The sequence below is a fragment of the Pholcus phalangioides genome, unplaced genomic scaffold (genome assembly GCF_987345545.1).
Source record: "Pholcus phalangioides strain wild (caught in Gottingen) unplaced genomic scaffold, Ppha-v1.0 ptg000011l_1, whole genome shotgun sequence".
Taxonomy (NCBI): Eukaryota; Metazoa; Arthropoda; class Arachnida; order Araneae; family Pholcidae; genus Pholcus; species Pholcus phalangioides.
In genome coordinates this window covers 5,049,845-5,263,705 of record NW_028301604.1, presented here as the reverse complement: position 1 = coordinate 5,263,705, position 213,861 = coordinate 5,049,845, and the positions used below count along the sequence as shown (strand labels likewise).

At 34.4% G+C, this 213,861-nt stretch overlaps 2 protein-coding genes across 2 annotated transcripts; one reads left to right on the top strand and one right to left on the bottom strand.

Annotated features, from left to right (window-relative positions):
• Positions 1 to 10,280: 10,280 nt before the first annotated feature.
• LOC149079972 (small conductance calcium-activated potassium channel protein 1-like) lies at positions 10,281 to 195,976 on the bottom strand. The gene is made up of 9 exons (XM_089238890.1): positions 195,640 to 195,976; positions 189,837 to 190,630; positions 109,164 to 109,259; positions 72,608 to 73,029; positions 41,760 to 41,895; positions 34,723 to 34,833; positions 34,384 to 34,511; positions 18,585 to 18,654; positions 10,281 to 18,313 (listed from the first exon to the last, which is right to left on the bottom strand). Exons 1-9 carry the CDS (start codon positions 195,899 to 195,901, stop codon positions 17,942 to 17,944), a joined length of 2,391 nt encoding a protein of 796 aa, XP_089095016.1. The 5' UTR covers positions 195,902 to 195,976; the 3' UTR covers positions 10,281 to 17,941.
• On the top strand, positions 82,754 to 90,773 carry LOC149079973 (uncharacterized). The gene is made up of 3 exons (XM_089239922.1): positions 82,754 to 84,650; positions 86,997 to 87,056; positions 87,162 to 90,773. The coding sequence occupies exons 1-3, from the start codon at positions 84,498 to 84,500 to the stop codon at positions 90,771 to 90,773; spliced, it is 3,825 nt and encodes a 1,274-aa protein (XP_089096048.1). The 5' UTR covers positions 82,754 to 84,497.
• Positions 195,977 to 213,861: the final 17,885 nt, after the last annotated feature.

Here is a 213,861-nt window from a genome sequence, read left to right as displayed (position 1 = left end):
TTACAGTCTCTGAGACACATTTTACTCCCCGAAGATCGCCCCCAAAAAACTGTTTGTTGAAAACAATGATTAGAAAAGTAATGTTTTACACGAATATCATGCCAAAAAGGTGTTGTGTATATTGTATACACACGGAACAAGATAGGGATACTTTATATTGCAATCAATGATTCTGATTTGATGGAGAAAATGATGTTCTTTTCCTAAATAAGGGTCTTATCAATGAATTTTGATGTAATAACAATGTCAAAGAATCGGAAAATTATAACTCTAGCGTTTGTCTGAAGTGGTAATTTTATCGAATGATTCGTTTTTACAGCTGTAGTAGTTTCTGTTTTTCATCTCTGTAATTCAACTAGAAGAATATAGGTATTATAAGCAAAAACTACAAGTAAAATTCACCATACTTACCACTATGAGGGGGGAAATAATTCTTATCTTCATATATTATGCATGCAGCATTGGATCACGTATAATAAAATGAAGAAAAAAATTACTGAGTCATTTCTTATGGCTTCCGTGTGATTTTTTTCGTCGAACGGTTTGTGTACAGGAATATGAATGTGCTACTTTACAACGCAAAACTGTCTCGGAAGCATAGAAGTCCGTATTTCCATTAATTATATAGAATAACAGAAAGATATCATCTACAGAAATAGAATATATGTTGCGTTATACTGCAGTACGACCCAACACAGCTGCTACGGTGAATTCTCTAGTAGTGTCGGAATTCCCATTAAAGTTCAGACACCGTTTGAAATCGAAACGAAACTACTGTCATAAAATGCAGATGCCGCACACACGTCATATAGAGTTCAAAACATAAATATCCAAAATTAAATTTGGAAACAACAAAAATCACCGCTAAGAGTTAGAATAAGAAGTATTTTATTTTGTAAAATTTGAATTCTTGGTGAGTCTTATATTAATTAAAGATTAAAATGAATCGAAACTGAATCTTTATAAATTGAGTATAATATGATGAAATTCAATGAATAGGCAATTCTTTAATGCTCAACTCACAAAAAATTGATTTATATCACTCAATTCCGCGGAATTATGAAAAAATAAATAAACTGTAAAAATTTGAGTTATTTATTACAGGAAAAATACAATTTACATTATCAACTTATTCAATCGTTTTTGTTTACTAAAAATAACATTGTATTTCTCGGAATAAGCACAGCAATGTGAATAATACAGGGTGTATAGGTTACAGGGCGTATGGTATTTTACTGGTGAACCGTTGATCTTAGAGGCATAACTGCCAATTAGAAAAAGCATCTAAATAACGTGTAGTACTCAAATATGTCAGTCATGTTGCAAGGGGGGTCGTTTAGTTATTAAAATGAAAATATTAACATTTGATACGGACACCCTGCGCTCAAGAATCCGATCATAAAGTTGTTGCGCTGTCTCTCGTGATGCCCGCAAAAAAAATTCCACGTTTTGTGCAATTCACGTTTCCACGCAACTAAGTGCAATATTCACTGAGATATTTGAATTCGAGAAACAGAAAAGTTGGGCAAAAACAGCATTAAATGAAAACGGTTTACCCGTGTTTAATGCTGTTTTTTTCCAACTTTCCTCCAACATTTTTATTTGAATAACTACACAACCCCTTGTAACATGAAGGACATATCTGAGTACTATACGCTATTTGGATACTTTTTCTAATTGGAAGTATGCTTCCAGGATCAATAAAATGCCATACGCATGTTACTTGTGTACTACTCTGTATAAAATATACTGAATGAATGAATGAACGCCAGAACTTTGCCACTGGACTTATCCCGTTGCCGAAATCTCTTCCAGCCCAGCTTCGTGGCAGAGTCTGGAACACTTTATTTTGTGTCAAAAAAAAAAAAAAAAAAATACAAAATTTTTACAACATATTTTCCCCGGACAATTGGGTACTGTCGCGATTAACAAATTTTGTGGTGATTACAGACGAGATGGGATTGGGAGTTGGAGAAGTTACGGGGTTTAGTTAAGATGAATGTACACATATTAAGATGGAGGTATGTTTTAAAAGCAATTGCGGACCCCCCATGCCATCTCATCTGTTATCTTACACTTGCCATATTATATACACAGAATACAAAAAGAAATGAGAATCTTATTGTGAAGTAAAAGAATCCATCGGAGCGAGTCACCTCGCTTAACACCTTATTGGTGAGCAAATGGGTTTGATGGGTTAGAAGCCAGCATCAGTTTTATTGGGTTGAGTTCACTCGCTCCGGTGGATTTAATGAAAATATACAAAATAGAAATATTGTGTGGGACAATATATACAATTAGGGGGATCACCCGTGGCATCTCGCTTAGCACCTTATTCGGTGAGCAACATGAATACGACAATATGAGTACGCACGTGTGTTGTGGACATGAAATGCATGAAGAACTTGAATAGAGGAAAGAGAAATACACATATACACACATTTATATACACATATATATAACTGCCATGTCGAGTCGTCTCACCCTAACCCTATTTTGGTGAGCAATGTGGGCTTGGTTTAAATGGGGGATTGTCTGGAGAGAGCCTTTGTTTTGGTTGATGTATAAAATATACTGTATTTGTCTGCTGGTAATCGTTAGAAACTATAATCTTATGATCAGTTAGCTGCGCAACTGACTACGATAAAATTTCATTTCAATGAAATTACTGTTTCTTGTATTTTACGAACACCATATTTGTTAGGAAAGGCTTGCTAAATGCTCAGACCTGACTCTTGAATGGATCAACTCCAATTTGATTATTTGATATTTGAATGTTATATTAAAATATTCATAGTCAATTTCTTTAACCTTTTTTGGCCGTGTTGCTCTCAAGAAGTTTTTTTATATTTTTCAAGTAAGGGAATTTTATACTCTGAACTCGTTTCGGCCATGATGCTTCTAAGCAAGTCCTAAACATTCGATTTTCACTTGTTCGTGAGGTTTCTACAATTACCAGCAGAATGGCTCAAAGGTACACCTCTCCTATTTTTTGACAAGCCAAGCAAGAAAGATTCTTGACCCTTGCATTTTTTTGGAGATGATTCTCAACAATGATAGAAAAGTAAATTGTCAAATAGTAAATGACATTTTTAAACTATTCAAATGTAAATCAATATAGTGTGTTGTCCGAAGTGCAACCAATACTTTTTAAAATATCGACAATAAATTTTTGTTGTCATGTGATAGCATTCAGGGTACCTCATTTGCTTAATATAACCCCTCAAAAATTTTTCCCTCTGGATATTTCAGTTTTTGTTAATTAAAGGGTTTTAGGACTGTTTTTTGAAACAAATCCAACATAGGCGTCGTATCTGTGTAAGCACCGCAAGCCTTAAGAGCAACGGCGCTTTTTCTTAGAAATGCGATAATGTGTGTGTGTGTGTGAGAGAGACTAGAATTAGATCTTAACTTATACATGATCAACCCATTGCCCACGGGCCAAATGTGACCATCGACGCTATTGTCAGACCTTAATAATTATTAGTTGAAGAAAAACAAACCATTAAAACTGGTGGAAGATTTACATTTCTGGATTCTCAGTAAGTCAAAATCTAACATAGATTGGGAAAGTTTTTTCCGCAGAAAAATGATCTTGACCAGAGCCGTCTCAACGCGTTCGGAGGGTCTGCGCTCTGGAATATTTTGGAACCCCTTTTCGAACTTTTCCATTATGTAAAAACTCCTTTTTAGTGGTAGAACACTGAATGTAGTACTGTAATTTAATGAAAATTAGGAGAGAAAAATTCCTTCGAGATATATATATATATATTCTATAAAGGCGAACTTTAGTAATAATGAAAAAGCAGACATTTATTTCATTTACTGAAGTACCACAGTAACTGAAATGCATGTCTGCTTCTTCAGTATTACTAAAGTGCGCCATTATCTCGTGCGTTACAACTGTTAGAACGGCTGCACACTGCAATAATTTCACAGGGTTAGCGTCCGCGCCTTTTATTCACTGTGACGCAGATTTGCATACGGTTTCTTCTTCCCCAGGTTACATTTGCATATGGATGTGGTGTTCTTTTTCTCCCGATAAATTTCAACAGGAATGCCGTTTTAACGTTTGCGACCGTTTCAAAACGCGCTAGCACGTTTGCATTTCATGTTAGACCATGCATTCATTTGTATTGGTGTGTACTATCAATTCTCAAAGTTTGCCCATTTTTTCTGAATCACCCTGTATATGGATATTTCTTTAAATATATTTTATAAAATTTCAGGCACTACATAAAAAAATGCCAATTTTGGCCATTTTTTTAGCAATATTGCTTTAAATATTTAGGCAACTTTTTAGATGATGATTAAGAACGTTTGAAACTTTCTTTTTCGTAATCAGAAGTTGTCGGTAAGATTAACTGTTTAGTTTTGGGAATTTGCTATTAGATAACCATCAGAGAGTGGGTATTTATTGTAAAAATATTATGATTTTATAAACATAACAATATGTGATTTAATAAGCAGTCATAGCCTATACAGGGCGATGCACTAATTCCCCTTGCCACATTTTACTGATGAATAAAGTTTCCCACAACAGGCATCCTCAACCCATTGCTTTCGAGCGCCACGGTGTTTCCTGAAGTACCCAGATTGCGCGATGCTCGTGTCCGATTTCGTGCTCGCGAGCACTTGATCAACGTTGCAATCAACACCTTGAAGGAATTGCATTCAAGGAATGAAATCATTGTCATTTCATACATTCGTATGTTAAACTTACCGTAAGGGTGCTCTTCTTTTGATGATGGGTACAGGCAGTGCTCGCGACTGAAAAAAGCTTGAAGACCTCTGTCCTAGACACATACTAACTGCATACATACTACCAATTAGAAAAAAGTATCTGAATAACGTGTAGAACTCAGATATTCTATTCATGTTGCAAAAGGGCTATTCAAGAATTGCGTCATCGATCGATGGGGAGTTTCGGATTTGCTGAATTTTGATGACGGGGGGGGGGTTTGAATGATGCATACGTCATCAACCACCCTTTATAAATATATGAAATATTCTTAGTGCCACCTTTATTGGGAATGTCAAAAACAAGAAAAATCTTTCCCTAATTCGTGGGCACCTGAACTAACATTCCCCCCATTGATAAGTGCTCGATAAACCTCCTTCTCTAGTAGACCTCTCAGACCTCTACAGACCACCATCCCCCCCGTCCTTTCTCACTCAGGCCCGTCATTTCAAATTTTTCCGGGGGGGGGAAACTAAGAAAAGATAATATATATATGTGTGTGTGTGTATTTTACCTTATAGTTTTTCAAAACCGAGGGAGGGGCAATCCTCCGATCCCCCCCAAATGAAGGGCTTGGTCTCACTTATGGGGGGAGGGGTGACGGCTGAACTGATTTATGTCCACTCAGCACGTCACATGCGTTGTCCTTGAGTGATTTGCTGGACTCCCGTACCTAGGTGAATACATGCTCTTCGAATGGGAGGTAATGTGCTTCACCGAGAGTGTGGATGGTGATCGAGGAGAATTGTGTACTTTCACCCTTCCGCCTATACTAATGATACAATTTTTCGTGAATAGCGGATCGCTACTCTTCGGTCTATGCTCGCATATGGCATAGACGAGAAAACAAGCTCCAATGATTTACGGGACAAGCAAATAAACTACCACTTGTGAAAACAATTTTCTTTTATGATGGAAAGCTGTGACCGCAACTGGTTTGCGCGTTGGGTGAGATATTAAAAAAAGAAGCAAACGTTTGGTGCATTTATTTACTACTACCCTAAAACAGACAGACTCCCCAAGACCACACACATCCACAATAATTTCATTAATTGCATCGATAGCTAAATAGAAAGGAATTAATTGAAATTACTCAAATGGTTGTTTGTAAGCATCCATCTTGCCATTGACTGATGAACATCTCCGGAATTTAGAGAAACCATGATGTTCACTACAGCAGTGTCAGACTCCGTATGTATAGTCTTGAAGGGCAATCCATTTACAGGCTTAGGCAGCATCAGCCTTTAGAGGGTGCACAAAAGGCTTAAGGGGTGGATCACAATGAATTTCTTAAAATTCATTGAAATTTTGAGTTCTTATCCTTCAAATAGCATTGAAATTAAGAAATTGATTATAACAACAGAAAGTGTATTTTCTTTTGATATTTTTTAAATATTTTTTTTGGGGGGAGGGGGTAGGGCTTGTGCCCCTTCCCCCGTTCGTCTCTGATTCCAATATGCGTTAGTGAGCAGTACTGACGAAATTTTTCTGACTTTTGCTGACTGGGGGAGTCAAAAATGGCCAAAAATGTGCTGACGTAATACTCGAATAGCCCTAAGGCGACTCGATAAGGCTATTTCAAGTGGCTATATAATAGCCCCAAAGGATTGTACAGTTATTAAAAGAAAATAAAAATTAACGTTTTATACGGACCCCGTTTCTTCAAAAAACCCAATTAGCAAGTAATTTAACTCTAAATCTTACTAAAACTAAATATATTCATTTTAATTTAATTAACACTGAAATTGATCTAAACTTAAAATTCCACAGCCCAACCTGTTCTATAAACGCTGACTGCTCTTGTAGTAAAATACTTAAAGTCAAAGTAATTAAATACCTGGGTCTCCATATCAATCAGAATTTAAAATGGAAAACACATGCTGATGAAATTTCAAAGAAACTTCGTTTCATTGTATATAAACAAACTTTTTATCTCAAACACAAAGTTACAACCAACTTCTTGAATGATTTATATTATGCAGTGTTTTATTCTGCTATATATATATTCAGATTATTATGGTATTAGATTAGAATAATAATAATATTCAGATTATTATTATTATTCTAATATGGTATATTCAGATTATTATTATTATTCTAATATGGTATATTCAGATTATTATTATTATTCTAATATGGTATATTCAGATTATTATATTCAGATATTATGGTATAATAATCTGAGGTGGAGACTATAAAAGAAATTTTCAATCAATAGGGTCAATTCAAAATAGATGTTTTAGAACCATGAATACTATTATTCCTCCACATAGACCAAATATACAGAACCTTAAACTTATTACCTTTGAGATATGTTATATACGAATTCTCCTCACTCTACACCGGAATAAATCGCAAATAATAATATACCTTTACGACGACCAACTGAAATTTTAACTGTACCGCATTGCCGAAAAGAAATTTTCCGGAAACATTTTTACTACTTGGCTCCTAAATTTTAAAAATCATTACCTTTAGAAATTCAAAATTTACCTACCTACACAAAATTCGAAAAAGCCATTTTCAAATTAATATCATTAATAGACGATATTGACGTATATTTTAATATCCAACAGCGAAATTCTTATTACTTGTATGCCTGTGTGCCCATAATTCTATCTAACTCAGTATCAGATATCAAATTTATTTGAATGTATTATATGAGAATGCATTTGAATATAATTAAAAAATGTGTTTGTAAATATGTATAATTACAAATGTGTATATATTTATAATTATTATTTATATACTGATTGATGTATAGATGTATTTTCTTTAACACATTTAGCACTTACTCTGTTCTTTTACTTACAATTTGCTCATAAAAAATTGTATACTGTCGACTATACGTGTATTATTTACTATTTTGTATATATATTTATATTATGCTGTGTATTATTTATTATTTTGAGTATTTATTTGTTTTTAGTTTATTCGAAATGATATAGAACTCAAGATGATGATTTGAAGATCACATACATAATTAAAAAAAAACCATTGACAAATATACATTACCTATAAAGATATATTTTTGAAAAGCGGCATTTTTTTATTTAAAAGATATAGATTTTCAAAATCGAAACTCTCTATAGGGACGAGAAATGTTAAATTGCTGCTGCCATCTATTGAGCATAATTGTAAATAGAGGGAGGGAATTATCAGACAGTAAAACAGAGATTTTTTTCCGTTGAACAGAGGTTTGCGCTTAATAAAGGTTCAATTGATATCCCCCAGCCTGTAAGGTGATAGATGGCCCGCTTTAAGGGCCAGTCATCCCCGTAAAATTCTGATTCTGGTAATGTATAAAATTATGTAACGATTTCGAAGCAATTGAAATAAAATATAAAAATGAATTCAATAATTTAAAAATACAAAGTAAAATTAATTATAGGACCCTTCATAGGACCCCTAATACGACTGTGAACCCACACCACACTGTCACTTTTGGGGAATGCAATGGTTTCTGCGTGTACCATTGGTGGATTAGACGTCGCCCAGATGCGACAGTTATGGGTATTAACGTCACCATTAAGCGAAAAATGAGCTTCATCTGTCCACAAGATGTTAAAGACCCAGGTGGGATTCTGTTCGATTTTGGAGAAAACCCACCTCGCAAATGCTTCCCTCTGTACGGTATCCGCTGATAAAAGTTCGTGGCACGACTGCAATCTGTATGGGTACAGATCAAGGATTCCATGAACAATATTGCGTATCGAGGATGGTGGTAAGCCCAAGCGTCTGGCAGCTTCACGAGCACTGCTGGTCCCTGCAGCTGATTCGGACACTAACGCTTCCATTTCGGGTGCAACACGCGGTGAACTTGCTTTCCTTAAACATGGTCGTTGACCATAATGCAGCAGAAGTAGGGAGGAACCCTAGGCCCCTGGAACTAGGGGCTAAGGATACTTGAGTTCCTCCCCCATATCTTTTAAGGGAGTGGAGACATCCCCTCGAATAATGATACAGCAACATAACCCTCTTTTTGCGTACGTACTATTGAATTCTGTAAATAGGGAATGTCAGGCAACCCTAGGCCCTCTTAGACGTAAAACATCCACTATTGGACAATTCTTCATTATGTACAAGCAATTGGTAAGGTTGAAAAGATTGGGAAGTAGGTCCTGCATTTTCTCAAAAAACCGATCATGAAATAGCGACTGTCATTCATAGGTTATATTAGTGGATTTTACCATTTAATGTTGTTTGTATTTCTATAGGAAGTTCGGGTATTGTGGAAAACTCGGGTTATGTCGAATACCGAGAGTTTATTCCTCCTTCAGGATTTGTCACCAACTGTAACAGTGATAAACTACTTCAAAATGCACCGTTACATCTGCTTTAGAAGATACGTTTTTCAATTTACAGAAATTTATGTAAGTTTCAAAAATCTGTGATAATTATTAGAAGTGTGCCTAATAATTTAATACTATATACCACATTACATCACAAAAGTGACATCATCAAACTATACATCATACTATATACATCATTACATCACAAAGTGTGCATATGTTATAATGTTATGCTCAATTTTCAGCTAGCGATTCTTTTTTTTCCTTCAGATGAAACGCTATATTATCCGAGATGGCGTGTCGGGTTTATATGGAATACGATAAGTATTATCTGAGTATAATTTGGTATCAATCTACTGTACCAGTTATAGACGATGCAGAATATCTCTTAAAGACGGAAAGTTTTCCTTAGAGAGATAGAGGAGAGGTCTGGGGGTGAAATATGTGTCCTGTGGGCCTACCTTGACTATTCTGATCAAAAGAAGGAAGCTTGTGTCTTTGACTATTGTTAATGAACTATGAGCGTCATCATTAACTATTAGATCAAATATAAAATTTTGTATTTTTTATTAGCATAGTCTCACTAAATTTGGTTTTTGGTAAACCTTGGTTGTTTTTCTTCACTATAAATTTTCCTCTCCCATACAACCCGACACTTTCATATTACCCACCGAAAGCCACCTTCTAAAAAAATTGATTTATAATTAAGTATTTTTGATTTTAATTAAATTTTTTATTTTTAATTACATTTTTTTATTTTTAATTAAATTTTTTATTTTTAATTAAATTTTATTTAAATTTATTTTTTTGGAATAAATAATAATCACAAATAGTTAAAGTTTGTGCTCGTATAGTTTTTGTGTTTTAATCCATTCCATTATTGAATAACATTCACGAATGTAAATGATACTCCACAACTTGAAATAATTTAATTGGCAATCAGCCACCCTTATCTTAAATCGAATTAATATTAGTTTAAGAAGTATTTGGCTTAATTGCACCTAGTGCCCTAAGAAGTATGAAAAATCACGTATTCGCCTGATTATGACGATAAAAATCGAGAAATTCAATTGGAACGTCCTAAAGTTTCCACAATTTAGTTTTCACGGTTTTTCATAGTTTTCACGGCTTTTTACCGGTTAATGCAGTGAAGCTATAGAAAAGAGTCGGAAAGATATCATTTTTTTCAAGCGAGTTCAATAATAAGTAAACCATTTTTATTAAAGAATGCATTAAACAGAGACGAATGAATTTTTGTATACACTTTTATTTGACACAATATATATCGGTATATACATACGGAATTTTAATAGTAATTTTCAGTAGATATCTATTTTACAAGATATAAATATTGTGTTGCACAAGGTGCTGCACTAAACCTGCTGTATATAAAAATTAATCGCCTGCATTTCCCGATTATCAAGCTAGCTATTAAAAAGGGCAGATTCAATATATAGAATAGACTATCCAAAATCGAATCGCTGCAAGGAAGGAATACCTCAATGTCGGACATAAGACTGCAAGTTTTTACTATTCATCAGACACAGCACGTTATATAATTACACAGGGAATATTAATTGCACTTTTTGATAATTTTCTCGTTCACCTCCATCAAGTAATATAACCACATCTCTCTCTTATGATTTAAAAATCGAGTAAAACGATGACTAAAATTTCTATCAACGTAGAAAAGATATAACGAAAGCATTTGATGCCAAGAGGGAATCTCATTCAAGAAACAATATTATCTACACAACAATATGTTCAAAACATTTCTCTTCAAAACACAATTAAGTAGTTTTTATTGATTCAATAGAAATTTAATAAGTAAAAAAGTCATTAAAAATACTAAAGTTGAAGACATAATTTCTTTTTGTATTTTTTGTCACTTCGACATGACGAGTTTTTGTCGCAAAGACCTTTTATCTCATGCGAATTTCGTCTTTTCGATTTCTTTGTCAGTTGCTATCTGACAAAATGTAAAATTATGTAAAATAAAGAACGTTTTTTTTACTTTTGAAGTAGTCCTTCCTTGTGTTTCATCGCATCCCGTGCCTTTAATAAGCACGACTTTTATATATTATTCAAGCTCTCAATACTTCTCTTGGAAACATCTTTCTATTCTGTAGCAGACATCCAAGCTCCATAGAAGCGTTTATTCGATAAAGAAGTTCAGTATTATTATTTCACTTACTCTTGATTTTAAAGTCAAGATCACGCTTATGACGTTAAAAAAAGTATACAATTTTTTTTTTCAACCTCAAACTCTTATAAACTAAAAATGACAAATTTCGAATTGCTTTCGTGTTGTTTACTTAAAAAAAACCACAACGTGTGTATTTCACGAAAAAATGTAAGTTCATTTTTCAATGAATGTAGTTTGTGCTATTAAATAATAATAAAATCATTATTATTTTATGTTTCTGTTACAGGGTTAATTTATAATCCTCTTTGTAACATAATTATATAATTAGGCTATGCTCAATCAGCTAGGTATATATTATTTAGGCTATGTAGAGATTTTGTTAGCAGGTATATATTTAGGATTTCATCAAGTATTACTTACGAATTTACAAATGAATCGTCAAAGCACCATTATTATTATCGCTCTATATAGAATCCCAATACAACACGAACATCAGATTAATAATGCCATTACAACAATCGATCATATAACAATTTGATAATCGTACTTATCAACATATACTTTCCTATAATGCTCTTAACAATATTTATCAGGTTATAGTATTCACAATACTTTATCACAGAATAACATGTAACCTCCAGCTGCACCTTCGATCTTTACAACGGCACAAATCGGTGTGCTTAAAAATGAACATAAATTATATATATATTTATATATATAGGTGTATATATGTATATCCAATGACCACATATGTTTTTACACAACACACGATTACATGTTACACACAATTTTAACACAATATAATGGTTCCATTGTAAGAACAAATACAGCTTTAATTATTTTTTTAATGTTAAATATCCTCTCTAATTTCCTTTTTTTTGAAACATTGCCGTTTATACTTTATTAATATTGATTTTTTTGTCACTGAATTACAACTTTCGTAACGATATAACTACACTAGATTCTACCAACTCGACCATTCTAGCATATTGGAAAAATGTCCTCGATTCGTATCGTAAATCAATAACAAGGGAAAACATGACATTACAATTTGAACTATCAAGATCTTTTGTACCCCGTTCGATAGTAATATCTGATGGAATAAGTATTACCCTAAACTAGGCACTAACATGTGTATCGAATGAAATTAGCACTGATTTTGTTTTTAGCGTATAGGCTTCGTATAATTATAATGTATCTTTTGGTTACAGTGTCACTATGAATATCTATGAAATCAATAACGTGGCTCTTTTTGCTTTTGTTATGTATTGAGTTGAAACTAATTTAGATTGTTGTTAGCTGTTTCAAAACATAATTGTGGGACATACATAATTGTGGGACATACAGGGAACACATCTATTAGTTGTGAGTTCTGTTTATTTCGTATAAATTATAAGTTTGTAAGTGAGGCTGCATGACAGAATGTATATGGTCCCTTCTACATCATCATGATCATTGATATGTTTGCGTGTTCTGGAAAATCCATGATTTGCAACAAGCTAGAATTCTTGAGTCGAAATAAGCTTCACGATATTTCGTTAGGATACCAACAGCATTTAGAAATTTGTATCTTTCATAATTTAAATTTCTATTCCTTTTAATTAGTTTTCATGAACTTTTAAACTTTTCATTATGGAACGGAAGAACAAAATGAATAGCAACTTTTTTAACTATCAAGATTTCAGCCGAACTATCTTCAAAAAGCAAGTCGATTAATTTGATACAACCCTAACATTCCACGTGTTATTATTCTCGCTTTTTTTAGTTTTAAGTTTCGACGCCGGAATCAAACCAGAAATTAATATATAAGCAGTTTTCCTTTACTTCTCAAATATTGGTTAAACAAAAGTTATTTTAACTATATACTATTAGTCCATACTTCAATTGCAGTAATACAAACGCACATCTTTTAGTACCATTCATTACTGTTCCAGTGATTTTGTGGAAAAATTTATTAAATATAATTTAATAAGCTATCATAAAAATTGATCATTGGTAATATATGTGTATCACTAACTTAAATTATTTTATTTATATTCTGTATGATATATCGATTTTTATATCGTAAATTTGATCTGTATCATTGATAAAATGATGACACATTCACGATATAGAAACAATAAATGCCTTAAGCCTTTATTACAAATTTTTAAATTTTTCCTCCAAAAACCCAAGGCATTTAGTTTGTTACAATTATCTAAGTCAATAATATGTAAAAATTGCTGCGTTGTTAATTTATATCGGATGAGCTCGATGAAATCTTCTATTTAGACATTGAATCTGTTACAGAAAATACTGCAATTTCTGAATTTGAACTAGTGTATATGGATAAAAAATTATATATACAGGGTGATTTTACTTAATTCCCTTTGCCGCATTTCACTGGCAAACCGTTGATCCTAGAGGCATACTTCCAACTAGAAAAATTATCAAATTACGTGTAGAAATCAGATACGTGATTCATGTAGAAAGATGTTGTCTAGTTATTAAAAAAAATTACAAAAATTAACTTTTTATACGGACATCTGTCCTGAAAAACCCAATTAGAAAGTCATTGGCTCGTCTCTTCTGAGGCCATAAAAAAAATTACCCGTTCCTAAGTGCAATATTCGCACAGATATTAGAATTCAAAAATCGGAGAAAAGTAGGAAAACAACAATGTCCATTAGTTTTTGCTGTTTTTTTCCCAATTTTTCAATTCAAATATATCAGTCAATATTGCACTTTGAATCGTGAAATTTTCTTTGTTGGCTTTAAGAGAGACAGGACAACAACTTTGTAATTGGGTTTTTGAGAACAGGGTATCCGTATAAAAATTTTATTTTATTTTTTTATAATTTCCCTTCGCCACATGAATGGTGTTCCTGAGTTCTACACGTTATTTGGATACTTTTTCTAATTGGAAACATGCTTCTAGGACCAACGGTTTGCCACTAAAATTCGGCAAGGTACCTGTATATACTGTATATTCTCTGTGGATACTATCAACCTCCCAATAATTACACCCGTGATTCCTTGTTAAAAACTAATATAGAAATTTTTTTCCTGTTTAAAAGATCGCACGAATATTAGGGAAGTTATAACGTTTTGAAATTTTGTGATATGTCAGATTTCTAACGGTTAGTTATGCTCCAAACATTCGACGAAAAAAAAAATCCTCAAGCAGCGGTTTGCCGCTAATTGAAAATGAACTGGAAATATTCAATCCCGTTAGAAGCAAGTTCAGTTATTGTCTTTCACGATTGGCGCCTTTTCCTCTTCGTGTAGAGCAGAGGTCTTCAACCTTTTTCTAGTCGCGAGCGCTGCCTGTACCCAGCCTCAAAAGAAGAGCACCCTTACGGCAAGTTTGACATACCAATGCATTGAATAAAATTTTTAAAGGGTGTTCAACTGGAAATTTAATCAAGTGTGCTCGCGAGCACGAAATCGGCCATGAGCATCGAGCACTCTGGGTGCTTTAGGGAGCACCGCGATGCTCGCGAACGGGTTAAAGATGCCTGGTGTAGAATGATGTTAACCTTGTTATTACGTGTTACCTTCGGCCCAATATATTGGCATATTTATCACCAGATATGTAAAGTGTTTTTTAGCCAAACGAAATCTATTAAAAAACTTTTCCCCAAAAGCAACACTTTTTTGCCGAAATGCGGTAATTTTATTTCCTTTACTGTTATGGCAATTTTTTTTTTGGGGGGGGGGGCAATGAAATAAAGCCGGTTAGCACAGCTGTAGCTTTCTTGACTACTTTCAGGGTTATAGCATTGGTATCAGCTTAAAACGCCAACTTATACGCTTGATGCACGTTCGGTGAATTTGGCAGGATTCGAAAGTGACATCATCAATTTTTAATGCGCTGTAACTCCATAATTATTGGTCAAATTAGAAATACTGAAAACACTTTCCATTTTAGTTTTTCACAAGGAATCATGTGTGTAACTATTGTGCGGTTGATAGTATCCGCCCTGTATATACAGATGACCGAATGACTAAAGTATTTCGTCGAATTCTTGTATCGCTACTAGTGTACCCTGACATCTTAGGTGAAAGAAAAACGAGTTGAGATTCATAGTTCAGTGACAGCTTGAAAAATCGGCAAAAAGTTTTTAGTAATGGAACTTCTTTTTAAAATAAATTCATTCAAACAGAACACAGCAAATTAATTCACATCTCAGAAACAACGAAACGATTGATAATAATAATAATGAAAATTCAATGCTTACCTATGTATGAATTAAACATTTATGCACTGTTTATAAAAATGCATTTAATACATTTTTGAACTTTTCGAGAAGGAAGACAACACATTTGATATTATTTAAAGCTCTCTTGAATTTGAACTTTTTCGCTATTCATCTAAAAGTGCTTATCAATTGTGAAATTAATCAAAAACCAAATTTATTGCATGAACATAACATCTTATGAAAATCAACTGTTATATTGCGAGTAAATAAATGTTGCCAGAAACAAAAATTGGACGATTAAGATATCTGCTTCAATAATTTCTCTTTTGTAACGGACGTTTTGTAACCTCACTCATTTTATTGAATCTATACACAAATTTCAGTTTTGAAACTGCTGTGATGCTTTGTGTTTTAAAAAAATATTTATTCAATGGCTTTTTCATTTGATGGATCAAAGTAATCCTTCGAAATGGTGAAAAAAATTCCTTAAAATCATATCCCCTACAGTCAGATTCTTACGACAGATGTTTTAAAACTTTGATACTAGATATAAAATATATTTATTGATAGGAAATCGAACAATTCAAGGGAAAAATGTTATGCAAAATATAGTAAAAACCTAATTTATGAACGCGAACTGCGAATACCTTAATAGATCAACTGATTAACCTAATAAGTTTAACTGACTCAAATATTCATAATATAATGATATATTTATAGAAATCTGTGTAAACATCTATATGATATGAATTTATTTTCCAAAAGAAAAAAACACGATTTCCCTGTGTATTGATTGTTAGAAAAAAAATTAAAAACGTATATAGGTATTTTTTAACTTTATTGATTCAATATGTGCTTTTATGTGTAATTTAATATGTTTGAGTATATAACCAATGTACATTTTTCATTATTACTTCGAACTACATGTTCTATTACTTAAGGCAACCTACTTCGAATCACTGTGCCTTGATAAATATATATATTTGATGATTTTCATTCATTTATTTCTTTTAAAAATTCACTCTTTATTATGTATAGTACATATATATAAAACCAAAATATTTCGATTTGAATGTGCTAAGATTTACTATCGACTGTGAATAAATACTCCATTCCTTTCTTACAATATATTGGAAAGGCTTGTAAAGTGTGGCATTTGATAAATCTGTTGTCATCATACCCTACAGATACCTCAAATATTCTCGCAAAACGCACAATCAAATCGCGAGTTAGAGAGAGAAAATGAAAAAACAAATAATCGACCATTAATCAAATTTACCTAAAACTTTTGTTTTAAAAGACCTTTCCGTAAAAATAAACGTTTTGTTTGATAAAAAATAACAAGCGCTTTCCCCCACAATAGTTTTGCACCAACCCAGGCACAATTGCTAAGCTTTTATGAACAGTAAATAGCACACATGAAGTCATTGTCTTTCTCTATATAACCCAGTCAGTCGAATTCTTTCTTGTGAGTTCTATGTATTTCTGCAATTGAAATAGCGCAGAGCCAGTACATTGCTAAGTGACTGACGCTCGTGCTTTTAATTCGCAGAGGCAGGCATGCGCTATGCCTCTCTTAAAAATAAGGCAATGGTTACTTTATGCAAAGTTATCGACGATATCTTGATTTTTCATGTATCCGTTTTTCGAAAAAAACTATTAAACAAAATCTCTATATCGTCTCGCTTTTCATTCAGCTCTAGAAACACAAATATTTTTTTTCATGACTTCATATGACGGATGCCATCAATACGTGTGCAACATTGCAGAAGAAGTGTTAAATGAAGCTCGTTTTTTTTGTTAAAACAGTCTCAATTGACCGTGTGGTTTGCCATATTTGAAGTAGAGTACGTAGGTTTTTTACCGAGTGTATGAAACACAACTAATATCGATGAACACCTGAAGAACACGCGACAGTCTCGGAAGGCATACAGTCACAAAGATCGTCCATTTTAAATGGCTCAGTTCAAATTTGTTTTTCGTATGCTGTCACCAATACTATAGCACAATGTTATGTGCGCTTTAAAATTCTTGTAACCTCATTCACTGACTCGTCATATTGTCTTGAAGAGGATGCTTCTTACGATGATTACTAACACTTTATAAGCAGTTTGGTTCCCCACATATACTTGGTTTTGAAGATTGTACATCCTAGCCAAGTTCTTCTCGAATACTGTTTTCTTCAGTGTACATCAGTGTTTCATGTAGTTCGGTTGCATGACCACTAAATTGCGGACAGAGGAGTGTATACTGCTGTACTTTTTGAGTGTGCAGTATATTTGTTCTTTCATACGTTTGTTCTTTGGCATTTCGTTCTCGGTAATTGGAGTGTGCTTTTGGCTAGGAAAGATGCGGTTATTTTCTTTCATAAGAGAACCAACCCAGAAGTTGAACTACTCGAATGACTTCTGGCTGCTGCAACGAACGAAGCGTACGTAACGACTATATTCCTCCGGAAATAATGGTGGACATACCACCACACAAATACGCTCTTAGCAAGACAGCTGGTAGTATTGGGAATGAGTAGGCGCGTAAGACATGTTATATTTCTTTATCGCGTTTTCTATGCACAATTTTTTTTCTAGTTTTCTGTTGACAAAGCCCGCGGCACCAACGGTGGTGGGAGTGATGGTCGGTTGCTGCAAGCTAAGTTAACAGAAGTCCAGCTTGGTCGAGAACCCAACGCTGCAGCATCGTCGGGGTGCAAATATGCGTGCCTCGGCTGCTGTTGCAACGATGACTGCTCGGGTGTCTGCGTTTTCTGTGTCTGCGAATTCGCATCAATCTGAGATAACGCTGGACGAGAGGATATGGCTCTCGTTAAGACATCAGGCAAGGCCTCCAATTGTTCTTGAATCACAGTAAGTCGCTCTTCCAAAGATATCACTCGTTCTTCTAGAACTTCGTGTCTTTGGTTTATCTCGGAAACCATCTCATATACCGAATTCTGAGTCTGAAAAAAAAGAGTTATTATTAGATCATGAAAAAGACACCAATCTTGCTATATTGTTAATATAAAAATACGCACGTCAGCGAGCACGTCAGCGAAATATTTCAGCAATAAATTTTTAAAAACAAGTATTTATTAATATAAGAAACACAAATAGTAACTTACACACATCTCATTCTACAGATATTGCATCACGGTATGAAATATTGTGACGTCAATATTGGTCACTGTACAATTTAATAAATATTTTATGTACTGAAAAAGGGATTTTCACCTTTGCCATGTCTGTTATGGTATTAGCGTTATCCATCAGCTTCCTTTGGTCCATTTTCACTTTTCGAAGGCTATTATAAAGAGAAATAACGCAATTTATTCTCACATAGCATGTAACGTATTCACAATATAATGAAATAATACACTTAAAATTTCAGTATTCTTAAGTATAAGTATTTTTGCTTGTTCTTGATAAGGATATACGACAATAAATTAAATTTATAGTATTTACAAATAGTTAGTATCAGCTACCGTATCTTTGTTTTCTACAAGAGCCACCATCTCGAAATTGTGCAATAATGTTTTTTTCTCATTTTTTTAAATTCTTTGTTTACATATTTTCCGATCGATTCAAATTTATTTTCTCTCTCGCTCTCATTTCATTATCATTGTACTTTAGACAGATTTTTTTTTACGTTGTCTCTTTGTTGATAGCCAAATTTTTGCAGACGTGCTAGTGTAGGAGGGAATATGTGGTTTTTTGTTTTTGGCCATTTTGATGTTTTTCTCACTTCGTTTGATATATTTTCTTGGGTGTTTTGGGCATTAGTGTTAGCATACAGTATAGAATTTCTTTCTCGAGTATTCTTAGTAATTTTTGTTATTTTGCTTTGGGCCCAATTGTTTTTAGTGTTAGGACATAAGATAGCTCGTCAAGTTATCTAGTTAGCTAATACTAATAAGTATAAATTGTATTTCGTATCTTAATAGTTTTTAGGGATTTGTTGTACAACTTTTATATATTTTTTCCTCCATAATTTCAGTGTTGAGCATTTTTGTCTTACTTTATTTTTTTCGTGTGATCTTTTACGCATATTTTGCATTGTAATGTATTTTAGGTTATTTTAATTTCCTATTAACGTTTCTCACTCTCCTATTTTTTAAGTGTAGTTATATTGTTTCTTATCTAGATTTCGCGTTATCATTAGTACGCCTCGACCTCGATTAGTGTTGTGTTGCGACGGAAGTTTTCCCTGTTCTAGGGCATAGTAGCTGATAGTTTCAAATGTAAGGATTGTTTGGAGAGGGCAAGGTTTGAGCTCGAGGTTGAAGCGCTACGGGAGAGAGGGTTTTGAAAAGCCCTAAGGTAATGGAGCCACCTGTCAACTAAGAAGTTATCTCCATGAACAATTACAGTTTAGAGGGGGAATGGGTGGTTGAAGATGAGGTAGAGTGTGATAGTGATAGAAGTGTAATTATCGGGAATTCTGTGGCTAGGGAACTGGGGAACAGGGTATGTAGGGATTTTCGGGGTTTCTACCTGGGGTTGTTACCTACCTGGGGGAGACATTAGTAACGTTCGAGATGTTTTTGATAGACGAAAGCTCCCTGTGCGAATAGTCATGTAGGCGGGAACGAACCAGGTAGGAGCGAATATTCGTGAGTCTCTGCCAGAGTATCGGAACTTACTGTTATCCACTCGGCAGGGGGGTTCAGATATGGCAGTGATTACATTACTGCCAAAGGGTAGTAGGGCATTTAGGAGTAGAATCCACCACTTCAAGTTAAGCCTGAAAGGCATTTGCTTCTTACTTGGGGTCTCATTATTGAATCTTTCCGCATTCACTGATAGGTGTCTTTGTTGGGATGGGATTCACCTGAATAGACGGGGGGGGGGGAGCTGGGAGAATTACGATAGGCATAGGTAAGATATTTTACTCCAAGACCAGGTGTTAACTTGATGAGTTAATTAAAGATAGTTAATCTTAACGAGATGAGTTAATTGATGGTAGTTAGGGAAAATCGAAATAGTTTATAGATATTATATAATAGTAGTAGTGATTCATGGAAAAACGAGCAGAAAAAGAAAGAAAAGTAAGAAGTTACAGTGAAGGTAAAAGAAACCTACTATAGTATAAGAATGTAGGTCAGGAGGCAAAATTTTGGGTAATAGTGAATCGCATGAGATGGGAAAGTTTAATCCCAGGAGACAGACTGTTGAATTTATGGGAAAAGCTATATTTTGGAATGCAGTTGTATGTAGTCGGAGATAATGAAGGAAATGTAATAAAACGGGACCCTAGTTGAGAATGTTAGGTGGGTAAAATAATATTCGTGTCAAGCTGAAGACCGTGGCACTGGAAATCTTATGAAAAATAAGATAAGGCTAATCTTTGTCGCTGGTCAAATGCATTGATTTACGAAGGAATGTGCGTCTAGACGGTTTCTATGGACGTGGAGCGGATCTAAAGTAAATGGTAGGGTCAAAGGTTATGGGAATGTGAGATTTTCCCAGAGAAGGAGATGGGCCAATGAAATTATGTTTAATACTAAAAAGTGGTTCAGACGGGAAAAGAGAATTTCAAGATGAGCGAATGGAAAGTCTTGAAATAGCGCAAAAAGGTGGAGTTGAAATTATCAATCAAAATATAAAGAGATTTTAACGGAGAGAGAGAGGAATTCCGCAGACTAAGAGAGTTTGGAGTGTTAGATCAGAGGGAGAGGGAGTCAGAAACTTAGGACAGAAGGATGACGTCGAAGAAATTGTGGTCTAGGATCTTTAAAGGGGTAAGTGATGCTCAATATGTATTGTCATGTTTTTAGAATAAGTGCCTCCACATCACTGAAAAAGTTAATTGTTAATGTGCATGTACCTGTGTAATCTGTAATGAATCATCATAATAATGTAAATAAATTCAATGTAAATTTAAATGGGAGTATACGTAATTATTTTCAAGTCTCTCAATAACTTCTAATTAGATTAGAATATGTTTAACCCTGGGTTACTACGGGGATTTGGGGTTGCTCTTCACTATAGAAGGAGACCTCAATCTCAGTAGGAAGTTACACAACGCGATGGGAATAATAGTACTGGCTTAAATGTAAAATGGGAACTGGCTACTAAGCATAAGGGGAGAGTCAACAATGGTGCCGTGACAGTAACGTTACATATAAATGATTTTGGAGACTGAAAATAATTTTTAAATGTTTATAATTTTGTTTTCAAATAAGTTAATTAATTGAATCTGGTACTTGCACTCAATTAAACACTAAACAAAATGAGCCACAGTAATGAAGTAGAATCATCCGGTGACAGAGCAGCTGTCAAAATAAATACAATTGCGGGTTATTTAGGCCTCCTTAATAGTTTCTCCGGTTCAGAGCCGTCTTATCCGGCGGAATATTTCCTCCAATCTATAGAGGAAATTGGTAGAATTGCGGAATGGGCAGATACAGAAAAATTGATTGTGCTTAAAGCAAAATTGAAGGGAAGAGCCGCTGAATTTCTGGCAAACAGTCCGGAACTAAGAGAGGAAAGAAATTATGAGCGATTCAAGACAGAATTTTTGAGACATTTCAAGAATGAATTTCCTTTAACTTACCATCTCCAGAACTTTACGGGATGTAGACAAAAACCGAATGAATCGGTCAAGGATTTTGCCTCGCGTGTAAAAAATGCTGCTTTCGGTTTCCTGCAAGGAGCAAATTTCAATAGTCCAGATGTTGAACGATTGGCAGATCGTACTAAATTGTCACAATTTTTAGCGGGGCTGAACCCTAAAATACAAAAACATGTATTAAACCATGACCCCCAAGATTTGGCCACCGCAATCAAATTTGCTGCCCTTGTAGAGGGAAATGAGGGAATTAGTCGTAACTATGGTACAGTAAATGCCATAGAGAGGCAAGCAACGGGCAATTCTTTTGAATTGAACACATTGCAGTCTATGTTAGCGGAAGTAGCGAAAGAAAGTATGCTCCAGCGTACATCAATGGAAAAATTGGCTCAAGAATTACGAGAAGTAAAAGAAGGAAATGTCCTTGCTCGTAGGGGAAGAGGGGTCCCACCACAAATGTCAACTACCCCACTTCCAGCTCAACGTAATATGCAGAGGTTTGAGGTGCCTCCGCGATTTTCGGGTCGAGGTTCCCAGCCGAGAGGGAATCTCGCGTGTTTTGGATGTGGGTCAACCACCCACCTATTGCGAAATTGTTTTCGCAGAGGGAATCCCCGTCAGCAGCAGGATTTTCGTAGGGGACAGGTTTCTTCCAATAACTGGGGCACTAGGAGAGAGACAGGGTTTTGTAAACAGCAGGTTTTCCGACCTCGGAAGTGACGGTCATGGGGTAGGGGAAGACATGTAACTAGAAAAGAAAACATTGTATATAGGATTCAACAAAATCAGGTTAGGGGTTTTCCTCTACCGATTGTGACAGTGAAAGTTGGAGATATAGAATTTTGTGCTCTTATTGATTCTGGTGCTTGTATTAGTGTAATTGATTCTAGTATTATGAATAATATAATGTGTACTGTGAAGTGTCGTCAATTAAGAAATCAAAATATTGAAATTCGTGGTGTAACTGGCCAGACGTTACCACACGAAGCGTGTTATAGCATACCTATAAATTTGGGAGAATTCAAAGTGAATCATAAAGTATATGTCTCCGAGTATGAGCTGAGTAGGGATTATAAGATGATTTTAGGTTATGATTTTCTCCAAAAGGGAGATTTTGTTTTTGATGTCAAAAGGGGCATGTTAAAGAATAAGTTTACAGAAATAAAACTATTGAATTCAGGGTGTGCTACAGTGTCGCAGGCAGAAAATGTATGTGTAAATTTAGTAATGCCTAATAAAATTTGGGTGCCCGCGCGTACTCAGAAAGTGATTACAGTTAATGTGCCAGGATTTGAATATGGAAGTGAAATAGAGGTTACGCCAAGAAACAATAAGCTGAGTGATTTGTGGGTAGCAAACTCAGTGGGAAAAATTGACGAGACTGGGAAAATTCAGATATTAATTTCCAATATGTCTGAACAGCCCAGGCATGTGAATAAGGGTACAAAATTGGGAACTGGAACGATTTCGGAACAAGATGATGTTAGAGAGGCTCCAATTCCATTACGGAAAAAGACATTGCCTAGACTGTCGGAACAGGATTTTGACCTAAATAATTTATCACCGGCAATAAAAAGAAAATTATTACCATTGCTCTTGAAATATACACATGTATTTGCCAGAGATGTTACGGAAATCGGGCGAACTACGTTGGCAAAGCATAAAATACCGTGGAATGGAACGCCGATACAGAAATCCCCACGATATAGAACTCCGTATCATTTAAGAGCGGAATTAAGGGAGCAAATAAACGATATGTTAGAGAGTGAAATTATTTCACCATGTGTCAGTAGTCATCCAGCTCCCACTCTTATGGTACGAAAGAAAAATGGCGGGTATCGATTGTGTGTTGACCTTCGTAAGACAAATGAAGCAATTCAATCGGATGAATATGCTCTTCCGTTAATTCAGGATATTTTGGCACAATTAAATGGCGCTAAATACTTTAGTAGTCTTGATCTTTGTAGTGCATATTATCAGGTTGAAATTGATGAGAATGATAGAAAACATCTGTCTTTCAGCAATGAAGAAGGGTGTTATCAATACAATGTTGTACCAATGGGGTTAAAAACAGCACCGGCAGCATTTCAGCGTCTAGCTGACAGTTTATTGTCGGAATTACATGATGAACATATTCATTGTTTCATCGATGATCTTTTGATAGCTAGTCCTGATATAGAAACCCATATCCAGAAATTAGAACGAGTTTTTCAATTGCTTGAAAAGTATAACTTAAAATTAGCACCGAAAAAGTGTGATTTCTTGAAGAAAGAAATTAAATATCTAGGACATGTCATTTCAGAAAACGGTGTGCGTCCACATACCGATAATGTAAAAGCAATCGATGAATTTCCACAACCACGCACAGTCAAGGACTGTAGACGTTTCCTCGGAATGTGTAATTTCTTTAAGAAATTTATACCATTTTATTTCGGATTATGCAAAACCTATTACGGATATGACTAAGAAAAATATCACATTTACATGGGGTCGGAGTCAAGAAGAAGCTTTTCAGTATTTAAAGAAAGCATTACGAAATCCACCGGTATTAGCATATCCTAACTTTAATATGGACTTTATAATGTCGGCGGATGCCAGTAAGATAGGAATCGGATGCTGTCTATATCAACGGTATGAACAGGGAAATCATCCTATTGCATACATGTCCCGAAAATTTAAACCGGCTGAGCAGAAATATCCAGCAATTGAACAAGAATTACTTGCCATTATGGAGGGTATCAATTATTTCAGACCTTATTTATTAGGTAGACGGTTTACTGTGGAAAGTGACCACAAACCATTGAAATACTTGCTTAACCTTAAAACACATAATCCGCGATTGACGAGATGGTGTTTGAATTTGTCAGAATACGATTTTGAAATTGTTCATAAACCGGGTCGTGACAATGTCGTCGCCGATTGTCTAAGTCGACAGATAAATACTGTCGAAACTCACTCGACTTCGTTAGAAAATCGAATACGCGAAGCGCAAAAACTGGACCCACATTTAAAACCAATTATAGACATGTTAACTTCGGCTAATGCAGAGCCAGTCAAAAAGATGGTTGAGGCATATTTTATGAAGAATGGTTTGTTATGCCATTATGCTTCAAAAGACATTAGGCCTGTCAGAGAAGAGTATATTGAACAAATTGTAATACCGACTTTAATGCGAAAAGAAATATTGGAAGAAATTCATGATAATTTGAGTAGTCACATGGGTTTCGACAAAACATTTGAAAGACTGCGTAGTCATTATTTTTGGCCGGGATACTATAGAGATTGTCAAATTCACGTTAACACTTGTCGCATTTGTTTAGAAAGACGAAGCCATAATCCAAATAAGAAAGCACCATTGCAACGGAACTTTATTCCAACCGAACCGTTTGAGCTAGTTTCGGTAGATATTATGGGACCATTCAACGTAACTATGTCAGGGAATAAATATGTTTTGGTCATGATGGACAATTTTTCTAAGTTTATTGAAGCCATAGCATTGCCAGATACGAAATCTGAAACGTTGGCGAAGACATTTTATTCCGAAATTATTGCACGATATGGACGGCCTCAATTTTGTCTTACAGACAGAGGTGCAAACTTGCATAAGTCAGTTTTTCGTGCCATGCTTGAGAAGTTGAAGATCAAACCTTTAGCTACCTCAGCATTGCACCCCCAGACAAATAGCAGTAATGAAAGGAGTCATGCGACAATTACGCATACCTTAGCGTGCATGATAACGGAAACCGAAGAATGGGATGATATGTTACCCCATGTTTTAATGTCTTATAGAAGTGCTGTTCATGCGGTGTTAAAGGAAACACCACATTTTGTCCTCTTTGGAAGAGATATGGTAACGGCAGGGGAATTGTTGAAAGAACCACCAGTTTTTAATTATTATGCGCATGAACAATATGTATTGCAGCTGCTGCCAAAGTTACAGAAAGCACATGATTTTGTACGTTCTAGCATGCTGCAAGCAGCAGAACGTCAAGAGCAGTATCGCGACAGAACGGCTGTTGACAAGAAGTTAAAATTAGGTGACTCCGTATATTTATTTACCCCGGGGAAACCCAAAAGAGGGGTGTCTCATAAGTTATGTAGGCTATCCACGGGACCATATAGAATCATTGAACAAAAATCTCCAGTGTTATTTAGAATAAAAAACGTACATAAACCAAAAGATATTCAACTGGTCCATTCGGATAGACTCACGAAAGTATCATTACATAGGCCATATGACCCATTTCCTGAAATGAGGGAAAATGAGTCGCAAGTGGAGGACAGGTCAGAAGTAGAAATCGTAAGTGCAGGGGGAAATTCAGACGACGAAGAGGAAAAAGAAAATGAAGCCAATGGTGGGGAGTTACAACTGCCTGAGTTATGGCATTCGTACATAATCCCCAGAAGACAGACGCAGTTGCCTCCGAATGCAGAGGGGGGAAACCGAAACCAGCTGGGAAACCATGTCTCTCCAGAAAGTTTTCACGTAGACCCCCAACAGTTATCTTTTATTGATGACGCGTGTAGTGTAAATGAAACCGAAAACGAAAGCAGCTTAACTGCCGCGAATGTGGCTGATACTCAGTCAAATTCAGAGGCAACACGTTACAATTTACGTGCGCGCAATGTGTATGGTAGAGTGCAAAAATTGAATTCTATTGACAGGATGGCAGAAAGTACCAATCCTGCTGGAGATGGAGAGTTGGAAGGTGGAACTAGTAATGATGCGAGTAGCAATAATATGAATATTGCTGATAAATTATTTGCTTGGATGGCACAACCTAGTGCATCACAAGAGTCGGAAAAAACGGTGCTGGACCGATTAGCTGATAAATTGGCGAGTAAACTCTTAAATGTCATTGAGGTGAGGAATTGAGAAAAAAAAAAAAAATCCAAAGAAAATTTAAAGTAAATCATGTTAATTTAATGAATAGTAATATTAAATTGACTTAATGCAGTGAAGTGGAGGGACTAAGGAAGCATGGCAGGATTTGTTGAGTATGACTTCTCCATTTTAAAAAAAAAAAAAAAAAAAAAAAAAAAACACAAGCATTATACCTTAAACGCATTCAATTAATTTCAGATTTTGGTGCTGGCGCTATTACCAGTGGTGGCGCTCAAACACAACGCAGAATATTGTTTGTTTAATGAAGGAACTAAGAAGTGTTCCCATGCGGTCCCCAAAGAATACCTCGAGTATTTCCCACAAAATAGTTGTGCTATCTCAAAGCTATGTAGCCAGTGTGACCAGAAAAAGTGGATTAGTTACATTTGGTCACCACTAACGGAGGAGAAATTCATTACACCTCGCCTGTTCACAATATCACAAAATGCATCATTAACTGGAACGTCACGAGTCTTCGAATGTGATAAGGATGGATTTCCTTGTGCGTGCACTACTCAGTTGCCTTGTAATGGAACTGCCGAGTATTGCCAAGAAGTAAATTGCAGTAGGGAATCAGCATGCTTTTGCCACATTAAGGTTGGTCGGTCCAATATTTTTCATTATGACGGTGTTAAAAGAATTGATGAACCCCGCGTAATATCTTTGACGTTTTGTGAGCACCCATTAGAATACTCACAAACACATCAACGTCATAGAAGGTCGCTACTTGATGAAGAGGAGGCAATATTCACCTTGAATGGTGAAACTTTGGAATTTCATGATCCTATTGTGGCAGTGTCATCTCCAGGACTTTTGATCGTGCGTAAAGAGGGCCTGGAAACAATAATTCACTTTAATCTCACATCTACTCAAGCCGTAGTTCCAGAAAACTTTCTTCGTTTTCCAGGGACATTGCGATTTATTTTCGTAGCCGAGAAAGGCGGTCACACGATACGAGAGGAGCTGCACGTCAATGGTCGTACGATATGCAGAAAGTTACCGTGCTTCTTTTGTATAGCAGCATTTCAGCATTTGAAATGTCTTCCAGCAACGGCAGCATATTTCGTCTACACCCTGTGTATATTGTTAGCTTCAATAACAATAATTTACTTAAAATCCGCATTGGTGGCGATTATCCAAGTGGTAAAAACAACAGTGGTGGTTGTTTACCAGATATTTCGATTGATTAAAGGAACGGCTCGAATTACGATGATAGGAGGTGCTCATGTGGGAAATCGTTTGCGAAACTCAGTACAACAAACGCAAGAGTATCTTAATCGTGTTGGGATGCCAGAGCATGCAGTGAACATGCTGGTACTAATAGCATTATTTGCTATGGTGCAACCCTCATCAACCCTATGCAATAATCATTTAATCGTGCAATCGACTACGGCAGAGTGTGAAGATGTTCACGATGCGCAATCATGTAAAATGACCACTCAAGCGACGGTGACACTAGAAAATTTACATTACACTCACTGTTTATGGTTTCAGGATGAAAATAAAAATAATTTATTTTCATTGAGTATCAAACTGAATAAAGTTAGATGCTCATGGAATACTCAGAGGATGTACTTTACATTTCCCACGGAATTGAAGGCGGTAGCACAGGTAGCGTGTCCTCAAAATGTTATGTGCGGTTGGGGAGAACACTGTGTTTCTGGTAAAAGGTTCTCAGCCGAAACAACGGAATCTAAACAGTTTCCGGGAATTAACAGATGTATTGCGATTGATGGAGGTTCATCGTCGTGTCATATAATAGACTCGCAGCCTTGTTTATTTTACAGAGCTTTTCTAGTTCCAGACTATCTCCGTACCTACGAAATCAGGGCGATTACAGGGTATACTTGCTCATACGATCTCGAAATGGAGGAAAGTATGAACGGAACATCACAAGCCACTGTGATGAATTACGCGATGTCTACAACGAACGGCATAAAAATAAAAGTTCTAGGAGCTTATGATCAACCGACTCAACTTATACAGAAGTCGCTCATTAGGCGTGTCGGGAAACAACGTGAAGCATATATGGAATATGTTTCGCCAGCAGGGGTGCCTCAAGATAACGCAATCGGGCAGGTTCAAGCAAATGCATCACTAACAAAAACTTTCATTTTCGCGGAAAGTAGCATCGTGTGTAGTGCATATGAGGAGTTGCTTCGGTGTGACATGAAGAATTCCGCGCTCAACCGTATGATTGATAGCAAAGTCGCTGCGCTTCCTCGCACCATAGGCTATCATTATTATTTCATTGATGAAAATGAGCAGTTGAAATCGGAGCTGCTTTTCACCAAACCTGTGAATGTGCAACTCATCTTTGACAACTATAACATTGTAGTTGAAAGAAGAACAGTGTGTCCTAAATTTCAAAGTGAGGAAATCACGACAACTGGCTGTTATGCCTGTGCGCCACTCGCCAGAATGACGTTCATGGCATATTCGACGTGTGCTGAGGGCATGGTGACTGTCAAGTTTGAACGAATCGAGGTCGCTACTAGTACTCTGAGACTACAATCTACACCCACTAAACAGATGATTGAATTCAAGGCGGAAACCAGGTGCATTTCCGACAAGCTATGTCTCTATGGCCGTACCGTACATACCTGCCAGCCGCTGTCGTTTTGCTTAGAAGCTGCAGACATTGAACTGTTGCATCCGAATTTAACTACATTGCAGTTTTACGCAGGACAAGTATCTCCTGATCGTTGGTTTTCCGGTTGGAATGGACTTCCCAGTACATTCCTGTCACACTTTTCAAGAATTATCTTAATGACATTTCTAACGATATTTATTTTTATTTTCAGTTGTTCTACCCTTGTTTCTCTATGTAGACGATAAGAAGAAATGGAGAAGGTCATTGTATATATGATTTATTTAGGTACAAGCAGACTCACCTTATGATTCTCCCATTGGAAGATGATGCTAGCGAGATCTGTTGTCCTATCACATATTCTATTTTTCAAATGGATTTTCTGTTTATCATTTATGTTTAATTGCAAGCTTTAGTTGAGGGATATTTATTCATGTGCTAGTAAATTTAATATTTTAATGTTTTGAAAGAATATATGTTATTACTTATGTAACCCTTAAGTATTTGTGGACCTTGAAGTCAAATAATTTTAGTACTTGCATGAACATAGTCGATATGTGGTGAAGGTAGAAAGTAATAATCATTCTAGCTGAAATATTTGAAATGTTATAGAAAGAATTGCATTATATGGTGTTGTAAAATGAATGATATAAGTATGATTGTGTTTATCATGAAACAGTTATATGTTTTTGAGTATGACTTGCCCCAACCCAGCCTAGTATAGTATACAGTATTGTTGTTTCAATTCAAATCAACAATATGATGAAAGGGTAAATGGAAGAGGAGGAATGATTCAGTAGTTAACTAGTCCCAGGCTGAGAGGATTGAAAATTTGCTGTGAGCAAATTTTTTCCGGCAAGGGGAGGAATGTTAACTTGATGAGTTAATTAAAGATAGTTAATCTTAACGAGATGAGTTAATTGATGGTAGTTAGGGAAAATCGAAATAGTTTATAGATATTATATAATAGTAGTAGTGATTCATGGAAAAACGAGCAGAAAAAGAAAGAAAAGTAAGAAGTTACAGTGAAGGTAAAAGAAACCTACTATAGTATAAGAATGTAGGTCAGGAGGCAAAATTTTGGGTAATAGTGAATCGCATGAGATGGGAAAGTTTAATCCCAGGAGACAGACTGTTGAATTTATGGGAAAAGCTATATTTTGGAATGCAGTTGTATGTAGTCGGAGATAATGAAGGAAATGTAATAAAACGGGACCCTAGTTGAGAATGTTAGGTGGGTAAAATAATATTCGTGTCAAGCTGAAGACCGTGGCACTGGAAATCTTATGAAAAATAAGATAAGGCTAATCTTTGTCGCTGGTCAAATGCATTGATTTACGAAGGAATGTGCGTCTAGACGGTTTCTATGGACGTGGAGCGGATCTAAAGTAAATGGTAGGGTCAAAGGTTATGGGAATGTGAGATTTTCCCAGAGAAGGAGATGGGCCAATGAAATTATGTTTAATACTAAAAAGTGGTTCAGACGGGAAAAGAGAATTTCAAGATGAGCGAATGGAAAGTCTTGAAATAGCGCAAAAAGGTGGAGTTGAAATTATCAATCAAAATATAAAGAGATTTTAACGGAGAGAGAGAGGAATTCCGCAGACTAAGAGAGTTTGGAGTGTTAGATCAGAGGGAGAGGGAGTCAGAAACTTAGGACAGAAGGATGACGTCGAAGAAATTGTGGTCTAGGATCTTTAAAGGGGTAAGTGATGCTCAATATGTATTGTCATGTTTTTAGAATAAGTGCCTCCACATCACTGAAAAAGTTAATTGTTAATGTGCATGTACCTGTGTAATCTGTAATGAATCATCATAATAATGTAAATAAATTCAATGTAAATTTAAATGGGAGTATACGTAATTATTTTCAAGTCTCTCAATAACTTCTAATTAGATTAGAATATGTTTAACCCTGGGTTACTACGGGGATTTGGGGTTGCTCTTCACTATAGAAGGAGACCTCAATCTCAGTAGGAAGTTACACAACGCGATGGGAATAATAGTACTGGCTTAAATGTAAAATGGGAACTGGCTACTAAGCATAAGGGGAGAGTCAACACAGGTAGACGGAAATGTGGGTTAGTTAATGATAATAATAACAGCATTGACGGGGAATTACCCACCTCTGACTTGGATGGCTTCTCGATTGACACTAAATGTCAGGGCAAATTCAAATGTGTGCTAATAAATGTCAGGAGCTTAGATATTAACAAAGATTTTTTAGAAACTATGAGAGCTGTAGGGGCCTAGATCTTATAGCCATTACCGAATCTTGGGCAAACGATGGAGATAAATCATTCTTACACATCTCAGGATAAAATACATTTTTAAGAAATAGATTTGACAGGAAAAGGGGCGGAGTCTTGATTTACGTGAAATCATGTTTGCAGACTCGAGAGTCTAACATACAGAGTAGCGATATTGAAACTACATGGGTTGAGCTTGAAAACAAAAAGTGTTATAAGCTTATCTACATGTGTAAGTAAAAGAGGGTTGTCATATTAAGGAATTTCAATTACCCGGTAACGATTGGGAGAACCTATCGGCTAGAGATCAATGAGAAGGGCTTCCTTAAGTTAGTGCTCTATAATTTTTTGTATCAGCAGGTATATCAGAAGGCACTAGTTGTACTTCTATATTTTGGATTTAGTTCTCACCAGTTCCGAGGATCTTGTTTAACATGTTTCGATGGGAGACGATTTTTCTTCTAGTGGTCATGTCGTTAGTTTTTTTTTTCCCTGTAAATTTTCTTCAGGTAAAGCTGATAACAGAAGTATGGTTCTTTGCTGTCGAAGAACCAATTTTGATCTTTTGACATAAGGTTAGCGAAAGTTTTCAAATACGGGTTGGAATCAGTTGGTGTGGTACGTTAAGGGGAAGAATTTAGGGATAAACTATCCTCTGGTTTGCATGATGACATACTCTTTCTTCGTAAAAAGCGCGTTTCTTTGTCACACTCCCTCTGGTTTACAGAAAAATTACGTAATCTTTATTTTTAAAAGAAAGGACATTTAGAGAGTGTAAAATTGTAACAGGTGACCTGTCAATATTTACTGAAAAAGGAGGGCGTCGAAGAAAGCGATAAGGGATAGTAAAAAGGTAGTGGAATCAAGTTGACAGATAATATTGGCTCTGACCCAAAATCATTTTTCACGTACGTCAATAATGGATGTAAGGGGACAGTTGCCCCCCCCCCCCTCTCAATAGAGGGATCTAGGGTAGAGAGCAATATAGGCGTGTGTAGTGCTTACAATGACATTTTCGCGTCAGTTTTAAATAGATAAGGTGATATCCAAAGTACGGATATGTCATGGGGGTGATAAAGCCCTTAGAGATGTTCAAGTGGAACATGTGGAACTCCTAAAAGTTCTAAAAAAATGTATGTGCAACTAACGCACCAGGACCGGATAATATTTATCCTAGGGTCCTTAGAAAATGTGCTAATGAACTGTTGAGGCCAGTTGCATAGATTTACAGTATCGTCCCAGGAGATTGGAAGCTTGCTAATGTAGTTTTGATATTTAAGAAAGGGTAGTAGAGAAGCGGTTTAGAATTATCGTCCAGTGAGTTTGACGAAGCCCCTTTCAAAAATACAGGAAGATATCAAACGGCAATTAGTGAAGTGCATATACGAGAATAACGTATTTTCAGAAAACCAGCATAGGTACAGGAAAGAGGAGCCATGTGTGACTAACCTCCTTTGCTTCTATGATCACGTGACTAAGGCTTTGGGAAATGGAAAAAACGTCTACGTAGTTTATCTTGATTTACATGAGATTTGAATTGGGAGCAACTTGCTGAATTGGATAGAATTGTGGTTGAGTGATAGGGCAGAACGGGTTATGGTGAACGGGGAATTTTCTGATTGGACAGGTATGAAGAGTAGAGTCCTTCAAGGAAGTGTCCTTGGTATTTTTTTCACTTTCATCGATAAACTCGGTTACGGCATCGATGGGATTGTTAACAAATTCGCAGATGCTGTGAAGCTAATGGGGCAGTTGGGAATCGAAGCAGCAGGGAGATGCTTCAGACAAACTTAAATATGATTGCAGCAAGGGCTAATGAATGGAGCATGACCTTTAGTGTTGATAAATGCATGGTCGCTCATTTTGGTTCAAACAACTCACGTTTCACTTACCAGTTGAATAGTATTACTATCCTATCCCGGTTGCAACTGGGGTCACCGATTTGGGAATTCTCATTGACGAGCAGCTTAAGTTTTCTGAGCATTAATCAGCGGTGGTCAGAAAAAGCGAATAAAATGCTCGGTTTTACTCTTAAAAAGGTTTCTTCGCGTTCTCCTAAAGTCATTCTTCCGCTTTTCCGAGACTTAGTTTGTCCTGCGCTGGAGTATGCCGTTAGGTTTTGGAGACCGTACCGTACATAGACTTCGTTGGGGGGGGGGGGGTGCAGAAAAGAGCTACGCGTTCTCTTGTTGGCACACAAGTCGTCGGGGGGTGTTGATTGAAGTGTTTAAAATTTTCAACGGGATGGATAGGACGAACCATATAAGTTATTAATACACCGTCAATCAATTGCGCCGACAAGGGGACACCAGTATCATTTAGTAAGGGCAATTTCAGGTTGTGGTGCCAAAGGGAGTTTTTCTCTAATAGGGTTGTTAATAAATGAAATAGTTTACCCCCTCGGGGTCGTGAATTCTAACACAATTGATGCGTTTAAAAAGAAGTACGGTAGACATAGTGGGGTAAATCGAGAAGCTATCCATACTTGGATAAGACAGCCATAATCTTTTTTATAGGCAGCGTATTATATATTTATTTATTAGTTTTTTCTTTCGTGATAATGTGCTTTTATATTGGGTTGCCGTGTTTTGGTTATATTTGACATGCATATTTTTTATGGACATCTCTTTTCAACCACCTTGATGGACAATTTTCCTGTTGTGGTCTTTGTATTTGTATATGTAAATGAAACAATTTTTTTTACGAGGAAATACTTCAAGCTATGTATATATATTTACCAATAAATGGCCATCAAAAACTTTCTTTGATGTGTTCGAACCTTGGACTGATTTACCCTCTTAACCAGTCGTGTGTGCTTGTATATTAACCAAGTCTCACGGAGGACATTCGCAGCAGCATTTTTTAACTGAAAGCAAGAAAAAAAAGACACGTCACATAGATATACTTACTCTCACGAAACATTATTAAATCATTATAATAGATGTAAAATACATAAAAATCAGTTCTACAGAAAAATATATTAATTTAATCTGATGTCCTGCGAAAGCCCATAAATGTGAAAAAACAATGATTTGTAATTTAAATCAATAATTTTTTATATATTCAAAAATACTTACTCGTTTAGTCAACTGCGTATCCATCATGAAGTTATGGACGTGTTTTTCAGCTCGGGTTAGTTCTAATTTTCGTGCTATCACAGCAACAACGAGAGCGGTGCAGCCAGCTCCCTAAACACGTATAAATAAAACGTTGAATAAAACAATCGTATCAATAACGGTATATTAATAATCTATTTACGTGCATTATTCATCATCTATCGGTCGGCTCGTGAGAAACATATACATCGTACAGCGTTATATACACGTACATGTTCGCTTGCTAGTTTAAAAAAAAAACATGTCAGAACGCAAGTATTTTCACCTCATTGCCATTCAAAAATAATAATAATAACAAAAGGTTTCCAGACTACATACCCGTGAAGGTAAAAAAAAAAAAAAACAGTACAGCCATCGAAATGGATGATACGAAGCATCTGCCTTTAAATAACCAGAGAATTTGATATACTGTATTTCTCGAAGATTCACAAACATACAGATGCGACGACCAATTGCCGCGAAACACGGAAAACGAACATTTTCTCGATTCATAGATTCTAGTTTCGAAAGATTCGGAATAAAATAGTAGTTTGTTACCAAATTCCACGTGTATGAAATGTGCCATGGTATATACTATAAAAAAAAAAAAATCTCTCTCTCTCTCTTTATTTAAACAAGACACGATTATTTACCGTTCGATACATAGGAATATTTTTGAGTCAAAAGTACTTACTTCAACGATGTTCGTTAAAAAAATCATTTAAACGTGTTTTTTTTCGATTCTAACGAAAAACCAGAAAAAAAGTTTTTAATGTTTGGGTTATTTACAGGGAGAAATGTTATTATTTTTCCGAGTCAGGTAAATACAGGGTGTACGTCTAAAGGTATCCAAAGTAATGGCTTATGGTGGGAGAACCATTCATGATTATTTTAAATTTATTTTGCATTGAAAGGCAACCCTTCAAGCATATTTTCAGGTTGATAAAGTTCAATGTGAGCATCATTAGTTGCTCTGCAGATGCCCAAACGGTGTTTAATGTCTTGAGGAGTTTTTAGTAGCATTTGAGTTGTTGTTAAATCAACTGCTGCAAATGCTGTTCCCTAAATCCTGTAGGAGGCTTCACGTTTCATTCAGTTCGTACACGTTGTACTCGTGTGACTAATTTAAATTCAGCTAGCCTAAGCAGAAGCAGACTAAAGTCGGTTGAGGCTCCGGGCGAGGAAGGAAATATTGGGAACTTTAAATTAGAAAAAAGTGTAAAGTTGGGGTTTTTCGGGGCCCTTAGAAGTCGGGGCCGCGAGTGAAACGGGCTTGCACACGCCGTTAAATCCGCCTCTAGTCATTTGATCATTTTTGTCTCACCACGGTCAGTTTCTGTACGCGAGGGCTAATTAGTCCTGGACCTACAATTTATTGCCGATTCCGAACGGCAGGTTTGTTTTTTTTACTTGTCGAGGGGTTGGTCGCTAAACCCTCGATGGTGGACTCCTTGCAGTAGCAATTTTTTCCTGCGATCTTGTCGCAGTTTTTTTTGTTGTACCCCTGTGTCAGGAAATTTTTCTGACAAGGACGAACCGGGTATCGAACTCGCGACACCTCTAAACATCCTTTGGCACTTTAGGCGAGCATCTTATCGACCTGGGCTAACACGCCCTCCGCCTCTAGTCGCCATACTAGTATTCCACCTTACATCCATCGTGTAACATTTCTCTGAGAAACTTCTAACGAACTGGTGCATATCGGAATGAGCCATATATGTGTTGTGGACTAAGTTTGTTTCTGAGGAAGGCCTATTATGTGTTTCAGAAGTGCTGCTATCTACCTTTCGATTTCGGAAGCAAGCAACTTGGCAGTTCGTTTTGCCTGTAACATGTACTATTCGTGCAATTTAAATGTTGTAAACTTAATTGTGTGTGCTCTCGTCTGTGGAGAGAGAAAGAGAGACCGGCTCTCATTTGCACATCAAAGTTGAAAAACCACAAAAAACAAAAAACTTTAGCCGACCACGCATCTCCATGCTGGCAGCAGTGGCGTCGGAGCCGGGGGTGCTGTGGGTGCTCGAGCACCCACGGAAGTTTGTAGAACGGGTTCGAGCACCCACAGAATTGATTCAAAAATCGAAATTTCCTGCATGAATCTCAAGACGGGCACCCACAGGTACGAAACACTTCCGACGCCCCTGGCTGACAGTAAGCACAACTGCTGCGAAAAGCGCCTCAAAAACAGTTGCCGGTATTGTGCAAGCACAACCTTGATAAAAAACTTGAATGAAAAACATGGAGTGGTCCTCTATATCGACAGTGTACTCTCATAAGTAAGCGTGTGTGTGTGTTTGTGTGTGCATTGTTCTTCAAGTATAAACCATTACTTTTTGATACTTTTAATCCGGGCACCCTATATGTTTGGAAATGAAAATAATTTAGAATTATTAATATAGATTAATTTTAATCTGATAATAGATTAATTTTAATCTGATAATAGATTAATTTTAATCTGATCATTAGTCTGTTATGATCTAATAGTTTTTTTTATATTTTGTGCTTCAGAATAATTTTCTGAGAGATTCACACTTGATATTTGTGTCTTCAAACATCACCATAAAAACTGATATAAAATGTAAAATTATTAATTAATTCTTTTCTTTACTGCTTTCCTGTTGAGGAAGTAAAGAAAATTTGAAGAAAAACATTTTTCTTTACTAAATTTCCGGTTTCATTCTTTTGTTTGCTGAGCAATTTCCTTATGCGAGCAAATCCAAGAATTGCCGGAAGAAGCTGATATCTTAGGAATTAATGTGTTATCATTAATGAAAAGAATATATTCAAATATATATAGTATTCACTGAGGACGAAAAATGAATTTTTTTCACTGACCCTAAAAAAATTTTGAGCGAAAACTTTTGTAGATGAATGTATAGCGCATCCAAATAATTTTTTCGCTTATAGAGAAGATTTCTATTTTTGAATTATTTCCGAAGGTGCTCGAGCACTTTTGGCTCGGATTTCTAATCAAAGTATGGTAAAATATCTATGGTAAAAAGTATGGTTCTTTACAAACATAATCTGTTTGTAAAGAAATTTGTTTTCTAATCTTAATAGCATTTATTCTTTTAAATTTTCAGGACATTTCTCAATTTTTGAGAGCACTTTTTCCGAGTTTTCAGGCTATTTATATGGTCAGCGGAACGGAATTTAAAATTTTAACGCCGCACTCGAAATCAAGACATCTTTCAACGGTTTCTGAGAGGGCCTTCTGGGTTGGCGGAAATTATTTTTGTGGTCAACAAGATCGGGGCCTTGGTTATTAAACTTTTAATTGATTTGCTGTTCATTTCCTCCGCTTAAAAAATTTATAACTTAATCGGCAACCAATAGATGGCGAGACATTTTGAAGAATCAAGTATGGAAAGCGATTGACAGTGTGTTTGTGCCGCCATCTATAGTTCCTTATACGCACTGAATTTTGACTATACGAGATTAGTTAGATCGGGGTGGCCTCGTGGCACTCTACGCGTTTAAAACATGCAGACAATACGGCCGTTTTTACGCGACGCGAACATTCTTTCCGTTCCTGCAAAATATTGTTAGGCCGTTCTCTTATTTTTGTAAAAATGTTCAGTTTTGTCACTCCTTTGAGTTAAATTGTTTTAATTTTTGAGTCATAAATTCGATTATCACAATGCAGGTTGTGTAATCGGTAGAGAAGTTTGTCTCACCTACACCAAGTTGGGGATTGACACCGGAACCTGGGTGGAGACTCTGGTTTCGGCCCCTCCCTCCGCAATAAACTTTGTAAGAGGGCTTAGCCCAACATCAGGTTGGCTTAGCCCCCCCCCCCCCTCCCAAGAATCCATGTATATATGTTTCAATTGCATTATACGTACAATGCATGGCGTATATACTCCCAGGCGGACGATCCTGAATTTCGTACCATATGTATGGGAAATACGTCCAGCAACAATGCCCGAAGATAAAAAACCAAACAGACACGCATTGAATACAAAACGTCATCACAAATTATTATTTTAAGAGTGCCTAGCACAATGAATATAGGTTTGGCAGCCTACAAAATCATTATTCATAAGAGAAGGATTGTTTAAAAGTGTTATTTGAGAGAATTTCTTTAATTACAAAATGGAAAAAATATAATTTCTTTAATTTTTGAAAAGAATTCGTGTGCCACACCCGATCAGGGAGGAGCAGGCGGGACTCGTGCCCCGGGCGCTGGACCAGAGGAGGCGCAAATTTTATTCCCAAACCTCTCTTTCAACATTACAAGGGGGCGCCAAAACGCGCACTTGCCCCGGGTGAAGAAACAGTTAGTTGCGGCCCTGCTCCTGATACCATGGAGGAGTGCTACCTGTGTCACGTGTGCCGTAGGTTAGCTACCCCTGATTTATACAGAAAAGCAAAATTAGCTCATTTTGATTTTTATCGAAAACATTTCCAAAACGTGGATCATGCGTGAGTTTTAGAATAATTTGTTACATTTAATGTGACATACTTGATGGGCATAGTTATATTCCATTGATTAAATTCAAGATCTCTCTATGATGATAAAACATTGTTATGTATAGTGTCTTTGAATTATCATGACTTGTTCATATTGCATGATTGCTGCATCCAGGGGAGGGTTCTAGGCCTGCCCGGCTTCATGGAGCGCCGAATCAGGGCCAAAGACAAAAAAAAACTGTTGATAAATTGGGAATAAATGTGTAAAATTCATAATGAAATAAGTGTGAAATGTTTAAGTCTTTAAAATTCGATCAATGAGTTTAGTAGATAGAATTAATCACAGAGAAATTTTTGATGCATTTCATCTAGCTGGGAACGTAGCAGTGAGTTTTGGGTTATTCGAATGATCAGGCGTATCCTACCTTAATGGGCGCCGAAACGATGTCTCGCCATGGGGCGTAGATACAGGGGAGGGGCTGGGTCCCAGCATCAATGACGGAACTGACTGATGTAATGTATATGCATATACAGTGAAACCTCGTTAGTGCGTCATCCGGTTAAAACGTCACCCCGCTTACTGGGTCACTTTTTGGTAGTCCCAATTGTCCTCAGGTAGGAATTTGCACAGCTATGGCTTACTCCGTTTAACGAGTCACTCCGCTTACTAAGTCATATTTTTGCTCTCCCAAGAGTGACTCATTAACGAGGTTCGACTGTATATGAATTGGAATCATCATCACCCAGCTCTTATTATCGTCCCCCCCCCCCCCAGGCTTTCATGTCCATCTCTGCCTATATCTCCCTCGCAGGGCCTCAACTGGGGATGGGGGAGTAGCAGTTTCTAGTGTCCTGGGAGTCAGACCAGAAGGGGCGCGAATTTCACCTTTTAACCTCTCCTTCAACATTATAAGGGGGGATGCCAAAATGCGTATTTTTCCCAGCTGACCAAGTTGCAGCCCTGCTCGCACGAGTGAGAATTTTATCTCGAGCCGAGTGTGCATCGTATGATACAGTGGTGGAAGAAACTATAAGGCCATGTGAAAAACGGCGTTAAAAAAAAAGTAACCGTCAGAATTTTTTGAAAATTTTTTCAGAGATGACGAATACAATGAAAAATAATATAATGAAAATTCATTTGAAAAAAATACGCAATATTTTTTCAGTAAAAAAATTCCCTTATCACACACACATTACAATGCAAATGGAAAAAACTATGAGACCACTCTTTACCAACTTTTACCACCCAAAGTAAGAATTAAACTGATTTTCTTAATTTTTCTGCTATTTCCCCTTCTAATTCTTCGGTTTAGAGATATTATCAACCATGAAATTCATGAAAAAAAATTATTTTCTGTATATTTTCTCTGAACTTGCCCATGATAATAGAAACAACATTAAAATTAAAAAATTTATACATAAAATTTTTTTTCACATTGAAAAGAGAACATTTAAAATTTTTTAATTTATAACATAAGTGCTGTGAAATAAATAAAATGTTTGTTTTGTAAATTTCGGAATCTCACTTTTTCAGGGAAAAAAAATCCAGTTCTTTCATGTAAGAATTTTTTTCTAATTAATAAAACCGATGTTCCCAATTGGGAACATTGGCCATTAATATGTCTAACGCAGCTTAACAATTTCCTGAAGAATAACGAATTTTATTCTGGGTATAAAAGAACGGTGGGTTCGTTTTCTTTAACAGATTGGTAGGGGAGAATAGCGATAATTTAAGATGTGAACAAAAATAATTCCTTCAGAGAAAATTATGAACGTTTTAGAAATTTCTCACACAGAACAGTAGAAATGTCTACAATAGGAGAAGAGGATGTATGCATGTGTTAAAAAAATGGATTCTTTGATCACCCTTTAAAACACCCACAGTAATGAGATTTGAATTCAATTTAATTTGAGGGGAATGAATGGTAAAATGGTGTTTTTTCAGATTATAAACTTATACAAATATTATATAAACATTCAAACGTCCCACCACTTCCCCTTCGACCTTTATCCTTTGAATTCCTTTATTGTCCCTTTGGGTCTCGAATTTACCAAATTCGACTGTATAATACTTTGAATGTCCTAAAATAATCAGCTGTCTGCGCATCAGGTTATTATACCGTATACGTCTCCTTCTCTCGAACCATTAAACCTGGGCTAGACAAATCGCAAAAAAATCTAGGAGCCAGAAAAAAATTTTACACAAAAAAGAAATGGTCCAAAATAATGCTTTTTTTGACTTTTTAGGGGCATAATGACCCTCTTTCAAGTTCACAGATATGCTGCTATAAGTTCCAAGCATTTTGTGCTGCTCTCAGCCTGTAATTTAGCAACTACACAAAAAAAAAAGGTGCCAATACCAATGTTTTAGTCTCCATGGCGAACTGGCGCCTGGAATTTTTCCCGCCCTGCATTAAACGCGGGTACTCGAATTGAGGCCTTTTGGTCCGTCTCGCCCTACCAGTGCTGTACTGGCAGGATTACAGCGCCCGGTTTACTCTCCAATCTCGTATTGCCTTAGGGCTGGGTCGTGGGGTGCAACCAGTGCATACCGTATACTTCTTAATTGCGTGTGACATTAAGAATTGTAATCAGAATACACATACCATAAGACCGGTGCTGACTGAAATGCCTCGACCGCAATATGTATTTGGTACAATATCACCATATCCTACAGAAAGGAAAGTAATGGCTGTGAGCCACATAGTGTTTAGGAGGTTGGCGTGCTCCTCATCATGGTACCTTGAAGAAAAAAAAGAAATGGTGAGAAAGTTCTACAGCAAGCATTATACAGAAATTTTTATGAATATTGTCTTATCATAAATTGTTTCACGCGCACACAGCTTTAACATGTATGATTAATGAACAGCGGTTGACATTGAAATATTTCGAGTGGACTAAAACTTTAGTTACAGCATGTTTCTAGTTATATAAAGTGTGGGTGAGAACAGACAGATTTATAGTTAGCATCAAAAATGAAAACAAAGCTTTCGCAAGATGATGCTAAAACTACCTCAGACGCTGATATACTGTAATCATGTTAAAATAACAAAATCGTTTCTGATAATATCTAGTAATATATTTAGTGCTTTGTGCATTAGTTATGCGCCAGACGTGAGTAGAAAGCATATTGAAGGAGCGTACTAAAAAAAGAGCCACCCTAAACCGACAGAACTAATGGCCATCGATACTCTTCTAGGACTAGACAAATTACTTGAAAATATTTGGTCATCGTCCATCACATAAGTTAGAATATCCTCGAACACTGCCGAATATACGCGAGAGAAGAATAGATGATACGCCATCGTAATTCTTATTTTTTTCACCAATATAGTATCGTTATGTAAGTCACTGATGTTTTTTAGAGTTGAACAATATCGACATTATTGCATTGACTGTATACATTTAAAAAAAGATACATCTTTATGTTCCTAGAAAGAATACAAAGAATATCGATTCGAAATATGCCAATCTTTTATATAGTTCATTGCGAGCAGAATTCGATTATTTTATTCTGAAAAGTATGAGCACCACCAAAATAAGAAAACGATGAATATCAGTTCAATGGATATGCAATCAAATAAGTCAACCTATAAGCTGTCAGAAAACAACCAACAACGTGGAGCATATTAAGATACGAGACCATATAAGACCTATAATGATGACAAATATGACGTTGATAATTCTCAAAATGTTTCAATATGGTTATTGCAATTTTGAATACGTTTCATAAGCCTTAAAAAATTGCAAAAGTAAAACTTATATAGTTATTATGTATTCATCTACTGCTGTGAAGTGCATGAATAGATCTCTATAAATGTTATATAGGGGAACCATCGCCAAGTAATTTTCAGATTACCCAATCCACGAAAGCGAAGTCGCGGGTAACAGCTAAGTATCTATATATTTTGAATAACTTCGATGGATCCGACCTACATTTTATGTTTAGAGATTTCAATGCAATGTGTGTTCTACCAAGTATCTCTTCGAATACGGTTATAAAAATCCTTATAATAATCATTCGGGAATAGGTTTAAGCATTTTGCGGCCCACTACGATATAAATATATATGTTTTTGTCAAAAGGGTGCAAAATTTACATTCTTGATATACATGACATTTGTGTTTTTTTATAGATTCTTAAAATTTTGAGCTATAGGGCATTATTAAGCAATCAAGGTCAAAATTCAATTCGTGGCATGTTTTTTAATATCGCTTTACGATTCCTTGTATTTTACGCGCCTGAGTCCGATTCTGGAATCTGCAATTTTTATAAAAAATAAACTCACCGAAATTGTTAGTTCCTCAAAAAAACAATACTTCATCTTTATTTTGATGAAATAAAATTCTAAACCACTTCGATCAAATCGTATTTCAAGTGTATTTTCTAGACAACTACAGATACGATACATCAAGGATTGTTTAGCTTTAGATATAATCGATGTGAATATATATATATAATGTATTATATTCTTTAGTCCGAATGATTCGTGTGATCGTTTCTGCTACATCTTTCAATAAGGAGAAAAGATTCAGATATTTTTCTCTTTTACCTACTGTGTAATGAGATTGTGAGCCAGGAGAAACAATTTAGTATCGATCCATGGACCTGATACTACGGGAGTTGTTATTCAATCTAATACACTTACCTCAAATTACTGGCCACAGCATCTCGAAGTCTTTTCGGACTTGAGCAATAACGCAAAAATAGTACTTACGTATCTATTTCAGTTAACTCAATATACTGACTTTTTTTTTTAAACTTTAGTGCATACCTATCTATAAAATCGAAATTGTTAATTATATGTAATTCTCAATGGGTAATTTCAAAAACTAATTATTTAGTTTTAATGCTCTAGAAATGGAGTTTTTCGTATATTTATTGCTTTGAAGTTTTAGTTGGACATTTATAAGAACACCGTATCGATAATAAATTTCTATAAATAAATTTTAATCTTGGAGATATTTCAGTGGGCCTGTGAACTTGAATGAGAAAGCAGTTAGAGTATTGTTTTTATATTATTAGAGGCTCAATATTATTCCGTTAAGGGGCCCTCGGCCTTCATCTTACTGTCACAAAAGGTCCATGGAACACGAAATATTAGATCGCTCCATAGATTATGCCTGGAGGTTGATGGAGCACAGGGAATTAAGTAAATTTGATGTATTTTGTTTTACTCTCTCAATGGCATTTACGAGATATATCACCTTTTTAAAAGGCTTTCATTTTAGCAATGATAGTATACGATATTTTGTAAAGCTAGGGAATGGGACATATTTTCCTGTTCTCCTTACTTCGCATTTGCTGAAGACCGGAAGAAAGACTCTAAACCATAAAAATGATATGGCATTTTACAGAGGACTGCTTTTTGCTATGCAGGTCAAAGGGTACAAATGGACGCGGCAATACATTAAAAATTCCAAATCTAACACACGCGCTGTATGGAAAGAAAAAAAAAAGTATTAATATGACAAAAACCTTTTTAGTAAAATAGTGATCTGATAAACAGAAAAAAATTATTCTTGAACTTTACAATCTCTAGAAGCCAGGGCCCCCCTTTTGAACGAGAGGGTTTTGGGTAAAAAGGGAATCACGAGCCTACAAAGACTATCGTTAAAGATGAATAGTCGGTCAGTAAATCTATGTGGTTTAAAATTTAAGGCCCCAAATTAAGACTTGGGCAAATGTCCACTTGTCCATGTGAAAGTCAAGATCTGCTAATGAGCTTTTGTTGACCATTGGCTCAGTTTGTAGAACACTGTTTTTAGGTTATCGAAAAATAACCAAAACGAGTTCTTGACGAATGAAAAATCTCTTCGAGGTGTTCGGGGCCGTTTCTGGGCTTTATTCCAAGTATCCTGAAATCCTGAAGATTTTACAGTATGTGTTGTCATATAGGCTTTCAACAATATATACAGCGTTTCGCCCGAGTGGCGCAGTGGTAAGATGCTCGTCTTCCACTATGAAGGTTACCGTCAAAGTCTACGGGTTCGAATCCGTACAAAGAACATCAAAAACGTTCTTTACCTACCGAGCCTGGAGCGACCACCGATAGATGCCGCCTTCATTTCTCACCCAACTCCACCGCTGGGGAAATTGCAATACAGTAAAATCTCGATTAATCGTCACCGTCCGGACTAGGTAAGTGTCGGAAATCTCTTAATACATATGTACAGTATCGTGATTTCACTGCGGGCTTGGGACGAAAACGAAACTAAAATCTTTTAAAAGTGAATAATACACACATATTTTGTTTAATTTTACAAAACACACACGATCAATATAAACTTCAATATAAGGTCAGGCCAAGCAGTGGCGACATTGAAAATAACATCCTTTATGTTGTATCCCTTCCAAAATTCTTTGACAGTCATGGCATTATCAGCAAGTCTTCAATAAAAGCTTTTCTGTAGTGTTTCATATTTCCAATCAGGCCCTGGTCCATAGGCTTAAGTGAAATTGTATTCGTTGGGAAAAGGGGGGGGCGTGTTATTTGGCCATCATCTGATGATGGTGATCATCACTTTTGAATTCACAAGAAGGGTATGTCGGGGCATTGTCCAATAACAGCAGTGCTTCCTGCGGCAACTGCTTCTCGACCATATGAGCTATAACTTGAGGCACGAAAACTTTTCGGAACCATTCTGAAAAAGAATTGTTTGGTCCATCCCAGCACTTTTTTGGGTATAATATTTCACCGGCAATGCGTTCATATTTAAATTTTTGAAAGCACGTGGTTTTTTGGATTTATTAATTACAAGCAGGAGTAATCTATGATTGCCGGTGGCATTTGCACAGACCATCCGATCTTTTTGGACCTTAAAATCTGGGGTGGTTTTTCCGTATTTTTTTTTAGACGATGACGGATAACAGAAACTGACGATTAAACAAGTGACGGCTAATCGAAGTTTTACTGTATATACAAATATATTGCAGTATGGCGATATATGATCGGAGTTGGTGTGCGCGGTAAAATAGTAAATAGTAGTTGCCGATGGACACCGTATATAGTCCCAGGTCAGTGAGACAGTCACCAACTTTACCAAATGAAGCTGAGATGTCTTATGAAAATCCCTTAGTCCTCGTCAGAACTTTTCCTGACTCTGAAATATCGTTTCACTTGACGAAGGCTGATAGTGCCAAAAGTATGGAGCTATTAGATGTAGTCCCCACACCGAACGGTTGAGCACGAACTTTTCGGTGAAGGACATGAAAAAAAGCCATTCGGAATATACGAAACCTTTTCAATTAGGTCTACTGCTGAATGACAAAAATTACCAAATGAGTTGCACAGAAAGAAAACCAAAATAACTTTCAGAATGATTAGGATTACTCAAAGGTTAAAATATTTGAAAACATTTTAATCTGATCTAAGCTCGAGGCTCGAGAAGTGCATGATCAAAATTGTTAGTTGTTGCATATTTAATAGACTATGATATCGTCATTCCAAGATACATAAATTTCGATCGGTTAGGACAGATTTTGCTTCTAGTAATATCAGCAGTTCATTTTTATGTATAAAGTCATAACGGTATATAAAAATACCCACTTCCTTAAAGTCATAACCTCCACCAACAATGAACATGTTTTAAAAGAAGCATAACAATATCTATAAGACCTATTCAAAAGGAAAGATTCATGAATATCAAGTGTCTCCTAAAGCGATACGACGAAACAAAATTACTAAAATTTTAAAATATTCTTTTACACAATTTCTTTTTATCGTCATCAAACTACTTTGCATGTTAGGTATTGTGGAACGTCGATAAGTACTGAGGAATTTTTATTTTTGAATCTGATATCATAATTCCTTCTGGGCAAAAGCAGACAAAGAATACGCTTTTGAAATTCTGAGACTAGCCCCCCCACCCCTCCTCATTTATCAAGATAATTCTAACATACCTACACTCTGGTAAGGCGTGAGTTGAATGTCAGCCATCGATGTCAGATGCTATTAACACTCAGGAAAAAGAAACTTTCCGTTATCAGAATTTCAAGTATACTTATTTCCACGAGATGGAAAAAAAATTCCAGAAATAGTTTTAGGGAATTATTATTATTATTATTATTACTATTTTATTTTGTTTTTCTAGGAAAAAAAACGAGAAACGGAACAGTGTAAGTGCTCTTCAAATACACAAAATTAGTATAATGTCACTACGACTTTTGGGAAATATTTTTTTTTTTTTATTTTATTTTACGGAAATTGGTATTTCTCTCGTATTTACCATAATAATAATAATAAAAAAGAAATTCAGAATCAACGGAATTAGATGTGTTTTTTATTTTATTTTTTCACGAGTATGTCATTAAGCAAATGCATTAATGCAGCATATGTTGCATCCAACCATAAATATTTCTCTTTGGGAGAATGGTGAAATTGTGGATTTCGGTGGTTTGCGTGATAAAGGTATACTGAGAGTTTTTTCTGTTGCTAATAAACCGCTGTTGCTGTCTTCGTGCTTGTATGGATTCAACATTTTAGCAGAAAAAAAAATGGGCATTTTATTTTTTGTTTGCTCCTGTTGCTGCTAGCAACTTGCAACTATCACACACATCTCCGCTTCCCTGCAAGTCATAAATATAAGGTTCTTCTTTTATTATTACTGTTTTTTTAGTATTAACTATACCAATTCGGCTGAAATTCGTTTTCCTAGATTTAAAAATAGAAACACTCTCCCACACGGAGAAGATCTCGTCATCTGAAATGTATCAATAAAAATATGATATTGACTTTCTGGATACGTACTAAGTAAAATATAAGTACTATATATATATATATATATATATATATAAGTTTTCTATCTAATGGATATCATATATGAATGAAATGTGAAATAGGATTATATCGTATATATTGGTTCAGTATACAGACTGATCTTTACGATGAGCTTTACTCCAAGAGACTTTCTTGTAGAATGGTGATAATATTGGAACTATTTGTAGCTAATATAACTATATGAAACTATTTTTATACCCAGAATTGCCCAGAAAGTCCTTGCACAGGCCTTTTCCCTTTCAACCGTTCATCGTAGATAAAACTTCCAGTCGTAAAATGTTTTAAATGAGATAGTATTTATATTATAGTTCATTTAAGCAGTGCCGTATTAACGCATGGGCCCAACCGGTCACGGCCCAGGGGCCCCAAGAGAAGCGGGGGGAGGAGTGCTGCTCACAAATATGACAACTGTTTGAGATTTTCAAGAATTTGCCAGGTAGGACCTCAGAAAAATTACTTGGTCCGGGGTCCATGATGCACTTAAGACGGTCCTGCATTTACGTAAATAAATTAGTTTTTTTAAATTAAATTACGAAATCTCTAACTTTTTATGTTTCCGACCGTCCCTATAGTTATAACTAGATAAAGTTTATCCTTTCGGAAATATGTAAAATAAAACACGTTTCATTGCAGTACAACAAAATAATATCAACACAGATATTAAATTTTAAAGTTTTAAAGGAAATTCATCTCTCTCTAGTTCACAAATTGAACAACAAAATAGTTATATTTTACTCAACCAAATAATGAGATATTTGTTTGAAACATGTCTCTGACGTTAATGTATTGAGTGACTATGATTGATATTAAGTTTTCTTTCTCAAAATTTTATCAATGAATTACATTTTTTTCCAACATGTTATTTTAAAATAAAAATTTCCAGTTGAAAAAAATGTTGAGAATAACTTTCATGTAACAAAAATTTACTTTTTGTGTTTCCCCCCCTTCCCCATGGCCCTAGGATCGTATCTGGAAATAGTTTGTTCTTGCAATAATGTGCAAACAAATGAGTTTCAACACCGATACGATAAAAATTATGCGAGGTATTTAAATTTCAAAACTTGTAATATTGTATCAATTTTTTTTTTGGTGCTTGGGAGCCATCTCAGCTGCTATTTAGGCATCGGCGCAAAAAATATAAATTAGAATAATTATATAGAGGGTGATTTTTTCCCCTTTACTATCACTCAGCGTTATTTGTTTATAAGTGAAATTCGGTGATAATTGGCTACCTATTTCGCATGTCGAAATTAACGAATAAAATGAATTAATTATGAGTTTGCATACAAGTAATTTATCAAAATTCATTGATAATTTTTTTTCAAAAACATTGGAATACCAATCATACATTATAATTAATCAATAAATTAACATTAAACACCTGTTTGAAACCGATATCTCATTATTTGGTCACGCACTCATTATCTGGTACAGTGGAAAGAGACCCCTGAATCTCCTTATTCAATTTAAATTTTACTATCTCGGTTAATAATATGGAACGTACGGCAATGAAACCCCTTTTGTTTGGCATATATATACATATATTTCTGACAAGACAAACTTTTCCTTAGATATGCTTTTAGATACTATTCTAGATATGATTCTAGATACGGGACCTATGGCTCTGGGAAAATAATAAAAAGAAAACATTTTTTTTTTTTTTTAATATTTTCAAAAATTGATATGTTTACGCAAAAGTGCCATAGAGAAGGAATATTTACCTCATTTAACCCTTTAAGCGGCACAACAGAAATCCCTAAACCCCCATTCGAAAGCCGTATCTTTTTTAATGCAGAAGGCTCCCTTCAGATATTCAGTAGAACTAAGGAGTATAGAAAAAAACTGTTCCATTGAAAAACCAACTTTACAAAATGTCTGGGCTTGTCAACGCTAAAATGATAGACTTTTAAAGAAGCGAGATGGTTCGTCATGCCGCTTGAAGTGTTAAAACATTTTTGTAATTATAAGCTTTTATCTACGACTAATGGCTTCGAAAAAAAAGCCTGGGCATTGACCTTCTGGACATGCTGTACACAGGGTGATTCAAAAATGCATCACCAAAATGAAAAGACAATTCAGGCATGCGATAACAATCCAAAATCACATAGCAACATAGATGCGCAAACGCCATCTGTAGCCGCTACAGGGAGTTGTTGCGTCACACACTTTTAAAGAAATCCTGAATTTACGCAAGCGTGTGCATCTGGCAGAAAGTATGCATCCACAATTCTGACAACATAAATACGTTATGGGCCACATATACACTCAGAACGCCCATTACTATTACTTTAATTAACTTTATTGACGTATATTACTTTAAATTAGTAACTTTTTTTTAAAACATCCTGACTATGTATACGAATGAAATCCTTTTTATATGTATCGTATTAAATTACAGACGAAATTTTCAAATAACTGAATCAGTCCATATCTTATAGAATGAGAAATCTGGTTGTCTCCAGATGTTGAGGTTGCTCGATGAAATGGTGTTAACGAAAAAACTTTTCTTGCGCTTCTTTTGCTAACAAGATCACAAAACACTAAGAATTAGCCAAAAGTTCCACCGGAATTAATTTCCAATTCAAACATTCAAACTACATTTTTCCAGAGTTTTATCCTCATGTTCTTTACCTCGACAGAAAGTAAAATACCCGATTTCCCTTTATTGCTGGTTGATGCAAAAATATTGAACGTAGACTAAATTTATATATATAATTCTTAGATTTATTTAAATAATATAGCATATCTTTATTTTATTTGTTTGTTGAAAACAGCAACTATATATAATAATGATTTCATTCGATCTTCGATTCGAAATTAACAGAAATTGATGGATAATAACGGAAACTTTTACGTGATTGCGAATATTCGAAACACACACACACAAATGCAAAAAAAAAAGATGATGATGGCAAACAAATAATAAAATGATAAATGAAAGGGAAAACTCAAACGTCATGGGAACAAATGGGATGCGAAAATAAGAGCGAAAAAAACAAAATTTCAGGCATGAAAATACATACAGATAACGTAAAGATGTTTCTCCAGAAAAAGAAAAAAAGCAAAAGGGCTTCGGCATTGAATTCACTCTTCGAGTTAAAGGAAACTCATCCACATGCGCAGAAATATTCCACAAAAATATATCGAAATGGAAAATAACAATGAATAAATTAAATAAAACGATAAGAGATGAAAAAGTGCTACCGCAATTTCCGAGGGGGAAAAAAACGAAAACTTTATTTGAAATTGGGTTTCGGTTAACATTATATTCGATCGTTTATTTTTCTTTTCCAGCATACAAGTACATATTTCGGTGTCTTATTACTTGTTTTTATCAAATATAATGATGCTGAATCGATATTGAATGGTAAATAAAAATAGAAAATTACATTCGTTTAACATAAACTTCTCGGATTTGTATTTTATTACACCATTTACCAGCATTTTGTGTTTCGTGTATGATCGCTTAGAGTCATTCCAATGTTATTGGTGTTTCTGCCATTATTCTTATCAATAAATGCTGATTTATTCTAATTGTTGTTGTGGTGATAATATGGAGTCTGAGACACGAGCTAACAGTTCTAATAGGATATTATTGAAAGAAATGAACTTTCATGTTCCGACATCAGTTTCCTCCCTAAATATTTTTTTAATATGAAGAAAAAGGTAAAGAAAAAATGTAACTAATCTTTTGGTAAATGATCAGGCTATTAGTACCAACATTGTGAGATAATGTTATTATTCTTATAAAGGCCTCCGACCACTTCACGTGTGTGTGTGTTGTGTTCTTATCTTGGATGCTCGCTGAGTCCGCTGTTTCAGCGAAATAGCGAGCAGTAAAACGAATGTACAGAGCTAAATGGGAGAGTAAAGCAGAGATTTTACGAGAAGTCAACGGGAGTAGGAAAAAAAAAAACCCTGCCTTAGAGAATTTGCGGATTATTCGCTTTTTTTTAATGGAGTACGGGCCATAAGGATCTACATCCATTCAAGCTGATATGTGAGGGTAAAAAATCTTTTAATGTGTATCTTTGAGTTTATGATTCAGCGTGGTGCTACTCTACCATACAATGTAAGTGCAGTACGGTGCTGTGTATGTAGAGTCTGCGAAGCTAAATGTATTTCGGAAGGATGAACAGCGATTTTACATTGGAAATTTATTGATCAAACTATTTCCTTTTAAATAAAGAGTTGGAGTTTTTTCCTGAATATTTTCCGTGTCTAGTGAGAATCTGGTATATCTGGGTTGTTTGCAAATGCCTAATGCGAGTGTTTTTTTTTTGGTGTGCATGTTTGTTAGGATGATGACATTTTTTTTCTTCTTTGTAATCAGCTCTAAATATTCTCTGGATAGATCTTATATGTCATGGGCATACCATTTTTTTTTCAAATCCTACTTTTTGAAATTGTTGATGTTGCATGGAAGTGCATGAATTGAATGATTTTGGAAAATATACGAGATGTTTTCTACCGATGCGGATTTAACATAAATCTCAAAATCCCACGAGAATACATGGCGATCACGTTCCCCCTATTCTTTCAATCTTATAAAAATTTCAATTATATAAAGTGGCCAACTTTAAGTTTAGAAGAAGATTTGAATGTAATGGAATATTTTTGGAGGATACCGAAACAACGATTATGTTAAAATATATAACGGACATGAAACTATCAGCAGAAGCTTTAAAAAAAAACAAGTAATTCTGGAAAAAACTAAAATTGAAATCGCAATTATTTTTTATTGAAATCCAATAGATGCATTAAGCGGGAAAATTGATTCTTTTATTGCATTATTCTATTCTTGCAAGTTGATATAATTGCTTTTTTCCTACTCCGTGGAAAATAAACGTATTTAGTAGTTTTATTTAGATAATTGAGCAATTAGCCAATTAGTTTGAGCGTCTCCATTGCCTATAAGAAAATAAGATTTTTGAAATGATCGGCTATAAATATTGGGAGATGCTGGAGAAATTTACGCTTGGAACCAGGTAATGTCTACATTTACGATAATGTTAGTTAAAACATTTGATTCTATATATACTGGGAAGCAAATAAGAAATATATAAGTAATGAAATTTTTCGAAAAATACAAAACGGTGGACAGTAAATTTTTTATAGATTCTGAAATGATCCGAGTTTTATCATTCATGGTATAATTTATGAGAAGAAAAAGTAAATTGAGTTTAGAGAAAAAAGTGGAAGAAAATGAAGAATAACATCTGTGCAGAGGGACGATGAGTATTAATAATTCAGCATGGTACACAAAATAAATGTGACAAAGAAGATAGAAACACACAGACATATATATTTATATACACTTTTTTTGTACAGTGGACAAGACACTTCTAACATGAATAAAAGAAATGAACAGCGGTGACACGCGCTGGTCACTACCGAGCTAAAATCAAGGAATCTCTTGTTACAAGAGCCTCGTGGACGATGCAACGTGATGCGAATACCTTCCGTACTAATAGATCACTAAATCGCACACGTTGCTGTCCAATTGTGTCGTTGTCAAAAACGCGACTAGAAAGAAATTATTCGAAACAAAGTATAAAAAAAGGTTACAATCTCCGCTTTGACCCGAAATAATTTTTAGCCACCCAGTGGAAAAAAAATAGAGCCTATCAAAACAGTTGAATTGTACTGTACTCATCTCTCTATCGCCTTTGGGAACAATAAAATACTCTTATATAAAACCGCCATTTATGTTGACGGGCAAGTTTTATGGCGGAAAAGAGAATGAATTTTTATTGTTTGTTATAAATACGAGGAGAAAAAAATAAATTTTATTTTTCTTTTCAGTCATGAAATTTCGATTCTAACACTTGCACGTACAAAGACATAAAATCAGCCAACAGTAGATAGCGCTTACGAACCCGGTAAAGAAAATTAGAATTCCTCAGTTGAACCATGAGTGTGTGTGTTAGATGTTTTGAAATCTAATGTATGTTATTTATTTTTATAATGAATACTGGAATAGTTTTTAAATGGGCACTAAGGGCTGTACAGGGTGGTCCTGAACTCTTGCGACATTGCTATTGCGGTCCCTCACTAACTGCAATTTTTGAAACAAAAGGTAGTTGCTTTCACAATCAAAAGATCTGATGAATTATATAAAAAAATTGAGTTTTAGTACAAAGGTTCATAATTGATTATATAATTATGAACGTTCGGAAGAACAAGTTAGCGAAAATAATATGTTTTTAAGAATGACCTAGTCACAATCACAAGGCATGAATGTGATAAATAAGAAGGACTAATAATCCTTCCGATAAAATAAGAGGAATGTGTGATGATGTACGTCAAAAAACAATTTTTTAAGAGAATCTAAAGTCACAATCCACTCACCCAGTCAGAAAAACGATACCATAACATACAAAGATCGATACTTTAACAGAAAAAAAAACTAATTTATGAGTCACATACACACACTGACATTAATAAATTAAATTTCTGTAGATTTTTGGAATTTTATCACAGAGAAATATTTAAAGTATTGCGTGATATGAAATCCTTCATTGATGGAATCCTCAAATATAGAACAAAACACTGCATAACAATGCAAGACAAAATTAGATAACAGTAGGTAGTGCACCCAAACCCGGTAAAGAAAATAAAAATTACTCGGTCGAACTTTGAATATATATATATATATATATATATAGATGTTTTGAAATATCTAATAAATCTATAATGTAGGTTATTTATTTCTATAATTAATACTAGAATAGTTTTTAAATATAGGCATCGACTGTACAGTGCGGTCTTAAACTCTTCTGATAGAATAAGAAGGATAATGGTGTACACACCAAAAAAAAAAAAACTTTTTTAAAGGAATCTATACAATCTACTTATTCAGTCAGAAAAATCAGTACTGTGTGTCATACTAAGATCGGTATGGTTTAACAAAAAATAAACCTATTTATGAGAGTCATTGACAATAACTAAATTTGTCCATTTTTGGAATTTCATCACAAAGAAAGAGTTAGTTAATGTTGAATGGGAAATCCTCAAATATAAAAGCAAAATACTGCATATTTTGCTTCCCCCCCACCCCCAAATATTAATTAAGCATCAAGACATTTTTATGGAACTGACAGTTTATGAAACCAGTGAAAATTGTCTTTATGTCTTAGACTCACTATACACCAGAATATTTCCACACTTTGAAAATAAATAATAATGCATATAACACGCAAGAGGTAACAGTGTCAAATATCGGAATATGATATGAAATTTTTTTTACGGTAAAATATTTATCTATCGTAAAATAAGGTATGTGCGCACACGCATCTATCAATAAATAAGAGTCAGAAACAGGATCTTAAAATTCGTGAAAAATAATGTCGGCAACATAGGATACGCACATTTTTTATGTCATACAAGTGACAAATGATTGATTTGTTTTACAGTTCAAAAGATTTCTCAAGTCACAAGGAAGAGAGCTGCAAGGTATAAATGTCATGCGAGAAATATCCCTTTGGTAAGAAAACTAGAAAGAAATACTATTTTCTCTGGAATCTAGAAAACAATACGAAAACTTTTACTTTACAATTTTTTTGGCCACGCTGCTGTAACCCGCCATCCAATGTCAGACCCAAGTGAAAAATAAAAGGAACGAATCCAAAACATCAAATATCATCAAAAATCGTCATACAAAATGTCATTCAAATTTTATGTTTTTCGTAAATCCTTTCGTGAATTTTTTTTTTGTTAGAAAACAATATTTTTTCATATTATACAGTGAAGCGCTAGAAAAATTGGTACACCTACCTAATATCGTGTAGGTCCCCCTCAAGCACTCAGAACTGCTTCAACACGACGTAGTATGAACTCCACCAATATGTGAAAGTATCCTGAAGGCAATTCACACTATGATTCTTTCAGGGCAGTCCACAGTTCCGTAACGGTGTCAGGTGATTTGGTGCAGCATGTTTGCAAGATATTCATTCCCATATGAGCTCAATAATTTTCATGTCTGAGGATGTAGGTGGTGAAGTCAGAAGAGTGTTCTTGGAGCCACTCGGTAGCAACTTCCGACGTGTATGGCGTTGCATTGTCCTATTGGAATTGCCCAAGCCCGTCGGAATGCATATGAATGGGTGTATGTGATGAGAAAGGATGTTACGTACTGGTCACCATTCAGTCATCTGTAGCCTTATCAGGGGGCCCATGTCATGCCAACTACACGCATCCCATACCATGACACAGCATCTATCAGCTTTAATAGTCGCTTGTTGGCATGAGGGGTTCATGGTTTTATGGGGTTTTCTTCATACCCGTATACGCCCATCAGCCCATATTCAACTAAAAACGTGATTCCTCAGACCAGGCAACGTGTTTCCAGTCGTCAACAGTGCCACTGTAATGATCGAGTGGTCATAGTGACGGACTCGCATCGCGAGGACCCCGGGTTCGAACCACACCGTCACTACAGTGGTGGTCGGCTGAAGCTGGTTTTTTGTAAAGCAAAGATGATCAGACCGGATCTAGACGAGAAGGGGCCCAGTAGTGCCTACACCGGTGTTTCCGAAAGTGGGCAATATCGCCCCCTGGAGGGCGATGGAATAGTCCAGGGGGCGATAGAAGCTACGGACTTGACATAGGATCATGAATTCACTTGAGTTGGGGGGGGCGATGTGAGAAAAATTTTTTGAAGAAGGGGGCGATGGAATGAAAATTCTGGGCAGCTATGGCCTTGACGAGTGTTTTCCAAAGGGGGCAATATCGCCCCTTGGGGGGCGATGAAATGGTCCAAGGGGGCGATAGAACCTACTGATTTAACATAGGATCCTATGGGTTTACTTGAGTTGGGGGGCGATGAGCGGAAAAAATTTCTAATGAAGGGGGCGATGGAACAAAAAGCTTGGGAGACTATGGGCTAGACGATCGGCCAGACTGCAGCTCTTTCTTGCTGAAGACCCCGACTAGCACAAGTTCTGCGGAATCGCGCATTTGTTACTCTCAAAGGGTCCTCCTTTGGGTATACCCCCCCCCCCCCACGAAATATTTTATACAGTATTTTAAATTCTTTTAGTCGATTCATTTGCACATGCCACGATACTTCATGTTATTTCACAAATGTGCTTGATTTTATGTATCAGTATTCATGTATCTTATCTGTGTATACATATATATATTTTTAAATAAATAACGTGATCTTCTCGTATTCCCAAGGGATCAGCATGATCCGTCCAGGGAATTTGTTAGTGTTAGTAAACATCCATGCCCGAACCGGGATTCGAACCCAGACCTGCACAGTGAGAAGCTAGTTCCCTAACCACTCGACTGCCAGGCGGCAAATGCCATGCCTATGCTATTTGTAAATTTTGAGAATGAGAATAAAAAAATTTTTCCGAGACTGCCACGCCCTCGGGAGTAATGTGCTTAAATTGTGCAAGCGACGGAGCCTGGCCGTATTCGATAAGTAAGTCATCAAAGTTACTCGCTCGAGTGGGCCTTCGGCTACAAAAGCCGATAACAAGGCCGATACAAAAGCGTTGTACAGTTCCCATGCTGACACTTGTTGATGTCCCAACATTGAAATCTGTAGCGATTTGAGGCACAGAGTGTTGCATGTCTATCTCGTGAAACGATTCTTGTCGGCCGTCGGTGGTCCCGTTCCTTCGGGATCTTTTTGCGCCCTGACCTTTATCGGAGATTTGATGTTTTTTTCATAATTCTTTATATTCACGGTACGCTCTTACGATGGTTGTGCGCAAAAATCCAAATTTCATCTCTACTTCGGAAATGCTGTCACTCATCTCACGAGCTGCGACTACGAGAAGCCACGTTCAAAGTCACTTAAATCGTGATAACCTGCCATTTTAGCAACAGAAACAGCTCCCCTAACCACTCGTTGTCTTATATAGGCGCTGCTGACCGCATCGAGTTAAGTTGATTGGGTGCATTTCTCCTTTATTTGCAAACTCTAGGAATATATTAAAACTCCTAGATTGGTTTTTAGGATGTTATTAAATAAGCCATATGTAAATAATTTATTCATTTATTAACATTACAATGTGAATGACAAAGCAACATGAAATTTAATTAGAAGAAAAAGATACCATGTAAGGAAATAAACTTCTATTGTAATCTAGACTTTTCTATTGATAATCTGATTTCATTTTTTTCTTCCCGCATGTAATGTATATTCGGATCATGCTGTTTTGACAAGTTTCTTGAAATAAGAGCTTAATATTTGGGATTTCATTTTGAGCAACCTTGTTAAGAATGCTATGCACGATGAGGAATTAAAATTGCACGAGTTCAAAATAATTGCGCGTTTTTGTTGTCGGAAAGATTCGGTTATAATCATGTGACATTTCGCTAAACAAGAGTGCTTGATATTAAAATGAAAAGGGAAGCAAGAAGTTGCGTGCAATCAATTGTTCGCTTTGGGCGGTGTCATTTACGTGCATGGCAGCTCAAATCGTGGTGCATTAAAAAATCATGACTTTATCCTTTTGAATATCGAAGAATTCCATTTTGTACCACATGGAAAATTCATTTCCATATGAATGGATGCGGGGAAAAAGAGGAATAATAAACTGCTTATATCGTATACCACTTGATTAGACTAATATGAAATACATATTTTCATTTTCCAGGATGGAATGAAAAAAAAAATTGCGTGTTTTTTCTCTTTCTTTCATATTCATCGAAAGAAAAGTTATTAAATTCTCATTACCGAACCCCTGACATCGTAAGTTTTAGTTCATTGACACGCACGCAATGCAAAGGATTTTAACCTCGGAATGTTTATAAGCTTATTTGAAATATTTTTTAAGCTATACGATTGTTTAAGCTTACGAAAGTCAAAATGTTGTAATGTTTCCGAGGATTCAAGGTCACCATTTATTTTTCTAAGAAGTTTCATAATATTATTAAAATGGAATACATAAATGAAAGTCTGAGATCTGAAATGATCTATAATAGATTAAGATACGAGAAATTTATCGAGTATAAATTTACATAATTTATATCCATACATTTTAGTTATTATTCGACATGTGTTCCACATTTTTTATGCTCTCTATTTTCATTATGGAAATAAAAAGCTATAATTTTTGCAAGAAATGTCATGTGACAGATACATTGTACTGGATGTCTGGTTCATATGTTCCTATTTTTGAGCAGTTCCTACTCTCTACAAGAAGTTAGTTAAGGATAAAAAAGTGTACATATAAAAAGCAGCATTCACAAAGTTTTTGTAAAAAAAAAACCAGTGTTTTTCCAAGTGAACTTCTTCTGTTGCCCGGATGAATAATGACCCTATGACCATATAAGCGTGCACCACAAATTGATTTTGAGATTGTTCCTATCCACTTCAAGAATTACATAGGGATTTTCTGCTCCTCAAATCAAGTAATTGTGCTTATTAACCCTGTTGGAAACATGGAATGTTGCCTCATCCAACCTTGGAGAGGGAATAATGTTTACCGTCGATGAAAAGCTTACATCTCCAGAGAAAAATTTCTGTTTTTTCCTATGGTAACACCATTTTTTTGTTTACTCTTTGTTGTGGCACGTAATGACGTTTTTGAAAAAAATTGTCAAACTCAGAATTGAGCAGCTAAATTTCTCTAATATCGTCACTTTATGTGACATCGCTGATTCAAATTAGAGACATTTGATCCGGACACCCTGTATATTAAGAATGTGTTTCAGCATAAGAATATTTATTCATTTTACAATAGTCTGAGATTATCAAATAATGCGTAAAGCACAGCTATGGGTTTCTGACTTTTCACCTTTCCTTTTAAAACATAACCGAAGTTCATAAATAATGCCAGGCAATTCGAAACTAGAAATATCCAGTGAACTTTTATCGCTGGCGCATTCCTATGAAAACTCCCATCTCTATTACTTTTGATTAAGTCGTTTAACAGTGCTAAAATCTCCTTTACGACCTCATACTTCACTTAAAACGATACCCGAATTTCCAACATTTTACGAAGAACTACGAATAAATAATGTAAAACTTTATATCCTGCCAAGTCCGCCAAGAATATATTTCAATTTCACAAGGCTTCTTGATCTTCTCTTAGAAGATGGATGGCAACGATATCTGCGTCATTTCAAAGACTGTAACGTTGAGAGGGTGAATGACATCACAAAAAAAATGGCTTCAAAGATCTTTTCTTTATTACACATTCACGTAAGGGTGCCAGCAGCATGAAATTCTGACATTAAAGGAATATAATTTTCATATTTTGATAGGAAATGAATCTGCTGTAGTTATTCTCATCACGAAATAATTAATATGTATGCCAATAACGCAAAAATTCTTTAGTTACTCATAGTAGCTAAACTACATGGAGGTATTCTCATAATAATCAGTCACGTTTCTTTGAGACCGATTTTATGTGCAAAAGAGAAATGGTTTAAGTATTATAAATCGCTAAACAATACACATGCTTCGTACTTTTCCACAGACGTTCATTATTATCTTCGCCGTGTTGAAACGATGTCAATTAAAGTTATCCTCCTTATTCAGATAAAAGAGAAATTTGTTTAGTTACGTTCCTATTTATTCCCTAATCCAGTGTTTTTTCTTGAATTTAATTGTTACCAATTCTTTCTCTAGTAATCTAACCGAACATCTAAGTTCCTCAAACAGTGGTAAAATATCAGTGATGCAAAAATAATTTTTGTTGGTTATTTATCAAGTTTTTATTCAATAGATAAGTTTTAACACTACGAGAGCCCTTTTTCTTTGATTCGATAAATGCTTAGACTTACAAAACTTGTTTATTCTCGCAACGTATACTTGGGATTCTATTTCAATAATATTAATATACAGGATGCATACAGTAGGAAAGTCCCTTTATCCTAGAATAACTAGCGAACCGTTGATCCTAGAGAAGCATACTTTCTATTAGAAAAAGTATCACAATAGTGTGTAGACCTCAGATAACTCATTCATATTGCAAAGGGCTGTATAGTTACAGTGGAATCTCGATAACTCGACATCTATTATTCCCTGGGCGATCGGTAGCCCAGGTCCTCAAGTACCAAAGGATGTTTAGAGGTGTCGCGAGTTCGATACCCGGTTCGTCCTTGTCAGAAAACTTGCCTGACTCAGGGGTACAACGGAAACGGCGACATGACCACAGGAAAAATTGCTACCGCAAGGAATCCCCCATCGAGGTGTTAGCGCACCAACCTCTCGATGAGTATAAAAAACAAGCCTGGCGTTCGGAATCGACAATAAACTGTAGGTCCCGGTCTAATTATCCCTCGTGTGCGGAAAATGACCGTGGTGCGACAAAAATGATATATTATTCCCTTGGTTGGCACAATACTAGTTTCAATATAGGGGAAACTCTCTAACTTGACACATGTTTGGCTTAAGTTGACTACGATTTTTGTCCCTTTACCACGATTGGTTTTTACAATTTGCCTTGGGTTACCAGTTCTAAGAATTTTTTGACATTGTTCATGGGTATTTGGACAATCCTTTGTTTCTTTGTTCTCTATGATGTTCTGCATTGGGAGCGGGGAGCCGTGCATGTGAAGAATGAATGTTTGAAACATGTTGGCCGGCTTATCATTTTAGTGGCATTTCCAAAAAAGGTCTTTCATTCTTTTCATGGTCAAAAAAAGTATGGATATTGTCAATATCCAATAGGAATGAAAATCTTATCTATTGGGAGTTTTGATATTGTCTGTTGCAAAGAATGTTTTCGGTGTGACTCAGTTTTACGATTTCTTGGAAAAGGAGTAAAAGAAAAAGAGCTAAAGCTTGGTTAGACGCTGAATATGTCATTTGGTTTTCATCGTGAGTATCGACGGCCGTGAATACACACAATGGCTCCACATAAACTTCATACTTTAACTTTAAAATCAAAAGTTGAAAGTTCGAAAAAACTAGAATCGGGTAGAACTCGCCAAAGAATATGGAGTTGCACGGAACACTATTTCAACATTTGCCAAAAATAAGGAAAAAATTTTGTTACCATTTGAATCTTCTTATGATCTAATCAGAAAAAGCGTAAGAAAATCAAGGCTTCAGTGACGTAGAAGAAGTAACTTTTTCTGTGGTTCAAATCCGCTTGATGTCAATCAATCCCATTATCACGAACAATAATTCAAGAGAAAGAAAAAGATTTTGCAAAAAGTCTCAATCAAGGTGATTTTACTGCGAGCAGTGGATGGTTAACACGATTCAAAGAGCGTCATGGCATTGTTTTTAGGAAAGTTTGTGGAAAGAGCATATCACCATCTCAAAAACCTGTTGAAAATTGGAAGAATGATATTCTCAAACCAAGAGTATAAAGATGCAGGTGTGTTTAATTATGATGAGACAGGTTCATTTTTCCACCTTTTGCCTAACCAAACACTTGCCTTCAAAGGGGAGAAATGTGAAAGAGGTAAAAAATACAAAGATCGTTTGACAGTTCTTTTGGCTGCAAACTCAGACGGTTCTGAAAAATTGTAACCGTTAGTTATCGTAAAATCAAAAAAAACCCGCAGTGCTTTAAAATGTTAAGTCTTCCTGTGGACTATGATGGCAACAAAAAAGCATGGATGACATCAGAGATTTCAGAACTATGGTTGAGGAAGTTAGATAGAAAAATTTCAAGTGAGAAGAGAAAACTTTTAATTATTTTAGATAAAAAAAAAAAAAATTGCACCGCTCATCCAAAAATAACGGGCCTTTTTGCAATCAAATTATGCTTTTTACCACCTAATTCAACAGCAATTTCACAACCGCCGAATCAAGGAATTATCATAAGTATGAAAACTTCTTACAGAAAATTAGACCAAAAAATTTGTGAATTTGTGGATGTTGTTCTGTTTTAGATGCTGTTGAAATGATTGATTCTGCGTGGAAGTCAGTCATGAGCCACGATTCGGAACTGCTTTCGTCATGTTGGTTTTTGTTCTGAGTCTTTGGAAAACGGTAATTTATCCGAAGATTCCTCTCAAACTACGCGTGGAGAAAGCATAAATAACGCTACGGGTGATTTTATCGAGGATGAATTTGTGAACATTGACTCTGATCTTGTAACATCAGGAATGTTAGTAGACGACGATATTCTAGAATCAATCAATCAAAGAGTAATCAAAGAGTAAACACCCCTAACTCAAACCTCGACTCGTCCGTGCAGCACGCGCGCTGATGTAATAAAAACGGATTTGCAGATAAAAACTTTCTCCTGGTCAGAAGTACCAGCTAACGTTGCAATTTGCCTCTGTTCATGGTGAAAACAAGAGATTTGAGCGACTTTGAATGCGGTATTATAGTGGGTGCCAGAAGTGGCGGTCCCAGTATCTCCGAAGAAACGCTCGAGTGGCGTGGTGATAAGATGCTCGTCTACCACCGTGAAGGCCTCAGGTTCGAACCCATGGTTTAAACCTGTAGTTACAATTTTTGGATAAGAGATCAACATAGATTGGTTAAAACCCTGAATTTAACCAATCCGTGTCGATCTCTTATCAAAAAATTGTGACTACAGCTTAAACAATGTCGGTGAATACCTCCCTTAATGAGTTAATTTAAAAGTTATGTGGAATCGTGTGTGAATTAAAACCGTAATTTAGATTCGGATTCAAAATTGTCATTAATCGATGTTCACAAAATTTTATATTGATAAGTTATATGGCTTTATTCCTTTGAATATTGGAATAAAATTGAAAATAACATTTATATCGCATTTTTTTAGGTATAGTAGTTTATTCGGTAGAAATCATAGTATGTGTAATATTTTTACTGTGCGTTTCTTCAACTACGCGCAGATTTTCCAAGAACTGAATAGAATATTTCGCACAGTACGAGATATTACAGTTTTATCAACTCCCTATCAAAGGAAGAGAAAGCAAAAATTACTTTCATGTCGTAAACATTTTGTGATTGACGGAAATCCCTGACGAAGCAATTCATCAATTTAGATTGTTAAACACAAAAGAAAGAAAATCGGTTTTAAATTAACGTTAATACGGCTCTGGGAAGCAATTTTAACGTACGTGGGTCATGTAAACACATATATAATCATTACTCTTCTCTTCTAACGGCTTTTTTATACCTTATTTAAAGGATTATCGTGATTTCAACGCTGAACATTCAGAGACTGGTTTACACGCGATACTTAAAACCTTTCTCTCTCAGCATGATTCATTTTCGAGAAACTCTGGATGAATAGCTTCCGTGGAATGGAGTCCACAATTAATAGTAGAGAATAGTGACCACGATTCTCAGCGTGACGGAAAAATAAAAGAAAAATCTAATGTCTAATTCAAAATGAAATTTTGAAATTAGGATATATAAACAATAATTTGAATAAAGAAAAATTGATTTTTTCATTATTTTAAGAAGTTCAAGAGCCAAAATATATGAATAAAATATAAATCATGAAACTCACTTAAATTATTCTGGGATTATTTTGAAATTACTAGCTTTTTGAGGTGCATATATTCTTGATACCTGAACTTTATTGCAACGAACTCTTGGTTCAAACAAAAGTTCAGTTTATTTTTCAGATACTTGGCATTAAAAAAAGCATTAGTAATAATTCTAAAAGATAATATCAATTGATCACACATACAGATTTTCCATAATAAAAGTTGGCATGTTCTGAGCTGCGTGTAGCCTTAAATACCCATCAGAAAAATTTTAAACATTAGGGACGTTACAATCAAGTGTCGGGAAGAATTTTCGAAGCCGCTTTCTTGAAAATCTTCACATCGCTTTTGGTGGAGAATCACAGCGATCGCTGAAAAATTTCACAAGCAAAGCACGTTCTTTTAAATTCAAAACTACCATTTAACGAAAAAATATAATGGAAATGCTTATGCTGGAAATGTTTAGATGTCCTGGCATGAAGCTTGCGTAGTTCGGCTTCATGTTTACCAAAAATTAGCACATGCATTATAATTTGCATAGAAAACACCTCATAGCGGTGAATGTCAAAACTGGTTTTTCACTGCTATAAGTTTTTTCCTATTCCTTTATTAACCCTCTCACCGGCATTTTAACGAGAATAAAATAATTTTATTTTATAGCAATGACGAGCCCGAATACTTTCTGAAGCTGATTTATAAATGGAACAAATTTTCCTACACCTCTAACATTGCACTTGCTGGAAATTAGAAGAAAGCATACCGCATAAAAAATATGACATTTTATAGGGGGGATTATAAAGATTTTCGCTATGCCAGTTAAAAGGTTAATACGTTCTTTGAAGTTTCTTATTAGATTTCTTATGGGTAATCAAGGCTGTAGGCATTTCAAAACTAGCGAACTAATTATATACACTGTGTATCTTGACAAATACAAATATAAATGCCACAACAAGCAAAATACTAAACGAGGTGACTGAAAAGACATGCCCACAAACATTATTGATGTCAAATATATCAAAATACAGCAACACAATAAAAGAGAAATAATATCAAAAAAACCAATAATTGTGATAAAATATAATACACTGCCCATAAAAAAGTGATTGCCGATTTATCCCAATGTGTTTATCGTATATCTTTTTGAACGAGCCAATCGACCCCCGAGGGTCCATTTACTATTCCATTTATTAACAATCCTAATAGAAAAAATTCTCTGCCACACCAGAGGAATTGTCCCTTATCAATCGATAACGGCGACCCCTTGTCGATGTAATCGATTGACGGTGTATAAATTACTCTTGTTACATCCTATCCATCTTGTTGAAAATTTTAACACTTGATCATATTTCCCCGAAACCTGCGTTCCTCCAATGCAAACATATTCAAGAAATCGAGTCTCTCTTCATAGCTCAAGCTTTGTGTACCAACTAGAGCACGCGTAGCTCTTCTCTGCAGCCTCTCAGCCAAGGCAGTGTCTCTATGTAGGTATGATCTCTAAAACCTTAAGGCGGAGTCCAGTCAAGGACGAACTAAGCCTCGAAAAAACGGAAGAATGACTTTAGGAGAACGCACGAGACCTTTTTGAGAATGAAACCGAGAATGCTGTTCGTTTTTTTGACCACCGCTGAACAACGTTCAGAAAATCTAAGCCGCTCTTCAGTGAGAATTCCTAAATCGGTGGTCCTGGTTGCATTCGAAATAATATAACCATTCAATTCGTAAGTGAAACGTGAGTTGCTCGAACTAAAATGAGTGACCATGCACTTGTCAACGCTAAAAGTCATGCTTCATCCATTTGCCCGTGCTGCAATCCTATTTAAGTTGATCTGGGGCAAATCCCTATCACTTCGATTCCTGACTACCACCATTATTCTCATGTCATCTGCAAATTTGCTTCCATCCATACCCCTGATCGAAAGTTTGTCGATAAAAACTGAAGAAAGAACGGGACCAAGGGCATTTTCTTGAGGGAATCCACTTTTTAAAAGTGGATTCCCTCTGTCCAATCAGAAAATTCCCCACTCACCATAACCCTTTGTGACCTATCTCACAAATTGTAATTGTTGTAATTGTTGAACTACGATTCTATTCAATTCAACAAGTTGCCCAAAGTCCCAATCTCATGTAAACGCTTCAAGAGTTTACTATGTTGGGCACAATCGAATGCCTTTTTTAAAGCAAGTTAAACAACGTCAACGTTTTTGCTTTTTCCAAAGCCTTGGTCATCTGATCATATAAAACAATTGGCATTCAATAGACAAAGAAAAAGGTAAAGTTTTGAAGCAAATAAGTTGAATTCATATCCATGAATATCTTTTAATACAGTGGGAAAAAAATACATATTCAGTATTATATAGCAAGGATGGTGAATATTATTTTCAAAGGCTTGTACTCAAATGTTCTTTAGTGAAATAGAATCAAAGTATATATTATAACATTGGGATCTTTTCTCTCAATGACCAAGGGAAAAGAAAATTTGTTGGGCATAAAATGAGGGGAAAAATGACTATTACCTTCAACAAATGGCCATCGTAAAGCAAACAAATCAATCACTCGGGTTGTTAGCTTTTACCGCGTTTTTAAGGTTTTGGTGATAAATGTTGGTCACTAGAGAGGGCGCTTCCTGTCTTTTATTTCGGTAGAATTTAAAAAAAATAATATAAAATGAGAAAAGAAGGGTGAGAAAAATAAATGAGGAAGGAAGAAGTCTTCCATTCGATCGCTTTAATATTCTGAGACATAAATTGTGAAGAAAAATGACTTCTCATATATGAAATTCCGATGCCTTCCTGAAATTAATAACTACAAGTAATCATCTTAAAGCCAAATAAATGTTCTAATCGTTTATCTGTGCTTTCGTTCCACAAACTTTGATAACATTTGTACTTATCGGAATGCTGTATGAAGTTTCTTTTCAATCTTATACTCCAATGATTGACCCGTAATATGATTATTTCCCCTATAAAATTCATTTCATTCTGCTTAACAAGAATTAGATTTGTATAAAACCTGTTTGATGGGTGAGTTCGAATAAAAATGCGTTGCTATGAAAAAGAATTAATACCAACTGAGATGTAAGAAACAAATCAGTCTTCTGAGAGAAATAAATTCTCAATGTGTGCGTCTTTGGACACTAATTGCTGATTTGTCTTTTCAATATATTAATCTAAAACAAATATCAAGGGTAAAATAAACAATTCTGGATCTCACATAACAAGGAGATTAGATAAAATTTGAACAAAAATAGGATATTTATTCAATTGAATCAGATGAAATTTAAACCCTCTTATGCTTTTTAACGATATTGGAATTTTTCGTTCGTGTTATTATGGCATTCAATAGTCTATGGCTATCCAGAAAAAAAAATGTCTTACTAACACACAAAAAAAAACCTTACATGTCGTAGCTAAAAAAAATTTGATTTCCCAAAAGACATTTTTTTAAATATATCTATCTATTTTTTCTCTGAAAGAACGGTAGAAATGTAATACGAATGAAAATTCTAGTAACCTTTACTGTACGTATCAACACACATATATCCTATATCTTATCATAACAGAAACCACTATATATAAGGATATTCTATGAAAATAAAAGACAATCACGTATCAAGCTGCAACTGGCAATACCATTTTTATGTTTAGATACTGTATTTTGTCCGGTAATATTCCTAATTTCAGGATATTATTATTAACACGCAGGATAGTAGAATACTTTTTCATAGTCAACATCTTCGCAATTAATTTAATCATCATCTTTTTCTACATTTCTTTTAAGTAATAAATCACTAACTTCGCTTCTTCTTCTGTGAATTACATGATAGTAATTTCTGATGGATCGTCAATTAAAGCCAAAGAGCGGGCTTATAGCAGTATAGCAAAAACTTAGCAGAATACGTTAATTGGAAGCGTTAAATATGCTTCTTCTTCATCTTACTCTCCTCAATCAAATAAAATAATTTATAAAAGTTAATTGATGATATGCATCTCTCACACTAACAGCTCAAGACTTCCTTAATTGATTTATTTCAGTCATGCTCAATATATAATACGGATTCTTAATTATTGTTGGAATGTTATTAATAAATGTTCGCTCCTAATTTACTTTGTTGGCGTGGATGCCCATCTCATGGCTCATCACTCGTTTATAGAGTCGGATGTTTTAGGATGTTGTAGAGACATTTATGTCTGATTTGTAACAACTATTTATTATTTTGGTGTATCTAAGAATTAAAAGCATGATGCGACGGCAATGAATCGGTTCGAAATTCCTAGCAATATTATTATTCGTTCCCAGAGTTTGTAAGGATGGATGGAATTGAAAAAAAAAATTACGTCATTTACCAATAGAAAATAACTGCAAATATATTCTGATATTCGATCTAAAATGACTTTTTTTAACAGTACTTTTATTACCGGAATCCAAAATATTCCCAGTTGAAGTACGAAAGGTAATTATTGTATTTACGAACAATTACACTCATTATTAGGGGGAGAAATTTTATTTAACAAGATGAAAGTAGCGTTCAAAATGTAAACTAAAATACGTATAAATATACTGTCAACATCACTCTCTCTCCAAAAGTTATTGTTAAAGTTATCAGCTCCTATTAAACTCAGTGGCCAAAAAATTACGAACACCCCTAACTCAAACCTCGACTCGTCCGTGCAGCACGCGCGCTGATGTAATAAAAACGGATTTGCAGATAAAAACTTTCTCCTGGTCAGAAGTACCAGCTAACGTTGCAATTTGCCTCTGTTCATGGTGAAAACAAGAGATTTGAGCGACTTTGAATGCGGTATTATAGTGGGTGCCAGAAGGGGCGGTCCCAGTATCTCCGAAGAAACGCTCGAGTGGCGTGGTGATAAGATGCTCGTCTACCACCTTGAAGGCCTCAGGTTCGAACCCGAGGGCGGAGAAGATATTTTCCCTAACGAACTTAAGGTGACCACCGATAGGTAGCACCTTCATTTCCAACCAATCTCATTAATGGCAGTAAATTGCGATATGGCCAGAGTTGGTGTTTGGTGAAGTAGTATCTCCGAAGCCACTAACCTTCTAGGCTTTTCTCGTACAACAGTATCTCGAGTCTTCAAAGAACGACAGCTTCAAGCAGAATATAGTGGGCGACTGAGAGACACGGATTGTGTGCAGCAACAGAAAAGCTATAAAGCAAGATATTGCAGCGCAATACCACTCGGGATCATTGCAAAACATATCCGTACGCTCTACAAGACGGATCTTAAAACGAGTCGGTTTTAATAGCCAGCGACCAACAAGCGTTCCTTTGATTTCGCTGCAAAATTGAAGAAAAAGGCTTTTGTGGGCTATAGAACGCCAAAATCACACAGACACTGATGAATGGAAGAAGGTTGTCTGGTCTGACGAGTCAAGATTTCTTCTCCATGATTTTGATAGCAGGATCCGTGTGTGGCGCAAGCAGCACGAACCCATGGATCCAGCATGCGACATGACAACTGTTCAAGCGAATGGCGGCAAAATCACGGTCTCTGGAGCATTTTCTTGGTATACTCTTGGTCCCATATTTTGATTGGAAACATCTGTTACTACCAGCTCCTACCTCCACATCGCTGCTGACCACGTGCACCCTTTTAAGGCCATGATATATCCTGATGATGATGGCTATTTTCAGCAGGACAATGCACCCTACCACGGGGATGGAATTATCTAAGATTGGTTTTAGAAACATGATTCAGAGTTTGAATTGCTTCAATTTTTCACTCAGTCACCCGATCTCAACACAAATGAGCATTTCTGGGACGAGGTTGAAAGGTCTGTTAAAAGCTCCGAAACACCCCTTTTTGATCTGAGGGAATTGATAGCTGACATTTCGTTTGCATGGGCTAATATTCCTCCTCAATGGTTTCAGCTACTTGTAGAGTTCATGCCTAGAAGAATATTTGCTGTCATCAAAGCCAGAGGAGGTCCCAGACGATATTAGTGGTGAGTAGCAGTGTGTTCCTAATTTTTTGGACACTTGGTGTAATTGATTCATAAAAATGGAATAAATGATAACATAATCGAAATCTGATAAAAATATTGGTATTATGTTGTGAGAGCGTTTTTTCCTCCTATAAGTACTTTTAATTCCTTTCTAAAGAATCATAGAATTGAACGCTTTTTTTTTCTTTTTATTTTGATCCAGTGCCTTTTCTTCTTATCTTAGGCGAAATCCTCTTAAAGTTCATATAACAATCTTGTTGCATTTTTCACTTGTCGACTGCCATCAAATTATAAACATTCTTTTTTTGTTTCACGTTCCCATATATGGATAAAATCCCAGAAGTAACGCATGATTCGTATTAAATAATGAGGAAATAGTATCTTAGTCAAAGTGCTCGAAAATATTTGAGACCCTCTCCTCTTCCCAGCTAGACTGACCCGGTTTGCTTTGAAATTCTGTTAAAAATGAAGCAAAATAGAATAAAATAAGACCTGAATAAAATAACCCTGCTCATCAAGGGCAGAAGATGATTGGCGGGCGAGTGTTGTGCTTTTTTTATTTTGAGCGGTTTTTGGTTAGATCATTGTTCTGTTTTGTTTTATCAACTTTTATTATAATTTATATTTTGAGTGGCTATAAGGTAAAGTTTGTTTTTGCTTAAATTGAATTCCTCTACCGCGGTTGAAATCGTAATTTAATTTTTCAAAGATTTTGATTGAAGAAATTGATTAAAATGCTCTTTTTCTTAATATGGTTGAATGCTTATAATTAATAATTGAATAAAGTATAGAAGCGGCACACAACGCAAGAGTCAGAATGTATTCAATGAGTATGTTTGATTTAATTTATCTTAATATGTTCGAGATAGGCCCACGACAATCTGATGAATCTTAAGTCTATTATATCAAGATCATCTATACCGGTAGATCTATTTATATGAATAATATCTGTAGCATTTTGAAACTGAAAAACTTTAAACATTAACCAATAAACCAGCTGTGAAAAAACTTTCTAAAATTTTGTTGTACTAAAATCCGATAGTCAAAATAAAAATTAATATAATTACAGTATAAGACAGAAGAATATCTGCCATCTGTTATACGAGTTATCTCTTTTGTATAAAAACATCCTTTCATTCACAATCATGTGCTGAGTGTTTTGGCACAATTAATGTATGGGCCTCTCAAAACTGTTCAAGTGGATTAAATACTAAGAAAGAGAAGGTCATTCCCTTGAAAGGTGCTGCAGCTTGAAAGAAAAGATCATTAAGCGATCAAGTATTGTTATCTCTTGGAAGGAATCATCAAGGTTGATGACGTGAAAGCCCCTCTTCCGGCAATAGCTGAAGATAAATGTATTTTTGCTTTCTGCAAAGACCTCGGCCATTTAATGAAGGACACTTTTATCAATCCAAACAAGGGAGAACATACATGCTAATTTATTATGCTCTTTACCTCAGACATTCTGATATAGGAACTCAACCATTTTCACTAAAATCTTCTGGGAATTACCCAAAGCACTCATCTTTATCTTTCTACTATCCATAATCACGTGATTTCATTATTTACAATCATTTTACGTGAAGTAGAAACCCGAAATATTATGTAAAGTAGTCCAAAACATGAACCATTGAAACAATTATTGTGCTTTTCCAATAAATAAGCATTAAATGAAATTGTTTTGGAAGATTATTCATACTTTTGGTAACAAAAATGGACACTAAAACCTGGATACCAAGAGATTATTAAAAATTTGAAGGAATTATCGACTTGTATATGTGGCGTCAGTATCAATATATTTCAAGAAAAATATCATTCAGTGAAGATTGATGCAAATAAAATTTGTACCGCACTAATAGTAAATACATACCAAAGAGAAAAGAAAGATTATCAAAAATGGTAATAATCGACTAATCAATCGCAGTTGTTGGAGTTAATATCAGAAACATATACGTATCTACTCACACTAAATTATATTGCATTTTATGTGAAGTGGTGTGATATATTGAATTGCAGTCGATTCAAATTAATAAATTTCGAAAAATTAATTTGTCGCACATAGTATTCTCAAACTTAAAAAAAAGTTAATTTTATTCAACGCTTGTGAACGTAAACGCTTGTCAGAATTAATCAGTAAGTCAATCAGTTATAATCTATAGAACGTAAAATTTATCTAACTCCATGCGACACTATAATTATGCTATCGATATCCGCGATTGAAATCGAGCTCGTTGTCAGGAATCGCAAAGATTAATGTTGAGTTTATATCATGCATGCTGCTACGAAGTACTCGAGTATACAGAGATTGTGCATAAACCTACCATGCAGTTCAGCCGTAAGAAGTACGAAGCCAAACCCTACCTTTCGCAGAGCCTGAGCGTCCAGGATGCGATAATCCACAAGGAAACCATGAAAACCAAGAGCACAGTTCCAGGGCAAATGGTCATTAGTGTTTTGAGGACGAACCTCGTATTAAAGTTGATTCGGTTGAGAGCACCGATGCTCCTGGACGATGCATCTGTGAATAGTTTGCTATGCAGGAGCATCACCCTGCAGATGAGATATAGGCGTAGGAACATAGGCAAGGACAGCGTCACGTCGACAGGTACCTGGCGCGATTCCACTTTTCCGTCTTGGTTAGCCAACTTTGTGGTCCATGTGAAGTAATATTCCCCTGGTACGGGGTGGACGGCGCATATGACCAACTCAAGGAGGATCAGGGAGATACGCTGCCACGTCATTGCTATCCTCCAGTCGTCAGCGCAGTTGTCGATCATAAACAGCTGAAATTTAAATAAATCATTATAAGTAAATCATCTCACAATGCTAATACTCACAAAGCTAAAACTATACAAGTTGTCCCAAATTATTTGCATAGCAAATCTCTTCATCCGTTAACTTTAGAACGCACTTTCAATTCAAAAAGTTTTATAATGATGTACAGTTACTTAAAATCTCAACAATTGTTCGAGGGATCATATACCTATAAAATAAAGAAATCAACTTTTTATCAGTCCCCGTGTTTAATCTTATAACTTCCAGTTATCGAAATGTAGATACCGCTCTAAAAAGTAATTTGAAAAAAAATTCATACTTGTGAATACAATATTTATCGCGCGCACGAGCTATTAAATATATAAAATCACCTTGTTTTTGGCAATTTATCACTGTGTTTGCAAGTTTCCACTGGCTCAAATGTTGCTATTTTTAAGGACTGTACACAGATAGAACAATTGCATTTTCAGGCAATTATTTTTAAAATTACAGAATTTTTACAACTTTGAATTTAATTTGCGTTTCGCAGTTTGAGGGCCCTCAATCGTATTCCATAAATGCTGGAAACTTCAATTCGAAATATCTCCGTTAATATTGCTTTAAAAATATCAATTTTTTAAATGCCTTCACGCAGCCGCGTTTACATTTCACTAGTTGAAAGATTAATCACACGGGGTCATCATAATAAAAAAATATTTTTTTTATTTTTACGACTCCTTGGGAAATTTAATACGTTTTAGGTAACTGCACGTCATTTGAAAACTTTTTATAGTTGAAAGTATGTTTCTAAAGCCAGCGGTTGTAGAGATATCCACTGTGCAAACAATTATGGGAGAGCCTGTATTGAGAAAATGATAAATTGAGTAAAATCAAACAAATGTGGTTTTAAATATCTCAATAGAATCACGATAGAAATTCAAAAACAGGCCAAAGCTCCAAACAAGTTCCAAAGTTTTATGATTGAAAATGTTTTCTGTAAGAAAATATTAGCGTTTTGAATATAAATATACATCATTTGAGGTTTATTAACATAAGTTGTATTTGAAGAGTACATATATTTTGCGTATCTCACTCCTCATAAAATAATTATTATTAGAAACAAACAAAAAAGCAACAGTTTCATCAGAAATATAAGCTAACACAATATGCTCTTCTAATTAAAGTAATTAACTTTGGTATGAGATAAAATATAGATTTCTGTTTCTCTTTGTTTGGATAGAAGCTGGTTTTCTAAGATAGCATTTCCTTTCATCTTGCATAATGTGTGGCTTTCTTTGTTATAGTATAGAAAATAAATCGGATTTTAGTCAAATGGTATAAAGCAGTTTACTACATTTCATTCAAAAGGGCATTCAACCTAAAAAATTTTCATTTGAAACCTAGTTAATAAACAACGATATTAATTGCATCTGTGCCAAAGAGCTACGCGTCAACGTGAAGTTTAATCACCCTTCTTGTTAAAACTAATTATTATTAATCAATACTTTTAATTAACGAGAACCAAGCACGCCAGGGTTACTGTATTTGCATAGGGCGGAAATTACTGTTGATTGAAAGGGGAAAGAGCAAAAGAGAATCGATTGAATGAATGAGAGCCATAAAAACAGCTGCCGTGGGTAAAAGCTGATATTGCTGGAAGAACTGTTTTGTAGTTTATAGAATGATTTTCTCGAAATAACAATCATTTACGAAGACAGTTCAAAAGATTTTCGAATATTGATCACATATATATATATATATACCAAATAGCCATTGAATTTAATTATTAGCAGATTTCAGTCGCTGCAATTTAAACCTTCAAGATATCATTAATTAATGACTCGCAGCAATCTATTCGATATCATATTCAAACGGAAATTATAGGAATAAATGAGAAGCTATATCTACATATTTTTAGTTTCAGATTTTATAATGAATAACCTAATTTTGAGGAAACAAAAGTTTTAAACACTAATTTTATTATAGAGAAAGCCGTTTTCCCGGCCTAAAACATATCAAAGAAAGAGATTTTCTGGATATTACAGTCGAATCCCGTTATAACGAACGCCAAGAGATCGGATGAATCCCTTCGTTAAAACGAAATTTCGTTATAAAGAAATTCCAGATTACATAGCATTGTTCCTATGTAAACTTATTTGGGGGATTAGAAAAGTGTTCGTTAAAACGAGATTTTCGCTATAACAGTATTTGTTAAAACGAGATTCGACTGTAGTACCTATAGATGAACGTCTTCACTCAGCATAACACGTTACTATGTGTGTTTACTCAGCAGGAAGATCTAGAAAAACTTTTCCGTTGATGTCATTTTTATATATATAATATGTTTCTCATTTTTTTGTTTTATAATCACACTGCTTTCTAAAAATTCAATATTTCGTCAAATGAACTACAAACATAAAATAACATAAACAACTTGGATAATAAATTGATAAAACAACTGGATAGATCTGATAGCATTGAAATCGTATTGTTTTAATCAAATGTTTGCAACAATAAGCATATCCATAGAGCAATATCTATTGGATTAGAAAGCATTGAAACATAGAATTTCAAATGATCACCATTTTACCATCAACTCCTAATATATGCATATATATAACATACATTCTAAAAATAGATACTGAATTAGAAACCAAATGTATTCAGAATTCAAAATTAAAATATTTCAAAAGCCATAGTATAGCGCCAAAGGCAGCTGTATACTCATAACTAGAAATTATAAAATTAGAAGAAAATTGAAAAGATGAAAAAATACAAAATAAATGGAACAATCACGAGGTCGTTCTCAAGAGGGAGCCCTCCCCCCCCCCCACATTGTTCCAAACAGCAAAAATGTTTCTAATGATGGTAGGCCAAGAATAGGCATAAATTTACCATCAGTTCCCCCGACATTTTTACAAAAAACAAACTCTAGAAGTCAAAAAGCAAATATGAGAAATACAAAAAATAGAAAAAACTAGAAAACACGAAATATATATACATTAGTAGCACAATATTAAATGGACACCTCTACAAAAGTGTGTTTGAAAGTTAAAAAATAGAAAATAAAAATTTAAAAATGAAAAATGAAAATTTTTTCATTTTTTGTATTTTCTCATATTTGCTTTTTGACTTCCAAAGCTTGTTTTTCGCAAAAATGTCGGGGGAACTGATGGTAAATTTATGACTATACCATCATTAGAAACATTTTTGCTGTTTGGAACAAAATGTGGGGTTTTCCCTTGAGAACGACCTCCTTTGTTCCACTTATTTTGCATTTTTTTCATTTTTCGTCATTTTCAATATATATTAGAAATTGATGGTAAAATGGTGATCATTTGATTATTTGAAATTATATCTTTCAATGCTGTTTAATCCAATAGATATTGTTCTATGGATATGTGCTCTATTGTTGCAAACTTTTGGTTAAAATATTGCGATTTCAATGCTATCAGATATATATATATATATATATACTGTATATGTTGAGAATATGTTATTAGTATAGAAATTAGAAATAGACTTTTTATTATTGACTTTGATGCTAGCCGCGTATTTCGTGTTTGATACAGCATGACAAACATCTTTTATAGAACAAAACAAGCTCAATTTATTAGGCTTTAGCGGATCACTCTCCATTAAGAAATGTGACTATCTTCGAGAGTCTTCCTTATAATTCACTAAAGCCTCTTCATTTTGTTATAGTCCTTGCGTGTAGGGTTCTATTTTCGTCTCATCACCTCTACGTATCACACAAGAGGATCTTTCGTTTCGTGTCCTTTATCATAAATTTTTTTTATGTTCTGAAACTCCACACGAGCCAATGTGTAGAAATAATAGACTTTTATTTACTTTCCATTATAGACGAAAAGCGGAATGGCATTGTTTCTGGTAAAATGCCACGATGGAGTAGGAAATAATACAGAAAAGTATATGTTTTGTATTATATACTGTATAACGTATTTGTGTGTGTGTGTTCGGGTTGTTTGAAAATAAGTATTAAAATTTTATAGGGTTGGTAGAATGAACCTAAAGTAACATTTCGTCAAAGAATGTGAGTTCTAAAACCCCACACTTAGTTGATAGAGAGTAAGCACTGTTTAGGTAAGCTGATAGCATTGTTTCGATGTCGAAAGGCCGTTATCCTCGCTTGGATTTTCAACGGCATAAATCACTACAAGAAACCTAGTCGATATGCATCTGATGTATGGTATTGTTATGAAAATGCATTTCTCAAAGGTTTTACAGTACACAACTCCTAAACAGAGGATTGCCGAATCGTCAAAAGTCTACTGTGCGCTAGCAGTTTTACGACAGATCTGTCGCTTCTAATGCACGTGATGTGGGATGAACAAAAAGTTCCTCCCACATCACGACTTCTGGAGCTTTCAACTCCTAGATGAATCTATGTTCCTGCTAGAACGAATTCTTACAAGATGAAGCTATTTTCAGTGCAGTTCAGTTAATATGTTGGACATATCCTGGGTATGAGCCATTCTATTGCATAGAGAGAGGTTCTCACAAGACGAAAAATATCGATCAAATGTGTTTGCGAGAAGCATTGGAGAACACATCATTTGAATCAGATGCCCAAGGACAGGATATCACCGCTATTGTTTCACTTCTGACTCTTCAATTAAAGGTATTTGAATCGAAACAGTAAAGTGACTCATATCCTTATTTATTTAATTTCAGATCTACAACTGATTTTTGACTGTTCTTCACACCACTTTAATCGAATGAAAACTCATCAAAAAGTTGATTCAAATGTCAAGCGCTACATAATACAGACCGTCAATAAAATGTGTATGTCGAGTGGATGTTCAATGTGACTTAAAACAGCGCGCTTAACAGACTGTGTTGTTTATCTTATCATACGTCATCAATATAGTTGCCATATCTTCCAATAGTTCTCGTAATGTGCCATATAACTTATGTATTTTTTTATAGCGCACATAATTATTGAACTTGACGGTCAAGAAACCGGAAAAAAGAACAATTCCATTAAAGAAAAACTAAGGTGTGAAAAAAAATTTCATTTAAATTGCCTTTTTTGAAATTTTCATTCACGTCTTTTGAACCAAAAAAGAAAACAGTACCCGATAAACAAAGAGTGAACAAAATTACTTGTTGAAAGCCTCTGGCTTTTTTAACGACTCTCAAAAAGGATCATATTTTCTAACAATGTCTTCTTGTTTTATGTCAATTTCGTAAAGAACGAGCATTCTTTTGACATTTTTTGATAAAAAGTAAGCGAATTATTATTATTTTTGTTCTCTACTTTGGGCTCACTCCTCCACCTCTGAAGGCGAATCTTTTCAATAAAAGATAAAAAAGAATAGCTTGGGCAGAAAAAAAGAGTACCATAATGACGGAAGCATTATGTTTCCAGGATTTTGTTTCTAGAAAAGTAATGAGAAGGTTTTCTTCTCTAACAATAAGTAAAGTTCACGGATCACACACGAAGAAGAAAGTTTGTCGACTGAAGAAAATAGTCGATGTCGTAAAGTAATGTAAAGAAAAGAATCTTGGTATAGAAAATATACATTGCCGAAAGTGTTCGAAGCTTTCAAGGTAACTGCAGGTTTAACGTAGCGTGTAACGGTTTCCGATAAGATACGAATTAAATTTTCTGTCTCATATTCCATCAGCCAGACATATCTTCCCTTGAGTATACGTTTAAGGATGAAGATTGTCAATATATACTAAGAAATCAAAACTCAGCTAAATATAGACTTTTATATTGAAACTTTATCCATATTTTCTGTTTGAGGGCGTGATGTATGACATTTCTGCATAAAAAATGATGAGCAAAATACTGTGGCAGTCCATTATAATGGGAGCTAACAATAACGGAGGAATTTGCCGTTATAAGTAAATTTCAGGATTTTGCTCTATTACAGTATTTCTCAACCTCTGTTAACCCAAGGACCAGTAAAATAGATGAAAAAATTCGATGGATCTCTTGTATCCCGTATTACGGGACATTCTTGTATTTTTGATTATTCCGAATGTTTTTATACATTTTTCCCGTTTTCTCAATGATGCTTATTTGAATTTGTAATGTTTACTAAAATCATGAATAAGCAGCGTTTTCATACTTACTTTGGTAATTATAGCTATTAATAAAAATATTCAGGGATTTTTTGAAGATTTATGACAACTTTTTTTTGATGACAATTGGTGATGTCCCATATTTTACCTAATTTAAAAAAATTCCAGTCCCCCCCCCCAATTTTTTCAATGAAATATGGTCATCAGGTGGTTTGAATGCTTTTTTCGTCAAGTATATTTTTGTTTTAATACTTATTTTAATTTTAATAATTGTTTGCTGAAATTTATAGCAGCCTTTTATTGCCCCATCGTTTACCCATTTTAGCAGTAATTAGAGCATTTGTCGTAAACTGAATTTTTTTTGGTTACAGAGAGAGAGAGTTAGTGATATCACGTATACAGGAACGCAATTTCCCGTATTTTCCTTCATGACGTATGGTGAACCTAAGTATAAATATACAATTTTTATATTAACTCACATGGATATCGTTAATATCAATTTAAACAATTAAATAATTTTTCATTCAGTTAGAATTGAATTACCAAGTCTGTTTGCGGACCACCTGTGCCATCGTTGTGGACCATATCTTTCGGCCAACCCCGGAAAGTTTTTTTTCTCCCTCTCTCAGTATGATTTTACAGCTGTTAAGAAAAGGACTTTGAATTGCAAGTTACGGTCAAATAAACCCTAGCAATGACCAAGATCTCTTAGTCACTGGGAGAAACGAAAGTCCAATAAAATCGTCGCGTATCCCATGTGTATAGTTGGAAAGCCTAAAAATAAGAAGTAGGGTTGAAAAATGTGACTTTTCTGTGTTCATCCCATACTAGAATGTAATTCTAACTCAGACTAATGTTTACGAGGAGCACGTGCGATGATAAGTGATATCAATCCATCCTTTTAGTTAAATTCTTGAAGGAAGAAAAGCTGCATTTTTTTTTTGAAGATTTTCTTGACGTTATAGCTAGAGCTTCATAATTTTCAAACTCCATATAACCCATTCAGATTCTGATGCCAGAAAAATGTGTGGGTTGCTTTTTCTCTCAGTAGAATTTTTTCTTTCGACCTGAGGGAGTTAAGCCCTGACTTAAAGGAGTGTCTACGTTTTGAGTTGGAAATATGGTGAATATGAACTTTGGGGGGCTTTCATTAGAGGGCAGAAAGTTGAACTTTCAGGGGTTTTCAAAATGGCTTCCAGAATAGTGCCTCCGGGAAAAGCGTGATTTATTACATAAAATTCAGCAATAAAATTCTGGGAAAAATTGTATGTGAAGATGAATATACCCTGCATCAGTTTGGTTGAAAAAAAATGAACGAAGTGAATTAGTTCTTCACAAAAAAAATTAAAAAATTATGAAAATTTGAAAAAAGAAAGATTTGCTGACCTTTATGTTTTTAATGCTTTTTTGAGTATCAAAATTGCACAAAAGCATTTTGAAAATTCCAAAAAATGAATGTACAGGTCTGAAAAGAATAACATAATATTTTTGTCTTTAACATTAGCTCTATCGGATTTAACTTCACTTAACCCTTCATTCGACAGTGTTGACCTCAAGCAACATCATTTTCTGAAATTTCTCTTGTAAAGACATTTCATATTCTGAGTTCGTTTCGGCATTGATGCATCTAAGTAACTCCTAAATGTTAGATTTTCACCTGTGAGCTACTCATGAGGTTTCTATAATGATCGTCAGAATGGCACAAAAGTGCATATACGCGCGTCTTCTACTTCTTACAATCCAAGGAAGAATGATTGTTAGCCCTTGAATTTTGAGCGAAATATTGCTGTGAACAACGATGATAAAATAAAATTAGTTGGCAGAAAAAACCAATCAATTACATTTTTATACCATTCTAAACTATGTAAATGATATACGCAGGGGTGATTCCATAACTCCCCTTGGCGCATTTTACTGGTGAACCGTTGATCTCAGAGGCATACTTCCAATTAGAAAAAGTATCCAAATGACGTGTAAAACTCAGATACATAATCTATATTTTAAGGGGTGATACAGTTATCAGAATAAAAAAATACTATTTTTATACGGATACTCTGTCCGTAAAAATTCAATTAAAAAGTTGTTTCCCTGTCTCTTCTGAGGAAAAAAAATTCCACTTCAAGTGTATTATTCACTATTTTAACAAATCGGAGAAAAATCGGGAAAAACAGCATAAAAACTAACGGGATATGTTTTTCCTCATTTATGCGGTTTTTTTCAATTTTTTCCGATATTTCAATTCAAATATCTCATTGAATATTACATTTTGGAGCGTGGAATTTTTTTGTTGACCTTAAGAAGTACAGGGCAACAACTTTTTAATTGGGTTTTCAAGGACAGGGTGTCCGTATAAAAAGTTCGTTTTTATAATAACTATACAACCCCTTGAAATATGAATGACGTATCTGAGACCTTCTTCACGTTATTTGGATACTTTTTCTAATTGCCTCAAGGATCAACGGTTTGCCAATAAAATGCAGCAAGCGGAACTATGGAATCGCTCTGCATAAAGTGTGTTGTATGATATATTTTTATTAAAACATTCACATTGTCAAATAATAGCATACAGAGAACCTCATTTGCACTAATAAACCTGATTTGATAACTCTTGAAAAAAGTTCTTCTTCTGAATATTTGAATGCTTTTCAATTAGAGGATCAGTAGGAAAATTTACTGCGAAACTTCAATTCAAGTAGAAGAATTTTCAGGAAACATAATGGTGGCAGCAAAGTCCATTTTTTATGCGAAATTACTCAGTCAATTTTATGGCGTCGCATCAAAAAGCTAGACATAAAAAATCACTGCTTTCACTGATGTCTACTATGGAGTGACTTTTACTTTTGTTTGTGGCAATAAGCAATGGTTCCAGCATCCTATTTCGTGGGAATCACCATCTAGTCGTTGAGTTCAGGCGGAGAGTAGACGATCCTTGATTTATTTATTTTTTTCTTTCTGATTACTCTCATGTCACTCCGTCCATCGGATACGGAAGCGCTTTAGCCAATATCTCTGATTAACTCAGTTGGTAGATCGTATGTGTGATCTCAAACATTCAGTGATCAACGTCTAAAGCAATCGTGGCCAATAAAGCCTCCTCTTGCCCTTTTTTTTTCACTCAATACCCTAACACTTACGAGATGAGCTCAACAAACCTTAACGTAATTGTTATGTACATTAACAACCGATGTATTGAATTTACTAGGGTATTTTGTTATTCAAAGTGTTGAGTCAAACAAATCAACCAGATAAGATCGATAAACTACATACACGAGAATCATACATTACTGATTTTTATGAGAAATGATGTTTAATTGAACAGTTCGTGTGATTAATGCACAAGATGGAATATACAGTATTTCAAAATTTCAATGTAACTTACGATTTAATAACGCTGAATGGAAATAATAAAACAAGTTCATCGAAACTGCATTATTATGAGTACGGCATAAGCCATATTATGCAGGATGTCTGGGCTAAAGGTATTCAAAATTAATGGCTAATACTTGAAAATCCCACATGCATCGTTACGAAAATGCTGCATAGACTATAGGAGATTGCTCCAAGATTTCCACCAAGGTCGCACTTGATTTTGAGACACTTTTTTGGAGTAGTTGTGTTGACTGTCAGCATGAGGGTGCCGTAGTCGGCTGAAGTTGGTGATCTGTGCTTTTCCAAAATCTGGGTGCAAATGCGAGCCTATCTCTTAAGTAGTGGGAAAAGGGGGTTACTGGAACAAAGGACTTAGTACAGTCAAGGCTAGGACCGGAAAAAGGCGCAAAAGGCGTTCGATGTACGCATGCGCGTCAGGTGCTTCTTGGGGGGGATTATTCATAGGGTCCTTGAACTTCGGGAATATATTCTACAGGACTTTTTTTCATACGAAAATTATAATTGATCCGTTATAAAAGAATACCCAATATGATGTTCTCAAGAAAATCGCACCTGTCCCCTACTTTCACTTTCGGAGAAGATCGTTATGCACCTGTTCACCCGGGGGACGTTCTCAAGAAGGTGCACCTTGCTCGACCTACTTTTACTTTCGATATTGAACACCTGTTAACCTGTGGGAATATGGGATATACTTTTTTTTCAAGGGGGGCGTTCTCAGAAGATGCACCTTGCTCGACCTACTTTTGCTGGCCTTTCCTTTGGATATAGAACACCTGTTAACCTGTGGGAATATAGCATATACTTTTTTTCCAAGAAAACTTTCACCGCTGACAAAAAGCCACTTTTACTTTCGGTCCGAACACCTGCTAACGCACTAGCATTCTCATATTAAATCACTGCATTTTCTTCCGCAAGCGGATAACGCCAACTACCTATTTATACAGGTGCTACCCTCATTTTCAGTTGCTTCATCTGCTGCTCCTGAAGTAGTTCCACGTCTTCACGAACTCTCGTGTAAGTAAAAATTTAATATTTCTTATATTCTATTTTATTTTCGTTTTAAATAATTATAGATAGACGATAAAATATTTTTCATTATATTTTCAGTTATCTGCCATGGAAACAACATCCAGCAAGGATACTATGAACGCCGTAAAACGTGTTCAGAAGGAAGATGAGACCAACTCGATGAAACGTCCGAAAATAGCACCCAGCGAAGTGAGCATGTTTCCCGTATGTGATGGCGTACACCTATCGGTAGTCATCTTCAAAAATACTTTAAAAGTTCACTTACGAATGTTTGAATCTGGTGGAGACGGATCCCTTATCCCTACAAAGAAAGGGATATCGATGACGCCCTACGTATTTGAGACCTTACGGGAGATGATGTCGAATGAACCCCGAAAAGTATTCTTTTTTGTGGTATGCGAAGATCTGTTGGTGAAGTCAGACGGAGAAAAGGTGTTGCTTCAACCGATTTACAAAAAAGAAGACGGTACATTCAATACGGCTAAGAACTATATAACAATCTACCGCGATTGTTTCATGAAGTTAGCTGATCCGGCAGCGAAGTGCTCGTCGTATTTAAGACGTGTGAAGTGCATCGACTTCATGCAGGATTGCATGAAGAAAAACGTATCATTTTCAGAGACCGCGGATCCTGAAATTGCATATGCTGAAAAACTCAGTGACATGCTCGAGGAATGTATCAACGACATTTTCCAGTGTGATGGATGTGATCTTGATGCCCCGGGTCAGAGTTCTCATGATTGTTTAAGCCAATCTTTTGACATACGACTCGTGCGATATTTCAACCGGGCGTTCGCTAAAATTAACATGAAGAGTATTGCTAGGGATTTGAATGTTCATCCGAACTTTTTAAACAAGTTAGATTTTGAAAACTTTATTTTACGCGTGAAGGACCTCTATTCACGTAAAGATCCCCTACCCTGTTGGATGCTATGAGGGAAATAGCCCCATCAACTTTCTTCTTCCCCCCCCCCTTAGGTGAATAAAAACCCCATCCGCTTGATGAACTCTCCTCACTTGAAAGATGTCGGATCTTAACGAAGATTTTCTGGACTTTGGCATACCTCTTGACGAACTGAACGCGTTGTGCGACTTCTACGAAATCGAAGAACATTTTAGCGAAGTGCAACCAGACTTCTTCGATACACCGTCTTCTCCGAAAAAGCAGAAAGTTACTGTAAGTACTTTTGATATTATTACTTCAAATTTATTTTACAATTAATTCTAATTAGTATTACTTATTAGTATATGTTATGTTTGGGTTTGAAGAAAGACTTGATTTTGAAATGTTTAAATTTTCCGGTTCAAATACAGGGATTTTTCTCTAATACTGGATTACACGTTACCCATATGGAAGACTGGTTGAACTCTAAACATTAGATCCAGCCCAGTAACATTTTAACTTTCACAAATCAGAGTTCAAATAATAGGAAGAAAAAAAAAATTTTCGTAGAATTTATGAAATTCTGTCATTGTGCATTTGAATCAAAATATTTTAATAGACAATGAATTCCCAAGTTTCTAGAACATTGCAAAGCATTGACGGTTACTATATTATGTATCCAACTGAGTATAAATTCTCTTATATTTTATTGAACAATAAATATTTATCAACACCGAAAAAAGGGTTTTATAATGGGGAGGGGGCTAGTTTGATTCAAAATAATCATACTTTGGTCACATGAGATCTGAAGTATTTGGGGGGATATCATTATATATAAATTGATTTTGTGTGTGTATATATTCTCTATGGAAATCTACAATTTTAGATCGATCGTCGTCAAATTTTGCATATGTACCAAATGGGACCCGACTTAAACAATAGGCTACTTTTGTCAGACCTGGGTAAATGGGTGAAAAACTGTCTGGCAACAAATGGGTTTTGGGTCTCAACAATTACTTTCAGAACGTTTGCTTTGGTTACCGTGGTTCCCTAACAATACGTTTCAGATATGCCTTTATTAATGGTTTGTCACTTCTGTCAGTGTATGTATAATAGTTTATGCCTTTATAATGGTTTGCTACATTTTCAATACTCCCAGTAATGAGGCTTTTCGAATAGACGTTATAATCATCATCGCTTTGAGGACCTGGAAAATGGTGATCCTCATTGAAATCAGTGTTAAAATTGCTGATTTTACTATAGAAATGCAGAAATTTAGTGGGGTTTTTCACCACATAATTCATTTAAAAAATTGTATTGAATTCTCAAGTTTTGAAATATTGAGTCCGTTTAGAGATACGAAGCCCAAAAAAATTAAATACGAAGTAATTAGTTGGGACTATTTTCGAGTTGGATATTCATGCAATAACATTGCTTTCAACTTTTCATTTATATCTTCTCAAGCATGAAAATTAATGTCTCCGTTAATATTCAACTGCATAAATTCATATAGTTTAAGTTGTTTTTAAAATTAATTATGGACCCATAAAGTGCATCGAAGAAATTCCACAGCTTTAACCAAGCATTTGCGGAAGCTGAAATAGGCAGATGGATAACTTGAAGGGTCGAAATACCTAGCTCTCTTTAAGAAAGGAAAAAAAATATATATACATTTCTACGTTTCTGAGTCATCATATTGGTTAACTTAGACACGGTTTGCATGTCCCTCAAAGAAAGAGGGAGATATCAAGTGATCCAAAAAGCTTCATTGAAGAAAACCCGGGCAACGTCGGGTATTATAGCTAGTATTTTATGAAGCGCAAAACTTTTCCGGATTGACGTTTGTTAGCGTTAGATTTTTCTACTCGTTTAATCAAATCTATTAGACATATTTTCAAAATTCGTATTTACCCATTAACGGAGAATAACAAAAATAATGAGGATACCACTTCAGCCATTTATTGACAAAGGAAAAAATTAAAATTTCGAATGGCAAATTTCCATACCAACCGGCGTTAATGGGTTAAGAAACGAAGTAAAAGTTTTATAAAAAAGGACCGGTATTTTCTGGTAAACCAAGATCTGATCTTGGAGAATGAACTCCAATGTTTCCCTAAGAGTTTTCCTGTGAATATTACTTCAAAGTCGCTTATATACTCAGTGACTCAAATCGATGTGCTATATGAGAGATGTGAACAACTTAAGAGTTACATTAATTGAGAACAGGTCAGAAATATTTTTTTCCCACTTAAAAACCATAAATCAAAATTCCACATTTTTATGCATATTAAACAGATAATAATTAACCATGTCTGCACAAGGCAACTTCAGTATGGATAGTCAATGATATGTCTGACATAAGAATCGATTGAGATAAAAATCACATAACGATAAAATTAATGTCTTTCTCCCATATCGTCAACCATGACCGTTTCTTTCATTATAGTGTTTGATGTTGCCATTTAATCTTATGGGTACCTGATGTTTACGTATTTTGTTTTTCCATAAGACAACTATTTTTATTTATATGAATAGTGTATTATTTTAGATAAAATGAATAGATTTTTTGTACCCACTTCGTCAGGTATTTTATCTGTTTGTATTATTATTTCTCAGACGTTGTTGCATTTCTACTTTCAGGATGCGCAATCGAACTCTCATGAACAAGATGGTTGCTTGCCAGGCACATCGAAACAGACGGTAAGTAATCAAATTTATAGATTACTGAGGAAAAAACTTAAACATATGAAAGGATTCGAGAATTTTATTATTATTTCTCAGACGTTGTTGCATTTCTGCTTTCAGGATGCGCAACCGAACTCTTGCAAGACTTGTGGTAAGGTGTTTAAAAGGCTACATGATTTACGTCGACATACAAGAATCCACTCAAAAGAAAAAATTTTTACTTGTAGAAAATGCAGCAGACGCTTTTCCCGAGGCGATAACAGACGAAATCACGAGCGGCAATGCTTTCATGGGGCGGGTGCTCCCCCAAACCAACAGGAAGATGCGTTGAACACTTTCACAGTTATAGTGATAGAACCAACTTCCGATAACGCATATGACCCCATTCTTTTCTTTAACGAGGTTCGAGTCGAAATACAAAACATCATACTCCGGGAAGTAGGTGTGAAAAAGGCTCTTAAATTTTATATTGTGCTGAACGTTCTCTTCTCAAGAAGAACAGAATCCAATGAAATTGAATTTATACAACCTTTTTTCCGCTCGAGAGTGGAACTCATACATTCTGAGGATGAACTCGGTGATAAGATAGATTCAGCTATAAAAAAAATTCTGTCTTCGCTCGACGAGTTTACAAGAATGGGCAGCGGGTGGGTCTTTGATAAGGTTTTAAAATTAGACCTGAATATAGCTGCCTACAACCCATTAGCAGCAGCTTCTTACTTACCCATACCTCCATCAATCGTGAACAGAAAAGCGATTATAAACATCTCAAACACGGATAATAAATGTTTTATTTGGAGTGTATTAGCAGCCCTTCACCCCCAAGACGAGAATCCGCAACGAGTATCAAAATATCTACAGTTCGAGCATGAGTTGAACATGGGTGGGATAGAGCTCCCAGTCAAAATAACCCAAATAAATCGCTTTGAAGAACAGAACCCACACATTTCTGTCAATGTCTATGGGTTAGCGGATAATGAAATCTTCACGATGAGGGTGACAGAGGCAACCCAACGTCTTCACCACGTTGACTTGCTATACATATGTAACGAAAATACCAGTCATTACAGTCTAATAAAAAACATGAGTAGGTTGTTATCCCCTCTAACTAAGCATAAAGGTGCTCGGTTCTATTGTCCTTACTGTCTACATAGGTTTTCTAGAGAAAATTTGTTGGTCGAACATAAAGAGTATTGCAAACCTCACGGTCTACAACGAATATGTATGCCTAATGAAGATGAAAAATGGCTTAGATTCACTCAGCACCAGTATCAGCTACGTGTTCCTTTCACGATTTACGCTGACTTTGAGTGTATCTTAGAGAAAATTTCTTGCTGTACTCCGAACCCAACACACTCATCCACTACCCACACAGAAAAACATGTACCAAGTGGTTTCAGTTATATTATAGTAGGCCCTGACACCACACTTTATAAACCCCCAGTGGTGTATAGAGGAGAAGATTGCGTGCAGGTATTCCTTCACATGCTGGTGAAGGAGAACGCTAGCATTCAAAACATTCTTAACACCGTGAAGCCCCTTAACATATCCCAAGAAGACGAGAAAAAATTTCAGGATGCTGTTGTATGTATGACGTGTGAGAAACCGTTGGGTGGTGATAGAGTTCGACACCATGACCACATATCGGGTGAGTTCGTTGCAGCGTTGCATAACGCGTGCAATTTACAGCTGAAATATTCTAACCATGTACCTGTAATAATACATAATTTGAGAGGGTATGACAGTCATCTAGTCATGCAGGCGGCAGGGCTCTTCAAAGATCAGGATATCTCAGTCATCCCTAATAATTTGGAGAAATACATTTCTTTCTCGATTGGGGATTTACGTTTCTTAGACTCATTTCAATTCCTACCGGCTTCTTTAGATAAGTTGGTTGGCAATCTTACCCGTTCAGATTTTCGATTGACTGACAGCATTTTCGAAGATGCTGACCTACTTGTGAGGAAAGGGGTGTACCCGTACGAGTACATCGACTCGTTCTCTCGATTTTCAGAGACTGAATTACCACCCCGCGAAGCTTTCTTCAGCAGTCTAACTGGAACCGATATAAGTGTGGATGATTACACTCATGCACAACTCGTATGGGAAAAATTCGGCATTCAACATCTCGGTGATTATCATGACCTTTACGTAAAATCAGACGTGCTTTTACTAGCAGACGTGTTCGAACGTTTCAGGAACCTTAGCATGAGCTATTACAAAATTGACCCTGCGCATATGTATACAGGCCCTGGTTTGGCTTTTTCGGCATGTCTGAGGATGACCGATATTAATTTGGAACTTCTCACAGACATAGACATGCATTTGTTTTTTGAATCCGGTATTAGAGGAGGTGTTTCTATGATCACCCATCGTTACGCTGAGGCTAACAGCCGATACAGCGAACAGTTTGAACCCAATCAACCGACCAAAGAAATAGTGTATTGGGATGCAAATAACCTTTATGGTTACGCTATGTCCCAATACCTACCATATTCAGGTTTCCGATGGTTGAGCACAGAGGAAATATCTAACATAGACATCGCAAACGTTCCCGAGGACTCTCCGAAAGGATATGTCTTGGAAGTCGGGCTAGAATACCCCAAAGAACTTCACAATGACCATAACGATTATCCGCTAGCACCTGAAAACATGGTGATAACAGAAAAGTTGTTTTCAAACCATATGAAGAGCGTGTGGGGGAAAATTAACCCGGAGGGGAAACCGTCCGAATGCACAAAGCTAGTTCCCAATTTATACGACAAAGAAAACTATGTAGTACATTATCGCAACCTCCAACTCTACCTCACCCTCGGTCTCAAAATAAAATATATAAAAAGGGTTATAGAGTTCAATCAAAAACCGTGGCTGAAACCGTACATTGACTTTAATACCGAACGCCGTCAATCAGCTTCGAACGATTTCGAAAAATCGTTCTTCAAACTGATGAACAATGCAGTATTCGGGAAAACCATGGAAAACCAGCGGAAGCATGTTAACGTAAAAATTGTGCATAAGGAGAAAAAAGCTAAAAAATTAATTGCATCCCCAGCCTTTGAAGCCTTCAGAATTTTTAGCAATGGATTGGTTGCCATAAAAATGAAAAGGTTAAAACTGAAATTAGTTCGTCCTATGTATGTGGGTTTCGTAGTTCTGGACGTGAGTAAAATCAAAATTTATGATTTTCACTATCGGTGGGTTAAATCACAGTTCGGAGAAAAAGCGCAACTTCTCTTCACCGACACAGATTCGCTAACGTATGCAATCGAAACCCAAAATCTACACCGCGTGATAAAATCCAACATGGACGAATTCGACACTTCAAATTTTCCTCCAAATCACACCCTTTACAACCCTCATAACAAAGCAGTGCTCGGGTTGATGAAGGACGAATGCCCCGGTGACCCCATTCTATCGTTTGTCGGTCTTCGTTCAAAAATGTACAGCATTGTTACGGCTAAGGAAAACAAGAAAACGGCCAAGGGAGTCAGCAAAACCGTTTCCCGCAATCAACTGCATCATGAGCTGTACAAGTCTTCGCTTTTCGATCAAGTGCGGTACAGACATACGATGGTAAAAATCACGAACACTAAGCACCAACTCCACACAACCATGGTACGAAAAGTAAGTCTTTGTCCCCTTGATGACAAACGCTATATATTAGATGATGGGGTCTCAACATTAGCTTATGGACACCACGCGATTAATCCCCACGGAGAAGAAGAAAGTTGATGTAACCAACAGAAAAATAAATGCTTATTGTACATGTTTCTAAACGATTGTGTGTGTGTGTGTTTTTTTTTTAACAACAGGAGACACAATTCAGAGAAGAAAATCTTTATTTCCAGTACGTTTTTTACAACTCAAGCCATCTTTTCATATATTTTTTATTTCTTATGTAATAATGCGGTAAACTTATCTCGTATAAACCTTGAAGAAACTCTTTCTCACCCGGAACAGGTTTCTTTTTTTGAATGCTCACGACACTGGATAACAGTTCGGAAATATTTGTATTATCTATCTCCACCCCTTTATACACAAGCTGACCGCTCGGTGACCATTTGATAACATTTGGGTAATCTTTAAGGTGACTTATAATTTTTCCCGATATTTCACGGTGAGATTTCGGTAAATTTAACAATATATCAGATGATGCACTTTTCTTCAACGGCGGTTTACTGAGATCGCGCATTTTAGGTTCTTCTTCTTCTTCATCGAAACGGTCGAGTGGCGAATTGTTTCCTAAGGCAGTATTCCTCTTGTTCAAAATCTGTTGATAAAACTTTATTTTAACCTCGTTCGGTAATTCACTGTTCAGTATCTTCGCCATTTCAGTATCTAGTTCCGTAAGCTGCGGCTCTTTAATAACATGGCGGTTCATTCTATCTTCTGGAACAAGTACCATAACTTTTTTAGCGAATTCCATGTCCTATCAGACTTGAAATCAAACCGATTGCAGCGGGTAAAAGAACTTGAAGGAAACCACCTTTTTGTATGAGGATCTTTCTCTTTTTATAAAGAGGTGTTTTCCTCTTTGCTAACGTACGGAGCAAACCTTTATACTTTTGAAGTTTAGCTTTTTGGAGGGTGGATATTGGGATATTACCATGCAGTAAATTCAATGCACATTCACAAACGGTTTTGATGTCAGAATTTGGTAACCGCTTCAATAATTCTTTACGTTGTCTTTGAGGACATCCGCTTAACAATCTCAGCACTTGTTGCTTCCTCGCGGACATATCGTTGAATAAATAGTGTCGCTGACGTACCCAGTCTTTTAACGTCTCGGTTGATAGACATACTGCGTTTGCGTGGGTAACACGTTGGTGCGTAAACGCATTTTTTCATCCGTTTCTTGCCTAAGATCGATCGATAAATATGAATACGGAGATTTCGTTGCATCTGCGTAACTTTCTTCGAAAAAATTTAATTTCGTAGGATACAACTGTCTCCCCAAATGGGTGATTTGGTTCAAATCCCTCCGGTTTTTAAACAGGAAAATATAATGCGCGTTTAGCGTTATTTCCCGCAGTTTCTTATGAAAGAAATTCTGAGTTACAAAGATAACCGATAAATTTCGATGGTGGCTATACTTAGTAAATAGCTTAACCATTTTCTCTTCTCCCGATAACTCTGACATAAAATCATCGAAAATCAGTAAGGCATTGGAGACTCCCTCGAAATTACAATCGTCTCGGAATTCAACATCTCTAATTTCCTCGTGCAGTGGCTGAGATTCTCCGTAAAACCATATCACGCGTTTCGGTAAAGGTTTGATAAGCCTTTCACGATGTTCGAGCAGACCCTTTAAAAAATATGTTTTCCCGCTACCGCTTGCACCTGCACAGACGGCAGTGAATGGATGGTGTAACGTTAACGGTTCCATCGTGAAAAATGATGAGACATGAGTTGTGCAAATCAATTTTATTAAAAAGAAAAGTATTTTCTTACAAAGTTAAACACACGTAAATCGTTGTTCACATTGAAGCGAGATACAATAGAATTCATACTTTCACCCATACATTTACAGTACACGTAATAAATAACATAATAGCCACAAACTTGGGTATCAGCTGACTGCAGCGCCACGTCATTGTAGGTGAGTCGTTGATATCTTCTCAGGAATTTCGTGATATTACCTTTCTGAAAGTTTGAAGGATGTCTTCCGAATGAGTCAAAAAACTCCGCGGTCAAATTGTCATGAAGATATATAGCCAACCAATGTGTTCCAGACTCTGCACTGGTATCTGTGTTAACGATCAGAGCTGTAGGATAATTTCGTATTCTCGAAGGCAACGCGTCACTAGCGTAAACGTTCCTGAAAACTTTTTTCGTTTTCGGGTCTCTGCGGAGTGCTCGACGAATCTGTTCGGAATCCATCAGCCAGAGAAATCGCACAATACACTTCTCGATTTTGTTATCTCTATAAGGTTCTGAAACTCACCATATATGATTACCGAGATGGTTTTAGGTAGTGCTTTCGCAAACTTTAGTTCCACACGTAGATTACTATGTTTCACCAAGTGTAAGTGTCCGCAGTCGCTCTGGTCGGGGAGTAGGGAGAAACAAAATAGAGTGTAACCACTATGAAATTCTTCTCTGGTTATGTCTATGCCACGATCTTCCTCGACTCGAAACAGGTTATTGTAGGCTCTTACGGTGTTTCCGGTCTCAAAGTTAGGCTCTAGGGGTTTGTGGGGGACTGGTCGACCATCAACATATACGGAGACGAAGTTGAGATCGTAATGCTTGAAATCGAACGGGTTGCTTCTAAATGTACCGTTGAAAGATTCATTGTCAACTAGGCCGATGATAACTCGTTGAGGCATTGCACCCAGATACACATTGTCTTGGACGAATGACATGCTTCCCTGTGCCACAGAGTAAACCTTACAAAGTACTCTATTGATAGGGTATTTCGCAGTGGTCTTCTCCAATGCTTTAGCATGCCCGATGGCAACAGCTGGGTTAACTCTCACCTTCCTTACAAAGAGGCTGGCATGATCTATGTGCACGTTATAATCAGCTGTCGAGGATATTAGAAAAAACGATGGTTTCGAACGCACTAATCTAAGTTTAACATCTACCAAGTTGAGTAACAGTCTTTGTTGAAAAAAAAGTGAACAGTGTACTCTTCCCAATAGGTCGTAAGATCTGCTGTTTGCAATGTGTTTTGACCGCTCTTTCATACCTTCGTTATTTTCGTGGTCGGCCATGGAACCTGCAGTGTCCTTGTGGAAACCTTCCATAGTGAGGGGACCCATCTTCGCATCTCGACCATAGTTCAGCAAAGTTTCGATATAGGCTCTGTAAGGGTAGGTGTGAGACGAATTCGTGATATTCCTACCATTGAGAGAGACGTCCACTTGGGAGAAGAGGGAATGTAGCGGTAGATTCGCAGGAGAAACTAGGTCGGTATCAAGAAGTGGTTTACCGTCCTTCTTTGTGACCCTCAACTTGACGTGTAGTTGTGTGGAAGATAGGTCTATGTAATCTTCGGTGCTACCTGTAATGTTGAACTCAATCGGACCGTCTTTAATACTGGAAAGTGGGAGAAATTCAATCCATTCTCCACCTTCTATGGCGGTTTGAGTAGGGGGTAAAGCGAACAAATCTACTTCGCTTTTGAGACACTCGGGTGAGTTTGTCATGATGAGAGCCATCTTCTCAATCGAAAATATCGGGTGCTGTTGCCTTCCTAGCTTTCTTACGAATGACGTTTTTTCTCGCTAAGCGTTTCCTTTTATGTCCTCCGAGCATTGTTTTAACTTTCGTAGAAGCTTTATCACTCAGCAAGCGACCAGCCTCTTTTGCTCTTTCCACCGCAGCTGTTTTCAAATCTCTACCTTGTACGACGTCATTGGCAAAATCTACACCTGACCTGAGAACCTGACGGCCAAGAGCCTTCGCTCCTTTTTTGAACAAAGGCATAGCCGATCGGAAAAGGGAGCTGAATATTGAACCGAAACCGTAACCCCGTTGCAGTGGTATACCCTGATAATATCCAAGACCTTGACCCGCTTGGTTGACGTAATAATCAGTTACGCTGTCTATACAACAGCGATACGGGCGGTAAGACATCATAAATGTTTCAGTCGGAAGTGGAGTTTAACTATCACCTTCCCACGTTCAAATGACACGAGATGACCTGTGTGCGTCCTTATATGAATGTGAACTGTTTCAAAACTCCTTCGGGCTAGAGGGATGTAGTGACCCCTCTCGAAGGCTGCGTTGACGATGTCGCCATCGTGTCCTTCGGTTTTTACGATTCTTAATAACGGGGCAAAGGTGTTGCCGACAATCTGCGGTTCGACTATATCACAATAAACGTACAACAGATGAAAGTCTAGTTTCGGATCAGCCGTGAAAGGCCCCTCTATCATCATTCCTTTTATCTCACCGGGTTCAAAACCTAGATTCTCTGCTATTCCTGTATGTAGAATTAACTTAGCACCTTTCCTCGTAGCCACCTTCACTTTTTTCGTGGTTTTGTTGAAAATCAAATCAATATCTTCCTTTCTAAAATTTCTCGTCATCACCTTAATCAGGTCTGTGGTACTCTCGTAGAAACCACAAGGGATGACACCTTTTTTTATCACTCCATCTCCAGAATTAAATTCAAAGCTGTTAGACCGTTCCGTTATGTTGTGGAAAGAATGGGGAAATATCAGCTCTGATAGAGCTACTTCCATATCCGAATCAAACTCTAACGCGCTGGGGAGTTTTGTGACGAAGTTGGAAAGGGTGTTATCAGGAAAGAAATTCATGCTCGAATCGCTTGGGAGCGTTAAGTAGAACGAAGCCATCTTGTTGAAATGAGTAAAGATGGATTGAGTCGCTGTATTTATATCCATGATATAAACTTTTCTGGATAATGCATCCACTTTACGAGTAGCTCTGTTTTACCTTGCCTCTTCCTTTTTCTTAGAATTTTTTCTATAGGAAAGGTGTCTTCTAGTGTGGTCTTCGTCATTTCATGTTCGTAAAATGTCCCTTTAATTTTTTCACCCATCAAATCTTTTAGTCTGTAGACGGGTATCTCCCTCGGTATGTATTCATCCACCACGAAAACTTCATGTGTAAAATTAGACTCGTATCCCTTTTCAAAAGGGTGTTTCGTACGAGAAATACGAACGTGGTCGCCGATAAAAAACTTTTGTTTTACTTTTTTAACCTTTTTCTTCCCATAGAGGTTGTCCCACACCCTCTTTTCGTTTTCTTTATTAACTTCGGTAGGACTCATCATTATACTCCTGTGAAACTTATTATTATACCCAAAAACCAGATCTTGTAACACGTCTATGTATCTATGCGTGTTATTTTCTGTGAAGTATCGCCACATCCTCGATTTCAGCGTTTTATTGAACCTTTCTGCTATCGCAGCCTTTGTGACGTCATCCTCTGTCGTAAAGAACTTGACCCCTTTTTCCTTCAGAAACTTTTGGAAGACCTTATTCTTGAATTCGGTGCCTTTATCCGTTTGCAGAACATGTGGTTGCCTTTCGACAAATATTTGATCAAACGCTTTCACCACGCTCCGCCCCGTTTTGTCTTTGAGCGGGATGGCCCAAGCATATTTAGACAACACATCAATACACGTTAAGATATACTGATAACCGTCGTTGTATTTTACCAGGTTTCTCATGTCAACTAAATCAGCCTGGAATTGTTGATTCATTGCACCAACTATAATACGGTTCCTGGGGAACTTTTTTCTTCTTTCACGATGGAGTGTGTAAGATTTTTCCCCTTCTAACCACTTTCTTATTTTTGTTCGAGAAAATTCCCCTTTTAGAGCTCGATATAATGGTTCGACACCACCATAACTACCCTCACTCTTCGGATTTCGGTATACATCTTCCATTTTTTTTTTTTTAATCGGAGTGAAAGTGGAACACGGGTTCATTCCTCTTTTATAATGGGGGGGGGGGGGATAAAACCGGGACCTCCTGACGCGCATGCGTACATCGAACGCCTTTTGCGCCTTTTTCCGGTCCTAGCCTTGACTGTACTAAGTCCTTTGTTCCAGTAACCCCCTTTTCCCACTACTCTCTTATTTAGAGAAGTCTCTCCACAGAAAGAGAGAGAGAGAGAACATACATAATCAGGAATAAAACATTTAAAATTCATGCATAATATGTGATGCAGGCAAAATAAACTTCTGAGTTATTTGCATCCTAATTCGGAAGACAGATGGCAGCACTTCTGGAATATATGACCGACATCAGTCAGAAACAAACTTAAAAAAAATGTCAATCCCCCACATAATTTGAAAGAGCGTCTGCAGCAATTGTTTTAACACAGTGTTTCCCAAAGTGGGCAATATCTCCCCCTTGGGGTGATGGAAGAGTACAGGGGGCAGTATAAGTTTAGGGTTCGGTACAGAATCCTATGGGTTGAATTGAGTTGGGGAGCGATAAGAAGTAAACAATTTTGAATTAGGGGGTGATGGAGTGAAAAGTTTGGGAAACTATAGCTTTAATCCCTTGTCAATCTAATTTATTTCTGAAAAATACATTAAAATAGGGAAATTTCAAGAGTGTTTGAATGAATGTTTTCGATTTGAAGACGAAATACTTCTTCTATTATCCTTTAGTTTCTCAAAAAGGTTGACAAAAAAGTGTTTTTATTTCACAAAATATTTGATACTTAGACAAAAAATATGTTTCTTTTGTTAGAACCTCGTGATTGTTCTGGCAGAGATGACAAAACAAGTGTCACCTTGAAGCATGAAGACCAAATGGTATCTTTTTTGAAGAAGGTTGAAAGACTATGCTCGTTCATCTGAAGATGTAAGATATGGATCCATTGAGAAAATTTGCTTCTCTCTTCGCGATTATTTTTGTTTCGAAAGCTTGCTGGAGTGACTATACTAGAATAGGACTTGGCATAGCTGACTAACACAATAACACATCGTACTTCCGACGGCTAAGTAGATAACATTTTATAAAAGAAAAACATCAATTGTTTTGGCACTTTTTGTTCCCAGAATTTTCTGCTACTTAGAGTAACAAAAACTGTTGCTTTCTGTCGAAACAAAAGGGGAAGAGCTATGCATCTTCGCAGTCCAAAACTTCAACTCCAATCGACACAAAAAATAAATATCACGAGTTACCATTGAAAAATATATGAAGCTTTTGTAACTTTCCCCAATTTTCTGTCAGTTTTCTGAATTTTGAATGTCTTAAAGCATAAATATTAATGAAGTTTGCATTTATTTTACGAACAGTTTAATTTAATTCTTGAACAATTTAAAAATAAATGTCGAGTAATTTCGTAAATATTAATTGTCGGTTAAATTCAGGTATTTAATCATGGTTAGATATCTATAGTCGCAAAAGTATTACTGTATTATAGTAACATTTAATATCCAATAATAGTTAAAAAAAATTGACTTTCCTTTTCCGGTTCCTGAGTTTCATGGGATAACCAACACAATTAGTATTAAACACAATAATTTGATAATTTTGAAAGTTAGTTTATCTGATATATCTAATGTCCAATTAAATCCCTTACGCGAACAAAACCGATCATATTGAGATTACTCTATATAAATTCACCGTAAACATGTTCAACTTTATTAAGAAACAAACTCAGATAACCAAGCGGATGAGAATTACTTACAAGAAGTCTAGACGTCTCGATTTCAATTTTTTTTCTTCAAACTTTAATCAGGATTTAATATATTATTTTAAAGGAATTTTTCTTGAAAAGTAAAACTAACACACAGATTCATGGATAATATCAAATTCCACATATGGAAAAATGAACATACTCTGCATGCGAACTACCTCTGACCTTAGCAAACCAGTGAGAGATGGAGAGCAAAGCTACCAATATATGTCCTAAAAATACTGAAATAGATGAAGAATAATAAGAAGTAAAATATCGCGAAACAAGTTCAGAGAGAGGAAAGCAATCTTTTAGGCACATATATCTATGCGTTTTTCCGCGCATCTCTGAAACCAAAGACACTTTGCATGTGGTTGAGAAATCTCACTTTTCCAAAGACGATTATCCTTTATAACAACAGACTCAAGAAAAGAATGAAAATATAAGGAAAATGAAAGTATAGGATAGAAAAGCGAGAAATAAGTCACACGATAAACAGTTACTGTCAACTTCTCCGTTCTATGATCGATGTTGTGAGAAAACGGCTTCTTATCTCTTTTCTCTATGCTTTCGAAAGGAAATACGGCAAAAACGCATGACACCGATTTTTTTTTATCCTGTTACTTTTCGTCTTTCAATAGAAAAAAAAAGGATAGAAAAAATATATTTTCGGATACGACTCAAAAGAGCAGATGTTACGCTTGAAATATACGACGAACTAGTCAGTCAGACTCTCTTATTTATGTGTATATTTCACGGAGCCCATTTCATTTGATTTACTCGTGCAGGTATATATTGTTATCTATCATGTTCCACTACATACATAAAAGAATAAATAAATAAAATGCGCGAGAGAGGTCTGTATATACTTGGTTCGGGATGCAAGTGTCCGTGCGTGCTGTAGATCATTTTTATTCACAAGTTTTTCCTTCGTTGAAATACCTTTGAGATTTTCGTTTATATACAAATATGCAACCTCTTTCAACCAAAAGGTGTTAAATTTTACGTAAAATATTCATGCGGTGCAATTTCTTTAACTTGAACTAGTTTCATTGCCAAAGAATAAGCAAAATAAATAACAATGTTAGTGAAAAAAATCAAACATGAATTAGATATTTGCATAATTTCGTTTTCGAAGAAGAGCGATATTATAGATTGAGTCGTGAATGATGACTCCAAGTACATATAACGGAACAGGTATTCCTCTCTTTGAGCGATTTCGTTATAGTGCGATTTCGAAAAGAAGAAAAAAAGTTAATTTTAGAAATTTCAACCTGCTAAATTTGGCTTGAAGTTTAACTTTAATCCTGGAAATGCCGGCGAATTGAAGATATGGGCGGGGTGCATGTGTGGTGTAGCAGTAGTCGGTAGGGCCTCCAAAAAATGGCTCGGGGATCCATGATGTTCTTAAGTCAGCCACCTCGTTGGGCAATTTGCCTGTTGTGGCGTTGTATTTGTATAACATAGTTAAATTTGTTAACTCGACTTGCACGCACTTCACTCTACTGGCCGCCTGGCAGTCAAGGTGGTTAGGGAACTAGTCTCTCACTGCGCAGGTCTGGGTCGAATCCTGGTCTGGGCATGCTTGTCTACTAACACTAACAAATTTCCTGGACGAAACATGATCGTTGATCCCTTGGGGAATACGTGAGAATCCCGTTTAAAAAACTAAAAAAAAAAATCCTTTGACGACGAAATGCGTTGGATAGAAGAGACAAATATGAGAGAAATTCTCAAACGCAACTCACCAGTTCTCACTGATGAGCAACGTTTGGTAATTGGTAACAACACGTTGACGATGCTATGAAAATTTTAATCGAAAAAAGCGGTTCCAGTGAAACTAGAATTTTCATATCTGCGAGGAATATTCGGAATTCTCTGGCTTTTCTACTAAAGTTTTAATATAGAGACGATGAATGCTGTTTGGCAGCCGAATCGCGACTGTTACAGTAAAAAGAGTTATCAGCTTATCACAGCAGACTCTTCAGAAACGAAAACATTCCCACTCACTAGAATTAATCAGAAGTAGTGAAGACAGAAAAAGAGGCAAAAAGTAATAATTTAATTCATTCATATTGCCTACGTTCACGAGATTTATTCATAAGTTTGAATAATTAATTAAAAAAATTCCTTTGCTGTTCGGTTCATTTTTTTAAAATCCTTTTGAAGAAAATCAACCCCTCATCCTTATCTCTTTCCCATGTTAAATTCAACTCACTTCACGCGATTTCGTCTTACGTGACTATTTTGTGGAACCAATTTATCGCGTAAAGCGAGGGATGCCTGTAATGGAAAATGGGAAATGACAGTTCTTCTGATACCTTTCGAACCGTTAAATTCGTCGTTGTGGACTTGATAAAAAGATGTTCTGCTAATTAGCCATGCAGGTTTCTCTCTCTTTAAACATTATTACCATGAAATTATTTTTACGTTGATAAGTCAGAGACCATGGGTCATGCCTCTATGCCTACAATAATACAATACTACAAATGCAATATGTTGACCTGGACTGGAGGCTTGGCTGTGAGGTTTTGGAGACCATACCTACAGATGGACATAGACTTAGTTGAAGGGATGCAGAGAAGAGCTATGCGTGTCCTCATTGGAACACGGGGCGTGAGTTATGAAAAGAAAATTTTTACATTGGAAGAACGCAGGTGTCAGGGGGATATGATTGAAGTGTTGGAAATTTTCAATGGGTTGGATAGGATGGACCACATGAATTATTAATACGCCGTTAATCGACTGCTTTGACAAGGGGATACCAGTATTGATTGGTAAGGGACAATTCTAGGTTGTGGTGTCGCCGGGAATTTTTCTCTAATAGGGTAGTGAATAAATGGAATAGCATACTCCCGGGGTGGTAAATTCTAACCCAATTAACACGTTTAAACAGAAATACGGTAAACATGTTGGGGTAAATCGAGAAGCTACCCATACTCAGATAAGACAAACATAAATATTTTATCATGTATATATAGTCTTTATATTTGCATTTTTGATTGGGGGAAGATGGGGTTGCTGTATTTTTGAAATATATGGCATCCATATATTTTACGGGCATCTTTCTCTCAGCCACCTCGTTGGGCATTTTTCCTGTTGTGGCCTTGTATTTGTAAGAAATGAAAACGCACATTAATCCCTACACAATGTTCGATTTTCTTTCTCTTTCTTTCAATTATATGCATTTTCTTATTTCCCCTATACAAATACTCAGCAAATTTGAAATGCACCGTTACATGACTAAACGGGGGAAAAAGATAATTCTAGTTAAATTATTTTCTTTTTATATGCTTGTTTTCTGAACAGGTTTTAATGATTTCATATACATAACGATAATAATCATATAATCTTGATAATAAAATATATGCAGCAATGATTCCTATACTAAAGATTTTATATATATATATATATATATATATGTTTACGAGTAAACCTGTGGTGTCAGAGCCGACGGTGGTGTGGGTGCACACACTGGGCGTAATAATAACAGTGAAAGAATGCTGCATTGTATTTCTTCCATGCCTCCTCCGACGTAATATTGCGTCAAAAACATTCAAAGGGTTAACAATCAGTGAAAAAAGACAAATCGAAATGGCAATCCTTTCAAATGACGCCAAGGAAATCTACATCACATTTATAAAGTATATAAACAAAATTTCAAACTTCCTTCTGCTGTATATTGTGTGAAATTTGCAAGCATATCAATGCTTGCAACAAAAATTCCATTTGTATGCGGGTGGTAATTTCGAACTTGCCCGTACGTACAATTACTTGTTGAGACAGATATATGTACAACAGTCTATACTTAACCTTACGTTCAAACTATAATTCTGAATCTTTTTCCATAGTTGACACGCTTCAAAATTTGATTTAAATTTGAAATTTTAACGAATGGAGAGAAGAGAAACACCGCCTCTACGCGGAATTTGGGAGAAAATTAGCGAACACTCGCTTATGGGCTTACGCTGACGTTGTATTTGTCCACTCTATCATAATGATTGTATTCAGGTTCTGTCTGACTATCCCAATATGCATAGAGTGGCATACTAACGTCTACTACTACCGCGCGTTGCTAGTATGCTACTATACTTGCATATTTTAGGGAAACAACGAGAGCTGAACAGGAAATTGTCTCTGGGACTTCAGCGTATTATTTTTTAAACGGTTCCATGCTACGGCAGACAAACATCCATACACACGAACCCTTCACCGATATGTATGCCTTTTCCGACGGGCATAGGTCATTGAAAATTTCGTATATGCAGTACAGTGCAGTGAATATGCAGCTCGTATAGAGGTTTCTGTATTAATACTGTAATATACATATATGATCGCAAACAAAATTCATATACACCCTTAAACTTTTGAAATATTGATCATACTTCTAGTTACAAAAAGTATTGAAACGAATAGTAGATCGTGGATATGTCATTAATTTTACAAGATGCTGTACACAGGGTGTCCCATAAATTTGGAAGTACTTTAAAAAAATCATTCAAAAAAATCACAGAAATTGTTGTACGGAGTGTGGTTTCTGAACTTAAACTTGTCGAAAACACAAGTTTTTTCTCTTACAAGAGAAATAGACGAGGATGATGCACTCTCCGCTATCCATACAAAGGTTTTCAACAGTTGGCTGATGCGAAGATATATTTTGGAAAGAGAGAAAATTCAACTGCTCCTGCGGGGAATCGAACCCACGTCCTTTCATTTTCCGGGTGATCGCACTAGACTACAGACGCAACAATTATCTCAATCTTTCCTTGGAGCTCGTGTGCACTGAACGGGACCATACGTGGACGATCAAACCTAACTCGGGCCAAAGCTCACAATTGCTGACAATGCCACCAGATGGCAACTTATCCGAGGCTTGTGAGCTTTGGCCCGAGTTAGGTACGACCGTCCATGTACGGTCCCATTCAGTGCACACGAGCTCCGGGGAAAGATTGAGATATACGTTACCTTTGTAGTCTAGTGCGTTCACCCGAAAAGTGAAAGGACGTGGGTTCGATTCCCCGCAGGGGCAGATGAATTTTCTCTCTTTCCAAAATATATCTTCGCATCAGCCAACTGTTAAAAACCTTTGTAAGAAAAATATAGTTTGAATTCTCACCGTTAGGTGGTACTGCATAGTCTTTTTTCTGTTAATAAGCAAATTTAAACTATTCAAGTCAACTGTTCAAGTGTGGGGTATTTCTTTTAACACTAGTTTTTACAAAACATGCGTGATTTTAATCATAATACTGTATATAAAACAAAAAAAAATTGAAATTTCTGAAATATTTCCATAACTTTTTTAAATATTTTATATTATGTTCTCAAAATTAGCTTATTTTCAGCACTTACGCCAAACATTATACACATTGCAGCATATATTCGAATAGTTTTGGTACTTTATATTGCTATATGACCGTTATCTGTTCAATGAACTAAAAGTTTTGGGGTTACACAAAATATTCTCTGAGAAATGGTAGTTTTTGCGTGAAATAATACGTGGATTTTCACAAAAATATTCAAAATTTGTTATTCAAACAGCTGTAAAACATTAAATTCTGAACATTAGAGCCAAGATCCACAGTTTATTGCATACCTACTTCATTTTTTGAATATGTTTATGTTGAAAGACGCATGTGTTGGGGGATATAATCAAAGTGTTCGAAATTTTTAACGGGATGGATGGGATGGACCATGAAATTCAGTCGAATCCCGTTATAACGAACTCCAAGAAACCGGAGAAATCACTTCGATATAACGAAATTTCGCTATAAAGGAATTCCAGGTTTTTTTCTTTGTTCCTATGAAAAATTATCTGGGTGATTAGAAAAGTGTTCGTTAAAACGAGATTTTTTTTCGCTATAGCGGTATTCGTTAAAACAGGATTCGACTGTATTAATACGCCGTCAGTCGACTGCTTTGACAAGGGGACACCAGTATCGATTGGTAAGGGATAATTCTAAGTTGTGGTGTCGTAGGGAATTTTTCTCTAATAGGATTGTTAATAAATGGATTAGCTTACCCCCGGGGGTAATAAATTCTTATACAATTGACACGTTTAAAAAGAAATACGATAAACATTTCGGGGTAAATCAAGAAGCTATTCGTACTTAGATAAGACAACCCTAAATATTTTTATGGGCATTTTATTGTATTTTAACATGTATATATAGTCTTTCGTTTTTGTGATTGTATTTTTAATTGGGTTTCTGTATTTAGAAATACATAACATCCATATTTGTTATGAACATCTTTTTATCATCCACCTCGTTGGGCATTTTGCCTGTTGTGATCATGTATTTATATAATGTTATCTGAAACGCTGTTGAAAAATTTCATAAGAATATTTTGCGCAGTTTTTGAGAAATTTGGTTTCGTGTGGAATAAAGTAACAAAACAAAAACGAATCTTAAAAACGCGTTTGAAAATTGTTTGTTGCCTTTGAAACCATTGTAGCAGATGAGTTAAATCATTCATAACTTTGTTTTTACTTATTGCATGTATGAGTATAGAACAATTTTTCACTCTGTGTAAAACATTCTTGCAAATAAATTCATAAAACCATTTTCGATGATTTAAAAAAATTCATTGTTTGAGAACGTCTAAAAAAGACGATGTGAATCAACAACAAGATTACTTGAAGAAAAGATGAAATTTTTCTAGTGAAAACTGATGCCTGTGTCTGCTATAAAATCTTTCCACCGCTCACCAACTCCGATCATATCACCTTAAGGCAATCAACTACCGATCGAGTTGGGTTAGAAATCTTCCGCTCTAGAGAAAATGATGTTATACGCCCATATACTCGTCTTGGACGAAGGGGACTTTCGACGAGAGCATACTGAGGTGACATCTATCGATGGTTATCTCAGGTCCGATAGGGAATGAACTTTTAATTGCTTTTCCGTGGGACCTGACGGCCGCCTTCACGGTGGCAGACGAGTATCTTACCATTGCGGTACTCACGCCCCGGTGTAATCTAGATGTGTTTCATGTATTTTGTTAACGCGGCGAAATAAAGCCACCTTATCACCGAAGATTTCTAATTTTTTTGTCAATTTGTTCATTTTTTAATTATTTTTTAAATATCGTGCAAATTTACAGGACAACCCTGTATATATCAAAGTGCAAATTTAATATTTTTATACGGTCCCCTTTACTTACAACTTATAACTTTGAATTTCTTGTTTTTTCGACTGTATTTAATTAGGCAGAAGCAACTGATATTTGTAAGTGAAATATTCGTCAAGTATTTTGATTTAAAAAATATGAATTCCAACCAGTTTCAGCACGCGTTTTTCACCCCCAAAAGTCCCTGATTTAGTGGACCAGCTATATAATACAAGAAGTTTAATAACGATCTATGATTTGAGAAAACTATAAATAACATATCTGAGATTTGTGCACGATTTGAGTACTTTGTTTTTAAATAGACAAAAAACATATAGGGAGATATGTAAGGATTCGCAGCCTCTAAATTGTTGAAATTTGCAGAAATTTCTACACGTTTGTTTGAAATAAAGACACTTCAAATGTTGTCCAAGCAGTGCAAGTTTAATGGAAAAATCATTGACAATATGAAAAATATTTTCAACGAGCCTTTAAACCTAGTTTATTCGAAAAATAATATTTCATTAGTGTTTTTATAGTAGCGACAATATCTTTACTTTCACAATATAAGTAAGATGGATTCTGGCATATTGCATTATCTTAATTAAAAGCAAAGATTCAATTATCCGAACAGTAATGGATGAATCATTAATGGGAAACATGATGAAACTTCACAGTTTATACCACACATTTCAAAATAACGATAACATAATCAAGCGGAAAAGTAGTAATTACATATTAAGAGAGAAAATTGCCAAAAATGTAACGAAGTGAGAGAAACTAATAAACAGAGAAGGAGTATATGTTAGTAAATTGGTTGTGTTTTCGAGGACAAATGAGAAACGGAGAAACATGAGAAAGGGAAATTGAGTTGGTAGCAGATTTTGAATTATATAGACAAAGAATAAAAAAATTTTAACCATGAACTTAACGAACTGCCAATAGAAAAGATGAGGGAAAACTCAGAAACGCTAACAAAATAACATAATTTCTTACAAAATATTGGACAAAAATTACGAAACTGAATAGCGTCAAAACGTGACATCGAACCCAAGACCTTCAAATATTTGGATCTAGTAAACGGAGCATTTTTAAACCCTTTAAGCGACATTGACGAAACATCTCGCCTACTTACAAGTTTCTTATTTTATCATTAACAAGCCATAGATATTTTTCAAGTTAATTTTTCTCAATGGAGCACTTTTCTCTATATCCTTAGTTTGCACCTACCGAAAATAGGAAGAAATCCTACTTGATTAAAAATATATACAGGGTGCATAGCAAACAGGGGGTATAACATTTTACTGGCGAACCGTTGATCCTAGAGGTATACTTCCAATTAGAAAAAGTTTTCAAATAATGAGCAGTACTCAGATATGTCATTCATGTTTCAAATGATTGTATAGTTTTTATACAGCTCCCGTGTGTGCTCCAAAACACAATTAGAAAGTTTTTGCCCTGTCTCTCCTGACGCCACCAAAAAAAATCCACATTTCTAAGTGCAGTATTCACTAAGATATTCTCGAATTCGAAAACAGAGGAAATTTGAAAAAAAAAAACCAGCGGTAAATGTGGAAAAACCGTTTTACCCGCATTTAACGCAATTTTTCCCCCAAATTTCCTCCGTTTTTCGAATTCGATTATTTCAGTTATTGCTTTTAGAAATCTGGATTTCTTTTTTGGTCGGGAGAGACAGGGCAACAACTTTCTAATTGGGTTTTGGGGAACACGGGGGCTGTATAAAACTAGACAATCACTTGAAACAGGAATGACATCTGCGTGGTACACGTTATTTGGATACTTTTGTATTTTGGAAGTATATCTCTAGGATGAATGGTTCGCCACTATAACGTCATACCCCCTGTTTGTCATGCACTCTGTATATATGTGACGTTTTGAAAAAAGTTTATGATTTTTGCTGTGCCACTAAAAGGGCAAAATGAAAATAAGGAATTACAAGAGAATTGAACTTATTACGAAATTTATTGAGCATGCAGATAAATTGGCCTTTGATTTTCTCGATTGAGCATAGATTTTATGAAATATCTTTAAAAATTGTAAAATTTTATCATAACATCTACTAATTTTATGTCTATGAAAAATTAATTTATGGGAACACAAATATAAATTAAATCGAATTCTAGATGTTCGTTATTTATGAAGATATTGGACGTATAAATGCAAATTCAAACAATTTTTAAGATATTTGCAAAAAAAACGATGATATATGTATGGGTTTTTTCGAATCATTTTTAGCAAGATTATCCTGGTACCTATTTATAATCTTACGATTATAGATGATCACTCTTATATCTATCCAATAGCTATTTCTTAAACAATTTATTTTAGGTGAAAACTTCCAATTACGAAAATTTTTTCACGTGTTGATGATGCCGTTTCAGTCAATGAAAGTTTTGGTGAAAAGTTAAAAAAATTGAGTTTATACTGTTTTTGGTCCTATAACGTATATCCAGAAACCAAAAGTCGCCATGAGCTGCTATGTTGATTTTCTTACGATTAAAAACTGTCCGGATTATGAGACATTGAAAATGTTAGGAATTTTCGGAAGTTCTCACATCATTTCGATCAAGCTCTAATGGGATAATAAAAAGGTATAGAGAGTTATAAACATATCAAATTATATGTCTAACAACCAATACAATTTTCTTGACGTTTCATTCAGTGACATAATATTAAAAGTTGTTAGTATACACTTAAAGTATAAGTTGAATTCGTCAACACACAGACACTAGTCTGAAATAATTTAGCATATGGCCCATTGCTCCGCTCGAATAGTAATTCAACTTTAGTTATCCATGACTTCGTCAGTTTTTATCATAAAATAATGGACTTCTTTGTATTTCACATGTTGATGCATGAAGAAAGTTTCAATAAATTTGACATATAGGACGAAGGGGTCGAATGAAAATTTAAATTACCTAACTATTTGGACTTGAACGGATTCCAGGTTGATGTGTGACAATAGTATAGGAATTAGATACTGAATAACGATGTAACAATGGACACAATGCATAATATAAAGTATTTCTACATATATTATTTTAAAAAGTGATTTCTTGTATCATTAATTACCCTAAGGTAACTTTATAGTGCTTTATTCTAAAATACATGTCATGACACTATCTCTTGACATCATCTGTCTACTCATCCTGTTGATGGCAGTTCACAAGCATGCATGTATGTACCGTATATAGTTCGTAACAGATTCTCGAGTTGCATAACGCTTTTGAAATCGGAAATGATGATCCGTAACATGCAGTACTTACCAATAAAAAATTTAGGCATTTTCTGGATACTTCATATAATGGCCAGGATAAAAAAATCAAGACTATAAGTCATTTAAAAACTTAGCACATACTATAGTATAGTCAAGACCAAAGATAGCGAGAGAGACATAGCTAACACCCTGTGAGACAAAGAAAGGTATCAAATGCTATCAACTTTGAAGAGAGAAATCCTTTTCGTTGTGAAAAGTGGTATGGAAATGTAAGCTCTTAGGAATTGCATGAACGTGATAGTGAACGTCACTTTCAAAATGAAAGAAAAGAAATTTGAAAAAAAATAAAATAAAAAGTGGCTTGTGGTAAGATATGAAACATGAAAGAAAAGCGAAGACAGTTTTGAAATTCTATCAACTTAGTTTGAAACCAAAGTTCAAAGGATATCGTCTGAATAAGTCAGAGTCATAGTAAAGAATCTTCTTTCTCGAATAAATTTTTATCGACATTGTTTGAGAAGGAAAATAATATTTTGGAATCAATCCAACGTAGCTCTTTTCAATAGCGATCACTTTTCATTCTCAACTCTCTCACGTTCAAATGTGTGTGTGTCTGTGAAATTTCTAAAAATTAAACACATATCACAAAAATTCATAATAATTACCTGCACTTCAAGGGCATGGTATGCAACTATCAGTCCTAATAACATCACTGTAGAAACAGATATCAAGGTTTTCAGAGCCGTAGAAAAAACTGAGGCCTGCAATGAGAGAATGAAAAAAAAAATAAGTTGCAATATTGAAATGTTTAGGTACACATTATTTAAGAAATAATTATTAATGAATATGTTAATGAAAATAATTTGAATTTAAATTTATATTTCATTTTGTTTCTTCAGCTCAAGTTGACTTATAGTCAAAAGGAAGCGAGATAGAAGCACAAAAACATTTTTTTTTTTCAATTATGAGCTAAATTTAAATCAAGAATAATTATAGTATAACCTTGATTAACAGGAACGCCGCCAACAGAGGCCTTCATTAACCATTTATTTGGCGGTAATGCTTTCAAGAAATATGAGTTTTTTTTATATTTTTCAAATAAAGGTATATTATATTTTGAGCTCGTTTTGGCATTTGCTTCTAAGGAACTCCTAAACATTCAATTTTTATTTGTGAGCTGTTCATGAAGTTTCTATAATTACCAGCAGAATAATTCAAAGGTACACGTCTCTTATTTTTTGGTAAGTCAAGCAAGAACGATTTTTGACCCTTGAATTTTGGAGGGAAATGCCATGCGTGGAGAAGACGTATTCGGATATATTATTCGTGCTATATATTCTTCAACAATGATAGAAAAGTAAGTTGGTAAAAAATAGATGACATTTTATAGTGTTTCAAATCTACATAAATACAGCGAGTGCAACATCCCATATTTTTTTCAATATGTATTGTTTTTGGAAACCTCTTTCATAATTATTCTGTTGCTTGAACTTCTAATTGTCAAAAAAGTTTTAAAACCATATAAAATATGTTTCATTCAAGTGAACTGTAGGCATTCAGAATGCTGCAATTTATCAGATTGAACAAAAGTGATGCACAAATTCAAATTTCAAATTTCAAATTTCCTTTGTTAGATTTTTAAACACAGTTACAAAACATTTAGGGGCTAAGCAAGCTTGTGAGCCCTAAAAACAATATCCGATACATATCTGTCGGCATAAATAATAACGAGAGAAAAAAAAGAAAGAAAAAAACACACATATATATAACACCAAGAAATAAGTGGCAACAGGAATGGAATTAATAAACAAAAAAATTTGGCATTTAGCAGCGTATGCAAGATAAAAGAAGATTACATTGCAATATCAAACACATAATTTAAATCTTCTTGAGTTAACAACCAAGATTTTAAATTGATAAAAAAAGAAGTACATGAAGATTGTTCTTTTATTAACTGAGGAAGTAAATTAAATATTTTGGGAGCTAAATAAAGGAAAAATTTTTGGAAACGAGTTTTATTTGGCCTTGGTACCTGTACAGTATGACGTCTAAATTGCATTCCAGACTTATGTAATTTCAGATTGAGATGGCTACTTCTTTTATAAAACATTTTTAAACTTTTATAAACGTACAAATGTTGCAGAGGGAGTAGCTTTAACTGATTGAAAAGTGGAAATGTATGCGTGAGTCTATTTTTACTAAGAATGATACGGATGAAGGACTTCTATGCGACAAAAAGTGAAGAAAGATTGCTGAAGTATGTCCCACCCCAACATGTAATGCCGTAACTTAATCTAGATTCTACTAACGCAAAATAAAGAAGTTTTAAAATAGATTGGGAACATTTATTCCTGATAAAATAAAATTTCCTAATATTCCGATTTAATTCTACACTCAAATAATTAATATGTGTTTTCCAGGATAGTTTTGAATCTAAAAAAAATCCTTAAATACTTAAAGGTGTCTACTCTATTTACAACTGTGCACATACAATCCGAGATACAGCCATCTGTCACACTATGATATTTTAGGACACCAAAATCATCGAAAGTACCAGAACCAAATAACATATATTTAGTTTTATCTGTATTTAATTTTAAATTATTATTTCTAAACCAGATATTTATTTAGTTAAGATCATTTGGCATGTTATTCCTCAAGTTGATTGAAGAGCTTTCAGAGTAACAAAAAGCTAAATCATCAGCGAAAGCAGTGATTTTTCCTTTCAAATTAAAGTTACACAGGTCATTTATATATATTAGGAATAATATAGGTCCAAGTACTGATCCTTGAAGTACACCAGATGTAATTTGCCTTTTAGAACTCAAAACGGAATTTACTTTCACACTTTGAACTCTGTTAGTAAGATATGTTTTGAAAAATTTAAATGGCAAACCCCGAATTCCTGCATATTCTAGTTTGGTTAGAAGAATACTGTGATTCACGGTATCAAAAGCTTTGCTGATATCTAAAAATAATGACGCAACTTTACAATTATTGTTATCTGCTATATACACATTTAAAAGAAAATTAACAAGAGCGTCCTCTGTACTTTTTGCCTTTCTGAATACAAATTGGTTCTCACTAAAAAAATTAATGCTGTCAAGAAATTTAATTATTCTGGATTTAATTATTTTTTCTATGACCTTTGAGAAGACAGATAGTACAGAAATCGGTCTGTAATTATTAACATTCTTTTTGTCCCCTTTCTTGTGTATTGGAGAAACGATTGCAAGTTTCAGGCACTCTGGAAATTCGCCAGTGATAAAACTTAAATTAAAAATAAACGATAAGACATCACTTACATATGGTGCAATGCACTTCAATGTTATGGAATTAATTTTGTCAAATCCTGACGATTTTTTGGAGTGTAAAGAATTTATACTTCATGACTATCCGTAGGGTATATAAAAAAGGATTTCTCAAAAAAATTTAAATTTGAACAATTTAATGAATTACAATTATTAGGAAGATTATTGTTACAAAAATTAGAAAAAAAGTGATTAAAACATTCAGCAATATCAATTGGATTCGTTATTTCACCAGTTGTTTCAGTAAAAACCGTGTCAATGCTGCTATATTTATCCTCACCAATTAATTTGTTAATTAAATTCCATTGACATTTTGAATCACCGTTTGCTTGAATAAATGCTGCAGTATTATAGTCATTCTTATTTTATTTTATCTCATTGTTTAACATATTTCTAAATGTCTTGAAATTATATCGCAGCTCAATATCAAACGGTTTCTTTTTAATTTCTTTCAATAATCTATGTTTAATTTTAATTTTTTCATAAATTTTTTTCGTAATCCAGGGTTTTCTTATTCTTTTATTATACTTTACTCTAGTAGAAGCATCAACACAATTCTTAATTAAATCCAAGAAAGTATTCATTACCGAGTTTGCAGATTCACAACTGTAAACATTATCCCACGTAACCATTTTTACAAGATCAATCAATTGATTTTTATCAAGATAGGTAAAGCACCTTGTTTCACAATTTGAGTCATTGCTATCATGATCTGTTTCTAAATAAAATAAAGCCATTTTATGATCAGTTATGCACAAATCGAAAAGTACAGCTTTTTTTTAATTTAAATTTCTGGATCTACAAAAAATATGATCTATGCAAGTTGACGTTTCATCGATTTCTCTAGTTGGAGAATTAATTAACGATTCAAATCCAGATCTTGACATCAAATTCACATAAGAAAAAATATTTAAGTCTTCAGATCTTAAAATATCAATGCTTAAGTCACCAATCAAATACATATCTTTATCTCGTTTATAATCAAACAAATAATTAATTTCGTTTATGAATGCGTCAATAGAATACATGTGATACCTATAAATGCTTAATAAAACAAATTCGCATCTCTCGTAAGTGCAATCAACCAACAGCGAATCACCACATGTCATCTCATTTAAATGCAACTTATTAAAAATTATACTTTCAGAAAAAAATAGTGCTATACCACCAGAGCGATTTATGTTTCCACATTTAAATAAACTTCTGTACCCATGTGTCTTGTAAAACGAAGTTTCGCATTCAGAGATCCAGATTTCACTGAGTATTATTACTGAAGGTTTTATATCAAGCTGATCTAAATATGCTACAAAGATGTCAAAATTTGCACGTAAACTACGTATATTTAAATGGGCCATGGTAAGATTATTTATATTGTCAAGGTATCAATAAGGTCATAACAAAATATGTTGAAATCATCAACTGCAGAAAATGTCAAATTCTGATCCATTTAAAAAAAAACAAGCAAAACCAATCACATACCTGAGTTACAAATTTTTCAATATATCTGAATTCACTACGCGAAATGACCGATCACCTGATTGCTTTCTCATTAGAATCTTACCATCTTTGACCCACACGAAAGTATAACCCTTCTGTTTCGCAACTTCCTTGGCCTCCTTGAGAAGTAGTTTATTCTGCTGCATTAGGTGCTCATTGATGAACACTCGCTGTTGCTCCGAGAAGGCGCCATGGATGTCTTTCGTAGTCAAACGCATTTTTCGTGATGCGGTAATGTAGGCATCTCGTATGTCCCGTGAACGGAATTGTGCAACGATTTTGTCAGGTTGTTGGTCACCGTAGTTTCTGATCCGGTGCGCGACATCAATGTCCATCTCCGATATCTCAAGTCCAGCTTTCTGTCCGATCGTGGATACGATAGTCTTCACATTTTCATCTTTCGTGCGTGGAATTCCAGAAATCTCTATATTCTGATTCCAGCAATACTGTGACAGGTCATTTAGTTGGCACATCAAATCACTTACTTGAACTTGCAGCGATGCCTGATTCCGAGAAAGGGATTCTTGTTTTGAACGTATTTCATCGGTTGACACTTGCAATTCGTGTATTTGACCCCGGTAGATCTCAATTGACTCCTTCATTTCTTCCAGCTTTTGCGAGTTGTCTTTGATCTCCTTCAAAATCTCCATCTTGAAATCCGCAAACATTGATTCCAATCTCGAAAATATCGCACTTTCAAAAGACCTGCAGAAATCACACATCCATATATTTTTCCGCGAAGCCGCTTCCTTTAGAGTGCCGCTAATGCCAGTGCATACGAAATGGAAACCTCGGCCACAGTTTCCCGCGCATTTTACCAAATCCTTCGTATTTGCGATGTTAGACTTGCACACGCCACAGTTTTCCATTCCTTACAATTTACTCGTTAAATTACAAAATAAAACAGCCTAAATTATTAAAATAAATCAATTTAAATTAATAAAATAAGAAGAAAACGAGAGACGTGAAAAAAACGTTGTCCTACTTCCTGCGCCACCAAATTAAATCTAATATGTCCAGTACAGTATTCGAAATCGAAATCAGAAAATTTCAACGATTACTACCAGGTAAGTCTATCCATAGTTTTACAAAAGCCCTCGGCAGGCTTACCTAGTACACTATTGTTGATAAATTAAAGAATAACTGTGTTTAGTGCTCGTGACAATAGCAAATATACCAGCTCATTTTCCCATTATATCACATAACAAGAATAAATATAGAAAATTTCTAAAGTTACAACGATATACTCTTTATCGTTTTGCCATTCAATAAAATATTTCGAGGAATAGTATTAGTGCCAACTTTGAGAAAGGATTGCCTGTTTCAACATTTTCTCTACCTCAAATGTAATAGCAAATATCGTTCAAATTTTATCGTTTCTCGAATTTTAGAAGATTCATTAGAAACCGGAACCACAAAATATTAATTTCTCAGTAACAATTTGCTTGACTAAATTTGAATCATTCCACTCGTGACATAAAACGAGAGTCGCTACAGATTTGAAAGGGTTTCCTACCGTGTATGAGAGAGAACAACAACAATCATTAATTACCACTGTCAAACATTCTCAGCAGACAGTTAATGCGAATTCCATGAACTTAAACTACAGTAGATGGTTGTTAATAAAACAGTATGGGGGGTATGCTGCCATGCGCTATGAAACAAGGATTATCGAGAATTCGTCGTATTATATTCTTCCTACGGAAGCATTAAAAATAGTTAAGTATTTAAACATTTAAGCTGAAAATTCCCAGAGGTCGAGTAAATTTACGGTGATTCTCATGGGACTTATAAACGCATTTCTAACAATGTTTCCATACCGATATATTGTGTAGAGGACATAAGCATAAAATGTTTTTGCCACATTTTGTAATCATATGCATCTAACAAAACGTCACCGATTTTTTGGAAGAATATTATACGGTTCTTATAAAAACAAAACATTATGAAATTCATTGGAAAAATGTATTATATACAAGAACTGCTGAAAGTTAGATATTTTCATATTAATTTTTAATTTTCTAATTTTGCGGGACCAAACCCCCCCCCCCCCAGAACAAAAACACAGCCTTTCAACATATATGTACGCTCCAAGGGAGGCATATTCGATCTGATTTCATAGTTTAGGGGTAGAGCACTCGTTCGGCAAGTGAGAGACCGGCGGTTCGAGTCCCAGTGGGAGCAGAGATGAATTTTCTTCCTTGTACTCATCATCTCCAAAATATAACCCGACTGGAGAAAAACATTCGTTACAAATCTGTCTACTTATACATAATTCTATGAACGAAATTTCATCTTGTAAAGAATGTTTCTCTAGGGAAAAAAAATGCGTATTCTTTTGAACAGCATATAGATGTTCTATTAAAAAAAATGTTGCTCATTTTAAAATCAAAGAACAATATCTCAAGAAATTTATAAGGATTTGATGAAATGCAATGTTGAAACATTTCACTAGATCTGAATATTCAGGTCGTGCATAATACCAGGATACGAGCAGGAGTAGTATGACGCCATAATAATATTTTGAAACGTCACGTGGAAGAAACCAATATATTAATTATGCTGTCCGATATGACCTTACTGGAATATTTCTTGATCTCATCTTACACTGTATTCTATTTAAACACTTATTGCAAACTTCCTGAACACATGATTGGAAAAACATTTTTTTTTCTCTGGCAGCTGCCCTTCACTTTCACATAAGAGAACATCCTTTGTCGTAATACCAAAGGTGACGAAACTGAGTTGAGACGAAATAAAACTCATATTTTCATTCACAGTAGACAGCGGATGGCTTGGAAAGTGGCCAGACACACAGCGAAAATAATAATAATAATAATAATGTCTATATATATATATATATATATACGTTGCTTCCCGCCACTTTTGGCACAAGCATTCAAATAGAAAATAGAAAATGCAGTTATGTAATTTTATATCGAAATGCCCCAGAGTACATGCGGTACTTCAGTTTTTACCAGATTTACAACTTACCTAGAAGGACCATGGATATATACTCTTTTCCACTTTCCTAGGATTTCGTTAAGAGACAGGGAAAAATAAAGAAAAGATATGGCATTTCTTATACTTTTCGTGGTATTGTTTGATATTTTTGAATATTGATACTTCTATAGAACGAGAAGATGAGAAATGTTTCAAAGCGAGGTTTCTGTCTACAGTTATTACAGAAAAAGAACTGATATGTTTCGAAGAAACGTGTTTTCCAGTATTTCGAGTTGTTTTTATATTCACTATGTGAAACAAGTGAGAAATCAAAATACATTCTGGAAAATCACGGTAGACAATAAAAGTTTCTTACTATTTTCTTTTTGTAGTTCAAAGCAAAATTTTGGATTGTATTCTGTAAGACGATGAGAGAAAATGAACTCAATGAAAGGAATAAACACAATACCAGACAAACAAATCAATTAACCAAGTTTGTTAGTGTAATATGTGATACAAAAAAAAAACTTAAGAAAAGATATATTTTACTATATACACATCTAAAATGGCAATGAAACAAAATGTTTTACTGACCACGATGAAAAACCATCTTGAAATTGGAATAATTAACGATCTACTTAGTTAACGTTACTGGTTAATTAAATAGTAGCGCATTACTATTTAATTAACGAATTTTTCAAGGAGTTGTATTTATTAATAATCAGCTGATGCTCCATGTGGGATTTTACAGGTTGACTCCGATTTCATCATGGACAGTGTTCGCCAATGCGCATCTAGACGCGTGATTCACGCATTAAAATTCAATTTTACCCCTACAAATTGCGTAGAGGAGTGAAAATACTCCAAATTTCAAGTAAGTGTATTTTACATACATAAGTTTAATACTTTAACATAGTATATTACTCTGTTTTTCATAAAAAAAAATACCCCTAATTTTAACAAAATTTTATGTTAAAATGTTGGAGAGGAATGAAATTACCCTTCAAAAATTTTCTTTTGGATAACACTGATGATGAATATATTTTTTTAGAATCGGGTCCGAGCCAATATCCCGATTGAACGTTCATTAAATAAAATCCCAACTACGGTAAAATGGAAAATTCGGCTGAATTCTAACGTTTGATTCACTATAGACACATCGCCAAAAATGAAATTTCACTATCCTTAAATAATCTTCAACTGATCAATCTTGGTAATTAATAAGTACCATGCACGTACTAATATTTCTCGCATTCCGAACCTTTCATTTCTAAAATTCAAAACCTCGCCATTCTTGCCAGCACACAAGACATTCAATAATTCACCATAACTCTTATTTGATGAACAAAAAGTCATAATTCTGACAAGAAGAAACTAAATTGCATCATTTGCTTGGCTGTTGGAAAGGCTTCGAGTTCATAATAATATGCAATTTTCAGAATGGAAGTTAGTTTACGCATATTGATTTTGAGACATAGAAAATATTTAGAAAGAAAGAAAAACATTATAAAAAAACTAAAGAGAGAAAAACATTAGACGCTGTCTAAATGCCTTACGCTTAAACACACTTTAAATCTAAAACTTTATTCGTAGCTTATTATTTACTAACTTTTCAATCGTTGTTTATTGTTTAAGTTTTTTTTTCTTTTTAATTCGTTAATTGCACGAACAAGTGTACGAGAAATAAAAATATTATTTCCAGTCTAGAGGTTCTATTGATATGTGGTTTAAATTTTTGTTTGTCTTTTTTTGTTATGACATCTATTTTATCTATATTAAATAGGTGGCAAACTTTTTGGTTAAGTTCAAAAATCTGTTTTTACAAAACTTCTTTCTAATTAACGCAAAGCATAATTATACAGAGTTGTTATTTGTCATAATCGACCAAGGACAGCAGTCTCTGTTGTCTATGCGGTCTCTCTGAAATTGACGGCTACTCCAACGCCCATTGTACCAATGAAGATGTAGACAACACACTTCACACATCTCTTGCAAAGTAATTAATCTTCTCACCCTCACAATGGAGGCAAAGTGTTTGAAAGATGCGGTATTGAAAGGAAATGCAAAGTATAGACCAATAATTACATGGCCTGTGATTATTTAGTGTCTACGAAGAAAGAGGTTTGCATAAAATATTTTGTAAAACAAAGGAGCAAACAAAAGTGCAATAAAAAAATGAATAAATGGCCGAGCACTTCAGAAATTCGACATACATATATGGACATGCATTACTGACGCTATTGTTGATGTGGTGGATCTTGTACACCAGCCAAATGACCTAGTTCCACTGCTGTCCAGAAAATTCAATTCATTATAAACTACGATTTTTTAGTAGAAAATGTTTGGAAGACAGTACTCGGTGAAGTCAAAATTTTTTTAATGAAAAGTGGATGCTCTCTTGACGTATATATTATTGAATAAAAAAACACTATTTCCTGAACAATTCTCAGAGGGAATAACTTCAATAGGCTAACGCTAACGTTGTATGTTGTGTGAAATCAGATGTCTAATAATGATAAACAAATTACAGTCAAAGTAACGATGTTTTTCTTACTTGAAATTTAATTTAACCAGTGGATAAATCTTAATCTCAGAACCATTCAACTCTAACAGTGCTTGATATTTTTTCATGGGCAAACACACTTTCTTTTATGGATCTCATTAAAAACAGAATTGATCTTGTGAACAAATTTTTTAAAGGAAGATTGAGCTAAGCAGGTTTTTTCACGTTTTGTATTTATTTTGTGGAAGATTCGAAGCATGAATGTTTTTGAGGTAGGTATTTATTGATTGTGTATGTGTTGAACACACGATACTATGTCGAATGTTTTTTTTTCCCATTTACACCTTGCATTTGCCTCTTCACTTTCTTAGTACAGCTTCAAAATTTTATACCGAGCTTCCCTGAATACTAATAGCATCACAAATAGCAAAATCTACTTTCCTCAGTCGTAAAAGCAACGACTGCTCTCAGATATGATCACACCCACTACGACATTTGTGAATGCAGCTCTCTTGCCGTAAATGTCTTGGTCTGAAGAGGAGGACCTTGAAATATAAGGCGATTGTCATAATGGGATTTTCCAGCATAAGCGTCTCCGATCGTTTCAGGAAACCGTCACTCCATGGCAGTTACAATCTTGCAGAGGCACGCCCATGCAATCTATGCAGCGTTCGAATTCGAGGATATGAGCTGCATATAAATTACAACTCTCATAACGGGAAGTAGCAAAAGATCCTTATTTCTCGAAACATGTACATGTGAGATGCGATGATGGTATCCGATGCACATTCGAGTCATACATATCGTTCATCTAAATAATTGAATGTAATGAGAAAATAACTTACGTACTACAAGAAAAACAAAACGAGAATTTCTGATAAAATATTGGAATGCGGATTATAACATGGAAGGAAACATTTTTCTCATGAGCTCAATTTTTTTTTTTTCAAAATCGAATTCTGATTGTTCAACCCAACAAATAAATATACGGTGTTCCGTAAATACGTAAATAGTTAAAAAATTCGTAAAAATTGAAGAAATTACTGTAGTATGTTTCTCTCTTCAATTTCTTCTGTGTCTGAAACGTTCGTAAATCTTCAGCCGTCTATTCGTGGCTGCAGTGAAACAACTTCACCAATAGTGCTTTACCCACCAATGTCAATATCATAATGAAAAGCTCATGATAGCTCCAGTAAATAGTTCAGAAATGAGCATTTAATCAAACACCCTACATTTTATATAGGACTCTAAATTTCATATTTCCAGTGCTTTGCTTTTGTACAGCGCCCTCTATCAACAAAAACCGTGAACTACATTTTTGTAGTGAACAGCCCCACATTCATAAGAATAAGTTTTTCGCAAAAATCGCATTCAGATATATAACAATTGCTTCAATTTCTATATATATTTAAACTTCGAGAACTCATAGGACCGGTAATTACGCGGTACTGCATATCGTGCTATTTACAGTTTTGTTTTAACGATAAGTGAAAATATGTTTAAAAACGATGTTCCATGATTACATGCACACCGACGAGACTTAATGTAATCATACCTCTACATCAATTTCTATAAGGCACAACTGATTCAATATTCAAGAAATTTTAATATACTGGTGACTCTCAATTCTGCAACTCCAATACCAATTTAATGTATGACAGTCCAGTCTGATAATTGTTACCGCCTTCTATTTCTCACATCAATTGCTAGACTTATGTACAAAATGCCAGCGTACTAAATCCTGCTGTGTATGGTGCACCACAGCAGATGGAACGAATCATAATATGAATACACTCATAGTAACGAAGTTGCTTCGGTTCAATCGACTTCAATTTGCGAGACACTATCAAAATTGCAGCTCTTCTCGTAAGCAAAAGGACTCCTCCTCGGATGAGTCACATTCTATGATTCTACGCTGCAGTAGAATGGATAGCTGCTACCTTATCCGACGACATATCTCCGAGAACACGATTCTGTAACCATTACTGGGGGGGGGGGGAGTGCAAGCTAATGATAGTATTATTATTATTTGAAAAATGTTATTTTAACATTGTCTAGGATAGGTGATATTTTTCATAAAGAAAATTTAAACCGTTATGGCAAATTAATCCTTACAGAGGATGCACATCAATAAATGTTTATTACTTTTCCTGAAGTGAGCGCATGGGATCTTCCTGAAATAGTAATGACGTACCACGTGGTCCTGAAATTTTCGAAAAAGCACATATATAAGCAACATCACACTTTTCCCCTAGTTTTCCAAACTCGAAACAAATTAAGTATATTTGGACTAATTTGGACTAACTTGATCCTTATGTTCTCTCTATACAATTTCCGCTAAGCAGTTTCTAGGGAATGGACTAGGAACGGAATGCAGTGGAATGGTCTTGAAACGGAATGCAGTGGAATGGTCTTGGAACTGAATGCAGTGGAATGGTCTTGGAACTGAATGCAGTGGAATGAACTTGGATTTAAAATAAAAGCAGCAGCCTTCCAGCACCTTACTGAGAATTTCAGACCCCGTTGCTGTGTCTCGGACTGTACAAAACAATGTTTCTGTTAAAAGTTGGTGGCCACATTAATTTGCAATCACACCATGGTCATTATACTGACATAGATAGGAAAGCATATCGGAAAACAATTAAAAAAAAATTGGATGTTAAGACAGAAAATTCAACCTTGGCCAGAAATCGAATTATGGCCCATTTTGCCAACCCTCTGTGACTACCGTAGGAGAATTTATCACTAGTCACTATGAAGAACGGAGTCGTATTTTATTCTGATTTATAGGTAAAACTGGAAGCTTTTATAGTTGTATGAATAAAAAAATGTCTTGTTTTTAGAAGTATTTTCCATTAAGATTAGTTTTTGAAACTGATAGGGTCATTTCAAAAACGTGCTATTGGCATCGCACTTGGCAGCAGCTGTGTCAAGCATCACTCCATACGAGTGATTCTGCAACTGACAGCCCTGTAACTGACGACATCGTTAGTTGAATAGCAAATGTGAAAAAAGTTTACACTGACTAGATACGAACGAGACGATATCTGTCTGTTAGAAATAATCAAAAATATCATGTCTTATACTTGATTTTTTTGAATTCAAGAGCCAAGTTACTCACAATAACTCATCTAGAAATCTATTTTTTTAACTTGTTAGTTTTCCTTTGGAGTTTCAATCTCCAAATAAAAAACAAAGAGAAGTAATAAAGCTATCTAAATTTTTTTTGCGAAATTACTTTTTCACACTTTCTTTCCCATTAGCAATACGGTATCTTCGAATCAGTAAGAGCGTGCTTTGAAATGGAAATAGAAAGTCCATCAAAATATTTAAATTGCATATCGTTTAAGATATCTTCGTTTGATTTCACACATTAGAAATGTTTTTCATGTGCAATGAAAAGTCTCGAGAAACATTCATGATTCTTGAGATGGAAAATAAAGTATTAAAAAAACTTAATGATTTTTTTTCGGTATTTTCAATTCCTTTTTGTTGCCTAAGAGGAGAAAGATCGGATGGGTAATGATGTCGGAGTCAACGAGCACGAACTGTGTGCGTAGATCTCCCAAGCTAAAAATACCAACTTCTTATGCTTTCAGAGAGCACTGGAAGGGAAAAAACCGAAGATATAAGATGAAAAAAAAATGTTGAAAAAAAGAAAAAGAAAAATAGAGAATGGAGGACTTTTCTTATTGATCATGAAGGTGGTGGTGAGATGAAAAAGACGCTGCCAGCCTGACCCACGTTCTCCACTTGACTGCGATGCTACTGGACTGCGATTAATGGTTTACTTTCAACCTCTTGAAGTAGATAACTGCAAGATGTATTGAGGGGGTTTTAAGCTTTAAAACCGCTCCAGACGTAACCAATATATTATTCGTTAATGTCTAATTAATACTTCTTTCGGGTAATTTTTCTTATGCTAAATATTTTGCTCCATTCTTTTTTAAGAAAAATTTATTTAGGATGAATGGGTAGCATCAGAATCGATTAGCATACGTTAAACCTTGACACGTTAATTTTTTTTTAATTTTATGCACATCTAATTTACCCAGTTTAGCTCGTTATTAACAAATTTGAGAAGGATGCATATATTCGTACTTCATACCATTTATGAGTTAAAATTAGGAACGAGGATATAAAATATCTAAATGAACTATATTCAGCATAATCCAGAGCATACATCACTGAATGGGGATGAATATTTATGTTACAGAAGTTTATATAAAGAATGATCTTGACTAAAACGTGGTCCTCTTTTAGCTATCAATTCATAAATAAATATGATGTATTGACATATATATATATATATATATATTTAGTAGCATTCTCATAAGATATACCAACAGCTAATGAAGTTTTATACGTTATTGTACAGCCTATAAAGTTTAAACAACCTTTAAAAAGGTCAATTACTTCTAGAAAATTTCTCTGTAGCTCAATGTTTGCTGAAATCCCTCGCATAACATTGTCTCTCGCGACATTCATCGGGGATTCCTAGACCAATATAGGAGCTTGATCATCAAAATTCTAAAGTTTTATCCTATGTATAAGCCAATGTATTCACATTTATTAAAGGAACTTTCATTACTCTTGGTTATGAATACTTTTGAGCAACTTCTCAAATATGCAACGAGAGTGAATTCCGGAGAGCCTTTACCAAGTCATAAAACTATTATCACATTCCCTTGGTAATGCGTAGCACGTGCCGTCCAACTAAGGCTAGAACGTTAATATGACCGATATTTGCCAGTGAACACTTAAGGACTGTTGCATATCTCGTGCTGTTATTACGCTCGTTAACTCCAACTGGATTTCGAATTGACAACGATAGCTCGGAATATTTCATTCTTGGCAACAAGTACAAAAGAAAAGAGCAACGGAAAGTGTCAAGTACCACTCCATCAACCTTGACGCACCAAGTCGCACTTTTGTCGTTTCTTTTTCTTATCAGCAGATTCCTCGTGCTGATTCCACGGGCGCTGCTGATGACACGGAAATTGGCCACAACACATGTTGCAAAGAAAAGCCCACGACGAAATATTTGCCCCTTGCATTTCTCAAACGATTCGGTAACTAAATTGAGAGGTTAAAGACAAGTATCCTTTTTTTAGTTTCCGCTTTAAATCAGATGTCCTGATGATACTTGTGTTGGCAGGTTCCTGCATTCATCAAGTCTATTTTTGTGCATCTTTTCTCTTTCCACGCGACAAAGAATCTTTATCTGCTTTTTAAAGTCGTACTTTTGGGCTCACTACACTTTGGCAAAGTGGAATCAAAATACTTCAGGTTATTTCCAAGTTTTTGTATTATAGTTTTACTTTAAGTCTTGTTTTACAACGGCAGTAGTCAGACATCTTTAAACACGATTATGACCTCATCCATTTTATCACAGTAACACAAAAATTAATACTCTGATTTTTTTCACTGACGTTACGTTTGCTCAAAGCTTTATTTAAAAAATTGTAAAAAAGTAATTTCCATACAAATTTTTATAAGAAATGCTTATTTGGATATTCAAAGGCCAAGTGAGAGAGAGTCGGTTTTTTTTTTAAGTTTGTTTACAGAAAAAAAACAATTTTTTTATAATTTCCGACAACTAATTTTTTAAATATTTTATTCCAATTTTCGTAAGGAATTTTTTTGTCCTGACCATAAACAGAATTTTTTTCCTCAAAAATTAAAACAATCATATTTTTTCTTTTGTTGCCTTCATAAAGTTCTCTGTAATCATAAAATTACAAATTATTTTAATTTAATAAGGTTAATCGGTTATTCAATTTGTGTCAATTAAGAAGTTATGGTAACCCTTTGATAAACATTGACGAGATATCTCGCCTACTTAAAAACCTCTTATATTAGCATTGACACACCCAGATATTTTGTAAAGTTGATTTCTCAGTATGGAACACTTCCCTATACTCCCCAGTTTGCACCTGCTGAGAATCGGAAGGCATGTACTTTATTAAAAGGTATTTTCAGCCAGATTTATTTATATAAAAAACAATAAATAATTGGGTTCTTTCTAATAATTTTAAATAGAAAATACATTAATATAACTTTTATTTTGAACGTATTGTAGAAAATAATACAGTATAATATAATTGCTTGTATAATATTCTCTAGTAGTGAAATAGAAACTAGTGAGAAAAAAAATAATGTTAAAATATATAAAACTAGGAATTTTTAGCCACTACCTTGTTTTAGAGGCCTATGCAATATTAAATTAGTGTTTCATGGGATAGGTGAAACTTTTGGGAAAAATGGTACATATTTATTATTTTGAAAAATCAAAATTCAATTTCAGTTCTATGCGAGCTAAGGCATTTGATACGGTATCCAATGCCCGCGTGGGTGTGTGTGTGAATACTCAACCTTTCTCAATCAGAAACAAATATCGAAAGCATGACGTACGTACGAAGGCACTCTACTGTATCATACAAACACGATATCTAGTAATGGAAATCATAGTATGTATCATAGAAAATAGAATTTTTCAAAGAATTCTGGAAAAGTTTGCATGCAAAAGAAATTGTAATGAAATTTGAAATATTTTATTGTGAAAAAATATTTCATTGGATCAGCTATATATCAACAATATACAGGGTTTTTTATTTCAAGTACGTTTTTTTTTTAAGTATGGTCTTTTATTTCTAATTCAATTAATTTATTAGGATGGGAATCATCAAATTAAATATTTTTTTAATCATTGTTAAATTTCAGATCTCTTTTTTTGTAAATATCAAAGGCTAAAAAATGCTTCAAAGCAATCTACAAAGCAAAATTTGATTAAATCTAATAAAAGCGAACCCATTTCAAGTTCGATAATTAGATTTTTCTAACTATTGAAAAGAATTCTTATAGGTTTAGTCTTCAAAGTAGTCTTTATTTCTCTTCTCATTTCATTTGCACTGGATTGATGATCTCTATATAATCATAACTTCCAAATTCAAGAATTTATTTTAATCATAAAATTTAGACCTTGCTCCTACAGCTATGTAATATTAGAGTTCTGAATAAATTAATTTTTCATACTTGAAAGTTTCTTGAAACATTTCATACACTTAAAAGTTTTTATGTTGTTTAACTTTCACGTATTCAAAGTTCAATTAGTTTTCAGCTGGGAATAACTCATTTGAGTAAAACTTGGATGTTATTAAGAAAATATTAGAAAATTTCAGAAATTAGGAACAATACAGAGTTATAATTAGCGAAACTTTTTTCCCATATGAATTTATTCATACAATTTAATATGCAATAATCGTAATCATTTTAAAATGAATTTCACGGTATTTATCTATTCTGTATTTCTACACTATATTAATGAGTGTTGAAAAATATTGGATTTTCATTTTCTGTTTTCTCGAAATACAATATGTGAATAATTTTTTCTACAGCCCAATTATATGACGAAATTTTATAGCGTATACACATTTTTTTATTACAAGACTTAATCAGCACATACAAATACTACATACGGATCCATCTATGAAACTGTTGTGTTCTATTATTTATGGAGGACAATGTGGTGAACATGTGTTGGTGTTTTACAAAATAACTCGAATTATAAATCAACTATTGATACACATTTTGCTTTATATAAGAAGAATGAAGATTGCATTGGTCATAAAAAAGGTTCTGTGACTATGACTTATTTTCTTTCTAGGTGATTTTGTTTCTTTTGAATTATGTCTTGTTATGTGTACTCACATATGCAGGGTATCCATAATTAAAGAACCATATTTTAAAGCTGCCTACAACCGAAATCAGTTATCAGAAAATTGTGAAACTTCGTAGATAACTTAATAAAGGGATGGAAACTTCTTTCAGAGAAAATAAATAGTGCCAAATTATCACAAGAGGTGATGTTTTATTATTACATTGCACATTTAGCCACACATTTTAGTTGTACAATTATTATTACAGCGAAACATGTTTCACATGATGGCCATCATTTTCAGCTGCCACTTGAAATCGCAAGATGGCATGTTCCATAGTTGAGCGAAGTGTGTGATTGGTAACTTAGTGTGATCTCGTAAATTTAAGGTCATTGAAGTACATTCAAGTACATTGAAAAAAAATATTCGCAAATGTTTCTAGGTTTTATAACAACTGCTGCGTGACGTCAAAAAAATCTATGGCGGTATTTGGAACTAAAGAAATTCCCATCCTTTTATTAAGACATCCATAAAATTTCGCAGTTTTCTGATGACTGGTTTCGGCAGGAGGCAGCTTTAAATCAGGTTCTTCAATTATGGATACCCTGTACTTTAAATCTGGAGATTCAATACAACAACGAATTTGATTGCGCACTCAGAAGAAGTCTTGGAAACAAAACAATCAACAATAATGAAACTTTTTAGTTTCTATTTTTATAATTAGAACATGAAAACTGTGATGATTAAGACGGAATCGAAGTAAAAGGTAAAGACAGCACGTAATGCATACTCAATGATAAAGTCGCACTGACTTTCTACGACTAATTCTAATGCTACTTTACTAATGATACAATAAGCCGCATTCGAATGCATACGTCATTATCCTGATATTAACGAGACTCATCAAAAAAGGTAACGCGCCTTTCTAGCACTGGTTGCGAAAACTTTATGGTATATGTCTACTATAATGCTATGCTTAAATACAATCGATCAGAAATGGTTATTGCATCTCTTTGGCATTTTTGTTTCACAAAACTGAAAATCTTTTCCTCATAAGACAGAGAGAGAGAAACTTATATATGCTGCTTTATCGAATATCTAAAAACGAGTTGTTTGGTATATTACGCTATGAAATCTTTATTAGAAAACGCTCTCATTTCCCAACGAACAGAAACATAGCAAATGGAAAGAGATTGAAAAGTAACTTCTCGATTCATCATAACACAGGTGCATTTGACAACCTGACGCTAGGTGCACTTTAAATCGATACATTTTAGATATAGTGATGAATCGTACCAATAAATCAATATACATTCCAAATGGAAAGAAAAATAAAACTTGGAAACATCTTATAAAACAGAGGTAAAAATAAATAAATAAAAAACACTGTCATTTCGTTTTTGTTCAGATATTTTTTTAAAGGAGCAAACAGTAGATGTCCATTTGCTGGGAAGAATAATATGATGCGTCAAGTGAGGAATCGGAATTCGAATAAAAGCTTCTCTGGTTTATCACCAGGAAAGAAAAAAGGAAGACAAACTTATTAACACATTTTTATAACATAAATGAATAAATTATACCCAATATGCACTCAAAAGAAATTTCATTCCCTCTTAAGATAACATCGATGAAGGTGTTTGTAAATTGAAAAAAAACCCCTACTCTAGTTCGTTCCTTATCTTTCAATTACACCAAAAACTACGTTAAAAATTTATATCGAATACATGATTAATTATTATTATTTTGAATTTTTTTAACTCAAACTTCTGATGTTAAACATAATTTATTAAATGATATTTGATCTGAATTGAATTAGTATGAATTTATTTATTTTCTGCATGCATCATTAAACCAATACCAGAAAAAAACCTCTCCAGAAAAAGATCTCAAATTAAATTTAGAAGAAAAATTTCCCCTCGATTTTGTTCAAAAAAGCCAAACTATTTGAAGGAGAGAATCTCTTTTTACTCTCAAATATTAAATTCTTAAATTAAGTTATGTTTATCTGAGGCAAAATAAAGTCAAAGAAAATATTGATAACTTTTTTTTTAATGGATACGAAAATTTAAATTCCTTCGATGTTCAAAAATGAAAATAAGATATTTACTCAAAATATTTTGAGGCAATAAAATATTTATGTTCTTTAGGAAATATGTAAATTTAATTCCGTTAAATTTCTTACGGATACATATGAAGGCACAAAATTACAGTAAGGAAATTCAAGAATAAATTATAAGAATATTTATTACCGCAGGAGAAATAGTTATCTTCAATGACGTTATGCAATGCAAGTTTCATGTGTTTTTTTTTATAATATTCTTTTAATTAAATCTGTACGCACAGAGATTTTGATGTCGTGTCGGAATTCGAGGACTTAAAAATTACGAATATTGGAGGAAAAATTTAAAATACTGACTATTCTTTAAAGGCGACTTCATTGCAAACAAAGCTACAATGCAAAGAAGCGGCTAGTTTAGTCCTAGTAATATTAGGACGGTTTATTAAATTGGTTGAGAATACATTATGGTTCGCTAGCCAACATGCACTGTATGTTACCTTGGATTATAATCTCTATAGATATACACAACCAAGTCACATTAATGTAGTTATCCGGTCATACCCAGAGATACAGTCTTGTACAGTGCGGGATGGTCTACGAGCGTCATAATAAGATGTTATTACATTTATTTAAGTAAAAAGCAGATGACAGTCCATTTAATAAGTGCTGGAAAGTGAATGGCAGAAGATACATAGAGAGAACACGATGATCGAATTGCTTTAAATATGCTCAATTGGTTTCGAGTCTAGAGAATTGTGGTACCGAAAAAGTACTTGGAAGTCTTAGTCATGCCCTATCTACAATTTTCAAACATTGTATCAAGCTCACCCGAGTCTTGACTTATTTTATTAGCTACAAGCAGATGATGTTCATATGTTTGAGCGTAAAGCTCAAGCCCGCTCTTAAAATTGTGGATTTAAGAAAGGGAACATGCTGCTTTAACCCATTAATTAAAACAATGAGAATGGGGTGATTTTAATAAAGTGATTTGCTCTATCGCAAATGACTTTTCCGTGTAAACCTATACGAAGAATTTTGTTTTCGTGATGTATAAAAGTTGTATTACTCTTGAACTGTGGACAAATGAGTAATGTTAACACGCTAATTGATCATTGATAATTTTTGTCGCACCACGGTCATTTTCTGCACACGAGGGTTAATTAGACCGGGACCTACAATTTATTGCCGATTCCGAACGGCAGGCTTGTTTTTTTATACTCATCGAGATATGTGCGCTAACCCCTCGATGGGGGACTCCCTGCGGTAGCAATTTTTTGCTGCGGTCAAGTCACCGTTTTTTGTTGTACCTCTGTGTCAGGAAAGCACGCTAATTGAATTTTGAATTGAAACTGTTTGACGAGTGGCTGAAGCAATGAAAAAAAGAAATATTTCTGGAAAAATTTCTCAACACAAATACGAATGTCTATAATGCCTAAATACAGCAACTCAAACTAAAGAATAAAAATGATTACATTAACAAAGAAACCAAAAAAAAAAAAAACCTTCTTCAGGAAATAAAATGCCCATAAAAATATGATTGTCATCATCTAAGAACGAATAGCTTGTCGATATGATAGTGCAGAAAACACTTTTTTTTCTATATTTAGCTGAAATGAATATATTTTAATTATTTTTGTATGAATAAATATTGATATTTAGGCTTTGAATTTTTTTTTCATTTCATCGGTACAACACGAAAAAACTTTAGAATTCAATATAAAATAGTAAAAGGCTAAAAATTTTACGTCCATCTTTTTTTGAGAAACAGAAAAATATGTTTTTATTCGAAAAAATAAAATCTACACACACAGATGTGTATTTGATTTTCTTTTCCAACCTTCATCAGCAACCCGGGTAAATAACATCTAATGACGTATGATGTGAGTTTTTGTCGCTGAAACAATGGTATTTACAGCAAAGAGCGACACGTTTTCCAAAGTGATGGCAGTCAATAAACAAGCGATTGAGAGCAGCGCAAACTCATTATCCTTGGTTGATCAATCGTATCTCATCATCAATCGTAGGCTGGTATGTGAAGCCCAAGTATACACACATACACAAGGGTTTGTTTCTGTAGTACAAAATACTCATATTTAGGCTTTAAATTTTTTTCATGTCATCGATAAAACCCACAAAAAACTTCACAATTTAATATCGTCCCTCCCTCATGCGAAAAGAATGAATGTGCAAATTTCCAAGACGTGAGAAATGACGTTTGGATGTTTACTTTACCCATGTTACGCTATTAGGTCATTTCCCTAAAATGCTTCGTAGCATGCGTTTCAGTAGGGGTTAAACATTCGCGTTTCTTGCAAAACATAGCAAAATAAGGAATCCAACCAGGTGATAAACCAAAAAATACAAAATTTACACATTTATGCTGGAGGAGGGGGGGGGGCAATATGAAATAATAAAAAGCACAAAATTTGGAGTTACGTTCATATTGTTCTGTGGTACGGAAAAACGTGTTTTGATTCAAAAAGAAACTTGCAGGTATCTTTGATTTACTCCTCATATATTTACAACAATAACCTGAGTAAATAATATCTAATGACGTATGATCTATTTTCTTGTCCGCTGAAACGCTGATATTTACAGCAAAGAGCGACACGTTTCCGAAAATGATGACCGTCAATAAACAAGCGATTGACAGCTATACAAACCCATCATCGTTACGCAATCGTAGGCTGGTATGTGAGGCGCAAATACACACACACATACACAAGGTTGGTTTTCGGGCTATTAGAATTTTTTTTTTTTTTCATTTCTCGGCAATCTTGAGAGGGTAAAAGTGAGTACGGAATGAGAACCATCCATGGAGTAAAAAGAAGAACACACACACACACAGAGTACGAGAGAAGGAAGAGCAGCAGCAATCATGAAGGCATCCCGTCGCTATAGCAACCTATAACCCATCTCAGTAAAGTTTTGACCTTGGCTTCGTGCGTTTCCGATATACTACGATCCGACCACACGGTGCCTCATGCCTGCAGTCCTGCATCTTATTATTAGGTTAATACGTGCCTTAAGTGAGCACGAATTCATTCTCTGTCTCTTTTATCTAAATCTATCTATCTATATACATATTAGATAGGAAGAAACATTTTATCAAGCTTCCTACGATAAGATTCCACACAAATTTGCTTATAACATTTGAGTACTACCTTAAAAAAACATGGAATAAATTTTAGAGAATAATACTTATTTTACTGATTGCTATTGTTAAATAATGAAGTTATTCCGGATTGCCCCGTGACACATTTCAAAATACATACAGGTCCAGAAATTTTGAAATCTTTTGAAATTTAAAAAAAAAAAACCCATAAAAGTTAGAGACAAACGGCTTAAAGCATTTGAAAGAAAAGGCTTTAAAGTTTTCTTACTTATTACAAAATTTCTAAATGCACACATTTAGTGACGCTTTGAACTTTAAACACTTTCTCTTTCAAATGCTTTAAGTCGTTTGTCTCTATCTTTAACAGCTTTTTATTTCAAAGCAGGTCAGGAATTCTGAACCACCCAGAATTTTATTCAAGTACAGATATGAAAAAAAATCTACAAATTCAATTAAAACGTTAAGGGGCAAAAGCTCTTGTGTGGGTTCTATGCAGGTTCCGTCTTATCGTGATAAGACCCAGAGCAAAGATGTTCTGGGGCCTCGTATTAGCTAGAAAATATCTTACATATATACATACTTACCTTAGGAAATCATAGTATAGCGCACCAGATCTCTACATGTAGGCACCCTATGGATATGAAGGCTCAGAGCCAGATTCCAATGCACAATGGAACAGTCGTTAAGACGGCTATCGTTTGATAGGCAGTGTTGCAGGATTTTGAAAAATAGTTTTACTTTTCTCACCTTATTTTACGCTAAATCTCTATTTTTCCTCACATATATTTTTTCACAGCTTTTTGGGGCACCTTTGACCACCCCTTGTGCTCCCCCCTTTCTTTTAATTGTCACTGATGGCCCAATTAGAATATCATAAGATCCGAAGAGGGCTATATGGCCACATGTTGAAAACCACTGATGTAGAGCTTCGATAACTTCTTGATTCGTACCTTCAAGTATTCAACGTTAATCAAATTCGAACGACACAGTCTAATCTCATGCGTAAAGTTATGAATTTTTTATATTTTCAAAACATTCTCGGTCATGACAAGCATTTCACGCTTTGAGTTTTTTAATTAATTTTTAAGGGGTACCATAGACTTTAGGACTAACCCGTATAATATATAAATATAATTTTCGATACGATGGGCTCGTACTTATTCGGACACAGTGAAGTTTTTGTTTCGTCCAAATTTAGAACAGATACTTCAGAACAGAAAGTCTTATCGGTCTTATCGCAAATTTTCCCTTGACCTACTATACAAGATTTATCTTACTTTGCTGAAGAGAAAACACTCCAACAACACTCAACTGAGAAATTTCAATCAGAGTGGAAATATTTCAACCTCGAATGTGATCTACACGGAATCTTTATAGCCACCATTAAGAATAGCACACCCACCTAGTTCAGAAATTAAAAAGAGTTTAGTTCAATTGACCTTGAAAGAACAGCAATGAAAGAAACTTTCACGCCACGATTACTTCTAATGGCTTTTTGGCACTTCAATGATTTAGCAAAAGGAACAAAAGGAATCAAGATTATCATCAAACCGGGCCGTCAAAAAAAAAAAAAAAAAACGAGAAGTCTCTGACCAAAAGGTGTTTCCAGATTCGAAGTCTTATTCGTTCATGATATAAAATTAAAACGGCAATCGACGTTAATGCGTTCCAACTGAGTAGGGTTTTGAAAAGAACAAAAAATTGAAATATACAGCGGAAAAAAATAAATATAAAAAAATCTACTCTATATAAGTTTTCTTTGAATGTAATTGATGCATTTCCAATTTTGATTAAGTTTGTATGTAGTGACCTGATCACGTTTCGTTTTTGATTGGAATAAAACTCGATTGGAAATCGTCCGGAAAAAAAAATTATAATCGATAAATGTCTACTTCTAAAAAAAATATTTTCTATATTTTTTTTACGGTATGACAGCAGGTCTAAGATTCTCGAAAGACACGCCGTGACCAAACTCGATCAGGAAGAATGATAGCTTTTTCACGCAAGAAATCGGCCGATTTCCAACGTATGAAGAAAATGGGGTTTTTTTTTCTCTCTTTTTCCGACAAAAGCTATAAAAGTTAGACATTTTGTTGTTGCAACAAATTACTTGGACTATGTGTTCATTGTAAATGATGTATTTATCTGTCGTTTTCAGTCCAGCAATTCCGCTTATCGGGGAAAATTCTCTGTAGAACAAATAATATAATTTCTGTTTTTCTATATATTTATCTAATGTGTGAACAAGTTTAATAGCTTACGTGATAGACATTTTTTAAAGATAGTATAACTTTATTTCAAATTTTCACATGGTTATAATACACACGCACTTGAATGTTATTGTGAGCACATGCTATTTTTAACATCGACTTCCTGTAGCTAAGAAAATAAGGCAAGAGTCGCGATCTGGCTTGTAAGCATTCTGAACATACGGGGTGATTCAGAAAGGATGGGGGAAACTTTAAGAGGTGATAGTACACTCCAGTGCAAACAATTGTCATCAAAGATTGCATGGTGTAACATGAAACGCAGCGGCGCTAGCGCGTTTCAAAACGGCCGCTCCACAAGCGTTAAAACGGCATTCCTGTAGGAATTTATCGGAAGAAAAAGAACACCATGCATGCAAATGTAACTTGGAAAAGAAGAAGAGACCGTATGCAAATCTGCGTCACAGTGAATAAAAGGCGCGCGTGCCAGCTCTGTGAAGTTATTCCAGCGTGAAACCGTTCTAACAGTTGTAACGTACTGGATAATGGTGCACTTTGATAATACTGAGTCCGCGCCTTTTATTCACTGTGACGCAGATTTGCATACGGTTTCTTCTTCTTCTTCCCCATGTTATATTGTCATGCATGGTGTTCTTTTTCTCCCGATAAATTCATCAGAAATGCCGTTTTAACGTTTGCGGAGCGGCTGTTTCGAAACACGCTAGAGCGTTTGCGTTTCACGTTAGACCATGCATTCTTTGATGACAGTTGTTTGTATTGGTGTGTACTATCACCTCTTAAAGTTTTCCCCATATTTTTTGAATCACCCTGTATATCAGCATTTACCGTAACGGGTTGAATAAGTTATTTATCAGATTTCTGAAACGGGTACGCTCGTCAGCATTTCAGCCATGTATCACGGTACGTCAAACTTGTCAATTTGTGGAATATTTGCATGCTAATACCGTTTAAGTCTACATACAGTAAAAATGAATGAATAAATACAGTAAGTAGTTTAATGTCAAACCTTCTAGATAAGAACACGCACAACGCATACTTTCATGAAAGCTTCGACAAGAACCAACAAAATAAGCCAATGAATTGTTTGCATATAATCGGGTTACTTTTCAGCTTACTGCGAGGAATAGATTCTCGATTATGAGATTGATTAAATCGTGTTATGGTGGAAAGAGATTTTTCTCATTAGATGGATGTCGCTATTTGGATCCTTCGGGAAATTGAGTTAATCCCCGTACGGCTTCTGCTTTTTCCATTGACAACCTTCACACTAGACAATTAATAGGGTTGCCACCAAGTAACTGGATGATGTGAAATTGATTTTTGTATTCGAAAAATCCAGTGGCAAGACATCTGTTCAGGTTCACACAGAAAAATGAAGCAAAATGTTTAACTTTGATAAATTTGTGTTTGTTCGCTTGCTCTGAATCACCATCCTCATCTCATTCACGTATTTAATATAAAAATTATTCTTGAGTTAAAATTAGACAGTTTTTCATTTATTAGTGGCAGTATTTCTCGAAAGACATCTTTTGAATCGTTATTTTTCCGCTCATTCATTCTGTCGTTCATCTAGATCAGCATTCCTCACCCTAGATAACATTACCCCATGCAGATGCTAGAACGGAACATTATGGTTTGTAGTATGTATAGATATAAAATATAGGGCGATTATAAATTTATGAGACAAACTATAAGAGATGATATAAGACATCTAAAGAACCATTTTTGATTATAGAATATGCGGTTGAATCGCAATAGCAAAGGCATAGAGGATGTTTTTAGAGAGTGCACAACAGCACTTCACCAGAAGCAAATATCATATTTTTCTGATTTGCTGCGATATGTGCTGTCAACCATTCGAGGGTGCATATGCGCCTTCGGATTGGATTGGAGTTTGTTTTTCATTGGTGCAAGGACTATCAAGGTTATGCTGCGTCAAATAATGATCAAGCGGTACAATGACTTGAGGTAGAATTAGCGTTACCCAAGTTGCACCATGAGAAGACCTACCACATTACAGTACCTTGCACCTTCGAATGGTTGATTGCACTTATAGCAGAAAATCCGTCAGAAGAATATGGCATTTGCTTCTGATGAAGTGTTGTTATATACTCTTTAAAAATATCCTTTGCAGTCTTTGCTATTGCGATTTGGCCGCACATTTTATGACCAAAAATGCTGGTTTAGGAGTCTTATATCACCTCTTATAGATTGTTCCATGAATTTAGAATCACCCTGTAGGTGATATAATAAATCTCTTATAAAAAATGAGGCAAACAATGAGTTTGTGGATCGAGAGGATCCGTTTGATGTTGATGAATCAGAAAGATCCTTGTACCGCCTCCCGAATCTTGTATGGGAATGTGAAAAGTTGTTTCTCTTAGGTCGCAATCAGTATGCGTGCTTGTGAAAAAACATTAAAGAAACAAAAGCTATTAGCAAAGTTAGTTTAGTTGTTTAGTTAGTTATTTTAGTTGTTTTTCACAACAAGAGAGAAGAACATAAAAAGCAAGGGTCCCAAGCATGCTCATTGTGGACCTACCTTTATGAAATGGGCCAAATCACTTCTCGACATGAACTTTCATGCAAATCACTTACCAACTATTCATTGATGAAATACATTTAAATTTCACAATATTCAGACTCACAATTTTCAAAATATACAGATTAATAAATTAATATATATATATATATATAAATTCAAGAGTGTTTTTATCAATTCAATTTTACATGTATAAATGACCCTTCCATAAAAATCTATACTGAATACATCAGCAAATTTTCTTAATTAAACTAAATTTATTTTGATGTGTACCTGTATATCACGATGCATTGATAATGTATGTTATATGATATTTAAATATTTTTTATCGCCAAGTAATTTTTAACAGGAAACGTGAAAAAGGAACATGTTGCAAATAAACTTTTTTTACAATTAGATAACCTTAAATGCTTTATAGATAATATTGAACAAATAATAAACCATAGATAATATACCATGCCAAAAAAAAACCAGGTCTGAAAAGGTTTTTCCCAGAAATTACAGCAATGCATTCTACATGAATAAATAGGACGGAATATGACATTCCAGTAAACGACGGTTCATTTAAAAAGTTTGGAACGTAAGCTAGAAAAAATTGGAGGTCTTTAAATTTAATAGAGAGCAAACAGAAAGGTTAAATATCCACAACATTAGTTCCAAAATCATTTCTGACGACAAACGACTGGCATATTTTTGTGTGGTGTGATCTTTATCTTTAGAATGTTTCGTTTAATATTTGTAGTTTCTTTTGTCTTCCTTTGGCACGTTAACTGCCTTTTTAACGGTGCATTTCGTTTAACGAGCCAAATTTCTGAATGCTTTTGGAAGCTCAAACTTGATTTTTTAACTATCTTTTGCTTCCTAATAGTCAAATTCGCCATCTGGAAGATAAGTCTTCAAAGTTTGAGTCCTTTGTTTTTCATACTTATCTTCTGATTCAAAAATATGAACCCATTTAAAAAGTGTACACTAGCAACTAATGTTTCAAAATCTATAGAGTAAATTATCGTAAGAACCACATAAATACGTACGGACGTACATTGGTACTACTAACAAATGAACAATTATTAATTGTTTAAATTCTTTTGCGTCAGTTTAATTACAAGCCATTTCCGGTGTTAAACCATCTGCCACGTCAAATAAAATTAATTTCCCCATCGCTTGTAGACGCCACAGCATGGTAATTGCGAACACAAAAAAAACTCCATCAACTGGGTAATAATAATTAAAGCGAAATCTCACGAATAATTTTTATTGTTTTTAAAAATAAAATCAATATCCTGATTAGAATATGCAGTCTTTTGAAAGTACTGTATAGTGATTTATAAAGTCTAGAACTAGTTTAAAATTTAATTTTTTTTCTTCAAAAGAAAAATATTTATACAAAGAGATCGAAAAAAAAAATTCACGATAAAATTGAAATACAAAAAATTATAATATTAATCATCTTGAGAAACATTTTTATATGTCATACTTAAAGTACCCATCAGTATTATTTAATCGTGAATTTCCACAAAAAAAGATTAAAATATACTAATGATTCAATTTGCATTGTCTTTTCAATTCATTTCTATCATGGAATTTCTTTTTGAGGAAGAAGTATGAAAACTTGGGGTATGAAAAAAAGTCAGGAAATCAGAAAATTTGATAATAAGACTCATTTCGCTGAAAAAAAAAAGTATTTTTTTTTCCTTTATGATATGTATGTTTAAGAAAAACGGAACTGAAAGTCATTATTTCATTTGCTAAATGTCTCCACTAATGTCCAGAAAATGGATCCTTTTAAACAGCAGCCACCAGATAGTCATTCAGTCTAAGAAAAATGGCTCTTTTCATTAGCTACAAATGCTTTTTTTTTCTGTGGATTTTCATTCCAGAATTGTAAGCTTTCATTGTTCGATGTTAAGAATAGGACGAAACTTCACACGCACTTTCTGCCATCAAAAAGAAAGAAATGATACAATACAAGAAATAAAAAAAAGGGGCAAGAAAAACTATCACTGGCAGAATGAAAGAAGATGTGGAAAAAGAATCCAAACATTGAAATAAAAGGCCTGAAGTCAGACATTCTCAATGAATAGGATGCCACCAAGCGTTTGGCAGAAGATAGGGGCCTTCCTTTAATATAACTTATTCCTTTCTCGTTGAAACTTGTTTCAAGAGCTATCGCAAAGCTTGGAGATTCTGAAACTAATTTGATTGTCGACTGTACAGAAGAGAAATATTAAAAAAAAAAAAAAAAATCAACTAAATTACTGTATTTGGCTGTCACAAGAAGTATGTCAGCATGCGAGCAGTAGATATTAAATGGTATAGTATTTGAGAGAGAGAAACATATTCTCTTGTCATGCTGCAATCATTTACAACTTTATTTCAAGAGTATTTGGAAATGTTAAAGCTTTTCTTAGGCGTTTCGGAATTCTGTTGTCATTTTTCAAATGATAACAATGTCTTATCAGTGAAATAGCGTTGTTTGAGAATCTGTCTCCCCAAAAAAGTTCATTAATATACAGGGTATTGACGAAGTATCCAAAATGAATAAAACAATCTATACATTTTCTTCTCCGTAATTGAAATAACATATGTGAAGTATATCAATAAAAACGAGAAACATTCTGTGTTGTGTGTGTGATTGTAATATAGTAGTCTCCGTAAAATAAATAATTACTAAAGAAAACTTATACTTCCTCAAATCAAAAAATGTCGCGCGCGCGTGTGTGTGTGCAAGGGGTTGAATAAATATTAAGATAAAATCATTAACTTTTTATGCGGTCCCCGCGTGACCCAAAACCCAATTAGAAAGTTATTGCCCTGTCTCTCCTGATGCCAAGAAAAACATTCCATGTTTCTAAGTGCGATATTCACTGAGATATTCGAATTCGAGAAACGGAGGAAGTTGGAACAAAACAGCTTTAAATGCGGGTAAAACGGTTTATCCGTATTTAACGCTGTTTTTCCCAAATTACTCCCTTTTTTTTTTAAATTCGAATATCTCAGTGAATATTGCACTTAGAAACATTGGATTTTTTTGTTGGCATCAGGAGAGACAGGACAGTAACTTTTCAATTGGGTTTTGGGGCACAGCGAGACTGTATAAGTTAATTTTTTTATTTTAATAACTATACAAAAACCCTTGCAACATGAATGAGATATCTGGGTACTAAACGTTATTTGGAAACTTTTTCTAATTGGAATTACGCCTCTAGAATCAAGGGAGGGTTCGCCAGTGAAACGCCATACCCCCTATTTGCTATTTCACCCAGTATATAACAATCTTGTGGCCTTTGTCGTCTACGAGCTATCAGCTGATAGTATCAGTCCACTTCACTGTCCCGTGTAGCATATATACGCTCCAAGGAAGGTTCTTTCCATCTTCTCTGTAGCTTAGTAGTTAGAGCACTCGTCCGGTATACGAGGGGCCCGGGTTCGTGTTCCTCTAGAGGTGGAAATGAGTTTTTATTTAAAACCAAAAAAAATCCAAATATTTTGAAAAAATCAGAGTTTTCACACATCTTGTTTTCTGTTATATCTTGCACAAAAATTTGTACCACTTTTTATTGTACTAGAAAAAAAAGCCATCCTGCAACATTTAGACAATAATCGCTGAAATAACCGGGGCTTCTAATTCTCGATCTCTGCCCATTTTCGCCTTTTTATGAAGTCTTGAACATTATTGCGACTTTGTTGTTTTAGAACGTAACAAATAACAAAAATAAGGCATATCTCCCAGTAAAATTGCATCCAAATGTTCCAGGAAAAACTCATTCCGTGCAATAAAGAGAAGCTCATAATTTACTAATTGAAATTTTCCTTTGGGTGGGCGGGCATCCATTCAACAAGTTTTATTTTGGTATTCCAAAAAACTATAATTTTTTAGAAGTTTTCACACAGTTACCACAGTTGGGATTTTTTTTTTTGGTGATCTTTTTAATTATTTAATTTTTATTATAGAATCTATCATAGATTTTTTCATCTTTTCGGACGCTCTCTCTCCTAGTTTATACCATCCTATATTCCCGCTCATACCAGACTAAGGACTGGTTGATTATATGTTTATATCCACGGGTTTTTGAGGTACGGCGAGTTTTTGGTTGTTCTTGAACTTTTTTCAACCCCCTTTCATCTATTTTGCATCAATACATAGATTTTAGTTATAATAATTAGTGTTTAATGCTTGTGGAAATACGCCTAGTCTGATCAATTCAATCTCCGTCACTAGAATACCTATTCGAGTAGAAATTTGAAATTGTCTTGAAATTGAGTAATTATGTCTGATAAAGCTCTCTAGTGCTTGTGTTGTAAATTACAACAGCACTAACTGTCATTTTTCTTTAGAGTAACCTTTCATCTCTTTCTTAAACGATTATTTTCCATGCATTTGCACGATTATCGTGATCCATATATATACGCATATTAATAGGATTATGAGCTGAGCGTAAGGTGTTTATAAAATCGCAAATTTTCTCTCGTTATTCCTTAGTTTCTGTTGATTGATGAGCATAATTTTAAGCTCAATATACACCGCAAATTCATCCTTTATAGCAGCTTTTTCAAAGAACGACACACAAGAATCACGCCGATGCATCATATTGCTTTAGAGTAAAGGAGGGGATGCATCTTTGTTTTTCGAATTTGGCATCTAATTTCCATTCGAATATGATAATAAATTCTCACATGCAAATCGTTCAAAATTTTCTTGACAGTTCTTATCGTCCATAACTCGAGATAAATATTCATCCCACGTAAAGGAATTCGAACACTAAAGAGCCGTAAGCACAGTAAAAAATAAAAATAAATCGGCGAATATAAATCTCTACCACCGAGAAATAATCTTAACGTTTGTAACAGCAGAAACACTAATTCAACCAAGAAATTCTATTCTCCTCGCTACTTTTCGATAAGAAATTAAATTGAATCACGTAGGAATCGAACTCTCAAAGGAATTTGGTGTGAAATGGAGTGAGAGTAAAAGAGGGGATTTCTTTGAAATTCATTGAAAAGATTGAAATATTACACCAGAAAATGAGAATTCTATGTTATAAGCGTTTCCAGGCACACAACGAGAAGATGATTTAATTTCAATTGCTCAACTCCTTGCCATAGCTCCGTCGCATCCGTGCTTAATAAAGTCAGTAATGAGTTCTCCTGGGGAATCAAATCACACTCACAGTTTCTCTACTTTTACTCCATAGCAACCAAAGGAATAAGCTGTAATTTAGTTTAGAATTGTCTGTGGCATCTCGTTTTGTCCATCAAAAGATAAAAAGAAAAACTGAACTATTCACATAACGATAAAATAGAGTCTAAACGACTATGTTCAAAATAACGTTCTAGGAATGTTCATTTAATTGTTTAAGCAATATAAAACTTCAAGAATTTGCTTCAAAAAGGAGCCAGCTTCATTTTTTGAAGTCATTCGCGTTCCATCGTATTAAATGTGAATAAAAAAACATCTTTCGGTTTCTTCAAGAATCATGTGGACGAAAACTTTGGTTTCCGAGTAATTGAATAATTGAACTTGATGTCTTGTTTATTTGGACAAAGAGGGGGTTAGGTATATATATATATATATATGTAATATAGGCTGCCCCTTACAAGTAGCTGCAACGTATGAGAATATGATGCATCTTTCCCGAAAGTGCTTGTACAGGATGAAGTATAATTTTACGAAGGACTAAGAGAAAGCATACAATACGACCGATGGGCCATTTGTCGCTGAGAATGAACTCAATCAGTAAAAACAATCTATGAGTATGAAATGTACATATGTACTATTTCATTTTGCATTTTAAACATACTGAAAATATGTATCCCGGTGATGGCAGTTTGCAGTTAGAAATCCCGTGAGATATTGACCGAGCCGTCACACGGGTTAGTTAGTAAAAACAATCATTTTATCATTAAAAAATCAGCGTTTTCTGTTTAGAAATGAAATGCTGAAACATTAGACTGTGTATCTATGTAAAAATAGTTTTTCACAAAGTAATTGATCATAATTATAGGAAATAGAAGGTAGCTCTGAAATTCAAAATTCGCTCTATATCCCACAGGAGATATTATATTTTTTTTATGCTACGAGATAAATCACGAAGAAAAAGAAGGCAAACCTAGAAAGATATTTTTTGGGCAACTTGGAAATTGACATTTTTTTGTTTACAGAAGTGAATCTACTTCCTTCTCCAGCAAGCACTTCAAATGAATTTATCAATCTCTAATCTCTATGGTAAAACAATGTATGGACGTATTTTTGAGCCCCATGTCAAAATTATACTTCCATCTGCTTCATCACTCTAATCAGTCTCATTTATTATGACATCTATTTAGAAATTATAATGTTCAAATTTGTCATCAAGGACTGTGCCAAAAAAAATGTTTACTCATTTCATTTTTAAATGATGGGAGCGCTATTCTTTCCTCTATGTAGAGTTATAATATATTTTTCTTTATTTAAATAAAAATCTTAATGCAAATTAGATACCATTATTCTTGACTAACACCAAACGTGACACTGATGCCAAGCTCGATACTCTTTTACACTGTGTAATTTTACGATCAATGAACGTAGATTAACGATGTCGAATACAGAGCTTGTATCCGTTAAGATACATTAGTCTCTAGCTATTTTTTTGTTAATAATTTTTTTTTGAAGACCATAGAGTCATGTTTCCTTCACCGTCTTTCATTATGTGCAAATTCCCAATGAAAACGACTTTATTGGTAATTCATTATTTCCTATGGTTCTCGTGGCAACATTATTTTACATAAAATACTTGGTAAAAAAACGACTTTGATAAATCAAAGAAATGAAGCCATAATTTTTCTAAATATACGTTTTATTTATTGATATAGCAGATGTATTAAAATAATGGTCGGGTTTCATTTCAGAAATTTGAGTAACTACTTGTTACGGTTTGTATTGTGTTAGAAAACTGTTTATAAGAATGAATAAGCTTTTATTTTCATTTTCCATGAATATGAGGTCAACAGAATATATACCTTCGTTGTATTATGTTAATCTAAGAAAAACATCGAGTTTCCTTCTAAAAATAATTATAGCGAATTTTTATGGTTGGTCGTACACGTGTGAGAGAATATGATCAGTTCATCAAATAATTTTAGACGTGGAATGACCTGATCATTAAACGCTAGCTACCATCGCGCTTAGTCGAATACGCTTTATTCTCGATGGAGGCAGTCATTAAATATGGTTTTAATAAGTAGTTTTATGGGGTCACAAGAAAACAGGTCCTAATGGATGTAGAAGCCGCTGTCATCGTCAGCAAACTCAATTTCCTCTGTGCGTGTTACCTTATGCTTATGAAAGCGATGTGTGCTTGCTATGCCCATTTACTTTGTTAACATGCTTCGTGCTCGAACAACAATGCCCATTTACTTTGTTAACATGTTTCGTGCCCGAACAACAACAGTATACCTGTATGACCTGAACGTTTTCACTGGTATCGTATAGAAGATTTCCAAGCAAAAAGACAGTAGAGACACCATAAATCGTGGTGATTTATTAAATTGTTAGTAGGCAAAAGATCATCTCCACATCTGTATAAGCAACTAGAAATACTATCAAAAATCTCGTTTTTAACGTATACAATATTTAACGCTCCAAACAACCGTTCTCAGTTTTGAATAATGAGTTAGTAGAAAAGAAGAACATGGAAGTTATAATTACACTGATTCTGAATCAGAACCTTTAGAGACTAGCTGGTTCGAATAAGAGTCTATGAAACTTAACACAGTGAAATCTCCATATAACGATTTTCTGTGGACCAAGAAAAAATATTGTTGTAGAGGGATTATTGTTATATCGAGAGCAACATTATCATCATGTGCCATCAAATTTATGTTGCCATTTGCATCCTCTCTAAATCAGTGTTGTTAGTACTACCAAAAAATGCACATTTCAGTATTTATTTGCCTCAAAAAATTTAGTTGATTAGTTGATAAACAAAATTCAGTAGGATGCATTGCCTCTGTAAAAAGATTTATTGCAATATACTTTGGTTCACCACACAAAAAAGAGCGATATCGAAAACTTCATAAAAAACTTTCGGTGATCAGGTGGTACCAAATACCGATATTATTAGACGTCATCGGAAGACCTAAAATACCGTAAATGATAAATTTTAAAATAAATTAAAGGATATTTTTCGACAGAAATATAAGAAAATATCGTTGTAGCGGTCTTAAAATCGTCTAAAAATATTTCGTTATAGAGGGATTTATCGTGGTAAAGGATGTCGTTGTATCGAGAGGAGACAACGATATTATACTATAAGCGATTCCAAGCAAGATTTGAAAAAAATATCGTTGTAGAGGGATCTATCGCTACATCGAGTATCGTTGCAGTGAAGTTCCACTGTATATAGAAGTATACTAGACTTAAACCGGAGTTAAACCGTAACGTGAATAAGTAGGGCTCGGATTTTTATGACCTAAAGATGAAACCTCGTTGCTGATCGGTTAGCAAACCTGAAATTCAGGTTTTTAACCTATCAGCAACAACGTTTCATCTTTAGGTCATAAAAATCCGGGCCCTATACATAAGTATATAACTCGAACAACTAAAATTATCGTTGGCATATTAGATGACTCTTTTTTTTTAAACAAATTTCGCATACTCAATCAAACAATTAATGCCCATGTATACGATTCACCGTGGTTCTCAGCTTATCTTTCAAAAAAGAAAACATATCTCACATACTGTGACAAATATAGCAATATATCCTTAGTACTACCATATAGCTGAATTGACACTTATTGATTTAATAACTTTCCTTTTGGCATTATTAAAATTTTATTAAATGCTGCAATCTCAAGTTACCAATTGACAAAGATGAATACGTTCCTGAAATCGCAGTAACTATCAGAAAGTTAATCCCGTGAAAACTCATGTTTGATGCATGAAGCTGGAAAGAAACACTTGTATAAATCATTAAACAATGTCGTTACCTCAAGTCAAAAAAATTACCATAAGTATGGTTCGTGCCAAAAAATGTCAGCAGGTGGACATAAATGAATGTCTTTCAGAAATCACACACAAAAAGGGGAAAAGAAACATCTATGCAAACAGGATATAAACCAAATATGAAGTTCTGGAAACAATGTGATACCCATGGAGTCATTCATCATCGAGTGGTATTTTTTCTGTACCTATGATACAAGATGCATATTCCTGGAGAGCCATGAAAATGCCATTAGTCACACAAAAGGCGCTCTAATATCTCATAGGAATTTTTTTTTCATTGCACCTGATGTGGTATCGTTGATGATCAGTTTCCATATATTGCGAATACGAATAAAACCAACAGCTAGGTACAGTAATAAAATGACGATAAGGATTACGTCTGCAGAAAGATAATGGAATTAGGTAATGACACCTATATATATAACGTAAAGACATGAATATACCATATTCCAAATTATCCCATATCACTTTTATTTTTTGTTATACCTTCTACTATGTTATCCAGTACTATTTAAAGGCGTCTTATAAATGATCACTCTGGGACTACTTTATAAGAAATAATCCGATAAGTGTGGTTATAATGCATTTAAAATGTACTTAATTCATTTTCTATACACATATTCCCATTCGATACTCAATACTATATAATTAATTAATTTGGGTCGTTCATAACTGCGTTAAGGTATCATACTGCCTCTTTCTTGTAACTTTTCTATAAAATGGTACTGGAGTTATGAAATTTTGATATAAAGTGTCTCAAAATGATGAAAAAAATAATAAATGTTGGACTATTTATGACATTTTCTATGAAAAAGTCATTTTTATGTCAAATTTCAGCAAAATTCTTGCAATGTTTGAAACACTATTACAAAAAATTCCATGAATGAAATGTGTTTTGTTTTTTCACAGGAATATTTATCTAGTGATGATGTAGGTTTAGTATCAAAATTTAAAGAGTTGCATGGTACGCTCATACGTTGCACCCAAATCTGTTGATGTACGTGTGAATTTTTTTGAAATTTCATTCTGCATATCGTGCATAAAACACTAATTAGACAAATATATATGATAGACTTACGATTTTTATACAAAAACATTAACAATTATATGAAAAAAAAATTTATAATGATACAATTAATAGATTTTTCGGAATCACGTTTCAAATTCAAGTAAAATGTCAAAAAATGTATTCTTCGTAAAACGCGTTTAACCCCTAGGCTGCGAGAATAGCAGGAGAAATGCTTTTAGCAAAACGGCTGCGTAAAAAAATTGTTTTTTATTTGTCTTTTGTGAAAGATAGATTGCACTCAAAATCACATGTTGAAAATACAGTGTAACCTAAGACGGGCACTGTATGAGACATAAACCTACATTTTTCAACGGAATTAAAAATAGTCAATTCATTTATTATTGTTTTCGTGTGCACCTTTATAAAACGGAAACCTGTCTAAAAGGGAATACTGTTTCAGTCTGCTGACATTCCGTCTCGAACAGGTTTCACTGTATAATACAATCGAAAAAAGGTGTGATGAAAACTGAGAATCTGGGTTGGAACCCGCAATCACCAATAAAATAGTTATTAATACACCCGGGCATACAATCTACCAGTACTCAACAATGTGCGTCGACTTATTTAGTACAAACAAATCTGTTCGAAAATAGAGTAGAGAAATAATTAAAAAACTCAAAGAATATACACGCGTACCATCTATACGCCATCTATACGCCATTTTAAGAACTTCATGTCAAAAGGAAAAAATCGTATCATCACAGGATGATTGAGCAGCCTACTACGCTGATCATCTGTAGATGATGGGAGCAATTTGAGGGTTAAAGTTTTTATTTACGGGTTAATTTACTTGCATGTGAAAACGTAACGCTAAACTGGACGTACTTTGGATCTGAGCAACATATAAACAAAACAAAGGCTGTTTTGGAATTTAAAAAAATGGGGCTTTCATAAAAAAAATAAAAAAGTAAATAAATAAAAATCGACTTTTCCTTCCAAAATGACATTTTACGCGTAGTCGAATACCTTAAGTAGAATAGCCATAACCACCATATTTTATTTAAAGAAAATCAATGAACATTTTGTGACATTTAGCTATCATGCATTATGCAAGTTTAGAAATTTTTTTATTCCTATATTAACATACACGCGATACTTTTCCCTCTGAATTCATATCGTGACTTTTCACACTTCAAAAATTAATATGAATAATTTTTTTTTCTTATATTCTGTTTGATTTTCAGAACGAAATGTATTGTTCGTTCAATTCAAGCAAGAATGGTTCCATTCAATGGCGATGTTAAATTATATATGCATGTATTAGAGTGATTTCCGTTCTAATCTCGCAGATGTGAGAATGGATATTTAATGAGATACAAATCGAAATAAAAGCTCCGGGTAAAATAAAATGAAAAAAGAAAAAAAAATGCAAGTATGTTAATGAAAAAGTAAGTGAAAGAAATAAAATGAACGACAAATGGCTCATAGTGAAATGTATAATTTGAACACAGAGAACTTTGTTATTTGAAACAAAAAAAAATTTGTTGGTCAGTATGGGGTTTGAAACAGGAATTTTTAAATATGCGGGACGTTGTAAATTAAATAACGGGCATTCCATAAGCATATCGAATATTTGATTACTACACTTGGGAGGCACTTTTTGTCCTTGTCTAATATTAGATATCCGTTAGAGACGCGCAGGAATTTCTCCCCAGTCCGCATTTGAAAGATTAGCCGCTTCCACAAAAATGGAACATTAGAACAAAGGTTGCTTTTCATCGCGAGGTTGCAGAATAGTTGATTGTAATACGCGTATTTTATTGAACGATAAACTGATATTAGAGCATGTCTAAATACCTCGAGTCAAACAGTGAGAAATGTCTGTTAAGTGAGCTTGGTGCGATTTGAAAATATATGAGAGTCGGATCGTTTGGAGAAATTTTAAAATGCAGTAGGTCCAATTATTGCTATTGTTTACGGGGGCGTGGTTGGATTAGAGCGATATGAGACATTTTGGGAAGATTATTAGTTATTATTAGTAATTTGTACCAGAAAAACCGTGTATGTTTAACAATTGCAATTGATATCGGGCGTCTGGTAGATTCCAGTCCTAATATGTATCCGGGGCAATATATATCTAGAATTTGCATTATCTTTCTTTATAAGAAATAATCCGACAAGTTTGCTTAGTACCTGCGAAAGGTACTTAATTCATTTTCTATGCACATACCATCAACCACTTAATACTATGTAATTATTTAATATGAATCGTTCATGGCTGTGTTAGGTAGAATAAACACAAACACCATATTTTGTTTAATCAAAATCAATTATATCATTTGGTGACAAATGATATAATGGAACGTACTTTCGTTGGTAGTGAAAAAAAAATACGTATAGATAAATTACTTAAAAGTTTTAGTTAAATATAAGTGCAAAAGCACAACTGTATCGTTGGTAGACTGCAGTAGTAACATTGTTATGATTTGACAAAAATTTTAGTTTCGACAGCTCTCGATACGGGGTTTTAGTTCTTTTGCAGTCCAGTAGATTGAATTGTTATCGCATCACATTTTTACTAGAACTGGATAAAATGTTCTCCATTGTTCGAGAATATTCTCGCTGTTAGATGGCTGTAGTTTCTGCTGCTATAAATGGGAGTCCATGGCACACACTAAGATTTTCTGGAGGTCCACGACTAAAAGTATTTGAGAACGGCTGGGGTTTAGACGTATCTCTTATGGGTATCTTATTTTCAGCCATCTCGTTGGACACTTTGCCTGTTCTGGCATTTATATTTGTATTTGTATTGGGACATGTAGCTGAGATGCATTATGCAAGTTTAGACATTTTTTATTCCCATATTAGCATACAGGCGGTACTTTTATATCTTAATTCATATCATGTGACTTTTCACACTTCAAAAATTAATATATGAATACATTTTTCTTCTTACATTTTGTTTAATTTTTAGAACGAAATGCATTGTTCCTTCAATTCAAGAAGAATGTTTCTATTCAATGGCGAGGTGAAGCTATATATGCATGTATTAGAGCGATTTCCGTTCTAATCTCGCAGCTGTGAGAATGGATATTTAATGAGATACAAATCGAAATAGAAGCTTGGAGGAATATAAGATGAAATAAAAAAAAAATTCACAAGAATCGTAATGAAAGAGTAAGTGAAAGAAATAAAATGAATGACAAACAGCTCATAGCGCAATGTATAATCGATCAGAAGCAGCTCCTCGAGTTTTTGTTTCTCATTGTTCCAAGTACGAACGAAAGAAGTCGAAAAAAAACACAAGAGAGAGAATTTGTAAGGGAGGAGAAAATGGTACTTCACGTGCTCCTCCTAGAAATCCATATAGATTCCCATACTGATGCAGGGTTTGGGCTGCTAACTACAGTATTATCATGACTTGGAAAACATTTTTAGCTTCTATATGAGAAAAAAATTTCTGTTTGTCCAAATATACAGCTAACTAATGTACAGAGCCCATAGCAAACGGGGGTTATGACATTTCACTGGCGAACCGTTGATTCTAGAGCCATACTTTCAATTATAAAAAGTTTCCAAATAACGTGTACTACCCAGATATGTCATTCCTGTTTCAACGGGTTGTATAGTTATAAAATAAAAAAAATTAACTTTTTACACAGTCCCCCGTGTGCCCCAAAACCCAATTAGAAAGTTGTTGCCCTGTCTCTCCTGATGCCAACAAAAAAATTCCATGTTTTTCAAGCGCGATATTCACTGAGATATTCGAATTAGAAAAAAGGAGAAAAGTTCGAATAAAACAGCTCTAAATGCGGAAAAACTGATTTATGCTCATTTAACGATGGGTTTTTTTTCCAAAATTTCGTCTGTTTTTGGAACTGAAATATCTCAGTGGATATTGCACTTGGAAATATGGGATTTTTTATGTTAGAATCAGGACAGACAGGACGACAAATTTTAATTGGGTTTTGGGGGTACACCGGGGCTGTACATTTTTTTTATTTTAATAACTATGTAACCCCTTGAAACATGAATGGCATATCGGAGTACAACACTTTATTTGGAAGCTTTTTTTAACCGGAAGTGTACCTTTACGATCGACCGTTCGCCGCAAAATGTCATACCCCCTGTTTGTTATGCGTCCTGTATAGAATAGAGTTTGGACACCCTCAAACTTCAATCCTTTTGAGAATAAAAGTGCTGAAATTTTATTTACGGACATTAATATTAAACAACAGTAGATTGTCAAAACAAAGCCTACCGCAACTTTATAATGAAGCTTGCGTCAAACGAAACAAGAAATACAACTGGTTAACTTTTATCTGGAAAATTTTCAGTATCTTGTTTGCAATTCCTCAGCCATAGATTGAACGTATGTTGGGTTAAAATATACAGGATGCACTTAGCTAACTCCTCGAACCGCAATTTTCTAGCGACCCGAATCCTAGAGGCATATTTCCAATTAGTGTGTGCGAAAAAGTGTCCAAATAACGTGTAGAATTCAGATACATCATTCATGTTGCAAGGGGTTACATAGTATTAAAATAAAACAAATACTTAAAAAAAGCTACGCGTACACCGTGTACTCGAAAACCCAATTAAAAAGTTATTATCCTGTCTCTCTCAAGGCCAAAAAAAGCAATTCCACTTATCTAAGTGCAATATTTTCTGAGATATTTAAATTCAAAAAGTGGGGGAAAACAACATTAATGAGGGGGAAAATCATTTTCCTTTAGTACTGTATATGTGTTGCGCTACCGCCAGTTTTGCTCCATTTTTTTAATTCAAAAGTATCTATGCGAATATTGCACTTAGAAATGTAGAATTTCTTTTCTTGGCCTAGAAAGAGACACGGAAAAAAACTTTTTAATTGGGTTTTTGAGCACAGAGTATCCGTATAAAAAGTTATTTTTTTTTATTTTAATAACTGTAGAACCCCTTGCAACATGAATGACATATTTGAGTTTTACACGTTATTTGGATACTTTTTCTAACTGAAAGTATGCCTCTAGGATCAACATTTCGCCAGTAATTTGCGGTTCGAGGAGTTAGCTATGCACCTTGTATGTGCCCTGCATCATAGATACGTTAATTGCTCAATCCATTTTGAAAGATATGTCAAGAGTCCAAAGTTCAACTTCCGCAATATAAAATTAATTTTTTTTTTATTCTATCTTGAAGATTACTTAAACAGTAATATTGAAATTAGATTTAAAATCATCATCTCACAGTTGCGAACTCAAGCTGACATACTATTTGTTAATAGCAAAATCCTCAAGATTACCCCTGAGGCCAACTGTGCATATTGTAATTATAAAGAATTTGAAACATGGAGGCATGTTTTTTTTGGTTGCCTATATTATCTAGATATCAGACAATTTTATTTTAAAGATCACGTTGACAATTTAATAATGTTATTGAATTCTGGTACAAAACTTAATTTTCATGATCACAATTGTATTTCAAAAGTTATGTACTCTAGAGTAGAGAACTATATACGATTTCAGAGGGAAAAAGAACAAGTGCAAAACTAGAGATGATTAATAATCTAAAAATGGGTGTTTGGGATGGTCTCATTGAATCGTACTCCAATCTATATGTGTGCGGATATAAATGAGTTGTGTGTGTGTAGATGCACATACAGGGTGGCCTGTAAGTTCTAATTCGACCATTATCTCTTCAACGTTTCGTTGTAGAGGTATGGTTATAATTCAAAAAATGCCCACAAAATGTGTGTTCGGAAATCATTCTGTACCAGTTCCGAAAGTGAAAATATAGAAATATATAAATTTATATACACGGTCGCCCTGTCCTCCAACTTTCAATTAGAAATTGTTGCTTTATCTCTCTTGAGTGGAATAAAAAAAATTCCATGTTTTTACCTTCGCTAGGATTATTGAATTAAAAAATTGGAGAAAAATTGAGAAATAACAGCATAAAAACTCGCGGACAACGCTTCTTTATCCCATTTACGCTGCTCTTTCCTAAATTCGCTCCGATTTTTTTAGTTCCAATACCTATGTGAGTATGGCACTTATAAAGGTGGAATTTTTTGGTTAGCCTCAGAAAAGACAGGACAACAACTTTCTAATTGGGTTTTTGAGGACAGGGTGTCCGTATAAAAAGTTAGTTTTTGTTTTTTTATAACTTCACAACCGCTTGAAACAGGAATGATGCATCTGAGTTTTATACGTTATAGTTAGATAATTTTTCTAATTGCAAGTATGACTCTAGGATCAATGGTTCTGCAGCAAAAGGTGCCTACGGACTTTTTTCTTACTACCCTGCATATCAGTGGTTTTCAAACTTCCGTCAACCGTGGCTTCCTTTCCCAATTAGCGGTTTATCTGCGGCACCTCAGAATAGTTAAGTAGATATTTTCCCTTATGAAATTACCTCTTCAAAGCATAAATAGGCACACATACCAATATCTCCAGCTCACTGCGATGCCCCTGACCTGACAAAGGTTGGCGACGCCCCTAAGAGCCACGACGCACACTTTGAGAAACACTACTGTATATTGTTTGTATCTTGCGCAAAAAATTGTTTTGCAAATCATGAAGTATTTAAGCATTTTTCTCTCTATTTATCTTTTTTTTTTATTTTTCACCCTAACACGTTGTGTTTTACTCCAATACATTCCTGTTTTATTTACTTTATTTGGATGCAATGGTGAATTTTTGCCACCTTGATTATAGTCTACGAGCTAAAGCAATAAATTTGAATTTGAAATTTGATTTCGCTCCGTTTTAATCGCAGCTGTGAGAATGGATATTTGAATATTTAATGAGAATCGAAATAAAAGCTCCGGGTAAAATAAAATGTTGAAAAAGAAATAAAAAATTGACAAGAATGTTAATGAAAGAGTAAGTGAAATAAATAAAATAAATGACAAACAGCTCATAGTGAAATGTATAATCGATCAGAAGCGGCTCCTCGCGTTTTTGTTTCTCATTCTCCCAAGTATGAACGAAAGAAATAGGAAAAAAAACAGAATTGTGAGGGAGATAAGAATGGTGGGAAAAAAAAACGGTAGTGTGTGCACGTGCTCCTCCCAGAATCCCATGTGACATTCCGTTGCCACAGAAACCAAAGTGCTGGGTTCCCACGGCAACAGCGATCCCACCCCCCGTCTCCACGACCCCGGAAATCGCACGCGGACACGAATCGCAGCTGATCAGTGTTCGTTACGGGAAAAAAACACACGAAAGTGTGCACACTTCTCCAACATTTTGACAAGACATAAAAACTGCGCAGAGACGCTTTTAGGTGTGTACGACAGGTGCTGTCGCAACGGGTCCCGCGGATTTGGGCCCCCTCCCCGCACTTACAGTAACAGGAGTGAAAAAATGTAGTAGCCTACGGGCCATATCCAGTAGCCTACGGACTATCCGGCCCAATGTGGCGGAAGGGCGTGTCGGATAGGCCGGAGATCTATAAATACAGTGCTCCCTATCCCCACCCCCTATACCATAAAAAAATATCATTTTTTATGTACCAAAACTCTTTCTTATTCATATTTTCTGACCTCGAAGTACAGGCGAATATTTAATAAATGTTTGTTATGCACTTCTGAACTGTTGTGTATTAAAAATTTACTACAGAAAAAGGAAGTCCAAGAATACAAATATTGCACGTATTTCAAGATAAACTTTATAATGTCTAATTTAATTGCAGGAAACATAAAATCATATACAATGTACAGAATCAGTCTTCAACGGACCCTCGTGGGCCCATGGGATCATTTTCAGTTCTATTGTTTGCATGAAGAATACATTTAGTGTTGTGAAATTGTAATTTACTACTTCAATGCATGACATGACAACACATTTTGGATTTCATTGGGAGGCAGCGTGGAAATTGACCTTCGCTACAGATAGTACGCGATGCTTTGACCTTCACTAAAGGGGGTCCACTACATCAAAAAGGTTGGAAAACACTTCTGTACAGTACAAATGAACTAAACATAAACGTAGGCAAGTTCTTACAAAAATTATTTAAAACCATCTTACTGTTCATTGATAAATAATTACACAAAAATGTGAAAAGGTAATATTGTAATTCATTAATGTAATTATTGTTCTTAAACTAGGCCGGATAGTCGCGAGCTGGATAGTCGAGAGAACTACTGTATTATGAAATATATTTTTTTTTGTATTAAAAAAGGTGCCTGAGCTTTAACTGATTTGATTCTGGAATTTTCACCAAATCTAGAGTTATTTGTTTCAATTCTGGAAATTATTTCTCTCCTTAATGGTGATTTTCATCCATTTTCTAGGATATTTCCTTTCACAAATTCTGAATTTGCATGAATTCTCAGATTTTCTTTCTTTCATCGATGCCGAATTGTTTCATCGATTCTGAGATTTTTTTTTCATCGATTCTGAGATTTTTTTTTTCATCGATTCTGGGATTTTTTTTTTCTTTCATCGATTCTGAATTTCCAGCAATTCTCGGATTTTTTTTCCACTAATTCTGAATCTTCATCAATTCTGGGATTTTTTCTTTGATTCGGAATTTTCATTGGTGCTGGAATTATATATAACTTTCATTTATTTCTCATTTTTAATTCATCAGCTTTAAATTTTCTTTAGTTGTCAGATCATTAGGCCCTAATTTTCATTAGTTTTGAAATCATTTCTTTCCGCAATTCTAAATTTTCTTCAATTCTGAATTTTCATCGACTCAAAATTTGCAATTATTTTGGTGTTAACTTGCATTTAATTACATCTATATATGTATATATATATATATATATATATATTTTTTTTTTTTTTTTTTTTGAGTATATATTTTGCAGCATTTCTTTATATTCTGTGATAATGCATGAATTTTTGGATGTCGATTTTCTTCCCCCATAAAATAGTCAAACTCAGTTGTAACGACACCTCGGTTATAACGAATTGGTTCTCTGATTCCCATAGAAAACAATACTGATGAACTTTGCTTATAACGTCGGTGAGAATGGAACGACCCCGGATATAACGAAGCATTTTTTCGACGCCTTTTGCTTCCGTTTTTTTGTAGCATTTTTCCTAAAAATTCCAAGAATTAGGAGTGATCACGTTCAATTAATGTTCTCATTTTATGCAAGTGACACCAAAAGCCATGGAAAAAAATATTTATTACGTGTTTGATGTTTTGACTTGTTCAGTGAAATGACCTGAATACGAGACTTTCCCGTATTTTTCCGTAGCTTTTCCCTTCCCATCTTAATCATAAAAATATCCCGTTTTCTCCTGTTTATTCATCGTTTTTATTTTGATTTACAATCTTCACTAAAATCGGGGACGATGATGATTAGCATAATTTAAAAGTTTTATGGTAATACATATGACCATGTATAAGTATGAATATTCATCGCATATATGTGCCACGTTCAACATTGTTTTTCGTGAATACATTTTAATTCACCACAGACTTGTTACAGTACTTTATTTTCCGCCAAAAACTGTTTATAACCAGCAATTTGTAATTTACTAACAATTTGCTACGTTTGTGGACCCGCATTTTCCTCTATAAAATATGGTCACTCGATTCATAATGAAATTTCCGTACAGTATTTTATTGCATTTGATTATATTTTCACATTGAAAAGGTCTTAAAACATCTTCCTCGGTTGTAAGTTTTGAATAAAATTTTACAGAATCTTCGATGTCGTTATAACCGAATTTGACTGAATATAAAATCAGGGCTAAGGAAGCAGTGAAACTATTTTTGCGACGAGCCCCTCTTCAGATAAGGGCGACCCCGCAGCCGCGTACATACATGCTTAGGCTAGAATTCAATTTGGCATTTTCAACGTGTATAATAGTCGTTAACGGTTTCAATGTACAATTCCAAAACAGTTAAGCAGTCAGCGTGAAATTGAACCTCTTCCCCGACGTCCGCTCAATATCATGACATATCCGTCAAAAGCAATTTAATAATATCACTTACTTGATGATACGGTGCACGAGCGAGTAGTGATTCCTATTAAATTGTACAAGAATAGGGGTATTGGAACTTTATACGATACTTGTAATCACACTAGTAGAAACATGCCATGGATCCATTCATCTCAGCAACAAATAGATTAACGTGATATAAAAGACGGACGATTTTTAAATTCTGGAATTTTAACTCGTGAAATATTGAATCGACATAGAATATGTGATGTTAAAAAATTTTTCTCTTGACTTATAGACATATAATTATATAATTATTCTCATTTCTTTCCAATGGTTTACTGGTTTCCTAGTTAAATCCCTTTATAACGCGAATGAAATAATATAAATCTAGACTTTTTCAATTATAACACCTGCCCTGATGTGTTCAATACATGTGGCGTGACGGCAGAAAGGAGTGATGATCTTTGAACACAGTTTCATGCTGTAGAAATTTTTTCTAATAACCACCACCCGCAACCTACCATCGCCATCATTTGATCTCTTATTAACATTATTATTAAAAGTTTTTCTTTCCATGTAAATGATAGTTTCGTTGCTTTGGATTACATAATCAAACGAATGAGTTCCATCCTGTATTTGGGTGAAGACAGAAAAAGCCATATACTGTTTTCACTAGTACAACATTTCGACAAGGCATTGCAACTGCGTATATGTTCAGGGTAGAATTCAATTTTTGACATTTCCAACGTAATAGCCGTTGACAGTTTCAATGTATCATTTCAAAACAGTTAAGCAGTCAGCGTGACATTAAACCTCTTCTCCGACGCAAGCTCAATATCATGACATATCCGTCAAAAGCAATTTAATAATATCACTTGCTTGATGACACGGAGCGCTAGTGAGTCGTGATTCCTATTAAATTGTACAAGAATAGGGTATTGGAACTTTACATGATTCTGTAGTCACACTAGGGAAAACATGACATGCATCCATTCATCTGAGCAACAAATTGATTAGCGCAATATGAAAGACCGACGATATTTAATGTCTGAAATTTTACCTCTCGTGAAATATCGAATCAACAGAAAATATGTGATGTGTTAAAAATTCCAACTTGACTTATGTGCAAATATCAGGATTCTCATTTCTTCCCTCCGAGCTTACTGGCTCCCTAGCTGATCCGTTTTATAACGCAGTTTTCAATAAAGGGTTTCCCAATTGGCAAATATCAGCATTCCATGATTAGCGAGAGTAAAATCTGCCATCGCTGGAAATTTATGCGATATGAATATTTACTAAAAGGCGAACGCATTAAGCTGGGCTTTACTCACGGGAAATCAAATGAATTTCCGTGGCCATTTTTCTCTGATACCGATGATCACTGTGTTCACACGAATAGATTTATTTAGAAATGTATGCATTGCACGCAAGTAAGAGACCCACAGAAATAATTTTACATGCGTTACATAACTTTGCTGAGTCATATGCGAGTTAGAACAAATTTAAAAAAGCGACATTAAATAAAGAGTATTATGACTTCTTATGCATAATTTGTCGACACTAGAGAATTTACGTAAAATAATAATTTAAATAAAAATTATGAAACAACCTCATTTTCAAGTTTCGTATTTAATACGAACTCGTTGCATTAGAACATGTAAAAATGAAATTTTATCTTTCTCTTAAATTTTTTTCTGTTTTGAAAATAACAAAAAACAAAATGCACTCGAGAAAAATATGAATTTAAAGAACTGAATAGAAAATAAGCCGATTAAATTAAATCGGGAAGAAAGTTATTGCTCGAAAATGAACGTAAAATTTTAACCATTTTTTTCACCATTTAATTGGTTCTAACATTTTCAAATATCCTTGATATGTAGTTTTTGTCATTTCATTTGTGTCGAAAGTGAATAAAACTCAAAAACACATTTCAATGGTTATGAACTGAAAGTTTAAAATTTTCCTATTGAATAAGGTTTTCATAATGTGAGTGAGACCGTGAAATTTGTAAACCTATTCAGTAATAATGATATAATGTAATGCAATAGTTGCCTCGTTACCTGTAAAGTGAAATAGCGTTGAGGGAGTAAGTAATGAGAAAAAGTAAGCGGTAAAACAAGATAAAAAAATGTTTAGTTGCGTATGTGAACTTAACAAAAAATATAACTTTTACAAAAGAAAATTGTATAACTTATGGCGAAATACATATCTATTCATAAAAGTAGTCATCTTTCTTGAGACGCTTGTGTCAGAAATCACACCATTTCATAGCAGTGGATATGGTAAATGCATTATTCGAGAGGCATCGATGTCAAAACACACATGCAAATTATATTTCTTTTTTGCTTCGCGCCTTGAATTTCACAATAAAAATGTGAATGTTTGACAGCAATAGGTGACGTTTGTCAGCGTTGTCAAGAAACCGGAATTTGCAGAGATATATCTTTTGTTACGATTAATTTATGTGCATGCTACTGCTAAAGCCCGAAGGTCGACCAGTTCGCAACGGGGCCATCCAATTCGCGAAGTGGCTGGCCCCGTTGCGAATTGGCCGAACTTTGGGCTTTGGCAGTAATATGAACATAAATTAATTGTAACATAAAAGATATATCTCTGCAAATTCTGGTATCAGAAATGATTCGGAATTTAAATTTTTCTATAGAGCCAAATCCATTTTCTTTAATCGCCAACGTATTGTACATGTCTATATATAGCAGCTGTATTGGATTAGCTCCTTGTGACGAGAGCAAAAAAAAAAAAGAAATTTCAGGAGAAAAACTATAAAAATTATTATATAAACATTTAGTTTTTTTGCCAAATTTACCGCATCGTGACTGGGGTCTGATGGGTTGCCATAACTAACGTGGACATAATTATCAGGATAAAATACACTGACTTGACGATTTGACGATGATCCCGAATCATGTCTTTTGTTATCGGACTTTGGCCAAGGGATCACCGGCCACTTCGCGAACTGGTTATATTTAACGAAAATGACCAATTCGTGAAGTGGCCAGCCCCGTCGAGAATTTGTCAATTTCGGGGTTTGGCAGTAACACACACATTTAAAATAATGGCTTCGAAGATACAGAAATGAAAATTTTAAAAATCACCGATATATATCCGTCTTCTAAATTATAAAACCTATTTCACTACTAATCTAAAATTTTTCAAATCTAGAAATATAAAAAAATTTCGATGAAAGAGCAGTAGTAGGTAAGCATTATTTAAAGAGAGGAAATTTGAGAAACGCCGAGACTAGGTTGAAACGGTTTAAAACTTAAACATATACACACACACACGTGTATAGGAAACGTAAATGAAAATAGCAAAAACTTATGTCTACCAAACAGTCTGAGTAAATAATGTTTTTCAGGCAAGAATATTGGAAGAAACAACTTTTACGTTTAAACACAGTTGTTGCGTCTGCATAGAGTAGCAACTGTTATGTTTATTGAGCCACGTTTAGCACATGCCTGTGTTTGATGAGACGACGAAACCGATTGACTGTTCAAAGATGCCAAAAGGTGACATCTTTCATAAGTAATTTTACATATGTGAAGGTGTTTGTAAATTTTGCACAAGATTATAGAAGACGAATTTAAAAATAATAATTTAAGAACTATAATTTGTATCTCTCAAAATATACATAACATATTGTTGAATTTTTATGCATTTGCCTAATGCTAACGAGCTCTATAAAATTTAACACTATTTAAAATTTTGATCTTTTACAACTTTTTTTTTTCAAGAAAATCTGCATGAATATAGTTTTTGTCGTAAAAAAGAACAAATGGTAAGATAAAAACAAATAAGTTTGCTTTAATTAATTTAATATTTTAATGTGTGCTTGAGAAATTTTCAGTAAAATTTCAATTTGAGTCTATTGAATTTTTTCACCCGACTCGGGATTGCTTCTGGTGTTCGAAGCTCAAGACCACGAAATCTGTATTGGATTGTTTCTTTGTTTTCTTGGACACAGTGTCATTTTTAGAGCTAAAAATCAACATTTTCTCAAAAAATAACTCACAAATGCTATGAAGAGAAGGAAAACAACCAAAATAGTCCAATGAAATTATACATGTATAGACTTTTCTCAATTATAACACCGGCCCTGGTGTGTTTATTACAGGTGGCGTGACGGCAGAAAAGTATTAAGATAAAGTCTTTGAACACAGTTCATGTTGTATCAGTGTTTCCAGCTTTTTTCTTTGTGAAGGGATAATGCTAAACTTCATTAATTAACACCCGAATAGGTATATCGCTAAAGTGAAGGTATGAAAGACGCGCATTGTGTAACATTTTCCTTAGACCCATTATGGTGGGTAATCTCCACAACATATAAAGAGTAGTCTTCACCCTTTTGCAGCCTATATATCATCGCCATAATTTAAACCCTTATTAACATTATTATTAAAACTTTTTTTTTTTCATATTGACAGCCCCGTTACTTTGAATTACATAATCAAAAGGCTGAATTCCATCCTATATTTGCATAAAGATAGAAAAGACCATGTTCTATACAGGCTGCCCTAAATTGTTTTCACAGGGAATATCTCTGTAACCGCGTTGACTTTACAAACATACTTTCAATTACAAAGAGTGACGTGTAGTTACTGAAAATCTGAAAATTTATTTTAGGGGTTGTACGCATAAGAAAATGAAGGAATTTACTTTTTATACAGTCTCCGTGTGCTCAAAAACTCAATTAAGAAGTTGTTACCCTGTCTCTCCTGATGCCAACAAAAAAATTCTATGTTTCTAACTGCAATATTCACCGAGATGTTCGCATTCAGAAAACGGAGGAAAGTTGGGAAAAAACGGCGTTAAATGCGGAAAACCCGTTTTACCCGCATTCAGCGCTGTTTTTTTTCCCCCCAAACTTTCCTCCTTTCGAATTCGAGAACAACTCAGTGAATATTGCACTTAGAAAGGTGGGATTTTTTTTTTTTTTTTTTTTTTTGCATCAGGAGAGACCGGGTAACAACTTTCTAATTGTGTTATTGAAGACACGCGAGTACTGTATAAAAAGTAAAATCTCTTCATTTCATTATGCGTACATCTCCTAAAATAAATTTTCAGATTTTAAGTAACTGCACGTCATTTCAAAACTTTTTGTAATTGGAAGTATGAGATTGTAAAATCAACGGTTATACGGAGATATCCGCTGTGCAAACAATTTGGGACAGCCTGTATAACACTTCACATTAGCATTTTAACCCGAGGTTTCATTAAAAAATTTTATTTTGAATGAAATAAACTTCGTACATATAAGGATTACTAAATGAAATTTACGTATTTTTTTAATCTGGTGAAAGGACTTGTATTTATTCATTTTTCAGTGTGCTTAAACTTTACATAGAAATTCTTATTGTCTCGTGCAAAATTGATTCGTTTTTTGGTTCAAAGACTACTTACAAGGTAGTCTACAGCCAAAATATATACATACGGAATATATTCTCGTTAATATTCCCACAATTGAATATATATTTGCCGATTTTGATAGTGATGAATATTAAAATGGAAATGCAAATTAGCATTCCATTGAAGCAAATTATATAGGAATAAAATATTTACAACGATATTAAAAGATTGAAAATATGAGTTCAGGTCGTTGCAGTTGACAAAATTTAATCTTTGTCTGCTCTAACTGAATTTATTTTAAATTATTACATATTTGTTTTTTCAGGATACTTTTTTCGAATTAAATTGATAAATATTTATTAATTTCGAACTTCTATGCAAAATCCCTGGAAAATATTTAATTTACATGTTTTACATTTGGAATCGGCGTGTGTGGATAGTTGCTGAAAATTAATTACTTATTTAAAAATCTATAATTCGAAAATATAATCTCTTTATGGCGTACTCAAGTTACAGTTTAAACCTAACAGAAATTTCTCGATGAACTGTATAATCGGTAGGAGAAATTAGTGGACATATATCAATAATGAACTAATTCTTATGCATTGTTATAGTTCAAAGCTATTTGCAATAATGTGCAAAATCGTTTTTAGAAAGTCGACAAACAATTTATTTCAGTACTCAGAAAATAAGTGCCGTCTATAAATTCATAAAATTTAAATGCATTGCCGCTCCCACATACACACATACAAACGTTTCAGTTTTAGCATCCGTTCCTCCCTCGGAAAGGCTGTCACCAGAACGTAAGCTGGAGCATCATTTGCATGTTGTCAAATGCAAATGACTCTAGTCTAATAATCGGTGATTCGTTATGCGACATACACACATGCAGAATGAAAGACAAGTTTCATCCTCTATACGCATCGAAAAGCTTCCGGGAATTTAAACGCTAAAATAGAATCGGTGTTTAGGACCGAATTTATAAGTAGCAAACTTCTCCAAGCATTCGCAACTTTTACTGCAGGTCTAGCTCTCTCCCTCTTCTCAACCCCCAAACGAATTGCATTTGTAAAATGGTCATTGTATTTTAAATGCATACGAATAAAGTGTTTCCTGTTCGTTTAGCGGTGAAACAAAGGGAACACAGCGGCACTTGAAGTCACCATTATTCATCCGCTCACATCGGTGTACAACAGTGGGAGCAGAAAACTAAAAAAAAAAGAATGAGAGAGAGAGAAGAGTTGTTGTGTTTACTTTCCACAGAGCAGATGAAGTATGGATGGAGCTCGAAGAGGAATAAGAAGTTGGGAGGAAAGGGGTTTTCTTGAAGAAAAGAGAGATTTATACATCCAAGGGCTTCTTCTTGTTCATTCTTTTCTCGCTTTTCGTAGCTCTTCCATATCAACGGCAGGAAGCAAAGGTCAAAAGTGAACGTTCCCTTCCACGTTATGAATGTTACGTCCTGATTACTTGATTTAAACGTGCAATCATGTCATGCAAAACTTACATAAATACAGTAAAAATCCGTTATAACGAGTGATTTGTAAGTGATTGTCAAATAGGTAATGTTAAACATACAAATAATATCCGGTTAACCCTTTAATTGGGAAGCATCGTATCTACGCTTCTCCTAAGCTTCGAGGAACAAGCACACAGTATTTATATGATTTACATAGATTTGAATAGTGTATAAATGTCACTGATGATTTGCCAACTTACTTTTCTATCATTCTTGAAGAATGCCCAGCAATATGCCTCCTTCATACATTTCCCTCGAAAATAAAAATGTTAAAAATCGTTCTTGCTTGGCTTGTCAAGAAATCGGAAACGTGTACCTTTGATCCATTGTTTTGGTAAATTATAGAAACATCAAGAATAGCTCACAAGTAAATTTTAGGAGTTGTTAAACATATTTTGATTGATAAAATATTGACAAAGAACATTGTTAGATGTATTCACAAAGAGTTGCATCACAAGAGTTAATCATCACTAAATTTTAATAAATTTAAATAAATAATACATATCCTCTAAATGTTTTGAACAGTGCACAATTCTTTTATTTGAAAAATATAAAAAAAACCATATTGCTTGTGAAAGCAACATTGCTAAATAAAGGGTTATAGTGAGTTGAAAATTAAGAAGCATTCGCTATAACGTCAAAAGACTTCTCAAACAATGCTAGTTATTTCTCTCCCTTCAAGAATTGAACATAATAACTCTTATCATGGGACATGCTCCTCGTAAAAATTACTCTGAGGTAGGCTACTTCGTAAAAATAATGGGCAAAGAAAAGTCTAATTGTTCTAACCCCTCCCTCATTTTTGGGCTTCCTGTTATACAAATGGATTGCGTGATGATTTTATACGACTTTAGTCTCTTCCAGTGACCAAGAGACCACGGAACCTGAACTTGCAGTTTAAATTTGTTTGACGGATGACTGAAAAAATCGCGCTAAAAAAACTTTCCGATTAGCGGGAAAATGTTGATGAGTCCATACAGCCATGGAAGTGAGCAGTGATATAAATTGAGATTTTTAATTAATCAGTTGATCAATAAAATAACTTTAATAATACGAAATTCTATGCAAAAATATCTTAGAAAATTGACTGCTGGGAGACCAAAAATTCGATTCCATGACTAGTTCTGTTCATTCGTTAATATTAGAACGGAACGATCTAAAGAGATTTTAATGCAGATAGAGTAGAAATTTTCTATAATTTTATAACCTGACTGAGCAAAATATGGAAAATCGTTTACAACGAGAAGTTCATACGGACAAATTTCCTTGTGATTGTGAACTGTCATTAAAAACGAACTTTCACTGTATATACACAGGGCTGCAACTAGATATTTTGTCACCCGGGGCAAGCTGGAATTTTGGTGCCCCTTGCATGTAGAAGAAGCAGATAAAGGGTGAATACGGCGCCGCTTCTGGATCAGAAGGGGTGCCAGTCAGGCACAAGACCGCCTGCTCCCTGTGTATATACAGTTGCGGCCCTGTGTATATACAGTGCATGCCACTCAATGTGATCATATCGGAGCTCTGGGTTTCTGATAACAATAACCAATTGATAACTATATCCAAATAAAATTATCGTTGTAACGACTATAACCGTATGTCTCGTTTTGTGGAACGGGACAACAACGTTTTTCTCCCACATAACGCAGGTTTATATAACAGGTTTCAAAATGTCAAATCGTGCTTTTTTCCAGTTGTCCTATATATAAAACACAGAATTTATTTTATTTATTTATTTATTTTTGTCTTTTAAGCAAAAATCTTTTTTAATTCAGAAATTTAGGAGTTAAGCCGAGAGTAGCCTACACTATAAAAGTTTGATAAAAGTTATTTTATAATTTTTTTTATAAAACTTGAAACCCAACCAATAAGCGCATCGGTTATATTCGAGAGAACCTAACCAATATGCTTATTAGTTGTTCTTTTTTTCAAGTTTTGACAAAAGGTTTTCTATCAACATTTTATAAAACTTGAAAAAAACAACCAATAATCGTATTAATCACATTCGCTCTAATGTAACCGATGCGCTTATTGGTAACATCTTTCAAGTTTTGTAAAAGAACATTTATCAAGCTTTTATGGTGTAATCCCGGCCTAAGAAAGAAATAGCAAAAAAATCGCTTGATTGACATGGATCACAGCGACTACTTCGGCCCGATTCTAACATAGTGAACTGACTGAGTACGGAAATTTTCATCAATAATAAAGCCTTCTGACCTCCTACATAGTCTTGCAGAAAATAAAGATCACCTGTAGGGAAAAAAATGAGTCTGCTTCAATCTTTCGATGAAAAAAAAAATTGATAACATTAGCACATGAAAAGTTTTTATATCTTTTTTTTTAAACTTCATATTTATTTTATTTTAATTTCATACTGTAGTCAAGGGTTTCACAAGTTTCTCAGTCCGTGGGCCAGATATACGATATTGCTACAGTCGCGGATCAGAAATTGATGGCCATATCACCTGTATTTTATGTGACATTCCCGTAATTTGGTCATCTCGATAATTTTGCAAAAATGCCTCGTTCTCACAGTATTTCCAGTGAAACTTACGTGTGAATGTTTATTCTTTACTGTCAAATTCCCAATAACAAAAAGCGAATTTTTTCCCTTGTTATGATATTAGTCAGTTCCGTACTTTGCAAAAGATACAAAAATATCCGAATGATAACAATATCCGTGATTCTAATAAGCGACATCTACTATACTACACGAAATGAGCTCTGGAAGTTATTAATTTTCTTCGTGAAATCGTGTCTGATTAAAAAAAAAACTGTTTCGATGGAGAAAAATTTTTGTGATCGAGTACCTACGTATATTTATTAACTTAAAAAAAATGTTAAAACTTCCAAAGTACGGAACATTTTTATTATCATCGAGTTAGTTTCTCAGATACTTAAAATGCCTAGGGATGACTGAAGGTGATATCTGAAAAATAAATTTGGTTTTTAACTTTCGGAAGACAATGCATTACCGAAACTTTTATTATTACTTTTTTTCCATCATGGGTGATACATGAAGATGAAGTGTATCAATTTCTGGCTATTTATAAATGCTTAAGTAAAGTATTTGATATGCAAAATGTGTTTTAAATTTATCTATGTAAATAATTTTGAAGCGTCATGTTTTAAAGAAACTGTTTTTGAAGAAAAAAAAATATCGAGCCTTTTCATTAAAATATGGAACTCACACAAAGCGTTAAAATTAAGTACTTTGTTTTTCTTTCTCAAAAAACTGTTTTTTCTAATAACACGAAAATTTTTCGATAAAGATTCTCGATTAAAGAAAAGGATTTGCATATTTGAGCGTTTTATATTTTTGAGCTAGAAAATGACTTTATTCAAAAAAAAATTGTTTCCTACAAGTATTTTTCGTTGTTTCGTGATTTTTTTTTTTCATTAAAAATATTTACATAAGCTTTGAATTGGTGTTTATTTTCCAAATATGCGTGTATATGTTTTTACTATAGAATATATGTATACTTTGGAACTAGTAGAACTTTAGGATGTATGTATACCTTTAGAGGTGATTGCTTTCTTGTCGAAACTGCGTCAGGTCTTTAAAAATTGGCTTTCTTCATTAATTTCATCTCGGATATTTCTGTTTCCGTTTTATTATGATAATTATTAGCATTTGTATGTGAGGAAGTTTTTTGAATTTAATATACCGTTGTAAATCAGTCACGTTTTATCTATCGATTCTTATTCCAATATCTGTTTCTATTCTATTCTTATGCAATAGCATGCAAGCCTATTTACTCGATTTATATTCTCATTCTCCAGACGTTGCGAACATTGTGCTTTTGCCATGAAATGAATGTTTTCCACACATGGAAATGAGTTGTCAGCCATCAGTACCACCTGTACGCTCACGTTTGCAGAATAATTTCAATTACAATCGCCAGACATGGGTTTCTACTGCATAATAAGCGTTGAGTCTCAAAATTTGAGACAACGTATGCGCATATTATGCATAATGTCATTACCTTCGCGCGCGTATTCTATCTCTTTCCCGTACACCATTGCGATACGGTACTCAGCACTGTTTCCACACTGAAACATTCGAAATTTGGGGACAAATTTTATTGACATTTATGTGAGTAGAGCAAAATTTACTACGATGAAATGATGTCGGTTTGTTTGGCCATCGTAAATGAGTAAATAATCTCAGTAGTCAACCACGGTGACATAGAGTTTATGTACTCATTCGTGATGATACAAACAGCCCTAAATCCTTCCACCATAATGATAACGATTGGCCGTAAATGTTTGATGTGTTTTATCAAGCGTAAAATGGCCCATTGCAGACCTTTGTAATTAATTTGAATACATTATCACTTTAAATGTACGCTAAATTGTGCCTTTCATAAAAGGATAATGCAGAGTAAAAAAGGCTTTCAAATATACACAAAGTATGTATTCTTTTCATCACACTTGAAACTCACACTCAGGTTCTCTATTTTTTTTCTAACCCTTACAGTGGAAATGACGAGATAAATGGTCTCGCCTAACTTGACGCCTTTTATTTTGGAAATTCCAAGTTATCTCGCTTCCTTAAAGCCCTCTCATTTCGGTAATGCCGAACCAATCTAGCTCTGACAGCAGTCATTGCTTACTAACATGTTATCTTTCCCCCCGAACCTATCAGATCAACTGCCAGTGGGCGGAGTCAGTTTTTCTTCAGTTTGATAACAGAAGGAGATATACTGTGTTTTCTCCTTCCCTTCGTATAGGAATTCCCTTAGTATAGGAATTGCACTGTATAACCAATAGAAAAAGATCGTGTATTTCTCTTCCTTGCTTTTTTTATTGCTATTATTCTCGGTGTTGGGGGGGGGGGGGCATTTATCAGCTGTACAAGATCGGAAAAAATATTCTTCTTGGAAACAGGTGGTACTTTGCAGAGGATTTAGTGATTTCCACTGTGGGAGTTATAATGACGATTAGGGAAGTCTTAAAAACCGCTTAAAGGGTTAATGTTTTGAGATATCTTATATAACTGGATTTTACAAAAATGTTGAATAATTTGAAGTTTAAAGAGAGAAGTAAATCCAATTTCAGTGCGAGTAAACATGGACATCTCGGGAAAGTCCTACAGGATGTATACTGAGTGGACAGATTGACTCCTGTGGAGACATATCAGGTGATTTGACTGTTGAGTCAAGTGATGTCAGTTGACTGAGACCCCGGGTCATATGATCAATTTCAATCAATCACAAATTATCCTTTCTTCGAAAACGGACCCCGTTGTGCACCAAAACGTAAGCCAGTGTTTTCGAAATTCCATTAACTGTTTCCTCCGGATTTAGCATTCAACAACTCAAGAAAACGTACTGATATTTACGATCAGGAAAATGACAAACCTATTTGATTGGTTTAAGGTCTCAACCTGACCACTTGTGTTCGATTAAACGAGAGGCATATCCAAGAACGTCAAACTCTGAGAACTTTCTAACTTAACATGATTTATTTAAACTTGAACAAAAATTATTAGTTGACCAAACATAATGTTAAAACATACTGCAGTAAAAATATTATAGCATTGATTGAAGTGTGCGGCTTTCTTATATAGTGGATGAGGGTGTGGCAATAGATGACTGGAAACGATCGCATCATCACTTTGCATATGGAATGCAGCGCCGCCACACCTATATGTTCCAGATCCGTAAGAAAGCTTTTTGCATAATAAATGTAATAAAAAAGCTTGGTGGTTGCTGCGCTACTTCGAAAATGGCTAATAGCTCTGAATAAAAAATTTCGCAATGCTAATTATGAAATTTTTTATGTTTTTTATAACTGCAGCTCATTTCAAGATTGCTCAGCGAAAGTGGGATTACGACCATCTGATGAGGTATCCGTTGTTCAACCTGATAGTCAAAAGTCATTTCTATCATCGTTAAGTGCATGTATGATGCTGGAAAGCAAAAATTTCAATATGCAAATGATCTTCTTGTGTATGTGCTTCCTCTAGAATCATTAGCAATGATTGAGAAAAAGGTTGGTAATAAACGATCTTGAACTCATAGAGAAAGAGAAACGATGTGTCACACTCCGCTTTTTGTTTCTCTCTATATGTCGCCATCTGGGGGCTAACGTCGTAAGAGCTATTAGCTGAGCTGAGGCTGTCCATGCGCAGTCCTGTTCAGTATTCATACATATGCTCTAAGGATTGAAAATGTCTGCCCTCTGTAGTTCAATGGTTAGAACACTCGCCCAGACAGTGAGGAATTGGTGGTTCGATTCCCCACGGAGGAATGTGAATTTTCTTTCCGAACTACATCTCGATCTCCGCTTGATTATCAAGACTTTCGTACTTCGATCTTGAACTCTTTCCGTGAAACAGACAGACATTAAATATGTATAATGTCGAGAAAGAAAATATAATAAATATGTACTGGGTGTCTGAAAAGAGAGCTACCAGCACGCACCGCATTTGTTTAAAATGTATCAAATTATGTGCAGAAGTCAGACGCATCATTCATGTTGCAAGGGGTTGAACAGTTATAGAAATTAATTTTTTATACAGACACCCTGTCCTCAAAGCTCAATTACAAAGTTGTCACCCTGTTTTTTCTGAGGCCAATAAAAAACTTCCACATTTCTAAGTGCAATATTCACTGAGATATTTGATTTCAAGATACGAAGGAAAGTTCTAAAAGAACAGCAATAACTAACGGACTACGCTTCTTTCCCTTATTTATGTTCTTTCCCAACCCTCCGATTTTTGAATTCTAATATCACTGTGAACATTGCTCTTAGAAACGTGGAATTTTTTTGTTGGCATCAGGAGAGACAGAGCAACAACTTTTTAATTCGGTTTTTGTGCACAGAATGTCTGTATAAAAAGTTATTTTGTTTATTTTTATGACTGCACAACCCGTTACAACAGGAATGATGCATCTCAGTTCTGCACATTATTTGGATTCGTTTTCTAACTGAAAATATGTCTCTAGAATCAACTGTTCGCCAGTAAAATGCGGTGCATGCTGGTAGCTATGTGCATCCTGTATACAGGGTGTCGCCTTGAAATGGCGACAAACTCAGAGGGGTGATATTGGCATGAAGAGGAACAAAAATTGCCATAGAACATGGTATTGCAAACCACGTTTAGTCGGTGAAAATCGCAAAAAATACTTATGAATGGTGTGACGTCCAGTGGGACAAAAAGGCCAATAATGAGTAGAAAAAACACTTATTTGACAGCAATCTCCTAGATAGTGATTTTAGCCATTACAAGGCTATATAGGAGTAGGTATGCTAAGCCAATACGTATTTCATTTTTGTCGTACATTTAGCACTTTCCCCTAACAAGCTTTCCTGAACGTCTACTAAAATATAAATCAAAAGACTATCAGAATGGCGTTCGCTCCTTTTGGGCACGAGTGTAGTATAACTCACGATGATTTGCAACGCTACTAAAATTTCAAATAAATCAAAAGTTCTCGTGATATAAAATTCAGCCCATAACATTTATTCTATTAGAGATATTGTCTTTTCTTTCAATCAGAATGCATTTATATATTTTTTCATGGTTGTATATCTAAATCATGTTCTCCGTACAAAGATTCAAGATAACCAGAATAACAAGGAAAAAATGAGCAGAGCGCGTTTCTTTTTTTTCTTTCCCCCCATAAGAGCTTCATCTATATCTTCGTTTACTTTCCGTACATTCTATATGTTACTCGGAGAAAAGAAATAACATCCACGATAAAGTCTTGCAGAACCAAGCAACAAAAAAGAAAAAAAAGCGAGAGGAAAAAGATGCTCGATGCAAACGTTCAAGACAAGCGGAGGATGAAGCAGGAATAAAGTAAGAACAGAAACAACTTGCACACGATAAACGAAAAGGATATGATGACTGTTAGGCAGAGTGTGAATGCTTTGCTCTGTTACATAAAAAAAAAATATATCACTGTTCATTTCTGGCTACTTTCCAAGAGATACGTGGACGAAAAAGTAATTGAACCAAAAAAAAAAAAAACTCTTGAGAAAAAAAGTCGCATCCATGCTCTATTTGATGGAATTAATAAAATGAAGAAATTTTCAAAACATATTATTCAAACTGATAAGGCTAGATTTTGAATATTCAACTGCCATTTTTCTCTCAATATTCAAAGTAGCTCCTCTCAAGAATTTTTTAAAGTGTCTTTTCGGAGACATCATGAAATTTCGGGATTTTATTATTCACATTTACCAATATAAATTTCGTGTTTGAGGTATTTGATATATCAAACTTTTAAAATATTCTATATCAAATGTTCAGAAAGGAAATTTGTAAGAGAAATATTTTAGCGGTACCACAAAAAACTTTGATAGAATTATTATTTTCACTTTTTTTTTCTTTTTAGTTTTAACCGTTTATGGACTTGGGGTTCTGGTCCCCCCGAAATCTGAGAAAATGACCGAAAAGGGGGAAAAAGATGGTCAAATCTATTGTTCTATCACTTTGGTCTTCCCCCCCCCCCAAATAGACTGTCCTATCTAAGATTTGGGCTCAACGCATTGGGCCGAGACTATGCACATGTCAGCATTATAATATATTTCCGCTTATGCCAATGTAAAACATAATAAATGATTCTACGAATTTTTACATGTCTTTCAACCAACGCTAAAATGGTTTCCTATGGAAAATAGTTTTCGGTTTCGCTATGAAAAAATATTATTTTTTGACTCTTTCTAAGCCTTGTCGGTATTCTAACTGAATTGGGCAACCGGCAACACTTTTACACGGTTCAAGTCATTTCTCTTTCTTACGTTTTCCGTTCTCAAAATTTCTCGTAGCTTTATAAAGGGCAACCAGGCAGATCTTTGAAACGTTCCCCGAGGGACAGAAAATCGCTGTTCTCAAAGTTCTTTTTCCCAAGACCACACCATCAGAATAAAAGTCGCAAGTTACATCTACTCTAGATTAGTGTCGGCCAACTTTCAAGTTGAATTTCAGACATACTCGAGAGAGAAAACGAAACATTAATATTTCGTACAGTTGGCGCATTAAATACAAAATTTTATTGTTCTCGAGTGAGAAGCCTCACTTTTATCACGAGACGTTTGATTTTAACCCTCTTTAAATACATGGGAATTTTTTTGTTGGAAAACTAAGTTATATAGAGAATTAGGAATTACATAGGTAAAAGGATGTAAATGGGGGATGTTAAAATGTGTTTAATTTGAACAATACATCAACACAACAGTTCGATTAATTAGAATAGATTTTTTAATTGTCTGTAATGGCCAATTAAGGATAATATAGTTTTCCTTTATTTTACTGTTATCCAGAAACTGATAGTCTTGATTATCAAGATTGAATAGCTGTTAACTTAAATTTTATCTCCAATTCTCTCAATTTGGTGGAATTTTATAAATCTTTGAACAATTAAAATTTCAAAAATTCTCAAAATATAACACCGACAAGAGAGGAATCAAATATTTCTGGATAAAAAGAATAGTAAATATATATTATTAATAATATATATATATAATTATATTAATAATATATATAATTATATTAATAATATATATAATTATATTAATAATATATATAATTATATTAATAATATATATAATTATATATATATAATATTATGTTATTTTATGCTGAATTAAGATACAAAAAAATTTACTTTCTAAAATACCAAAAAAATTAGGAAATAAATCGATATGATGATCTTTTTTTGGCCATGTACTTGCCACGCATATTCAAATATGCACTAGAGGGTTATAGGGACATATACATTATATCCTAGAGGGTTAAAGAATTAATGCCTGTGTGAATAAAGTTTTGTAAAAATAAATAATTATAAAATTGTGTAACGTTTTCATTGAACCATAATATTAGTCCCCCCTATTTCTAAAAATTTACCAAACAGCATGCGTTTTCCTGTCTTCCGTTTATAAAAGTTTTATAAACGGTATATGCCAAACCAATGAACTTTTCTAAAAAAGTAAAGTTTAAAATTTATACAATTACATGGCCAAAATTTTGGAATACGATATTTCTTGATTTTTACTTGAGTTTTACCTGGAACTGCATGTAATAAACATGAACGAGATAGAATGTGCATTGCCGTAGTTATAAAAAAATTGAAATGACTTGTTTCGTATTCCCAAGTTTCTCATGTGTGTGGGTTAGCATAAGCAATTTGAACAGCAATAAACAAGCTCTTTTGGTATTTTGAGTAATGTCGTAAAGTGAAACTGTTTGGGATGCAAAGTAATACGATTAAAATTTAATTTTAACGCAATTGCTTACATTCATGTGAAAAATAACACTTTACGCATATTCCATAAAACTCGGTAAAACCGACAGCATATGGGATATTACAGTTGAAACAACTTTAAAATAGTTGAAATGAGAATACGTAGAAAGAGAAGCGCATAGAAAAAAGTTTTTCTCCCTACAGACATTTATGGCTTACTTCTGATGTCTGATTTCTCAAAACGGAAGACGGAACCATGCGGAAGTCTAGAGCTAATAATTTTTGTCTCGAGGTAAAAATATATAACCAAGCGCTACTACTTCCTAACATACTGTTGTTGAGCTTCATAAATTCGTTCAACGCATGTAATCTCTGTAACGGGTTATTTCTATGTTGAAAAATAAGAAAAATAAAGTCGATATTTTTTTCTATAAATTTCATATTGCTGTCAATCCATGCATAAAAGAGTATCCGGTAGCAAAAATAGTGAGTTGGTAACTATTCGAGCATAAGAAAGTGCTCGATAAAGTTGTCAAAAAAACTAAGTTGAAGTGATTTAACGGATCTTGGTAAAGACGATCTTTTTTGCTCAAATACTACACTACACCTACAAAATTCTGAATTTATATTTCATAACTCCGTTATTCTCTCTTCAAAGTAATTTTTTATGAAATTTTGTGTATCGTGACGTATCTTTTTCAAAACTGATCAAAAAACAGTTACGCTTTATCAGAACTGCTTAAAATATAGTCTTCGTTGATTATGAACCATACATATGTGAATTGTGAAACGTAACCACCAGTCATTTTACACAATCAGTTCTTATATATTAGAAGTATTTCTTTAATACTTCTTATATTCTGTATATTAAGATTCTTATTCTTTAAAAAAGAATGTGAATGAATATTTCATTACAAAACTTTTCATTGATGAAATTTCAAATTTTTGCCTGAGAAGTCATATACAAAAAAACGTACTTCTAAATGCAGCATTCACAGAGATATTCAATATATAAAGTTAGGATGCTTTGGCGACTTATTATTGGGAAGCCCGTATTGTTCCGTATTGACTTATGAATCTCCATGTTCCGAAACTGTACAGAATGAAATGGAATTTACTTTCAGGAATAGAATTTTTTGCTGTAGTTATTTTTATTTTACAAAGATTATTTTATTATTTCTGTACTATTGTTAATATTCAATCATTAGTTGTTGATATTTAATCACTTATTGTTAATACTTGATCATTTACTGTTCATATTTAGTAAAGCTTACTTATTTATTAGGATATATTTTATTTATTTACATAGATCAGGTTAGATTTTTTTATTTTTTTTTTATACAAAAATTGCCACGTTTTTAAGACAAATAAATTACACTGGTCGAATGGTCGACGCGTTTCGGCTCTTCAATGGAGAGCCGTCATCAGGACCTCGTGGTCAGAACTCACACGAATGAAGAGTGATGTTTACGTCTGGTCGTCCGAAGAGTTCGCCTTTGTATTTGCTGCGTCCGAGTGGTCTTTGGATGCGAATTGGGGAGCCATCTGTTGTAAAGTGTTGAAAGTTTTTTCACGACTGAGGTTAAAGCCGTTTTACAACAGATGGCTCCCCAATTCGCATCCAAAGACCACTCGGACGCAGCAAATACAAAGGCGAACTCTTCGGACGACCAGACGTAAACATCACTCTTCATTCGTGTGAGTTCTGACCACGAGGTCCTGATGACGGCTCTCCATTGAAGAGCCGAAACGCGTCGACCATTCGACCAGTGTAATTTATTTGTCTTAAAAACGTGGCAATTTTTGTATAAATTAAAACCAGGCAAAGTTACTCATTTTTTTGTGATAGATTTTTTTATTATTTATTTCAATTTTTTAATCTTTTTTTATTTTCATTTATTTCTATTTCCTTTTTTTGGTTGTTTATTTCAATTTATTTTTATTTCTTATTCAGTTCCTTTTTTATTCTATTAAAACTGTGAAGCTCTACTAAAGTATTTGAAGATTAAATTAAATTTTTTTCTAAATGCTTCTCATATTTGAGTTTCATCACTCACTGTGTTCGATACTTGTCATCTTTTATTGGATGAAATTTTTTTGAATGAAATTCTTTTGAATTATAGAACGATCATTTTTTAACGAAATTATTTTATTTTTTTTTTAGTCACATTACGAAAATCAGATGTCTTACACTTCGGTTTTAATTTGCATTTTTGTAATCTATAAACAACGCAGAATGGAAATGAATAATAAAAACTATAAAGTCGAATATCTCGATGAATATTACATTTAAGAATATGGATTTTTGCGCAAGTGACTTCCCAGAGCAGGATTTATATTTCGCCAATAGAAGTTTCAACATAAAGTCAGCGGTTGCAATGTTCCGCTTGACAAACGATTTGGGTCATCCTTCAGAACCAATATATAGAGCTTTTATACAACCAGGTGTTTATATCAGTGCTTGATACCCCAATGAACATCACATGGGCGTTGCAGCCTTCTCTATAGCATTAGTTGCGTGTATAGACCAAATGATTATTGCCCTTTCGGCAAAACGGGAATTCTAAAGCATTTGTCTGTCTCCAAATCCCTAGACTTGACCTCGTAGAAAATGTGTTGGTATTAGTTGAAGCTTCTTATCAGTTTCACAAACTATAAGGGTTTATGGCAAGGGAGTGGACTTCAAACTACGTATTTATACTGTTCATAGCAGAAAATGCTGCAGCTTTTTTCCCGGTATATGGGCTAACATTTAGCTAGGGGTGCTCAATACTTTGTCTAAAGTACGTATCCGATCTTTTAAGAAGCATTTTTCTCACAAATATTTGATAACGGCAGCCTGAGTCATAAAAAATGTGGGGGATCAACGCGAAAATATTAATGTAGTAATCACTAAATTCGTACTTTTCGGACATATAATAGTGGCAATATTTTCTCCAAGAATCCAAACAAAACTTATCAACGTCTTATATGAAGGATGATCATTTCCCAACCGACTGAGCAGTCGACGAAAATATCAGTTTATCTCTGAGTAACAAAACGGCAATTATACGATAATTTACTCGTAGCAACAGGCTATGATGAAGAGGTTGTGTGTTCAAGAGCCAAACAATGAGGAATGAGAGCTCTAGATATAAAAAAGTATATAGTGCGAGATAGGGATTGTCGGAACTCTTTCACCAGAATTGCAGGTATAATAGGAAGAGGTATTTTTCTGGAAAAAAGAAAAAAGCCTGATAGAAGTAACAGAACGGCATGGAATTTGTTTTTTTAAATCTTATTATTCGTCTTCCATCTTCATCCACCCTATAGTAGAAGTAAGCAGGTGCGGTCACGGTCTCGGGAGTGCGTCAGGAAAACAGCTAATAATATTTCAGTTCCTGTGCCAAAGAGAACTTGACGCGGCAGCAAGAACTTCTTAAAGCCTTTGGCAGAAGAGGTTGAGATGCACTGAAGTTAGCACGCAAATCTTTGCAATACCCCCGTACAGGTTTCTCATGCTTCGACGAATAGTATGGTGGGAACGCCGTTTCATTTACTCATCTGAATGCGTTGAACGATGAATAAATTTACCGATGCAATTCAATTATAAGTGTGAAACGGATGTTCGTGTTTATGGTTATCATGAAACGGAAGATATTAAATTTAGTGAAATAGAAATCTTTAAACAAAGGTACAAAAGTGTGATGATACCAATTCAAAACAGGAAATAATACGAGTAATAATAAATAATAAATCGATTTTCATGTTGAAATAAATTCCTAGCTTAATATTAGTTCTTTTAAAATATAATTTTTTTATCGTGAGCGTATGGAATACCTTACCTCTGGGGGTCGTGAATTCTAATGCAATTGATACGTTTAAAAAGATGTATGATAGACATAGTGGGATAAATCGAGAAGCTATCCATACTTAAATACGACAACTATAATCTTTTTTTTATGAACAGTGTATCATATATTTCTATAATTATTTTATTTTATTTTGTGATATATCCTTTTATAATGGGTATCTTGGTGATATTTGACATCCATATTTTTTGGGCATAATTATTCAGCCTCTTCGTTCGACAATTTGCCTGTTGTGGCCTTTGTATCTGTGTATGAATCCAGAAATGCGTATACGCAAGTGCGCTTGCATTCCAATTATTTCTGAGGAACCATTGAAATTAGAAATCGGGAAACATTAGGTGAACATATTATCATGTAGAAAAAAAAATTCAAGAACATTTCACAATGTTATTCCATCAGCTCCTATCAAAGTAATTTTTTATACTAAAGAATTTTCAATTGGAAGATTGATTACATACGATTTTGGACTTACATATGACTTCAGGCCTGTACACGATTTAAAGTTGTGTTCCACAACATGAGCGGGAAAACACGCGTTTGGCATTTCCTTGCCATAAGAATACCCTGAAAGGAACCAGTAATACGGCGTTTGTTACCTAATTTTATTTACGATCAAAAAATTTCATCTCATTCAATATTCTCTCAACGGTTAAAAGACTATTTAATAAGATGAAGTGAATTTTTTCGGTTGAAATTTAACTACTTTGTCACATTGTAACGTAAAAAATCATTCCAACTTAACCCAATAAGTTTTTAAACGCTGTGTGAACGTATAGAATTTATTGATCAATAGATGTGTCATGAACCAATCAAAACGTAATTCGCTCTCGATTGCGTATAGTCTCTCTCTAAACTGAACTCCTCAGCTTCATTAATTCAATAATCAAAGTGGACTGCAAAAAAAAAAACCTCAAAGAAAACAGAATCTTCCTACACATATACGTGCGTGTCCAATCGAATTTTTTCCGTCGACTTTATAAAATCGTATATATTAAATAAAATAATCCCTAAACTATTTTGTTCAGGGCTTCATTCGTTTCAGTTTCATAAGTACTCATGTATGATTCAGTATCATAAGTTCATAAGTACTATGACATATATATATATAATATATATATAACATATATATATATAAATAGCCTTCGTTTCAAAAATTTCACTTCATTTAAATTAACAATCGAGAGTGTTATTAAAAGCATGTAGTAACTAAAGTATTATGAGGACAAGGTCTATGCTATGAGGTCATTGTTTCTGGATCACTGGCAACTGAACAGGGAGGGAAAACGAAAAACAGGATGGTTGCCAAGTACGAAGTGTGTCAATAGCGCAAAACTAAGTAAAATGCGAAAAACAAATTAGAAAATTGAAACATGGCATTATTCGGCATTCTTTAAGTTCTGTCTAAAAGAGCGCATCTATACATGCCTGCTTTAAAACGCTAACTTCCCGGTCACCCGACCAAAGATTATGCATAGCATTTAAAGAAATAAACAACCAAAATATCTTAAAAATAATAAAAAAAACAAGAATAAAGCATCGGAAAACGAGGAGAAAAATCTCTGGGTAGAGTCCAAGATGGAGAAGGAAGAAGAAACGCACCAACAAAAATGTAGAGATGGAGTTATTCTTCACTCAATGTGCTACAAATGAGACAAGCGCTACGAAGGCAATAACACTGATAACACTATAGAACCCAATAGCAGTTACGTGGGAATTATCAGGTAAACTTTTATAAGTATAAAACACTTCCTATATATTATACGTTCCATCTGCAATTACGCTGGCAATTGTGTCCGACATGAAAATATAAAATTTCGAATGATTTTGACCTGCTTAATACGAATATCACCGTGAAAAAGTTTCGTTTGCTCCCGTTTTCTAGATATTACCATTTTAACAGTTAAAAAATGCTTTAAGGGTGGTATTATTTGGTGAAAAAGTAGTAAGGACCATATAAAACAGCGTTACCAGGAAAAAAGGACAACCTCGATGCTGGCTGATTATTGTTGGGCAATTGCGAGAGATGCTCCAGTACAAACGTAATCCAGGGTGAAATAACGTGTCAGATGCCGATAAATACTAATAATAAATAAATATTCTAAATAATAAATACTATTGTGCTCTATTGCATTTGTTTTTGCATGGGCTTTGTTTGTGTTTTTATGTAGTATATCAATATGTTGTTCTTCTATACATTGGTGTTTTTATATATTTGTGTTGTTTTTTCTGTACATTTATTCTTCTTTCATACACCTATGTTACGTTTCGATGTATTGTATTGTAATAAAAATACAAATACATGGCCACAACAGGCAAAATGCCCAACCAGGTGGCTGATAAAAAGATCTCCATAACAAATATATTTCTAAAATGTAGGATGTCATATATTTCTAAAATACAGCAACCTAATTAAAAATGCAATTATAATAACTAGAAACTATAGAGGGTGCATATATAGCAAAAATATGAGTTTTGGCATTTTACTGGCGAACCGTTGATCATAGAGGCATACTTCCAATTAGAAAAAGTATTCAAATAACGTGTAGTACGCAGACATGTCATTCATGTTTCAAGAGGGTGTATAGTTATTAAAATTTTAAAAAAAATTATACAGTCCCGGTATCTCCTAAAACCCAATTAGAAAGTTGTTGGCCAATCTTTCCTGATGTCAATAAAAGAAAGTCCATGTTTCTAAGTGCGAATTCGAAAAACGGAGAAACTTTTGGAAAAAAAAACAGCTCTAACTGCGGAAAAACCGTTTTAACCACATTTAACGCAGTTTTTCCCCAACTTTCCTCCGTTTATCGAATTCGAATGTCTCAGAAAACATGGAATTTTTTTGTTGGCATCAGGAGAGACAGAGCAACAACTTTCTAATTGGGTTTCGGGGTACACGAGGACTGTATAAAAAGTTAATTTTCTTATTTTAGTAACTATACAACCCCTTGAAATATGAATGACATATCTGAGTGCTACACGTTATTCGGAAACTTTTTCTAACTGGAAGCATACCTCTACGATCAACGGTTTGTCAGTGAAATGTCATGCTCCCTGTTTCCTATGCACCCTGTATATACATGATAAAATATAATACATGCCCACACATAAAAAATATTTACGATTGTCTTCTAGATTTACCCCAACATTTTTATCGTATTTCTTTTTAAACATATCAATTGTGTTAGAATTTATTACCCCCGAAGGTATGCTATATATTCCATTTATTAATAGCCTTGTTAGAGAAAAATTCCCTGCGACATCACAACCTAGAATTGTCGCTTACCAATAGATACTGGTGTCCCCTTGTCAAAGCAGTCAATTGACGGCTTATTAATAACTCATGGTCTATCCTATCCCTCCTGTTGAAAAGTTTGAACACCTCGATCATATTCCCTCCGAAAACTGCGCTTTTCCAATATAAAAATATTCAGAAAATGAAGTCTCTCGTCATAACTAAAGCCCCGTATGCCAACAAAGACACGCGTAGCTCTTCTGTGCACCCCCTTCAACCAAGTTTATGTTCTTCTGTAGGTATTGTCTCTAAAACCTTACAGCTTACTCCAGTCCAGGGCGAACTAAGCCACGGAAAAGCGGAAAATTGACTCTAGGAGAAAACGCGAGGAGACATTTTTGAAAATGAAACCGAGCATTCTATTCGATTTTAACGACCTTTTGTGATAGACGTGAAATTTCAGATAAAACCGTAGTCAATCCAGCTTTTTAGTGGTCAAGTTCATGTACAGTACAAAAAATTATGTGAGAAATGACTCATTTAATTTCGGAAACGGAAACTGTCAAAACTTGTTGTTGTGTTATTAACTATCGATTGTAAATACGTGTTCTCCATAAATTATCAAAATAACTCAAAAACACAAAAAAATATCATACTATCAATTAATATTCAGCTTATTTCACATTTTAAATTTTTCAACAGTTTCAAATGAAGTCCCCCGTGAATGATAATCTCAATTATTTTTTCCAAAGAGAGATACTAATTACTTTCTTCGTAAAGTATTCGTATTAATTCTTATATTAGAAAATATTTGAAGTGAAGATAATAAATATAAAAAAGAGAGTGAATGGTAAAAGAGAGTAGTAATATGTATATTATAATCACTTGAGTAACTAAAGCTTAACGTTTACCGAAATTTTTAATTAGTTGCATGATAGTTATAGCTAGTACATGTATTTAAATAACAACGTTTCCTTTCCAATGCGTCAGAGGGAAAAGACCGTTATTTTAATGGTTAAAATATTCCCCTTCCTTTGACGAATTATATGATAGAAATTTTTAAACTTGCAATTCCTTATTTTCGTAATTACCGTGTTTGTGTATGTGTGATAAGCTAAGATCTAGTCATTACGGATTTGTGAAGATCATTAGCCTATAGCTAGATTCTCTGAAGACTTTAGTAATGGTTTTTGCTGACAATGGGAGAAAAATATACTTTTGACTATAAGACCGGGATTACACTATAAAAGTTTAATAAAAGTCCTTTTACGAAACTTCAAAAATCCAAATAATAAGGTTATTGGTTACTTTCTAGAAAATGCAACCGATGACCCTATTGGCTGCATTTTTCAAGTTTTATAAATGAACTATTATAAAACTTTTATAGTGTAATCCCGCCTAAGGGGCGTCAAATGCAGATATTTATTCATTTATTTATTTAAACAGTACTGTAGGCCGACGCCTATACAAGAGGATGCTTAGGGTAGATATGATACAGATGTGTTTTTAAATTATGAATGAAATAAACTGTCGTGGGGAATAAACACAACGGTGAAGGGGGGCTTTTTCCAATCAAAAAGAATCAACTATGGTACGGGAGAAGAAACTATATTGAAAACAGTCAGTAGAAGCGAAAAATGCGTTTAATTTTTGAGAATTATTAGTTGTGTTCGAGAAATAGGATGATTTAGATAAAATGCTAGATGTATCAATAGAAAAATGACCATGAAGAATTTTAAAGATCATAATTAAACGGGGGGGGGGTAATTCTATATGAGTAGAGAGGGTTTGAGGGTTAAGTTCGCGTTTAAGTTCGGAAATAGAAGCAGATAATGACCTACAGTGGGAAATGAAACGGGTAGATTTAGTTTGGATAGATTATAACTTATCAATATTAGAGAAAGTGTGATGGTCCCAGATTTCTAATGCAAAACACAGAGTACGGGAAGGATGTAAGTTTGGTGACAGAGAAGTCGGACGTCGCGAGTTAAAGGTTTAAGATTGCGGAGTAGGGAAAATAGCTTTTGGAGACGTTTATGGAAAATATATAATTGACATGAACATTCCAACAGAGGTCAGCGGAAATAATGACACCGAAATATTTGTATTGGATAATTCGGGTTATACAGTCGAATTTGGTTAATTCAAAATCCAAAGTCACTGGGAAAAAGTTAGAATTATCCAAAATTCGAATAATCCAATTAAGCTATCCTGGATCCGTAAAATGACTACAAATTGCAACTTAATCATTAATATTCACATAGGATAATAGCTATCAATTACTAAAATTTTATCATCATTTGTGAAACTGTTTCCTAAATTTTAATTATTATTATTTATCTTGACTGATGCTCCGGTATGCAAGAGGCCTGGGTTCGAGTCCCGGCGGAGACGTGATGACTTTTCTTTCCGAGCTCACCTCAGCATAATATCCGGAAAATAACTGTTTCCTTGATATCTCTGGCTGAGAAAAAAGCCATCTATATCTCTCTAAACCGTCCCACCCGGGGGCCATTTCCTGAAGTTAAGAGAGGCTACTAATGCCTCTACTTCAGCGCCTCACGACACAGTGCGTGAAATTAGGAAGGCAGATTCATGTGTCTCCAGTGGTGTAGATGGTAGCATGCTTGCCCGGTATGCAAGAGGCCTGGGTTCGAGTCCCGGCGGAGACGTGATGACTTTTCTTTCCGAGCTCACCTCAGCATAATATCCGGAAAATAACTGTTTCCTTGATAACCTAGTTAGAATAAACCTAATTCTACTATGTTTATTGATAAAGTAAGAAGATTCTATGGGGGAAATTTTTTACGAGTAACTCTCATAAAAATTGTTTTTGATGTATTAAGGGGTATTTGCCATAAGGAGCACCAATCGGTGATGAAGTTGAGGAAGTTCTTAGTCCGACTCGTTATTAATAGTGTGGTAAATTACACAATCATCAACAAAGAGTCTAGTATTGCAGTTGAGGGCTTCTGGAAGATCGTTAATATAGATTAAAAACAATAATGGTGCAGAGGACCGAACATGAGTTGACATTCAGAGATGTGGAAGTTCATCTTTCACTTGAGTAGTTGAACATTCAAAGATTAGAGAGTTCGAGGAGTAATTTATTGTGTGCAACTTTATCGTATGCTTGATATGAGTCAGATATCAAATGCAAATACACAGTTTTGAGACTTCAATCTAAATTTTTCGCTTTATTCATACCAGACAACAACTGTGCATTGTAAAAAATTATGAGATATTTTTGGTATTCTGTAAGCTCGTTTCCTCTAAATATGTTGCCAAATTTGCTAGCAAGAAAGGCATTTTAAGACTGGTGTATGAATACTGTTAACGTTACTTCGAATTAATGACGTTTTGTCATAAATTACGCAATTGCGTGTTAATACTTGTCATTATTACATGTAGGGAATGGAATAACAACCAAACGCAATCGGGAAAATAATTACAACGAGGTGCTACAGTATAGCTCCATTTTATTAATCCTTGATTGAGCGCAAAATTAAATCAATGCATCCCAGTCTGCTTTCCCGATACGGGAATAACAAATAGAACCATTGAATTAAGGTGCCACGTGTTCTGATGAAGCTGGTCTTTTCCCACTGAGTTAGCTTAAATGCTATTCCGCTCATCCATTTATTCCGAACAATGTCGACTCTATTCTTTTCGGAAAACCCCAAATTGTTCGAACGTGATTTTCATTGGCACTGGAAAATTTTACGGATAAATCAAATAGTTCAACTCACAAAGCACGAAAGCAGCTCATACCAATGGGAGGAACGTAGGCAGACTTTGAAGGCCATGAAAGAAATGGCATGTTAATAGGAGGAAGTATTTTATCTCTTTTCTGGGTGAATTCATTTCCTAACTAGTGTCTCTCATGACCTCCTATAGACCAGAGGGGATAAATCTAGCAGAACTGACTTTTGCCCTTAAACGAATACTGCGGTGATGACCTGAACGTTTAGCAAAGTTTTACGATCAAGAATTACATGACCATCGACTTGAATCCTTCTTTAAATGTCCTACATATTGGAAATTATTAGATAATTAGGTCTTTAATTGTATCCTATAAAAAAAGATTTAATTCTCACTATGTTCTCAGTATATTAGAAATTTATTTGATCTACTTCCTTTAATAGACCACATGTCTTTCTCCAATCAAATAATAATTTAAATGCTCGAAAGATCCCATTGTTCAAGACATTGTTTGAAGTTTTTACATTAGTTGATTAACTTGAAATATATAGGAGTAGAACAGTATGAATTGGGAAACCTAGTATGTGAACTTAGAATCACTATAACTTCACTATCCTTCAACGCATGTGTTGCGAAAATTCCATAGGAAAATACTCATTTTAACACCTATTTTATTGGTATTTCCATTCAATCTTTAAATGCACTTGTTGAAAATAAACCCTAAACTGCGTATTTGAGTACATTTTTGCAAAAAATTAAATTTATAGAAAACGTTCATTTTTTTTCTGCCATTTTTTCGCAGCTATCTATTTTTTGTTTTTCACTTTAAGCTAACTGATTTTACTTCCTCTCATATGAGTTAAAAAAAATTATGGGACCGTTCACTCTTTGATCACTTGTATAAGTATTTTTGTATCTCTTTTTCTATTATCCACTTAAAGCACTCTTCCATGCTTTATGACTTTTTTTTTTGGCTGTTCAAGAGTTTTTCAAGAGGCAATTTGGTGGTAGGTCGTAGGTGAGTTAATGTACTTAAATCTTTTTGAAGCCATTGTCACTAGCTGGTTTTTTTTTTAAAGATATCACAAACCCCGAATCGATGTATGTATATTTAGAAAAAAAATTCAGAAACATGTAAAAAGACTCAGAAGTTCCTCTCGCACTAAAGAAAAAAATCAACCTTTATATCTCATAAATTAAACAATCAAAATGGGTTAAAATTTTCATAATTTCGAAAGCATAACAATTTGCATAGCACTTTAAGCTATCATAGCACTAGCAATTAAAGTTTGCATAATTTAAATGCAATCATAATTTGCATTATTTTAATTGATGATCAAAGTTTTACAATCCTATATATAGATCCAGAGCATTTGGTCCTCGTTAAAAGTCACATAAATGGAAATGATTGTAAAATTACTATGCTGTTTTTCTTTATACAAGAAAATGAAATAGGATGTTTAAAACATGATGTTTAAACAAAATGATGTTACGATGTTTGAACAAAATGAAATACGATGTTTGAACAAAATGAAATACGATGTTTGAACAAAATGAAATACGATGTTTGAACAAAATGAAATACGATGTTTGAACAAAATGAAATACGATGTTTGAACAAAATGAAATACGATGTTTGAACAAAATGAAATACGATGTTTGAACAAAATGAAATACGATGTTTGAACAAAATGAAATACGATGTTTGAAAAAAATGAAATACGATGTTAAAATACAAAATACTACGTTCGGAATAAACAACTAGAATTTCATGTAATGCATGTACCGGGATAATTTACCAAAGCGCAACGGAAATTTTATAATTACGAGATAAAAATCCAAATCTCAGCTTTATGTGAACTCAGTGATCTAATTTTTTAGAAATATCTTCATTTAATGAATTTTAGATCACTTTTAAAAAGATCTACAATTCTGAAAAGATTTAAGATTGTCGACTTAAAAGATCACTAGATTTCATTAAAAACTAGTGAGAGTATCAGTTTTTGTCAATTGCACTGTCTTTGTTAGGGAATTATCAACTAATCATACCAACGATTTGAAAAAGAAAAAAACAAAAATATTCAGTAATTTTTCCCATGAGTGGTTATTAGAAGATACGTAAGCAAAGACAACTCTGATGCTAAGAGAATTCCTTAGAGAATAAATGGATATTTGCGATAGAAATAGATTTTGATACATTATTTCAGATTTCTTCCCACTGTTTCCATTCCAAGAAATTGCAAAAGGATTAATTATCCACTTCTTTTGGTTTATTTCTTCGTAACCACTACTTATTATTGCATTAAAATGAAAAATTGTAGCGACTCGTCCATAAAATGTTCTCCAAAAAAAAAAGATACTAATTCGAATGAAAATAGTACGCCATTGAATGAAAATAAGCTCACGGCTATCGGCTAACAATTCGCTAATTAATAAAATCCTCTTGAAACCACCGCTACATGCATCCCCTTTACGTGCGAAATAGGGTGATTCTGATTAAATTACAATACAACGTTCGTCTTGCTCAAAGAGAACTTCGTTTCTCCCTGATTTTTCTAAATAAACGTTTTGTATCATACATTCGAATAGGTACAAGGTTAAGGAAAAAATAAATGTCTCGAACTTATCTATTAGGAAAATCTATTTCCTTTGCTCTAATGAGCAAATAGTACGCAATAATCCCAGTGGATGTTCCAAAAACCAAAAAAAAATTAGAAATCCTGTTAGAAAAGTACTACGGTATTTTGTTATCAATAACATGATACTGCCGTACGTTGGTCAAGTACTCATTAAGTTTTTCCCCAGGGCTACTATAATCAGCAAAAAAAAAACTGATAGACAAAAATAACTGGTAGAAATGCATTTTCTGTGCTTCTAACATCGTTAGGAAATAAAATGTTACCACTCATAAGAACATGATTATATATGTTCCAATCTCTTTCCGAAAAGATTTCTTCAGATGTTGTACAATACCAGGTATAAATTTATATTCTATATTTATAAATAATTCACAAACACACCAAAACTAAATTTACTAATTATCTAGTTTTACGGGAAATATATAATTGCCAATATTTTGTTTTTAAATTTATTAACATTTCTCGGAAAATAATTCCAATAGACTTCAATTTTTATGATTTGTATCAACATTAGAGAATTCCTGTTTTTATCAAAGAAGAATCGCAGAATTTTTACTTGAAAACTTAAATATTTCTTGGAAAAGACGTTATTTATATCTCGTAATAGATTGTTTTTTTCAATCCCCATTGTTGAAAGTATTAAATATTTACACTTCAGTCCAAAGTAAAAGAATACATTTTTTTTATCAAACCATTAATTATTCGTTACATAAATATTTTATAAATTATCCTTATTCAAAATATTCGTTGCAAAATAATACACGGTAAATGAACGTATTTAATAAAACATTTTAAAAAAAAATATCATAATCAATACAATTTTTTCCTTGAATATAAATGAAGTTTTTTTTATTTATATCAAGACGGAGTTTTCGTTAAAAACTAAATATGATTACGTATTTAGTTTTAATTTGAACTAAGTATATTATGTAAATCGGTGAAAGTACAATGTCTAATAAAATGAGGCATATTTCTTTGAAAATGAATTTTTCAAAAAAAATCGAAAGTGTATTTTTATTTTAGAGTCTCGAGAAGTTTCATTGTAAAAAGTTAATTATATAAAAGACAAAGAAAAATCCTTCAACAAATGCAATAACAACGGAATGAGAAATAAACGTAGTAACTATGCGTGTAGGGAATTTTTTTTATTAAGAATAAATCCTGGAAAAAAGTCTTTTTTTTAGAGTTTTTATCTTTACGTATATTTTTTTAAGCCTGATTGTGCGTATATGCGTACTACAGAAATTCAACGCCATGTAACTTTTCATCACAAAATTTGACTTCCCTCTCGTTATTTTTATGGTCCCCTTTCTAAAATACATTTATAATACCCCTTCAGAGAATAATCCAAATAGCATAGATATGTTTTAGACTGCGTTGGAATAAAACAGTGAAATTTAAAAAAGACAATTGCAAAATGATGCCGAAATAGAGTCTAGTACCATCAAAAAATTAATTAATTTTTATATTTTGTAAAAATTAGTGCTACACTTGGTTGGTGAAATTAAATTTTCCTACGGTGATTTTTTTGTGACGTAGCTTTCAAGACATTTTGAAGTCACTTGCATTGTGTACGACGATGTTAATACTTTTTACAATCAGTTTAAATATCAAGTTCATGTATTATACAATTTTCCAAAATTTACCAAAAAGTCTCTGAAAAACTTTATAAATGTAGAATTTAGTCTATATAGAATGGTTATCACGTTCGCAAAATTTAGATTCCATGCGATAATTATCACTAAAATTTTGCAATAAAGTTAAGTTTCGATGAAAACAAATTTAAAAAGCTGACTATTGAAATCGTTAAATTCTCGCAATGTAGTGATAGTTAGACTGAAATTAAAAACTCTTAAAGTCCATTTCTAAAAAATAATGCAAACGAGTTTGTATAGCTACATACTCTGATTGTTATCCATCACTATGATGAGCTATTTTGTACTAAAAATTGTGTGTGTACTTTTTGGGTCTGGTTATTAGAATAAATTTATAAGAGAAAAGTCATTTCGAAATAATATAACCAGTTATATATAGATAATTACACATGCATAACTATAATATAATCACTCAATTACATTTACGTGTAAATCTAACGGGCTATCCTATCAAAACTTGTTGTGTGATAAAGCCTTGTCCCACACATAAGATTCAACTCAGACTTATTTCACAAAGCTTTTTTTTTGTTTTTTTAACAAAAAATTTAAACGATTTGTTTTGCCCCGTTCGCATGAGATGACCCGGTAACCTGTATGAGCTCATGAAATTCAAACAGCAAAGGAAATATCAAAAATCACAGTCAAATATTTTTCAACGTCTTTTTCCATTATTTTAAATAGGATTTGCGGATTATTTATGTAACTGCATGGGGTATGATTGTGGAAGCTCTTGAGTGCCCCTGATATATAATGCACAGACGATAAAATTACTTAAACTAGCTCTTCAAATAAGTGACAATATATGAGAAATGAGCTATGTAACTCGTGTGTGTTTTTCATTTTTATAAAAAAATATATTTTTTCCTATAAGGTTATTTAGGTATGAATTACAGTTAGAAGAATATATTTTTTTTTTAACTGATTTTACTAAATGTTACTTGAATGATGTTCAAGTGTATTTGAAAGGTATTGGGATCAATGCCGTCTTAACGCATGGACCCACTTTCCTCCGAAGGCCTCCAGTGCAGAGGGGGCCCTCATGAAAACAAGATCTGGTTGAAATTTTCCATAATAAATGTGTAAATCGGTAGGCAGGCATTTCTAGTCAGGTATGGGGTCTTAGAAAAATCACTTTGTCCGAGGTCCACTATGCTTTTGAGATAGGCCTGGTTGTAATTCAGGATAATAAAAAATTTTCTCGTCGGTTGAGAGGGTAATCACTTCTTCTGCCGACACCGGTGAAACTAAAATATTCGTCCGTAAAAGAGTGGTGACCGTAAAGAAGGGGTTTCGCTGTATATAGGAATATTAAACCGTGGAGTGAAATTATTTGTATGAATAATGGGTATAGAAACTATGAAGATCATCCAAATTATTATAAATTAGTAAGGAAAATGTATTAGAATCGTTGTTGTGTGACATAAATTTGTAAAAATGAGTCTTACCTTGTTATACACAAAGGCAGCGGATAGTTCGTTTTCAATAACCATCACCACAATTCCAAACATTGCCATAACTAAGGCATAGTCACTAATGCGTTTTCGTTTCTCGAACAAGGCTTTCCGTCGGCCCAGCCGGTAACCAACGCTCGGTTTATGAAAGCCGGACGTCGACTTCTTCTTGTCGTCAGGTCCTAAATGTCTGGGGGGCTGTTCAGGGGTGACACCAACGAGGGCGACCCCAGCGGGGTTCGTCTCACTGTCCGTGGAGTTTTGGTGCTGCTGCTGCCCTTTCATGGATGCAGGGATAGATAGGGTCGACGAGTGGATAGTGGAGGTAGGCTTCCGCAGCTGTTTGAACTGTCGGATGGCCCCATTGACCCGCATGGAGTCAGCGGCGATCTCGGCAAATTCGTTCTCCCGCTCTAGCCGGTACAGCTGTCGGAGCGAGGCGGCTAGAGGTAGGTCGTAGCTGTACCGATGTTGGTGCTGGTACTGCTGGTATTGTTGAGGGGTTGGGTGGCTGGAGGTAGGGGAGGTTGTGGTGGACACAAGCGGCTGCGTCTCCCCGGCCCCCAAAGACGCTCCTCGCACGCTTTCTCTAGATACTGTTTTCGTCAAGAAGCTGTGCTCGAGGCGGGAGCTCAGGCCCAGCCTCGCGTGAGGCGGCCACAAGTGGTTTCTGGCAGGTCGGCTGCTTCCCAACATCGACGCGATGCCAGGCTGCGCTGAAGAGGGCGCTACCGATGATGCCCAACCGCCCCCTACTGGAGGCTGCCGAAGAAGTCTTCGTTCGGGAACTGCAAGCAAAAAGAATAATAAAACGACGAACAACACAACCGAGAGAGAAAATGACACGGGTTAAAAACAAAAGAACGAAAACAAAGTAGAACAAAGCACATGTTCATTTAATAAAGAGCACTGAAAAATAAAAAAATAAAGGAGCTTTCACTTTCTTATCCAAACCATTCAGCAATCATTTTTTCATCGAGCCTTTGGTTAAACAAACGCTATTTTTTCGATTCAAAAATACAAGTATAGAAAAACAAATAACTCCCCTTCGATACAAAACAAATATTGATCATTGTTTTATGTTGTGTATTCATTTATTTATATAAAATAAATCATATTTGCCGAGTAAAATTCTCACGTGTTCTTGATTGTTTTTTTTTTCCTTTTCTGTTTCATTTTCACAACTATATCTGACTGCAATAGTTTCTGGTGTATATAACCCGAATATACAAATTTTATTACCAATACTGAAATATTGGTGAATTAGGGGGGGTCATGTTTTTCTGAGAGAAAATGTCAATTTTTTTATTCTCGTCAATACGTCAAATGAACATCTTTGAAAAATCATTTTTTCGAATTAATTTTAAATTATTCTGTTTCATCCTCTCAGATGGAGACTGCGGATGATAAGCAGGGGGTTCAATATTCCGACCTACGGAATTCATATGTATTTTTAAAGTATAAAATACACTGATTTTACGTAGAAAATTACATTATTTCGAATGGGTGAAGAAATTCTGAATACTGTAAATTTTATTCTACTTCTACTGAGTTTGTCTATCGGGAATGGTTGATCAGAATTTTTATAACTTGGATGATGAGATTGGCGTTATCAAGTTTATCAGTATTTTCAGGCAGCTTGAGATACATGGTTTTTCTCATCTATTTTACGGTTTATGTCTAGTCATTCGAAAATTCTTTGAAACGGTGCACAAACATGAAAAATACCGGAAATTCAGATCCTAAATACAGGAAAAATAAGAGCAATCAATATTGTCACCGATAAAATAGCCATTTTGAGAAAAATCGCCTATGTAGAAAAAATGAAGGGCTATTGCAAATTATACTGTAAATTGAAATTGATTTCACAAATGATCCGTTGAACATGAAAAATATGTGATGAATATTTATATTAATTGTGATTTATTATTATATTATTATTACATATTATTTCATTATAATTTTATAAGCTATGAAAATCATCTTCATTCAAAGGATGGTAACTCTTTGTAATGAAACAGTTGAGATTCGGCAACATTGACACATGACAATGTCATTGTAATTGACACATTGACAATGTCATTGTAATTGACACATTGACAATGTCATTGTAATTGACACATTGACAATGTCATTGTAATTGACACATTGACAATGTCATTGTAATTGACACATTGACAATGTCATTGTAATTGACACATTGACAATGTCATAAGAATTGACACATTGACAATGTCATAAGAATTGACACATTGACAATGTCATAAGAATTGACACATTGACAATGTCATTGTAATTGACACATTGACAATGTCATAAGAATTAATCCAGAAAAGTGGTTACAGTGAATTTAGAATTTCATATTTGTGAGAAATATGCGGAATTTTCTGGCTCTGTTATTAAAGTTTTTGTAAGAAGACAAAAAATGCTACTTGTCAGCCAAATCTCAACTGTTTCATTAAAGAGAGTTGTCAGCCTCTCATACCAGGCTCTTTAGGAAAGAAAACATCCACACTCACTAGAATAAATCAAAAGCAGTGAAGACGGGTAAAGTATTAATTTAATTCATTCATATTGCCTGAATTCACAGGATTTATTCATAAGATTGAATAATTAAAATAGTTCATTGGCCGTTGGGTTAAATTTTTTTAGTCTTTCTGAAGAGAGAAAACCAACCCCCGTTATCCCTATCTTTCCCATATTACACTCAACTCGCTTTATGCGATTTCGTCTTACGCGACTATTTTGCGAAACCAGTTAATCGCGTAAAGCGAGGGACGCCTGTAAATCTTCGCGCCATTGATGCCATATAATACAGTGTGTTCCCTGAAGTGCAACTTCCCATACTTTTTAATATCGACAATATTTTTTTGTCATGCCATAGCAGTCAGGGTTCTACATTTGCTTAATATAACCACTCGAAATTTTTCTCGTCTGGAAATTTCAAGGTTGCCATTTAAAGGGTTGGTTTAACTAACCCTTTAATTGGCAACCAACTAACTTGATTTTAGTGAACGCATTTTAGCAAATAGCATCCATAAATCCAATTTGTTTCTTTCAAACCCAGAAACTCTAATCTTTTTTCTAAACTTTATCGCATCACATATTGGAGGATGAAAAAACATGGTGCCACAGAAATGGCTTTCGGAAATGGGAAACGATGAAAGCAGTATAGCTAAAAAATAATACGTTTTGAACACTTGGGATTGGTATCCAAAACATCTAAAAAAAAGTATTCATTCCCTTGTAGATATAATGTGAGTGTTTTGACACTTAATCGCGAATGATGGTTGCATTCTAACGATATTTCTTTAGATTGGGGGAATCCGAAACGGAAGTTCGCCATCTTATCGATACGAGAATTCCTACAAACAATAGTTGTATGTCGTTAGAACTTTAGGGTAATACCACCTTGGGGTGTTGCATCCCTTTCCTTCTTGTTTATTATTATCATGATCGATAAATCTCCATAAAACACTGTTGTTTATTTATCATGGCTATTTAATGTTGCGATTTTCCAGCACGAAATGGTAAAAAATTTGCGATTTTTATCAGGGCTGGTCCGATTAATCCATAGTTTCCCAAAATTTTTGTTCCATCTCGCCCTCTTCTTCAGAAATTTTTCTCTCTCTCATCGCCCCACCAACTACAGCAAACACATAGAATCCTATGTTATACTTGTAGCTTCTATCGTCCCCCTGAACCATTCCATCGCCCACTATGGGGCGATATTGTTGACTTTGGGAAACACTGCATTAATAGATTAATCGAGTCGATTGTTAATAGCGGATAAATATTTTAGTTCAGTTAATCGACCCGATTAATGTGATGAAAATTTGTAAACAGTTTGTAATTTAACTTGATTTGTTTAACGAAACCGATTAGTTGATGTCTTGAATTATGTACCTACATACAGGGTGTTCTGTAACTCCTGATGCGGCTTTTATCTTATGAGTTGAAAAAAAATCTATATATTTATTTGGTTCCTCCTGCCCTGTAACTTTCAATCACAAAGTTTTTGCCCTGTCTCTCCAGAGACCAACCAAAAAATTCATGTTTCTACGTGCAATATTCGCTGAGATATTTGAATTCACAAAAAGGTGAAAATTTGAGCATTTTTCTCCGGTTTTGAATTCAAATATCTCAGCGAATATTGCACTTTGAAACATGAAATCGGGGTTTTTGGCCTCAGGAGAGACAGGGTAACAACTTTCTAATTAGAAGTTAGAGAACCGTATGAAGATTTTTATTTTTATTTTACGACACTATCTTGAAGCTAGTACAGAGAGTTTTCCAAACACAAATTTTGAGAAATTTTGAACAGGAACCATTACGACGAACGGCTGATGGGATAAAGGCCGCCTTAGGACATACAAGAAACCCCGTATAACATTTTGGATAAGTGACGAATTATACCGGGAGCCCCCGTATGGCGAATCGTATTTGCCGGACCGGGCTAAGTAACTCATATTTTTATAGAATCAGTTAAAATCATATGGTTGCGAAAAATATTCTATTAAAATTCGTTTAATCGATTAAAAAATTTTGATTAAGAATCTATTAAAAATGTTAATAGATTGCTAGCCCTAATTTTCATCAATATTTTATTCTAGAATGTTACGAAGTCAAGAAAAATATTTTAAAATGCATAAGTTTACTTATAGCATATGCTTAAACCCATTTTCTCCTCTCAGATCACTTCTATGTCGGGAGACGATTGACGCTGATCAATTGTAACTAGCTATCTTTACTCCTGAATTATTTCTTGCTGAAATTAATTTATCAATTTTGTCATGCACATAAGGGGATGCGGGCTCCTCGGAGGGGAGAGGGCCGAATCAACGAGGGTGATTATAGTGAACGGGGCATGGGGGACGAATGTCCTTCCCCGCCCTTCCGCCTATGCCAATGATAAAAAAATTTTCACTGAACGAGGGGCCGATCGCCCTCTTCTCCCGTGAGGGAGATGATAGGCGATAATGATAGTGTACAATATGATACAGTTTTTTTCATAATCAGAAAAAATAAATAAATACAGGGTGATCCAGCAGTCCTGACCCCTTTTTGAAAAAAATATTTACGAAAAGCTATATATTAAAGATAGAGAAGCTTGAAGCATTTGAAAAAAAAATGTTTCGAAGTTTTATTTTTTCACTTACTACAAAATGTATACATGCATACCTTTAGTGACGTGTAGGATGTCAAGCCTATGTAGCATTCATTGCCATGATATTTGTAACATGGGTGTGTAACATATTTGTAACATGGTTGAAAAGCATGGAAGTAAAAAGAAAACTTTGTTGTTGTTTTTTTATAATTTAATGATTTTACTTCGGTTGTGGGATTTTGCCACTAAACTCTTCAATTGAATTCAGTTTTCAATTGAATTTTTTATTTTATTTTTTTTATATCTATACTTGCATAAAATTCTGGGTGGGCTAGAAGTCCTGACCTGTTTTGAACAAAAAATAACTGTTAAAAAAACGATTTAAAGCATTCGCGAAAGAGAAAAGGTTTAAATTTTTTTTATTTCCATCTATTTTACTTCTATTTTTACTTCCATTTTTTGTAACAACCATGTTACAAATAAAACGGCAAGACATGTTATATAGGCTTGACATCCTCTGCGCCACTAAAGGTGTCGTGTGTAAATTTTGTAAGGAGTAAAAAAAACTGAAACCTTCTTTCAAATGCTTCAGCCGTTTGTCTCTATCTTTTTTAAAGTATTTTTTTCAAAAGGGGTCAGATCTTCTGGACCACCCGGTATAATGTTAAATAGCATCATTTTACTTCTCACCTGCATTTTGTGCTTTCTCCACTGCCAACTGAACCGTTTGAATCTGGATTTCGGGACGTATTTCCGGGCAAGAGCGATAATTAGCTTGAGATGCATCTTCTTTGCCATTGAAATCTGCTGTTCTATCTCCGTTTTCTCCATTTTGTTCTTCGAGAGATTTGAATTCTACTAAAGGAAGCGGTCTTTCAGGTTCCGAATGCATTCTTCCGAATGCGAAGGCATTTTTATTATACACCGGTGGTAATAACTTCCTGAATTCCATCGACTGATCTCTGTCGTCTTCATCTTTAGAATAGTCGTCCTCACAAGGATCCGTTTCACTTATACTTAGACTCGGAAGTAAAGGTGCTGGCTTCGATTGCGTTGTTTGTTGGTCCGTCAAATCCTTCGAAGTATAGTCCACGTTGCACTCTCCCACAGCTGAAGTGACCATTACAAAAGACATGACGCTTAATGCCTACTGAACTGCCATATGGAAGATTGCCTTCAATTCTATCAGCTATATGCGTGAATCAAATTCATGTATACTTTGTAGCAATAGATGTATAAATAAATATTTGCTCTTCAGGCATTGAAGTTGCTCTTCTAATTTTTTGACTCGTTGACTATAGGGAAATTGCTTCCTTGCATTCTAGCGAAGCTTGATGCGTTTACTTGAAGTTATTTAGCAAAATGAATGTGCATTTTTATTGTCTTCAAATGTGACGATGTTTGTTTCTTAGAGAATGTCTGCATGTTGCTTCACGTGGACCTACAAATAACAAAATTGTCAAATTCAGACTTAATTATATAGAATACAAATGTAAAGGCCACAACAGGCAAACTGCCCAACGAGGTGGATGAAGAAAACAAAAACTGACCATAAAAATATGGAGTCAAATAAAAATTAAAAGATTTAGCAAAACAAAATAAAAAAAAATAAAAACCATGAGAAATATATAATACACATTGACCATAAGAAATTATGGTTGTCTTCATCTAAGTATGGATAGCTTCTAGATTTATCCCAATATGAATTTTTATTTCTCTTTAAACGTGTCAAATGTGGTAAAATCCATGACATCCGAGGCTAAACTACTGTATTTCATTTATTCACAACCATGTTAGAGAAAACTTCACTGCCACTCTACAACTTGAAGTTGTCCCTTACTAATAGATACTGGTGTCTTTTACTAGAAGCACTGGATTGACGGTGTTTTAATAATGCTTAGTCCATCTTATCCTGTTGAAAATATTAAACACTTCATTCATATCCCCCCCCCCGACACTTGCGGTCTTCTAATGCAGACATGTTCTTCTAATTAAACATGTTTAAAAAAATCGAGTTTCTCTCCACATCTCAAGCTTCATGTGCCAGCAAGGGGACTCACGTAGCTCTCCTCTCACCTTTTCGACCAAGTCTATGTCCTTCTGAATATATGGTCTCCAAAATCGTACGACGTGCTCTATGTCGGGGCGACCCAACTCGGGAAAAGCGACACTAGGATAGCACGAAGAGACATTTTTTTAAGAATGAAACCGACCATTCTATTTTCTTTTTTGAGCACAACGAAACAATGCTCAGAAAATAAGAAATTATAGTTGATACATAAATCGTTTCAATTACAATTTCTTGAACTTCTCTACTGTTGTTAGAAACTACTGCATATTCTACTACTATACATGAAACATAGTTTCAAAACTTGAAACTCTGAAGTCTGACTAATTATAAAAAAAAAACTGGTTACGGACAAAGAAAATCATCTAACACGAATTCACTTTTTCTACGAGCAGAAAAAAAAAACTTTTTCTCTGCTAGTAAAAAAAATCACCGAACTTTGAAAAACTTTCAACATGTGCATCTACAGAATGTGTAATGGAAAAAGAAATCCTTAGGATAGCCATTTCCTTCTCCTTTTCTCGGAGGTTTTCAATCTACTTAAAGGAATCTGAGACGGGAGATTTCGAAAGTATTCCCTGTTTTGGTCCGTTGAAGCTAGAAATTGAATGCAGTGATTCTTGTCCAAATGAGATTTCGGTTCGGGAAATACTACTTGAGACCCCTTTTGTACCGTTCACAAAAGCTTATACTTCAGACTAGCTTGTTATCTTGCAACGTCCTAATGACATCTCAACAATGAGAAAAATTCCCATCATAAGACCCATCAGCAAACAAATGCAATATAATTACCTGACTCTATTCGAAAAATAAGTTTCGGAAACTATACTAATGAAAGTACAAAGTATTTCAGAAAAAAAGGTATGCTTCTCTCTGAAATACTTCGAAAGTACTGTAAAACCAACGTATCATTGACAGTTTTTGAATAGAAAACTTTCGTGAAAAGGTTAACGGCTTCTGTTGTTGTTGTGTTTTTTTCGTTTTTTTTTTTTTTTTTTTTTTTTTTTTTTTTTTTTTTTGTATGCATTCATGTGTACTGAATTCATACTCTTTTACTTACACTTAGAATTTTGAACATTTTCGGGAAATTCTCTGGGTTTCGTCTTCTTTACATTTGAAAAGAAACCTGTTTATTTATTCAAAGTGTTTCTGAATATAAAGTGCCGTTTAATTTTCACTCGCCTAGACTTGAAATACGTCGTTTTTGTATATGCTTTTGCTAAAAGATCGAATTGTATTCTCGATGCTAGATTTTTTCTTTATGCTTATTGAGGCAATTTTACGTTCATGTCCGATCATTGTTAAGAACTATGCCGAATTTTCAGGAAAGAAAACTTTTGAAAAAAATTTAGTATTGCAGCTCTCTATTAGTATGTCAACTCACTTTCAAAATAGGAACGTTTTTTTAATAAGTTCTGAGGTAATGGAATGGATCACACAAACTTACGAATATTTCTTGTCATATTCAAAAAATAATAATAATAAATAAAAATTAAAGTACAGTCGAATCTCGTTTTAACGAATACCGTTATAGCGAAAAAAATCTCGTTTTAACGAAAACTTTTCTAATCCCCAGATAAGTTTACATAGAAACAAAGCAAAAACCTACAATTTCTTTATAACAAACTTTCGTTCTTTTTAGATTTTCGTTCGAATTTTATATATATATATAAAATTCACCATTTATTATATTTCTATTCTGTACATCATTATAATTTTTGTAAAAAAATTCATGCCTAAAAGCGTGTCCATTCAACTTTAAAAAAATCATATTCAGTTCATAACTATACTATATCTTGCACTTTACGTTTAAGCTGTAAATCTAAAGAACATGAAAACGCGCGCGTTTTCAGTAACTGACTGAAACGTGTTGATTAAAATTTATCTGTAGGTTCTGTAGGAAGATTTAGAGCAATGAAATTCAAAAGACGACAAAACCTAGAAGCGAGATGTGTTACATTACAAAGTGGCGAAATCACGTAAAAAAATAGACACTTAATCCCTATAAGATATACAAATATAGTATGTATACAGTATATGGATTGTATGTTTAAATAACTTTCTTCCATGTTTTTGATGTGTTATATTATAACGCATTCTGTTCCGAAGTTATCTCGTCTAGACATCGATTATTTACTTGACGTTGTCTGAAAATAGTGTTCCTCATGGGCCTTCACTATGAACACGAAGGTACATGGAGAACTTATCTACGAACGAGATAACCAAAAAAAAAACACTTGTGCATTGTTATTGTACCAAATTCACATGTATACAGCATAAGTGCCTTAGAACTGAATTCTAAGGTGAGATCGATGCAGAAAAAGTTTATTTGACTCACTCAGAGTTCACATCGTTATATCGTTGTATTTCGATTTGAATTGAATATCAATGGTTGTTCGAGTTCGATACTGTTCGATATATGTGGGTAGATAAGAATGCAGGAATACAGTATTGCAGTTGGTTTGTTACGTTTCACTGAGAAATGTTTGTTTGATGGAAAATATATCTCTATAGTATACGTAGTAGTATAGTATAGTATACGTACTGTACATGCACGCAAAAAAAATAGGGAGAAATAATATTCTATAAAGCCTGCCGTATCTTCTGAAAAATATATTATAAAGCTCGTAGTGATAGGATAGTTTCAAAAATTGTTTCTATGCTTTAGAATTTTTCTCTCCGAACACATGCATAGTATGTAAAAAACTGTCCTCAGATAAAATCAAAAATAGGGGTGTTCATAAAAACTGTTGGTTTTTCACCCTCTTAACTACCTCAATTCTAAGCTAATCTCAATCGTGACTTTTTTATGTATTTAGCAGAGGAAAACATCGATTTTTTTTAAAATTTATTTACTGTTTTTTAGTTGAGGAACATGAGAAAATGAACGCCCAATGATAAAAACAAAATAAAGAAACCGAAAGAAAGCACAAATTTCGAGAGCTAGAGCTTGTCAACGAACACGAAATACCCTCTCGGTAATTAAATGTTCCTGGAACGAGAAAATCGAGTCTGTGACAGCAAATCGCTGTTCCAGTAGCTAGCTAGCTATTGCTCGCATTCTTTAGTATGAATAGTAGCATGTGTCGACACAAAAATTTAGGGGTTGTCTTTTCAATTTCTTTCTATTTAACGTTCACGATCTTATACACTTGATGTTAAAAGGAAGAGAAAGAGAAGATAGTGTAAAATGATACTTTGGACTAGACAATTTCCGACTAAAGTGACAAAGATACGTTCTCATGATTGAATTCTAATAGGCTGGATTTTGAACGGAATTGTTCTTTGTTCTAACATTTTCTCGATGGCTATTTAATGTCACTATTTTCGAAGGCCACGTTTACAGAAATATACAGTGTATAGTTGTCAAAATCACAAGACGAGTCAATCAGGATCTATAATAAACGAACATAATATTAATGAACTATAATAATAACGAAATATGGTACCAATAACGGCACCTGTAACGAAAAACTGGGATTTTTTTTTCTTGAAATATGGAAATAATAATAATAAATAAATAAATAGTTTATTAAGAAAGAAAGAAAAAAAACAATATATATATATATAAATACAGTATTCTACTCAAGGGATCGCTTGGTCCGTCCAGAGTATACAAACATAAATATTTCTGTGGTGACAAACACTTCAATATACTAAAAAGTACTAAACAAAATATAAGTATAAAACTAGAGAAATTTCTATTTTCCAAAAATTCTATACAGGATGTTTCATGTGTCCGAAAGGAATACAAATTTTATTGAATGTGTTCTGACTGAATGTGACATTTTAACAATTTAATGAGAAAATTTGGTATTTTGAAATAGTCATACATGGGAAAATACAAAAAATGATCGGAAAAAATGATAAATTCATAGCTAGGATCTCCGTAAAATAATAACTCAGAGGATGCAGTTAAAAAAAATTAAATTTTATACTGCCATTTCAAAAATACGAAATATTTAAAAATATATCGTCAAATAGACGAAAATAGTATACAGTAGAGTTTTCTGATTAAAAAAATGTACTTTTAGAAAAGAAGAAAAAAGTAAGTTATAGAGGGGAGATGAAATGAAAGAGATGTAATTAATATTCAAAAATTTGAATTTATGACTACATACAATTAATACATATTATATTGTAACTGTTTCCAACTATAGAATTATGCCTTTTTGAAATTTTGAATCTAAATCTCCGTTACTGGCCTTCTATTACTTTCGTACTTAATGCATTTGAAAAACACGTTTTCATAAATATTTTTTGAAAATTATGCTTTCAAAGCCAACTATTAACTTACATTCATTTCAGATGCTCCATGCATGTTTATCTATTCACGCACACGAACCACAAAAAAGAACATAAGAAGGAAAATCAAAATATATGGTGGCATAAGCATGAAACACCCTTAAGAATGTGCAAGATTGAAAATTGGACTTTGTCAATTATCATCGATCATCTGTCATTCTTTCATGATTTAGCAATTTCCTCTTCGTCAAACCATATTTCTTTTTCCATTTTGCGTGAGGCTTGAGGTTATTCTGCCCATTTCTGACAGACTTCTGAATATTCATGTGCGGCCATTTCATATTTTGACAGCTGCATATTTACCAACGGCGTTGCTGACAAATTGCTTGAGTTATACCGTGCTGATAATCGTAAGAAACTAAAATAAAAAGCGCTTTTGAAAATTTGCATAGAAAACTACTTTGAGAGGAGAATCCTCTCTATACCTCATCTTATCTAACCTTTTATACAAGTCATCATGATCTTAAATTAATCAAAAATATACAGTAAATAGACTTGGAAAAAGTGGTTGAATACATCAATTTACAAAATGAGTTATATTTCATTTTAAAAGAACCAAAAAATTGTTTAGGTTTATTATTTTCAGTCGAACTTATCGCACTTTGTGATTAATATGGAATATTCACGAACATCTATAAAACGATAACCGGTGTTTGAGAAACACAGAGTTTAGAGCGATACAAACATGTTCTTCGTTGGAATATTCCTCTTTCAGTAATTCCACTCGTGTATTTTTCAAAATGAAACCTTATATAGCTTGAAAAGATAATGTTTTGGTAATTTTTTAAAGACAATTTTTTTTATTAACAGCCATAAAAGTAGAAGTCGTATTAGCATATCTTATCGCTCATTGCGTTCTTCTGAAATTTTAATGTTTTTTATTATAAATTGAATAAAATTATTTCACTACACTTACCGATTCTGAACGTTTTCTTATTGTTTTCGAGAAATGAGATAATTTATAATTAGCTAATTATTTTTGAGAAATTTATAAAAAAAAATTGCAAAAAAGAGTCTAATAATATTGATTTTAATTATAGTGTCAACTAAATGATATTTTTTGTTTTATAATTTCATTTACTTTGATTATTATAATTTTATTTCTTGTAGAATAAATAAAACCCTAAACAACTTTTTTAATTTTTGTAGAATGACTTTTTTTTTTTCACAGTTTCATTTCAAACAGGGCTTTTCTAGGTTAACACGGCATTGGCGTACGTAAAGAGGAGGGGGGGGGGGTTCTAACTCCCCGTGTAGTCAAGATTATAGTGTTATTTTGCAGGGAAAAACGTAACCCCCTCCCCAGAATGAAAAAAAATCTGAAACCCCCTCGAGAAAATTCTGCGTACGCCTATGTACCACGGTATTCATTAGTGTTACAATGGCAATATTTCGGAGAAACATTCATGTTCCTTTACATTCCGTGAAACAATCTCGTAACCTTCAAGCATTCCGAGTGAACAAAATCGTTGGAAACCTTTGCAATAGGACAACAACGGCTAGAAAAATCTCAGCTTACAAAAATTGAAATGATACTGATTGCACTGTGATATATTCTTTCTAATTCTCTGATTCTTAGATTTATCAAAACAACAGTTAAATTTTTGGCATAGCTGTAGGAACCGCTTGGCGTAAGACCTCGCATGTGTTTAGCAGCGCAAGTTCTTGGAATTGTTCAAGCAAAGGAATTTCCTTGAACTTTTCTCCTGGCCTCTTTAGAGAGATGTCAGAGAAATTTCCTATTCGTGAAACGAAAGATTAATTACCCTCCCCCCCTATTTTTTCTCACTCAATCCAATGAACTGGAAGCATTTTCTTGTCTAGTATATCCTGAACTCAAGCTATTCATATGAAATTCAAGTAACGCAAGATACGTATATAATGCATTCCAAACTTCGAAGTAAAACATCCAATGGTTTCTAGTACCACATCAATATGATCCAATAATAATGTAGACGATATTACTTTTTGTGTTAGAAGATTGCTTATTTTGAATTTCTTTCTCGATAGGCAATAATACGAAAATATTTCTCGTACGTTTTCCACGTATTGCGTAGAAATGTTGAATTTTTACTAAACTTTAGTTACAGAATATTATCTGAAGAGATAAATGGAAGGTATACATATTCTTTTATTTATATTTTCACGAATCAATCTTCATTTCATATCGGATGAAAAATTGAGAAATAAAAGTGATTAGAGAATCTGAAAAGCTTCCGGAAAAAATGGGAAAATCAAACTAGAAACCGCGACGGGGGAAAAAATGTTTTTGAACAGTTTTTTGGGAAAAAGTCACACCGTGATATTTATTCCGTACGAATGTCTAAGGAAACTTGAAGAATCTTTTAACGTTGTCAACGTTTATATATATATATATATATATATGTCTTGATTTGGCAGATCCAAAAGTTCTATTTTTAGAGAAATTCAATTTTTCAACTTTTACTTCTCATTTTGATTCCGACAAACGTGAAAAAATCATATTGATATTTTCTCCTACAAATACAAATGTATAGGGAGAATAAGAAAATATTTTCGTCAACTTAGAGTTATACAAAACACGCGTCTATCCAAATATTTCAAAACATCATTATTTGATTAATATCCATGGATATATATGATATTGATTCCTTTTGAAGAAGGAATGGATATGATATTAATATAATAATTATGATATGTCAATGGATATTAATCAAATAATTTGAAGAGTCGGCACAAAGGATTTCTAAAATCATAGTGTTTTGTATGGCATAACAATTCTAAATTGTTTACAGAATATACAGTATATATTAGGGATCGTAGAATATGCATAACGAGAAAAACTAATAATTTAATATGAAAAATACATATAACATGATATAAAATATGTCAGTATAGTTGTATGTACTATATGCTGTATTAATTTTAATAGTATATATATATATAAAAGTAAATAATATATATTTTATATTTAGTGATATCCTATAATAAAATACAGTATCATACTAAAGTGTAGATGAAATATTCATTTTTCTGAAATCAAGTTTGATGCATTCATAAATATATATAGTGGTCTAATATTAATTTTCATCTGTTTAAAAATTTTCATTACACAAATTTTCATCTATTTAAAATTTCTGCTGTTTACTTTTATCCATTTAAAAATTTCCATTATATCCTCTTCGCTCCATTTTCAACGGGTTTAAATGGTTTTTAATGATTCTTTTTTTTTTAAAAACCTGAGGTACACATATGTGTACCTAACTCAAATGGTCCTATTAGATTTTGACCCAAATTAATTAATTAATTAATTTTTAAGGACATTTTGAGACATCCAATAAGCACAAATCAATCAAAAATAATTTTTTAACATTCAGTTTTAGCTCAGGTGTGAAAGATTGTCATTTTTATCTATTTAAAAATTTTCATCATAATAATTTTTATTTTTCTTTGTTGATATTTTCTATACATATTATTACTAGTTCACATATTAAAACAAGAAACATCCAGGAAATAAATTCACAGAAAAATATTTTAGATTGGTGTTATATACAGAGAGATGGCGCCACAATTTCAACTGGATGCCGTTCTTGTTGGGATTTGAGAAAAGGATTTTTATATATTCTACTGGATTCCGTATTTTACTGCTTATAACCCGAGGATTATACGCTGAAAAAATTATGAATTTCTTAGTGTAGATTACGACACCACAGCGTTTTAGCTGAAGCTTTCTTTCTGAGACGTTGGAATTAGTACAAATATTTATTTTAATCAAGTTACAAAAATATTTTTTTAAAGATTTATAGATGACGTACCTATCCCTTGAGATTCCATTATTGGTAAATTAAATTCGCACGTGGGGATTATACACCACTGCGGATTATAAAGATGGTATTGCTTCTCAAAGTAGCGAGATTAGAATTGGATAATATGCAGTAGTTTACGAAACAAAAAAAAACTAGGTTGTATATATTTATATTCTGCATTAGAATTAGTGATTCACAAAAATTGATGCCTTGTAATTTAATAAATATCGCCCTATAAATAGTAAAATTTGGACTTAAATTTCACGTACATAATATATGTATTCACACGATCACCACAAGAATAAATGTTATGATATAATATATGATTTGGAATTTTATATTTTCAAAAACAGGGGCTGCGCTCAAGCTTACCTGCCGCCCGGGTGCGAAAGCCTCATATGCCGCCCCTAAAGGCGACCCTGGTGGGAGGCTGGCAGGGCTTCATTTTTTCAAGGGGACCTCTAGATAAACCTGATTTTTTTTTTTTTCAGAAGAAAGCCGCATATCACATACCGTGCATAATAATCGTGACCATGCGTCCCGATTATGGTTTATTATGGTTTTAATTATTATTAAAACCATAATAATTTGGGGAGTCATCATCACTTATCCTGTAAAGATGATGTATAACGAGATTGTTATTTTATTAAGAAATTGGGCGCGGTAGTCCGGTCGATAAGATGCTTACCTAAAGGATGTTTAGAGATGTAGCGAGTTCGATACCCGGTTCATCCTTGTCAGAAAACTTTCCTGACACAGGGGTACAACAAAAAACGGCGTCTTGACCGCAGCAAAAAATTGCTACCGCAAGGAGTCCCCCATTGAGGGGTTAGCACGCCAATCTCTCGATGAGTATAAAAAAAAACAAGTATGCCGTTCGGAATCGGCAATAAATTGTAGGTCCCGGTCTAATTAGCCCTCGTGTGCAGAAAATGACCGCGGTGCGGCAAAAATGATCAAATGATTATTAAGAAATTTGTTTCTGGTACACCGGAGAAGCCGAATTTTTTTCCTTTGCTTCCGGAACTTCTGAAAGAAATGGGTGAGGAAACCATTTCCATCACATCATACCCATTACATGCTTGCCCCTTTTCATAGAATACGGGGGCGGCTCTTGGGCCATGCGACCCATTGCTGCCGCACGGGCACCGCTCAAGAAGGGTGTTAAGTCCATGGTGAATGGGTGAAAAAAGTTTCATTGGCCAAAGAAAATTATTCCTGTCCGTTCTGGAAAGGTGACAAATCCGAGATGAAAGGGCAAAAAAAATTTTTTGTTACGAATTGTTAGGATATGTTATGTGGGAGGGACATGATCCACAAGGGTAGGGCTGACAGAGTCCCAGCCAAAAAATGCTTTTTTAACACCTTACACACACGATAAACTAATTCATAACATCAAATCACTCTATATCAAGACCATAATTAAATAAAATTTGATTCAAAACAAAGAAAACTTAAGTTCATCGAGTGAGGCTAAATAATGAAATTTCAATGACCCGATCTTATTTAAAATTAAATTTTAATTTCGCATTTTAAATTTCTTTTTAATTCAAACTTTTTTTCATAAATTATGATTGAATCTCAAATATTTCACTTGATTTGACAAACTAAACAGTTTTCTTTATTTGGAATAAATTTTCATTCAATCCTGATGATGTCATTCCATTTTATCATGCACGCAACGAGTTAACCCTCTATAGTCCCGTGTATATGCGAATATACATAGCAAACACATGGTCAAAAATCCCATTATACCAATTTCTTTTCTCAATTTTTTGGCTGTTTTAGAAAGTGTCATGCAGGACAAAATACAGCTATATAAGTACAATATTTTTTTTATCTAGAAAGAGTTGATTTATAGTTGGTGTCATTTTTTCGAGAGCTGCTGAAATTTTACTTGTACAAAAATTTATAAATCGTATCATACTGAGAAAACTGGGAATAAAATTCAAGGTAAAAACTATTCAACTTTGCTAAATAAGATTTTATCTGTTTATAGATAACAAAAAGTCAAGGCGAAGAGCATATTTTAACCTTGATAAAACATTTTTTTAGCTAATTAAAAAATTTACTCTAATTATTCAAATTCTTTGGCTGATACATTGTTTCAATTAAAAATATGCAACAGCACCGATTTCCATCCGTATTTGTACAAAAAAAATTCAATTCGTTGTTATGGGGGTAATCCATAGAGCAGGCCTCGGCAACCTATGACCCGCAGGCCACCGAATGATACATTTCATAATTTCAAGTGACCCACTTGAGTTCCGAAAATAAAGTATAATGAAACGTCTTCTTAATACACGGATTTTTGTTGATTTTGACAGCAGCCAGAAAAGGTTGCCGACCCCGCCATAGAGGATTAAAAATACAATTTTTTTCAAAATTTGCAAAAAAAGAAAAAGTATTAGAGATAGATGAAACATTGCATTTTTACAGCAAAGCATGCGCAATCGAAACTGTGTACAAGATTAAAAATGAATCAGTAATTAAATAATATATTTAATGTGTAGTATTTTTCTACTAGAACATGATTTTTAGACCATGTTGAAAGGTACGAGATTCAGATTTTCTATGTAGTTTTCGTTTTGACAACTAGATGGCGCTGTAAGTTATCGTAGTTTTGACGGGAGAATAATAGATAATGAAAATTATTTTCATTTTATATATAAGTTTATTTAATTAATTATAGAATAGTTACGCTAAATTCACGTGAAAAATCTTAAATTATTTTTTGTTCTTTCACCGGTTTTTCATAAAATTTTGAAAAATATTTTTCCTTCAGCTGCAACAAAACTTTTTTATTTATACTGTTATATGACGATGAAGTTTTTTTGCTTTTTTCAGTATTTGAAAAAATAATTTATTTTTAAAAAAATACACCAATTCATTCCGAATATTTAAAATTAATAATTATCCAAAATACAGTGGCAATAATCATTGACATACAAAAGATTTTTTTTTTAAAACTTTTCAATTTAGAAATATTTTCGTCATGAATAATAATGACACAATATATTAATATATTCACAGTTATAGCATACATTTCCCAATTCTCGATAAGCTTTCAGAAAATTGAAAATTTCGTATCTCTCTCATTGCGCTTTCAATTTTACTGAAAGCTCCCAAAGCCACTGATTTGATGGCTCTTATTTCACTTGAAGCTTTAAAAGCCTACTTAATCAAAATCGATATCAATTTTGGAATCGCATGAAGGTAAAGGAGTTACGTATCAAAGGTCTTTTCCGAAATTCAAATGACGCTTTCAAACTCAAATGACTAGCTGAGTTTTAATATTCGTTTCGAGTGAATTTTTGCTGAAACGCATATAACTGCTGCTTTTGGCATATTTAGAGCTATCGGGATCGATGGATATTTTAGATGTAAATTTATGCATTTTTCACGGGTTTTTTTTTTCATAGAGCAATACCACAAAGTAGATGGGACCGACGATGATCGTTCAAGTCGGGTTGTGCACAAATATGTGAAAATATTTGTAAATTGGAACGAAAATTTGAGAAAAACACTTCGGATATAAAAAAAATTTCAGACAAAACTTAGCCGTAAAAGGATTAAACAAGTCCGTATTTCCTAAAATCTGTGAAAATGGACATCATTTGTAGTGCGCTTGAATGTTTTGGTAACACCTTGGTCCATCGAAAGAAATAAGCTACTTTCAACCGTAGCTTGAAATTAATTAAGAGTTGCGAACCAGATATCGACTCACTGTCCCGACGGGGCCAGCCACTTCGCGTATTGGCCAAAAGTTTTGGCCAAAGTCTGAATTGCAGACATGATTCGGACTTTGGTCAGCCATTTCGTGAAATGGCCGGAGATCCCTGGTCAAAGCTCGATGCACTGATGTATCACCAACGTATGATGCATGTCTATACAGGGTGAATCCCACCTATTCTGCCAAATGAAAAGGGGTGATAGACGAGCCCAAGTGGATCATGAAACACCCCACCAATCCTGTCCTATCTCAAACCGTTTTCGAGTTCCGGTGGATAATCGATTATGAAAAAAATGCATCGAGTCTGAAAAAGCCAGAATTTGTGAAGTTTCTAAAAGATCTATACGTAAACTAAGCACACATTCGGAAAGAACAGAAAATACTATAACGTGACATGAATTTCATCGAAATATCTGGTTTTAATGACGAGCTACAAGTGATGAAAGAGATTGGCAAAGTTAAAAATCTAATTGCAACCAAAATTTTTAATCGCCAATTCTGCAAACACCCTTCTAGCTGCAATCGGACAAATTTACCAAAAACTTATCCATTCTACCAGCTTACAAAAGAACTTACAATAAACCATATCGGTTTTCTGGTTCAAGAGAAATTTAGTTTTTTTTTTGTTTGCAATATATATATATATATATATATACATTGTATATACATCACTGAAATCAGCGCTTGTCGAAGTAGATATTTGACGGACGAAAATTTGGAAGTGGCGGTTACAGATTTTGGCGACAATTTGGTTTCGCACAAAAAATCCTATATGGTGACAACTACCTCTATCTACAGGATATCCATATTTAATGGCGAGCTGCAAGCTCTGACAGATAGGTGAAGTGAAAATCGAAATGTCGCCAAAGCCTACAAGAATTACTTCAGCGAACGCAGATTTCAGTGATGTATTGCAAACAAACGACTGAATTGCTCCTGAACTAGAAGATCAATTTGGTTTATTCTAAGCTCTTTCGAAAGCTGGTGAAATTGACAAGTTTTTGGCAAATTTGACCGATTGTAGCTAGAAGGGTGTTTGCGGAATCGGCAATTAAAAATTTTGTCCACAATTCGATTTTGAACTTCGCCAATCTTTCAGCGCCTGTAGCTCTCCATTTAACCCTTTAATCCAAATATTTCAATGAAATTGGTGTGACTTTTTATAGGATTTTTTCTGTGCTTTCCAAATATGTGCTTTATTTGCGTGTCTCTCAGAAACTTCACAGTCTGGCTTTTTCAGACTTGGCGCATTTTTTTTCATAATCGATTATCCATAAGAACTCGAAAACGGTTCGATAAAGAACAGAGTTGGTGGGGTGTTTCATGATCTACTTGGGCTCATCTATCACCCCCTATCGTTTGGCATAATAGGTTGGATTTACCCTGTATATAGTAGCTATATTGGATTAGCCCCATGTGATGAGACAAAAAAAAGTGAAATTTGAGAGAAAATACTAAAAATAATTATATAAACGTGTACTTTTTCTGTCAACAAATTTTGGAGGGAAAAAAATTACCGCGCCGTTACTGCGGTTTGATGGATTGCCGTAACTAATGTTGGCATAATTATCACGAAAAAATAGCCAACTTAGCGACCATGTCTTTTATTATCGGACTTTGACCAGGGATCACCGGCCACTTTGCGAACTGGCCGAATTTCGGACATTGGCAGGGCCAATATTTAACGGAATTGGTCAATTTGCGAAGTGACTGACCCCGTCCCGAATTGGCCAATTTCGGGCTTTGGCAGTAACATTTATATTGAATCTATTTTTATTCAATTACATTGATGTCGCAATTTTATCTTGCGCGCAAGCGGTTTTTAATGCATTTGTTTGAAAATTTGCAAAAAAACAATTAGTATTACAGATGTATAAAACTTTGTACTGACATAAGATAGTATATATAATCAAGAATATGTGTAAAAAATTTTAAATAAATCAATGGTTAAGTAGCATTTTTAATAATATTTCTACTAGAGCATAGTTTTTCACTACGTTAAAAGGTACGAGACCCCCCCTTAAGAAGCTCTTTTTTTCAAACTTTCGATATAATAACCTTCCAATATAACATTTTCTGTGGAACTATGGGGTAGTTATAACGAGCGTCGACTGTGTTTGATCTTTTAGTAAATAAATAATTTTTCCACGTGATTTCCTGCCGTTTTGAAATCTAAATTATCCATAAGAGATGTCATGACACATTGTATGGAGACCATTAAAATGTTTGATGTCTTTCACTGAATCCTTCCACCAAGGAAAACATGTTTCGTATACTTAGTTCCTCAATGTAGATCTCCACTCTCATTTGAGTTAATGATCAGATTTCACTTCTCTGCAGCTCGTCGACTGAAATGACGTCGTCTTTGCATATATGACTTCTGAAATCACTCTGCATATTCTCAAAATAGACCTAACTAGATCATGTGAAAGGATAATTTCTCTCACTAGATATCCAATATTTCTCTGAATAGCAATTAATAAGCTGTTTGATTGTCTAACAACTAATGAAGCAGCGATTTTCAAACAGAATGACTACCAGGTCTAATTATAGGTATAGGTAGTATAATCTGCTCAACTTGCTGACAATAACAACATAATTCAAACGAATATTACTATTTATTTTCACTTCCAGTAAACCCCATCAGGGAAAAGAATTTTGAATAAAGTAGTAAATAACGGCTCGGAGAAATTTATAACTTTTTGTACTGTTTATGTCAGTGGTGGTCAACCTTTTCCTGCTCCTCGCTACTATCAAGACCACAAATCATTTTTCATCATTACCACCATTTGGGGTTGGCAAACGTTCCGTATATACAAAATTGTCCACACACTGAAATGTCCCTCTAATATATCAGAAAATTTTAATTAAATTAAAAAATTGGAGCTTCTTTTTTCTAATTTTTTTTATTGAACGCGTGCCACAATTAGTACCATGGCGTTCCAAAGTCGGTTGGTCACTTCTGGACTACATACATATACTTTTCTAATTCCAAAAAAGTGTATGGGAGCAAAACAAATAATCTCAGTACTGAAAGAGAACAGTGAAAAAGAGACAAATAGTTTAGTAATAAAGAAGCAAAAGCCAAATTTCCAAGAATTCTGACTAATGTACAAGATTATGCATGTCAATTGGTGCTGCTATCTATATTTTAAGTTAACTATTTAATGAAAAATATATGTCCCATATTTCAATTTTTCACATCTGACAACCCTGCAAAAAAAATGATTCCAGTCAGTGCTGGAGCTTGATCTAACCAAGAGACTTTCACATCTTCAACTGATCTATTCCATCTGTGTCGTACACAAAAAAAATACAAAAATAACCCATACAGTGTATAATTTCTGTTTCTTCCCAATACAAGCTAAATCACCACGGCAGATGGGCAAGCAGCCAACGTCAAATGAAAAAAACCACAATCTCTCTTTTATACTAAAATCAAATTTTGGTTCTGCAATCAGCATTGATAGGGTAAAAAAACGTGTTTTCGAGTACACACAGAACACATGATATTTCTTCATTTTATCGACTCTAGTTGAACTTCATATTTCAAGTGTCTTTCATCATTTTATAGTGAAATAGACATCTCACGTTACGGCCATGTCGTTAAATGAAAACCAGCGGAGATTAATGGAATTAAAGCACGCTATTCGCTTATAGCTGGAATTATTCAAATTTCAGCAACGAGCTATGAATTTCCCTGAATTAGTTCCATACTAGATTTGGATTAACCTTTTTTGGGAATACGTCCTTACGCGTAATTTCAACTTGTATATCTTATGCAATCAGACGATTACCTGCAAATTGAACTTCAATAAATTATAATCGTATCTACATTAAAAGCGTAGTAATATGTTCCTCTTGACGAATTTACAGACTCATTTAAAATATAGTCACTACACATCTGTGTAAATACAAATAACTCTTTTTTAATGCACGAAGAACAGGTGGAAAATATCTTGCATTCCTGTTAACCGAGTTCGTGCAACATGGTTCTAAATGATTATCAAATTATATAACGTTACTTTTTCTTGTGGGCCACGTCACTTAATTTAAATAATTAACTTTTTTATTTCCTTTCGGGCAAAAATTTTACAAGAATTTCAAAGTCAACTGCTGCCGTTCAGCTTATACTACAGCTGCAGCAGCATAAAACAAATTACGTTATCCATGTTAATGAAGATTTATATTTCAATCCATGCCGCGCATACGATATCATACATATTATACTGTTAATCTGTACTGAGATAAAATAAGTACTATTATTCACAATTTTTGTATATTTTACTAAAAGGCGTGTGTAATCACTTTTATTTTCTTTTAATATTCCAAACGAGGAGATTGAAAATTTGATATTTATTTCCAAGAGCTGAGAGAAATGTTGAACATCATTTCGCTGTGAATTACTTGTTTTTACTCGACTAATGCATATGCTAAAGTGATAATGTTGTAGTATGTTTGTCCATAATATATCAATAACTCTACAAGGCCTATAAAATTTACAGCATTTTTATAACTTAGCTTGGGTAACCGTATATGCTAATAGGAGTTTTAGCTTTTTCACCATCTTTTGACGATGATAACAACTGACTTTTCTTCTCGATGATAATTATTTATCATGTATAATAAGACGGTACTTGATGTATTGCTAACCTTAATTGCTAAGACTTTGTGCATGAGTTAAGTAATCGACATACAAAACAGGATAAAATTTCAATGCCTGAAACACAAAAGGAACATTTGAGGATTGTGATTAGAAGCCCGCGCGTGCTAATTTTCAAAATTCATAACCAAAAACTGGCTACAATACTTTATAGATCTTGTATGGACTTTATAGTCGATCTCAGGCGCCAAGCAAAACATAGTAAATGAAAGGCTGACAAAGGGTTGACAACCCTGTCCTACACAAAGGAACTCATGAAACTAGAATTTAAATCGCCGAGTTTCTCAGCATATATATTATCAGCATATATTCTTCTAGATTTTAACTACATTGTTCTTTCATTGCTCGTTGGAGTTTT

Coding starts and splice junctions, on each gene's coding strand:
- LOC149079973 (XM_089239922.1), top strand. CDS start 84,498: ATGTCGGATCTTAACGAAGATTTTCTGGACTTTGGCATACCTCTTGAC. Junction 84,651..86,996: donor CGAAAAAGCAGAAAGTTACT/GTAAGTACTTTT, acceptor TTCTACTTTCAG/GATGCGCAATCGAACTCTCA. Junction 87,057..87,161: donor CAGGCACATCGAAACAGACG/GTAAGTAATCAA, acceptor TTCTGCTTTCAG/GATGCGCAACCGAACTCTTG.
- LOC149079972 (XM_089238890.1), bottom strand. CDS start 195,901: ATGGAATTCAGGAAGTTATTACCACCGGTGTATAATAAAAATGCCTTC. Junction 109,260..189,836: donor CTGCCTTTGTGTATAACAAG/GTAAGACTCATT, acceptor CTCTCATTGCAG/GCCTCAGTTTTTTCTACGGC. Junction 73,030..109,163: donor ACCATGCCCTTGAAGTGCAG/GTAATTATTATG, acceptor TTTAAATTTCAG/CTGTTTATGATCGACAACTG.